The sequence below is a fragment of the Schistocerca gregaria genome, chromosome X, assembly GCF_023897955.1.
Source record: "Schistocerca gregaria isolate iqSchGreg1 chromosome X, iqSchGreg1.2, whole genome shotgun sequence".
In the NCBI taxonomy this organism is placed as follows: domain Eukaryota; kingdom Metazoa; phylum Arthropoda; class Insecta; order Orthoptera; family Acrididae; genus Schistocerca; species Schistocerca gregaria.
Genome location: NC_064931.1, coordinates 690,809,256 through 691,097,613, shown reverse-complemented (window position 1 = coordinate 691,097,613; position 288,358 = coordinate 690,809,256). Strand labels below are relative to the sequence as shown.

General features: G+C 40.5%; 1 protein-coding gene and 1 pseudogene across 5 annotated transcripts; one reads left to right on the top strand and one right to left on the bottom strand.

Annotated features, from left to right (window-relative positions):
• The first annotated feature begins 65,874 nt into the window (after window positions 1-65,874).
• Window positions 65,875-231,882, top strand: LOC126299006 (membrane-associated tyrosine- and threonine-specific cdc2-inhibitory kinase). 5 transcript variants are annotated; one of them, XR_007552706.1, is made up of 10 exons: window positions 65,875-66,060; window positions 72,800-72,908; window positions 77,868-78,051; window positions 97,998-98,199; window positions 135,270-135,392; window positions 158,949-159,153; window positions 159,318-159,460; window positions 174,118-174,158; window positions 193,988-194,118; window positions 220,849-220,894. XR_007552706.1 is itself a non-coding variant. In XM_049990636.1 (10 exons), the coding sequence occupies exons 1-10, from the start codon at window positions 66,037-66,039 to the stop codon at window positions 230,870-230,872; spliced, it is 1,176 nt and encodes a 391-aa protein (XP_049846593.1). In that variant the 5' UTR covers window positions 65,875-66,036; the 3' UTR covers window positions 230,873-231,882. The 5 variants fall into 5 exon arrangements, 4 of the variants coding, with proteins under 4 accessions (XP_049846593.1, XP_049846592.1, XP_049846595.1 ...); XM_049990636.1 differs by lacking the exon at window positions 193,988-194,118 and adding an exon at window positions 230,765-231,882 and having other exon boundaries at window positions 159,318-159,451; XM_049990635.1 differs by lacking the exon at window positions 193,988-194,118 and adding an exon at window positions 230,765-231,882.
• LOC126299682 (5S ribosomal RNA) lies at window positions 128,291-128,408 on the bottom strand (annotated as a pseudogene).
• Window positions 231,883-288,358: the final 56,476 nt, after the last annotated feature.

Here is a 288,358-nt window from a genome sequence, read left to right as displayed (position 1 = left end):
CTAAACGCATTCTCTGAAAATTATTTCGAGCAGCTAGTTCATGAGCCCACACGAATAGTAAACGGTTGTGAAAACACACATGACCTCTTAGCAACAAATAATCCTCATTTAATAACCAGCATCAAAACCCAGATAGGGATTAGTGAACACAGGGTTGTCGTAGCGAGACTGAATATCGTAATCCCCAAATCCTCGAAAAATAAGCAAAAAATATACCTATACAAAAAAGGAGGTAAAAATTCTCTTGACGCCTTCCTGAGAGACAACCTCCACCCACTCCAAATTAATAATATAAGTGTAGACCAAATGTGGCTTAAATTCAAAGAACTTTTATCGGCAGCAATTGAGAGGTTTATACCAAATAAACTAACAAACTACGGAGCTGATCCTCCTTGGTACACAAAACAGGTTAGAACAGTATTGCAGAAACAACGAAACAAACATGCCAAATATAAATAGACCCAAAATCCCCAAGGCTGGCGATCCTTTACAGAAGCACGAAACTTAGCGCGGAGTTCAGTGTGAGACGCCTATAACAGTTTCCACAATGAAACTTCCTCTCGAAACCTGGCAGAAAATCCATAAAGATGTGAAGTATGTTAGTGGCAAGAAACAATCAATGCCTTCTCTGCACCATAACAATGAACATACTATCGAAGACAGTGCTGCAAAAGCAGATTTACTAAACAGAGCCATCCGAAATGCCTTCACAAAAGACGACAAAGTAAATATTCCAGAATTCGAATTGAGAACAGCTGCCAACATGAGTAACGTAGAAGTAAATATCCTCGTGGTAGTGAAACATTTTAAGTCACTTAAAAAAAAGGAAGTCTTCTGGTGCAGACTGTATATCAATTATGTTCCTTTCGGAGTATACTGATGCATTAGCTTCATACTTAAGAATCATATACAACCGTTCGCTCGACGAAAGATCCGTACCCAAAGACTGGAAAGTTGCACAGGTCACATCAACAATCAAGAAAGGTAGTAGGAGTAATCCACTAAATTACAGGCCCATATCGTTAACGTAGATATGCAGCAGGATTTTTGAACATACATTGTGTTTGAACATTATGAATTACTTCGAAGAAAACGCTCTATTGACACACAGTCAACATGGGTTTAGAAAACATTGTTCCTGTGAAACACAACTAGCTGTTTATTCACATGAAGTGTTGACTGCTATTGACAAGGGATTTCAGATCGATTCCGGATTTCCGGAAGGCTTTTGACGCTGTACCACACAAGCGGCTAGTAGTGAAATTGCGTGGTTATGGGATATCGTCTCAGTTATGTGACTGTATTTGTGATTTCCTGTCAGAGAGGTCACAGTTCGTAGTAATTGAAGGACAGTCGTCGAGTGAAACAGAAGTGATTTCTGGCGTTCCCCAAGGTAGTGTTATAGGCCCTTTGCTGTTCCTTATCTAAATAAACGATTTGGGAGACAATCTGAGTAGCCGTCTTCGGTTGTTTGTAGATGACGCTGACGTTTATCGACTAATAAAGTCATCAGCAGATCAAAACAAATTTCAAAACGATTTAGAAAAAAATATCTGAATGGTGCGAAAATTTGCAGTTGACCCTAAATAACGAAAAGTGTAAGGTCATCCATATGAGTATTAAAAGGAATTCGTTAAACTTCAGTTACACGATAAATCAGTCTAATCTAAAAGGTGTAAATTCAACTAAATACCTAGGTATTACAATTACGTGGCTCTATAGTCTGGAACCGCGCGACCGCTACGGTCGCAGGTTCGATTCCTGCCTCGGGTATTGATGTGTGTGATGTCCTTAGGTTAGTTAGGTTTAAGTAGTTCTAAGTTCTAGGGGACTGATGACCTCAGAAGTTAAGTCCAATAGTGCTCAGAGCCATTTATTACAATTACGAACAATTTAAATTGGAAGGAACACATAGAAAATGATGGGGGAAGACTAAGCAAAGACTGCGTTTTATTGGCAGGACACTTAGAAAATGTAACAGACCTATTAAGGAGACTGCCTACATTACGCTTGTCCGTCCTCTTTAAGAATACTGCTGCGCGGTGTAGGATCTTCACCACATAGGACTGACGGAGCACATCGAAAAAGTTCAAAGAAAGGCAGCACGTTTTGTATTATCGCGAAATATGGGAGAGAGTGTCACTGAAATGATACAAGATTTGGGCTGGAAATCATTAAAAGAAAGGAGTTTTTCGTTGTGACGGAATCTTCTCACGAAATTCCAATCACCAACTTTCTCCTCTGAATGCGAAAATATTTTGTTGACACCGACCTACATAGGGAGAAACGATCATCACGAAATAATAAGGGAAATCAGAGCTCGTACGGAAGCATACAGGTGTTCGTTCTTTCCACGCGCTATACGAGATTGGAATAATAGAGAATTGTGAAGGTGGTTCGATGAATCCTGTGCCAAAGACTTGAATGTGATTTGCAGAATATCCATGTAGATGTAGACGTGAAGGGAGAACAAGCCGAGATTAGGTAGTGCAGTTTTGGCAACATACTTGCCATCACAAGATGCGTTGACAGTGCCATCTGTTGGCCACCATAAGGACTACTAGCATTGCCAAATGCCGCAGCATCCAAGAAAGTAAAAGCAGAGAAAGAGATTGAGCCGTAACAATTGCTTACAAGATTCGTGATATCGTAATTGATAGTATCGTTTGCAACACATTGTTATAAAATATAAAAAATTATAAAACACATAATAATTACAAAACCGCTCTGAATCTGTCTTATTGAATTCCGCATTTGTGCAAGATTTGCTGTTATTACCGCTACCATCCAATTCCGCAGGATCGATAATGAATTCGAATATAGCGGGTTCCACAACACTGTCACAGTTTCAGTAATCGTCTTCCAGTTGCTGTACTTTCCTACAGTATGCTTCCCAGGCTTCAGAAATTATTGCCTAAAGATATTCGTGGCACTCTTAAACAAACTTTCGTTTGACATATCGCCACAAGTATTTCCATCCATAAACAGTCTCTTTCCTTTTAAGTCGCGTTATATCGAGGCAGCGGACAACCATGTGGCTTATCTTTTTTACCATTTCGTCGACCAAATACGACTTCTTCACAGGTTTACTTTCTTGAGTTAAAGAGAATAGAGGCTGCTTTCTCATGCTGTCATTGCACTCAGCATTCCTCTTCTGCAACCATTACAACATCCTCGTTTTTTTGTGCATTGTTTGTCCACCTGTCTATTGGGGTATGGGGTGTTGTCCATCATAGTTACTGAGTTAGGGGCAAGATTTGGGACGACCATATTCATGAACCATATCTCAAAGTTTTGTGAGTTCATCTGACCATGGTAGTCACCTGTGGATGAAATTGCCCAAGATTTTATTTCGGCTTCCCTGATGGACACCTGCTTAGAACAAACACTTACAACAATAAATTTTTTAGGGAAGGTTCTCTATTTCATCATCCTTTTGCCAACATTTCCAACTGTCATGGTGCTGCCAATCCATGTCTCATCAAGATAAAATATTTCACTCCCTGCTTCCCTAATATGTTTCACTTCTACAATGAAAAGTCACTGCCATCTATAATGTCTCCACATTCTGACAATAAAGTCCTCTTACTTTGCACCTCTTGCCAAGCCAATTCCATCAACAACAAAATGTTCCTCCTCGTGAGGTAAAAATCTTCTATCGTTTTTCTCACAAAACCCCTGTAAAAATCATGCAACTGGATTTTTCTAGTCGATATTGGTCTAAAGGACAGAGAAATGAACAAAAATACGTCAGAAACTAGGGCTGCGTTCTATTCAAAGTGTATAGATGCAAATAACAAGGATGTTCCCCTGGGCTGGGATCAACTTTTTGAAACAACATTTGTGGTTGTGTGACACTCCACATAGCTACAAACAACTGAATTAAAGTGATAATGACAGTCTATAAAAGAAACTGCTTGCGGCAGGATTCGTACCCACCATCCTTCGAAGTTTCACTTGTTATTGCAACTGTAGTCCGCCAGCGGCTCACAGGCTTTGTTTTGTTTCTCGCAAAAACGAGGGATCATTTACGTAATGACTGTAACGTGTGATACAATACCCAGGGACATAACATCCACGACTGTGTGTATACAGAAGTTCAAAAATGGTTCAAATGGCTCTGAGCACTATGGGACTCAACTGCTGTGGTCATCAGTCCCCTAGAACTTAGAACTACCTAAACCCAAGGACATCACACACATCCACGCCCGAGGCAGGACTCGAACCCGCGACCGCAGCAGTCCCGCGGTTCCGGACTGCGCGCCCAGAACCGCTAGACCACCGCGGCCGGCAATATACAGAAGTTCGAAAAAGTCTATCTCTCCCCTTGGGACACTATAGGAACATTGGGAAAAAAAACGTTCAGAATGTGAAAAACTGAACATTTATAGTGAAGGAAAGTGTGTTACATGTCATATGATAGCAAACATATCAGAAGAATGAATAGGGAAATCAACAAATTTCCTTAACACAATCGAAAGTATAGCGTCCACATCGTTTTCTGATCAACCTCGTGGTGAACGTTATTATAATATGTACTCAGACGAGTGGTACTGCAACAACCAAGCGGCGAAAAGTACTGTGTATTTTAAATGCAAAACTTTGCACGCACCATTACAGTTGTGTAAGTGCCAATCCGAAACAAAATGTAGGATTTGTCGGAAATGTTTTGAAGACGACACTGACAAAAAACTGATCAGTGCAGAATGCGAGAGCGAAGTGATAACAATGTTGCCAAATGAAATCTATTTATTTATTTATTTATTTAACCTGGCAAGATTAGGGCCATCAGGCCCTCTCTTACATCTAACCAGGCATTCTACTTATTTTACAGTCATATGTTTCAGTAGGCATGTTAAACTACATCTAATACAAAAAGTGAGATAAACAATTAGAAAGGTACACCTTGAAAAATACATTATTGAAGAGACAGATTTAAGATAGGAGTGCTGGCAGCAGGGAGTATGAGGGAGACTCATGGTGAAGGGAGGAGAAGAATAGAGAGACATGATGAAACATAATTAAGGAAAATATAAAGGAAAAGGAGACTGCGTGGCTAATAGAGGTAGATGAAGAGGAAGGCATCTCAGCAGCAAGATAGGAGACGCTAGCTTTGCTATTTAACAGATGAGAGGATTGGCCTTGCACATTAATTTTGTGGAGAATTTTATGCGGATGATAGTAGGAAATGCTTCAACTTCTTCTTAAAAGCAACAGGAGATTGAATTTTCCTCAAGGTAAGGGGCAGTTTGTTCCAGAGGCGGACAGCGGCAACTGAGAAGGAGTTTGCAAAAGTTTTTGTTTTGTGAGTGGGCACAGTTAGGATACCAGATAAGAGTGACCTCGTGTTTCGATTATGATGGCATGACAGGTTTTTAATCTCTGAAGCTAGGTACTGGGGTGCTTGCGCTATGAGGAGTCGGTGAAGTAGACATAGAGTGTGGTAGTCACGCAGTTTGTCCGGCCGCAGCCACCCTAACTCGGAGTATGAAGCACTAACATGATCATATCGGCGAACGTTGCAGGTGTAACGCACACAGGCATTCATGGTTAGCTCTAGCCGTCTTTTGTTTTCACTACTCATGCCTTGTTGAATCACATCACAATAGTGGAGGTTCGGTAGAACGAGTGCTTGCACGAGCTGGCGTTTCAAGTCCTGTGGGAATATGTTCCGAAACTTTTTGAGAGCATAGAGATAAGCAGACGTCTTTCGGCACACTGCGACTGTATTCTCCGCCAAGTTGAGATGCTCGTCCAAAGTTACACCCAAGTTCTTCACTGTTTTCTGATATGGTATTGGAGTACCTTCGAGCAGAATAGGAGGTAGCCGTTCGCGGAAATCTGAACTTATTGATTTCTGATGGGCTATTAAGATTACTTGCGTCTTTTTTGCATTTAATTTAAGCCCCAGATTTTTCGCCCATGTCACTACTGAAGACAGATCATCATTCATCAGAGCGATTGCAGTGTTTACGTCTTCAGGTCTGACGCTTAGGTAGAGCTGGAGGTCGTCGGCATAGAAATGATGTTTACAGGAGGACAAAACCGACGAAATATCGTTGACATATAAAGAAAACAAAAGTGGTCCTAAGACTGATCCTTGTGGCACTCCCGAAGAAACATGTTTCCAGGAAGATTTTTCATTTGCGCAGACAACACATTGCTGTCTGTCTTTTAAGTAGCTTTCAAACCATCTCATTGCACTATCAGAGAAATTAAGCTGTTGCATTTTTCTGAGTAATATGTCAAGGTTAACAGTGTCAAAAGCTTTGCTGAAGTCCAGTAGCGTCAATATTGTTGCCTTTCGATTGTCGATGGCATATTTCAGGTCATCAGTTACTTTAATTAGAGCAGTGTTTGTGCTGTGATGTTTACGGAAACCAGATTGAAATTTGTCATATAGACTGAATTCATGCAAGTGTTCAGTGATTTGGTCATGAACAATATATTCCAGTGCTTTGGAAACAGCAGGCAGTATGCTAATTGGTCGGTAATCACTAGGCAGTTGCGGGTTTTCGACCTTAGGGATGGGTCGAATTATGCTTCTTTTCCATGCAGTGCGGTATTTCCGTTCACGAGGGAAAAATTAAATATGTCAGTTAAGACAGGTACTAAGATATCGGCAACATTCTTAATCATGGCTATACCGATACTGTCGTTGCCTATTGCATCAGAAGAGATTCTCATTATTGCTTTTCTTGCCGTATTTGTTGTTACATGTTTTAGATGGAACGTATCGTTGTTAGTTATCCTGTTTGGGGATTCTTGTGGACGGTAATTATCAGCCGTGCTGATATTCAGAGGTGCAGAGAAGAATTCATTTAATTCGTTAGCTGACACATGAAAAGTAGTTTCCGATTTTGCCTTTCCGACCCCCAAGCTACGGAGATTCTTCCATAGAGTCGTGGGTGTCAGATCGCTGCATACAAGGGAGCGAGCGTGCCTGATTTTGGCATTGCGAATGCATTGTTTCACTCTGTTCCGTAGCTTTCTATATTCTTCAAAACGTTCGGGTTTCGGATCTGCCTTGAAACGCCTGTGGGCAGCATCCCTATTAGTCATCATTTGACGTAATTCAGCTGTCAGCCATGGAGCAGGAGATTTTCTTACACGGACTGTGCGCACAGGTGCATGTTTGTCATAGAGGGCAGTGAGTTTATCACTAAGTTCATTAATTTTGCCGTCGATTGTAGGTTCTCTGATTATTTGATGCCATGAGATTTCTGAGCAATAAGTTTCATGTTCCTACAAGTTATGTAACGCGATTTGATCCTTGGGGGCTGCACAGAGTAGGCCAGGAATATTACATCATGTACTGAGAGGCCAGGGGCCGATGATTGACCAACATCTGTTACTTTGTCAGTCTGTTTCGTTGCGATCACGTCTATAAGAGTATGACTGTGCGCCGTATGGTGTGTAGGTTGTAATGGAAGAATGTTCATGCTATTGCAACTAAACAATCTTCTTAGGTTTATTGCGGAGGGAGTGTCTCTTAGCAGGTCTATGTTCAAGTCACCCATTACGATGACATGTTCGTATTGACACTGAAGTAAATGTAATTCCGACTGGAAGGAACTCATTGAGCTTATTTTTGGCGGCTTGTACACGACGCCAGTCAAGAATTTTCGACTTTGTATATTTATTTCAATGAACATGAATTCAGCCTCTTTTTCTTCAGCAGGATTTGACGTACATAAGACTTTCGCTTTGAGATCTGTTCGTATATATGCGCCGACCCCGCCACCTCGTTTTTTTGATCTGTCTGCCCTAAGAAATGTGTACCCTGGGAGATGAATAGATGCAGAGGATATGTGTGGTTTCAACCACGTTTCGGATAAGAGGATTACGTGGTAGTTTAGTTGGTGGAAGAGGAGGCTAAGTTCTTCGTAATGCGCAGGTAAAGACTGAATGTTGCAGTGAGCTGCTAAAACCTCGGACGCGTTCCGCTGAGCAGCCTGGAGTAGGGTGGCAGACTGGTTCGTCCCTTTGTTAGGCACTACCTGCCGCGAGGGGCACTGACCGGTGTTTCCGCCAAGTGACATATTACAGGGGTGTCCGAGATTTTGCGCGCCCTGTTTGTGACTCCGCGAGAGCCGAAAGAAAAGCGACTGCAAGAGATTTCCTGAGGTTGCGGGAGTATAGAAAATGGATTAGTGGTATTCGGTGCAGGGAGAATATGACCAAAATGGTGACAGCTGTGTGTCACTGAGTATCCTATGTCGTAAGAGGAAAAATGTAATTAGAGTATTTGAAACAGCTTAGGGTGGAAATAAGGGAAAGAGGAGTGATTTAAGAGGCCGATGCTGCCAGCAGAGAGAAGTAAGCTTAATATTTAATAGAGTATCGTAGGAAGCTAGAATTAAATTGAAATTTGCTAAAGTGATACTGATAGTGATTTTTGTTATGAACAATTTAAACCGAAGAGATGGTTGACTAATGAACTAAAGGAGAGACTAATAATTGCAATAGAACTATTACAGAATGGAAGAGAATAAACTGAGAAAATGAAAAAAGTATTAGCAGTAACTAAAACTAAGCAATGGCTACAGCTAAAGACACAAAAAAATAGTAAAAAGTTAATACAGTTACAAAAACAATTAGTTGAAGGTACAAATAATTAAAAAGTTAATACAGTTACAAAATCAATTAGTTGAAGGTACAAATAATTAAAAAGTTAATACAATTACAAGACTATATCTGAGTATAGGACTGTTAAAATTTGCAAATGGTGTTAAGTTTGACTTAAAAAGAAAATATTACGACATAACACAATAAACCTATTGCCTGATGTCTTAAAATATAGAAACGAACTGAAGGATGCACAAACAATGATAAGTACGTTAACTAATGAACTAAAAAGACAGGATACACATAGAAAACACTCTGAGATTGATAAGTTTCAACAGAAAATGCATACGGCGGATCGGCACCCAAGTGAACTATTTGTCTCCAAGAAAAAATAAGAAGCCCTTAGGAAATTTCACTGAGCTAAATATCTACTCAGTCAGCCGCGGACTGGTGGAATCCGAAATCATTACGATCTGAAAGTATACAGTCCTGTGCAATCAGGAGCACCAACGTGGGAAATTATCACGGACGTTTTATTGGACAAACAAAAAAACAAAGATCATCATGTTGTATTGACTGGAGGAGCAAATGACGCGTATTGTAACGAGTTAGCGAACGCTATTCTCAGTCTAAAAAGTGCTCTGAGTTCGGTAGAGAACCAAAAAGGAACTGTTATTGGTATACGACATAGATGTGACATCATATCTACTACAAGTGTGAACTCCGACATTAAGGAAGTAAATAACCAGATACAAACAGTATACAAAGTGTACCCAAACACAAGATTTCTTTGCATCGATTTCCTGGAGATACATTACTTTGGCACGAACTTGAATAGAGATAGCAAGTCATTGCTGCTCAAAGCATTTTATGAAATGTTAGAAACATATGAAAATCAGAATATCTATAAGTCAGTACCGGCCATTGTAATGAATCACCAATACGTTGCTGAAAACAACCATACAAGAAGTGACTCTGTCTTGGACGCATCAACTATAGCAGGTGCAGAGTCACAAATGGCTACAGCACCACGATCAAATTCAATAACGTCTGCAGAACCAGAAAAACCAGCAACAACTGAACCAGCTCACACAAAAAGACCAACAATACTTGCAGCACAAGCAACAGAAGCAGAAATGATATGAATAACAACTGTGGAAATTCTATTATAGTCACTGGCAAAAAAGATGAAAGAATGAACAGTGAGTACTGGATCATCACATCCGTTCCATGCTAAAATGTTATCAAGTGACTCCACCCAGTCTGCCCACATAAATTATGTAGCATGTGAAACAAACAGGAACCTTGAGAAACAAGCAACAAAAATGTCACTTCCATTAGCAGATAAGGAGGCAACAACGTCAGTAAGTACCGTACCACCCCACAGTGAAGTTTTATCTAGCGCAACATATCAGCCACCCCACATTAATGTGTTAAGAGATGTATGAAATTACCCATGCCAGATAAATTATGCAGGAAGTGCAATAAAAAAGGCTGCCATCCGAGCCTCAAACAGGACCAAAAATGACCACAGAGAAATAATGATATTTTATAGCTTACTTCAAGAAAGTCCAGTTGTTACCGAAACATAACCACCATCACTGCACCAAACATGACCCCCAGTAAAAGGCAAACTACCAACAGTGCATCCAAACAGGCCCAGGACATCATGCATCTTCCCTCTTGCAGTGAAAATCAATTTTATTTATGCACTTAAGTATTAGACCTCTGAAATATGAAGCTGACAAACTTGGTGTTATACTTAATGGGAACAAAAGAATAGTATTATGTATTGATGAGCACTGGTTAAGAGAAGAAGAGATAAAATTTTATGTACCACCATGATTTAATTACAGACCCAATGTACGTTATTGGGTTTCATCAATATATACAGGGTGGAGAAAAATTGTGTCACGAAATTTCGTGACACAACTTTTCCCAGTATTAGGGCAAAGAGGGTCCCACGCCAAAGTAACGGTATCCAAGATAGCTTCGATGACGTCATCCAAAATGGTGGCTGTGAAGTTTGAATTTTGGCTGGAAGATAGGTCACTTGCGCTATCTCCACTAACCTAAGAAAATAGTGGGAAAGAAAGGGCAGTTGGGCAAACCCCACTAACCTACGTCATCTGACCGCCACCTCTTCCTAGGAACTGGTGCCAAGTTTGAATTTTGGTGGTAAAGAAAGGTCTCTTGGGTTATCTCTACTAACCTAAGAAAATGGCGAGAAAGAAAGGACAGTTGGGCACTCTCCACTAACCTAAGTCATCTGATCGCCACCTCTTCCTAGGGATTGGTGGGGAGAGTACTCGACCTGTGCTTGACATTAGTCTTTATTATTTTGCATGCGCCATTTTATTTATACATTTAGAGGCACTACCATCATCCAGTGTGCTTGCCAAGAGGTCCAGACACCAATTGACCTAGTACACAGTACCACCACCACAGGGTGCTGTCATCTCTCCTGTGACATAATCCAAGATTGTGAGGGGAAATGGGGGAAGCAGTGTGGTCCCCATGGGGTCCGGACGCCAACTGACCTAGTACACAGTACCACCACCAGAGAGTGCTGTCATCCATTCCGTGACATAACCCAAGATGACGGTCTGAGGTGAGGGAAATGGCCAGTAAAGGACTCTGCCTGTGCTGGAAATAAGTCTTTATTTTGCAGGCAGTGTCTTCACCACGAGATCTTGAGTCCAACTGACCTAGTAAACAGTACTGCCACCTGAGGGTACTGTCATCCATCCTGTGACATAATCCAAGATTGTGGTCAAGAGGGGAAAATGACGCAAAAATGACTCAGCCTGGACTGGGATGCTGGAGAGAGTAAGGAAGGAGTGTACTTTATTTATTTTGGAACAATTGATTTAGGGATGGATTTTGAAACATAGTATATTTATCACACGCATACACAACACATGCTCTGACATGTTTGGGGTCACGCCACAGAGCCCACAGACTTGTGAACTGCTCCTAAATAAGGCTCTGCAGACACACAAACAACTCCTAAATTAGCGAAATAATTTTAGTATAGACACGCAAACTCCTCCTGAATAATGCAATAGACTGATGTGTAACACACTCAGTACTGTCCATATAGCGCAGCCTACAGATCTGCTCACAAAATAGTGCAACAGACACGCGCATCACCGCCCACTTCCCCCTGTCCACTGGACGACACAGGAGGCTAGCAGGAAGCCCCGCAAAGTGATGCACAGCAGCGCGGGACTATCCGAGCGGTCTAGGGCTCTGCAATCATGGACTGTGCGGCTGATCCTGGCAGAGGTTCGAGTCCTCCCTTGGGCATGGGTGTGTGTGTTTGTCCTTAGGGTAATTTAGGTTAAATAGTATGTAAGCTTAGGGACTGGTGACCTTAGCAGTTACGTCTCATAAGATTTCACACACATTTGAACATTTTTGAAGTGATGCATGGGTGCCCGATCGGGTTCCGCAAGCAGGCATTGGTGACATCTCTTTCATACTTGGTACCGGGGAATTTCCTATCGAAATATATGTTCACCTAGGCACCGCTGCTGACGCAACCGGGTGAGAACGAAAACCTATTTGCAGAGTGTGCCGCCACCGCCAAGGGCCACCGCTGGACGCAAGCCAGTTTTGCTTCTATTTTCTAGTATCACAGAAATACAACGCACGCTGACGCCAGTCCCATACGTGGGACAACTCTGGGCAGCATGTGTGTTTTACAATTTCTGATGTGATACCTGGAGATACTGACGTCACTGAATAGCACAGGGTGCATTGTTCCTAGCACGACATGCAAGATGCATCTAATGGTGCTTACTGTGCGGCTGATCCCGGTGGAGGGAGGTTCGAGTCCTCCCTCAGGTATGGGTGTGTGTGTTTGTCCTTAGGATAGTTTAGGTTAAGTAGAGTGTAAGTTTAGGGACTGATGACCCTCGCAGTGAAGCCCCATAAGATTTGAACATTTTCGAATCGTGCTTAACCGACCAACGTGACTGAAGCAAATCTACGAAGTGCGCGCATCTAGCTACAAACCATCGCAAGCACGTCTGACAAGGATTTCACTCTTATACTAATGTCACATGGCTATGCAAAATAAGAGCAAAGTCGACCTCTCGCAAATTGTATATTGTCCAAGAAATAGTTAACGCTCCCTTTCTTGATGTCTCAGTTAGTATGCACCGAAATTCTTGCCCTAACAGAATCTGTTTATGAAAATCCTTCTCACCGCTATGAAGAGACTCCTATACCCCAGCACAAAGGATGTCTAGTGAATGAATTGAACATTATGATTGGCTCTTAGCCAACTTACCCTCCGATTACTGATTCCAGTGGTGTGGAAGCAATGTCCACCTTTGCTTTCTTTCTGCAGACGGGACTTTCAGAAGTAAAAAACTGTTTTACACAGATCGCCATATTGCACAAACAATTAAATTTTACAAACTATCCTACATATTGTCAAATAAGGAAAGACTCTAACCCAATTACACTGCTCTCACACTGAGGCAGGAGCTTGAATATTAGAGCGTGAAACCAATCTCCAACCCAGCAATATATCACAGCCTACCGTCTCGATGCAGTAAACATACAATTCATATCATCCCTTTTACATCACTCGTACATATACCGTTAAGACAGACAGCATCATACACTCCTGGAAATTGAAATAAGAACACCGTGAATTCATTGTCCCAGGAAGGGGAAACTTTATTGACACATTCCTGGGGTCAGATACATCACATGATCACACTGACAGAACCACAGGCACATAGACACAGGCAACAGAGCATGCACAATGTCGCCACTAGTACAGTGTATATCCACCTTTCGCAGCAATGCAGGCTGTTATTCTCCCATGGAGACGATCGTAGAGATGCTGGATGTAGTCCTGTGGAACGGCTTGCCATGCCATTTCCATCTGGCGCCTCAGTTGAACCAGCGTTCGTGCTGGACGTGCACACCGCGTGAGACGACGCTTCATCCAGTCCCAAACATGCTCAATGGGGGACAGATCCGGAGATCTTGCTGGCCAGGATAGTTGACTTACACTTTCTAGAGCACGTTGGGTGGCACGGGATACATGCGGACATGCATTGTCCTGTTGGAACAGCAAGTTCCCTTGCCAGTCTAGGAATGGTAGAACGATGGGTTCGATGACGGTTTGGATGTACCGTGCACTATTCAGTGTCCCCTCGACGATCACCAGAGGTGTACGGCTAGTGTAGGAGATCGCTCCCCACACCATGATGCCGGGTGTTGGCCCTGTGTGCCTCGGTCGTATGCAGTCCTGATTGTGGCGCTCACCTGCACAGCGCCAAACACACATACGACCATCATTGGCACCAAGGCAGAAGCGACTCTCATCGCTGAAGACGACACGTCTCCATTCGTCTCTCCATTCACGCCTGTCGCGACACCACTGGAGGCGGGCTGCACGATGTTCGGGCGTGAGCGGAAGACGGCCTAACGGTGTGCGGGACCGTAGCCCAGCTTCATGGAGACGGTTGCGAATGGTCCTCGCCGATACCCCAGGAGCAACAGTGTCCCTATTTTGCTGGGAAGTGGCGGTGCGGTCCCCTACGGCACTGCTTAGGATCCTACGGTCTTGGCGTGCATCCGTGCGTCGCTGCGGTCCGGTCCCAGGTCGACGGGCACGTGCACCTTCCGCCGTCCACTGGCGACAACATCGATGTACTGTGGAGACCTCACGCCCCACGTGTTCTACATCTACATCTACATCTACATCCGCACTCCGCAAGCCACCTGACGGTGTGTGGCGGAGGGTACCCTGAGTACCTCTATCGGTTCTCCCTTCTATTCCAGTCTCGTATTGTACGTGGAAAGAAGGATTGTCGGTATGCTTCTGTGTGGGCTCTAATCTCTCTGATTTTATCCTCATGGTCTCTTCGCGAGATATACGTAGGAGGGAGCAATATACTGCTTGACTCTTCGGTGAAGGTATGTTCTCGAAACTTTAACAAAAGCCCGTACCGAGCTACTGAGCGTCTCTCCTGCAGAGTCTTCCACTGGAGTTTATCTATCATCTCCGTAACGCTTTCGCAATTACTAAGTGATCCTGTAACGAAGCGCGCTGCTCTCCGTTGGATCTTCTCTATCTCTTCTATCAACCCTACCTGGTGCGGATCCCACACTGCTGAGCAGTATTCAAGCATTGGGCGAACAAGCGTACTGTAACCTACTTCCTTTGTTGTCGGATTGCATTTCCTTAGGATTCTTCCAATGAATCTCAGTCTGGCATCTGCTTTACCGACGATCAACTTTATATGATCATTCCATTTTAAATCACTCCTAATGCGTGCTCCCAGATAATTTATGGAATTAACTGCTTCCAGTTGCTGACCTGCTATTTTGTAGCTAAATGATAAGGGACCTATCTTTCTATGTATTCGCATCACATTACACTTCGCTACATTGAGATTCAATTGCCATTCCGTGCACCATGCGTCAATTCGCTGCAGATCCTCCTGCATTTCAGTACAATTTTCCATTGTTGCAACCTCTCGATACACCACAGCATCATCTGCAAAAAGCCTCAGTGAACTTCCGATGTTGAGCAATTCGGCGGTACGTCCACCCGGACTCCCGCATGCCCACTATACGCTATCACTCAAAGTCCGTCAACTAAACATACGGTTCACGTCCACGCTGTCGCGGCATGCTACCAGTGTTAAAGACTGCGATGGAGCTCCGTATGCCACGGCAAACTGGCTGACACTGACGGCGGCGGTGCACAAATGCTGCGCAGCTAGCACCATTCGACGGCCAACACCGCGGTTCCTGGTGTGTCCGCTGTGCCGTGCGTGTGATCATTGCTTCTACAGCCCTCTCGCAGTGCCCGGAGCAAGTATGGTGGGTCTGACACACCCGTGTCAATGTGTTCTTTTTTCCATCTCCAGGCGTGTATATACCCCTTGCAGCACTAGATAGTTACCACGGGGTCAGGTGGGCATCCTCCCCTAATGCATGACCAGAGCACCCTCAGCAGATAGAAGTCACTCTCAGAACTGTTCTACAAATCTTGCTCACTTCCCCTGAGCACAAACGCATTACTGTTTCTGTTCTGGACCTGATTGCTTGCTTGCTTTTCTACACCTATCTCCGGACTTTGGTATTACAAGAACAGATGTATTTTCGTATGGTAATATTATACAATTTTCGCGGTGCTTCTCGATATCAAGCACACAGCTACATCCTACCGATCGCTTGTGCAACATAATTCCAAAAATATAGACTGGAAATTATTTCTCTACAAACCCTAAACTTTAGTGAAGGTTGAATGTGCTGTAGATCACTGAGTAACTACAAACTTATCTTGTGTGCGAGGACATTTACGTGAAAAAAAAACCGACAAAAGAAAAATAGAGGAAACTGATATTTCCACTAGCTAATACCGATGTCAGTTGTGTAACAGATTCCAAATCATCCCTATAATTTACAAAGTCAAATAACGTGTTTCACATGCCTAGAGAACCAGCAAACGTGTCTTTCACCTGCTAGATGCACACAACACAATTCATGTTCCCACAACTTGATAAAGGCGCGAAATGTGCAGAAGCAATGAACTGAACCATTTATACAGGGTGTTACAAAAAGGTACGGCCAAACTTTCAGGAAATATTCCTCATACACAAAGAAAGAAAATATGTTATGTGGACATGTGTCCGGAAACGCTTACTTTCCATGTTAGAGCTCATTTTATTACTTCTCTTCAAATCACATTGATCATGGCATGGAAACACACAGGAACAGAACGTACCAGCATGACTTGACTTTGTTACAGGAAATGTTCAAAATGTCCTCCGTTAGCGAGGATACACGCATCCACCCCCCGTCGCATGGAATCCCTGATGCGCTGATGCAGACCTGGAGAATGGCGTATTGTATCACAGCCCTCCACAATACGAGCACGAAGAGTCTCTACATTTGGTACCGGGATTGCGTAGACAAGAGCTTTCAAATGCCCCCATAAATGAAAGTCAAGAGGGTTGAGGTCAGGAGAGCGTGGAGGTCACGGAATTGGTCCGCCTCTACCAATCCATCGGTCACTGAATCTGTTGTTGAGAAGCGTACGAACACTTCGACTGAAATGTCCAGGAGTTCCATCGTGCATGAACCACATGTTGTGTCGTAAAGGCACATGTTCTAGCAGCACAGGTAGAGTATCATGTATGAAATCATGATAACGTGCTCCATTGAGCGTAGGTGGAAGAACATGGGGCCCAATCAAGACATCACCAACAATGGCTACCCAAACGTTCACAGAAAATCTGTGTTGATGACGTGATTGCACAGCTGCGTGCGGATTCTCGTCAGCCCACACATGTTGATTGTGAAAATTTACAATTTGATCACGTTAGAATGAAGCCTCATCCGTAAAGGGAACATTTGCAATGAAATGAGGATTGACACATTGTTGGATGAACCATTCGCAGAAGTGTACCCGTGGAGGCCAATCAGCTGCTGATAGTGCCTGCACACGCTGAACATGGTACGGAAACAACTGGTTCTCCCGTAGCACTCTCTATACAGTGACGTAGTCAACGTACCTTGTACAGCAGCAACTTCTCTGACGCTGACGAGGAATTGCCTCGTCCATTGCAGGTGTCCTCGTCGTTCTAGGTCTTCCCCAGCCGCGAGTCATAGGCTGGAATGTACGTGCTCCTTAAGACCCCGATCGATTGCTTCGAACGTCTTCCTGTCGGGACACCTTCGTTCTGGAAATCTGTCTCGATACAAAAGTACCGCGCCACGGATACATGAAATGGGTATCTGCCAATTCGGCATTTGTAAACATTGCACTGATTGCAAAACCACGTTCGTGATGAACACTAACCTGTTGATGCCACGTACTGATGTGCTTGATATACTGTAGAGCAATGAGTCGCATGTCAACACAAGCACCGAAGTCAACATTACCTTCCTTCAATTGTGCCAACTGCCGGTGAATCGAGGAAGTACAGTACATACTGACGAAACTAAAATGAGCTCTAACTTGGAAATTAAGCGTTTCCGGACACATGTCCTCATAACATCTTTTCTTTATTTGTGTGTGAGGAATGTTTCCTGAAAGTTTGGCCGTACCTTTTTGTAACACCCTGTATAAGCAGGAATAATGGCCCAGTACAGACACACGTCCATATTGAATCTTCTCAAATTTCCACGCAATCACGAAAGCTATCCAACACATATCAAGTATTAGTTCGCTATTCTGACGTCTAGAGGACGACAAAGTTAACTCAACTACATTCCTACGATTCAACAGGCGTCTCTATTCAGACAGATCCTACCGTTAATGGGAAACGTGAATCAGACCCACCACAGACCACGCATTGGCAGAATCACCCTAGAAAACAGGTCACGAATATATTTGATTGCTATACTTACAACAAAATGTTACGATCGCGGTCTCAACTGAACGACATTCGACAATGAGAGAAGTGTCGGAATTACATGCTGCTGACTACTATTGCTCTGGAAATAGAAATATCTGTACCATTCTTATGATTTGACATACTCTTCCCTCTGCTATCACAGTATTGAACACTCATCTCCTTTGCACATGTCGAAACACACACATACTTTATAAGTCTGATGCTCAAGGTGAAGCTATCACGCATCCCTTACTACTACTAAGTATAGTAGTTGGCTAACAAATGATTCCATATGATACACGGCATTACTTAGAGAAAATCGGCTGTGGGTGGACATGTCTCATAAGTTTTTCTTGCGGGTGTTACCACTGTGTCTTAGGAAGAGAGGTGTAATCGGCCAGATGTTAAAAAAGCCGATCGCTACAACTACTGTATATTACTGTCACAAGCGGTCTTGGTTCTACAGGTGCACACACATGTCCATGTTAAAAGCTATACTGGCTTTATAAATCGAGGTATGGCATTACCCCCGAATGAATGGTTTTTTCCAGACAAATACCGAGACTGTGATCGTAGGAGTGTGTATTATCAGACCAGCAGTCCGCTTACACGTAACCCACGATACAACCTCGTCATAAAGTCGCGCAATTTTGGACGTGTTTTGGCCGAAGAACGTGGTATGAAACCGCTATCTGCAACTCCCTCACGCCATAAGATATTTGTCCAGTATGTGTAAAGTATTCTGTCTCGATACCATGTCAGAGGTGCTGCGATATATCCACTGAGTAATAGACGATGACTGATTGCGAAGGATCACAAACAGTAGTAGATGGTGTGGTGATTTATATCGTAAGAGATGTACACAGACATACAGAAAATAGTGGAATTGCTCTCCAAATGTGGCGGTGGCTGTATACAATCGATTACAGTGTTATACTACACCCCATGATCGGCGCATTTGAGATAGGTGTTGGTAGCTGTGCTACATTTACAAGCAATTTTAGAACACGGAACGAGAGGTTATGTCATGATCATATGGATAGAACTGCGAAAAATGACTGGAAATAGATACAAATTGACCGAATGTACACCAAAATGTGGGGAAATTGAGGATGTACTTGCATATCTTCTGGTTCACGTAGAACTATTTGTACATGGGAACAAGTATGTGGCATCAAGAGGAATCTGAGAAAACGTCGACATGGAGGTAGCATTATACTGTATGTCTATTGAGGTACGAATGATACACGTGAGTTGACTACTATATTTGATGCTTTTCAGGAAGACATAGAACCATCCACCTCTAAACTTACTTGCATCTGTGTTAAAGGATAACAGAGAGTGGACGGAGTGATCGATTGAGATGGAGCTGTAACGAGGTACGTTTTAATGGTGGACTGATGATGCATTCTAGAGAGGGGCAAGTTGCTGCAGGATAATTTTTCCACTGTTCTGTCAGGATGCATCAGTCACGTGACATCGCCTGTGTTCGACTCGTATACAGCCACGTGTTCTGTGTGTAATTTAAAGCACTGTCTACTTGCGATCGTTAGCGGTAAACCTGTCGTTCATCAGAGGACTTCCATCTCATGTGTGATGAAACATGACACATTCCTCTAAACGAACTTTGATATGTGCGGTGTACTCCCTCTCCCCCCTGTCGCATCTTTGGTGTAAAATCGAGACTTCAGCTTCATAACTAAGTTAGCAATAGATGCTTATGAGGCAGTACAATCCCCGTTTATACATTTGTATGACGTATGTGCTGTTTACAGAGTTAGTGATGGAATGATTTGTAATTTTCACATGTCGGACACGGCTGCTATGCGTTTATCTGTTTCCTGGAAGAGGTATTCGTCGTTATTAACGATCATTTTACATAGGGCTGATTCAGTCATAATATAATTTACGAACTGTGATCAGATGTGAACAATGGGTGTTATACATCTCCGGAAAGCTGTATTGTACCCGTATCACACAGAGCCAATGTTTTAAGGAAGTAGTGTTTTCGTTTTACCGTTCGATGAGATAGATTATCATAGAGAAACCGGGAATAGGGATTTATGTCATCCGCTTGAAATATGTTTCTTACATTGGAATATTAATACAGCCACATTCCATAACACTGATAGGTTGGAAACGCAAGCGATCTAACATTATAGCCCGTTTTAAGTGCAGAACGTTGTAGCCTTAGGAGTGCGTGTTTCTCTTACCAGTACCTCCCAGGTACTGATCCTAGACTCTAGAACAATACTTTAGAGTTGATAGCTTGGTTGCTTTGCGTAAAAATGCGTCGAACTCCATCTGTCTGGAGTTCCATCGTTCATAAAAATCATCTGTTTCTTGTTCTTCTTTCTCTGCTAGTACATCATGATACTTTGAAATCTGCTACTATACATCGAAAACGAGTGTTAACCTCCTCGACATGGGAGCATCTCGAGAAATCTTGTGCACTGGGATGGGTGAGGACTGAGCAAGCTCAATTCATTCACAAGGCGTGGAGTGTAGTAGCCTACTTCTGGCCGGTTGCAGATTAAATCAGTAACGGTGTTGCAGGGTGGTTTGGTCAATGACAGTGTGAGGAGGGTCTTTCATTCTAATTTTACCCAAAGACAGCGAGAATGCACTGTGACTGCCATATGCGGAGAGATAGATCGTAAATTAAGCACTACGCTCGAGGTGTTAGAAATTTGTAGACCGCTGTCTGACATACTTTGATGGTGTATGTGTTCGAGAATTAACAATGAAAGGACGTACTGCACAGTCATCTATCCACATTGACAATCTTACTCGCAAAGTGGAAAATTTGTGGTTTAAGTATGATACTGAAATTGGGAAACATGCTGTCGCACCATTGGCCGGTGTTGAAATTATTATAAAATTGCTAAAATTGCTCGCACTACCAACATGTAATGCTTAACAGTAGACTACATCGATGGTGTCATTTCCATGCCATCCGTCCACTGGAATGCTGTTGGTTACCACATAATGATTGAGTGACATCGCTTGTTTGAGTTGGAGAAAGAGTTTTTTGGTGGATGGACAACACCTTCTGGGGTGGAAAGCTTCGAAACACTGATCATGTACATGACTGCAATATGATGAATCAGTCGAAATGGAACGTAGAGTCATTAGCAATTCCATGTCAATGACAGATGAGTTTAAATGTAGAGCTCATGAATCACTTTCGGACTGTAGTTTGGAAACCATCCACAACGCCACAAAACTCTCCTAATTTGCTTATGTTGTAACTCTCTTTTATTTAAAATCATCAAGTGTTTCGGGGGTGTTATAGTAGCCACAGTAACAATATGATTTGCATTGTGCGATGTGTAGTTTTCTATGAGAGGCCATGAGTCAGAGCGTCGTAATGCCCCTTTAGGACCTGAGACAGACCCGGAAGTCGTGGCAGAAAAAAAAAAATGTATGGCAGTGTACAAAGCGTGTTAGAAAACAATGTTTCAAACAACAATACACAGTCACAGGGAGCGTCTCTTGCGACTTCCAGTATAGTCTGTGGGATACAGTCATCCTCCTACAGTATGGGTGATGAAACCTTAAACTGCCCTCTGCAATGGATCAAAAGCTGTATATTTAATAGGATTGTCCCGCATCAGCAGCAGCAGCAGTTTGACAGGTAAATTCGATGACGGATGAAGTGTCCCATTATGAATGCTCTTCTGGGACACTTCGCAACAACTCTCTCTCTCTGCACCAGATCCACATCGCAGCTATGCATCATCACGTTTGCAACGGCACCTAGGTGAGTTCAATATCAGATGAAGTTAGTGGAAGCTTTTATAGTTCGTAATTTTTCTCTGTTGGATGGTACAGAATAACGATGATAGCATGTTGGGCTGATAGATGTGAATGGACGCGTATCTGCTTTGGACTGTAGTACCTGTATCTACACTCATGCTCATAAATTAAGGATAATGTTGATACATGGTGAAACAACGCTCTGGTGGACGGTTTGCGAGTTTAAATCACCCCAGGGTATCACCATGGGGTGCATTTTACCTGTAGTCGTCAGAGGTGTGTTGGTCCAAGTCAGAGTACGATGCAGCGAGTAAGTGTGCAGACATCTTCAGACTTGATAATGGTGATAGTGTGTTGAAAATGGTTCAAGGAACACATATTGATGACGCTATGAGGGGTAGAATACTAGGGTGACTGGAGGCTGGTCAAAAAGAGCAGGTCGCAGCACAGGCCCTCCATGTGCCACAAAGTGTCATCTCAAGATTATGGCAACGATTCCAGCAGACAGGAATCATGTCCAGGCATTACAGTACGGGATGTCCACAGTGTACAACACCACAAGAAGACCATTATCTCAATATCAGTGCCCGCAGATGGCCACAGAGTACTGCCGGTAGCCTTGCTCTGGATCTTACCGCAGCCACTGGGACAGTTGTCTCCAGACACACAGTCTACAGACGACTTAACAGACATGGTTTATTCGTCTGGAGACATGAAAGGTGCATTCCACCGACCCCTGGTCACAGGAGAGCCCATAAAGCCTGCTGTCAAGAACACAGTACATGGTTATTGGAACAGTGGTCCCAGGTTATGTTCACGGACGAGTCCAGGTATAGTTTGAACAGTGATTCTCGTCGGATTTTCATCTGGCGTGAACCAGGATCCAGATAACAACCCCTTAATGTCCTTGAAAGGGACCTGTATGGAGGTCGTGGTTTGATGGTGTGGGGTGGGATTATGATTGGTGCACATACACCTTTGCATGTCTTTGACAGAGGAACTGTAGCAGGTCAGGTGTCTCGGGACGTCAATTTGCACCAGTATGTCCATCTTTTCACGGGTGCAGTGGGTCCCACCTTCCTCCTGATGGATGATAACGTACGGCCCCACCAAGGTGCCATCGTTGAGTAGTACCTTGAAACAGAAGATATCAGGCGAATGGAGTCACCTGCCTGTTCTCCAGACCTAAACCCCATCGAGCACATCTGGGATGCTCTCGGTCGACGTATCGCTGCATGTCTTCAGGAGCTCCGACAGGCACTGGTGAAAGAATGGGAGGCTATACCACAGCAGCTTCTCGATATCCCTGATCCACAGTATGCCAACCCATTGTGCGGCCTGTCTATGTCTGCATGGTGATCATACCCCATATTGATGTCGAGGTACATGCGCAGGAAACAGTGGCGTTTTGTAGCACTTGTGTTTTGTGATGGTTTTCTCAACTTATTACCAATACCGTAGACTTATAGATCTGTGTCGTGTGTGTTCCCTATGTGACTATGCTATTAGCGCGAGTTTTGTGTAGTGTTACGTTGTGTGGCACCACATTCTGCAATTATCCTAATTTATGAGCATGAGCGTAGGTTGGAGATGTACCAAAATGCACGCATTTCCACTGAATGGTCAAAACATTGTCCTGTTGCACTAAGTCAGGCTGTTCTGTTCCTACACGGGTTGCAGAAGGTGCTGGATATGGCTTTCTCCGACTTCTGCTTAGTTCCAACTTAAATGTCAACGATCACATGCGCAAAGCTGCAGAAATTGCAGCAGTTGCAGGATGCGTAGGGACAGACTAAAACCATGATGGAATTTTACTGTAGCAGATAGGTTCGAGAAAGGTGACTCGTTTCGAGTTATGAGAGTGACAGAAATATGATACACTGGTGGCAGTGGTCCTGCGCAGACATGTGGCTGAATGGAAGGACTTGATTTCAAATCATAGATATCATTTCTAGCAGACAGTGTAACACTAGAGATCTGAAAAGCTAGTGTACACCTCGTACGACCTCAATCAGCACACCTTCTACTATGTTTGTGATCCTTCTCAATCAGTAATCGCCTATCACTCAGTGGGTATATCGCAGAACCTCTGACATGTTATCGAGACAGAATACGTTACACATACTGGACAAATATCTAGTGGCATCAGAGAGTTGCAGATAGCGGTTTCATACGACGTTCTCTGGCCAAAACACGTCCAAAATTGCGCGACTCTATGACGAGGTTGCATCGAGGGTTACGTGTAAGCGGACTGCTGGTCTGATAATACACACTCCTACGATCACAGTCTCGGTATTTGTCTGGAAAAAACCATTCATTCGGGGGTAATGCCATACCTCGATTTATAAAGCCAGTATAGCTTTTAACATGGACATGTGTGTGCACCTGTAGAACCAAGACCGCTTGTGACAGTAATATACAGTAGTTGTAGCGATCGGCTTTTTTAACATCTGGCCGATTACACCTCTCTTCCTAAGACACAGTGGTAACACCCGCAAGAAAAACTTATGAGACATGTCCACCCACAGCCGATTTTCTCTAAGTAATGCCGTGTATCATATGGAATCATTTGTTAGCCAACTACTATACTTAGTAGTAGTAAGGGATGCGTGATAGCTTCACCTTGAGCATCAGACTTATAAAGTATGTGTGTGTTTCGACATGTGCAAAGGAGATGAGTGTGCAATACTGTGATAGCAGAGGGAAGAGTATGTCAAGTCATAAGAATGATTGGTACAGATATTTCTATTTTCAGAGCCACAGCCGTCAGCAGGATGTACTTCCGATACTTCTCTCATTGTCGAATGTCGTTCAGTTGAGACCGCGATCGTAACATTTTGTTGTAAGTATAGCAATCAAATATATTCGTGACCTGTTTTCTAGGGTGATTCTGCCAATGCGTGGTCTGTGGTGGGTCTGATTCACGTTTCCCATTAACGGTAGGATCTGTCTGAATAGAGACGCCTGTTGAATCGTAGGAATGTAGGTAGTTGAGTTAACTTTGTCGTCCTCTAGACGTCAGAATAGCGAACTAATACTTAGCATGTGTTGGATAGCTTTCGTGATTGCGTGGAAATTTGAGAAGATTCAATATGGACGTGTGTCTGCACTGGGCCATTATTCCTGTTTATATAAATTGTTCGGTTCATTGCTTCTGCACATTTCGCGCCTTTATTTAGTTGTGGGAACATGAATTGTGTTGTGTGGATCTAGCAGGTGTAAGACACGTTTGCTGGTTCGCTAGACATGAGAAACACGTTATTTGACTTTGTGAGTTATAGGGATGATTTGGAACCTGTTACACAACTGACATCGGTATTAGCTAGTGGAAATATCAGTTTCCTCTATTTTTCTTTTGTCGAGTTTTTTTCACGCAAATGTCCTCGCACACAAGATACGTTTGAAGTTACTCAGTGATCTACAGCACATTGCACCTCACTAAAGTTTAGGGTTTGTAGAGAATTAATTTCCAGTCTATATCTTTGGAATTATGTTGCACAAGCGTTCAGTAGGATGCTGCTGTGTGATTGATATCGTGAAGTACCGTGAAAATGGTATAATATTATCGCAAACCATACGAAAATACATCTGTTCTTGTAGAAAAGCAAGCAAGCAATCAGGTCCAGAACAGAAACAGTAATGCGTTTGTGCTCAGGGGAAGTGAGCAAGATTTGTAGAACAGTTCTGAGAGTGACTTCTATCTGCTGAGGGTGCTCTGGTCATGTGTTGGGGGTCGATGCCCACCTGACCCCGTGGTAAATAACTAGTACTACAAGGGGTATATATGATGCTCTCTGTCTTAGCGGTATATGTACGAGTGATGTAAAAGGAATGATTTTGTATGGCGCAGGATATGAATTGTATGTTTACTGCATCGAGACGGTAGGCTGTGATATATTGCTGGGTTGGAGATCGGTTTCACGCTCTGATATTCAAGCTCCTGTCCTCAGTGCGAGAGCAGTGTAATTGAGCAAGAGTCTTTCCGTGTTTGACAATATGTAGGATAGTTTGTAAGATTTAATTATTTGTGCAATATGGCGATCTGTGTAAAACAGTTTTTTACTTCTGAAAGTCCCGTCTGCAGAAAGAAAGCAAAGGTGGACATTGCTTCCACACCAATGGCATCAGTAATCGGAGGGTAAGTTGGATAAGAGCCAATCACAATGTTCAATTCATTCACTAGACATCCTTTGTGCTGGGGTAGAGGAGTCTCTTCATAGCGGTGAGAAGGATTTTCATAAACAGATTCTGTTAGGGCAAGAATTTCGGTGCATACTAACTGAGACATCAAGAAAGGGAGCGTTAACTATTTCTTGGACATTATACAATTTGCGAGAGGTCGACTTTGCTCTTATTTTGCATAGCCATGTGACATTAGTATAAGAGTGAAATCCTTGTTAGACGTGCTTGCAATGGTTTGTAGCTAGATGCGCGCACTTCGTAGATTTGCTTCAGTCACGTTGGTCGGTTAAGCACGATTCGAAAATGTTCAAATCTTATGGGGCTTCACTGCTAAGGTCATCAGTCCCTAAGCTTACACTCTACTTAACCTAAACTATCCTAAGGACAAACACACACACCCATGCCTGAGGGAGGACTCGAACCTCCACCGGGATCAGCCGCACAGTAAGCACCATTAGATGCATCTTGCATGTCGTGCTAGGAACAATGCACCCTGTGCTCTTCAGTGACGTCAGTATCCCCAGGTATCACATCAGAAATTGTAAAACACACATGCTGCCCAGAGTTGTCCCACGTATGGGACTGGCGTCAGCGTGCGTTGTATTTCTGTGACGTTAGTATAACTTTATACTAGAAAACAGAAGCAAGTTTCACTCGGTCGCTGTAGGCAGCAACAGTGTGAGAGCAATGGCTCACACTGGCTTGCGTCCAGCGGTGGCCCTTGGCGGTGGCGGCACACTCTGCAAATAGGTCTTCGTTCTCACCTGGTTGCGTCAGCAGCTGTGCCTAGGTGAACATATATTTCGATAGGAATTTCTCAGGTACCAAGTATGAAAGAGATGTCGCCAATGCCTGCTTGCGGAACCCGAACGGGCACCCATGCATCACTTCAAAAACGTTCTAATGTGTGTGAAATCTTATGAGACTTAACTGCTAAGGTCACCAGTCCCTAAGCTTACATACTACTTAACCTAAATTACCCTAAGGACAAACACACACACCCATGCCCAAGGGAGGACTCGAACCTCTGCCAGGATCAGCCGCACAGTCCATGATTGCAGAGCCCTAGACCGCTCGGATAGTCCCGCGCGGCTGTGCATCACTTTGCGGGGGTTCCTGCTAGCCTCCTGTGTCGTCCAGTGGACAGGGGGAAGTGGGCGGTGATGCGCTTGTCTGTTGCACTATTTTGTGAGCAGATCTGTAGGCTGCGCTATATGGACAGTACTGAGTGTGTTACACATCAGTCTATTGCATTATTCAGGCAGAGTTTGCGTGTCTGTACTAAAATTATTTCGGTAATTTAGGAGTTGTTTGCGTGTCTGCAGAGCCTTATTTAGGAGTAGTTTACAGGTCTGTGGGCTGTGTGGCGTGACCTCAAAAATGTCAGAGCATGTGTTTTGTATTAGTGTGATAAATATACTAAATCAATTGTTCCAAAATAAATAAAGTGCACTCCTTCCTTACTCTCTCCAGCATCCCAGTGCATGCTGAGTCATTTTCGCGCCATTTTTCCCCTGCAGACCGCACTCTTGGGTTATGTCACAGGATGGCTGACAGCACCCTGTGGTGGCAGTACTGTTTACTAGGTCAGTTGTACTCAAGATCTAGTGGTCGAGACACTGCCTGCAAAATAAAGACTTATTTCCAGCACAGGCAGAGTCCTTTTCTTGCCATTTCCCCACCCAGCACCGTCATCTTTGATTACGTTACGGGATGGATGACAATGCTCTCTGGTGGTGGTAATGGGGACTAGACCCTGACCTCATGGCGAACACATTGTTCCCCGCCATCTTGGATAAAGGTACTTGCGTCATGAGCTGATGTCATGACGACCATCTTATATTACGTCACGAATGAGAGCGTCCTCTGGCAGTGGTACTGTGTACTAGGTCAGTTGGAGTTCGGACCCCATGGTGAGCACACTGTTTCCCGCCATTTACCCCCACCATTTTGGGTTATGTCACAGGAGGGATGACAGCACACTCTGGTGGTAGTACTGTGTACTAGGTCAGTTGGAGTCCAGACCACTTGGCGAACACACTCTACATCTACATCTACATCTACATCCGTACTCCGCAAGCCACCTGACGGTGTGTGGCGGAGGGTACCCTGAGTACCTCTATCGGTTCTCCCTTCTATTCCAGTCTCGTATTGTACGTGGAAAGAAGGATTGTCGGTATGCTTCTGTGTGGGCTCTAATCTCTCTGATTTTATCCTCATGGTCTCTTCGCGAGATATACGTAGGAGGGAGCAATATACTGCTTGACTCTTCGGTTAAGGTATTTTCTCGAAACTTTAACAAAAGCCCCTACCGAGCTACTGAGCGTCTCTCCTGCAGAGTCTTCCACTGGAGTTTATCTATCATCTCCGTAACGCTTTCGCAATTACTAAATGATCCTGTAACGAAGCGCGCTGCTCTCCGTTGGATCTTCTCTATCTCTTCTATCAACCCTACCTGGTGCGGATCCCACACTGCTGAGCAGTATTCAAGCATTGGGCGAACAAGTGTACTGTAACCTACTTCCTTTGTTGTCGGATTGCATTTCCTTAGGATTCTTCCAATGAATCTCAGTCTGGCATCTGCTTTACCGACGATCAATTTTATATGATCATTCCATTTTAAATCACTCCTAATGCGTACTCCCAGATAATTTATGGAACTAACTGCTTCCAGTTGCTGACCTGCTATTTTGTAGCTAAATGATAAGGGACCTATCTTTCTATGTATTCGCATCACATTACACTTCGCTACATTGAGATTCAATTGCCATTCCGTGCACCATGCGTCAATTCGCTGCAGATCCTCCTGCATTTCAGTACAATTTTCCATTGTTGCAACCTCTCGATACACCACAGCATCATCTGCAAAAAGCCTCAGTGAACTTCCGATATCATCCACCAGGTCATTTATATATATTGTGAATAGCAACGGTCCTATGACACTCCCCTGCGGCACACCTGAAATCACTCTTACTTCGGAAGACTTCTCTCCATTGAGAATGACGTGCTGCGTTCTGTTATCTAGGAACTCCTCAATCCAATCACACAATTGATCTGATAGTCCGTATGCTCTTACTTTGTTCATTAAACGACTGTGGGGAACTGTGTCAAACGCCTTGCGGAAGTCAAGAAACACGACATCCACCTGTGAACCCGTGTCTAAGGCCCTCTGAGTCTCGTGGACGAATAGCGCGAGCTGGGTTTCACACGATCGTCTTTTTCGAAACCCATGCTGATTCCTACAGAGTAGATTTCTAGTCTCCAGAAAAGACATTATACTCGAACATAATACGTGTTCCAAAATTCTACAACTGATCGACGTTAGAGATATAGGTCTATAGTTCTGCACATCTGTTCGCCGTCCCTTCTTGAGAACGGGGATGACCTGTGCCCTTTTCCAATCCTTTGGAACGCTTCGCTCTTCTAGAGACCTACGGTACACCGCTGCAAGAAGGGGGGCAAGTTCCTTCGCGTACTCTGTGTAAAATCGAACTGGTATCCCATCAGGACCAGCGGCCTTTCCTCTTTTGAGCGATTTTAATTGTTTCTCTATCCCTCTGTCGTCTACTTCGATATCTACCATTTTGTCAACTGTGCGACAATCTAGAGAAGGAAGCACAGTGCAGTCTTCCTCTGTGAAACAGCTTTGGAAGAAGACATTTAGTAATTCGGCCTTTAGTCTGTCATCCTCTGTTTCAGTACCATTTTGGTCACAGAGTGTCTGGACATTTTGTTTTGATCCACCTACCGCTTTGACATAGGACCAAAATTTCTTAGGATTTTCTGCCAAGTCAGTACATAGAACTTTACTTTCGAATTCATTGAAAGCCTCTCGCATAGCCCTCCTCACACTACATTTCGCTTCGCGTAATTTTTGTTTGTCTGCAAGGCTTTGGCTATGTTTATGTTTGCTGTGAAGTTCCCTTTGCTTCCGCAGCAGTTTTCTAACTCGGTTGTTGTACCACGGTGGCTCTTTTCCATCTCTTACGATCTTGCTTGGCACATACTCATCTAACGCATATTGTACCATGGTTTTGAACTTTGTCCACTGATCCTCAACACTATCTGCACTTGAGACAAAACTTTTGTGTTGAGCCGTCAGGTACTCTGTAATCTGCTTTTTGTCACTTTTGCTAAACAGAAAAATCTTCTTACCTTTTTTAGTATTTCTATTTACGGCTGAAATCATCGACGCAGTAACCGCTTTATGATCGCTGATTCCCTGTTCTGCATTAACTGATTCAAATAGTTCGGGTCTGTTTGTCACCAGAAGGTCTAATATATTATCGCCACGAGTCGGTTTTCTGTTTAACTGCTCAAGGTAGTTTTCAGATAAAGCACTTAAAAATATTTCACTGGATTCTTTGTCCCTGCCACCCGTTATGAACGTTTGAGTGTCCCAGTCTATATCCGGCAAATTAAATGGTGTTAGTGCCTCTAACTGTATAAATAAAATAGTGCATACAAAATAATAAAGCCTAATGTCAAGCAAAGGTTGAGTCCTCTCCCCACTAATCCCTAGGAAGAGGTGGCGATCAGATGACTTAGGTTAGTGGAGGGTGCCCAACTGTCCTTTCTTTCTCGCCATTTACTTAGGTTAGTAGAGATCGCCCAAGAGACCTATTTTCTGGCCAAAGTTCAAGCTTCCCACCTATCCCTAGGAAGAGGTGGTGGTTGGATGATTTAGGTTAATGGAGGTAGTCCAAATAACCTTTATTTCGCGCCATTTTTTTAGTTTGATAGAGGATGCATCGTCCTGATGGAATTTGAACTGTGGGCAGGGAGGTGAGGGGGTGGAGTTAGGTTAGTGGCTGTAGCCCAATTGACCTACCTTTCCATCAAAATTCAAACTTAACGCCAAAATCCACCATATTGGATGACTTTGGCGTCGGACCTCCTTGCCCCAATACTTTCCTCCACTCTCTATAAGTGATAATCTAGGATTAACGTATGCTCTGCTTGATATTAGGGACTTAGTTTTAAAGGTATTCTTGGAGTAACTGTCATGCTACTACCCATATAAAAACTCACAGTTTTTCTGTATACCATTCTCCTGATAGTGATGTTGAGTAATTAGATCGAACAGAAAAAATATCAAACACAAAACAGTAATTTTAGGAGATTTAAATTTTGATGTAAGGAAAATGATACCAAAAAATGCCAATTTGCTAAACATGCTATGATCTCACAATCTCTTCTGTGTAAATTACAGTCCTGCAAGACAATTTTATTACAAATGTTCATAAACGTGATTTTGAATTGGGACAGATCACAGTGGTATAGAGATAAAACTACCAATTAATGATCCAAAGGGGAATTGTGAACAAACTCATTATTTCAGTATTTCAGGCTATTAAATGATAAAAGCATAAACAGCATCAGGGATAAGCTCAAGGTATGAAACTGGAATAATGTAATATATGTTTCCAACAATGTTGAAGACGCTTGTAGCGGTTTGTTAGTACTCTATCTGAAATTTTCAAAACCTCCTGTCCAATGGAGAAAACTCCAATAATAATAAATTTAATGCTGTATGGAGGGTCATAAAGCAAAATTAGATACATGTAGCCATTGTGTAAAAGTTACAACCAATTTAATGTCACTCCAGATGAATTTAACCTCTTTTTTCTCAATGGTGCAAATCCGAATTCCTTATCTCCTCATAAGAAAGAGTTCACAATCTAATCCACAATCTACTTGAAGAAACATGTTTTTCCAAAACTTTGCTGATACCATGGCAACTTGTCATTGGGGAAAAGTGGAAGTATTTGATTGCATTAACTCTACATCTACATTTATACTCCGCAAGCCACCCAACGGTGTGTGGCGGAGGGCACTTTACGTGCCACTCTCATTACCTCCCTTTTCTGTTCCAGTCGCGTATGGTTCGCGGGAAAAACGACTGTCTGAAAACCTCCATGCGCGCTCGAATCTCTCTAATTTTACATTCGTGATCTCCTCGGGAGGTATAAGTACGGGGAAGCAATATATTCGATACCTCATCCAGAAACGCACTCTCTCGAAACCTGGCGAGCAAGCTACACCGCGATGCAGAGCGCCTCTCTTGCAGAGTCTGCCACTTGAGTTTGCTAAACATCTCCGTAACGCTATCACTGTTACCAAATAACCCTGTTACGAAACGCGCCGCTCTTCTTTGGATCTTCTCTATCTCCTCTGTTAACCCGATCTGGTACGCATCCCACACTGATGACCAATACTTAAGTATAGGTCGAACGAGTGTTTTGTAAGCCACCTCCTTTGTTGATGGACTACATTTTCTAAGGACTCTTCCAATGAATCTCAGCCTGGTACCCGCCTTACCAACAATTAATTTTATATAATCATTCCATTTCAAATCGTTCCGCACGCATACTCCCAGATATTTTACAGAAGTAACTGCTACTAGTGTTTGTTCCGCTATCATATAATCATACAATAAAGGATCCTTCTTTCTATGTATTCGCAATACATTGTTGTCGTTGTTGTCTTCAGTCCTGAGACTGGTTTGATGCAGCTCTCCATGCTACTCTATCCTGCGCAAGCTGCTTCATCTCCCAGTACCTACTGCAACATACATCCTTCTGAATCTGCTTAGTGTACTCATCTCTCGGTCTCCCTCTACGATTTTTACCCTCCACGCTGCCCTCCAATGCTAAATTTGTGATCCCTTGATGCCTCAAAACATGTCCTACCAACCGATCCCTTCTTCTAGTCAAGTTGTGCCACAAACTTCTCTTCTCCCCAATCCTATTCAATACCTCCTCATTAGATACGTGATCTATCCACCTTATCTTCAGTATTCTTCTGTAGCACCACATTTCGAAAGCTTCTATTCTCTTCTTGTCCAAACTAGTTATCGTCCATGTTTCACTTCCATACATGGCTACACTCCAAACAAATACTTTCAGAAACGACTTCCTGATACATAAATCTATATTCGATGTTAACAAATTTCTTTTCTTCAGAAACGCTTTCCTTGCCATTGCCAGTCTACATTTTATATCCTCTCTACTTCGACCATCATCAGTTATTTTACTTCCTAAATAGCAAAACTCCTTTACTACTTTAAGTGTCTCATTTCCTAATCTAATTCCCTCAGCATCACCCGATTTAATTTGACTACATTCCATTATCCTCGTTTTGCTTTTGTTAATGTTCCTCTTATATCCTCCTTTCAAGACACTATCCATTCCGTTCAACTGCTCTTCCAAGTCCTTTGCCGTCTCTGACAGAATTACAATGTCATCGGCGAACCTCAAAGTTTTTACTTCGTCTCCATGAATTTTAATACCTACTCCAAATTTTTCTTTTGTTTCCTTTACTGCTTGCTCAATATACAGATTAAATAACATCGGGGAGAGGCTACAACCCTGTCTCACTCCTTTCCCAACCACTGCTTCCCTTTCATGCCCCTCGACTCTTATTACTGCCATCTGGTTTCTGTACAAATTATAAATAGCCTTTCGCTCCCTGTATTTTACCCCTGCCACCTTTAGAATTTGAAAAAGAGTATTCCAGTCAACATTGTCAAAAGCTTTCTCTAAGTCTACAAATGCTAGAAACGTAGGTTTGCCTTTTCTTAATCTTTCTTCTAAGATAAGTCGTAAGGTCAGTATTGCCTCACGTGTTCCAACATTTCGACGGAATCCAAACTGATCCTCCCCGAGGTCTGCATCTACCAGTTTTTCCATTCGTCTGTACAGAATTCGCGTTAGTATTTTGCAGCCGTGGCTTATTAAACTGATAGTTCGGTAATTTTCACATCTGTCAGCACCTGCTTTCTTTGGGATTGGAATTATTATATTCTTCTTGAAGTCTGAGGGTATTTCGCCTGTCTCATACATCTTGCTCACCAGCTCGTAGAGTTTTGTCAGGACTGGTTCTCCCAAGGCCGTCAGTAGTTCTAATGGAATGTTGTCTACTCCGGGGGCCTTGTTTCGACTCAGGTCTTTCAGTGCTCTGTCAAACTCTTCACGCAGTATCATATCTCCCATTTCGTCTTCATCTACATCCTCTTCTATTTCCATAATATTGTCCTCAAGTACATCGCCCTTGTATAAACCTTCTATATACTCCTTCCACCTTTCTGCCTTCCCTTCTTTGCTTAGAACTGGGCTGCCATCTGAGCTCTTGATATTCATACACGTGGTTCTCTTCTCTCCAAAGGTCTCTTTAATTTTCCTGTAGGCAGTATCTATCTTACCCCTAGTGAGATAAGCTTCTACATCCTTACATTTGTCCTCTAGCCATCCCTGTTTAGCCATTTTGCAGTTCCTGTCGATCTCATTTTTCAGACGTTTGTATTCCTTTTTGCCTGCTTCATTTACTGCATTTTTATATTTTCTCCTTTCATCAATTAAATTCAATATTTCTTCTGTTACCCAAGGATTTCTAGCAGCCCTCGTCTTTGTACCTACTTTATCCTCTGCTGCCTTCACTACTACATCCCTCAGAGCTACCCATTCTTCTTCTACTGTACTTCTTTCCCCTATTCCTGTCAATTGTTCCCTTATGCTCTCTCTGAAACTCTGTACAACCTCTGGTTCTTTCAGTTTATCCAGGTCCCATCTCCTTAATTTCCCACATTTTTGCAGTTTCTTCAGTTTTAATCTACAGGTCATAACCAATAGATTGTGGTTAGAGTCCACATCTGCCCCTGGAAATGTCTTACAACTTAAAACCTGGTTCCTAAATCTCTGTCTTACCATTATATAATCTATCTGATACCTTTTAGTATCTCCAGGGTTCTTCCACGTATACAACCTTCTTTCATGATTCTTAAACCAAGTGTTAGCTATAATTAAGTTGTGCTCCGTGCAAAATTCTACTAGGCGGCTTCCTCTTTCATTTCTTAGCCCCAATCCATATTCACCTACTATGTTTCCTTCTCTCCCTTTTCCTACACTCGAATTCCAGTCACCCATTACTATTAAATTTTCGTCTCCCTTCACTATCTGAATAATTTCTTTTATTTCATCGTACATTTCTTCAATTTCTTCATCATCTGCAGAGCTAGTTGGCATATAAACTTGTACTACTGTAGTAGGTGTGGGCTTCGTATCTATCTTGGCCACAATAATGCGTTCACTATGCTGTTTGTAGTAGCTTACCCGCATTCCTATTTTCCTATTCATTATTAAACCTACTCCTGCATTACCCCTATTTGATTTTGTGTTTATAACCCTGTAGTCACCTGACCAGAAGTCTTGTTCCTCCTGCCACCGAACTTCACTAATTCCCACTATATCTAACTTTAACCTATCCATTTCCCTTTTTAAATTTTCTAACCTACCTGCCCGATTAAGGGATCTGACATTCCACGCTCCGATCCGTAGAACGCCAGTTTTCTTTCTCCTGATAACGACATCCTCCTGAGTAGTCCCCGCCCGGAGATCCGAATGGGGGACTATTTTACCTCCGGAATATTTTACCCAAGAGGATGCCATCATCATTTAATCATACAGTAAAGCTGCATGTCCTCGGGAAAAATTACGGCTGTAGTTTCCCCTTGCTTTCAGCCGTTCGCAGTACCAGCACAGCAAGGCCGTTTTGGTTAATATTGCAAGGCCAGATCAGTCAATCATCCAGACTGTTGCCCCTGCAACTACTGAAAAGGCTGCTGCCCCTCTTCAGGAACCACACGTTTGTCTGGCCTCTCAACAGATACCCCTCCGTTGTGGTTGCACCTACGGTACGGCCATCTGTATCGCTGAGGCACGCAAGCCTCCCCACCAACGGCAAGGTCCATGGTTCATGGGGGGAGGCGCAATACATTACATTTTTCTATGTTTATGGTCAGTTGCCACTCTCTACACCAAGTGCCTATCCGCTGCAGATCTTCCTGCATTTCGCTACAATTTTCTAATGCTGCAACTTCTCTGTATACTACAGCATCATCCGCAAAAAGCTGCATGGAACTTCCGACACTATCTACTAGGTCATTTATATATATTGTGAAAAGCAATGGTCCCATAACACTCCCCTGTGACACGCCAGAGGTTGCTTTAACCTCTGTAGACGTCTCTCCATTGATAACAACATGCTGTGTTCTGTTTGTTAAAAACTCTTCAATCCAGCCACACAGCTGGTCTGATATTCCGTAGGCTCTTACTTTGTTTATCCGGCAACAGTGCGGAACTGTATCGAATGCCTTCCGGAAGTCTAGGAAAATAGCATCTACCTGGGAGCCTGTATCTATTATTTTCTGGGCCTCATGAACAAATAAAGCGAGTTGGGTCTAACACTATCGCTGTTTCCGGAATCCATGTTGATTCCTACAGAGTAGATTCTGGGTTTCCAGAAACGACATGATACTCGAGCAAAAAACATGTTCTAAAATTCTACAACAGATTGACGTCAGAGATATAGGTCTATAGTTTTGCGCATCTGCTCGACGACCCTTCTTGAATACTGGGACTACCTGTGCTCTTTTCCAATCATTTGGAACCTTCCGTTCTTCTAGAGACTTGAGGTACACGGCTGTTAGAAGGGGGGCAAGTTCTTTCGCATACTCTGTGTAGAATCGAATTTGTATTCCGTCAGGTCCAGTGGACTTTCCTCTGTTGAGTGATTTCAGTTGCTTTTCTATTCCTTGGACACTTATTTCGATGTCAGCCATTTTTTCGTTTGTGCGAGGATTTAGAGAAGGAACTGCAGTGCGGTCTTCCTCTGTGAAACAGCTTTGGAAAAAGGTGTTTAGTATTTCAGCTTTACACGTGTCATCCTCTGTTTCAATTCCATCATCATCCCGGAGTGTCTGGATATGCTGTTTCGAGCCACTTACTGATTTAAAGTAAGACCAGAACTTCCTAGGATTTCCTGTCAAGTAGAATTTTACTTTCGAATTCACTGAACGCTTCACGCATTGCCATCCTTACGCTAACTTTGACATCGTTTAGGTTCTGTTTGTCTGAGAGGTTTTGCCTGCGTTTAAACTTGAAGTGAAGCTCTCTTTGCTTCCGCAGTAGTTTCCTTTGTTGTTGAACCACGGTGGGTTTTTCCCGTCCCTCACAGTTTTACTCGGCACGTACCTGTCTAAAACGCATTTTACAATTGCCTTAAACTTTTTCCATAAACACTCAACATTGTCAGTGTCGGAACAGAAATTTCGTTTTGATCTGTTAGGTAGTCTGAAATCTGCCTTCTATTACTCTTCCTAAACAGATAAACCTTCCTCCCTTTTTTCATATTCCTATTAACTTCCATACTCAGGGATGCTGCAACGGCCTTATAATCACTGATTCCCTGTTCTGCACTTACAGAGTCGAAAAGTTCGGGTCTGTTTGTTATCAGTAGTTCCAAGATGTAACAAAATTAAATTGCTCCAGATAACAAAATATTTATGCCCTTTCAAATTTTCTGATAAAAAAATAATCGACTTGATATCATTTCCTCCCTGCACTCTGATAAGCTGGATATTTGTCAATGGTACTTCTCCAAAATGTCTAAAAAACACAGTAATCATTCCATTACACAAAAAGGGTGATAAATCCTGCACTCGAAGATAATTGAATACTGTACATAAAAACAAATTTGCATGCATTTGTCAAGAAACAATAAATTGACTATGTCTCAGTATAGTTTCATGTCCCAATTGTCAACAATAGAAGCTGTTGAAAATGTTGTTTAAATTGCGAAATCCGCTTTTGAATCCAAATTATCTGCTGAGGCCACAGTAGTGGACTTGACCAAGACATTTGATTCAGTATATCACAAAGTATTTCTGGAAAAATTATGGTGATACAGCATTACAGCTCTGGAACTCTTCCTTGTTAAATCACATCTCAGTAATAGGAAACAAATCGGAAGCTACAATTATCAAAAGTCACAGTTCGTGCATGTTCTTCATCTACATCTACTTGGTAACTCCGCAGTTCACAATTAAGTGTGTGGCTGAGGGTTTACAAACCACCTTCAAGCTATTTCCCTATGGTTCCACTCTGTAACAGCGAGCGGGAAAAACGAGCACTTAAATCCTTCCTTACAAGCTCCGATTTCTCTTATTTTATCATGATCATCATATCTCGCTATGTAGGTGGGAGCCAACAGAATATTTCCGCGTTTGGAGGAGAAAACTGGTGACTGAAACTTCACAAGAAGATCTCGCTGCAACGAAAAACGCCTTTGTTTTAATGGTTGCCGTCCTAATTCATGCATCATGTCCGTTGCACTCTCTCCCCTATTTTGAGATAATAAAAAACGATCTGCCAGTCTTTGAACTTTTTCGATGTCCTCCGTCAGTCCCATCAGTTGAGGACCCCACATCGCACAGCAGTACTCCAGAAGAGGGCGGACAAACGTGGTGTTTGCACTCCCTTTAGTCGATCTGTTGCATTTTATAAGTGTCTACCACTAAATCACAGTCTTTGGTTTGCTTTACTTACAACATTATCTGTGTGATCGTTCCAATTAAAGTTAATCCCTAAGTATTAGGTTGAATATACAGCCTTTAGATTGTGTGATTTATGATGTAGCCGAAATTTAGCGGATTTCTTTTAACACTCATGTGGATATCTTCACCCTTTTCATTATTTAGAGTTAGTTGCCCATTTTTCGCCATATAGATACCTTGTTTAAATAATTTTGCAATTTGTTTTTATGATCTGATGACTTAACAAAATTTTAAATGACAGTATCATCTGCAAACAATCTAAGAGGGCTGCTCAGATTGTCTCCTATGTTGTTTATGTAGATCAGGAACAGCAGAAGGCCTATAACACTTCCTTGGGGAACGCAAGGTATTACTTCTCTTTTACTGGGTGACTTTCCTTCAATTACTATGAACTGTGACCTACCCGACAGGAACTCATGAGTCCAGTCACACAACTGAGACGGTACGCCATAGGTACGCAGTTTGATTAGAAGAAGCTTATGAGGAACAGTGTCGAAAACCTTCTGGAAATCTAAATATACAGAATCAATTTGACAACCCCTGCCGATAACATTCATTACTTCGTGAGAACAGAAAGCTAGTTGTGTCACACAATAATCGGTGCTAACTGTTAGTCAACGAACCGTTTTCTTAGGGATAATTCATTACGTTCGAATACAGAATATGTTTTAAAATCCTACTTCAACTCGATGTTAGCGACATGGTTCTATAACTCATCGGATTACTCCTATTTCCTTTTTTGGGTATGTTGTGACTTGTGCAACTTCCCAGTCTTTAGCTACAGATATTTCGATGAGCGAGAGGTTGTATATCATTCTTATATATTGAGCTACTATATCAGCATAAGTTTCTAGCAATTGTGGACTTACAGAAAACTTATGACAATGTTGACTGGAAACTCTCTTTGAAATTCTGAAGGTGGTGAGGTGAAATACATTGTAGCCTATCTCTGATGTTATTCAATCTGTGTATTGCGCAGGCAGTAAAGGAAACAAAAGAAAAATTTGGAATAGGAATATCCATGGAGAAGAAGTAAAAACTGTAAGGTTTGACGATGACATTGTAATTATGTCAGAGACAGCAAAGGACTTGTAAGAGCAATTGGACGGAATGGACAGTCTTGAAAGGAAGATATAAGATGAACATCAACAAAAGTAAAACGAGGATAATGGAAAGTAGTAGAATCAAATGTGGTGATGGTGAGGAAATTGGATTAGGAAATGAGACACTTAAAGTAGTAGATGAGTTTTGCTATTTGAGGAGCAAAATAATATGACTGTCGAAGTAGCGAGGATAAAAATATGATGTAGACTTTCTCTGGCAAGGAGAGCGTTTCTGACGAAGAGAAACTTGTTAACATCGTATATAGATTTAAGTGTCAGGAAGTCTTTTCTGAAAGTATTTTTATGGAGTGTAGTCCTGTATGGAAGTGAAACATGGACATAAATACACTCCTGGAAACGGAAAAAAGAACACATTGACACCGGTGTGTCAGACCCACCATACTTGCTCCGGACACTGCGAGAGGGCTGTACAAGCAATGATCACACGCACGGCACAGCGGACACGCCAGGAACCGCGGTGTTGGCCGTCGAGTGGCGCTAGCTGAGCAGCATTTGTGCACCGCCGCCGTCAGTGTCAGCCAGTTTGCCGTGGCATACGGAGCTCCATCGCAGTCTTTAACACTGGCAGCATTCCGCGACAGCGTGGACGTGAACCGTATGTGCAGTTGGCGGACTTTGAGCGAGGGCGTATAGTGGGCATGCGGGAGGCCGGGTGGACGTACCGCCGAATTGCTCAACACGTGGGGCGTGAGGTCTCCACAGTACATCGATGTTGTCGCCAGTGGTCGGCAGAAGGTGCACGTGCCCGTCGACCTGGGACCGGACCGCAGCGACGTACGGATGCACGCCAAGACCGTAGGATCCTACGCAGTGCCGTAGGGGACCGCACCGCCACTTCCCAGCAAATTAGGGACACTGTTGCTCCTGGGGTATCGGCGAGGACCATTCGCAACCGTCTCCATGAAGCTGGGCTACGGTCCCGCACACCGTTAGGCCGTCTTCCGCTCACGTCCCAACATCGTGCAGCCCGCCTCCAGTGGTGTCGCGACAGGCGTGAATGGAGGGACGAATGGAGACGTGTCGTCTTCAGCGATGAGAGTAGCTTCTGCCTTGGTGCCAATGATGGTCGTATGCGTGTTTGGAGCCGTGCAGGTGAGCGCCACAATCAGGACTGCATACGACCGAGGCACACAGGGCCAACACCCGGCATCATGGTGTGGGGAGCGATCTCCTACACTGGCCGTACACCTCTGGTGATCGTCGAGGGGACACTGAATAGTGCACGGAACATCCAAACCGTCATCGAACCCATCGTTCTACCATTCCTAGACTGGCAAGGGAACTTGCTGTTCCAACAGGACAGTGCACGTCCTCATGTATCCCGTGCCACCCAACGTGCTCTAGAAGGTGTAAGTCAACTACCCTGGCCAGCAAGATCTCCGGATCTGTCCCCCATTGAGCATGTTTGGGACTGGATGAAGTGTCGTCTCACGCGGTCTGCACGTCCAGCACGAACGCTGGTCCAACTGAGGTGCCAGGTGGAAATGGCATGGCAAGCCGTTCCACAGGACTACATCCAGCATCTCTACGATCGTCTCCATGGGAGAATAGCAGCCTGCATTGCTGCGAAAGGTGGATATACACTGTACTAGTGCCGACATTGTGCATGCTCTGTTGCCTGTGTCTATGTGCCTGTGGTTCTGTCAGTGTGATCATGTGATGTATCTGACCCCAGGAATGTGTCAATAAAGTTTCCGCTTCCTGGGACAATGAATTCACGGTGTTCTTATTTCAATTTCCAGGAGTGTAGTTTAGACAAGAAGAGAATAGGAACTTTCGAAATGTGGTGCTACAGAAGAATGCTGATGATTAGGTGGATATATCACGTAACTAATGGGGAGGCACTGGTAGAATTAGGATAAGAGGAATTTGTGGTATAATCTGACCAAAAGAAGAGATCAGTTGGTAGGACTAATTCTAAGGCATGAAGGGATCACCAATTTAGTACTGGAGGGAAGTGTGGAGGATACAAATCGTAGAGGGAGATCAAGAGATGAATACACTAAGCAGATTCAGATGGATGTAGGTTGCAGTAGTTACTAGATAGAGTAGCATGGAGAGCTGTATCATACCAGTCTCTGGACTGAAGGCCACAACAACAACAACAACATTAGTATATTCTGAAAGTAACCTGAATGGTATTCAATCTGGACTGGAAGCCTTGCCTTTATAAAAAAATTAAACTGCTTCACTACACCAAGGATATCTACTTCGAAGTTACTTGTATTGGCAGATGTTCTAGATTCGAATCCTAGAATGTCTGCTTTGTCCTCTTCGGTGAACGATTTTCAGAAAACTCTGCTTTGGTGCCACTGTCATGAGTGACATAGCCATTGTTATCACACAATGAAGCTATTGCGTCTTACCGCTGATGTACTTTTCATATGACCTGTTTCTCTTAGGGTTTTCTGCTAGATTTCGAGAGAGAGTTTTGTTTTGGAAACTATTAAAAGCATCTCGCACTGAAGTAGGCTCTAAATTTCGAGTTTATGTAAAATTTCGCCTATCTTGTGGATATTGCTTTCTTTTAAATTTTGAATGCTTTTTTCATTGCTTCAGAAAGAGTGTTCTTGACCCTTTCAATGTACCAGAGGGGATCAGTTCCATCGCTTATTGATTTATGTGGTACATATTTCTCAATTGTCCTCGATACTATTTCTTTGAATTCAAACCACATCTGATCTACCATTACATTGTCAGATTGGACGGAGTGGAGACTGTCTCTTAGATAAGCGTCTAGCGCTTTTATATCTACTTTTCAAAATATATGTACTTTGCGTCAATTTTTGGTGAGTTTGGATGTTACGGTATTCAGTCTTGCTACAACTGCCTTGTGGTCACTAAACCCTATATTTGTCTTGAAGCTCTCTATTTGTTCAGGGTTATTTGTTGCTAATAGGTCAAGTATGTTTTCAGAACCATTTACACTTCGAGTTGGCTCCTGAACAAACTGTTCAAAATAATTTTCTGAGAAAACATTAAGTACAATTTCGCACGACGTTTCATGCCTACCGCCAGCTTTAAACGTGTATTGTTCCCAACATGTCAAGGACATATTGAAGTCACCACCAACTAAAATTGTATGAATGAGATACCTATTTGAAATGAGTCTCAAATTTTCTTTGAACTTTTCAGCAACTGTGTCACCTGAGTCGGACGGGGAGAGGGGTGGTGGTAAAATGAACCACTTATCAATTTATTCCAGTTTTCAAGTACAACCTCAACGCATATTAACTAACAGGAACTCTCTGCTTCAACTTCACTACAAGGTAAATTACTTCTGATAGCAATAAACACTCAACCACCGACTGTATTTAATCTGGCCTTTCTGAACACGATTAAGTCCTTTGAATAAATTCCGGATGAACTTTACGTACCCCTAACGATTTGAGTTTCAGTTTGGAGCTCTGTTTTTTTTCAACACAGCTACAACAATTTACAACTACAATATCAATTTTTCCTATATCTACCTTGCTGTGTTTGTCCTTTGCCCTTTTAGACTGGCACACATTCTGCTGTTTCTCGAGACCCTCCAAACTAAAACATCGCCCAGTCCCTTACACACAGCCCCCACTACCCATGTAGCTGCTTCCTGTGTGCAGTGGACTCTTGATCTACTGAGCAGAACCTTGATACCCATCACCCAATGGCACAAGTTGAGAAATCTGCAGTCTACACGGTTGCACATCTGGCTGACCCTCTGATTCGGATCCTCCACTCGTCTCTCTACCAAATGACCACAGTAGGTACTGTCAACTATGCTGTAGATGGTGAGCTCTGCCTTCATCTCACAAACAAGACTGATAGTCCTTATGACTTAGCTAACCAGCCGAAACCAGAGAGAACCTCTTTTCATCCAAATAAATACACATTGTTGGAACGGACGTAAACCACCACCACCAGCTGATTGCACCTTGTGCCCTTCATGGCATTTGGAAGCACCCTTTCCACATATGGAATGACTCCACCCAGTATGCACACAAAGTGCGCACTGGATTCCTTCCCCTCCTTTGCAGCCATGTTCCTAAAGGGCTTCTTTACGCCTTTAACGTTGGAACTCCCAACTACTAGCAAACCCACCTCCCAGACCTTGTGTTCAAGAGGCTTCCTCTGGAACAGGGGGAGCATCTGCATCTGGCTCAGGGATATCGTCAGCCACAGACAGCACCTGAAACCTGTTCATCAGACAAACTGGGGCGACCTTCCGATTGGCCTCATGGAAAGTCTTTCGTCACCTGCCACACTCTAGAACGACCTCCCACTCGACCATGGATAAGGGGTCAGCCTCAGTGCAAGCAGCAACTCGGGTGATAACAGCTGCGGAACAAACGGGGGACATTTGTGATGTACTCGACATCCCTCAGTTCCCCGCATCCGATCCTCCACAGTGGTGCCCATTGGAAGCAGCTTCAAGCTGTGTGACAAAAGCCAACACAAAATTTGTAAACAGCAATCACAGTCCCTATCCATACTAAAAAGAGCGAAAGACATACACAAGACCATTAACAAACGCAGAACTCCAGAATGAGATTTTCACTCTGCACCGGAGTGTGCGCTGATATGAAACTTCCTGGCAGATTAAAACTGTGTTCCGGACCGAGACTCGAACACGGGACCTTTGCCTTTCGCGGGCAAGCGCTCTACCAACTGAGCCACCCAAGCACGACTCACGCCCCGTCCTCACAGCTTTACTACTGCCAGCACCTCGTCTCCTACCTTCCAAACTTTACAGAAGCTCTCCTGCGAACCTTGCAGAACTAGCACTCCTGAAAGAAAAGATATTGCGGAGACATGGCTTAGCCACAGCCTAGAGCGCTTGCCTGCGAAAGGCAAAGGTCCCGAGTTCGAGTCTCGGTCCGGCACACAGTTTCAATCTGCCAGGAAGTTTCAAACGCAGAACTGTTCCTGGTAAATAAACACTCACGAAATTAACGACTTTAAACTAAAGAGCACTCAAACACGTAAAAAATTACAAAAGTAAACTAGTAACTACACATATATCTGAAAATAAGTCGCTCTTGTTTGTAGCTCACAGAAATATGTATCAAACGAATGGTATACTCGCCTTATTAGCAGCTGGAACTGAGATACTGTCTCACTGAACGGTCTAACTGACACTGAGATATGCACTGTTCCAGAATGATCGGTGCTTGGGCCATTACTGTTTATAGTATTTGTAAATTACCCGCCCCATAATATGCCACCCAAATCTGTCCTTTCTACAGATGATACTATTTTTATTAGTTCAGGGAAGGACATAAATAAACTAAAGCAGCAAAGTAAAGATTTCTTCAGATTATCCAATATATGATTTGAAGCCAATGAGTTAGCTAGTAACTATGAAAACACTGTAAATATTTCTTTCAGTTTATTCAATGTTGATGTTGAGTACATTTCTACCAAACTTCTTGGCATATACCTACAGATAAAATTTAGTTGTGAGAGTCACATGGACTATATATCTCAAAAGCATTCACAAGCTATCTGTCTACTAACAAAATTATGCACCTCTGGTTCTGAAAAATTGCCAGTTATTTCCTATTATGCCTTATTTTATTCCTATATATGTTATGGTATTCTCCAATGGGGTAATTGTCCATGGGCCATGAAATTTTTTATTTGCAGATGAAAGCCATCAGGACCATTTTTGAGATTACCAAAATATAACGTACAATATAGGCCTTATTTCAAAGAATTACAGATAATAACAGTCCCTTGTTTTTTTTTTATATACAGCTGCCTTTTGTACATAAGAGAAAACTTTAGCAGTTACAACCTTAGGTGGCCCGTTCATAATAGTTACACTCATCCAACGTTAAACCTACAACTCGACTCAAAAATATGCGAGACAGTTACGGGTGCATCGGCATAAGCCTTTTCGACACATTACCTCTGCAGACATGGCATCTCTCTTAATATCTTTAAAAATAAGATTAAAAAATCTGAAAACTCTTAAAAAATAGATCTGGTTTACTAAACAATTCATAATACTGTTTGTTTGTACCTCATCCAAAGCGTTTTTGCCTCTTCTGATATTTTGTTCCGAATATACACTCCTGGAAATTGAAATAAGAACACCGTGAATTCATTGTTCCAGGAAGGGGAAACTTTATTGACACATTCCTGGGGTCAGATACATCACATGATCACACTGACAGAACCACAGGCACATAGACACAGGCAACAGAGCATGCACAATATCGGCACTAGTACAGTGTATATCCACCTTTCGCAGCAATGCAGGCTGCTATTCTCCCATGGAGACGATCGTAGAGATGCTGGATGTAGTCCTGTGGAACGGCTTGCCATGCCATTTCCACCTGGCGCCTCAGTTGAACCAGCGTTCGTGCTGGACGTGCAGACCGCGTGAGACGACACTTCATCCAGTCCCAAACATGCTCAATGGGGGACAGATCCGGAGATCTTGCTGGCCAGGGTAGTTGACTTACACCTTCTAGAGCACGTTGGGTGGCAAGGGATACATGCGGACGTGCATTGTCCTGTTGGAACAGCAAGATCCCTTGCCGGTCTAGGAATGGTAGAACGATGGGTTCGATGACGGTTTGGATGTTCCGTGCACTATTCAGTGCCCCCTTGACGATCACCAGAGGTGTACGGCCAGTGTAGGAGATCGCTCCCCACACCATGATGCCGGGTGTTGGCCCTGTGTGCCTCGGTCGTATGCAGTCCTGATTGTGGCGCTCACCTGCACGGCTCCAAACACGCATACGACCATCATTGGCACCAAGATAGAAGCTACTCTCATCGCTGAAGACGACACGTCTCCATTCGTCCCTCCATTCACGCCTGTCGCATCACCACTGGAGGCGGGCTGCACGATGTTGGGGCGTGAGCAGAAGACGGCCTAACGGTGTGCGGGACCGTAGCCCAGCTTCATGGAGACGGTTGCGAATGGTCCTCGCCGATACCCCAGGAGCAACAGTGTCCCTAATTTGCTGGGAAGTGGCGGTGCGGTCCCCTACATCACTGCGTAGGATCCTACAGTCTTGGCGTGCATCCGTGTGTCGCTGCGGTCCGGTCCCAGGTCGACGGGCACGTGCACCTTCCACCGTCCACTGGCGACAACATCAATGTACTGTGGAGACCTCACGCCCCACGTGTTGAGCAATTCGGCGGTACGTCCACCCGGCCTCCTGCATGCCCACTATACGCCCTCGCTCAAAGTCCGTCAACTGCACATACGGTTCACGTCCACACTGTCGCGGCATGCTACCAGTGTTAAAGGCTGCGATGGAGCTCCGTATGCCACGGCAAACTGGCTGACACTGACGGCGGCGGTGCACAAATGCTGCGCAGCTAGCGCCATTCGACGGCCAACACCGCGGTTCCTGGTATGTCCGCTGTGCCGTGCGAGTGATCATTGCTTGTACAGCCCTCTAACAGTGTCCGGAGCAAGTATGGTGGGTCTGACACACCGGTGTCATTGTGTTCTTTTTTCCATTTCCAGGAGTGTATAATGAATATGCAAGTGGTAAATAATGTTCAGATTATGTTTCACTATTAATTGCACAGAGAATTTTTTTGCATATGCCCTCTGTTCTTTTATTATGTGAAACTTAGTAAGTAATTTAACAATTTTCAGTCCTATGCTTAACTGTTACTAATATGGAGAAATCTTTATGTATCAACTATATTGTATTATTATGTATGTTCCTTTACCAGATGTACTTTAGTTATGTGTGATACAATAGTTCTTAACATGTCAATCATACTTTATAAAAAGCTCTTGTACTTTACTCATGACGACATCACTTGCATGCAGATGCGTAAAGATGGATGAATAAAATTAACATTTTAAACTAATAAAAAAAAATTGGAAAGCAGTTTCAGAATGCTGTCGAATTGTAATTTGAACTGAACTGCAATGATATCTGTCTCTTTTTACCTGGCGTTTCTGGTGATTTGCCAGGATTATCTTGGCAAAATATTCGAATTCTACCAATAGTGCTGTAATTTACACCTGTGTATGCCCAAGCTCGTTTCATCAACTGTGAGATGGGTGGAGCAACTCTTTAATTTTGTTCTCCTGATCGCAGCATTCAGTGATGTTGTTAATTGATTTGGCCCCACTCCGTAAAGCACTACCACTTACCCTCTGAGAAATGGATCAGATGGGAAGCACTCGGTCACTCATCATGGACAGTATTTCTTTGTGACGCAATGCAACACGGACAACAATCACTGAGCAATGCCTATAGACTCAGCGTTCTGTATTCGACTGCTGTGATTGGCAGCGGCTGGAAACAAGACACTCATGGCTGGAGGTCAAACGACTTCTGCTTCTTCAGAACAAGGGAGCCTGCAATTCCTCTCATTGCAAACAAGAAATAAATTTAATGAACCGTCCTTTTGTACAATCGTGATTGGGATAATTAAGTTTTCTATCACTTACTGTATTACGATTTACTACATCGGAAATTTCACTGGGTTTGACTAGACAAAAAACTTTGTTTTTACATGTTAAAGCACTCCTGCTTCGCAAACGTTGAACGTATCTAACCAAAATTGTATCCTTTTATTCTGTGAAAGTATCAGTGATAAGATTGTTCTGAATTAATTATTCAGCAAACCGGCATCTGACTGCATCTGTGAACTTGTTTCTTGCACTCCTCCATTTTGCCAGAAATGCAACATGAATTTGACTCAGCAATAAAATTTAGGAGAATAATGCCGTTTGTGCAATGGCATTAAGATGGTACTGGAAATTAACTTTTGGCCCTGATGTTTACTTGTATCTTTCATTGGTGGGTAACTGTACTCTACTACTCATTTTCATATTCAATTTAAGCAAAGGATTTGGATTATGATTCAGGCTCTTAGATTGAAACACCTTGTTGATCTCAGTATATATATTGTCAAAATTTTAAGTCATACACAAAACCTACAATTCCAACATTTTTGTAGCGCAAAACAATCTAACAAAAAAGTTTACCAAATACTTACTGTGTCAAACCTAGGACATACAAATCCTAACTCTGAGTATTATCTAACAAAACCAATTTGAAATCATTATATATCTTCTCTCATTTACGTGCTAAGGTTTGGTCTGGGACAGCGAGCGCGACCTACCTTACAGCTGTCACCACACGTCTGCTTCCTCTGGGCACCTACCTGCGACTCCTGCCTTTAAAGCTGTCTGCATACGTGTGCTTTCTCTGGGAACCTACCTGCGACCCTTCGGTTTCTTACAGTGTGTGCCCAGCTCTCTTAACCATCAAAGAACCTCCTACTCAGAGATATTATACTCGTTCCGCCTTGATGTTGGCAATTACCTGCTATTTTCTGAAGCTACCCTGATCAGATCTTAGCACATACCTTACAACGTTTTTGGTTTAAATAGTTTTATGCGTTACTGTTATTTTTGACTCTGTTTCTCCACAAGTTTTGGATAAACGTTGTACCACGTAATTTAGCGTTTTGACATATGTTGTAATGCCAAGCGAGGCTGAAGGCCCATTGGCTTTCGGAGAACGCGTGATGTAGGTGCACAGAACAAGCCCAAACTCGACCGCCGTCGTTCGTGACTCCTTTTATAGGAGTCGCAAGTAGCATTTAAAATACAACGCCATGCCATCTGTTGGCCGAATTTCGTTCTTCTTTCTGTGCACCTTGTGTCATGCAACCGAGTCTAGCTGCGATTTCAGTGACAAGTTGCAAGTAGCAGGCAAAAGAGAGCAGTTAACAATCAGTGCCTTGTGCCATTTCATGGCCGAAGTTCGTACTACTGTTTTCTTTGCGGCAGGATATCGAGCCTAACTGCGATTTCTGTGACATGTCGCAACTGGGAGTCTGCTGACCTCCGCCCATACTGTACTACATTTTAAGAACCTCGTGTCTCGCGATATGACCGTATTACATGCTTATGGTCGAAGATATGAACTGAGAAGCTAATTTTATCTGAGAAAAATTATATTCTCAGTTGAGAATTAGGTAGCTGACAAATGTGAATGCTGAATAAAGGTTGTGTTAACAGGTTGACCTATAGGGTAGCCTGGAATTTTCGTGAATATTTAACGGGATCCAGAATGATGAAAATGAGAAAGTTAACATTTTTGGTTTTTTTTTCATTATAAAATTATTTGGAGTTTTCTGAATAAAACAAATCAAATTTCACCTTTATAAGTGAATTCTAAGTGTGTTTTTTATCGCTGCAAAGTTGAAGCGTCGTGTATACAGTTGTAGCAACTTGGTGTGTCACTTCTGATGGCGCCGCTCGCTGGCTGCAAGCAGGGTATCTTTGTGGAATTAGACAGTGTTTTGTTTTCCAACGTTTTATGGCTTTATCTCTGTGACAAGTGACTGTTCATATCGGTAAATATAAACCCTATATCGTGTGTATTGACTTGTGGAGTTTGCTTTGTGTTGTTTAGCTGTTCAATTTTGCGTATTTGCTGAATTTTGCTTGTACCTGTTTTACGTATTTGGTTTGTGGGTATCAAAATGCCCCGTTTCAGCAATTGAGTGTTTAAGAAAAGGCACAATGAGTGGAAGAAGAAATCTTTTGTTGTTTCGAAAGGGAGATGCTGCTCAGACTGCTTCACCAACTACTCCAAATGAATGTGATAGAACTTCTTCAAGCAAGAAACTTTGTGACAGCAAAGAAAAATCTGAAAACTATGAAAGTGACAGTGGTGATATGAATGAAATAATTAATTTTTCCTTGCTCTCGAATATTCTGAAACATAACGTATTATGCCAAGTTTGCAGAGAAAGATGACTGGAATTGAAAATAACTTCACACATTGGTTTGGCATGTAAAATGTTATTGAAGTGTAACAAATGTGCTGCAGAAGTTTCGTTTTCAAATACTAACAATATTCCTTGTAGTGGTAATAGCGGATAGAAGGTGTATGATATAAATGTTAGGCTAGTGTATGGCTTGTCTTGCATTGGCAAGGGCGGTGTTGCAGGGACAATGATATGTAGAATTATGAACTTGCGAATACCACCAACCAAGTTTGGATTTTATAATAAATTGGTGGAATCTTCTGTTGAAGATATTGCTCAAGCAAAAATGAAGAAAGCAGTTGAACAAGCAGTGATATAATGGGAATTGTAGAGATTTAACTGTTGCTTTAGATGGATCATGGCAACGTAGAGGTAATAAATCTCTAAATGGAGTTGTGTAAGCTACCAGTGGAGACAGTTGCAAAGTAATTGATGTTGCTATTCTCTCAAAACGTTGTAGATGTAATGGAAATACCAAGGACAAACATAGTGAAAGTTGTGAAGCAAATTTTCACGGCAAGAGTGGTGCAATGGAAGTAGAGGGAGTGAAAGCAATTTTTTCCACATCACAGGAGTGGTATAATGTAAGATACACTAACTATCTAGGAGATGATGATTCTAAGGGATATAAAGCTGTAGAGGAACTCAAACCCTATGTCAATGAAATTCACATTAAAAAATAGGAGTGCATTGGACATGTGCAGAAGTGCATGCAGGTGCGTTTGCGCAAACTAAAGCAGACATTACGATCCCAGAAGCTTAGTGATGGTAAGGCCCTTGGAGGAAGAGGAAGATTGACAGATGAAGCAATTGACAGATTGCAGAGGTATTATAGGTGTGCAATTACGCAAAATACAAGAAGCATTGAGCATATGAGAACAGTGTGGGCATTACTTTCATACTGCATCAACAAAAGAACACCCACAACATCCACTGTGCCCCACAGGTGATGTTTCATGGTGTAAGTACCAATCAGGAAAGGAATATGCCCATAAAAACAGTTTGCCAAATAATGTAACTGATGTAATTAAGCCTATATTCAGAGATGTATCACAGCCAAGATTATTTGAAAAGTGTTTATATAGGAAAACACAAAATCAAAATGAAAGTGTAAATAATTTAATTTGGATTAAGATTCCCAAAAGAGTGTCTGTACAGATAAAACCATTGCAATTTGGAGTGTATGATGCAGTGACAACATACAATGAAGGAAACATTATCAAATGTGATGTGCTGAAACGGTTAGGTTTCCAACCAGGACACAATAACATTTCCACGATGCACCTAATTGATGAAGAAAGACTAAGAGTTGGGGGAAGAAGAGACAATAGCCTACAACATGCAGCAAAAGGGAACCAAAGACCAGTGAAAAGGAAACTAACACTGGAAAAAGAAGAGGATGCTGATAATCCATCATATGTGCAATGAATGTATTAAAAAACTTTGAAAGCCGTTTCCTATAACTTTAAAATTTTCATCTTTGAGGAACATTTTCTCAAAAACTGCTAACAGTATATCAATGAAATTTATACACAATATTGTTTACTTCTTTTCCTTCATTTTTATAACAAATTGTAAAAAAATTGTTTAATTCAAGGTCTCTGTAAGAAAAAGTGAAAAATTTTAGAAAAAAAAACATCTGTGTAAAAAAATTGTAAAACAAAAACCAATAAATATTTCTTAATATGGCATTATAATGTTGTAGAGAAATACTCACTGAACATGTAGTCCAAATTTCAGAGCAATATGTTTAATGGTTTCAGAAAAAAATGTTCCTTCTATTTGCTAAAATTAGCATGGAGAAGATGGATTGTTCCAGCTCCCCTTAAACACACTTTTTATCATTAAAGCTTAAACTGCAGGGTAATTTCAGAAAACATATTAGATAATGGACAAGGCTCTGATAAATATTATGATGTGTATTACGTACATACATCATATATAAACAACCAAAAATGCAATCTTGATTCTACTATGTAACTTTTACCAAATGTTTAACAACTGTATTCACAAGACAGATTTTTTTTCCAATAGTACAATACACAGTTAAACTTCTGCTTGTATTTTCAAATATTGTGTTAATACCATTCACGATGGCAACTTTTAATTGTAAGATCAGTAACTTCCACTGTTTTCACTTGCATGTCATCAACCTTAAAACATACAACCTTCCAAAATAGTCTAGACCTTTGGCTACACTACAGGTTATAGTATGTCATCACAACAAATAGTTCATGGCAGGAGGGACGGATGGACCAATATCACACTCTAGCGAGACTTTATCACTAACCACATGGCAGAAAATTTTAGGGTATGGTATCACTTAAACAAGGTGATAATGGAATTTTGCTTATTCCCTCATAGTGTAGATCACATTTATTTATCATCTCTTTAAAATCACATAATAACTTCAATGACACACTGTACCAATACTCATTTTGCAAACTTATGTTATCAATTATGGCTCTTTTAAGCTGCGAGTTGTTGAAGAGTCGTGTTGAATCTTCACGATTATCTCATCCAAATGTGGGTGGGTACATAGAGCAGCCAGTAATCGAAATGGAACTGCGTTTGGAAGATCACGAGGATTATTTAACTTTTATACTGTTACTAATTACTTGCAATATAATTCACATTCAACAACTGCTAATATTCCTGGTACTGGAAGAAATTGAGTGGGGGGAGATTTCACACTTTGTCGATGTCACTAAGTTCATTCACAAACTTAGAAAATAATCTTCTTCTGACGAAAACCGTGTCAGACGCTGTGGCAACTTCTCCAGTTCTGCAGTGAATGATATTTTGAATTATCTGTGTATTGAGTGACTGAAAATGTGCTTTGGATACCTGTGAACGTAACAGCTTGGTTAGAATCTCTATTCTAAATGTGAATTCATAAACTACTGTGTGGTGCTTTGTTTTATCACATGCAACATCATACTACGATATTTTCACATTTTTTTCCATTAATAAAAATTAAAGCCAAAGGAAGAACATAAGTAAAACTCACTACTGACTGTATTGATGAGATGAAATTTTCTCTGTGGACTAGCATATCTTTCGTAAATCATCCAGCAACTGAGGAAGAATAGATAGAAATATTAGTTATACCATTTCCCTTATTTTTTGTCAGTTGGGTTACTGAAACGGTCCTGACAAGGAATCGCTTATACAGACAAGAACATATGTCTTGATTGTATTTCCACAGTTCTCTTCTTATTTATTTAGATCCCATATATCCAATACTGTGAGATATTCGCATGGATGTAGAATGTGTCAGATTATTACAAACTATAGAAAAGGAACACATAAAAATTCCTCTTTCAAGAGGAGATATAGGTATACACAAAATTATGATTAAAACAATTAAAATGAACGCAGATCTTAATAGATACATAAAAGATATAGTAATATTAACAATGATTCCAACTATTGTAATGTATAAGAGTACAATAGATTTGCGATTAATGACAGTGTGACATCCACAGTGATAAATCGCATGAAGTCAGAAATGGCATAAGTTGCAGAAATCGCAGAAGCAGCAAAAATCGTAGAAGTTCCAGAAATAGCTTTGGTGGAGAGCGAAGGGACAGTGATTTCTGTGAATACTACTTTTCGGTAACTTTAATCGCAGTTAACGAAAAGCAGCATTCACAGAAATCATTGATATCGGAAAATCGCAGTTTAGCCTATCCCCACGTGACTGCTGCCTCATGACCGGTACAATATTTCTCAGTCACATGAAAAGTTCTTTAGTACCAGTTGAGCGAAACAGCATGTATGAAACCATCTGCGGCTTGCTGAACATAGCCTAATACCTTTAGATACAATATCACCACACAAAAGATTTTTTGTAGAGTAATGTCCTGGAGCTCCGTTTCTCGTCGCCATCTTATGTCAGTTTTTCGCAGTGTGTCAATTTCTACTTTAAAACACCAATTCATGTATGGTATTTACGGATTTAGTACCAGCAGATTCTTCTTCTTCTTTCGTAATATATAATTTTGCACTCAAATACCATTTGCAGATTGTATTCGACGGTAACAAATGGGACATTTCTTGATTTCTTGTTTCCTCAGTAACTGATCGAGCATTGTAGACGCTACACATGTGGTCTCCGTTGCATTGTTTGATCCTGTTTATGTAGGTTTCTTCCATTGGTTCGTTATAATAGTAAAGGGAAAACACTTCCTATGATACTTAACATTAAATTTCACACAAAGTGATCCTTTTACTTCATGAAACTCACAATCTTCTACATCGTTCTTTTTATTTTGTGAATGCATGATGTTTTGTTTACCTCATGCTAATAAGGTAATTTTAGTGGGAAAAGCTTTTTGTGGCCAGTTCATACAAACATTAATCCTTCACACTGGACTCGCATTTGGGAGGACGACAGTTGAAACCCTCGTCCAGCCATCCTGATTTAGGTTTTCCATGATTTCCGTAAATAGCTTCAGGTAAATGCCGAGATAGTTCCTTCGAAAGGGCACACCCAATTTCCTTCCCTAACACGAGCTTGTGCTCCATTTCTAATGACCTCGTTGTCGACAGGACGTTAAACACTGATCTCCTCCTCCTCCTACTTGTTCCATAGATCATGAAAATGATGTTTTGTAATGATGTGGAACATGTCACTTTAACAGAAGTTTTCTTTACACAAAATAAATAATTAATTATTTTTTTTATTTTACAGCTACTACTTCATATCTAAAAATTTATCTATTGAGTAGAAGGAGTTGTCATTGAAAAATTGTTTTAAATGCTTTTTAGCAAATTACCAAAGATTTTTGTGGCAGCATAATTCACCCCTTTCTGTGCAAAAGTGAGATTTTATACAGAATAGTAAAGATCATCCTTTCTTCTAGTATTATAGCTATGAAATTCGCTGTTATTTTTAAATTAGGATGGGGTATTAATAACAAATTTCATAAGTGAATGGTTCTTTTACGAAGATACTATGAATATCTCAAATTCCTTAAATATATGTCTGCAAGGTTGTCTGGGGTGACTCCAGCTATTATTCTTCTTACACGCTTTTGTGCAATGAATACTTTCTCTCTTAATGATGAATTAACCCAAAATATGATAACATGTGGAAGCAGTGAATGAAAATAGGCATAGTATGCTAATTTACTGATATGTTTATCACCAAAATTTGCAGTAGCTGAACCTAACCGTTTCAGCATATCATTGATGTGTTTCTTCCAATTCAATTTTTCATCAGTGCACACACCCAGAAATGTTGAGTATTCTGTGTTGCAGGGGGAAGGCCTCAGACACGACCAACTGATACGGCTCAGATTTGGCAGGTCCCTTGTGTACAACCTAAAACTAAGGCATCTAAGATATTTTGGGTTAACGCCCCCGCGTTTTTGAGAGAATCACCCCTAAACGTTATGACGAGCAATCGACTCAAAATTGGCGGGATCGATATATATTGTAAATAGAGCATTTTTCATCATCAGGTATGAGGTCCGAAAACGCATACTTTACCAGAAATCGAGGTATAAAACTTTTACAACCGCCGCTTCCGTACCCACGTGGTGAACGAGTTTCAACGGCAGCACCGATAGTTCAACGGCCAAGGTAACGGGCTGGGAATCGGAGCACCCGGGTTCGAATTTCGAAGAAACCTCGAGAATGTTCTTTTTTCGTTTGTATTTTTCCATATCTCAATTGATAGGGATAGGAGGATTAATAAGGTAAGTAAATCATAAGGGATGATAATAATAAGGTAGGCACTATTAAACTCTTAAGCTTTGTCACATGAAAACAATTTCGAGTAAGAGTGCTGCGAATTCCTCACGAGGGATCGCAGATAGCCAACCGCGCGACGCTTGCTTACAGCGAGGCACGGGACAGAATGCGCGCGGGGAGAGTTATGTTCTCCCGGTTGCCTCTTGGTCTTATCATAGTTGTGAAGCTGGAAGAGTGAAGGTGTCCAGCACGAGCCTTATAGAAGTCAATCGGAAAGAGTTATTTTCCGTCATTAGGCTGCAGCGAACCTCACCGATACATGTAGTGATTTTGCCATCGTTAAAGCGCCGAATGAAATACTTTTGTGAATGAATAGTATCGTTCCGTAAGTAACATATGACGAGTACTGTATGTAGTTTGTAGTAATTAGCTCGTCTGTTTATGCCGTAGTAACTAGTTATTGTTTGTTGTGCCATATCTTTCAGGTGCATAATCTGAATAATGGAGGATGTACACCCTTCGACTAGCGCTGTAATATATAGTTGGGAGCCTGTCACAGACGATGGTAAGCGGAAAGTTACCGACGCTGTGTTTTGGTTTGTAAAAGTGTTGCAAGACAGATGCATTATCAATGCGCTAGCGGAAGAAGGCAGTTCTTTTTCAAAAATGGTTCAAATGGCTCTCAGCACTATGGGACTTAACTTCTGAGGTCATCAGTCCCCTAGAGCTTAGAACTACTTAAACCTAACTAACTTAAGGACATCACACACATCCATGCCCAAGGCAGGATTTGAACCTAAGACTGTAGCGGTCGCGCGGTTCCAGACTGAAGAAAACCGTTCGGCCACTCCGGCAGGCCTGCCAGTTCTGTTTCACGGGGTTCCAAATTAATAGGAGCGGCTATCGTCGAGCGATTTTTGGAGCTGACGAAGGAAATGACTTTTGTTGATACTGAAGTACGAAACCATGAAGACGAAGCAGAAAGTGATTCAGTGGTAGATACCCAAACTAGTTAATCGCAAAATGGTCATAAAACTTTGGAAATCTCCACGACACTGGGAATATGTGCTTCCGATGAGTATTACGAACCGGTTACTAAACGATTGAACTACGGCGCTATACCCCTTGAAGTAAAAGTATAGACGGTAGCGCTAGCCAGGAATCATCCAAATTGGAACTTACAAACACTGCAAAAGAATGGAGCAACAACAGCCTTGAAAAGGAAGAAGGACTTGAAATTGTGGGAAAGTAGTATCGTTAAAGGATGGACAAGATACGACAAAAACCAGGCGATAAATACACTCCTGGAAATGGAAAAAAGAACACATTGTCACCGGTGTGTCAGACCCACCATACTTGCTCCGGACACTGCGAGAGGGCTGTACAAGCAATGATCACACGCACGGCACAGCGGACACACCAGGAACCGCGGTGTTGACCGTCGAATGGCGCTAGCTGCGCAGCATTTGTGCACCGCCGCCGTCAGTGTCAGCCAGTTTGCCGTGGCATACGGAGCTCCATCGCAGTCTTTAACACTGGTAGCATGCCGCGACAGCTTGGACGTGAACTGTATGTGCAGTTGACGGACTCTGAGCGAGGACGTATAGTGGGCATGCGGGAGGCCGGGTGGACGTACTGCCGAATTGCTCAACACGTGGGGCGTGAGGTCTCCACAGTACATCGATGTTGTCGCCAGTGGTCGGCGGAAGGTGCACGTGCCCGTCGACCTGGGACCGGACCGCAGCGACGTATGGATGCACGCCAAGACCGTAGGATCCTAAGCAGTGCCGTAGGGGACCGCACCGCCACTTCCCAGCAAATTAGGGACACTGTTGCTCCTGGGGTATCGGCGAGGACCATTCGCAACCGTCTCCATGAAGCTGGGCTACGGTCCCGCACACCGTTAGGCCGTCTTCTGCTCACGCCCCAACATCGTGCAGCCCGCCTCCAGTGGTGTCGCGACAGGCGTGAATGGAGGGACGAATGGAGACGTGTCGTCTTCAGCGATGAGAGTCGCTTCTGCCTTGGTGCCAATGATGGTCGTATGCGTGTTTGGCGCCGTGCAGGTGAGCGCCACAATCAGGACTGCATACGACCGAGGCACACAGGGCCAACACCCGGCATCATGGTGTGGGGAGCGATCTCCTACACTGGCCGTACACCTCTGGTGATCGTCGAGGGGACACTGAATAGTGCACAGTACATCCAAACCGTCATCGAACCCATCGTTCTACCATTCCTAGACCGGCAAGGCAACTTGCTGTTCCAACAGGACAATGCACGTCCGAATGTATCCCGTGCCACCCAACGTGCTCTAGAAAGTGTAAGTCAACTACCCTGGCCAGCAAGATCTCCGGATCTGTCCCCCATTGAGCATGTTTGGGACTGGATGAAGTGTCGTCCCACGCGGTCTGCACGTCCAGCACGAACGCTGGTCTAACTGAGGCGCCAGGTGGAAATGGCATGGCAAGCCGTTCCACAGGACTACATCCAGCATCTCTACGATCGTCTCCATGGGAGAATAGCAGCCTGCATTGCTGCGAAAGGTGGATATACACTGTACTAGTGCCGACATTGTGCATGCTCTGTTGCCTGTGTCTATGTGCCTGTGGTTCTGTCAGTGTGATCATGTGATGTATCTGACCCCAGGAATGTGTCAATAAAGTTTCCCCTTCCTGGGACAATGAATTCACGGTGTTCTTATTTCAATTTCCAGGAGTGTAAGTGGACATACGACCGATTTGTTTAATCTCGTTTTCTTAACGAGAATGTAACAACGAGAATACTTCAGGAGTGGGCTGCAGGTGCAACGCTCCAATATACGGCCAACAAGGATTTTACGTTCGCTGCATCATTATCTTGGGCAAGAAATTTCAAATTGGAGTATAAAATTCATCAATGGCACGTCACTAAATACGTCTCTCATAAGGAGGTATAAGATATAGAAGATATGCAGAAAGTGGCGGCTCTTTTCAGCACGCAAATGGCGTCACTTATGACCGGTTTTAATCGTGATTACGTGATCAACACCGATCAAACAGGATGCGAGTGAACATTCGTCGCACGTTATCGCATAACGGAGAAAAACGAACCCTTGTCGCAGTTGGTATGAAAACAAACTAACACATTCGTACACGGTGCAATATGCCATCACAGCCTCTGAAAAGTGGTGACTAAGGTTTTCATGTGTTTACAAGAAACGAATGTTACATTTGGTCCTCGGGTTATACAAGAGGTCAATCGTTTAACCGACTCTTTGAAAAATGTTTACATTACCTGCTCCAAATCCCGGAAACTGACGAATGCGATTTACAGAACATTTCTTGAGAATGTTTTAAAACCATACGTTTATGATAACGAGTTTTGTCTAATATTGGATTCCTGCAGTGGACAAATTAATACTACAATATATGGCACAATGTTTATAGATGGCGAGGGTCAGCCGATGTGCACATTGTAAGTAATACCGCCAAACTGCACAACTGTGTGATATTTATTTCTATCACCAGGTTAAAAACTTCATTTCCATTCTTCAGAAATGCAGTGTGCTTCTGGAAACCGAGCTGGAATTGCACAACCGCCGGATGCTATAACTATTCACAGGTTATTACATAACCAACTTTCAGCACCATTGTTTAGGCAATGATATCGTATGCGTGGTACGCATCAAAATTAATTCCCGAAAAAAACATATTTTTAAATGCATACCAAGTTTTTTTCCGCCGACTCTTCGGAAGAAACAGTGTAATTGCCGAAAGATTGCATTCATTAGATGTTCTTGGTGCCGTGAGTATATTTGTTTCGAATGTTTATATGACAAGTACCATCCATCTAATTGTTCGAAGAAAAGTGAGGACACGTAACAGTGACTGGAAGAGCCATTGTAAAGTGAACTGGAGTAACAGTTTAGCTGTTTTCTATCCCAAGAGGTTGGAGAAATTTATTTGCCTGCACTATTATTATCATTTCTTATTGATTTACTTACGCTATTAACTCTCCTATCCCTATCAATTGAGATACGGAAAAATACAAACGAGAAGAACACCCACCAGGTTCCTTCGAGATTCGCACCCGGGTTCTCCTATTCCCAGCTAGTTACCTTGGCCGTTGCGCTATCGGTGCTTTCGTCGAAAGTCGTTCACCATCTGGGTACAGACGTGGCAGTTGTAAAAATGTTTTTTACCTCGATTTCTGGTAAAGTATGCCTTTTCGGACCCCATACCTGATGATGAAATATGCTCTATTTACAATTATCTATCGATTCCGCCAATTTTGAGTCGATTGCTCGTCATAACATTTAGGGATTTTCTCAAAAACGCTGGGTGATGACCCAAAATATCTTAGATTCCTTCGTTTTAGGTTGTTCACAAGCGAACTGCCAAATCTGAGCCGAATCGGTTGGCCATGTCTGAGGCCTTCCGCTTGTTAGTAACAGACTTCTGTTCATAGTCTATATTTATCAATGGTCTTATTTCATTTACTCTACAGAATTGTTTAAAATGTGTTTTCTCAAAGTTTATTGAGAGCCCATTTGCAGAGAACCACTTTATAATTATCTGAAAGACATTATTTACAATTTCCTCGGCTTATTCTTGCTCGTTGGGTATGATTAGTATGCTTGTATCATCAGCAAAAAGAACTAACTTTGCATCTTTATGAATATAGAGTGGCAAGTCATTAATATATATTAATAACAACAAGGAACCCAAGACTGAACTCTGTGGGACAACATTCTTGATACCTCTCCAGTTAGAGGACTCTGCTAATTTTTGCAGACTTTCTGTACTTTTAATTCCAACCTTCTGCAGTCTTCCAGTTAAATATGAATGAAACAATTTGTGTTCTGTCAAACTCATACCACAATACTTAAGCTTACCTAGAACAATTTCAAGATTCACACAGTCAAAAGCCTTTGAGAGATCACAAAATATCCAAATGGATGATGTTTGGTTATTCAAAGCATTTAATATTTGATCAGCATATATATCATTTACCGTTGAAAAACTTTTCTGAAAACCAAACTGACATTGTGTTAGTACTTAAGTTTTGCAAATATGTTATGCTACACTCGAATACAATACTTTTTCAATAATTTTGGATAAAGCTGTCAGAAGTGCGATTGGGCAGTAGTTGTTAGCATCAGACCTATTCCCTTTTTTGTACAATGGTTTAACAATGCCGTATTTCAGTCTGTCTGGAAAACTGCCCTGTTTCAGTGATCTACTACTACATATATGGCTGAGAATCCTACTTATTTGTTGGGAATAAGCTTTTAGGACTCTGTTTTAAATGCCATCAATTCCATATGAGCTTTTACATTTGAGTGAATTTATTATTTTCCTTATTTCAGTAGAAGATGTGGGTCGTATTTCAGCTTTATCAAATTGATTATTAAAGATGTTTTCTACTTCTGACTTCTTGTTAACAAATTTTTCATTGAGGTTGGTAGAAATACAGTCTTCCTGTACTCTTGGTTGCCATGTTTCCCTTTTAACAACATTCCAAATTGTTTTAATTTTACTATCAGATGTGCTAATCTCAGACACAAAGCACATACTTATGTACTTTTTAATAAATTTTCTTAATACAGTGTCATAGTTTTTTTAATGTATCTCTGTTTCGGGATCATTACACCTCCTAGCTACAAGATACATTTCTCTTTTCTGTTTACAGGATATTTTTATCACTTTAGTAATCATGGGTTTTACATGGTTTCTGACAATTATATGTCACTGTTTTCTTAGGGAAACTGTTTTCAAATATACTCACAAAGGTATCGAGAAATAGGTTAATTTTTAAATTAGCATCAGGTTCCCTGTAAACCTCATTCCAGTCTAACTGTTGCAAGGTTTCCCTAAAATTTTCAATTGTTAAATTGTTAATTGAAAGCACTATTTTGGAGATCTGTTTTGCTGTACTGTATGGAGCTATATCACATACTGTAACTAGCTTTGCATCATGATCAGACAGACTATTCTTAACAGGAAAAGTTGACCAAAGTTGCCTGAGAAAGGGTCAAAGTAAACCCCATATTATGGTACCGGAAAAAATACACTAATTATTCCACATTATGATTATTTTAGCACAAACGTGGATGGACAATGCTGCCTGCAAAGTTTGTATCACATATTTTCCAATTATATACAAAAGCATAACACTCACAATGTTGTGGTCCAGAAGCACTCGGAAGTGACGTCAAAATGACGTGCATGCAAACATGCTGCATACTTGTTGACTGATCGAGGTCCTTGGTCGAATCGAGTTAGAGTGAAAAGGATCTGCTATTTTCTGCAGGAAGTCTACAGGTGCGTTTACACTGAGCTCAGAACATGTTTTTGTTCGCAACATTGTGTGCAACTTGCTCCATCAACATGTTGGCAACATTGTTCATTGTTCACATTCCCGTTTACACTAGCGACTAACATTTCTACATATTCGCGTAGTCTGCTATGGTGAACTGATACAAACATTTTTACTTTGTGTATTCACATCAAGAGATGTGGTATGTCAAGTGAAGAGGAAGAATTAATGAAATTTAGTGCTGTATTAATAATACTTAATGAAATGAGCAGACGAAGAAAACGACATAGTTGTCGTTGGTGGACCAAAACGTACAATAGAAGACATGGCGCGAATGACATCCTTTCTGAGCTGAATTTGGAAGACATTTCTGGCTTTCGTAACATCACTAGGATGTCGCCGTCAGAATCTAAAATAGTGTTGAATATTGTAGGACCAGTTGTTTAAAAAAAAGACACAAATTTTAGAAAAGCCTGTAAAGTGAAGACTTGCTTTTACTCTTCGTTTTCTGGCATCAGGAGACCCATATCAACGCCTTACATATTTATTCTCTCATTTCAAGGCCAGCCATATCTCAAATAGTTCTGGAAGTTTCTGAAGCTTTGGTTGAAGGATTATGTAAAGGTATTAAGTTATGTTAACAGCACTAAAACACATACCCCAGCAAGAGAAGTGACACAACTCGAAAATGAGTTTTGAGTTTATGTCATTGAAAAATATGGATACAATTACAGTATTACTTTTGTATGTAATATAACAAAATATACTGCCATTAAATACTTACTTGAAATCTAAAAGAAGCTTATACTCCTTCACTATAAGTATCATATAATTCTTTAAAAGTATTTTCTCAAATATTGCATTTTTGAGTTGTGTCACTGTTGTTGTCAGGTTGCGACGTATTTAATTGATTAGATGTTTATTTTTATATTATTATTTACATATTAGCATTATTCCATGTAGACAATTTCTTCAGAATCCAAATCATATATGCTGCCAATGAATGTGACAGGGGAATCTGCAGTTGAGGTTCAAGCTGATGATCCTGCTGCAACTTTGTTTATTACTGTATGCTGCTTCTTCCTCGGAGCAATCAGTTCTTCCTCGAAGAGTGTGAAAATGTGAAATCTTTTGGGACTTATCTGCTAAGGTCATCAGTCCCTCGAAGAGCACATTACTTATTCGTTTTGTAGCCACTGCCCTTTCATGGGGCGGAAGCTCTTTCTACTTATTGACAACAAATTTTTCGAAGTCTGTTGCTGAGTCCTGTTGTTGTCTGTGTCGATGTTGCTGCTGCATAATATTACGCAACATTTCGGCTGCATTAAGTATGGGATCGCTTCTTCCACCCCCCCCCCCTTTCGACTTATTTTTGTGGAGGTGGTGTACTGTCCTCTTCATCTATCTCTTCAGGTTCCTCAGTTTCAGATGCTGCATACTGAAGCAGCTCTTGCGAAACCTGAAACTAAACTGGCTTGTTTCAGATGCCAGCTACTGAAGACGAATGGCGTTCAAAATAAAGTGTGTTCCGCCAGGCACTCCACTTCCCACATTGCGTCGGAACAACTGATGGCAAGCATATTGCTCTACAGTGCCCTGTTGCTAGTGGGAGCGAGTTTTATAACTATAAGGGATCGTTTAGCATTGTGTTTCTTGCTGTAGTTGACGCCAACTAAACTTTTTATATACTGACGTTGACTGCCAAGGGAGGATTTCTGATGGAACTCTTTTCAAGAATGCCTCCATAAGTGAACTCATTCACAAAACTAAAGTGAACTTGCCACCTCACGAGTGTTTACTTAGAGGGACAAAGCCACCACCATACCTATTCACGGCACAAGACGCTTTTCCAGTACAGAAAAACATCATGAAGCCTTATCCAAGTAGGCACGACAGAGGCTCAAAAGAGAGAGTCTGTAACTACTGCTTTGGTATTATGGCATCAGTGTTTCGTGTGATCTGCAAACTGATGCTATTATAACCACAGGTGTCACAAACCATCAAAATGACAGCAGTGTGTCTGCACAATTTTTAGTAAGAAATTAGGCGTCAGGTGAAGTCATCCCAGTGGCATGGAGACGAGATTCTAATGCATCCTCTATTACTGCACTCCGAAACATACCATGGAGAACTTGTCAATCACCCAAGGAAATTCGCGACGAATTTGCCAACTATTTTGTGAACCTACAAGGAGCTGTTCCATGGCGAAATAATTACAGTTATAATTGTTATACAAGAGAAGAAAATTAATCATATGCAAGCATAACCTTGTTTACCTCTTCACTTGTTTCTCAGGCCTCCTTTGGTACCTGGATATCATCCAGGAAATGTAGATATTTAAATCCAAACCACTTGGTTTCGTAAAGTGTGTCAGTACTACATCTAGATTTTTTTACTGTCATCTATTTTTCTTTTCCCTCGTCGGTACTGAGACAAGAGAGATTTAATTTTTTTTGGTCCACATCACTACTGCTGGTGCCAAGTACCACAGCAACTTTTTGTAATGAATCACGTTTGATTTTTTTTTTTTTTTTTTTTTTTTTTTTTTTTGTAAGCTGCGCAACGTACAATCCACAGGCACCCCTCTTCCTCATAGTAGTCTCGTGACCACTCCATTTCAAACAAAAACGAAGGAAATTGAAATAAACGCATTACTACACTCACAGCAAAACAAACACCAAAACACTCACTCAGAGGAAACAATTAACAAACACTAGTGCTGCGTAGCGGAAATTAGTGGTAGCAGGCCACGAACAATGTTTCTTTGATCTCTTTATATGTGAAGATGGTCTCTGTTCTTTCCGACATGTCCGAAAGAACAGATTCCATCTTCATATATATAGTTAAGGCTCACCGGCCATTTGACCATCTTCTGTGCAGGTGTACAAACATTGTCCTAACTCTTGCGAGAATCGGTAAGCCGTGAGTAATGAGTGTAATGGGCAGGGGCAATACGAATATAGTGCGGGACAATAAGCTGGGAATGTGGGTCTCGCGGGAGGCGTGCCTGAGATAAGTCCCTGCAGTCGCAGTATCCTCTGTGTTATCGGTGGCTTAGATGGAGCCGGCACGATAGCTCAGAGAGCTGGCTGGCCTCTGTAATAATAATAAAAAAAACAGTAATAAGATCAACAACGAGCTATGACGGATGTCATGTGACGCCCGCTACGACGAAATACAACGAACCATAACATAAAAAAAAGTGAGAGAGAGAAGATGGAATAGAGCGTCTGCCATGTAAGCCGGAGATCCCAGGTTCGACTCCCGGTCGGGGCACACGTTGACATATATCAGCAACTGTATATGTCTTTGATTTCTACCGACGCAGGCGTGGAACACTGTTTTTGTGTGGCGAACATTGGTAGACCATTACTAGCCGCGAACGATGTTGCGAAATCAATGTAAACGCGCCGTAACACACAGAACTTTGTAGTCCACAACCACTCGGAAGTGACGTCAAAATAAGATTCCGGAAGGACGGCAAAGTTAAATTTGAAAATTAACTGAAAAAGTTCCTCCTCGATAATGCCTTTTTTCTGCAGAAGATTTTCTATTTTTATATCATGTAAAAGGTGGTGGGTAGGAATTACTAATTCAAATAGCTTTTTTTTTTAAAAAATAAAATACTTGTAAATGGTCAGTATGTAACCATATATATTATGTGTATGTATGTAAATCTTCTCGTTCCACATTACTGGGATTCATTGGACAAATGGTGCTTGGAACACGAAACCATAGCATATCATTTTGAAATCGGAATGATCGTAGATTATTAACTTTGATATAGGCGCTTCATTTGTATCTATGATTCGTTAAAGCTCCGCTAAACAAGTGACAGTGTGAGTCGACAGACGCTGTTGTGGGCAGCAGCTAGCATTAGTAAAAAATGGAGAAATACAGGAGGAAGACCGTAAGGATTCTGCCATATGCGCATTAAGTAGACTGCACTTTGTCGTTGACATGTAGCATAAACGAAAGAAGTGAATTGTTGTGACACTTTTGTTTGCAAAGAATCATACACTTGGTTATCTGTATTTTTGTTGATTACTGTGTTTTTGTTTTGAAGGTAGTCGTGTTTACTTCATGTTTTGGTTGACATAAGATGTGATTTTCATTTTTTTCTTTCACTTTTTATTTGAAAGTGTTTATGATTTACTGCTGTGATGTACCACAGCCCCGGTTTTTGTTTTCTTGTAGATGCGTACTTGCATACAACACGTCGATTACAATTCTGTGCTGCTACGCAGGAAGAATGGGAAGTAGATCACTGTACGGCAAGTTTAATCTAAATGTCATTTTTTTTGCGAGCACCAAAAATGTTTTTTCATTGAAGCGACCAATTCCTTTGACCTGTCCCGTTACAAATGAGCTAATGCTAGGTTTCTACACACCTCGAGGTTACGTTAAATTTTAACGAAAATAAACATTTTCGCAGCCCTGCGAAAAATATGCAGTTAGAAATACATTACAGCCAGATGTAATAGCAGGGAGTTTATTCTCACTGTGTTATCCGATTGAACTCCGACTATCGGCCATTGATCCCGAATATTTATCCGCACAACCTGCAACTTGAGACGAACTGTGGGATGGTTCCTTATAGCATTGTGGCCAATTCCAGCTCATTCCTTGTGTATTTATATATAATGCTTAGTACACAGTGATGTCGATGCTGTCATTGAATTCGAATCTTCTTTCTTAAAGTGTGTCAAATGAACTGTAGTTTAAGTAGATCATGTACTGAGAGTTCAGTGTTAATCACCTCAAAGACCATAATAGTTTCAACTAATTCCTCCCTCTGGACATGATACACATTATTCGTAATGACTGCTTTCAGAAAGGATATGTAGGGCCTATTTATTTTTGTGTTTACTGTAATAGAGAAGTTTAGTGGCTTTAGGAACTAGAGGGTACATTTACAGGACATGACTATCACAATTTGGAATTGATCAGAACTAAATTATACATCAGTGATGTGAGCTAAGACTTTTACAGATGAGAAACTTGTATACAAACAAGAAGAATTCTTTTCATCTAATGTCGTATATGAATTTTATAAATTTGGAAGGGTCCACACACCAAAAATAAAAAAAAAGATAAAAGTTGATACATGTTTTATTTCAATGGAAGGTTAGCAGCAAGAAAATGAAATAAGTTCTTTACCAGATATCCTTCATATGACCGTTTTGTGTAAGAAAATAATCAAGAAAGTTCACTGTTTCAATAGAAAAAAACCTATCTGAAAACTGGCATTTGAAAAGGGGTGCATGTACCATTTTGACTAACATAATCAAAGGTTTATGTCCAAACATGTATTACTGATTTCTATCTTTGCCGAGTAGGTGACTCAACTTAATTAATAAAGTACTAGTCTGCTGCGTTGCTTATGTTCATTTAATAAGTGAATAATTATTTTTGTAAAATCATTTTTCTTTTCCACTGTGAGGCAATTATTGCATTCCAGTGGTGGTAGTTCCATAGTGCGTAGGTCTTGTGGTCACCTTACCTTCTTTATAGTGTTGCATGTTGTCCAGGGGGCAATGTCAGAGACGAATGTTTTCACTTGTACACAGGCAGGATTATCCTTCGTTGACTTTGTTGTATTAAACGTGGGGTATATTAAATTTTTCTGTGTTCCCATAGCTATCTGCAGCTTTTTGTAAATCCTCGATCATTCCCCTCAATATTTACAATAATATAAGGATGTTTTGGTCTACTAGGTGTTATTAAGGTTGCCAGATCATGTGGTACAAACATCTTATTGACACGTTTCCTCTTCTCAACCTTAGCAGTCGTGGTCACTAGGAAGAAACAAATGACCACTAACAAGAAACATGTGACTGATGTCATCAAAGCGACCTTTTGCAGTGAGAGGCAAAATATCAACAACTATCATCTTATTTTTATTTTGTCTGATGCAATTAACAGTCCTAATTACCAGCCTTCTCTTACTACAGGATTTCTTGGAATGTTATTTTGTATTCCAGAATTATAGTTTGGGTATCAGTTGGCAAAACCAATGAATGTAACTGGAGGAATATTGGCTGAGGTGACGGACTGATTTGTAGTGTAGCCTGATTGCAATTGCCGTCAACAACGTAAGTGAATTTTTACCGAAATGTTAAAAGTACTAGGGTTTCAAGTAAGGTATCACTCCTTTGGCTATGTGTCATACATTTCTGACTTTCTCTTTTTTTTTTCTTGGGTGTCAGTATAAGTGTTATATTACTAGACCCCCCCCCCCCCTCAAAAACGCATATCATATTAATTATTTGAAGTAAGTATAAGACTGAATTTCCCTTGTGTTTGTCAATGGAAATGGAATGTATTACAAATGCAGAGATACTCAATTTACTGTGTGTGTGTGTGTGTGTGTGTGTGTGTGTGTGTGTGTGTGTGTGTGTGTGTGTACCTTGGAGATTGCCCCCCACACACACACACACACACACACACACACACACACACATACACAACCAGCAGCAGCAGGTATTTATGAATGTATTTTGATTAAAGTCTGTTCTTAGAAGAGGATATCTAGGGCTTGCGGGAAGGGTATTCAATTTAGTTTAGATGAGCTTGTCCACAAAATATGTAGACTTCAAAGTTTGGCACATTTGTGGAAATGTAATTTGAGAATGTTGGCTACAGTTGTAAAAATTTCATTTAGTACAATCTGTGCCTTTTAGTAAAGTGTCTTGCTTCTTCAACAACAAAAAGAAACAGAATGAGAAATATTGCTAATATTTATGAAAAATCTTGCTTCAATTTTCAGCTCAGTACTGTTTATCTTGTAGATAAAATAACTAGTACTCATCTTTTACTACTGGGTTGAAGTTGCTAAATACAATTAATCATTAATCCTGTCTGGAAGATGAACAACATTGGCTGGTGAAGGGTGCTTACCTGAACAGCCTGAATCCCAGAAGTGACTTGTCCAGTTTTTAGTTAGCTTTTATTTACAAATGTAAAAGTGCGACTTTTTTCATTGCAAGGGAAATGATAAAGAACAATCCGTTTTCAGGTTTCTTCCTTTTATACGATATGATGGTTTAGAAGTGTAAAATATGCCAAAATGCAAATAAAAAAGCAGATAGTAAACACAGTGTACGTATGAAACTGCCTGGCAGATTAAAACTGTGTGCCAGACAGAGAGACTGCATTTTGTGGGCAAGTGCTCTACCAACATAGCTTCCCAAGCACGACTCTCAAACTGTCTTCACAGCTTTACTTCCATCAGTACCTTGTCTCCAAACTTCACAGAAGTTCTGGAAAACTTGCGGGACTAGCAGTCCTGGAGTAAGTTTCAGTCTGGCATGCAGTTTTAACCTGCCAGGAAGTTTCATATCAGCATACACTCAGCTGCATAGTGAAAATTTCATTCTGGACAATATACATGAATCTTTAACTATTGGTTGAAGAGATGGCGTGACGTTTTTTCCACCCTGTGATGTTTCGTTCATGGAATTGCTGATATTTTTCCTGTGGCAGCCTTAAAAAAGTAGATTTATAAGTTTTTGAATGACAATCTGCCCCAAGGAGCTGTCGTAAGTTGGAATAGAATCTCCTTTTGCCTTTTCCTTTTCACTGCTGCACAATTTCGGCTGAATAGCAAATTTCTCTATGGTGTAAACCATCAAATGGACATATTTCCGCTATAATTGAAATATATGTTGATCATACATTGTTAAAATCCAGTAGGATGGCTGGACTTTAAAATAACCACATGACACACCAGTGTTTTAACATACCGCATCAAAATATAATGATAATTTAAATTAAATGGAATGCTCTCTCCCAAAAACCGGGATATCCTCTTGTAAGAAGGGAATATGAATTCACCGTTGGTATCGTTCTTTATTTATTTTGAGGCCCAGCCACCAGAATGCATTTTAAGAATGTGCGACTAACATACAGATTTGACTAAGCAAAATATGTCTGATGGGTTATAACATACACTTAAAATTATTACACAGCCAAAACTATGCAGTAATGAAAAAGACAAAATAAGAGAGTGATTTTTTTTACAAAGTTAAGGCAGCCAGTCTGCCAGATGTCATTCTAACAATTTTACTTTGGCTGTGGACCCCATTGCAACTAATATGTTATATCTGTAATTCTTTTACTTTGTGTTTGTAAAATATTTCCTGCCAGTAAGAATAATTGGAAATCAGTGGTAATATTAAAGTTTTATTTAAAATTTATGCACAAATAATCCAGTAAATCTTAAAGTTGTGTAAGTTAAACCCATGTGACAAAATGATCACGTGGTAGAGGGTGAAAATTGTGAAGTAGAAGGAAACAGCTGTTTGTTGGAATCAGTGTTTCAGATATAATCTGTATTAATAGCAGGAGATGTATGATGAAAAATGATTTTGTAATAGTAAATAAACTGTATGACACAGTCGGTTATCAAATATCACTAATGTGGCTGAAATGGAGCATGATTTCTGTATACAACTGTGGAAAAGCCAGTTAAAAATAAACTATGGAGACAATATCAAGGCATTTCACAATGATGTATATAATTTTTTTTCCATTAGGCATGCCACATTGAAGTTTCTTACCATTGCTTTGCTGTTTAATAATTGTTATGTACCTTTCAATTTATAAATAATTATAGCAACTAATATAGTTAGGACAATTACTAATGACAAGTACAAATTTTATGTTTGTGTGTAAAATAAATTAGTTTACTTCTGTTAAACATGTGACACAGAAAAAGGCATGGAAAACAATTATTTTGGTAATTCGAGAAAATCTTATGGAATTTAGTTACATATTTGATGTGTATTATTTTACTGGTAGCCAGAACCTTTCATTATACTTGCATAGTAATGAAGCATTATTTCTATATTTCTACTGCTTGTTATCTATTATTATAGATACTTGGTGTGTGTTAGGCACGTGACACATTGTCCATAATAAATTAATTGACATAGAGCTTAACAGGATTGAAACATACCACAAGAAAACTATAAAACAAGAGTAAAGGCTCATTTAGTCTAATACAACCACCTGATGGTACCTATACTTCATGAAAAGATGTTGAGTGAGGTACACAATTACTCTACCAGGCTACGCTCTTAAACAGGCATTTAATGTCAAATGACACATTCATAAACAAACATTAAATATCAAATAAAACAACACTATATTTAAATAAATTATCCCTCCTGCCAGCTGTTGGTTCAGATAAAACACATGCTATGTGGATACCATCAGTAGAAACCTGTTCATCCTTGTCATCTGGTTAAACAAAGATGGTTGTCGGTTTTTGCAAAATTAGTCTCCTCAGTCTCATCTACAGTTGACATTACAAGTAAGATATCATGTAGGCCTATATTGGATTGAGAATTTCTAATTGCTAATATCACAGATATAAAAAGCCTTAATCACATCACAGATATCATGTGCAATGTTATCAGATATCTTGAATTATGTTTAACGAAAAACTAGAGTGGTTTTTGTTGGTGACAATTAGCAACGAATCTGCTGTAGTACCACTAGCCCGTTTACTGGGTGACTTTGCCAGTGCTTTCTTAGCTCTGTGGACTGATTTTTTCCAATGCTCGAGGAGAAATTTGATGAACATTTGTGTCTCGTTGTTGCCTTGTGAATTTTTCTCATTCTCACTGGCAGTGTTTCATTTTTTCAGCCCTGTTGCATTACTATTCTTGGTCTGCCAGTGTTGCACTATCTTCTTCTTTTGGGATACTCTCTGCTTCTCTCTTACTGCTTCACTTTAGAATGTTTTTCTTCTTCACCTGCTGTCTTCTTCCTCCAATTTTGCCAGCTTACTTTCTCAGGTGTAGGAGACATGACTACTAGATTTAGCCTATATTTTGGAATAAGAACAGGTTTGTCACACACCTAACAAAATGAAACTTGCAGAATGCGGAGACTCATATTTCAGGAACAAACAAAATAAGTTGAGAATTGAGTGTTCATTTAGACTCATTTGATGATGAAATTAGAGCATACAAGTTCTCAACATAGAAGGCGCTTTTTCACAATTTAAGCACAGAAAAATTATCTTAGTTTGTTAGCCTCGTAACTAGAACTGCATGTCGAAACATTGTTGGCAGCCATTTTTAATAATTTGGGTGACATCTCAAGATATGATTTATGGAGGCTAGGTGCAACTATCAGTGATACCAATTTTGGAAAATGCTTTCCTGTTGCTTTTGGAAGAAAAAAGTCGTATGCCTAACAGGATCCTTACAATTCCATCTTTACTGTTATACCACTCTTGGTACATAAATTACCGATGGTTAATTTTGTTATACTTGTTAAATACATATAATTACCTCGATTTTATATGCTACTTTCACTAGTTTCTTGAAACCTGAAGTAGACATATCTTGTCTAAAAATATTGTGGAGTGTGCTATCTGTATCATTTAAGAGCAGCAACAATCTTGCATTGAGTAGGTACTGAGGCAGAACTAACATTCTTAATTTATCAATTTTGCATTACTTGCCAGAAGCTATGCATGGCCACAGAAGAGAATGCAAGATAGCAATGTATATTTGCATCTTTTTTGTTTGAATGTAGTCTAATGACTGAGTAGCCATTCAGTACTGTATATCAGGAGCATTTGTGTCAAATGTATATATAGTGTACCCCAATTTTCACAGAAATTTGTGTTACAGGCAGAGGACCTAATCAAACTACTCGTACCACCTAAACCGTCAAGACGATCGTCAGGCAGGCCAGTGGCACCAGCTGGAGCCAGTGTGTTATCTTATCAGGAGGGCAACTGTATCCTTATATTTATACCTCGGAGCTCATGTTTCAGTAATAGTTACAAAAATTTTGTTGAAACTTTGTGATTTTATTTATGTAAATAGTTTTCTCAGATATGACTGTTCATATTCTGCTTATGCACTTTACCTGTTTATTAAGAGTGTGTATTGCTTGTTCTATTCATATGAGTTAAATATGAACAGTTTTTGTTTTGCTTGGTTGTTAAAAAAGTTCTACCTTTAGAAACACCTGATATTTCAGTTCAAACCACTTTCATATTTGATACAGTGACAGATATTAATCTAGTGTACATTAATGGAAAGTGCTTTGTGGAATAATGCAAGGTGTAAAGGTATCAACTCTGTGTATAATTTAGGCATTGAATGGTTGATAGGCAGAGACAAGAGACTGAAGATTTTGCTAAGCTTTCAAATGAGGTCCTTCAGAGCGAACTGGCCCCTGCCTGACAAAAAAAGTTAAGAACCCTTACGAAACTTCACAGATTGAGAAGGCATGCAATATTTCAGTGATATCAAAATAATCAAATTTACCTAAACTTGTCAGTGTGAGGCCACTTATCACTGTGACTTTGCACCTATCTGAAATGGATGCAGGCACTGTTTCATTTGGGAGAGGGTCCCATAAAGCTGTTATAGTCACTCCTGAGGCAAGCAGGCCACGATTGTTTAACTGGCCTCTGATAATGGTGTTAGGACAGAGCTGACATCAGAGCTGGTTCCACATGTATTATCTGGGTCAGGTCTGGGGATCTTGCTGGGTATGGGGTTACCTCAGTGTCACACACAGTTCATAGATGCATACAGGAACATGATGAGTCAGTCGACTGAAATTGGTTCCATAAATAAAGATTTTGTCTTAATTGTGACTTTTTAAAATATCCATAAGCTCGGGGGGCCTCCTGACAATATTTCATGACGATTCATGCAGTATGTGGAAATCATAAAAAATGACATCACGATACTGTTGCACAAGAGATAACACGAGTGTGTGCGATAGGTCTGAGATGTACCGTTTGGCCATTAATGTTCCCTCAGTCAGTAACAGCTGTATCATGAAATCGTACCTTGTGGTTCCCCACACTACGACACAAGAAGTAACACTGATGTGCCTCTCCAAAACATTGGGTGGTTAGTTATCTACATGTTTGATAGACCGTTTGAACAATTCTTTCATCTCAGCATTAGTTTGCCAGGTATGGCCTTGGCAACCCTGGGGTCCCTGAGCTGGGGACTGGCAAGCACCACCAGTCCTGTGTCACTGTAAGCTCAGGGCACATATTGCCCCGACACAGCTCCTGGGTCAGATTGGATCCATAGTCACTTGATCAAACATCTCTCGTCAGACTAAAAGTGACATCTCCTTGTTATCTTCTACCTGATCTGGTGCGATGGTGTCTTTCCATTGCAATGTCGGGGGAGCATCATCATTCCAGTGCTCAAACCTGGTAAAAATCTGCTTGATCTGGATAGCTATCGGCCAATCAGCCTCACCCATGTTATTTGTAAGCTGTTAGAACATGGTAAGTCAGTAGTTGTGTTGGGTCCTGGAGTCATGTGGTCTACTGGTTCCATGCCAGGGTGGTTTCTGCCAGAGTCACTTTACAATAATCTAGTTTCCCTCGACCCTGCCATCCGAACAGCCTTTTCCAGACACCAACACCTGCTTGCCATCTCTTTTTATTCACGAAAACCTTACGACACGACCTGGCGACATCATATCCTTGCCTCAATATAGGAGTGAGGTCTCCAGGACCCATTCCAGATTTTTATCCAAAATTTCCTATTGCTCCGTACTTTCCATGTCAAAGTTGGTGTCTCCCATAGTGCCCCTCCATATCCAAGAGAATGGGGTTCCACATGGCTCTGTATTGAGTGTATCTCTATGTTTAGTGGCTGTTAATGGTCTAGTAGCACCTTCTTTGTATGTAGACGATTTCAGCATTTTGTACTGCTCCTCCAGTACTGGTGTTGCTGAGTGGCACGTACAGGGAACCATCCACAAGGTGCAGTCATGGGCTCTAGCCCACGGCTTTCAGTTTTCAGCCGTAAAGTCATGTGTTGTGCACTTCTGTCTGCATGGTACCATTCCTCCAGAACTAGGACTTTACCTTAATAATGATCCACTCACAGTTGTGGAGAAATACAGGTTTTTAGAACTGGTTTCTGACACCCAATTGACGTGGCTTCCTCGTCTTTGTCAGCTGAAGCAGAAGTGCTGGCAGCACTCAGTGCCCTCCACTGCCTGCACAACACCAACCGGGGTGCAGATTGCTCTATGCTGCTGCAGCTCTACAGAGCCCTTGTTCAATCATGCCTTGACTATGGGAGTCTGGTTTATGGTTCAGGAGTGTCCTCAGCATTACGTTTACTTGACCCAGTGCACCACCGTGGTGTTCGTCTGGTAATAGGAGCTTTTAGGACAAGGCCCATGTCAGGGCTTAAGATTGTGGTTTGCGTCTGATCTCATCCGTCTTAAGTGGAGTCATTGCCTTTATCACCTACACTCAAGGTCCATTCACATACACCTCCATGGTGTACAGCTAGGCCAAAGCTTCACCTGGACCTTTCACATGGTCCTAAGGACTCGGTTAACTCCGTGGCTCTCTGCTGTCACATCCTCTCGATTCTTGACATGTACTAGAACCATGAAGTGGTTTACACTGATGGCTCGATGGCTGATGGTCATGTTGGCTTCGCATATGTTCATGGACGACATGTTGAACAACACTCCTTGCAAATGGCTGCAGTGTTTTCACTGCAGAGCTGGTGGCCATTTCTCGTGCTCTTGAGCGCATTCGCTCATGCCCGGGTGAGTTGTTTCTCCTCTTACTGACTCTTTGAGCAGCCTGAAACCTATCGACCAGTGCTACCCCCGCCATCCTTTGGCAGCGACCATCCAGGAGTCCATCTATGCCCTGGAATGGTCCAATTGTTCAGTGGTGTTTGTGTGGACCCCACGTCACGTCGGAATCCCAGGAAATGAACTTGCCAACAGGTCAGCCAACCAGGCTACACGGAAACTGCTTCTGGAGATCGGCATCCCCATAACTGACTTGCAGTCATTATTATGCCACAAGGTTCTTCAGCTTTGGGAGACAGAAGGCGTAATCTGAGTACACACAACAAAGTGCCTGCCATTAAGGAGATTATGAACGTGTGGATGCCCTCCATGCAGGCCTCTCGCAGGGACTCTGTGGTTCTCTGCCGGCTCCACATTGGCCATATGTGGCTAACACATGGTTACCTCTTTCGTGAGCACCCACCTTCGTGTCACTCTGGCTCACATATGACTGTCGTCCACATCTTACTGGACTGCCCACTTTCGGTCTTTCTGCGGCGGACTTTTAACCTTCCCAGCACCCTGCCTTCGATGTTAGGCGACAATGCCTCAACAGCAGATTTAGTTTTACGTTTCATTCATGAGGGTACCCCCCCCCCCCCCCCCCCTCCCCGTACCATCTAAGGGTGGGCATTTAGCCTTACCTCTGTCACACTTTCTTTGCATTTGTTTGTCTTGGTGGTCATCTTTATCCTGCATGTGTTCATCTCGCCTTGTCTTTTTTGGGTGGACATTTTAATTTGTTGCAGAGTGGCTGACTCATCCTCTTTTATTATTGTCATCAGCCAGCCCAGACCATATGATGGTTTTAATACCTCCTTCTACTTTTCCTTGTGGTGTATGTTTCCTCATTTTTTGTTCATTCCATTAGTTTTCTTTTTAGGGGCGGTATTGGGTGTTTTTGTACCTTGAGCCTTACTTGCGTCAGGAAGAAGGGACTGATGACCCTGTAGCCGGCCACGGTGGCCGAGCGGCTCTAGGCGCTTCAGTCCGGAATCACGCGACTACTACAGTCCCAGTTTCGAATCCTGCCTTGGGCATGGATGTATGTGGTGTCCTTAGGTTAGTTAGGTTTAAGTAGTTCTAAGTTGTAGGGGACCAATGACCTCAGATGTTAAGTCCCATAGTGCTCAGAGCCATTTGAACCCTGTAATCTGGTCCCTTTTACACCCCAAACTAACCAACCAACTCCCTCCAGTGACCTACCAAGGCATCAGTGCTTCCATGCTGTGATGTGCTACCACTGTTATCCATGCCAAAGGTGGATGTACCGGCTATTAGGTAGGTGGTCATAATTGTTCTGGATGATCGGTGTAAGAAGTAATACATAACTCAAATGTGGAAAAAATTGGACATGACCTGCATTTTTACTCAAGTATCCAAATGTGCTGATAGCCCAGATCTTGCCTGTCTGGCACTTACTAGACTCCAGCATAGTCATATAAGATATGATTTCTGTCATGTGACATGCCAAACTATTCCATACATTGTCCTGCCCTCAGATGTGTCTCCAACACAGTAACTATTTCAACTGTAGTTGTTCATAAGTTGTTGAAAATGTGCACTTATGTATTTTGAAATAAAGTTCCATGATGAGGGACACTTGTAAGTCAAAAGCTGGAATTCTGTTGTTCATAGTTATGGTTGCACAAAGTTACTTTTGTTTAGCTGGAATCATGTAGTAGGGATGATGCCACACTTAGCAGGTTAAGATATGCCCATCAAATGTACAACATTCTGTGGCCATTGAGTGAAAGTTATCTTGTGGCTATTGGTGTGAATATGTTCTTTACACATTATTTCATGCAAGCTTCTAAAAGCAGTTCAGTATAGTTCATTATCACTATTGGCTACTATTTTCTCTCCCTGCCCCCCCCCCCTGCCCCCCCCCCCCCTCTCTCTCTCTCTCTCTCTCTCTCTCTCTCTCTCTCTCTCTCTCTCTCTCTCTCTCTCTCTCTCTCTCTCTCTCTGAAAATTTATTTAGAAACTATAGAAGTTATATAACTATTTCATTAACTACAAAGTAGAAATTGTGCTAACTTCTTAGTTTACATTTGCTTTTCAATATCAGTAATTGACAAGTGTTTGAAATTGCTATCCTTAACATAATATTAGCCAAGCACCTGAGTACATTGTACGATCCCAACTGTGTGGATTCATACTTTTATCAGTGCTTCTCTAATCCATTAAAAATTGGAGAAGGCTCATATGGTATTGTATACAAAGTGATAAGCAAAGAGGATGGTGCGACATATGCTGTGAAGAAGTTCAAGAATAAGATAAATAGTGAGTCTCAGTGGTGAGTAATCTTCCAAACAATCGTATTTACATTTCATAAAAGTGTTTAAATATCAGGTTTTGTTTATTTCTTGACACCTCCATACAGTGGCTTTTTTTGTAAGATTCCTGTGTTTATATGTGCAGTATAGCACAGGTCATAAATGTTAGTTATATGTTTGTGTTTACATCAAGTTCGTACATTGCTATAGTACCAATCAACCTGTCAAATACTGTTTTGGTTGTATCGCTGCTTGGAACCTCTAACTGATAAACAATGAACATACAGAAAGATGGGGAATCGTAACTGCCAGTTTGTTTACTAAACATTAAAATGCAGTTTTATACTGAATGTTGCTGTATAATATTATGAGTAAGAAAATCCACATTCATGTGAGAAAAACCTATTAACACATTCTTGCACGTGCTTTTCTTAGAACAAATAATTTGATTCACTCATTTCTTGCAGAGGACTAGTAATTTCCATGTAAACTAGAGGTGTTACAAAAATACACATTTTACATAATACTCCAAACTGCCTGTTTGTCTAAATGTCATGGGACTTCCAGATATTTGTTCAGTGATTTATGTGGGCAGAAGTTCAAGAGCTCAAAATCAAGGTGGTAGAAAATACATGGAAGAATTATTCCTTATATTCTCTGTAGTATGTGTATTTTGATGTTTTGCAGTCATACACTATGTTGAAGGAGACTTCTGTTAATTGCTGTATGAACAATGTTGATAACTCCAAAATTGTCATTTAATTACTTCCCTTTTACAACTGCTGCAGATCGAAGGTTGCCTCGGCACTCTTTAACAGAAATGAGAAGGCAAGGTTAATTTTGTGGTTTACTGTGTGATGCCCAATAATAGTGTGTTCTGGAGTAACTGTGCATTTGTGTAAGCCCATAAATTAGCTATCACAACAATCTTTTGTATCAGTTCATTAAACTATACTAGGCCTAAGCACCTAAAAACACTAAGACTGTGACTGCAGTATGTGTATAAGGTGGTGGAACGCGTGATCAATGGTCGATTAGTGTGGTGGCTGGAGTCAAACCATCTTCTCTTTGCTGATGATACAAGTATAGTAATAACATCCAAAAACCAAGAACTAAGTGATGTAATTGTAAATGATGTTTTTCACAAAATTATTAAGTGGTTCTCAGCAAACGGACTCTCTTTAAATTTTGATAAAACACAGTATATACAGTTCCGTACAGTAAATGGCACAACTCCAGTAATAAATATAGACTTTGAAGAGAAGTCTGTAGCTAAGGTAGAATTTTCAAAATTTTTAGGTGTGTCCATTGATGAGAGGTTAAACTGGAAGCAACACATTGATGGTCTGCTGAAACGTCTGAGTTCAGCTACGTATGCTATTAGGGTTATTGCAAATTTTGGTGACACTAATCTCAGTAAATTAGCTTACTATGCGTACTTTCATTCACTGCTTTCGTATGGCATCATATTCTGGGGTAATTCATCGTTCAGTAGAAAAGTATTCATTGCTCAAAAACGTGTAATCAGAATAATTGCTGGAGCCCACCCATGGTCATCCTGCAGACATCTATTTAAGGATCTAGGGATCCTCACAGTATATATATTCACTTACGAAATTTGTTGTTAATAATCCTACCCAGTTCAAAAGTAATAGCAGTGTGCATAGCTATAACACCAGGAGAAAGGATGATCTTCACTATGCAGGGTTAAATCTGACTTTGGCACAGAAAGGGGTAAATTATGCTGCCACAGAAGTCTTTGGTCACCTACCGAACAGCATCAAAAGCCTGACAGATAGTCAACCAACATTTAAAAATAAATTAAAAGAATTTCTAGATGACAACTCCTTCTACTCACTGGCAGAATTTTTAGATATAAATTAAGGGAGGGAAAAAAAGAAAACTAGCTTAAACATTAGTGTAATGCAATATCTTGTACAGACATCTTTTATTAACGTGACACGTTCCACATCATTACGAAGTGTCGTATTCATGATCTATGGAACAAGTATTAATCTAATCTAATCTAATCTAATCTCTCACTAGTGCTCAGTGTGGGTTTCGGAAGTGCTGCTCAGCGGTTGATCATCTCATCACCCTGTCGACGTTCAGCATGAATAATTTTCTACAGAAGTGACAAACAGTTGCCATATTCTTTGATTTGGAGAAAGCCTACGGTACCTGTTGACGAACAGGCATTCTACATACTATGCACACATGGGACCTTCGCCATAGTCTTCCCAATTTCTTCCAGGAATTTTTAACAGACAGAGTTTTCCGGGTACTTATTGGTTCCTCCTTATTGTCCCACACATTTTCACAGGAGAACTGGGTGCTTCAGGGCCCCGTACTGAGTGTCGTCCTCTTCGCCATAGCCATCAACCCAATTATGGAATGACTTCCAGTTGGCATTTCCAGTTCTCTTTTCGTTGACTGTTTTGCTATCTATTACAGCTTCCAATGAATGCGTCTCCCGTAACACTGTCTTCAGTGTTGTCTGGACAATCTCTATTCGTAGAGTGTCACAAATGGTTTCCGCTTTTCTACTACCAAATCCGTTTGCATCAACTTCTGGTGGTACAAGGCATTTCTTCCACTATCCTTGCGACTGGGCCAAACTGCTCTCCCATTTGTGGATGCAACGAAGCTCTTAGGGCTTACATTAGATAGGAAACTCAGTTGGTCTCCCCACGTGTCCTACCTGGCTGCACGCTGCACCTGGTCCGTCAATGTCCTTCGTGTATTGAGTGGTATCTCTTGGGGAGCTGACCGGACTGTCCTCCGCCTCTATTGATTTCTTGTCCACTCTAAGTTGGATTATGGATCCATTGTCTACTCCTCTGCATGGCTGTCTTACGCCATCTAAATACAGTACACCATTTGGGGATCCGTCTCACCATTGGCGCCTTCCGTACTAGCCCAGTTGAGTCTCTCTGCAGAAGTCAGTGAACTACCAAAGTCATAGGGCACGACATCCTGCTCAGTAGGTATGCATGTCGGCTTTCTTCTTCGGCTGCTTCAGCAGCTGACTGCAGTTCACACTTCCTGCCACTTTCCGAATGGGTGAGAGCCCTTCACTAACTTGGCTTCAGGCACAGGTTTGTGTTCATTTTGACCTCAGCTCGTTCCTGAAGGATTCGACTCCCAACCTGACCTATCGCTGCAAATTTTTCGAACTTCACTCACAACTTGCAGATGGCATTTTATTGTACACTGACGGTTCCAAGTCTGCTGACTGTGTTGGCTGTGCTTTTGTCATTGGGGATGATAAGTTTCAATACTGGCTTCTCAACCAGTGCACAATTTTTACCGCAGAGCTTTTTGCCCTCTATCAGGCTGTTCACTACGTCCGGAGACACCAACTCACTCGCTGTGTGATATGCTCTGACTCCCTCAGTGCCCTTCAGAGAGTGGATGACCCATTTTTGTTTGACTAACTGAACTGCTACACAAATCAAAACAGATTTAGGTGAAGTTCACGTGGACTCTTACCATCATTGAAGACCACCTACTTTTGAATTAATTAATTTAAATGTGGAGCACTTGAGATGAAGCACACTCCGGCTGTCCAGCTGAGGTCACCATAATGGAAATCATTGACAAAATGCATGGTATGGTAATTCAAGACCACCAAATAAAAATGATTGCTGAGACTGTAGGTGTCATCTCAAATGAGTGGGTGCATAGTACCCTGGATGGAGAATTAGTCATGAAGCAGCTGCATGCAAGATGGGTGCCGCAATTGCTCACATATCTAGCACAATGTTTCAACACAATGTCTGGTGATTTTTAATTGCAATCTGAGAGACTTTTTGTGCTGATTTGTGACAGTTGGTGAAATCCGGATCCATAATTACATACCAGAGTCAATATGGCAGTTGAAACAATGAACAAAGGCTGGTGAAAGTGCACCAAAGGAAGCAAAGACCATTTTGTCAGCAGGTAAGGTGATGGACAACTGTTTTTTGGGATTCTCAAGGAATAATCTTTGTTGATTACTTGGAAAGAGGCAGAACCGTAACTGGACACTATTGGGCTTCATTGTTGGATCATTTGAAACTTCTGTTGGCTGAAAAAAAGATCAGGGTTGGCATACAAGGAAGTGCTCTTTCATAAGAATAATGCACCATCCCACACATCAGTAATAACAATGGGGAAAGTGCATGAATTAGGCTTTGAATTGGTTACCCATCCACCCTCTTCACCAGACTTAGTTCCATGTGACATTTTCCTATTCTGTATGTTGAAACTTTATCTTGTTGGGAAGAAATTTTGATCAGATGAGGAAGCGATAATTGCAGTCAACAAGTATATTGCAGAGTTTGACAGAACCTATTTTACCAGTGGGATGAAAAAGCTGGAGGATTGCAGTAGGTGTTGTTTGTTTCATAAACACTTTTTTCTATCCTTTTTTACCAGGCTTACTAAACCAGCTTCGTACTCGAGAAGTGGCCATCACAATACAATTGATGAAATGCAAGGACTTTTCAGAGGTTTTGTCCATTAAAAGTTTTCCTCAAGGACATGCCTGAGAAATATGCTATAGTTGTTATAATTCTCAGTAGTGCAGTAGAATGGTATGTAATGAAAATGTAAGTGTATGCTGGAAAAGCAGTAGACCTGCCTGTGAATGAGGTCCCTTTGATATTTTGGAGAGACTGGCGAAGCCAGTAAGGTATACAGGCTTCAACATCAAAACTGACCATTTCTAGACTTGTGTGGACACTCTGTATGCAGGTTACAAACTTACCTTGGTGGGAACTGAAATCCAACAGAAAAAACACATCGCAAGAACTTAAGATGACAGCAGCAGGAGAGTTGTATTCCTCCAAGTTTGCATTCGCAGATCCGACTAAGAATCCTCCATTAACTCTTGTATTTTACACCACAAAGGAAAAAAACAAAGCAACATGTGTTAATATTGTCTACGCAACATTGTGATGTAAGACTAGAAGTTGATGCACCAAAAAAGAAAATCCTCGTAAACTTACATTACAATTCCACTAAGGGAAGAGGGGACACCATAGACATAAGGACTATGACATACTCTATACAAAGAGGTATGAGGATATGGCCACTGTAAGTGTTCTGTAGCCTACTTGATATACACTACTGGCCATTAAAATTTCTACACCAAGAAGAAATGCAGATGATAAACGGGTATTCATCGGACAAATATATTATACTAGAACTGAAATGTGATTACATTTTCACGCAATTTGGGTGTATAGATCCTGAGAAATCAGGACCCGGAACAACCACCTCTGGCCGTAATAATGTCCTTGATACGCCTAGGTATTCAGTCAGAGCTTGGATGGCATGTATGGGTACAGCTGCTCATGCAGCTTCAACACAATACCACAGTTCATCAAGTGTAGTGACTGGTGTATTGTGACGAGCCAGTTGCTCGTCCACCATTGACCAGACGTTTTCAATTGGTGAGAGATCTGGAGAATGTGCTGCCCAGGGGAGCAGTCACATTTTCTGTATCCAGAAAGACCTGTACAAGACCTGCAACATGCGGTCGTGCATTATCCTGCTGAAATTTAGGGTTTTGCAGGGATCGAATAAAGGGTAGAGCCACGGGTCGTAACACATCTGAAATGTAACGTCCAATGTTCAAAGTGCTGTTGATGCGAACAAGAGGTGACAGAGACGTGTAATCAATGGCACGCCCTACCATCATGCCCGATGATACGCCAGTATGGCTATGACGAATACACGATTCCAGTGTGCGTTCACCGCGATGTCTCCAAGCATGGATGCGACCGTCATGATGCTGTAAACAAAACCTGGATTCATCCGAAAAAATGACTTTTTGACATTCGTGCACCCAGGTTTGACATTGAGTACACCATTCCAGGCGCTCCTGTCTGTGATGCAGTGTCAAGGGTAACCGCTGCCATGGTCTCAGAGCTGATAGTCCATACGGCTGCAAACATCGTCGAACAGTTCGTGCAGATGGTTGTCGTCTTGCAAACGTCCCCATCTGCTGACTCAGGGTTCGAGACATGGCTGCACGATCCGTTACAGCCATGCAGATAAGATGCCTGAAATCTCGACTGCTAGTGACACGAGCTGTTGGGATCCAGCACGGCGTTCCGTATTACCCTCCTGCACCCACCAATTCCATATTCTGCTAACAGTCATTGGATCTCGACCAACGAGAGCAGCAAGTCGCACTACGATAAACCGCAATTGCAATAGGCTACAATCCGACTTTATTGAAGTCGGAAACATGATGGTGCGCATTTCTCCTCCTTACACGATGCATCACGATGACGTCTCACCAGGCAACGCTGGTCAACTGCTGTTTGTGTATGTGAAATCTGTTGGAAACTTTCCTCATGTCAGCACGTTGTATGTGTCGCCACCGGCGCAAACCTTGTGTGAATGCTCTGAAAAGCCAGTAGTGTAGCTAAGATGTTCAAGATGAATGTGCCTAAGTGGAATGGAGGGAAATAAAACCTCAGAAAGTTGTATCTGCACGAATTAGACCTCCAACTTTTGAAACCATTTGTAGAAGACTTTAGCTGCCTATCATTTACACTATGGGAGACATCCTTGGAAAGAAATTAGAGATAATTGGAAGTACTCCAAATGAAGAACCAGCTGGGAAAGCCAGAGACAACAAAGTTAACCTATTTTAACTGTAGTCACCATCTGTGTAAGTGTCATTCAGAGTCAAATCATTTTGTGTGCAGGCAATTAATGTCATCTGTAAATGACAGTATTATTTCTAACTGAATTGTGTATTTTGAAATTTTCCAGTATACCATAACCTATATTTGTGCAAGGGTTTTTATTTGTGTTTTTTAACATTTTTATCGAGGTCAGTAGTTTGTACAAACTTTCCTTGAAATTTCGACCACCGGGGCAACTTGCACGTTTTTGGACACCTTCTATGTTCCAGGAGTAGAGGAGTAGGGGGAGTCGGGGCAGACCAAGGAGAAGGTACCTGGATTCGGTTAAGAATGATTTTGAAGTAATAGGCTTAACATCAGAAGAGGCACCAATGTTAGCACGGAATAGGGGATCATGGAGGAATTTTATAAGGGGGACTATGCTCCAGACTGAACGCTGAAAGGCATAATCAGTCTTAGATGATGATGATGATGATGATGATGATGATGATGATGATGATGATGATGATGATGATGATGATGATGATGATGATGATGATGATGATGATGATGATGATGATGATGATGATGATGATGGATTAGAAACACCATCACTTAAAATAAATATTGCAAGATTTATAGTCTGTTGTAACACTGGCAAATTTTGCCCTGGTTGGTGCTCCATGTAACCTACAAAAAGTTAGTGCTCCTGGGATTAAGGGAGGTGAACATTTAATTGTGATGATGGCTGGAAGTTGATAGTAGGAAAAGGGAGGGTAGTAGGTGAATGTGGACTACAGGAAAGAAATGAAAGAGGAAACCACATGGTAGAATTGTGCAGAGAGCGTAATTTAATCATCACTAACACTTGGTTTAAGAATAGTGAAAGAATCTTTTCTACGTGGAAGAGATCTGAAGATAACAAAAGGTTTCAAATCAACTGTATAATGGTGTGACAGCTTTTGGAACCAGATTTGAAACTAAGACATTTCTAGGGGCAGATGTGGACTCTACAAGTTATTGGTCATGAACTATAGGTTAGAACTGAAGAAATTACAAAATAGGAAGTTAAGGGGATGAGACCTGGATAATTTAAATTGAGAGGTTTTTGTGAGTTTCAGAGGGAGCATTAGCCAACTATTGACCAGAACGGGGGAAAGGAATACGGTGAAAGACTAATGGGTAGCTTGGAGAGATGAAATAGCAAATGCCGCATAGGATCAAGTAGGTAAAAAGACAAGGCCTAGTTGAACTCCTTTGCTATTATGAGACGTACTGAATTTAATTAATGAAAAGAAAATTTAAAACTGCAGCAACTGAAGTACTCTTAAGGGAATAAAAATGTGTACAAAATGAGATTGACAGGAGATGCAGAATGGCTAAGGAGGAATGGCTAGATGACAAGCATAAGGATTTAGAAGCATATATCACTATGGGAAAGTTAGAGATTGCCTACAGGAAATAAAACAATCCCTTGGAGAAAAGAGAAGCAACTGTGTGGATACTGAGAGCTCAAATGGAAACTTAGTCCTAAACAATGAAGGGAAAACTGAAAGATGGAAGGATTGTGTCAAGGTCTGTGCAGGGGAGATGAACTTGATGACAATTTTATAGAAAGGGATGAGGATGTAGATGAAGGTAAGATGGGAAATATGATACTGTGAGAAGAATTTTAGAGTAGTGAAAGACTTAGTCTAAACAAAGCCCTGGGAGTAGGTGACATTCCATCATAACTGTTTAAAGCCTTGGGAGAGACAGCCAGGACAAAAATCTTCCATGTGATGTGCAAGGTGTATGAGGCAGGCAAAGTACCCCCAGACTTAGATAAGAATATAATAATTCCAATTACAAAGAAGGCAGGTGCTAATGTGTGAATATCACCAAACTATCAGTTTAATAAATCATGGTTGCAAAATTCTAACATGAATTCTTTACAGAAAAATGGATAAACTGAAGCCAACCTCAGAGAAAATAAATTTGGATTTCAGAGAAATATAGGAACACATAAGCCAAAACTGACCCTACAACTTACTTAACAAGATAGATTAAGGAAAGGAAAACCTATGTTTATTGCTTTTGTAGACTTTGAGAAAGCATGTGACGATGTTGACTGGAATACTCTCTTCAAAATTACGAAGCTAGCAGGGGTAAAATGCAGGGAGTGAAAGGCTACTTACGACTTGTACAGAAACCAGATGATGATTAAGAGAGTCATGGGCCATGAAAGGGAAGCAGTGGTTGAAAAGGGAGGGAAACAGGTTTGTAGTGTATCCCCAATGTTGTTCAATCTGTTCATTGACTGAGGAGTAAAGGAAACCAAAGAAAAATTTGGAATAGGAATTAAAGTTGAAGGAGAGAAGAAATAAAAACTGTTGGGTTTGCTGATGACATTATAATTGTCAGAGACAACAAAGGAATTGGAAGAGCAGACATTGTCTTGGAAGGAGGATATAAAATGAACATAAAATGAAAACAAACGAGGATAATGGAATATAGTCTTATTAAATCAGGTGATGCTTGGGGAATTAGATCAGGAAACGGGACACTTACAGTAGTAGATGAGTTTCGTTACTTAGGCAGCAAAATAATTGAGGATGGCTGTAGTAGAGAGGATATAAAATGTAGACTGGCAATGGCAAGAAAACTGTTTGTGAATAAGAAAAATTTCTTAACATGGACTGGATTTAAGTACTACAAAGTCTTCTCTGGAAATATTTTTCTGGAGTGAAGCTGTGTATGAAAGTGAAACATGGATGATAAAGAGTTTAGACAAGAAGAAAACAGGCTTTGGAAATAGGGTGCGTCAAGAATGCTGAGGATTAGGTGGGTAGATCACATACCTAATGAGGACGTACGGGATTGAATTGGGGAGAAAAGAAATTTGGGCAAAAAGAAGGGACAATTTTTGTGATATAAATACAATTAATAATGTTAGGATTTATGCCTCTACTTGTATTTTGAATCTGTGCTTCTTGCCAAATATCATTATTCTATGTCAGTGGGACATACCCTATAAGCTTTGGTGAGAGAGTTTGGGAGTATTAAAATATGTGACATAAATGGCTGTATCTTCTGAATACATTGACCTAGCAGCTTAACTTCTTCACACTGCTAGGGGACCATAGACCTTAGCATGTGACACAAATTTCAACTTGATACCTGTTCCCATTCTCGAGAAAAAGGGGTCTAGACAGATGGACAGACAACAAAGTTATCCTATAAGGGATACGTTTTTACCAATTGAGGTACGGAACCCTAAAAAAAAGGGTGTCAACAGGAAAGAGTGCTGTGTTAAGTGGTCAGTCATCATCCAGTTGGGAGTGGATTTCATGAGATTTCCCACATTGTTCCACTCTCTGTGGCTCTTACTTCTCCTTGTTTATATGACTGACCTCTCATCAGCAACATCAGCAGGTACTTTTTTTTTTTCCTCCCCTGATACAGACATTGCAGTACATAGCAAATAGAATACACTCCTGGAAATTGAAATAAGAACACCGTGAATTCATTGTCCCAGGAAGGGGAAACTTTATTGACACATTCCTGGGGTCAGATACATCACATGATCACACTGACAGAACCACAGGCACAGACACAGGCAACAGAGCATGCACAATGTCGGCACTAGTACAGTGTATATCCACCTTTCGCAGCAATGCAGGCTGTTATTCTCCCATGGAGACGATCGTAGAGATGCTGGATGTAGTCCTGTGGAACGGCTTGCCATGCCATTTCCACCTGGCGCCTCAGTTGAACCAGCGTTCGTGCTGGACGTGCAGACCGCGTGAGACGACGCTTCATCCAGTCCCAAACATGCTCAATGGGGGACAGATCCGGAGATCTTGCTGGCCAGGATAGTTGACTTACACTTTCTAGAGCACGTTGGGTGGCACGGGATACATGCGGACATGCATTGTCCTTTTGGAACAGCAAGTTCCCTTGCCAGTCTAGGAATGGTAGAACGATGGGTTCGATGACGGTTTGGATGTACCGTGCACTATTCAGTGTCCCCTCGACGATCACCAGAGGTGTACGGCCAGTGTAGGAGATCGCTCCCCACACCATGATGCCGGGTGTTGGCCCTGTGTGCCTCGGTCGTATGCAGTCCTGATTGTGGCGCTCACCTGCACAGCGCCAAACACACATACGACCATCATTGGCACCAAGGCAGAAGCGACTCTCATCGCTGAAGACGACACGTCTCCATTCGTCTCTCCATTCACGCCTGTCACGACACCACTGGAGGCGGGCTGCACGATGTTGGGGCGTGAGCGGAAGACGGCCTAATGGTGTGCGTGACCGTAGCCCAGCTTCATGGAGACGGTTGCGAATGGTCCTCGCCGATACCCCAGGAGCAACAGTGTCCCTAATTTGCTGGGAAGTGGCGGTGCGGTCCCCTACGGCACTGCGTAGGATCCTACAGTCTTGGCGTGCATCCGTGCGTCGCTGCGGTCCGGTCCCAGGTCGACGGGCACGTGCACCTTCCACCGTCCACTGGCGACAACATCAATGTACTGTGGAGACCTCACGCCCCACGTGTTGAGCAATTCGGCGGTACGTCCACCCGGCCTCCCGCATGCCCACTATACGCCCTCGCTCAAAGTCCGTCAACTGCACATACGGTTCACGTCCACGCTGTCGCAGCATGCTACCAGTGTTAAAGACTGCGATGGAGCTCCGTATGCCACGGCAAACTGGCTGACACTGACGGCGGCGGTGCACAAATGCTGCGCAGCTAGCGCCATTCGACGGCCAACATCGCCGTTCCTGGTGTGTCCGCTGTGCCGTGCATGTGATCATTGCTTGTACAGCCCTCTCACAGTGTCCGGAGCAAGTATGGTGGGTCTGACACACCGGTGTCAATGTGTTCTTTTTTCCATTTCCAGGAATGTATAAATTTAGATAGAATGGTTAATAACATTTACATGACATTGATGAGATTCCCACTCAGTTCTTTGTTAAACTTTCAAGAGACACAATATGTAGTTCATAACTTCCAAGAGGTATCCTCCCAGTGCATGCCTAAAATATGACAAGCAGAATGATGATGATAAATTTTTGGGATTACAACTTGATAATAAATTTCAGTGGGAGGAGCTTAACACAGAGCTGCTGAATTGCATAAACAAATATTTATTCACAATAGAAATGTTTTCAGATGTTATTGAAGTGGTTGGGGGCGAAGGAGTTGCTAGCATACTTTTCTTACTTTAACTTTCATTCCATAATGTCATAGGGATCATTTTTAGGGTAACTTATCAAGTCAAGCTGAGGTTTCCATAGTCCAAAACTGTGTACTGTGAATTATTAGTTGTGTGAACTCAGACTGTTCTGCGGAAGCTGCTGTAAGGAACTGGGGGGCTGCTAACTACTGCTTCCCTATATATTTATTCTTGAATGGAATTGGCGAAAAAAAATCTTTCTTTTTCTTTCCCTTTCCCTTTCTCTTTCTCTGTTTCAAACCAATGTGGAATCAGCAGTAGAACAAGAATAATGTACATGGAAAATCACTTACTTTGATGTAGAAAGGTGACCATTATTCAGGAACACACATTTTTAGTAATTTGCCAGCAGCAATAAGAAGTTTAGCTGCTAATAAAATTCACAGATAACAGATCTATTTGTTAACCCCAGAAAAAACAACTTCATTACTGATATTAAAGACACCCCTAGAACAATGAGCAAGCTTTATGAAAACATGTCAGGAGATCCAAAACCATAAAATACTTTAGAGAGTGGATCCCAGTGAAATAATAGCTCTCGAACAAAGGAAAATTGAGCTTGGTAGGACATAGTTTGTTTGCAGATAGATGTACGTCTTGAAACATCTACCGATCAGTATCAAAATAAAGACACCTAAACACAATAGTCAGACTGTAGGTTCTCTGTGCAGCAGAGTACCTATTCCTAACCAAGAAGATCCCAGTAAGTCATATGCATAAAGGATTTATTGGTGGTCAATTCCTCAGACTCAATTAACCACTTTCTTCATACAACCAATTAATTAATTTATTATTACTAATAACATAAAATAACTTGATGCTAAAAAAGTCTGACTTTTTGCACACCTTAGGTGCAATTATATGATCAAAGTAAATAAGTGTTGCAAACTGCTGCCTGTTTAATGATGATTGGCTGTAATAATCTAAGAATTATCTTATGCGCCTCATTGTATGAGGGTCATTCCAAAAGTAATGCCTCCTATTTTTGGTCACGGAAACTAGAGAAGATACATAAATCACAACAGCACAGCTAAATAGAGCAATATTTCAGCTACAGAATGTCATTTTTCCATGTAGTCACCACCATTCGTTATGCACTTATGCCAAAGATAAACCAGAGCCTGCATGCTGCTCTTGTGAAAGTCGGAACCAGCGGACATTAACCACTTCCTTACAGCTTTGACAACAGTGTTGAAGTCTTGAGAATGTTTGCCACATAGTCCATCTTTCAGAGGCCCAAAGAGATGGGAGTCTGAAGGTGGTAAATCTGTACTGTAGGTGGATGTGGTAATACAGTCCAACTGAATTTTGCAATGTGTTGTGTGGTCACAAAACTGGTGTGGGCCTGGCATCGTCATGTTGCAGGTGAACGTTGGTCTTCTTCTCTGGCCTTATCCTGGAAATTCGGGCTTTCAGCTTAGTGTCATCTTGTAGCATGCTGAATTGACGGTTTCTCCAGACCCCAGGACATCCAAAAGAACCACACCAGAAGACTGTGCATGTCACTTTACCTGCAGACAACTGTGTCTTGAATATCTTCTTTGATGGATAATTTGCATGTCGCCACTCCATGGACTATCTTTTTGGATTCTGGCTTGAAGTGGTGACACTACGTGTCATCTCTGGTGACGATGCTATTCAGAAAATTGTCATCTTCAGCTTTGTATTGGTCCAGCAGGTCCCAACAAATTTCCATTAGATGAGTTTTTTTGTTCTTATGTAAGCATTCGTGGGACCCATATCATACAGACTTTACAATAACTAAGATGTTCCAACATTTTTTTTAAAGGCATTACAGCAGACATTCAGCTTTACACACAATTCTGTGGTCATTATCTGCCAATCAGCATGGGTGAGTTGAAGATGCTCTTCATTGCGAGAGACGGCAGCTGTGCAGGGTCGACTGGGCCATGGCTTGTCATGCACACCCTTTTCACCATCTTGAAAATACTGTACCCATGGCATCATCTCCATACAGCTTTAACAAGAGTCTATGGATTTCAATTGGAGCCATTTCTTCAGTGGTGAGGAAGTCAATCACACATTGCTGTTTTATATGTGCATCCACATCAGATCCATTTTGGAACACTCCTCTGTTGGCACCAACTGCTGCAGAAAAATGGAACCATATGCAAATCGAAGAGAAAGGTTCAAGCATCAGCACTAGACCAGCAACATCTGGCATGCACATCCAAAGTCACCACAAAAAAATAGGAGACATTACTTTTAGAATGACCCTCGTATGTCCATTTTAATGTTTTGACCCTCGTATGTCCATTTTCATGTTTGTGGCGAGTTTATTATTTCGTAAATGAAACTGTTCCCCCCCTCCACGCATCTGTGAGGACTGTTTCACTTACTATGTGTGAAAAGAACATTAGCATGTCTTTTATGTAAATGTTTATTATGTATTCTTGTTTTATGATCCACGTCCTTTGAAGATTTCCTTAGCTTGACTCACATGTAATAGAATAGCTGTGGTATATCAAAAGTGAGTCGTTTAATGCATGGAAAGTTAGGAAAAACACATAATGCAATATTAGAAGTAAATCATTTCAGAAACTGCCAAATAGGGTACAGCAAATAGGCAAAACTTCAGCCAGTCAGCAACTAAACACCAACACAAGTTTCAGTACTGTGTATTAAGTATGCTGTCAAATAAAGTATGATGATTTAAAAAATTGCATGCAAGCTACAGTATGTCATTATTCTACTGCTTTAAAGAAGTTACGTAGCTTTATTTGTAGGGTCATTTCACACAGTTTCTTTAGCGTATTGTATTATGCTTATCAGGTGCAATAGCTCAATTGGGTTCAGTTTGGTTCACGTTTGTCACTCCATCCACATAATCACTTTATTTACATTATACAATATTTCATGTGTACTGGGAACTCTTCTTCAGCTTCATCATCCTCATCCTCAACAGCTTCGCTATTCTTACTTCAATTAGCATCAATAACGTCCTTCTGATCTGTGATATCCAAAATTGATTCTTTGTTGTCGACGACTACCCAACAGTTCAAGATCGGTATTGCACTATAGAACATGATATGCAGACTGAATGTCACTGCTGTTGAAATCTATTTCACTACAATGTTCATATGTTGCATTTTCTTCAATGGAACACTTTTCCAGCAATTCTTAATAGAGGCCTACAGAACATGCAGAGCTCTTAAATTTGCAGATTTCAAGAGCATTTCCATTTCCTCATCTGAATTAACTATTGAAGCGAGCAGTTCAGGTGATAATGAGCCTTAAATGCTTATATAATACCCTGATCCAGCTGCTGAATTGATGCCATCGTGTTATTTTGCAAAAACAAAGTTTTTATTATCCCATCTTCTTTTTGCAGTTTCATCAATAAGTGGATGAGCTGAACAGTGATCATTAGTAGAGCTGCTTCTCTCAGCTTAAGTGACCATATATGCTTTCACACTGATGTAACAAACTCATCTGGAAACTAATTGGTGAAAATGTCACATGTCATCAAAGCAGTCTTTGAATGCCTGTTAGTAAATTGTAATGATGTCCTGTTCACATGCTTGAAACATCTCACACATTTACTTTTACCTGTACAAAGAGGTTTCAGCTTATGGCTGCCCAATTTATTTGTGGCAAAAAGGAGAGTTATTTTGCCTATATTCATTTTCAAAAATGTCTTATTTCCGGAACTTCTTTTTTTATAGTCCTGCTTGGAAGCAATCGATAATAAGACCATTGAATTTTATCCATAATGGATGCAGATGAACTACGTGACTGTTCCTTTCAGGGTGTTGAATGAAAACCGCTACCAGTCACAATTGAAGGTATTTATTTACAGGTAAATTGTGACTGGTAGCGGTTTTCATTCAACACCCTGAATAAGACCATTACTTGTGTAGAGTTTCAAGAAACAGTGAAGCAGATTCACTGTCACAAGATGTTGCTTCTTCTTCTTCTCCTTCCGTCGTTGTTTGGCGACGTCCATGGTGTCATTTCCATTCTGAAAACCATCTGTTGGAAGCTATAAAATCTTTGTTGCGATGTAAATCAAAGTGAAATTTTTCAGCTTGGGCTGTAATAATTGACTTGGAAAGTGGCACACCTTCTTCTCTTTATACCTATAAAGGTATTCATAGAGTTCATTCTCTTTTCCTAGTTTAGTCTTTTTGCTGGCTCATTCCCACATCACTTTCAGCTATATTCACAAAACTTCTTCATTTATTCTTTTCTTTTACTCATTCCCTGATTGTTCTTTCAGGTCCACTGCACTCTCGTGATAAATTTGCTTTAGTTTCACTATGCTTCACAGAGTCAATAATTTTTAGTTTATGACACACAGAATACACTTTACATTTCTGTGACGTTGTAACAAGTACGTGGAATCTAGACAATGAGTGAATGGTTTATGATCCACATGATGCTTATGCTCATTTCAGTTATTGCCAATCACTGTTTTAGTCACTTTGTTGACTGCACCACAGCGTTAACCATGAGATATGTATTCAAAGGTTCTGTCCAGCAACAATCGTGTTATGGTGATCAGATAAATCGAAGGCAGAGTTAAATTACATCTATCAGTTTTGATTATTGTTTAGAGAGCTTGGAGCTTGCAGTAAATTATACTGCAGAAAGGCTACATGCAGACTGTAATAAGGTTTTCTCAAGTTTATAAAATATACTAAGAGATAAAAAATCGTTCATAAATGATATCTAATTTCGTGGGACCTACCTTATATCTTGTTATATCCAAATCTGCTGTGTATCGGGCTTCTACATTTTTTTTTTCCCCCATGCTCAGTTGATATATATCTGTTAGTTATGACAAGTGTCAACATTTTCTACATTATTTTATGTTTCATCTTGAATCAGAAACATGTTCTTCTTTGAAACAGTCATTACATATATTGTAATAATATGACGTACGCTTTTTTCTGCACAGAAACTTTTTGGAAGAAATGTATCTGCAATTGCCAATAAGATTAGACTTCAGTTACACAATTTATTTCTGACGTGCAAAACTTTGCAGTGGACCCAGATTTCCCACTTCACACGAATTGTCGTCTTAATCAGCTAGACTATCTGAGCACACCTCCCAAGCCGAACAAAACATCATCGTGTGTTCACATCTTGCACTCGCACAGTTGCTCTGATTCCAAAAAAGGAGATGGGGTCAGACCAGGAGGCATACTCAGGTAGCCAAAGTGGTTAAGGTGACTGCTTGCGTGAAGTGGGAGAGCTAGGTTTGAGTCCTGGTCTGGCACAAATTTTCATGTGTCACCAATTAATTGTTCAGCCAAAGTCTAATCATATTCACAATTGTGAATACATTTCTTCTATTTCATACGGCTGTAGATCATGGCAGTGTCTGAACGACATTGGATAGTAAAACTCAGTTTCAGATAAAGCACAGTTTAAACAGAGCTTGAAAGACATATTGGTAAGCAACTGTTCCTACTCTGTAGATGAATATCTTAATAGGGACTGTCGAACCAACTTAAGTAAAAATGTCTGTTACAATTCAGTTTTGACACCGCTTGGTCACAACAATCAACATTAGGTATTCTGTGTATGACAAATTTATTAAAAGTGCATAAATATGTTTCATTCTGATGGTGTATTAATTGTGTGAATGTTAGCAGTTCCAGTTTAATGTATTCACGTATTTTGACAATCCCTTACAAATGATCAGGGAAGTGAATATTATATTCAAATAGTCTTATGTTTTTTTCGTTATACTTCCCGACATGGTTCTCACCCAAGAAAATCATCTCATTTGTGGGTCTGTGGGACAAGATCTGAACCTAATCTAATCTACACAGTAAAACACAGAGACTGCAAAACAGAGATTCTCAATATTTTGTAATTACTTTTTGGGCATTTTGTACATTTTTCTTTCTTTCTTCATCCACATTTCTGTTTGCAATCTCTGGTCTTTCTGCCAAAGATCCTTGGTTTTCTTCTTATGTTATCTTCATGGCCACTTCATTTGATTTGGGTAGAGATGTCATTGGTGCTATCTTGCACTCAACTGGCTGTATTAGCTTGATTCATAATTAACATTGGAACAATCCTCTGGCTCTGTTATCAGCCTCATTATTTCTGGTAAATGTTGTTTGAACATTTATTCCAGCAATATCCAAGGTATGGAAAAATATTTTTCTTGATGTGGAGTAGGTGGTGCACTTTTTCATCCCGTATATTGGTGCCTCTTTTTGTGGAATTGTTCATTGTAATAATTTCAAGCTCCTTTTTCTGCCATGTGCTGTCATCTATTTTATTGTCAAAATGTGTAGATGAAAGAGGTATGTTCTTGTTCTTTCTTGACACAAGATAGAGAACTGTCAAATCATTTTGAAATCCAAATAAGCTACTGTTTACTTCATGTAGATGAAAGAAGTATGTTCTTGTTCTTTCTTGACACAAGATAGAGAACTGTCAAATCATTTTGAAATCCAAATAAGCTACTGTTTACTTCATGTAGATGAAAGAAGTATGTTCTTGTTCTTTCTTGACACAAGATAGAGAACTGTCAAATCATTTTGAAATCCAAATAAGCTACTGTTTACTTCATGTTGATTAGCATTAACAATTTCAGGCGAAAGTTCAGGTTTAATTTTAAGGGACAGTTCCAACTAAAGAAAATTTTTTCTTCAGCAGTTCCTTACACAAACTACTAATAAACCAGGTGTCTGCCAGTAACCTCGGCCATCATCATCTGATGAATTCCCACCTCTTGCTGTGAGTCTGAAACTTTACTGTTTTCTGACATGTCTCCTATGCCAAGGCTTACAAAGTCTGGCATCATAGTGTGTTAGAATCTTCAGACTGTACTTTGATGGCTTGCTTGGTACATACTGGTGAAAACTACATTTTATTATGAAAGTGACTAACAATTCACCCACTGTAGTACATTCACATTCTGTGTAGTTCTTGTTAGTGTTTTCCTGGGACAGTTCAAATATTTCCCTAATAGGTGCAAGGGTATCTATTTTGTTTCATTCGTGCCTGGTTTGAATGTCATCACACTGTTTGCATCTGACCAGGAATAGGAACCGATACTACCTTACAGCAGTGTGAAATTGTCTCGGATCTGAAACCATTTGTGTTCTACACATCCTGTAGGTTTGCGTGTCCAGAGCAGTAAAAACTGGAGAAAATAAGTAACCCAAAAAAAGCCTTAAATTCAGTTACATCTTTGTGTCATTTTGTTTCCAGACAAAATTGCTCAAAAGGCTTCTTATGTACACATTAGTATATCCACATATGTTTTCATCAAAAACAAAAAGCAATACTCTAAGATTGATTTTGCAATTCTGGCTGCACAGCTCACACCTGGTAGATGAGTTACAGTATTTTGATATTGTGTGCGTACATTTCCTAGTGGAGAGTTAAATCCATTTAGTTGATTTGTCTCTTCCCAAGTAAAAATTGCTATTTTCAGAACTTTGTATTTTCATCAATATACATCTCTGTATCAGTTTCATGTTCCAGTTATTTGTACTCACCAGGTGGTTCTGAATCTAATTTATCATACATTATTTCTACTTCAACTACTTCAATTAATCTCTGTTTCTCTTTCTTTTTCTTCATATGTACACATACTGCAGATTGAGTTGTTGCCATACACTGACAGAAAGCAGATGGACTCAGACTTCTATTTCACTTGGAAAACAGAATACTGGTATTAGACAACAATAGATTCACTTAATTTTGTTAGGCCAGGTATGGGGTGTCCTGAACATCCCACTGCCTGTTTTTGGCAGTTGAACAATAATGGTAACTGAAATTTTGTGTATTGTAATTTAATTATTTACGCAACTTGTTAGGTAGAAAGCTAACAGGAGTTTCAGACAATTAAGAAAATTTAAACTAATAATATGAGCTGTTTTAATTTGTGGGATATTTTCAGAACCCTGTTGTTAGCACTAGAGAGGGTGAAATATTGGTATTTATTTGCACACTTCCTTCTTTAATACCACAGGGGGCTATTAACATCTAGTGAGCTTGCAAAACTTGACTTCATTTTGTGTATTGTTTTGTTGAGCAGAAAAATTATTGTACATTGCTTATTTTGTTTGTGGGTAATAATATTATAATTTAATTTTTAATAAATAAACATGTGTAATATTTTGTTAACAGGAAGAAATATGCAAGAGAAATAAGGAACCATGAACTGATTCCATGCCATGACAACATTGTTAAGCTGTATGTTGCTTGGCAAGAGGCAGATTATATATATATGCAGATGGAATGGTGCCAAGAAACTCTAGAACATTTTGGAGTCAGATGCTTCCCTATTCCAGGGGAAACACTTTGGAGTATTCTGTTAGATGTAACACTGGTAATTTCATATTTATGTCATTCACTCACCTGAAGCTTCACATGTTGAAGAATGTTTCAAAGGCTTGCTTTCTAGAAATGTCAAGTTTAACTGCAGTTTGTCAAAGAGCAATTTAAGATTTTGCAGATAATTTATTTTTATTTTAGTTTTTATCTTTTGAAGAATGGTAAAAAATTTTGATTCTGAAAAATATTGTTTTTCAAATAATGATGAATTATTTAGGAATAAAGGATATGACTCATCAAAAGGCAGAAGCTCTATGAATAAACTTCATCTTTCAGCTTGTAGGTACACACACACACACACACACACACACACACACACACACACACACACACACACACACACACGTTGTGTTCAGTTGACTGCCAGCTCATTCCTGGCCCATGATGAGCTTGTAGGTACACACACACACACACACACACACACACACATTGTGTTCAGTCGACTGCCAGCTCATTCCTGGCCCATGATGAGTACTGGGATGAGGTGAGAGTGCAGGTTGGGGTAGGATGTAGGGAGGCCTTTGTGAGGCCTTCAGCATACTGCGCAAGGGAGTTCTCATCCCTACAGATCTGTCTACCATGGGTGGCAAATCTGTGTGGGAGCGTTTGTGTGTGTGTGTGTGTGTGTGTGTGTGTGTGTGTGTGTGTGTGTGTGTGTGTGTGTGTGTGTGTGTAAGGGGTGGCAGCTGTCAAAGTGCGGGTACTGTTGGTGGGTTTGATATGGACCAAGGTGTGGATGGAGCCATCTGAGAGGGGGATATAGACATCTAGGAAAGTGGTGACAGGTGGAGGAGGCCCTGGCGAAGTGGATGGGAAAGGTGATGTCGAGCTTGTGGAGGAAAGATGAGGTGTCCTGGCTTTCGGTCCAGATTATAAAGATGCCATCGATAAATTAGAACCCGACCAAGAATTTGGGGTTTTGGGAAGTTAGAAATGTTTCCTCTAGGTGGCCCATGAAGAGGTTGGCATAGGAGGGTGCCATGCGGTTGCCCGTGGCTGGGCCACGAATTTGTATGTATACCTTTCCTTCAAAGGTGAAGTAGTTAAGGGTTAGGATGTAGTTGGTTAGGTGTACAAGGTATGAAGAGGTCTGTTTGGAACCTGCAGGGTTTTGGGAGACACAGTGTTCAATCATGGTAAGGCCATGGCCATGTGGGATGTTGGTGCATAAGGTGGTCAACAGTGATGAGTAGGGATCCGGGAGGTAAAGGTGTGATGATGGTGGGAAAAAGGTTCAGAAAGTGGTTGGTGTCTTCAGTGTGGGAGGCTAGGTTTTGGACAATTGGTTGCAGATGTTGGCCAACAAGGGCCTGGATTCTTTTGGTGGGAGTACTGTACCCAGCCACAATGGGGCACCCATGATTATTAGGTTTGTGGATTTTGGGGAGCATGTAGAGGGTCGAGGGTGGGTGTGCAGGCTGTTGTTGGGGTGAGAGGATAGATTGATTCAGAAGAGAGGTTCTGAGGGCCTGAAGATTTCAGCGGGGACTGGAGGTCATGGTTGACTTCTGGGATGGGGTCACCTTGGCAGGACTTGTAAGTGGTGGTGTTGGGCAACTGGCGGAGGCCATTTGCCAGGTTGCCACTCCGCTTCATCCCTCCAGGGGGCTTGCCACTTTTTGGCATTTTCGTACTTGGCTGCCATGGGGCCACAGCCTTTGCAGCACTCTCTCCCTTCCGTGCTACATGTCTATCCTCTTGCTATTTTTTTCCCCTCCCTTGGGAACATGTCTGGGCTATTATTGGGTATGCCCTACATTCTGTCGCTGATGTGCAAACAGTCTCAAATTTGTTTTTGGCTCCCTTTGCCTTTCTTTTTTTCCCTTCTCCTCTCATTCCTCTGCTTCGGCATTTGAGGATCTTCTTCTTCTTCTTCTTCTTCTTCTTCTTCTTCTTCTTCTTCCCTTTGCACTCCTGAAGGCTGGCCCACACATCTGACGCATAACAGGTGACTGGGTAACACGTAATTCCCAGCCCCAGGTCGACAGGTGTGGTTCGTATGTACCCTGTGGTACAGGCAAGGCCCAGGGAGGGACGATTGCCTGAGCTGTAACCTTCCCAAATTGCTGATTGGGCCCTACGTCAGGCATTCGGGAGGTGTGACCTGATGTGGGAACAATCACCTAAGATGCGTGCGCCCTTTTGTGAAGGGGAGGCCCCCCAGTTGGAAGGAGCATGCCACTGGAGACATTGGCAATCATGGGGATTTCCTCACAATGAGTCAATCGTCCTCCCCATCGATGCCTGTGAAACGTAAACGTAATGAGGCTACCGATTTGAAGACCCTTCCTGGTGCACCGCGGTTCGTTGTGATCTCACGTACTGAAGAGTCAGACCCTCGCCACGGTCATTCTGTTCATTATCCAGAAAGGGTGATGGAATTGCTTGCCCTGTGAAAGCCAGCTTTGTTTACAAAATGGCACTTTGCTTTTGGAGACTGCTTCTGATTCTCAAACACAACTACTGCTTGCTGTCTCACTTCTCCACAACTACCCGTTCGTGTTGAGGCCCATCACTTTAAATTCTTCCCATGGTGTAATTTACACCAGGCTTCTTAATGGTCTAACTGAGGCCGAAATACAATCTGATCAGGGTGTCTTTGCCATCCATCGTGTAATGAAAAAGGTCAGTTCCTCCTTGGTGCCCACGTGCACTCTTATTCTCACCTTTGATAGGATGGTGCTGCCGTCCAAGATCAAAGCAGGCTATGAAATTATCAGAGTCCGGCCATACATTCGGAATCCGATGTGCTGCTACCAGTGTCATCGTTTCAATCACACTCGAACATCGTGTTGACACCCAGCCAATTGTGTAGCCCTGTGGCAGGGATGCAAATGAGGGCGAATGTCTGCCTCCTCCCTGCTGTATCAACTGCAATGGCAACCATGCCGCCACCTCTCAGGATTTTCCCATGTATTAAGATGAGCAGGTTGTTCAAAAGATTTGGGTTAAGGAAAAAGTGCCTTACCCAGTAGCTCGCAAGTTACTGGCTAGTCACTGACTCTGTGTTCTCCTGTCTGGCACCAATAGTTCTGTTCTTGTTACCCCTCGCTTCATGAAGGACATGCCCACACAGACATGTGACCTAGGATTCAGCTCTAAGGTTGTGAAATAGCCCAGTGTGAAGGTAGCATTGGTGTACCCCCATCCCACTGTGCAACAAATCGTCAAACTCTCGCCTCAAGGAACGAAGCCACCCACTACACAACCAGCAGACAGAAAAGGATGGAAGGAGTACTCCCATGAAGACTTTCTACATCCCTCCCACCAAACACTACCCAACTCTTCCTCTAACCAGAAGGGCCTGAAGAAGTCCCCTAAAGACAAACGGTCTTCTCCTTCACCAACTCGAAGATCGTGCTTGACGGTGTCACCACGTGGTCCCTTAGCCTGACTGGCATCTGTTTTGCTGGTACGCACCACCAACAGTTTTTCGGCGTTGGACTCCACAGACCGACTGCACAAGCACGCCGATGCTTTTGCAGACCCCATGGAGCAGGATCCTCCTGCTTTTGTACCCTGTAGTAACGACTCTACACCGGCTGTCACTCGGCGGCCGCTGAGTTGAAACCCCTACATCTCTTCCTCATCATGACCATCCTTCACTTGAACGTCCGAGGCCTTTGGTCCCACAAAGAGTTTTTTATGGCTGCTTTTAGCATTGTAGCATCCCCTTGTACTCTGCCTTCAGAAAACAAAATTACGGCCTCATGACTGCTTTGAGCTTTCACATTACTCGCCGATTTGTTTCGACCTTCCCCCTGACATCGGCATTCCATCTCATGGGTGCATCGTGCTGCTCATACGGGATGACCTTCATAGTCAACCCATCTCTCTGACGACCTATCTTCAAGCTGTTGCAGTTCGCCTTTTCCTTCCCTGCCTGACTTTTTCCATCTGTACCATTTATGTCCTTCTGTCATTTGCTGTCACCAGGGCAGACTTCCTTCAGCTTATTTGGCAGCTACCTCCCCCGTTTTTGCTACTCAGTGACTTTAATGCACATTACCCCCTTTGGGGTTCACCCATGACCTGTCAAGAGAGGTGCCCTCTTGTCGGACATTCTCAACCACATTAACCTCTTCTGCCTTAACACTGAAGCACCCACTTTACTTTCCAACTCCTCTGCACACCTATTCCCATATGGACCTATCCTTTTGCACTCCCCAACTTGCCCATTGTCGTCACCGGTCTGTTCTTTCTGACGCCTACTACTCAAGTGACAATTACCCGTGTGCTCTCCACCTGCTGACTCCTAACCCACCCACATGCACGCCCAAATGGCATCTTACTAAGGCTGACTGGCAGCTTTACTTCTCCCTTGTGACCTTTGGAGAACAAGATTTCCCTAGTTGTGACGACCAGGTGGACTACCTCACCGATGTTATCCTTACTGCTGCAGAATGTCCCATTCCTTGCACTTCCTTTTTGCCACATCATGTCCCAGTCTCTTGCTGCACTGAGGCATGCCACAACACAATTCATGCATGAAGATGTACTCAACGCATTTTTAACCGCCACCCTATGCTGGTAAACTGAATTCATTATAAACAGGTGCATACGAAGTGTTGTTGAATTCTTCAGGATAGCAAAAGAGCTAGCTTGATTTCATTCACTAGTTCTTTTAACAGTTCCACACCTTCCTCTGTAGTGTGGGCCAACCTCCAACGGCTCTCTGGAACCAAGATCCATTCACCAATTTCCAACCTGACAGTAGCTGTTGATATCATCGTGGACCCTATTGCTATCTCCAACATCTTGGGCTACCATTTTGCAGAAGTTTTGAGCTCTTCCCACTATCACCCCACCTTCATCCATCGGAAACAAGTGGAGGCGGCTCGGGTTATACCCTTCTCTTTTCAGAATCACAAGTGCTACAATGCCGCCTTTACTATGAGGGAGCTAGATAATGCTCTCTGTTCATCTCAATCCTCCGTCCCAGGGCCAGACGCCATCCAAATTCAGATATTGCAGCACCTCTCTCTTGCGGGCAAGCATTTTCTGCTTAACATGTACAACCACATCTGGGATGAGGGCACATTTCCTGGATGTTGGCGTGAAGTCACAGTCATACCCATACCTAAGCCCAGTAAGAACAAAAACCTTCCTTCTAGCTACCGCCACATCTCTGTTACCACCTGCTTTTGCAAGGTGATGGAACGTATGATTCATGACCAGCTGGTGTGGTGGTTCGAGTCTCATTCTGCAGTTGACCATCTCGTTACTTTGTCCACCCGTGTCATGAATGGTTTTCTGTTGAAATCCCAGACTGTGGCCATGTTTTTGGATTTAGAGAAGACATATGACACCTGCTGGAGAACTTGTATCCTCCGTACTCTTTACACGTAGGGCTTCCGTGGGCACCTGCCCTGTTTTCTTCGGGCATTTTTACGAGACCGAGTTTTCAAGGTACATGTGGGTACTGCCTTGTTGGACACCTTTATCCAGGAAAATGGTGTGCCTTAGGGTTCTGTCCTGAGCATTTTCCTCTTTGCTATCGCCATTAACCCTATAATGGCCTGCCTCCCACCGTGCATCTCCGGCTCCCTTTTTGTCAATGATTTTGCCATCTATTGCAGTTCTCCACGGACCTGTCTCACTGAGCAGCATCTTCAGTGCTGTCTTGATTGTCTTCACTCGTGGAGCATCGACAATGGCTTTGTCTTTTCCTCTGACAAAACTGTCTGTATGAATTTTTGGCGGCGCAAATGGTTTCTCCCACCATCTCTCCGTCTTGGGTCTGTTGCCATTTAGTTTGTTGACGCTCTGAAATTCCTGGGGCTCCTGCTCGATAGGAAACACTCTTGGTCCTCCCAAATATCGCACCTGGCAGCCAGCTGTTACGCAGTCCCTCAATGTCTTACGTGTCCTCAATGGTACTTCCTGGGGTGCCGATAGAACCACCCTTGTCCATTAGAAATTGGACAATAGGTGCTTTGTTTATTTATCTGCACACCCCATCCCTTTTACGCCATGTCAACACTATCGATCATCATGGCATCCGTTTGGTCACGGGCGCCTTTTACAATAGCCCAGTTGAGTCTGAATGCTGGAGCTGCTGAACTACCACTGTCCTACCACCGTGACTTTCTTCTCAGCAGGTATGCATGCAGTTTGTGTGCCATGCGTGGCAACCCTTTCTCTGCCTCTGCCTTTGATGATTACTTTATTGGTATGGGGCTCGTCCCTCTTCTGTTACCTCATGGAGTCCACCTTTGCTACTTGGTGCGGTGGCTTAACTTCATGCTACCTGCGTCCTTCCCAGTGTGTGTGAATCCTTCACCACCTTGGCTTCGTGAAGTGGCCCATGTTAACCTTGGCCTTCACTTGCATCCTAAGGACACTACTCCAGCCTCGGTCTATCGCCTTCAGTCTCACGACCTTCGCATGGAACTTTGTGATAGTACCTTTGTATACACTGACGGTTCTCGGACTGACCTTGGGGTTGGGTGTGTCTTCGTCATTGGCACCCGTATCTTTCAGTATCAGCTTCCAGCACATTACCCACTATTTACGGCCGAGCTTTCCACCTTGTATCAGGCCTCAGAGTACATCTGGCGACCCAGCTTTCCCAGTTGTGTTCTCTGCTCAGTCTCTGTGTGTCGTACACTGCTCATCCCGTAGTGCAGTGGGTCCAGGAAAACTGTCACTTGCTCATTCTTGGTGGAGCCAGTGCGATGTTTCTGTGGGTTCCTGGTCATGTTGGTCTGCCAGGAAACGAGGCTGCTGACACTGCTGCCAAGGCAGCAGTCCTCATACCTCAGCCCACAAGTTCACTCCAATGATCTCTGCGTTGCCGTCTGTCAGGAGGTGGTGTCCCTTTGTCATCGCCAATTGTCCTCCCTTCACAGGAATAGGCTTCGGTTTATTAAGCCTCTCCTGGTGCCTTGGTTGACCTCCTCCCGGCCCTCCTGCCGGGAGGAGATTATTTTAACTCGGCTGTGTATTGGGCACTGCCTTTTTAGCCATTGTCATTTGCTCAATGTCACTACCATGCCACTTTGTACGCATTGCGCCCAAATTTTAACTGTCCCCCACTTCCTGCGGAAATGCCCTTTTTTGAGAATTTACATTTCAGCTTGGGTTTGCCATCTGATTTATCAGCAGTTTTAGCGAATGACGCATGGGCTTTCAACCGTGTTTTACTTTTTAGCTGCCGAAACAATATGGCAAAGGCCATTTAATTTTTATTTTTGTCCATTGGGACTGGCGTATAGTCGTTTCCCTCCTCTCTGTGTTTGTGTTCTATAGTTTTGACCCCAGTTGTTTTTTGCGGCCTAAAACAAAACTAAACAAACTAACTCTGGTTCATCGCAACAGTGGTGAAATCTTTTCTGCTAGGAGAATGATCAAGACAGGATCTGTTTTTAGATTTTGTAGTGCAGTCATTTCTTCTGCTGAAAGGTTAATGTTCTTAGGGAGGGACCTGGAGAAGGATGGTGAGGTCAGGTTGGAAATTAGAAATTCCTTTAAGGGGACTGGGTTTGGTTAGGTGTGGGGGAGTTGGACTGAAACTTCTGTGTGGCTGAGGATTTTGGTGGAGAGGTTAACGGCAGTGTTCAAAGATTGTTTTGGTTCTGGATTTCTTGGAGTGTTGGTTGAGGGTTTTGCAGGATGTGGTAGGTTGAAAAGGTCAGCAAGGCAGGGTCTGGTTGCTATGAGGGGTTGACAAGGAGTAACTATGTGGGTAGGATGGGAGATGGATAGTGGTGTCCCAAGGCAGGAGTAGGATGTCAGCAGGCTGGGTAACTTGTGGAGGTTTTGTTTGAAATGTTGTTCTAGTTGATGGAGTGTCAGGATTTCTATTTGGGTGATGTGTCGGTAGTGGGGATTGCATAGTAACTATTTTGTGAAGGGAGTGGAAGTGGTTCAAGGATGCCTGTGAATGGAAGTCATTCAGGGCTGCCTGTGCCATGGAGACATGTTTTTGTAGAACAGGGTTTGGGACAGAAAGGGACTGGTGGAATATGAAAAGGTGAAAGTCTTCGTGGAAGGAGGGATGGGATCGAGAAGTAAGGTGGTTTGTGGTTAGGCCATTGGGGACGGGGAGGGGGAGATTCCATGGCTTAAGCAGCATTTAAGGAACAGGATATGGGGCAGGGATTTTGCTTTGGCTAGGGAAACTTTCTGAACTGGTGCAGGTAAATAGAGAAATAAGAGTAATGTTTCATTGTGAGGGAAGGGGAGGGGCAGCAGATCGCACATGATATATAGTCAGCCACACGAATTAAATTTGATTGCCCTCCTATGGCAACCTCTTCAAGGGCCACGCAGAGGAAACATTCCTAGCTGCCCAAAACCCAAAACCCCTGGTCTGGTTCAGGTTTATTGATGACATCTCTTATAATCTGGACCCAATGCCAGGACACCTAATTCACAAAGAGATCTCCCATGCCATATTCTCACATACACCTGATCCTCATCCATCTCAGGCACCAACCAGAAAGAAACAACCCCCCACCCACCCATTAACAACCAGAACTGGAACGACTGAACCGTGTCCTTTGTCAGGGCTTTGATTATCTATCATCACAGAAGTGCGAGGTGTGGATTTAAGCAAATTCATATATAACTGTATTTTGTGTGGCAAAGTCTGAAACATTCTGTCATTCAGAGAGGTGTTACAGTCAGGGCAATACCATCTTGTTTGCTTCCTGCTTGCTTTGCCAGTTTTGTCTGGTCCAAACCAACCTTGGACACCCTTGTTGGTTGTTCTCAGTTTGCAGGAATTTTCTCAGGGAAGTGTCTTTCTACAAGCCTATTGCTGATGGTTGCACTAAGGGCAGTTTCTTTAGCCGCAATTGACCCTTTCTGGAAGAGTCCTTCGCCAATGTGGCACAAAAAGGTGGAAAACGACAGTTTCCTCCTCATTAGGGTTTCTAGTCTCAAGATACAGAACAAAAGCATTCATTCATTGCAGCCATTATGAAAAAGTGAAAAAATAGTTTTTTCCACCACTTCATTTGTTTCCTCTAGAAAGGATAATAGGAGATCATCTGATCACTTCTATCAACCCGTTTTGTTCGTATTATGATCAAGATTAGCATCAGGTTTTGACTTGATCTTGACACCATCCTTCGTACAAACAGAAATTTTAGAGGTTGTCATTTTGTGCTTAGAGGAAAGGCATAAGACATCCCTAATGTCCTTCCACTTCAAACAAAGCAGGTGGTTTCTCCTCATTGACACTGACTTATTCCTTAGGAGTTTCTTCAAAAGATTATTTTCTTTTGGCAGTTCCTTTTGATTAGCCATACATGTGCATACGGCTTTCGTTTATTTTTCAAAAAAAAATATCAAAAACTGCTGAAGAATTGTAAAATCTGTCCATATAAACAGTGTGACCTTTACCTAAATAATCAGCAAGCAACCTCTGAAAGAGTGGTATTATGGAATTGTTTTTCGATCATTTACCACTGTGTACTTCAAATCCCAGAACGTAACCATTCCTTGAATCACAAACAGTAAACATTTTTATTCCATATTTGTCTGGTTTATTTTTTATGTAGACACGAAAGACCACTCCCTCACGAAATTCGCGCATGCCTTCATCAGTTGTGAGGTTTTCATAGGGATAAAATGATTTCTTACATTCCCATAATAGATGATTGAGAGGTGGTCTGATTTTATGCATAGCATCATGCTTTGGTTGACCTCTGGGAATCTAGGTACAATTGTCATTCAAATGTAAATTTGAAAGTATGGCCTTGAACTTATTTCTGCTCATTATAGATCCTGGGAAAGGGGTTGAAATAAAATTATTGACAGACCAGTAGCCTCCCAATTTTGGCTTCTTCTCAAGGCAAATATGAATAATTATGGTGAAAAACATACATTTTGTGAAGCTTCACTCCAACCCACGATGCCAAACACTATGTGGCTTTAGTTTGGAGCCTGCTTTCAGTTTATCATAAACACTTTTTGCCTACCTCTTCATGTCATTTTGTGTGTTTCATCATAGAATGTGGAAAGAAAATAGAAAACATGTCAAGTTGAGTGCATCTTTCGTCAACTGCAGCTCTTACTCCAGTTATGTAAGAGAACTGTGGCAAAGGAGACTGAAGGTCTTCGAATCTCCAACCTAGATCAGTATCTGTTGATTTTGTTAGCGAAGAGTGCTACCTCTTTCGTGATGGTGCAGAAGATTTTGTTGCAGCAGAACAACATTGTCGCTTGGAAGTTGTTTGAACAGTGGGATTTTTGCATCAGATTCGTTTGTAAAAAAGAAAAGAAAGACTAGATAAAGACAAATAAAACATAACTTACATGTAACTGCAGTGCCAGTAACTGAAGCAGCAGCCCTAGAGATGACAAGTTGTATCAGTATGTAGCTTACCTGAATTTGAATCTTTTTCAGACTGTTCCCACTCAGATATTTCTCCCTCCGATCTGGAATCAATCAATTCTTCTTCCAGTGCCTCTAAAATTTCTTGATGACCCAATAAACATGACTTGTTGGTAGCAGGATCACAAACAGTGACAAAACCTAACGAAAAAACGTTAGTGCACACAGGCTCAGTCGGACACGACGGCAGTGCTAAAGTTCGTTACTGCTTCTTTCCAAGTAATGCTAGAGCCTGACAAGAGGGCAGCACCAGTCAAGGGACAGCCAGCCAGACATATGCACAATGTTCTCACTTGTAATGAGTCGTTTTCGAGTGGCTTGCACAACGTGAAACACTGCGACCCAAACTACACTCTGGCATGGTCCATTGAGCTCAGTCCTGTGGCCTGAGCTACACTTGGGCTTGGTCGCCGAAGTGTTAAGGCAAATGCTAAGACGGTTCCTTCTAAAGGACATGGCCACTTTCCCTTCTCCATCGTTTCCTAATCTGACCTTGTGCTCTGTCTTTAATGACCACATTGTCGATTGGACGTTAAACGGTAATCTCCTCCTCCTCCTCCCCCTTCCCCTCCCCCCTCTAATCCCATATTGAACCAGAGTTGAGGTGATATAAAAATTTATCTTCTCCACGAGGCCACACTATGAAAGTATTATACACGTACCTCCAAGCATCGCACTCGTACCCCCTGAAAAGTCATCCATAAAAAGCTTGGCCACCAGGGCAGACAGAAGACTACTCGTGGTGATGCCTTTAGTATTTTCAAAATATTTATTGTTGAAACAGAGCAGTGATGTCCACATGAAATTTATTACCAGTTAGTGCCAGAGAATCTGTGAGGGGGACCTTTCTAAAAAGAGATGCTGCCTAAAGCTGACTAAATAGTCCAAACTATTTAGACAGAGAGCCCTCAGTCTGTTGATAAAATCAGCCGAGTTTCGTATATGATGTGAGCATTTGTCCACCAGTGTACTCAGCAAGAGAGCATGGTGTTGTCTAAATCATATGTGGGTGCACCAGTGCTGCGTATCATTGGCTGTAAAGGAAGGCCTTCTTTATGAACTTTAGGAAGGCTGTAAAGTTGTGATGGTACACAACCATTTGGTCTTATCGTCTTGATGGTATGATGGGAAGAATTTAGGAGTGGCACACATCCTATACAACTGTAATCAATCTTTCTATATGTAGAATCACTTAGTAGACCATGCACCTCATTGGCATACAACCTAAGAGGTAACACTGCTGTTAAATTACTTTTATCGATCTTCAATACCAATATGTCAGGATGCTCTCGGATATTTTGTAGTGCAGCCCTTTCTGCAGAGATTGTTACTGTGTTGAGGAGGAGTTTACCGAAGAGTATGGCTCTTCTTCTGTTCTTATTTCTTCTGCTGTATCCAAAGGAAGGAGTTGTATGGCTTCTTAGACACAACTCACGAAACTTAGAAAAAGGTGGTGCTTTATGTGTTGGTGCAAAATTGAGTTCTTTGCCTAAAATATACATCATCACATCATTCATATTTTTCTTCATGCAGTTAGCAATGGACTGTTGTGCAGTTGTTGTCAGCACAAGGCAAACAGGTTTTGACATCTCCTGAGAACTTTCATCCCAGTGGATCCAGTCAGACTTGGCCGAAGTCACTCCATCAACCCAGTTCCATGATAAAAGTGAGAGATGTGCTGCAACCTTCAGATGTATGTGGAAGAAACGTAATAAAATCAGTCTCTCAAGCAATACACTCACTAAAATCCAGAATCTAAAACCAGTTCCTAGCAAAAGATGTTCTTGACTGTTGTGGTTGCCGTCTTGTCAATCTAATATGAATCTATCACTGCAACTGTGAACAGAACACGTATATGAATCCTCTAAAACCACATCACCTACCTAATTAGGATCCTGGCTAATGCACGGTGGTTATTTCTTTGTAGATAGTTTTTTTGAGGCTGGAAGAGCTCATCACTCTTGCTTGATTTTCACACCTGAAATATTTTTAGAACATTCCAATTTCATGTACAAAGTGCCTCGAGAAATACAGTTAAAAGAAAGGAAAGAAAAGAAGTATGCACAATATCATTCTAGTTTTATACAAAGTCATTAAATGGGCTTCTCCATACCATATTATCTAATGGAGTTTGTGGTATCTAAATGTACCTACCTCTTCTTTTATGTACAATCGAAACATATCATTCACATTAGGTGCACATGGATGACTAAGCGAGTATGTTGATAGGTAATGTGCAGATATGGAACGGATGGGATGATGTAGGTTGTCACTAATCATTGTGTAGACATTGGATGAGTGCAGTGGATTTAGAGCATCTAGGGGGTGCAGCCTATTGTACATGTTTTACAGACACGATGTATGTAATCAACATGTAGACTAACCTATGATAACCTCTCAACTTAGAGTGGCACGTACACCCTAAATCCTCAGTTATTCGTTGGGTGTATCCCAATCTCTGTATGCCCTCACATTTTTACTTCCTAGAGCTCTTTCTAGGACCATGGAGGTTATCCCCTGATGTCTTAACACATGTCCAATCATCCTGTTCCTTCTTCTTGTCAGTGTTTTCCAGATGTTTGTTTCTTGGTGCCGATGCTGTGAGAACTTCATCATTCTTTATCTTATCAATCCACCTAATTTTCAACATTCTTATATAGCACTTCAATTCTAATCGGTTCCAGTTTTCACACTGGCTGTAATTTAATACCATTACAGTGCTGTGAGCCATACATACATTCTCAGAAATTTCTTCCTCAAGTCAAGTCCTATGTTTGATACCTGTAGACTTACCTGGCCAGGAATACCCTCTTTGCCTGTGCTAGTCTGCTTTTTATGTCCTCTGTGTTCCGTCCATCATGTTGTTGTTGTCCCCCCCTCACCGTAACAGAATTCCTTAACTTCATGTACTTCGTGATCACCAATTCTGATGTTAAGTTTCTTGCTATTCTTGTTTCCGCTACTGCTCATTGCTTTAGTCTTTTTCTGTTTTACTATCAATCCATATGCTGTACTCATTAGGCTGTTCATTTCATTCAACATACCCTGTAATTCTTAATTGTCATTGAGGATACCAATGTTATCAGAAAATATTATCAATAATATCCTTTCATGATGAGTCTTAATCCCACTCTCGAACATTTTATTATTTCTGTCATTGCTTCTTTGATGTACAGATTGAACACTTTGTTTTTGGGTATTCAATCTCATTGTGCTTAACCTATCACGAGTCTGGTTGCTCAAGCACAAACAGTGCAACATTTTTGGAAAAAAGTGCCTTCATTGTGTGTGTTTCTAACAAAAAGAAATTTTGTAATGGTTGGTTGTTGTATTATCAAAAAATTAATTATTACAAACTAATAAACCAAAAATTATTAAATTCTGGATTTCTGTCATTTAAAATATGAGCTGTTGAATTATAAAAAAAACCATACATAAATTCCAGATCGGTGGTTATTTCATAACATAGCATTAAATGTGATGGACCCTCAGCTGATGCGCAGGTGCACACAGTGTGGTGAAGCTCTTTAGCAGTGTGTGGGAAGATCAGACTTGCTTCCCCTCACCGCAGAGAGAGTGGGGATCATGCACAGAAGTGACGGAACACTCCAACAGCTTCCAAAATTAATGTTTCACTCTGCAGTTGAGTGCGCACAGATTTGAAACTCCTGTCAAATTAGAATTAATTGGGTCTTAATAACTCATTGGTCGTTTGGAAGGAAAGAAAGAGGAATTGATGGAAGTAAAGCTGTGAGAGTGGCTCATGAGTAGTGTCTGGATAGCTCAGTTTGTAGAGGATTTGACTGTGAGAGGCAAAGATTTTGGTTTAAAGTCCCAGTACAGCATATAATTTTGATCTGCCATGACACGTCAAAGCCAATAATCTTAGTACTTCATGTGAGAGTAAAGTCTTGAGAATTAACTTCTGGCACGTGCTATGGTACAGAGGGTCTGAGCATATTCTGTTGCAGGATAGTGCTTGGGGAGAGTCAGAAGCCACTTGGAAGCTGATAATTCCTTTCATTAGATCCAGTAGTTTATAGTATGTCTCAGGTCCACATCAGGTAGTGATGAAAGGTACTGCTGCTACTGCTGTTGCTGCTGCGCTTAGCGTAATTTTGCATGGTAGACAGTCTCGATTGTGGCCGAGCGACGTCGTGACTGATGCAGCAGGCTGACAGCTCACAGAGTGTGACACACTGAGCCACAGCCCATCTGTGACAAGTGATGGGTGCAGACACCCAGGGAGTGAACCCAACACAGTTGCTTGGCTGGTGGCATCTGGTGATGCCAAGTGCCTAGTAGCTTGGTGGCTAAGAGGGCCTCAGCTTGACCCTCTGCCTATCAGGTGGCAGCTGAACACCCTTGGCAGACAACCTCACAGCAGACGTCAACACTAAGACAGTTGGTAACTTCCTACTTCGATGTATGTCTATAGTCTGGCTGGATGGCCAGTATTTGTGCCCATATGGGTTTATTGTGCTGTTGCAGCTGCAGGAGTCACGGTTGCCATAAGTCAAAGAATCCTTGGTTACTGTAACTGTTGGGGCAGTGACCAGCAGGCAGATGATAATGCCCCGTGGGTGCAACACTGTGACAACATATAGTTGTAAGTGGCCTGAGTTTTGGCATTGAGCCCATCTGGTTAGACTTGTGTTAGTACCATCTTCTCCTCTTTGTGGAATTCAACCCACCTAATTCTCACTGTTGCTGCACTTGGGGTAACTAATTAATTGTGCGCAGTTCATTGCAGCTACATCTAGTTAACCTTGGCTCACAACATGTAAGAGAGTCCATGTGTGATGTTTCAACAGCTTAGATAGATACCCAGAAACATTTGAAATTTGTCCACAACTTACATGGTTCCAATCACTGGCTGTCCCTGAAAACTAGCACTGGTACTGAGAACAAAGAACAGAGAGAAGTCACACTAGCACCACATGAGCTTATGTTCCTTGTCGTAGTTCTCTCACTGCTTCCCGCAGCACTCTCCAAGCTGTATCTGTGAGGAGTCCATAACTATAATATTGGGCAGCTATGTCAGACCATCTCTTATGAATAGGGATGTGGGAATATGGTAGGTATCTTACGACAGGACTCGTGCGAACATTACAAACCTTTGTGTCCACCCTTTTCCATTTATTACCTTCCTTGACTCTATACTTACTGAACAATGGATCACTCGTCTTCTTCAACCTAGTTATTCCATCCTTCACGACATTCTATACTAACAGCCTCTTATGCTTTATCACTACATCTTGAAAATAAGCACTCAAGTTCAGAAAGAAGAGGTTAGCATGAACTATTTGCAAAAGGAAGTCTATGATAGTCACTGCAGGTGCATTTCTGATCATAATTACCAGAGAACTAACTATTGCTTAAACTCTCATCCCCAAGGTAGCTGTCCAGCGTATCGTGCTTAGTGTCCTGTGATACTACTGACATATTTAACTGCAGGCACAATTTGTGCCCCTCACTACAACTCTTATAATATTCCATAAATCTCTTCTCGGCATAATTCCCTGGTACTCAGTCTCCTTTTTTGCTGCAAACTGGATTTTCTGCAATCGTGCCCTCTGAACTTTGGAGTACTATAATGATAACATCATGGGTAATGACCCATCTCACGTCCATGTTACCTCTGCACCTTGTTAAACTGCTTTGTGTCAGCATCACAATGAAAATGCAAGAATTTCAAACTGTAATACACAGGGTGTCCCAGAATGAATGGTCAATATTCAGGGGTATGACAGGCATGATCATGTGAAGTAAAAACCTTTGTATGGAAATTCTGAATGATTTGCAAGATAGAACACATTCAATATACATTGAGTAATACAGAAAATTAGTTAACATTACAGTATGCATTTTACAAAGTATCAGTTGAAAAAAATACATACTTCAGTGCGTTCACCTTTAAGCATTATAATACAAGTCTCATGACGGATGTTGTGCAGATCGCAATAGACATTCAGTTGTCCCATTGTCAACTTCGTTGTGTTTGTGAACTCTTCGTAGAACATGAGTTGCTGGCATGGGTGCCTCTGCACATTCTCTAATGAGGGTAGCAACAGCATCCATGATGCACCCAAGTGGTTTCTCGCATATTCACCTTTCATTTATACACCTCAGACTTCATACAACATGATAAATAAAAAATCTAATGGTGTAAGGTCTGGCGATCTTGGTGGCCAGTTAATTCTACTACCATGACCAATTCAGCTAATACAATAAATATGGTTCAGATGTTCCCTCACACCTCTGGCAAAAGGTGGAGAGTGAAGTGGCCCCATCATGCTGGAGGTACATTACAGTCGGCATGGCCAAAGGAACAGCCTCAAGGTGTTCAACATATGAATTTTCCCCAAAAAATGAAAGTAATTCTGTCCTGTCAAATGGCTCTGAGAACTATGGGACTCAACTTCTGAGGTCACTAGTCCCCTAGAACTTAGAACTACTTAAACCTAACTAACCCAAGGACATCACACACATCCATGCCTGAGGCAGGATTCGAACCTGCGACCGTAGCGGTTGCGCGGTTCCAGACTGTAGGGCCTAGAACCGCTCAGCCACTCCGGCCGGCCTGTCCTGTCATTTGCTCTTCTGAAACGACTGTACCGGTCAACATATCATGCTGCATTAAACGTTGATTGATTTTTCCAGCAACCATCAGTAACTGTTGTGTGTGGTGTTGATTCTATTCTGTGTAAATGTGGCTTCATCAGTGAGTAGTATTAATGCTAGCAAAAATGCAGTGACAGAATTAGTCGTGTGGCTTTATTATCAGTGAGAAGATTGTGGTCACACTGCATGTGAAATGGGTAAAAGTTTTCCCCATATAATGTTCATCATATATGTGTTCATGGGACATTTATACACCGAAGCGCCACAGAAACTGGTATATGCATGCGTATTCAAATACAGATCTATGTAAACAGGCAGAGTACGGTGCTGTGATTGGCAATGCCCATATAAGATGACAAGTGTCTGTCACAGTTGTTAGATCAGTTACTGCTGCTGCAATTGCAGGTTAGCAAAATTTCAGGGAGTTCGAATATGGTGTTACAGTTGTAGATGAGTGATGGGACACAGCATCTCAGAGATAGCAATGAAGTGGGGTTTCTCATACGACTATTTCACTAGTGTACCATGAATATCAGGAATGCAGTAAAACAACAAATCCCTGACATCGCTACGGCCAGAAAAAGACCCTGCAAGAATGGGACCGATGACTACTGAAGAGAATCTTTCAACATAACAGGAGTGCAACACTTCCACAAATTGCTGCATATTTCAGTGCTGGGCCATCAACAAGTGTCAACGTGCGACCATTCATTGGAACATCATTGATATGGGCTTTCGGAGCCAAAGGCCCGTTCGAGTACCCTTGATGACTGCACAACACAAAGCTTTATATCCTCTCCTGGGACCATCAACACCAACATTGGACTGTTGATGACTGGAAACATGTCGCATGTTGCATGTCGGATGAGTCGTGTTTCATATTGTATTAAGTGGATGGACGTGTACGGGTATGAAGAGAATCTCATGAATCCATGGACCATACATGTCAGCAGAGGACTGTTCAAACTGGTGGAACCTCTGTAATGATGTGGGGCACGTGCTGTTGGAGTGATATGGGAACTCTGATACGTCTAGATGTCAGAATTGCTACATAGTGGCTCCAGGAAGTTTAAACACTTCTGCTAACCACCGAACTCCCAGACATGAACATCATGGAGCATATCTGGGATGCCTAGCAACATCTCCACCCTCTTGTAGACTTGTGGATTTATGGGCTTCGCTGTAGGATTCATGGTGTCAGTTCCCCCCCCAGCACTGCTTCAGACATTAGTGGAGTTGTAACTGGCGATCTAATGACATCTTGGGTTCTCCGGTGTTCTGCCGGATATCAGCGTCGTACTTGCACGATATTTCGGTCACGTAGCTCTTAACCTTCATCAGGTGCGACCTGAGACTGCTCCTCGAGTGGACCTGGTCCAGTATTTATGCCTATGGCCTTCCCCCTCCATCAACGGCTGCAGGCGCTTCCTCTGTGGTCCGCACCCATTCCCTGCGACCTGCTGGAGCGTTGCTGCTCCGTTTTCCGTCCGCTGCGGTTCTAGGTGTTCCCTCTGCGGTCCGTGCCCACCAAACCCACTCCTGGGTGTTTCATCCCACTTCTGAGTGTTCCATCTTCGGTCTGGTGCGCCTGGCGGTCCGTCAGGGGCTCATTTTCCATCTCCGTGTCTCTGGTTCTTCTGTTTGTGTAGTGTTGCAGCTGGCCGTGTTGCTCCTTTAACAATTCCAGAGCCGGATCCCAGGCTCTGCTTAGCTGGTACCCTGTGTCACGGTTCATCAGATTGTCAGCCATTTTTATTTCTATCAATTCTCTTATAACACTATCCCAAAACCTGGGTGTTTGTACTAGAATCTTGGTATCCTCATACTTCATGGCATGGTGTAGTTCTAGACAGTGTTCAGCAATGGCTGACTTAGTCACCTGTCTTAGTCTAGTGTGCCTCTGATGTTCTTTGCACCTGATCTCCACAGTTAATGTCATCTGGCCAAGCCACATTGACAAGGTATATTGTAAATCCCCGGTTTTCGTAACCCCAGGTCGTCTTTGACACTCCCCAGCAGTCCCCCGATCTTGTTGGATGGACAGAAAATACACTTGATATTGTGTTTACGGAGGATCCTACTGATTTTGGCAGAAATAGAGCCAGCATAGGGCAGATATGCCACCTTCTTTGCTCCATCTTGGTCTTCTTCAGGAACCTGTGGTATAGTGGCTGGTTGGAGCGCCCTCTCAATTTGTCTGTCCATGTATCCATTCTTGGAGACAACTGTTTTGAGACGTTCTCTCTCTATAGGTAGATTCTCTTTGTCTGACAGGGCACGTGCTCTGTGGACCAAAGTCTTCAGAACCCCATTCTTCTGTGCAGGATGGTGACAGCTGCTGGCCTGCAGATAAAAATCAATGTGTGTTGTTTTCGGTACACACTGCGGCCAATTGATCCATCTACTTTCCTCTGGACTAGTACATCCAGAAATGGCAGCTGGCCATTCTTCTCCAGTTCCATGGTGAACTTGATATTAGGGTGGCATGAGTTAAGATGTTCAAGAAACTCATTGAGCCTGTACATCCCATGTGGCCAGATCACGAAGCTGTCATCCACATACCTAAAGAAGCATGTGGGTTTAAATGTGGCTGTCTCCAATGCTCTCTTCTCAAAGCTCTCCATAAACATGTTGGCAACCACAGGGGACAGTGGGCTGCCCGAGCAAACTGAAGGTGTAGCTATGGGCAGCCCACTGTCCCCTGTGGTTGCAAACATGTGGGCGCGGACCGCAGAGGGAACACCTAGAACCGCAACAGACGGAAAACGGAGCAGCAACGCTCCAGCAGGTCGCAGGTAATGGGCACGGACCACAGAGGAAGCGCCTGCAGCCGTTGGTTGAGGGGGAAGGCCATAGGCATAAATACTGGACCAGGTCCACTCGAGGAGCAGTCTCAGGTCGCACCTGATGAAGGTTACGAGCTACGTGACTGAAATATCATGCAAGTACAACGCATATATCCGGCAGAACAACCGACAACCCAAGATGTCATTAGTGGAGTTCATGCCACGTCATGTTGCACCACTTGTGTGTGCTCGCGGGGACCCTGCACAATACTAGGTTGGTGTAGTAGTTTCTTTGGCTCTTCAGTGTATGTTACTGTTCCTACGCAGATTGTTGAACTGCACATTCCGAAGAAAAATGGGAACTTCAAAGAGTACCTGTTTCTGGTAAACACTCTATGATTAGAAATTCAACATATCTCAAAGTGCTGGCAGTATTCTCACTCACAACACACCATACACAATTGTGCATTCAAAGGGCTACTTTAATGGCAGAAAGACATCCCAAGCAAAGAGGCTGAAAGCAGTGATCTAGTTTGGACTAGAGTAACACCAAAGCAGTTGGATGAGTGAGACACATACATGTGCACCACCAGCAGAAAAACATACGTATATTAAAATGCTCTATCTCAGAAACTATTCGGAATGGGGCATATATCCGTATGAAGTTTCTTGCTTCAAATGAGTGTCACTGTCATATACCTTAATATTGACCGTTCCTTCTGGGACCCCCTGTACTGTTGCAGCATTGATATATGTTTTGCTTCATCAGCACTCTACTGCTGTTTACAACTACCTCGCTATATAACAGAACAAACAAAGAGTATGATGCAGAAATGAAAGAGAAGAAAAAAGAAGAAGCTGCACACACAATCCAATTCTGTAGTTGCCAAACCATATAACTACTGGCATGGGCCTTTGGAGAACTATTTCATTTGTAATTCACATATCAGCACTATTTCAAACAAACTGTGCATTGAGGTGCCTACAGTGTACATTCTCCTAAACTTCCCTGATGTACTGAGCCTTCCACATCTCAACCGAGCATTCGTCCTACACTACCTGTCGTAATGCCTTGTTTGTGGGGATACCCAGCATAGTGTGTTATGTGATTCGGTGCATGAGGCCACATGACACTGGTAGGTTACACTGTGTACACTCAACCTGTTCCCTCAGCTCATCCCTTGGCCACTTCCCAGATACCACAATTGAATCTGTACATGACATAATGGAAAAATAGGACAGCGGTTAAAGGACAAACGCAGCTACTGCAAATATTGAACAATCATTGCAGGCTCTTTCCCACATTTGACCCGACTTGGAGAGGGTGTAGGTGACCCTGGTGGAAGATACGGGTCAGGATCAGCCAGAAGCTGTATAATCCCTTTATTACACACATTAGTTTGTAGCAAAACTCAAATCCACATGAGACAGAGCTGGAAGGCAGGCGCCTACTATGACTACTGCTACACTAAGTGTGGCCCAGGTGTGGTATAGTGTTGCATAGTCAGCAGTCTTGGTGACGGACGAGCGATGTCAGGACTGATGGAGCTGGCTGAAACCACCTGCTGCCTGTGGGACTCTGAGTCCATCTTAGTTGTAGCAAGTGACTGCCAAAGATACTGAGGGAGTGAACAGTGGACAAGTGGCTAGCTGGCTGTACCTGGTGCTGGCAAGTGGCTCAGTGGCTAGGAGGACCTCAGTTCAACCTTAGGCTTGTCAGGTGGCAGCTGAAAATCTTTGGCAGGTGGTCCTGTGAGGAGGGTGGCACAGTGGGGGCAATCTTGCAACAGAGACTGACACTAAGACACTTGGCCAGCCCATATTTATTTGTGCTGAAATGGATTTGTAGTCATGTTACACTTGCAGAAGTCATGTACGCCACATGCAAAAGTGTTCCTGGTTACAGCAGCCATCGGGGCACTGATTGACAAGTGGATGGTGACACTTGGCATGTTCCATAGTGTAATGATGTGGCAATGTATAGCTGTAAGTGGCTCACTTTAAAGCTGCAAGCCCATCTGCCTAGGCTTGTGTTCCCCCCAGGGGCTCAGCATTCATTTGCTGGGTACGGGCTTGCCGACCCCGGGGTTCCTGAGCTGGGGACTGGTAAGTGCCGCCAGTCCCCCGTCACCGTAAGCTCTGGGCATGCTTCAATGACCACCGTGCGGTGCGGCAGTGGAATGTTGTGTGTCTCAGGGAGTGGGGATCTTGGCTTGGCCGCCCGGATCGCGAGGATGGAATAAACCTCTATAAACAACCCCTCAATCTCAAGGTGTGCTGCGCGCCGATGAGATGCATGGCTGTTGAGGTGGAACAGTCATTAGCGGGCAACCTCTGGGGAACCAGCCGCACCTCAGTTGTATAAGGCTTACCTAGGCACGCGGGGCTCTGTCTAGGTGGACTTCTAGTTCCCTATCTGGTCGTGGGACCGAGATGGAGCCTTCGAAATCCTCTTTTCCTCCTCCCAGCGGAAAGGGCCGCTGGAGGGTTCAAACACCCAGTCTCTGAAGAGGGCTCGTGCAGTCAGTCCCCCTGACTGCAGCACATCTTTGACAAGTGATGTCTTTAGTAACAGGATGCATTCTGGTGCTCAGAATGTGTTTCTCATTGTGAAATGGAAGGAGGGTAGTTTCGAGAAGGTTTCGCCCTTCTATATACAAAAGGGATTGGAGGGCATATGTGGCTCCTTGAAATCCGTGAAGTGCTTACGTAATGGGACCTTGCTAGTGGAAACTTCCACTTCCCAGCAAGCAACTAACCTCCAATCTGCTAAATGTCTTGGAGAGTATGCCATAGACACTGAATTGCACAGCACCTTGAACTACAGCAAAGGTGTTGTGACATGCCGGGATCTAGTTGACATTCCCAAGGACGAACTGCAACGTGAGTGGGCTCTGGAAGGTATCGTTGATGTCCAACACATCATGAAGAGTGTTGATGGCAATCTTGTCAAATCCGACTCCTTTATTCTGACCTTCAGTAGCACAAAACTTCCTGAACATGTTAAAGCTGGCTTCCTTCGCCTTAGTGTGAGGCCTTATTTTCCGACCCCAATGCGCTGTTTTAAATGCCAGCGTTTTGGGCATACAACCTTATGATGTAAAGGCGAAGCGACTCGTGGCAACTGTGGTAAGGCTGCTCATGAAGGAGTTGGTTGCTCGTTTCCGGCTAAATGTATTAATTGCTCTGGGAACCACCCTGTTTGGAGTAGGGACTGCCGAATATTTTTAGAGGAACGCAAAGTCCAGGAAATCAAAACAACCAAGCGAATCCCCTTTGCTGAGGCCAAGAAGATCTAAAAGTCGATGCAACCTCCCACATTTGCTACATCTTTCGCATCCCTGGTTCAGAAGCCTACTCCAAAAGTCGATGCCTCAACGCAGACCGCGGTGGTGAGTGTTGGCACTAACACCTGCAGCTGTCAGTGCACTTGCAACACAGCCAGTGTTTCAGAGCCGGTAGCCCCTACTCGAACGGCAGACAAGGGTATAGTGGCGAACTTGGGCCAGCCCCTGTCACCTCCAACAGCTGAGGCTGTTCCCAAGCCCAGTGCACCAATTACCACTCCCACATCAGCTCCCCCAAAGCCCACCAAACCACAGAAAGCTCCTGTACTGCAGCAACACCGGGTCAAATCCCGTGGTAAACTGTCTGACCATGCGGCTGTTATTTTACATGAGGCTTCATCTGACTTTTCCCCAGAGTTGATGGAATAAGACGTATGTGTGGGGCAATCAGCTCACCCCACACCTGCCCCTCCACCTGCTGCGGTCTCCCTGCCCCGTTGGAGAGACAGGATGCAGGTGCTACCCCAACATAGATGGCTCCCATACTTCAGTGGAACTTGCAAGGGTTCAGGACGCATGTGGAGGAACTTCGTCTACTCTCTTAGGGTAGACCACTGTGTCTCTGTCTCCGGGAGACTTATTTCCATCCCTCATACTCCCCTGAGCTGCGATGCTATATATTCCACAAAAAGGACGACCTGCGTGGAGAGAGAGCTAGAGGAGGTGTAGGTATTTTCGTCACGACGGACTACCACTCCTCGCCTCTCTCGCTTATGACGACTTTACAGGCTGTCGCTGTGTCTGTGCAAGTACGTCATCCATTGACTGTCTGTTCACTTTACTTGCCCCCACATGAGGCACTTGATGAAGTGGCCCTCACCGACCTTCTTACACACCTCCCCCAACCATTAATTATTTGTGGTGATTTTAATGCCCACAATGTGCTTTGGGGCTCTGCAATTACCTGCCCCAGGGGTAGAGCAATTGAGAGGCTTATCCTGTCATCCTGTGCCTACTTGCTCAATGGAGGACAGAGTACTCATTTCTGCATAGCGACTGGGTCGTTCTCTGCCATTGATCTCTCGCTTTGCTCTCCAGCTCTTGCCGCCAGTGCTCACTGGGAAGTGGTCGCTGATTTGCATGGCAGTAATCATTTCCCCATCTGGATTCACCTGCCAGATGGAGTGGGCCCCGAAAGGAGACCACCACGATGGGTGCTCAGTGGAGCTAACTGGACACTTTATAGCCATTTGGCCCAATTTGAACACTGTGCGACTGTTGAGGTGTGGGTGGATCATATTACCGAAACGGTCCACCACGCCGCTGTAGCATCCATTCCACAGTCCATGAGCCCCCGGAAGAGGCCACCTGTGCTTTGGTGGATTGCCGACTGCCGCTCTGCAATCAGGACCAGGCGTGCGGCTCTGCGTCGGTTCAAGTCTCGGCCGACTGCTGAGAATGTTGCAGTATTGCGGGTGGCGAGGGCAAGGTGTTGCCGCATTATTCGTGAGAGCAAGAAGAGGTCATGGCAACAGTTCCTGAACACCCTTAATCGTTCCACCAAAAGTTCCGTTGTGTGGGAGACCATCAGGAGAATTTCTGGCACAGGAGGGAGGTGTCCCATAGCTGCTGTAATGAATAACGGCACTCTCCACACGGATCCGCGTAACATTGCCCAGACTATGGCAGCGTATTTTGCCACAGTTACTGCAACAACCAGTCAGGATCCAGGTTTCCAGTGCCATAGGGCCGTTGCTGAGAGATGTAGTCTGAACTTCCAGTCCACATCTCGTGAAGTTTACAACTGCCCATTTTCTGTGTGGGAGCTGGATTCTGCATTGTCTGGAGCTCGTGACACCTCCCCTGGTCACGACAGGGTCCATTACAGTATGCTATGGCACCTCACAATGCGCAACAAAGAAATCCTCCTCGCACTTTTTAATGGAATTTGGGCGTCGGGTCACTTTCCTGATGCGTGGCGTGAGGCAGTTTTAATCCCTTTTTTAAAACCTGGGAAAGACCGCAAGAGCCCGAGTAGCTACCGTAGTGTTGCCCTCACTAGTTGCATAGGGAAGACCTTGGAGCGGATGGTCAACCGCCGCCTTGTCTGGATGTTAGAATCCCGGCAACTCCTTAGTCGCTTTCAGTGTGGGTTCTGGAGGTTTCGTTCCACCTTCGATAACCTGGCCCTTCTTGAGGCGGCTATACAAGAAGCTTTCCTACGCCGTCATCACCTTCTAGGTGTATTTTTGACATTGAGAAGGCCTATGATACCACTTGGAGGCGTCTCATCCTGGAGCAACTTCACGAATGGGGTTTTCGGGGTTGTCTTCCTCTTTTTATTCAGTCTTTCCTCTCGCCACGATATTTTAGATACCGAATTGGTGACGTCCTGTCTGATCGCTTTGAGCAGGAGAACGGTGTCCCTCAGGGTAGCGTTTTAAGTGTGACTCTCTTTGCCATCGCTATTAACAGCATTACGTCCATAGTGAAAAGTCCTGTCCAGTGTTCGTTTGTGGATGATTTCTCTTTGTTTTGCTCTTCTTCAAGCCTTGCGCCGACAACTCGTCAGTTGCAACTTACGATTAGACGTTTGGATGACTGGGTGCGGAAGAGTGGTTTTAAGTTTTCCACCGAGAAGTCTGTAGGTGTTCTTTTTAACCGTTCTCGTTCGATTTTAACCTTTTCTGAGTTGCGGATGAGGGACACTATTCTCACTTTTAAAGACACGGTGAGGTTTCTGGGGCTCATTTTTGACTCGAAGCTCACATGGTTACTCATCTTAAAGACCTGAAACGGCGGTCGCTTAAGGCTTTAAGTATTTTAAAATGTCTTAGCCACAGTACATGGGGAGCTGACAGGATTTGTCTGCTCCAGTTTTACAGGGCGTTTGTGCGATCTCGGCTCGATTATGGGTGCACGGTGTATGGGTCTGCGAGGCCTTCTTACTTGAAGATGTTGGACGTTGTGCACCATGAAGGGCTTCGGTTGGCCACTGGGGCATTCCGAACTAGCCCCATACCAAGCCTCTGCGCAGAGGCTGGTGAACCGCCACTTCCTATGCGGCGACGGCTACTTACAGTGCGCCAGGCGTATAAAACTTTGTCCATACCATACACCCCTGCATACCCTGCCATTGCTGAGCCTCCTCTGGCACAGTTATTTCATAACCAGCAACGTGCGATGCAGCCCTATGGGATTCGCGCACAGGATTGCCTCACTGCGATGTCTATGGCTGGTCGTCGTGTTTTGCGTCGCGGTTGGAGCAGATCCCCACCTTGGCTCCTCTGGAGACCCAAACTTATTTTAGATTTGACTAATTTTAAGAAAGATCGCACACCAGATTTTACATTCCAGTGTCTGTTTTTTAACATTTTAGATGTGCATCACGGTTTCACTGTCGTGTACACCGATGGCTCCAAACAGGAGAATTTCCTTGGCTGTTCTGTAGTGTTCCCTGATCAAGTTACCCGGATTCGCCTCCCTGCTGAGTATACCATTTTCGCAGCGGAGCTCCACGCGATCCTGAAGGCACTGGAGCAGATGAATCATGTTTGGGGCGATCGATTTCTTCTCTGCTCCGATTCTCTTAGTGCCTTACAATCACTGCGGAACCTGTATCCGACTGAGGCGATGGTCCAGCTGATACATGACCAACTGTACTTGCTCCAATGGCGGGGTACAGAAGTATCATTCTGCTGGGTGCCTGGTCATGTTGGCATCTGGGGCAATGAACAGGCCGATCGGGCTGCCAAGGAGGCCTGCAGAGATTAGGATGTGGTCCAGTGTCCTATTCCCTTGCGGTCAGTCATTGCTACACTCCACAGGAAGTGCATGGAGTTGTGGGAGGATGAATGGCTGGCGGTGACGGCCAATAAACTGCGGTTGATAAAGTCAACCACTCGGCCGTGGCGTTCCTCCTGCCGGTTGCTCAGGCGGGAGGAGGTGGCCCTCACACATCTTCGGATCGGGCACTGTCCTCTCACACATAGCTTTTTATTACGGCGGGAGGATCCACCATTTTGTGATGCTTGTGGTGTGCACATCTCTGTCCGGCACATTTTAACAGACTGCATTTTATACCGTGATGCACGGGCAGAAGCACAAGTTGCTGGGGATCTGCCTTCTGTTTTAGCTAATGATGAGACGTGTGTGTCTAGGGTTTTTAAGTTTTGTGATGTGTCTGGACTCTGGCCTAAAATTTTAGGCTGGAGGTTTTAGTGTATTGCAGAGTGGCTGACTCCTCCCCTTTTTTCCTTGCGGTCAGCCAGCCACTTCCATCTGCTACATTGTTTTAGCTTCTTCTATCATTTTCTTCCTGTGTTGTCCATGTTTTACTGCTGACGCTCTGCTTCATCCCACGCTTTGGTGTGGGTGAGCACATGTTTTTCGACGACTATTACCCATGTTTTCTGTTCCGTTTTATATTCCTGTTCTGGGATTTTTCTTGACACCCGTCTCACTAAGTTACTGAACGGGCGCTGAAGACCTTGCTGTCGTGCGCCCAAAACCCCTCTACTACTACTACTAGGCTTGTGTTGTTACCTTGGGGTGCTGAAATTTGAAAATTGTTGAGATAACAGAAATGGATATGCATTCTACATTTCACAGGAACCCAAAGTGACTTGCAAATTGTTCAGTAAATTACAAAAGCGGTTCACTGTCTGGTCATATTAATGTGATCACCTGTGGAAAGTCTGAAAACCACATTTTGCAGTGTGGACCACTAAGAGACATGCAGGAGAGAGTCACTGAAGTTCTGGAAGGTACCAACAGGGATGTTGAGCCATGCTGACTCCATTGCTGTGGCCATTTGCCCTAGGTTAGTAGTTTAGGATCCATGGTGGGAACAGCCAAGTCGAGGTAATCCTACAGATTCGCAGTTGGGTTTAAATCTTGGGAGTTTAGTGGCCAGGGGAGTGCAGTAAACCAATCCTGGTTCTCTTTGAACTATGCACTTGCACTGTGAGTTGTGTAACACATTGCCTTCCTCTGCTAGTAGCTGCCGTAGTGCCGAGAAAAACAAACTGCATGTAGAGGTGGATATGGTTCCGAAGGATAGATGCATACTTGTGTTGATCCATTGTGCCTTCCAGAATTACGAAACCACCCACAAAAACATTCTCATATCATTTTACCTCTCTCCTCCAGCCTGGACCCTTCCAACAGTTGTTGCAGGGTGTTTGCTTCCAGATGTTTCACACCGATGGAGCCTGCTGTGGAGGCCCATACAAAGCAAGATTCACTAAATGGTCATTGAGGAGACATTATTGGTAGCCCCTTGGTTCACCTGGGCAGTCAGTTGCTCAACAGTTGCACATCTATTCGGCTGCACAAATCTCTGCAGCCGGATGTTGCCTCTCTCATCTATGGCCATTAGTACACCACAGGTTCCTTGACATCGGTTTTCATATTTGAAATTTTGCCATGCAGGGCATACTTTAACCGTGTGACATGTGAACAGTTTACAAACTTCACCATTTCAAAAATGCTTCCACCCTTGACCCAAAATCCAATGACCGTGCACTTTTGGAAGTCAGAAACATCACTCTGCTTCTCCGTTAAAACAATGAATTCACTGTTTTCCATGTCCCTCCTCCCAACATGTTTTGCATATCATCCACTGCTGGCACTGTCACCTCCCATTTGTTGGTGGTTATTGTACTTTGATGTCGTACTTAGGTGATTGTCACATTGCTGTTACTAGACAGTGTGTTAGTATACCAGACAGTCAAATAATTTCAGGTATTTACCAGTATTTCATTTCCTGCATATATTTATTTGTAAAGTCTTCCTTAGTTGATATAATGGTAGAGCATTATCAGGTTCCCTTTACTATCCCACAGATGATGTGGCCACAGAGCCACAGAATCGGCATACTCTACAAATAAAATTAATCTGTTGGGACAAATACCATCGACATGATGTTCTCCTTTCCCTCCCAACTGTGTCTGTCAGAGTTTAATGCAACTATTGTGTGTTACCTGACAAACCACCAATGGCACCACATTCGGTACAATAAGCAAAACATTTCTTAGAAACAGTAGATTGTTCAATCCAGTAGACGACTGATAAGCCCAGTAATGTGGTCAGTGGTTATCCTAGCCTGTAACACTGTACCTGTGTCTGTGATTTATGATTTATGATCATATGTGAACTTGGAAACATTTTAGGGACTTTGGATGCCACCATTTTAAAATTTTGACACTCCATAATATCTAAACCTTACATTTCTGGACAAAGGCTCTCCACTTGAAAAGTGTTGAATTTGTCAGCTGGTTCAAGATAATAAATATGGTCATTGTTGATTTGATGTGCATTGCATGTATATAGAATATTATACCACACCATTATAATAGTGAGACAGTTGCAGAAAAAAGTGTTTTCTCTCTTTTTAAAGTTTCTGTTCTGTGATTGCCATCAAATATTTTTCTGATCTTATGTGATCATACAGTTCAGATATGCGTCTCATGTGTTGCTTTTTTCTCTCCCACCCACAAAGAACACTGCCTTTTAACACTGCAAATAAACATTTTTGTTTTCTAGCAACATGTTGTTGAATATGACAGTGGATAATGTTTATATCTTTACCAGAAAATCTTGAATTATTATGTGCGATTTATAAAATGAGACAAATAAGTGGTTATTCCATCATCTTTTGGGTGTGCATCTGGGATAGTATTTCTTCTTCCAATATTTCAGCTTATAACTTTACAGCCATGTTCAAGATGAGTTGTTGCAGAATTTAAATCATATGACACAATGCTATCGAGTAAACACGCATTGTGTCAGAGATAACTGTCTGCAACAAGATTATCTTAGATAAAACTTCGTGTCAAATAGTAAAAGAAAGCAAGTGCAGAGTCAGCGAATCCACACTCCGTCTTCAGGCCACAAGTGGCCCAACGGGATCATCCGACAGCCATGTCATCCTCAACTGAAAATGTGGATAGAAGGGGCATACTGCTCTCCCAGTCGTTTTTTTACCAGAGCCGTTACTATTTGGTCAAGTAGCTCCTCAATTGGCATCACGATGCTGAAAAATGGCAACAGCGCATGGCGGCCTGGATGGTCACCCATCCAAGTGCCGGCCACGTCCGACAGTGCTTGACTTCGGTGATCTGATGGGAACCGGTGTATCCACTGTGGCAAGGCCATTGTCATCTGCAAATCTACAGTGCTTGCAAATTATGTGATTTATTATTAAAATGTATGATATGTTTTGAAATGCCAGGTAGTGAAAATTCAGAACAATAATTTCTCTGAGAGTGCAGGTGTAAAATGAATAGTTTCCGTGAAGATTCCTCGATCACCGAATTCCTGTAAGACAAGGCTTTGACCAGTATCTTGACTTTCCCATAATCCATGGAGTGATCACTGGAAATACAGTGTTCTGTGACTGCAGATTTCTATGGCTGTAGAAGGTGGGTATGTTGCTGATGTTCAATGCACTGTTCTTGAACAGTGTGCATTGTTTGCCCTATGTACCTCTTGGCACCCTCCCAAGGAGTTACATGTATACCCACTTTTTATAAAAGCAGGTCATCTTTCACAGATACTATAAAGACTGCCACCTTGTCCGATGGGAAGAATATCACATTCGTTTTATATTTCTTTGTTGCTTCTTCCAAAATTTGACAGAACATTTCCGACATAGGGAAGAAAGGCTTTGGACTTTACATCTCTTTCCTCTTGCTCTTCTTGCAGTTGGTCTGTCATTTTTGTTTGCAGAGCTCTCTTAATATGATATTTTGTGTATGCGTTTTTACTGAAGAACTCATCCAGTTGTTAAGTTTCACCCAATAGACTGTCAGGGACAGACACTATATGGACCCTTTGTGCTAATGTTTTAAGGATGGTCATAGTTTGCTAGGGATGGTGACAACTATACGCCTGAAAGTATTAGTCAGTCTGGGTGGGCTTGCAGTACAGGCAGTGCCCTAAAAACTGAACCAATACAGCCAAAAAATGGTAGACTGCCATTCATTTCCCATTCCGTGTTAAATGTGACATTTTCATGAATGGGGTTAAGATGTTCAAGAAACTCCACCATTTTGTCCTCCCTTGGGACCAAAGTAAGAATGTGTCATTGACATGTATCCAGAACACTGCAGTTTCAAAAGAGCTAAGTGATTTTTCTTCAAAATTCTCCATAAATAAATTAACTTGTCCATGTGAGAGAGGGCTACCCGTGACATCATCATCAAATTGTTCAAAATATCAGTTATAAATTAAAAAGCATGTGAAGTTTAATGCATGCTTCAGTAATGTGGTTCTGTCTTCCTCAGACTTGCTGCTAATCAATGACAGATTCTACAATAGGTACCTCAGTAAAAAGAAGTAGACATCAAAACTAAGAAATAAATCAGAGCTGTTAAGTTTCAGGTTTTAACTTAACTAATACAATTGTTGAATACCAGAAAGGATGTTCACATTTACCTATGAAATGCTTGACAACAGTGGTAAATATTTGGCCAACAAATAAGTAGATGCATCTATGTTACTCATTACTGATCTGAAGGTTAAAGCTATTAGTATCTGCTGTGAGCTTGGATTATGACTTTCATTTCCTCTTGAACCATCTTTTTGTTTCTGTGTAACTTTGTAGACCTCCGGAATGCCAGTTGAATTGGGATGCACAGAGCTGTGTCCCTTCAGTCTGTTGATAACCACCTCGGGTAGAGAGCTGAAGTTGAGAAGCGAAGCAGTTTTTCTTTAATCAGGACAGGGGGATCTTCTCAGTCTTACATTATGTTGTGTCCTCTAGTATGTTGTTGTACAACATCTATTTCTTGGAAGCAAAAAGCGTCGACTGACATTTGTCCAAAGTTTTGGAATATTGCTATTTTCTGTTGCTGGAAGTCAGTGTTAAGTGCACTACCTACATGGATTTCATGTTAACATAAGAAACTAAGACACACAAATTCTTCCTTTCCTACACCATTTTGCACATTTTCTCAAAAATGGCACACTTCTGTGCAAAATAATATTTTTTGAATATCTGAGTTTTTCGTTATGTAGTGTTGTATACTGTGTGCCGATTATTAATGCCAAAAAGCAATGAACACAGCATTATCATCTTATGTTCTCTTCTACTCCCTATAATGTAATTGGTTGTTCAGATACAACCAGATGGTTGTGCAAACTAGCGAATAATCTGTGAATGATCATCCACTTGTGTTTGCTTCTATTTGCGCCAATGTAAAGAGGACTTTACTAGATCCTGTTACCATTCCATAGTCTGATCTTGTCTTCGTGATCCCTTAGGGAGTGATGCATATGGGGTTGTAGTATATTCCTACAGGGTTATCCCAAAAGTTTTTAGCATAAATTCAGAAATTTGTTTTTATTTGCAATATTGCTGTTACACATTTCAAAATACTCTCCACAAACATTTATACAAAGTCTGTTAAAAAACTTCCGGAACATTCGTTATTTCACACGAATGGTGTCTTGGAGCAAAATGCAGTTGGTATCCCTGAACACTCCTGTGTTTAATGTGTAACTGTCTGGAGTTTCAGTGTTGTATGCCCGTTAGTTATTGTTCGGTGCTGTATTGAGTAGCACACCATATGATGCAAGAGGCTTACGGTAAAGAGTGCTTAAACTGTACTCAGTGTTATGAATGTTTTACATGATTTAAAATTGACTGACAGAAGTTAAAAATGACCTTTGTTCAGAATACTCTTCAACATCTACAGATGATGGTCATGTCAGAAACGTCAGCGAAATTGTGTGTACCAGTCGACGACTGACTGTCAGAGAGATTGCAGAACAACATTTTAGTTGGATTTGGTCATGAAATGTTGACACAGCCTCTTGGAATGCATCTTGTTGCTGCCAAGTTCGTCCCAGAGCTCATGAGTCAAGACGAGAAAGGCCTTCGCCTTACAGACTGTGAAGAGCTTTTGGGTTGCGCAGATAGACATGTTCCTTAAGAGAATCATAACTGGTGATGAAATGTCGGTCTGTGGTTATGATGTTGATATCAAGGTTCAATCTTCACAAAGCGTGAGAAAAAGTTCTCAAAGACCAAGTCAGGTCAGATCAAATGTCAAAGGTATGTGGATAGTTTCTTTGACTTTGAATGATTAGTTCACCCTGAAATTCATGTCACAGGGAAAAACTGTTAATCACTGGTACTATCAGCATATGTTGCGATGCCTGCGAGAAAATGTGAGAAGGAAATGGCCTGAAATGTGGCAAGACAATTCACGAGAATGCACCCACACATTCATTCGTCCCTGTTGGTGTATGATTATTGCACAAAAAATGAAGTCACTGGGCTGCCTCATCCTCCATACTCTCCAGGCCTAGCCACTGCAGACCCCCCCCCCCTTTTTTTTACGTAGTTGAAAACCCCATTGAAAGGATGAAGATTTGCAATGATAGGCGAGGTAAAAGTAAATTCACAGACAACACTTTGCGCAATCCAACAAGAGGGTGTACTGAGACTTCTCCTGGAAATGGAAATGGTGCTGGGAGTGTTGTATCAATTTTGAAGGAGAGTATTTTCAAGGATACCATGCATAATAAGTAAAAATTATGTGTAGAAAAATTTTGTGGATGAAGTTCTCAAGTGTTTTGAACAAATATAAATTTTTCCATCCTTTGAAATCACTTCAAAAATTGCTCAGTCTAATATTCTTTATTGACTCCTTAGAGAAGTCACTTAGGGCACTGTTGTATGAATTAATAGCCTCTTCATCAGAAGAAAAATGCTGGCCACGGATTCTTTCCTTTGTCTGTGGTAGCAGGAAGAAGTTGCACCAAGGCAGGTGAGGTGAATACATTGTGTGCTGTAACACTTGCACATCTTCCTTCCCCAAGATATCCATTGCTCTGGCATTTTCATGATGCAGAAGAAGGTGCTCACACTTTGACTTTGGATGCTGTGACCTATATGTGGCAATGACTCTTCTTCAGACACTGTCACATACCACTGACTGTGCGGCCGGTGTCCAACGTCGTAGAGGTGAGATGACCCACCTTGGTTAAGAAAGTGGCCACCATCTTCTTTCCAGAGCTCTGAACTTTCATAGGTGGCTCCTTACCCTGAAAGCACTATACTGAAGATTGCCTCTTGTTATCAGGATCTTAATGGTACACCCGTGTTTCATCACCTGTGACAATATTGTAAGTGTCTTTGGACCACCATTTGTCAAATTTTTCAAGCATAAAGTGACACTAATCCAGTCTTAACACATTTTTGGGCTTCCATTAGGGAGTGTGGCTCCCAAAGGTCACATCTTTCAGTTAGGCATAAATGATTGTGGCTGATGGTCTCTTCCGCGGTCAGTCCAATATTTAATGTCCCTATAATGCCACAAAATGTAAGATGAGTATCATCTTTGATCATTTTCTTCAGTGTCAATGTTTTCTTGGGTCACTGCTGTTGCTGGGCAATTGGCACAGGTTTCATCTTCGAGACCCCAAACCCCTTGGAAATTTGCAAAAGCAGTTTGCAACAGTGACCCTAGAAAGGACAGCAAAAACCAGAGAAGAATACCATTCTTCTGCAGTTAACTCCTTTTTATAGTCCTAATAAATTGTGGCACAAAAATCATGGCACGACAGATCCAACTTGCACTGTGTTGGGCTCTGCATTGCCAGCGTCTTCACTCACAGTTAGCATCGTGGTTTGAAATCCAGTGATGGGGGAACTGGTGCGCACACTCCAAGGTTAAAAAATAATGCTCTTTCAAGCTGAAACAATCCAATTGCCATCAGACTTCCAGGTTAAGAGCAGCTAAAAGTTTTTGTTGCAGCTCTCTTAGATTTCACACTTATAGCTGGTTCTTGAAATTCTGCCAGTAGATTTCCACAGGATAATGTGTATTCACCTTAAAGATTTTGTCAGTTTATATTCTTCAGTGAAACTTCCTGGCAGATTAAAACTGTGTGCCGGACCGAGACTTGAACTTGGGATCTTTGCCTTTCGTGGGCAAGTGCTCTACCATCTGCAGAGTGAAAATCTCGTTCTCATATTCTTCAGTATCTCTGTTATGCTTTCTTCTGGGTCTAGCAAACATGTGACCATACTTAATGCCATTCTTTGAATACATTCAGTATCTGTTGTTAGTTTTGTTTGGTTTGGGTCCCACACACTTGAACAATATTCTGGGATGGGTCACGCAGATATTTTGTAAGCATTCTCTTTTGTATACTGATTATATTTTCCTAATACCCTATCAGTGTACTGGAGTCTGCCAGTTGCTTCAACTGTGACTGAGCATATATGATGATTCATTTCGTATCCTTACAAATTGGTAGACCCAGGTATTTGTGATTTCAGTTGTGACTTTGAAACCTTATCAAGTTCTGACTGAATATTTGTGCTGCTTTTGTCAGACAGTACTTCATTATAGGTAACTCCATTATCTGCAAAAAAATCTGACATTACTATTGATGATAACAGCCAGGTCACACGAGCTGCACTTCGCTAGGAACCACATGGTTACGTTTACATATATCAAAGACTTTCCATTGAAGATATTATGCTGCAGTCTCCCTACCAAGAAGTGCTCCATCAAGTTGCAAATTTCACTTGATCATCAAAATTCACTACAGGATGAGATAGTGGTCGCGCGTGTGCGTGTGCGTGTGCGTGTGCGTGTGCGTGGTGGGGGGGGGGGGGGGGGGGGAGGTGTGTGTATGTTTTTTCTTTTCTGAAGAAGGCTTTGGCTGAAAGCAGAATGTGTAACAGCCTTCTCGTTGTGCCTGTTTGCAACTCAACATGCCATCTTTATGATGAGTAGCAATCTGTCCTTTTCGTAATACTGTTGATATTCCAACCAGGATTTCGAACTAAACTAAAACAAACAACTTCCTGAACTCAAAATTTACATGATAAAGGTGCACATATTCCATGAACATCATATTTTCATTTGAAAAGCAACAGGTAGACATTCTCTGTCAACCCGAAATAATAATAGTAATATATTTATAGTTGCCCAAATTGAGTATTCCCAAAAAAAAAAGAGACAAATTGTCTGGTAGATTGCCTGCTTCATTATCTGCAGAAAGTATTTCTTTCTCCTATGTAAGTTACATGTAAGATTTCTTTGAAATCAGAAAAAGGTACTCTAAGTGCAATTCCACAAAACTGCTTCCTTTACACTATTTTTTCTGCAAAAACTGTACCAAAATGCAACATTGTATCATATTTGTAGGCTGATATTAATTTTGGAAAAAAGAAAAAAATTGAAAAAGAGGTATCTTTGACAAAAACTACTGGATGCACCCCCCCCCCCCCCCCCCCCACACACACATACACTTCCCACTATAACTGTTACACAGTAATCCATATTGACGTAAATGGTCACTGACTCAAGAACCAGTGGGTCAGTCGCTCACCATCGTGCAGTAGACAACCCGTCTTCCCCCAAGTTTATTTGAAGGAGAATTTTGACACATCTTGTAAAACAGTATGTTACAAAAGCTTCTTCATCTTTTTTTTGTCAGTGCTAGACTAGTTGGTGCATACTGATTTTTCTGCTGAGATGTATGAAAGGTGTTCAAAGTATGAGAAATGTCTGAAGAGTGCCGATTTGCAAAGGAGTAATTAATTAGATAAGAAGCCCAGCAAATTTATTCGTATGAAAGCTGTTCATGATAAACTCTTGTGCAAATGATTCTGGTTCATTTGAACTGGATGGCTGAAGTTCAATCAGACTCTCCTAGTGCCTTCTCTAAAATACTTAGTCTTGCAAATTGTTTCTGTTGGCTGATTTGTAACCTCTTAGGAGAATTTCTCTAAACATTATTCTTTTGTCACATAATGAACACAAGTATGACATTACACATTAGCTGTGAAAAAATTTAGTTATGAATGGTTCACAAAATACATCTGGCAAGTATGTAGACTCCTGACCCTCATTGATTCAGTGTCCTAAAATCACTTATTCTCCAAAAATAAATAAGTTTAAGGTGAACATTGTAGTTGATTACTGCAAAGGGTTTTGTGTTATATTTATGAGAATAGTATCTTTTGTCTACATTACTAATGTGCATTCAATTACAGGGTTTGAAACACCTGCATGACAATGATTTACTACACATTGACATCAAACTTGAAAATATAATGAGAAGTTCTACAGGATGTTGGAAAATAGGCGATTTTGGCCATCTTATTGACTTATCCCAGGTATTTATACTGTATTTTAATATTTATGTACCCCAGATTCAGTAAAATTGTACAGAATTTCTTTGGAAGCACTTCTTGGGTTCCTCAACTTACAGATACATAATGACATTTTAAATATCCTGATCATTCTATACTAAAGTGCAGAGTACAAATGCAATTCACTGTGTTCCTTTGTAAATCCTGACTTGGTTTCCTCTGCTGTAGATATGTTTCACATCCCTTAATTTTTGGTGATTTTAAACAGACTGTAATAGTATTTCAGGCACTGCAGTTAATTTTCTCTCACATGTTCCTCCTCTTTCAAACTACATTTTCCAAGCAGGTAGAAACATTGTGATATCAAGTGACATGAACAATAGAAATCTCACCATTGTGTATATCCAGGTTCATCTTAATCACTTTAATACAAGCAGACTTTCTGAACATCTCGGTTTCATTTTAAAATGATTACGTGCCAGTAGCAAGGTGTACAACCATGTCTTCTTGGGGCTCATCTGCATATTACCTGATGCACATGAGACTATTTCAGACGTACAACTCTGTTACTTTAGATTGAGTTCAGACCATGATTACAGTAATTATACGTAAACGTAGTGCTGGACTTTTTCAGGTTCATAAAAATTGTAGTTTTAACTGTTATTGCCTTTATATTGTAATTTCATGTAACAACAGGTTCCATGACGTTGGAGATTTGCTCTTCAATTTGGTCCTACAGAACTTGACGTGCAAATAAAATATGCATTATCACAGTGCACTTTCCATTATCTGCTTAGTCACAGTAGGTCATGAGGTGAACTTTGACCTCTCCAGAACCTTCTCTCCATGATTCCAGTAGATGCAGGATGTGGATTTTCCCTTCCAGTTATGAATTCACTATAAATTAGAAAATTGTTTGAGTGCCTTGAAGCCTTCTGAGTGCAGTGTCAGAATTAAGCATACAACTACCGGAAATTAATGTAGGCAAATACCTCACAGCTCACCATAGAGCATTGCAGGGAAAATTTGAAAAGTTTGGCTTAGAAGATTGGCCATCTGGGAATGAAGACTATTACCAGGGTGTATACAACCGGGAGATCTGGGAAAAACCCGGGAATTTTTTAGAATTTCGGGCATTTTTTATTGTTTTAGTTTTCAGTTAAATTTTTGTAATTTTGACTGGTAAGAACCAATACTCTATCGAAGGATATTACTGTATCTCGCTACTGAAGAATAATACTGAAGCAATAAAACATGAACGAGAGAAAAAAAGGAAAACAAAATTAAGTTGCAAAGGAAAGTCAAAGGCTTTACAAGGACTATGCAATGCTTCATAACAACTAATTGCTCTGATGAGCATGATGTCACAACTGCAGTTGCGTTTGAGCAGTTGCGAGCGAGCTCATGCGCATGCCCTGTAACCTTCTCCCGCTTCTAGCTATAGAAGTATGGCAGTTAGCTGTATTAAGCAATAGCAGCAAGCAGCCAGATGCTACCTGGAAAAATTTTACTGGCACGTCTAAGCGGCCAGGGCAACAGGCCCAGATCTTGGAAGGAAGGAGGGGGGAGGGGTGGGGGGGTCGGCATGCGAGCCGGAGTATCTTCCCTGGGTGGCAATTTCAGGGGGGGCGTTGTGGGAGGGGGCGCTAAATTCATATTGCTGAGGAAAATGACCATGTTTCACAAAATGCCTATCTAGTATTGCCCCGGTTCGGAAATATCGTAGATCCGGGGCTGATGCACAGAGCAGTCTGAGTTGTAGTGTGGAGGCGGGTAGTCTCTACGTGACTCGTGTTTACGTTTAGTGATTTTGCTGTTTCCTCTTCGTTTATTGCTCTCACGTCAAATGAAAACAAAACGAATTCCTGTGACCGGAGCTATCAAGTGAATTAAAATACATTCATGTAATTAGGGAAGGCTAAAATAAAATATTAGTTTCAGATTTTATTTTATTTCCGCCTTTCTGACAGTCAAGCATTAATCGCCTTGCAGAACAATGAAGTAATTGTTGTCAGTTTGCTAAAGAAATTTGGCTTTTAATCTTTTCCGCTGAGGCAGTCCATTTATTTGGAACTAAGTGTTTAATTGGACACAATTGGCTAGTTTAAACTGTTCACTGCATTTAAAGTGCACGTTTTCATCTTCTAGCGCATATCGCATTATTCCATAATAAAGAACCAAACATGAGATAAATACAGTATTGGTACGAAATTCAGATCCAACTCTGGACTTATGAATGTCTACTTACTGAAACTCATTTATACTTTCTCAGTGATTATTTTATCTTACATTATGCTCATGAAATGTTTGTCCTTTTTCTCAAATGACCTTTTTTGCATACCATCATCAGTTTGTCATTGTCACAACTCTTCATCCTTACTCCATCAGTTTTCCTGTGTCTTCATCTTGCACTTTGCTCATCATCACGACTCACATGTGCGTGGTATGACCTAGTGTTGTTATGGCCTTGTATATTGGCAGCAAAATCTCAAGTTTCAAAACACATTAATTAATAATTGAATGACAATTCACCTTTCATAATTGGGGGCAGGAAATGGGGCAAATGATAGTGGTACACAAAGTACCCTTCATCATTTACTACAAGGTGGCTTGCAGAGTATAGTTGTAGATAACTACCATTTGACCTTTTTTATGTATTTTTAGCTACCACACTATCTCCTTTATTTTCTTCACTACAATGTTGCTTTTAGAACAGTTTCGTCTCTCTCTCTCTCTCTCTCTCTCTCTCTCTCTCTCTCTCTCTCTCTCTTTTACCAATGTGTGTTGTTGTCATGGTCATCGTCGTCTTCAGTCTGAAGACCGGTTTGATGCATCTCTCTATGCTACTCTATCGTGTGCAGTCTCCGAATAACTACTGCAACTTTCATCCTTCTGAATCTGCTTACTGTATTCATCTCTTGGTCTCCCTCTACAATTTTTACCCCCTCAAACTTCCCTCCAGTAGTAAATTTTACTGTTATATCACTGAAATTTGGAAATATTTGAAATTTTAAAACATACCAATAACTTGAAAAAATGATTGAGGTAATTGCCAGTTTTAAATGTATGTTTGGTTTACTTTTTTACTCAAATGAAATCTTTATTTACTTTTCTTTTGTTGTTTTTCAAATCGGACAGAATTGATTCAGTATTATTCTATGATTGTTACTTTCTTTAAATTTTTAATTTTCTCTCTCCATAACATTAACACAAGCTTGTGTGGTGGTATACAACTTGGAGTAGCATGTTTGATTTGATATTTTTTTCATCACTAGTATTTGGCTGGCTTTGGAGTAGAGGTACTGCCATGAAGTATGAAATTCCCAGACTTCATACCAGCATTCCTGGTTAAATTCCAAACCTCTGCATAGTGTCTTGTGGACTCAGACTATGTTAACTCTGTGGCTGCTACAGACATGCTTGCTACATACCATGGTTAGCACTGGTTTTTTGTTGCCCTATAGTGTGACCTATGCTGAGAGGCTAGAGTTCCGATCACTACTTGTGTACTGGTTGGTTGGTTTCATGTTCCATGGATCATTTTGCACTATAAACTATAATTGTGTGGAGTGAGTCATTTTACATTCACATTGCAAATTAATTGGAAGTATGGCTATGTGCTGAACATTTATAAGTTTTTTAATGTACAGATGTGAATTAGTAATACCTTTCCACCACCTTTTACACATTACAGTTATAGAAATTCTTCTATGGGAAAGGAGGAGTTGTTAAGGAGAACCTTTCTCAGTTTGTTTTGAAATTTTACTATTCTGTCAATCAGACAATTTATATCACTGGGTAAGTGATTAAAGATTTTTGTTGTAGCATTGTGCACCCCCTTTCTGAGCTAAAGACAACCTTAATGTGGAGTAATGAATGTCCTTTTTCCTTCTGGTATCGTAATCATGTACATCATTGTTTCTTTAGAACTGTAGTGGATTACTTAAAACAAATTTCATGAGGGATAAATGCAGGGTGCGCATAAAGTCCGGGAACACTTTCAATTATTTACTGCACAAGAACTAAACATTGTACAGATGTCATACATGTTGCATTTTGAAGAGAGACTCTGGAAGCCGTCTTTTTCTTTTCTTTTTTTTCTTTTTTTTTCTTTTACAAACATTTGATATGCGGACCATGAGTAACCTGGCAGATGTCAATACGGTAATCTAATTGGCTGTTGCTTTCTGTATTCTCTCCTGGAGCTCTGCTACATCACATGGTAGAGGCGGTACATAACACCAGATCTTTAATGTGTCCCCCACAGAAAAAGTCACATGGAGTGAGATCTGATGATTGTGGAGGCCATTTCATGAAACGGCTGTCCCTATCTGTAGCACAGCCGATCCATCGTTGTGGCAGCTCCGTGTTCAGGTACCCACGAACTTCACGATGAAAATGGGGTGGAGCCCCATGCTGCTGAAAGATGAACAGAGTCCGATTGCATTTGAGGCATCAGCTATTGTGGCAACATGTCCAAGTAGGAATATCCAGTGATTGTGCTCTTGGCAAAGAAGAATGGTTCATATGGTTTTCGACGTGACAAGGTACAAAAAACATTTACCTTTGGGAATCACGTTCAAATTCAGTGCATTCACGTGGGATGCTTTGTACCCCAGATTTGACAATTATTCCTGTTCACTTTCTCATTAGTGTAAAAAGTGGCTTCGTCGCTAAAAATTAAGCAATCAACAATGCAATCCCCATCCTCATCCAGTTGTTGCAACTCCGAACAAAACTCAAAACGCTTCTCTTTGTCGTCATTGAGCTCCTGCTGTAGCTCCAGTTAGTGGTTTCATAGGCAGCTTCTGTTGCAAGAGTTTCCACACTATCATTGGAGCCATTTAGAGTTCACAGGATGCATGATGTACTGATTTTTTTGGACTCCTTATGAATGTCTCGTGTACGTGCTCCATATTCACTTCACTCACACTGGGACATCCGCTTCTCTTTGTCGGGCACAAGCAAACCATCATAATAAATTTGTTGTGCCAGTGGTAAATGGCCTTCCTTGTTGATGGCTGCTTACTGTACTTGGTTCTAAACATCCGTTGAACAGCTGTAGCACACTCGTTTTTGTAGAACTCCAACACACAGAAAGCTCGCTCCACACCTGAACTCGCCGTGTTTGCGACTAGCGCTGACTAATGGCAAATTACCAAACTATGCTGTGGTGGTATACATGGAAAAAAAGAAAAAAACTTTTAGGGTTTCTCTTCAGACAGACATATGCATGATATCTGTACAATGTTTGGTTCTTGTGCAATAAATAATTGAAAGCGTTCCCGGACTTTATGTACACCCTGTATACTGTGAAGCAATAGTTACAATGCCCAACTCCTTACACAGATATGAGATGATCATTGGTGAGCACCACATATTATTCTTACAGAAAATTTTTGAGCAATTGAGACTTTATTTCTTAAAAATAAGTTACCCCAGAACATTATTCCATGTGACATTGTTGAATGAAAATATGCAAAAATTTCAACCTACTGATTTCTGATTTGTCTCTACTCAAGATGTGCAATGATACTAAATGGAAATGTGGCTGAACTAAGTTGGTTTAGGACTTCCAAACTGTGCTTTTTCCAGTTTAAATGCTTAGAAATATGACTGCATAAGAATTTTTAAATTTCCACTCCATTTATTGTTTCCTCTAGATGCACAAAACTAAATATATTGTGCCTTTTTAAAATTAAGGCTGAGACAATTTTCTTAAAACCTGTCACTGATGCTTTTAGCTTTAGCATTTCTTCTGTTTCTGTATACATGCTTGGATTGATTACAATACTAGTGTGATCTGCAAAAATAACTAGTTCTGCTTGTTGTATATTAGATGGAAGATCGTTTACATATATGAGGAACAATAGTGGACTTAGGATGGAGTCTTGGGAAACACCATACACGATTTCTCCCCAGTCAAAATTATGTCTTCTCCAGTGTGTATAGGTTAATTTACTAAGTAAAACTTGCTCCATTCTTTTAGTTAGATATGACATCCATTGGTTGGCTATACAATCAATCTCGTAAAATTTCAATTTATTTAGGAGAATACTGTGATTCACTCAGTTACGTGCATTAAGTAGGTTGCAGAAAATACCAGCTGATACATTTTTATTATTTAATGCTTGTGATGTGCCACAACCCAGTCTTCTGTCAGAAAATTCAGTATTTAACAAAAGTAAGGCAATGTAGTACAGGAGCTCCCTACAGTGTTGTGACAACAGCTGTGGGTCAGAAGCCGCCAGTGTCATGAAATGTGGGGTCACAATAACATGGGGGGAGGATGACTATGTCGGTGGCACCCTTTAATACAGCTATATCAGTCAAAGGGTTAATGGTCATTTATGATTGGTCTATCCATACATTTGCGTGTAACTCAGCAGCATACTTTGTGCTATTCAAGATTTACATGCCAGCACCATGTTTCACTCTCTCCTTTCTCCTGTCATGTACAGCTACATCCATAGTCTGCAAACTGCTGTGATGTACTTAACAGAAAGCACTTCCCTCAGTATCATACACACATGTGAACTGCAGCAAGAATGACTACTTAAACACCTCTGTGTATTCATTTATTAGTCTAATCTTTTGTCTGCAGTCCATACAGGAGCAGTACATAGGAAAATGTAGTATATTGCTAGATTCGTCACTTAAAACTGATTCTTTAAATTTTGGAAGTAGGCTTTTGTAGGATAGTTGCCATGTGTATTTAAGCGTCTGCCAGTTCAGGTTTTTTGGCATCTCCACAATGCTCTGATGATCCATGGTGCCATTCATTGCATACATTCAGTATCTCCTATTAGATGTATTCGATATGGTTCTAATCACTTGAGGAGTATGTTAGGATGGATATCACAACTGTTTTGTGAGCAATTCCCTCAGTAGACTGCATTTTCCCAATGCCCAACCAACAAATGGAAGCCTGCCGCCTGTTTTATCTGTGACTAAGCTAATATGATTGTACCATTTCATATCCCCAAAACTTGTTACACCCAGTTATTTCTAGGAGTTGACAGATTTCAATTGACTAGCTGATATTGTAATAACCATGAACAATACCACATGCAATATGAACAAATTGGTATTGTAGTCATCTGAACTACACAGTTTACTTTGACACACAATATGCCAAAATTGTGAAAACAATCAAGTCTTGTATCAGGACTAGTCATAAATATAGAGTAAAATTTCTCTTTACTGAACATTGTCGAAAATTAGGTGTCTACTTGTGTGATACCTGCCAATTTAATTATTTCATGGTTCATTACATGGTTTGAATAAAATCCCTTTGGTCATTAGCCCACCAACTCGGAACAGAAAAGCCACGTTAAAACAAGTTTTGGCCATCCTTGCGGACGTCCTCTCCAGGGTGTCTAAACACCGGTTTCTGGTGATGCTTCTCCCTAGGTACCAGAAATGTCGGAATGTGATTGAACTGTCAAAGCCGAGATGCATTTGGAGGGGTGGCAAGGAATGTTGATGGCACATGCAAGGTATCTTGTGGGTACTTGTTTATGTTGGTGAACCTGGGTCTCATGAAACTGCTATGTGGCAAACTGTGGAAAACACATGCAGATTTCTAGGCAGCTTGTAGTCATACTAGTACCTATTAATGCTGTTTAGGCATTTAATTATTTCATTAGTCACTCTTTTTGTCTACTGCTGTATCTATGACTGCCAGGCCAGCAAGTGGCCTTCCTGGAAATCGATGGGTCAGCTACAGTCTAGTTGGTGTTCAGCTATTGCTAATTTTCTGTTTCCCCAGTGCCACACAATGCCCCGCTCTGACATCCAACTGCTAGTCGTCGGTGTCGCAGTTTCGCTGATGTCAACACCATCACAATCGCACCTGCAAAATTTGTCCCAAGAGTTTCAAAAATAAAATTCTCTGGCAAACTGTAAGGGGTTCACCACCACAGTTTTCAGTTGGAACACTGGTGAGGAGTCTCAGCTAACAAATGCAACTTGGCTCTGTCGCCTCTGGGTAGGGACAGAGTGAGGACGCATTTTGTGCCTCTGTGTTTCGGTGACATATTTGAGGTGCAGTGGTTAATAGAGCAGTGATACTCAATGCATTATAAATGTAAAATTAGGCTCTGACCCGACGGATCCGATATAGGGAAACCTTCTGGGAGGAATCTGAGGCCCAGTCGAGCACTTGAGACGAGCACGAGATGTTCTGGGAGGGCCAACAAAACATCGACGACGACGAGCATTTCAGGCTTCTGTTGAAGTTGCAGATACACAAAAAGGTGAGGAAAGTGCTAGATGTTTTGAATGGGGATCAACAACTGTGTGTAAGAATGAGAGCAGAGGTTTGCAGTGTGCTGAAATTGAATGTTCATTGCATTTCAAAAGACAGATTAGGGATGAAAAGGAGAGTACAGAGATAGTCCAAAAAGTGCTGATAGATGAGCAGGAGGGAGTATGTGAGCAAATCCTCATGCTGAAGTGTCACAAGTTGTTGGAGTGCTGCAAAACTGACCCTGTTTTTCTTTTTTTTTTAAGAGAGATTAGTGGTGAATAATGAGAAGTGGATTTTCTTGTACAGTATCCAATCAAGAAGTGGCACACACAAACCTCACCTCACCTCACCTCACCTGAAGGAGGTTAAGGAAATACTCATTGTCTTTTCTTCCTCTAAATGCGTGATTCACAGAGAATTTGTGCCTAAAGGACAAGTCCTCACCCAGATGTGGAACAGGATGAAACTGGTCAGGAAAGACACTGAATGACAGTGCACCAAACCGTACTGCCCTCGTCGAGTGAGTTTCTTGCCGGGAATGGTGTGGCGACGTTACCTCGGTTACTGTACAGCCCTGACTCGGTACCACAGGAATAGCTTTTGTTTTCAAAGCTAAAAGCAGCATTAAGAGAGACTGTGATGGATTCTCAGAGGAGGTACAAGAGGCTTTGACGCGCCACCTCTAGGTGGTTAGAGATGACACCATCTGGGAAGCCAGTGCAGACTGGGCAGAGTGGTGACAGCAATGTGTGGTACAGAAGGAATGTACTTGAAAGATTTTTAAGATTTTCTGCATTGAAAAACAATAAATAACTTCAAAAAATATTTCTTGAAACTTTTGACACAAACCCTGTTAGTTTGTAAACACCGGCAGCATTATGAGCATCTGTGGAATTCTTTGTGGACATCAGTAGATGTCAGTAACTTTGAAATATCAGCTAGATTTTTCTCAGCACAGCACCTTAATCAGGTATCAGGTAGTCACTGACACCTTTCGTGTAAGGTAAGGGAGCGACAGTGTGTTGTTTTCCTGTTCCTGTATGTGCCTTAGCATTGCTGATCTTCATAGCTCTTGATAGGTTTTTATTGCAGTAATACTGAGGCAGCATTACAGAACTACCACAAAAATATGCAAATGTGGCAGTAGGGTTAGATATATAATAGAATCCAGTTACCCAATCATTCAGTGGCTCAATTAAGTCAATACAATTAACAGAAGCAGAAAAAGCAAGCACAAACAAATGTGCACTGCAGCAAGTTTTTCACATTTAGCTCTACAGGGTACAGAATGAAGGTAGTGACAAAACTTATGGGGGAGAAGTTATCTTAGAATTTCTTTACTGACTGTCAATCTTCCTGGTAGTGGCTCTTTCACAGAAGATGTAAAAATCTTTGTCTCCTGCAAGATTAGAACAGAAAACTAATGCACTCTTCAAATTGAAGGGCAAATATTTTACCGCTACACTAGCATACAGCTGTGTCAAACAGCACTCTCTTTTTGCCCCATTGATGGCTAAGATGGAGAATTCACAACATAAATGACGAAGTAAGCTGCAGTTTCTGTTGGAATGAGCTTTCTGTACTCAAGACAATAAATTTTCTTCAGCTTTCTCATCCCTTAAGTAAGAATGATTCAGACTATTTAATCTAAGTGACAAGAAAATATTAGCGAATTTACCAAGTTAATTCTCACCCGAACCAGGAATCAAATAGACAACTCACAGAGTTGCCAAGTGTATGCTACAGTGTTGCCAGTTCTCCATTAGAATGGCGACAGGCAGACTAAATTTGCTCAGGTCATGTGTTTCTTGATTTGGCTGACCCTTAGCCCACTTTTCAAAAAGACGTCATCACTGATTGCAAATATTTACTAGGAGCAAAACTACCTAGTATACGGCAGTGAGTTTTATTCGCATTTCTGTAACTATCATTTGGGTTTAAAATATAGTTCTGATGAGTCTTCAGATGACCGACTGCAACTGTACATCATAAATAAATGATAAACTGTGAACTACGGGTGAAGGGCAACAGATAGTCCATATTCCTAGATTTCTGAAAAGTACTAGACACAGTACCCCGCTGCATACTGTTAAAGGAGGTACATGCATATGGAATAGGCTCCCAGATATGTGACTGACTGGACAACTTCTTAAGTAATAGAATCCAGTCGTCCTCGACTGTGAGTGTTCATCAGAGACAGGTGTAACATCAGAAGTGCCCCTGGGAAATGTGATATGACCATTGCTGTTTTCTATATACATAAATGATTGGGCAGGCAGGGTGGGCAGCAATCTGTGGTTGTTGACTAATGACACTGCGGTGTGCAGGAAGGTGTCAAAGATAAGTGACTGTAAGTTGACACAAGATGACCTAGACAAAATTTGTAGTTGGTGTGATGAAAGGCAACAGGTTCTTAATGTGGAAAAACGATGTAAGTTAATGCAGATGAGTAGGAAAAACAAACCCGTAATGTTTGGACACAGCATTAGTAGTGTTCTGCTTGACACAGTCACATTGTTTAAATACCTTGGCGTAACAATGCGAAGCGATGTAAATTGGAACAAGCATGTGAGTGTTGTGTTAGGGAAGGTGAATAGTGGACTTTGTTTTATACATATAGTTGAAGAATTTTAGAAAAGTGTGATTCATCTGCACCAAGTTGGATTAAAGGTAGACATGGAAGCAATGTAGAGGCGGGCTGCTAGATTTTTTACCGGTAGGTTCAGTCATCATGCAAGTGGTATGAATGTGCTTCAGGAGCTCAGGTGGGAATCCCTGGAGGGAAGAAGACATTCATTTCAAAGAACACTACTAAGGAAGTTTATAGAATCAATATTTGAAGCGGACTGCAGAACTATCCTAGTGCCACCAACATACACTTCGCATAGGAACCACGAAGATAATGTTAGGGCTCATACAGAGATATATAGATAGTCTTTTTTTTCCCTTCCTCTGGCTGTGAGTGGAACAGGAAAGGAAACAACTAGTTGTGATACAGGGCACACTCTACATGTCAGCTTCAGGGGTATGTATGTAGATGTGGATGTAGATGTAGAAATAATAATTATTTCGGTGGTTCACCTCTTCCATCACTGTCATCAGTTTTTCTTCTTCTTCCTCTTCCTCCTCTTCTTCTTCCCTACCCTAAACAAACTGCAAACTAAAAACTGCAGTCAGTGAAAGTGATACAGTTTTTTAACATCACCAGATACTATAAATATTATAAATAAATACCATTCAGTTTAATATTATAAACTTGAAAGTAGTTTTTATTATAAATGCTTGCATTGGGGCCAGCTCTAATGCATAACACAAATGAAAAGGCAACATAACACTGCTCGTGGATGTTCACATTTTGTAATAAATTACATATGCTGTGAATAACGTAGTTTCAGATCACAAAAGTGAAATATGCAAGGGAATTTTTCACAATTACTGAAAAATAGGACTCAAACGCCACTATGATAATTAAAAAAATGTATGGTTGCAAGTAAAGTTTAATTCCAGCTTCTGATAACATGAAAGGGGTGATTTTTTTTTGTCACTATTATTTTGTTGTTTCACTCTAGTGACCCATCCAGGCTATCACAATATGCATATGTGAATTATCGAGGTGTACTTGTTGTCTTATACTGAGAGAGTTCAGAGCATAGTGGCTAACAGCACAAATTCTAATTTTTGCGCTCCATGTTGAAATCCAATCTTATGTTGTTATTTATTTCCTTTGGTTGTCACGGAAGTATGTTACAGCAATATTTTCATGACAGAAATGCGTTGAATTATTCACAAAATAAATAAGAGTTTTAATTTAGTTTGTGTCATCACAAAACTTATATAACTTTATGTAACTAACAGTAATTGATAATGGAAAATATATAAATTCTAATACTTCAAGAGAATTAGTGTATTCCGCAGGGTGATACCCTGTATCTATCATTTAAAAAAAGTATAAAAATCAAACCACTACCAGCAACATGTGAAGGCACATGTTACAGTCACATTCTTTAATGTGATTACCACTACAAAAAGCAACTTCATTAACATTCTAAATACATTGTGATCTGGCAAAAATTTCATGGTAAACAAAGCATAGCAAAGTATTTTATCGAAAGCTGTAGCCTGCAGTTGATTACGGATCCCGGTGAATATTTATTAATTTCATCGCTTCTACTTTGATATCTGTTTGTGGTGCAATGAGAATAGGGCACTTTTGTAATGCACAAATGTTACCCTTCACCTGTCAGTATAGGTATACATTGTAGGGTGGATAGAACGGCATACACTTTGGCAGAATTACCTTTAATAAACATGATATTTAGATTTCATCATCAACAAGGGCCATCGTTTAAGGAGGAATAACCTTTGACCATCCTACAATATTTCACCATCAGTCAGCCCATTGTATAAGGAGGAATAACTTTTGACCACCCCACGAGTCAATAATGTTCAGAAACAACCCCATTTCTATGTAAGGTCACAAAACTTTGTCTAAAAACTGATGTAGCTGTAGCATATACATTATGATACTGTCGCATTGGCTTGTTTACATCTTGTTGGACTTGAGGACCTAATTTGCTACTTACTTGTTGGAGACAAACAAAAATGGTTATTAACAGTTTTTGGAAAGTGTTAATCTGTACTGGGTGTGTATGAGTACATCAGCTCACAAGTACAAAACAGCTATAACAGTGGAGAGCCCAAATGACAAGTGGGTGATTGAAGGAAAAAATAAAATGATTATTTGTGTGTTTTCAATCTTTTTACAGGTCATCTGGTTACTACAAGAGCATGTGATCCTAATAAGGGTTTTGTTTTTACTGACTGAGATACAGAACCCTAAAAATAGTAATTTCTGTACATTATTGACTTGTGAGATATGCAAAGCTTATCCCTCCTTATACGACACTTTGGTTGCCGATGAAATCAGAATGTTGAAGTTTTCATTAAAAGTGATTTTTCCAAAGTTTACGTCAATCTGTTAACCTTAAGACATATATTGATACTGGCAGGTGAAGAATTAAATTCGCCCATTACAAAAGTGCCTGTTCTCATTGCACAGCAAACAGAAATCACAAGTAGTAGCAATGAAATTGATAAAATATATGCCTTGATCCATAATTAATCACAGGCTCTGGCTTTTGAGAAAATGCTTGGTTTCCCATGAAATCATTGCTGGTTTGTATTTAGAACGTTAATACATACATAGATTCTTTATTGCCATTGACCACATACAGTAGAATAGGCTTTTACAATGATAGTAAGGTACAAATATTGATCACATTACATGTAAAAATTAAATATCTTATATACCACTACAATCTTAATTATTAATATCAATATTGTCAATATCATAGAACTCTTTTATATAACAACATGGGTTTTTTGCTAGCCAGTCATATAATTTTGTTTTGAACGTTTTAAAAGGCAAGGATCGAGCAGCAAGAGGAAATTTGTTAAAAATTTTGAGGGCATTTACTTTATGGGAGTTTCCTGTTATTGCTAGCCTGTGCCTTGGAATGTCAATATTTGCATTACTTCTAGTATCGTGCTTGTGAATTGTTTCCCTGATGATACATTCTTTAATGTTATTCCTGACAAAGAGTGCAGCCTCATAGATATACAGATTCACCGCTGTTAGTAACCCAAGCCTGGTAAAAAGAGGGCGACAGTGTTCTACAGGACCAGCATTACACATTATACGAACATTTTTTTTTTTTAAGATGTTACTGATATGAGGAGAATGTCCCCATATGAGTAGGCCATATGATATATGTGACTGAAAGAGTCCAAAATATGCTACACAGAGATAATTATTATTGACCATATCTCTCAGTTTCCACATGAGGTAGGTCACTCTTGAGATTTTTTTTCAGATTTGGCTTATATGCTCTTCCCAAGTTAGTTTGGCATCAATATGTATTCCTAAGAGCTTGACACTTTTATTTTCTATATTTTTAGATAATCCTAACAGACGCTTTTGGGGTTTGTCTGGATTACATACAAGTTTATTGGCTGCAAACCATTTTAATGCAGAGTCAAGAGTTTCTTATGTAATCTTATCAAGGGTTGGGATGTCATGGTGTGAAGTAAGCAGGGTTGTATCATCTGCATAGCAGATTACAGACTGTGATACAGAATGGGGCAGGTCATTGATAATGAAAAAGAAGGGTCCAAGGACAGAGCCCTGTGGCACACCTGTACCAATTTCTACTAAGGGGGAATGCTCATTTCTAATTGAGACAAACTGTCTTCTGTTGGTCAAATAGGAAGAAATTATTGCTAATGAAGATTTTTGTATACCATAATACTCCAGTTTTGTTAATAATATGTTCAAAGGAATGCAACCAAAAGCTTTACTTAGGTAACATAATACAAGTGACACCATCTTCTTATTTTCAAAGGCCGTTAAAGTCTGATCAACAATTTCCAGAACAGCTGCAGTGGTATTTTTACCTGGTCTAAATCCATATTGATTGTTGCAAAGCAGATCATGCTTTTCAAAATAACTGCTTAATTGAAAGTACATGAGCGATTCAATTATTTTTGAAAATATTGGCACAATAGATACGGCTCGGTAGTTTTGGGGGAGTTGTTTATCACCCTTTAGAGATTTTTAGCAAATCTGGGAAAACTCCATTCTCTAAACATCTGTTAAAAATAAAGCTTAGTGTCTTACTTATGAGATGGACTGTTCTTTTAACAACATAATTGGACATCCAGTAACAGTCCATACATTTGGAATTCGATAGTTTAGCAACAGTTTTACAGACTTGATCAGGCGTGATATTGTTCCAGTGAAACAAAGGTCCCTCAGACAGCTGGGGACCAAGCAGATCCCTTGCCGATGTGTCTGTGGCTCTAGTACTAGGGCCATGAAGAGATTTACACCAATGGCTCGATGGCTGATGGTCACGTAGGCTTTGCGTATGTTCATGGAGGACATATTGAACAGCATTCCTCGCCAGATGGCTGCAGTGTTTTCACTGTAGAGCTGGCAGCCATATCTTGGTGCTCTTGAGCACATCCACTGGTGCCTAGGCAAGTCATTTCTCCTGTGTACTGACTCCCTGAGCAGCTTACAAGCTGTCGGCCAGTGTTACCTTCACCATCCTTTGGTAACGTCCATTCAGGATTCCATCTATGGCCTCGTATGGTCCCGTCATTCAGTAGGGTTTGTATGGAGCCCAGGACACGTCGGAATCCCAGGCAACGAACCTGCCGACAGGCTGGCCGAACAGGCTACGTGGAAACCGATTCAGGAGATGGGCATCTCCGAAACTGACCTGCATTCTGTCTTAGACTGCAGAATTTTTTGGATTTGGGACACAGAATGGCATAACACTGGTGCAAAACAAACTGTGTGTCATTAACGAGACTACAGATGTGTGGAAGTCTTCCATGTGGTCCCCTCGCAGGGAATCAGTTGTCCTCTGCTGACTCCAAAGTGGCCATCTGTGGCTAGGACATTGTTACTTCCTCCATCGCAAGGACACACCTTGGCGTCGCTGTGTCTCACAAATTATGGTCGTCCACCTCTTGCTGGACTGCCCACTTTCTGCCGCTTTGTGATGGACTTTAACTTTTCCAGCACCCTACCTTCGCTGTATGCCTCAACAGCAGCTTTAGTTTTATGTTTTACAGGTGAGGATGGGTTTTATCCTTTGATCTAAGTTTTAGCTCATGTCCTCTATCCCTCTGTGTCTTCCACCCTAGTACTTTCAGGGTGGAGGTTTTAATGTGTTGCAGAGTGGCTGGCTTCTCCTTTTTCTTCTCATGATCTGCCAACCATTTTAATCTGCTGTCTTGTTTTGATCTCTTCACTTTTTCTTGTGTCTCTCTATGGTTTTCTTGTCCACTTTTGTCCATATTATTGTTGGTAGCCCTTCTGTCATTCTTCTGGTTATCTCCTTTCTTCCAGTTGTGTTTTGTATCTCTCAATTATTTTATTCCCACCCTTGTGGAATTATTTTAATTGGAACGAGGAACCGATGACCTAGCAGTTTGGTCCCTCACCCCCCTCTTTTAAACCAGATCAACCAACCAACCAAGTCCAACATTCACGTTTACTACTAGTAGCCTCTATGTGTCATTGAGTTTCGTATCATTTTTCAACCTTATGCCTAGACATTTAATTGATGTGACTGTTTTGAGCAGGACCCTACTAATGCTGTATTCGAATGTTACATGATTGTTTTTGCTACTCATCTGCATTAACTACCTTTTTTACATTTAGAGCAAGCTGCTTTCTATCACACCAACTAGATATTCTAACAATGGAAACTCCAGGTAGGAATATTAGCAATGATGTAGGAAAAGATAGATTGCCACTTACCATAAAGAAGACACTTTAAGTTGCAGACAGGCACAATTAAGACACTTAAATAAAGATTTCAGCCATTCCGTGCAGTTGCGATGGCCACTGTGTCCGAATAGCTTAATGGTCAGAGCATCCACCTAGTAAACAGGAGACTCAGTTTCAAATCCCAGTCTGGCACAAATTTTCAACTTTCCCCATTGATTTCAATCAGTACTTGCTCACAGCCAAGGTCTGTAATTGCGTTGTGCCTTAATCTATTCATATTGACTGTTCAGTGTTGTCGAAAATGTATTTTCCATCAAATGATGCACATTTCTCTGGATGATAATCATCACGTAAACGTCTGAAACATAAATTCTTATTGCACTGTGCGCAGAGTAGTGGAGAGAAAGATTTAAATGACGGACAGGATTGCAAGTAAAATAATATTCCAGCAAAATGGAAAATAAAAATAATGAATGCAATAACATGGATGAGAATGTGATGATAAAACAGAAAAAAATTAAATCGAAATCAATAAATGACAAATACACATGCACAAAAATTCCAAAATGGAGAAAGAATGATGGGAAGAAAAATGAGCAATTCATACAGTTAATACACCGCTTAAAATGACATGACAAAGGAATAGAAATAAAAAAGTTGCATTTAAACCAGTTAATTCAATAAAAATAATAACCAGTCATTTCAATAAAGATTAAAAGAAAAAATTTGGAATCGCTTAATGAAATTAGAGCCCACAACCTCTACTGTGTGAGGACCACACGATAACCATTACTTACGGCAACAGTTTGATTAATGCTGCTGTTTCTAAGCTCTCTAGGATTTTATTTTTAATTGCTCACAAACAAGTGCCCACCAGGGTGAATGGCTGCGGGGTGTGATAACTTGAACCTTAACCTACAGCACTGTACAAATGGTTTCAAAAAGTCAATCCCACTGTTGTGGACCTCTCCTTGTAAGTTATCTTTTATACTCCTACAGTCACTCAATGGTGACATCTTCCCATTCAGCACAGTGTCATCAGCAAATAGCCCTGAATTGTTGCTCACCATGTTTGTCAGATCATTATATACAGGGTGTGACAAAAAGGTACAGCCAAACTTTCAGGAAACATTCATCACACAAAGAAATAACATATATTATGTTGACATGTGTCCGGAACTGCTTACTTTCCATGTTAGAGATCATTGTATTACTTCTCTTCATATCGCATTAATCATGGAATGGAAACACACAGCAACAGAACATACCAGCGTGACTTCAAACACTTCGTTACAGGAAATGTTCAAAATGTCCTTCGTTAGCGAGGATACTCACATCCACCCTCCGTCGCATGGAATCCCTGATGCGCTGATGCAGCCCTGGAGAATGGTGTATTGTATCACAGCCATCCACAATACAAGCACAAAGAGTCTCTACATTTGGTACCGGGGTTGCGTAGACAAGAGCTTTCAAATGCCCCATAAAAGAAAGTCAGGAGGGTTGAGGTCAGGAGAGTGTGGAGGCCATGGAATTGGTCCGCCTCTACCAATCCATCGGTCACCGAATCTGTTGTTGAGAAGCGTACGAACACTTCGACTGAAATGTGCAGGAGCTCCATCGTGCATGAACCACATGTTGTGTCGTACTTGTAAAGGCACATGTTCTAGCAGCACAGGTAGAGAATCTCGTTTGAAATCATGATAACGTGCTCCATTGAGCGTAGGTGGAGGAACATGGGGCCCAAACAAGACATCACCAACAACGCCTGCCCAAACGTTCACAGAAAATCTGTGTTGATGACGTGATTGCACAATTGCATGCGGGTTCTCGTCTTCCCACACATGTTGATTGTGAAAATTTACAATTTGATCACGTTGGAATGAAGCCTCATTCGTAAAGAGAACATTTGCACTGAAATGAGGATTGACACATTGTTGGATGAACCATTCGCAGAAGTGTACCTGTGGAGGTCAATCAGCTACTGATAGTGCCTGCACACGGTGTACATCGTACGAAAACAACTGGTTCTCCCGTAGCACTCTCCATACTGTGACGTGGTCAACGTTACCTTGTACTTCAGCAATTTCTCTGATGAGGGTGATTGTCAACTGAACAAAGAATTTCCTCGTCCATTGCAGGTGTTCTCGTCGTCCAAGGTCTTCCCCAATTGCGAGTCATAGGCTGGAATGTTCTGTGCCAATCAATTGCTTCAAACGTCTTCCTGTCGGGACACCTTCGTTCTGGAAAACTGTCTCTATACGAACGTACCGCGCCACGGCTATTGCCCCGTGCTAATCCATACATCAAATAGGCATCTGCCACCTCTGCATTTGTAAACATTGCACTGACTGCAAAGCCACGTTCGTGATGAACGCTAACCTGTTGATGCTACGTACTGATGTGCTTGATGGTAGTACTGTAGAGCAACGAGTCGCATGTCAACACAAGCTCCAAAGTCAACATTACCTTCCTTCAATTGTGCCAACTGGTGGTGAATCAAGGAAGTACAGTACATACTGACGAAACTAAAATGAGCTCTAACATGGAAATTAAGTGTTTCCGTACACATGTCCACATAACATCTTTTCTTTATTTGTGTGCGAGGAATATTTCCTGAAAGTTTGGCCGTACCATTTTGTAACACCCTGTATAGAGAGAAAAAGAGCAGTCCAACCATCACACTTGTGACAGTACCCCTCTATCTGATGAAGACTCACTGTCAAGGACAACATACTGGATCTATTACTTAAAAAGTCTTTGAACCACTTGCGTATATGGGAACCTAAACCATATGCTTGGACTTTCATCAACAGTCTGTAGGGGGCATCATCTCAAATGATTTCCAGAAGTCTAGGAATATGCAGTCTCCTTTGGCTCTACATCTATGGTTCACAAGGTATCATGTGAAAAAAGGGCATGCTGAGTTTCACATGAGCCTTGCTTTTCAAAACAATGCCGATTTGTAGACAGAAGCTTTCAGTCTCGAGGAAATTTGTTATATTCAAACTCGGAATGAGTTAAAGATTTCTGCAGCTAACCAATGTTAAGAGCTAGCCGGTGTGGCTGAGCGGTTCTAGGCGTTTCAGTCTGGAACCGCGCGACCTCTACGGTCACAGGTTTCGAACCCCCCTCCTCAGGCATGGATGCCTGTGATGTCCTTTTGTTAGTTAGGATTAAGTAGTTCTAAGTTCTAGGGGACTGATAACCTCAGATGTTAAGTCCCATAGTGCTCAGAGCCATTTGAACCATTTTGAACCAATGTTAAGAGTATTGGTCTATAATTATGTGGGTGTGTTCTTTTACCTTTCTTTTTTTTCCAGTTGCATGGGACTTTGCGTGCTGCGTGAGAGATTTACAATGAATGAAAGCCAAGTATGGGGCCTTTGCCACAGAGTAAACGAATTGGGATTTCATCTGGACCAGAATCGGGGTGACTAGTACAAATGTCTGATAATTAATTTGTTCGCCTAGGCCTGCTACTTGGGTTCAGATAACTTCATAGTCAAGTTCAGTTTCAACCTGAATAAACACAATATTTTGGCATAATTCCAGTTTCAACTCCAACTGTCCTCCTTTGCATCAAAAAATTTTTGTCCACAGCACTTAACACTCCCCCTCCTATGGCATCTAATCTGCCTTTTCAATATAAGTTCCCTGCCTTGCTAGATTTTTCAGAGTTTTCTACTTCAGGTTTCAGGCAGTTCTCAGTTCCAAGTATAATTTGAGCGAGATAACATTCCTGGAGGGCAGTAAGTTCAGGAACTTTATTAAAATTTAGACAGTACAATGTTAAAGAATTTGTAATAATTGAAGTGTCTCTACTTTGTACTTGATCTGATTTTGCTCTATGAGTATCAACTGGTGAGCATTCATCATAGGACCTCAGATTACTGCCTAGCCTAAATAACCCCCGTGTGCACTCCACAGGTACATTACTAGTTAAGTAGCTGCTTACTTTGTGCAGTGCACCTGTAACCTTTCAGGAGTCCTATACCTCTCCGCTCCATAATGCAGGTCAAGAAATCTGCAGCTGTCTCTAATGGTACCTACTAAATTTTTTGCACTAGTTGCACGAGTGTGGTGCTAGTAGTGCCATTGTGTGGGTGCAAATCAGGTTTGCTTTAAATACATGCTGTAATGGTCATAAGTGTTACCTGTGAGACTGGACGTGGTGAGTCAACAAAGCCTTTAAGGCAAAAAAGATGCCACCAACACCACCATACTGAGTTTATACGTAGTCATGTAATAGGGCTAAGAGGAGCTGGATGTTCCTTCTGCAATATCTCAGAAAAACTTGGCAGGAATGCGGCCACAGTACATGATTGCTGGCAGCAGTGTTCATGGAAAGGTACAATCACAAGATCACACTCCAGATGGGCAAATGGCACCACCGAGAGGGAAGACCGTGGTGTTCAGCATGTGACTCTGCCACATCTTACTACATCTGCAGCAGCAATTCGAGCAAAAATTGGCACCACAGTGACACAACGAACTGTTGCAAATTGGTTGCTGCAAGAACAGCTCTTGAGCCAGATGCCCTGTGGTGTGCATTCCGCTAGCCCCAAACCACCGCCAGCTGCAAATTCAGTTATGTCAAGCAAGAGCCCATTGGAGGACAGCGTGCATGTCTGTAGGGTTTGTGTTGCCTGATGAAAGATGGTTCTGCTTCAGTGCCAGTGATAGCCATGTGTTGGTTAGGAGGAGGCCACTTGTGGGTGTGCAACCAACCTGTCCGGATGCTAGACATAGTGGACCTACACCTGGAGGTATGATCTGTTGTGGATTCCCTATGACAGCTGGAGTACTCTCATGGTTACCTCGTGCAACATGACTGCAAATTTGTACACGAGTCTGGTGATTTGATCTGTTCTGCTGCCACTCATGAACAGCATTGCAGGGGGTGTTTTTCAGCAGGATAACACTCACCCACATACCGCTGTTGTAACTCAGTGATGATAACTCCAGCATCATCTACAAACAGCATTAACCGTCCCTGTACTGACAAAGTGCAATCAGCATTGAACTCCATCCCACAAACCGACATTCAGCACCCATACAATACAATGCATGCACATTTGCATGCTTGTATTCAACATACTGGTAGTTACACCAGTTATTAATGTACAAGCATTTCACATTTGCAATGGCTTATCTTGTGCTTATGTTAACCTGTGATTTTGCAATGTTAATCAGTTAAATAAATTATCCAGAAAAATGTATTGTCGAAATCTCATTACTCTGTATTAATTTATTTTTTTTGTTTTTTTTTCCCCATCAGTGTATTAACATTTCTGGGAAGTAAGGCTTCCTGTAGATGGAGCAGTATTATTGTGGAATAGTTCTGTAAATTTTGTTTATTTTTTTGTGCTCTTCACTTACTTTCTCACTAACAAGACTAAGTATCTGAGGGAACTAAATCGTAAAAGATTTTTATGGTTGGTTGTGGAATTGCATAAGACCTGTATCCAGAAAAACCTTTAAATTCGCTGTGTCACAGTCTTAAGAGATACTGAAACTTCACCACCAATTACACACTTGCTATGATAAATCGTACTTCTTTGCAGTGTCTGAGAGTTTAACGTTAAGTTTGTCTTAAATAAAATAGGATGATGATTTCATTGTTGGCATGAAAAAGCTTGCTACTGCCAGTGATTTTTGTTTAATTTCTCTTTAGCTATGTAGTGCAAGTGATGCATTCAAGGAAACTCAAGTTTTTGAGAATGCTTTTATTACATTATGGCACGTTAAATGTCATGTTACTGTGTGAGCTGCTCCATGTTTCTGGAAACTTTGCTATGATGTAAACATGCAAAAATGTTATCAGCTCTGATACTTATTACCCTGCAAATACTGGAAAATGGGACAGAATAAAATGAGAAGTTTCAATAGCCATAAATTTTTGCTTGTTTGTGTAACAGCGAATTTTCCAGATAAGTTTCATTGTTCACAAATGGGAAGAATTGAATTAGTAGCACAATGTAATGGACAACACACTTAAAAATGAGCATTATCTATTGAAACACATTGTTTGCAAGATATATTAAATAAACATTGAAAGTGCCAGTAGCAAAAGAAAACCACTGCTTATAATTGTAGCTTCAAAATCTATAAAATAAATAAAATATCTTGTGTTCATGTCAAGGAAACTTCTGTGATATCAGATCACATAACCTGTGTCACAGAGTGCATTTTGATCAGAAATTATTACTTAAGTCCAGGCATTCTGTTCATTTATCACAAACTTTGTCTTTTTGTATTCAGAAGTTGTGTACATTAGGTCACCAAATGAGCTACAAGTGTAAACATTTATTATCCTGATTATTATGCACCTATTTGATGTGGTATTGTCTTCAGACAGACATTTGCTAAATGTGTGAGTTCACTAGAATGCAGTATGGCATTATTGACCCAAAAACCTACTTATCCACCTAAAGCATCAGTTACAAAAATAAAAACACTACTGTGACCTATTTGAAAATGGAGTGGGTAGGGGGGTTGTGTATAGAACTCTCTCATGTTAGGAATGTTGTCAGAATTTTTAATTGTCAGATTTCTTTACTGAAAAGTGAACTTTCTGTGAAGTTTGGGGTTTCATTACAAACAAATTTCATGTATGTTGTTCTTACGTAAAAGCAATGGGACCTATGGAAATATTTGGTGAATGTGGAATTACTTAGAGCTGGATTCTTTACTACTATTTGCACACACACAGTTAAACCTCCTAAATATTATTCTTATTCCATCCTTATGTGAAGAACGATTTATTCATTTTCATGGTTATTGATGGAATATGTATGACTCTATACATTGAATATTTAATAAGCTGGAGAAATTGTGTGCAGTAGTGAAGACAGACCTATTTCAAATTGCAAAAGAAATTTGAACCCATTCAATTTCTTTGATACGATTATCTTCTTCTGTTTTTGATGCCTTTGTACTTGTGCCTTTTGTTTATTACAAAATTACGTTACAGGTGTTCATATAGGTCAATAATGTAAACACTGTGTTGCTGTTTAAAATATTACAGGGACCAATTAAAGATGTAACAGAAGGTGATGCAAAATACCTTGCGCCTGAATTGTTACTTAATAACTGTCCTGTAACAAAGGCCGCCGACATATTCAGCTTAGGAATATGTTTCCTCGAGTTGTCATGCAATATATTGCTACCATCACAAGGCGACTTATGGCATGAGCTCAGAGAAGGCATATTTCCTGTCGAAGAAGCTAAACGTTAGTACTCAGAATTTTACATCTCTAATTTAAGTTCTCCTGTAATTTCTCGGATTCATTTTTAAGGTTATTCGTGTACATTTTGTCCTAAAGTTGTCTGTATATTGTTGTGTATCTCAATTAGAAACATACAAAGCGTCTACATTTTTAATTTTTTCCCTTAGATTTGCCTGCTGAATTCTATTGCCTAATAAAATCAATGATGCATCCAAATTTCAAAGAGCGTCCTAGTGTGAATGATATTTTGCATGCACCCAACCTAAGGAAGTTGTACGAGATGAAGACACCACCTCCAACAGTGAGTGCAGTAAGTGGCTTCCTTTCACTTGCTATAGTTGCTTTCAGCAAATTCTCTCTTAACCCTCTGCGTTGACCACAGTCATACATAACCTATTTTATGCTATAAAACAGTCCTGTTGTTTATTTTATAGCTGTAAAACTATAATTATTTTCAATAAGATTACAATTCCAGGAGTGTGACCCCATCATTATGTTATATAGACCAATGTTTTGAACACAGTTGCAAATCGCCTTCACTAGAGTGATATATTCACTGACGAAATGCACAACTCTGATGAGGTTGCTAGCTACAGTGACAAAATATGAGTTTACATAACAAGGAAAGTTTTGTTGAAGAGGATACTTGTTGTAAAAACGTATTCTCACGTAAATAGATATTTTACTATGAAAATTTACAAGTCAGTATTATCTTTCACTGGGGAAGAGACTTAAAAATGGAATTTCATACTCACCCCATCTTTCTTCTTCTTCTTCCCCAGAACCTTGCCAAACTCCTTTGAGTAAATGGGACATAGCTATTGCTTTACTTTCTTCTTCTAACATCTTCTCTCCCCCAACGTGTCCCCCCGCCACCTCGTCTCCCCCAACGTGTCCCCCCGCCACCTCGTCTCCCCCAACGTGTCCCCCCGCCACCTCGTCTCCCCCAACGTGTCCCCCCGCCACCTCGTCTCCCCCAACGTGTCCCCCCGCCACCTCGTCTCCCCCAACGTGTCCCCCCGCCACCTCGTCTCCCCCAACGTGTCCCCCCGCCACCTCGTCTCCCCCAACGTGTCCCCCCCGCCACCTCGTCTCCCCCAACGTGTCCCCCCGCCACCTCGTCTCCCCCAACGTGTCCCCCCCCGCCACCTCGTCTCCCCCAACGTGTCCCCCCCCGCCACCTCGTCTCCCCCAACGTGTCCCCCCCCGCCACCTCGTCTCCCCCAACGTGTCCCCCCCCCGCCACCTCGTCTCCCCCAACGTGTCCCCCCCCGCCACCTCGTCTCCCCCAACGTGTCCCCCCCCGCCACCTCGTCTCCCCCAACGTGTCCCCCCCCGCCACCTCGTCTCCCCCAACGTGTCCCCCCCCCGCCACCTCGTCTCCCCCAACGTGTCCCCCCCCGCCACCTCGTCTCCCCCAACGTGTCCCCCCCCGCCACCTCGTCTCCCCCAACGTGTCCCCCCCCGCCACCTCGTCTCCCCCAACGTGTCCCCCCCCCGCCACCTCGTCTCCCCCAACGTGTCCCCCCCCCGCCACCTCGTCTCCCCCAACGTGTCCCCCCCCGCCACCTCGTCTCCCCCAACGTGTCCCCCCCCGCCACCTCGTCTCCCCCAACGTGTCCCCCCCCGCCACCTCGTCTCCCCCAACGTGTCCCCCCCCCGCCACCTCGTCTCCCCCAACGTGTCCCCCCCCGCCACCTCGTCTCCCCCAACGTGTCCCCCCCCGCCACCTCGTCTCCCCCAACGTGTCCCCCCCCGCCACCTCGTCTCCCCCAACGTGTCCCCCCCCGCCACCTCGTCTCCCCCAACGTGTCCCCCCCCCGCCACCTCGTCTCCCCCAACGTGTCCCCCCCCGCCACCTCGTCTCCCCCAACGTGTCCCCCCCCCCGCCACCTCGTCTCCCCCAACGTGTCCCCCCCCCCGCCACCTCGTCTCCCCCAACGTGTCCCCCCCCCCGCCACCTCGTCTCCCCCAACGTGTCCCCCCCCCGCCACCTCGTCTCCCCCAACGTGTCCCCCCCCGCCACCTCGTCTCCCCCAACGTGTCCCCCCCCGCCACCTCGTCTCCCCCAACGTGTCCCCCCCCGCCACCTCGTCTCCCCCAACGTGTCCCCCCCCGCCACCCTGTCTCCCCCAACGTGTCCCCCCCCGCCACCTCGTCTCCCCCAACGTGTCCCCCCCCGCCACCTCGTCTCCCCCAACGTGTCCCCCCCCCCGCCACCGCGTTTCCCCCCCCTCACATTGCCTCGCCCCCTCACGCCCATCACGTTTCCCCCCCCCCACGCTCCCACCCCCTCCACGCTTCCTTCCTCCACCCCCCTCTCCACGTTTCCTTCCTTCCTCCCTCCCTCCCTCCCTCCCCTTCCACGTTTCCTCTGCCCCCCTCCACGTTTCCTTCCTCCCTCCCTCCCTCCCTCCCTCCCCTTCCACGTTTCCTCTGCCCCCCTCCACGTTTCCTTCCTCCCTCCCTCCACCCTCCCCCCTCCCCCCACATTTCCTACCCAAACATTTCCTCCCTCCCTCCCTCCTTCCCCCTCCCCCCACATTTCCTCCCTCCCTCTCTCCCCCCTCCCGCCTCCCCCCACATTTCCTCCCTCCCTCTCTCCCCCCTCCCCCCAGGTTTCCTCCCCCCCACGTTTGTATTGTAACAGATTTGCAACTGGATTCAAGACTTCCTTGCAAACAGAACTTAATACATTACTCTTAACGGAATGAAATTGATAAATCTAAAGATAATATCCAGAGCACCCTAAGGAAGTGTGATAAAACTGTTACTATTTACAGTGTATATAAATGACCTAATAGAAAGTGTCGAAAGTTCTTTAAGACTGGTTGCAGATGATGTGTTTGTCTCTAAGTAAGTAGCAATGCCATAAGACAGTACTAATTTGCAGATTGGCCTGTAGATCTATCATTGGTGCAAGCTCTGGCAGTTGACCTTGAATGTAAATAACTGTAAAACATTGCCCATATGTAGGAAAAGAAATCCACAACTGTACTATTGATGATAGACTGCTGTAATCTATTGTAAAATGCCTATGAGTAACTGTCCAGAGTGACCTAAAGTGGAATAACCACATAAGACAAATAGTACAAGAAGTGGATGCCAGACTGAGATTCATAGAAAAGATCTTAAGGAAATGTTACTCACATATGAAGGAAGTGGCTTATGAGGTGCTCGTTCTGTTGATTGTTGACAATTGTTCATCAGTATGGGATCCTTACCAGGTAGGACTTCCATGTACATACTCTTCCATGTACATCTTGAAAAATGACCATGGTGAGAAAATTAGAGATACTAGAGCTAATACAGAGGCTTATCAACAATTATTTTTCCCACACACCATTTGTGATTGGAACAAGGTGGTGCAGATCAGTTAGTGGTACCATAACTTTCTCCACTACAAACCATTAGGAGGTTTGTGGAGTGTGATGTAGATGTAGAAATCTGCAGGTGCGACGTCGATGTATATAGCAAAAGTCCATAATGCAGGGGAAACTGTTGAAGAAACCTTTATCCGGTGGTGATGACAGTGAGATTGACACTGAATATATTTACGTATTTGCAGAAAGCAAAATTGTTAGTGCTGCTTATACAAGCACTTACAGTTCTAACCCTAGTTTTTGAAACTTATTTTTTCCTTCTTCAGGAAGGGAAGATGGATTGGTTGGAAAGTTAAAGTAGGTAACTCAGTGTTCCCATTGTAAAACCTGCCCCAAGCTAGGGATGGGAACAACAAAGCAGATAAAACCAATACCAATGTTTTAGTTCTGAATAACAGGTGTTTTTCAGCATTTCTTGGCTTTTTATTAATAACTGTGGAAAAAACCAGCATATCAATTTGCCATAGTGGCAGTGCTAAGATTTTTAAGGCCGACAGAGAAACAAAAATTAAATGAAGCCAAAATTAGGAGAATATTGTATAAATCATTCAAAAGTAAAATTCTGTCTACTGACTTGTCAGGAAATCCTAAGAAGTTTTAGTCTTATGTTAAATTAGTAAATGGATAGAAACTCTCTGTGATTTGTGGCCATAGTGATAGTGGAACAGAGGCTGTCACAGAAAAGGGCAAAATACTAAACGCCTTTTTCCAAAACTGTCTCACAGTGGAAGATCACACTGTAGTGCCTCTTAAATGGCTGATATCAAAATACGTGACCATGGGAGAGGAAAAAAAATGAAATCACTCAACAGAGGGAAGGACAATGGACCTGACAAAATACCGTTACAGTTCTACATAGAGTATGTAAAAGAATTTTCCCCTCTTCTTGAAGCAGTGTATTGTACGTAGGTCTTCGGAGGAGGAAAGTGTTCCTGTTGATTAAAAAATAGCACAGGTCATGGGGGTTCAAGAAGGGTCAACAAACAAACCCATAACTATTGCCCTACATCTCTAATGTAGCTCAGTTGTAGAATTTTGTAAGATGTTTTACGCTCATGTATTATGACATTTCTGGAGGCCGAAAAACTCCACTGTAGGAACCAACATGTTTTCCGAAAAACAACAGTCTTGTAAAAGCCAGCTCTGCCTGTCAGCCCATGAGACCCAGAAATGAGTAGAGACAGGTTCCCAAGCAGGTGGTGTGTTCCTTGACTTCTGGAAGCCATTTGATAGTTGCACACTCCTGCCTATTGCACAAACTATGTGCATACGACATATGGGACCAGCTGTGTGATTAGACTGAAGAGTCTCTAGCAAACAGGACACAGCATGTCATTCTGAACAGAGAGAAGTCTTCAGACACAAAAGTAGCTCCAGATGTGCCACAGTAGAGGGTAATAGGACCATTACTTTTCACAGTTCATATAACTGACATAGTAGGTAATGTCAGAAGTTCCAAGAGGCTTTTTGATGATGATGCTAGTGTATACAGAGAAATTGCAATGGTACCAAATTGTAGCAAAATGTAGGAAGTCCCGCAGAGGATCGATGTTTGTTTGCAGGTAATCGCAATTGACAGTGGTACACAAAATACTGTCGGCCACATACTGCAAAGTTACTTATAGTGTATAGATATGGATGTTATATTTGCTTGTAAAGTTTCCATTGCTTTGAAATATTAGATTATTATAGAAATTGGGAAGAAAAATCAACACTATTTTAATGATGACGCCTACAGTTTCAAACTAGCTATAACCACGTGACATAAGAATTGGTACAAACACTCCAGAGAAAATGCTGTACCTATGATAAAAATATACAGACTGAAGCAACGAATGAAAATATGTACCGAGGTCGGAATTTGAACCCAGATGCTCACTATGCAGTTGTGCTAAACACACCACCACGCTTGCTCATTGGTTTTGCATAGTTGCCCTAACTGCTCTAGTACACTTCCCTCCTCAACCCAAATTCCATTAATACCTCAGTCCTCTTGATGTTTCTCCTAAAGTCGCATAGCATTGCAGAGGCTCTTCAACTGTACTGTAATAGCCCCTCAACATCGAATGAAACAGGGTGTCTTACCTGAAACTTAGACATAGGTGCTTTCAGTCAAATGAAACTACATGGTTCCAGTATCAATAAAATATGTGGCTGTTGACTGCATTGTCAATATATAAAATTGTCAGTTTCGGCCACTGTAACAAGTTAGAATTACATTAATACCTTCAGCTGCTAGTGAGCATTGATATATATCAACGGGGACAGGGGAAAATATGTGCCCCGACCGGGACTCAAACCCAGGATCTCTTGCTTACATGGAAGATGCTCTATCCCCCTGAGCCACCGAGGGCACAGTCGCACTATCCCGTGAGCAGCTGACAGTATTAATATAATTCTAATTTCATTCTAGATGGCTTCAGGTCATCAATGGTGTCTGTTCTTTCGGACATGTCCAAAAGAACAGACACGGTATCCATATCACTATAAAAAGTGGTCTTCTTCAGTCAGGGCTGTGCTGTGCTGACTGTCAGCAGAATGATACCATTACTAGTGAAACGAGGGACTTAGGGAAGGCAGGAAAAGTTGCGAACAGGGCCTATTCAGTTACCATTGGTTGCACGGTAAACACGTACACTTAATTTAAGGTCATAATTTTTTAAAAACAATAATTTTTTTAAAAAATTGGCTATAACACAAGCTACACAGACGGCTGAAGGCCTTATTAAGAAGAATTCAAATTATTTGTTGGCTGAAGGCCACAAGCAATAGGAATGATTTAAACAAAATATTTACACAATATTTACACAATCAGATCAAATAAAGAAGGGAGTGATCCACAGACAGTGCTCCAAGGATCGACCTGAGAAAAGTCCCTACAGCTGCGTAAGCAGTGAGATAAGTAACCAAGCATTATGGTCTCGTAACAGGATGGCAACTCAAACTAGACAGTTTAAACGCTGACCAACCCTCTTACCAAATCCACCTAACATCTGATAACCAGTACAACCATGGAATAATTCAGGCGGGGCTGAAGTGACAGACAACACTGAGTCTGCAGAATCCAGCTTTTGAAACACCGAAAGGCAGAAGGAACTCCTCCACCAATGCAGTATGCAGACAGCGTTAAAATAACTGCTCATTCAAACACACTAGATACATACGGATCCGCGAAAACAATTCCACCAACAACTCAAACAATACTAAAACCAATCGCTGTGCACCAACAAGCATGAACCACAAGTCGGTGGTGGTGGTGGTGGTGGTGGTTAGTGTTTAACGTCCCGTCGACAACGAGGTCATTAGAGACGGAGCGCAAGCTCGGGTTAGGGAAGGATTGGGAAGGAAATCAGCCGTGCCCTTTCAAAGGAACCATTCTGGCATTTGCCTGAAACGATTTAGGGAAATCACGGAAAACCTAAATCAGGATGGCCAGAGACGGGATTGAACCATCGTCCTCCCAAATGCGAGTCCAGTGTGTTAACCACTGTGCCACCTCGCTCCGTGAACCACAAGTCGACACACACAGAGGGCCCAGAAGCGGTCGGAAGACCAAATACAAGTCTTGCAATGAGCCAGCCGAACGAACGAACGACCAACCAACGGTCATCCCTGCTCAAGTCAGGCAAAGGAAAGGTGCTAGAATCCGGACCTCGACGTGGTCGTGCACTCTTGCGACCACATCCTTCCATCGGGCAGTGTATGTATCGCCAGGTGTCCCGGTGAGTACTGGTGCTGTCGGACATCATTGCTGCTCTGTCCCAACTCAGCTCAATTCAAACACACCACAACCCGGAAATACTAGATGTTGCTCCAAAGATAGTGCCACAGTATTCGCTATCGATAAATGCTGCTGCTGCCACTCATGGACAGACAAAGTGAGCATACATAGTGGTGCCAGTGAATGCACTAAGAAAATGAGAGGTCACAATCTGAATACACGACGCTAACCTGTCAACGGCACAAACGCGAGCCGGATCAGGGCTCAACCTCCTCCCTCAAATAGCATCCTAAAATGAAATCGAAACTTCCTGGCAGATTAAAACTGGGTGCCGGACCGAGATTCGAACTCGGACCTTTGCCTTGCGCGGGCAAGTGCTCTACCAACCTATCTACCCAAGCACAACTCATGCCCCGTCCTCACAGCTTTACTTCTGCCAGTACCTCGTCTCCTACCTTCCAAACTTTACAGAAGATTCGCAGGAGAGCTTCTGCTTTTATCAAGTGTGCTACCTGCACTTACTGTGCTGCTGTACTTCATAGGACAGAGGTAACAATAACACTTGATTCACAGTGCGAGAACAATCCCTTTGTAATGTAAAGATTGACTCACCCAATATGTGGAATGAAGATGTATCTTCTGCCATAGACTGAGTTATACTGTGGAGCTGTACTGCTCAATGGGACAATTCATGGAGCATATTTTGTGTAAGGACTGAATGTGAAGAAGGTAGTATTGCTACATCTTTAAACACAGATTTCATGTTTGGAAAAATTGAAATGACTACATTTGACAGATACCACCACCTATATAGTATGCTTGTGAGATAATAAGTAAAAAAGTTACTCATAATTTTAACTAGATACAGACTCTTACTAGGATAATTTTGTTCTTTATTTATTATTATTATTATTATTATTATTATTATTATTGGTGAACCATGTTTTCTTAAAGGGTTACCATTTGAGCCATCTTCATCGCCAGCAGGGGTGGCTGCTATGTGTAGTGGCCCACAAAGTTCAGCAGTTCTATGTGGTAGATGTCAATTGAGATCAGCTGATCCATCATTCCTGTCTTTTGCAGCCACGACTTGTTGACCCTTTGACACAACGGTCTCCAAGCCAGCCTGGTGACAGGGTCACTCACAGCGTTGTTCCAGTGGGAAGCTTCCAATTGTGGCAATGTGCTCATCTGCTCCCACCCCTTCCATGGTATCTGCCATCCTACTTGCAACAGTGAAATAGGTCAGCAGGGCTAATCCCTGTGCTTACCACTACAGAGTCCATGGAAGTTGAACCAGTGCCCTCTTTTCTGTGCTTGCCAGTGGAAGTCTCTTCACCCCCACCATTGCTGGTGGACGTACTGTTACCCCAGCCTCCACAATCTTACGCCCCTGTGGCAGAGCCAACTGTGTCGTCATCCTCTCCTTCAGTGCTCAATCCACAATCTCTCACCTTCTCCAGTCTTGCACTGGAGGTCATGACACAAACCTGGACATTTTCTTCTCGACATCTATCACATGTTGTTGTTTCCTCTGAGCTCAATGCCTACATGGAGTGTTTGGACACTCTGCTCCTCTTTAGATTGACTTGCACATAAAATTTTGTTCTTTCTTTTGGGCTATAGCTCCTGGCTTGTTATTGGGCTGCCATCGGTTCAAATAGTTTACATTCGTACTGACACTGACAATTCATGGCATTTTCATGTCTTGCATGACTGCTATATTTTATTGGTAGATAGTGTAATCTTATATTATAATGCACAGCTATGTATGGAGACACATTTATTATAAATAGTTACGATAATTAATGACTAGAGAACAAAAAAACATTAAAGAAAATTTACTAGAGGTGCTCTGGGACAAATTTTATAAGAAATGAGATGTCGTGTTGTATTTAATACATTCCATAATAAGTTCCTGCTATTTAGCAAGGTCTTTTGCAGTAAAGGTATTAAAGAGCACACAAAAAAAGTAAAAGTTAATGGATCAAATGGGAAATTAGTGTGTACCGTGAACAGATGGGGAATATGGTTTGTGTTAGCAAGAATGAGTCAAGTTCTGCGCTAATATCGTACTATAAGGATTTCTGACTTTGTGTCAGAAATTTGTGTTTGGGGCAAACGTATTAAATCTAAATGGCATAAGGCAAGAAACAGGACAATAGGCCACAGACATGATAGAATTATTATTGATCTCGGTTAAAAATTTGTAAATGGTCATCTATTGGGAGTGGGTATTTTAATATTGACTTCCCAAAATATATTAAATGCTATTGTTTTGAGTAGTTCAGTAGAGAAATCAAGCCAGTATGTTGAAAGAACTTTCATAAAATGTTGTTATCTGGAGCTTACGTCCACTTCACCAAGGGAAGCTGAAATTTTCCAAAAAAGTAACTCGCACAAAGTGTGTAGACATGCACTGCCATAATAAAAGCTATTGTAGCTTTTTACAATATGATGAAAAATCTATAGCTACAACTGAATTCTGGGTCATTCCATGTGAAATGTCCTAGGGCTCCCAGCTGAACCATCTTCAATTTTGATGAATTTTGTACAGTATGTACCTGAGGGGCCCTATATGAACTTATGCCAAGTTTCAGGCTCGCCTGTAACTTGGTTGAGGTGGTAGAGCCACTTTTGTGAAGACAACTTTTTCCGAGACCAAAAAGTTGTGAAGAAATTTGCAAGTTTGACATTCCACTTTTCCTAATGTAAAGGAGCTAGACTCTTGCTTCTGAGTACAGTAGTAAAACTTTTTTGTGTTCTACACACAAATGATGGAAGTAGAGTTCAGAAACCAATGCATTTGGCATAATCTCAGTTCAAAGTGGGCAGCAAATCATGTCACGAGAAATTTGTCCCATACCTCAACTAGGTATAAGTAGTGGAGAAAGTGCTCTATGGACCTGGTCTTTCCCCAGACTCCTGTCTGTCTGGATGTTTAGTATATCACTAATTTGCACCTGGCTTGTGGGTTTAATTTCTGTGCTACCATCCTGTAAATTTGCTACAAAACATGAATGTGTCAAAATATACCCATGTTCAAAGTCATGTCTCTCAGGGCACGTACTTCATTACATTCATTAACACCATTCAACAGAGCGCATTTCATTCAAAGAATTCTACAACTTTGCTTCCGCCATTTTTTCTTGAAGTTCGGGGTTCATAGTGAAAAAATTATGATTCCTAGTATTGCCCATCGCTGGCCACTACATTCTCCCTGGCGGAAGAACTGGACGTCATTTGTGGGGATCCATGAATCGATTCAATATTGCACTTCATATGATCGGAAGTGCTGGTCATCTAGACTGTACGCCACTGATTGAGAAATGTGGTAGTCAAAGGTCGAGAATATGGCAGGAGGGATAGGACGTCTCTTTTCAGCATTTCCATATATATTTTGATAGGTTTTGTGACATGGGGTTGAGCACTGACATCCTGCAAAATTACCTTTACATGTCTATTGCTGTATTGTGGCCGTTTATGTTTCAGTGCTGGGCTCTAATGCATCAATTGCTTTCGATAATGATGTCCTGTGACTCTTTTTGCCTGTTTCAGTAGCTACGAATACATTCTGTCTTCCACCACCATGCCAGTCTTAGACATTAAAATCACCATTCTTAAGGCATTGAGAACATTCTCTGCACATTCTTCCACTAATACTTCCCTCACCATTGGCCTTACCCAGCATTTTAAGACCCACAGCTGCAGATTTCTTCATGTTAAAGTAGAAAATTAAATCTTCCCACAAATGACGAGAAATGGTTTCGTAAGTTGACGAACTTAATCGAGAATAACCGTATGGTGCAATCACAAATCGACTAATATTTTTATGGCATTATGTTTACAGATGCCTAAGCTTATTCTATTACACCTATGGCCAAACACCCGAACCCCACTTGCCCCTACTGCCACCTATTGCAAAATGACGGAAACAAAGTTGTAGACCTAATATTAGAAAAACTTATTTTCATTTCGGTGTCCCTTTGGGTAAGGTGCAAAACTTGAGACTAAACTGTTGAATTTTTTTGTAATTCGAGAAAAATCCTTGCATTGGTCCATGGTGGATATGCCACTACCAGTCTCAGTGACTGGTAGCCCCCCGCCAAGGGGTCACACCCGATAGCCATGCCACGAGTGGGTTCTTTACTGCAGGTTCCCAAGCCTGAATGTGGGCATCCAACAGGTTCCCAATCCATGTTTGGGTCTGTTTGTGGTTTCCAAGCCATAATGCAGAATTCTTCAGTTGTTAAATGCTTTAAATTTGTTGCTGATGTCCAAAAGTATTGCTTCGGGCAAACTGTATTGCCGCCCCATCATTGGAGCATCTGGAATTGGTATGACTGCAGTTATCTGTTGTTCTGGAATCCAGCATATCTCTTATCTAGCTAACCAGTGAAATGATTGAGCAGCTCCATGAGGATGCATGAAATTAATTGAGGCATCGTTTTCTTCAAATGAAAGTTCACAGATATTTCCTATACACCCAGGCTGTAGGTCAGTAATGGCAACATGTTTGGTAGCAACTTAAGCATATCAGTTAACATTTGCTATGAAGGATACTCTATGAATCTGAAGTTGCTTTTCGTCAGTTGGTACAAAATGGTGATGGTCCCTTCTACTAGGCACTGTACATCCATCCTCGGAATGTTTTTCTAGATCAATTTTTGCATCTTCAATAATTTATTTTTTAATAAAGATAAATTCAATGCCATACACATTTTTTGGCAACATTCAAACAAATTAGTTGGTGTTAAGATTTGGTTGTCAGTTGGACGCTGAACGCTTAACTGTGCCCCCAATTCTGTCACATGGTGATTTCCCATGGCTTGTTCCAAAAAAATTCCATTCTGCAGTAATGCCAGAATCTTTTTTATGATGGCAAGGATTTAGGAAGCTCTTAAAATTTTTGTACTGTGCGGCAAAACGGTCACTAAAATAATGAATATGCTTAATTTATTTAAAAATGCACTTCAGGAATTTTATCAGTTATGTTAAAAACACATGCACTGCAACTGTGTCGTGTCAGAGGCAATCACTGATTATGCAGTAGCTGACGCTTTTTAGTTCATCATCATCTATGTTGTAAATGACAAGTGGATGTATTGTAGCTTTACTATTTTCCCAATGAAATCCTTGAACTGCATCTTGGACAATAAAGGAGTAATTTTTAGTGAAATCCACTAATGTTATCAATTCTCCTGGTTTGAGAGATCCTTTGGTGAACTGCAAATTCTTGCACTGATGCTTGGCAGTGCATGGTGAATAGAAAGGGCCAGAAGTTTTGTAAGTAGTAGTTCTATGAATTCTTCAAATGTCATTTCTCTGGTTTAAAGTGTATCTCTGTCAGTGAGAGCCCATTGCTTGAATTGGATTGTATCCTCCGGATCAATATCTACAAAAGCACTTTCCAAATATTCCTTTCGAGTGTCTGTTCCTGGACATACTTCACAGTGATGAAGCATGCAATCTTTTGTTACCAAATTACAGACAGTTTTTCTTAGTAGCATTTCATAATCTTCTTTATTGGGCTATGTGCCAACATTAGTTTCACATTTTGATGCATTGTGCAGGCACAAACTGAATGTGAACCAGCTGTGCATATAATCACACACCACTTTGGCCTTAGTTCACAAAATTTGGAAAATTGAATTTCTGGCCGATTTTTATTGCAGTACGCAACAAACATTTCTTTTAAGTTGCTCAGTAATAAGTTTTTTTGTTTTTGATCCTTTTCTCCATCAATCCAAACAGTAATACAATCCTTTTTTCCTGGACAAATCCAACTAAACTCTTCATTATAAAAACTTTCTGACTCTTGCCTTCACAGCCTCAGAAAGCTTTTTCCCACATTTACCTTTGGGCTGTGCCAATATTCCCTGTTCAGCTTTTAACTTTCTAGTCTGCTTTAACATTCTTTCTGAAACACAAAATTCCTCCATAGTTTTTTTTACCTGCTTTGGGGAATATGGTCAAAATTTGAATTTTCTCATTTTGATTTGATATATGTAATTTGTCTTTCAATTCTTGGATCAACTGACTGTAATCTGAACAAGTCAAGCGTTGCTTGCTTGTGGATGGTTGCTCCAGTTCACTGGGACCAAGTTCTCTCACTCTTGCAGTTTTCTCAATAATTGCATGTTGATGTATTTTGCACTTTTCATATTCTTTTGTATCCCTTGCACCAATCTGTTGAAATTTTAATGCTGACATCCCAACAGCTGTTAAGTTTGTATTCAAATTCTGAGCAACATTAGTCTCATCTTTATCTGACTGAGATGCAACTTCCATTTTTGAACATTTCAGTGTATAAAATTCTTTTCTACGGGAAGGGCACATTTTTTGGTCTGGTTTAATATCAGACATGGTTATCCTTTTTAGTAGGTCAGCTGTTTCTGTGTTGATTGAGTGTTCAGTAAGGTTTTTCTTACCAAATGGGTTGCAGCACGATCTTTGCAACAATTCAAATCTTTGTAGGAGTAAAGCTTCATGGTGGAAGTATAGTTGAGCATTTTCAGTAGAGTGATATTCTTCTAAGGAAAGTTCCTTTATAGCTTTTAGTGCTTTTAAGGTACTCTATATCACTAAATGGCATGGGGAATCAGTATCTCCAAAACTGCACACATTAACTTGTTTTCCCATTTTAACAACAACTTGATATGCTTCAGGCACTAAAATCAAATTGTGGAGTCCTAAATAAAGAAAGGAAATAAAATTAAGAAGCATTCAGCTTCACAAAAAATATGTAGCAGTATCCAGTACAGTTAAATGGTTAATTTTAGCAATGAACCTGTCACAAACAGGTTTAAAATCACCAAATAAATGGCAAAATAAATATTTAAACACTGCAGACATAACCAACAAAATTTCAAATTTAAGCCACAATTTTTGCAACTTAACCAAAGAGACACCAAATTGAAAATATGTTTTTGTAATAGAATGAAATGTGCTCTGGTGAATGGTGTTAATGACTAGTGTGGTAGGTGTCCGTTTTGAGACACATGACTTTGAATACAGGTATATTTTGACACTTTCATGTTTTGTAGCAAATTTGCTGAATGGTAGCACAGTAATAAAACACACAAGCCAGGCCCAAATTTGTGATATACTAAACACCCAGACAGACAGTAGTTTGGCAAAGGACTAGGTACATAGCGCACTTTCTCCACTACTTGTATCTCATTAAGGTATGGGACAAATTTCTCATGACATGATTTGCTGCCCACTTTGAACTGAGATTATGCAAAATGCTTTGCTTTCTGAACTATACTTCCATCATTTGTGTGTAGAACACAAAAAGTTTTGCTACTATACCCAGAAGCAAGGGAACAGTGGAATGCCAAACTTGAAAATTTCTTCATGACTTTTTGGTACTGGTAAAAGTGGTCTTCACAAAAGTGGCTCTAGTTTCTCAACCAAAGTACAGGCAAGCCTGAAACTAGGCACAAGTTCATGTGGAGCCCTCTGGACATACTGTATAAATTTCATCAAAATTGAAGAATGTCAAGTTGGGAGCCCTTCTTTAATAAGTCCTAGTAAACTGATCCAGTGGACAATGTTTTCTCCTTGGGATATTGACATTTTTATAATGTTGCCTTTGAATAATTTATACTAATAAATGCCATCTTATCTTAATTATCTTGCAAATACCAGTTATGAAAGGAAACAAACAAGGCACATAGCAAGAAAAAGTTGTGAAATCCCTGAGCAGAAACAGGATTTAGATAGACTCTCACATTTTTACCACACGAGTACCTGCTTATATAATGATTGTTTGTTGTTCTGCAGCCATTGTGCAATGGTCTTCTGTTTTCTTTCTTGTTGTCATTTCTGTTAGTGCTGCTAGTTTTGTTTTTGTTTCAGACTCGAGGTATGTCATCGTGTCATTTACAGAAGAAATTGAGGTAGGACTCGTTTATGTTGTTCTTCAGTCACATATGAAAAGCTTTGAAAGTAATATTACAAAAAATTCTACATGTATAGGGGTAATGGGAGTAATGAAAATTTCAGCATGGTTGTTTTAGTGATAAACTGAATGGTAATTGGACATGTAGCATTGTAACTTACGATGGGAGGGATTGTGCTACATTGTGGATGTAGACAGCCGTAAGGCATCTGTCTGATGAACTCGTACATGCAGCCTTCTTCTGTAAGGCAGCAGATCTTTACATTGATTGGAATCCTTGATTATCTACAATTGTTTTTGTCAAATGTTCTGTTACACATATTCTGTTACAAATATTCTGCTGTCATTTGTGTTTTATGAATCATAACTGCTGTGCTTTAAGTACACTGAATTTAATTGGATGCTTAGGTAATTGTGTAGATATTTGAACTGGGTTTATGTGTTGAATTACAAATAGAACAACAAATGGCACTGATAGATTTCCATCTGGTATAAAATTCATTCCCTGAAAAAGTGTGTGTGTGTGTGTGTGTGTGTGTGTGTGTGTGTGTGTGTGTGTGTGTGTGTGTGTGTCAGTATAAAATCTCTCAAATGTCCCTCCCTTGCTCCCCACCCTCACATTCAGCCCCTCTCACAATCTGTTCTTTATTATTCAGTTAAGTCACAGATTGCCCATTTGTATTTGGATGAGAAAGGGCAATTTTGCTTATAGTTAGTATTTTGTTGTTATCATGAATAGACCATCACTTGAATGGTAGTTAAATATGCAAGAAATTGAAGTATCTTAGATAGTATGGTGTTTTACTCAGATTATATGCTCCAAGGCCCTACCTCTGTTATGGAAAATATTTCTTATAATTATTGCAAGTTGTTACCACATTAAATCATCTGCCGTCAAAGTTATTACCTCTGCATTCCAAAAAAACCAAAGGTCAGCTGGGACATGCTGATTGTACATGCTACTCATTTTTGAAATCGGAGACGGAAAACAGCTATCTGCCCATATGGCGCTCTTGTTCCTTTATGCCATTGCATGGTAAAAGTCTTTGCCTCTTAGTGTGTATGTGAATATTTGATATTCTGCATGTGTTACTAAAATTTTAAACTACAGGCAAGAGTCTTCATATGAAAAAGCTAATGCTAAAGCTTCCCTGCAGAGCAGTCCAGGTGTGTATAAGACTACTGATAATATTGAGCTATGATACTTAGTTTGTTACATAAATCTGTTTCTTGAATTGAATATTGTAAATATTCATGTAAAGGTTGTTTTCACTAGGTTTCAAAGACTAAGGAAAGTTTTTAAATTCTTTGTTTCCTTTTGCTTTATGGTTGAAATTGTCAAAATTGTGGGATTTGTATTGGTTCAAGGTAAAATATGTGAAAATTTATGAAAAAGAAAGTAAATGATGATGTATAAAATGCATGTTTGAACCATCATCTGCTTTTACACTCCTGGAAAAAAGAACACATTGACACCGGTGTGTCAGACCCACCATACTTGCTCCGGACACTGCGAGATGGCTGTACAAGCAATGATCACACGCACGGCACAGCGGACACACCAGGAACCGCAGTGTTGGCCGTCGAATGGCGCTAGCTGCGCAGCATTTGTGCACCGCCGCCGTCAGTGTCAGCCAGTTTGCCGTGGCATACGGAGCTCCATCGCAGTCTTTAACACTGGTAGCATGCCCCGACAGCGTGGACGTGAACCGTATGTTCAGTTGACGGACTCTGAGCGAGGGCGTATAGTGGGCATGCGGGATGCCGGGTGGACGTACTGCCGAATTGCTCAACACGTGGGGTGTGAGGTGTCCACAGTACATCAATGTTGTCGCCAGTGGTCGGCGGAAGGTGCACGTGCCCGTCAACCTGGAACCGGACCGCAGCGACGTACGGATGCACGCCAAGACCGTAGGATCCTAAGCAGTGCCGTAGGGGAGCGCACCGCCACTTCCCAGCAAATTAGGGACACTGTTGCTCCTGGGGTATCGGCGAGGACCATTCGCAACCGTCTCCATGAAGCTGGGCTACGGTCCCGCACACCGTTAGGCCGTCTTCCGCTCACGCCCCAACATCGTGCAGCCCGCCTCCAGTGGTGTCGCGACAGGTGTGAATGGAGGTACGAATGGAGACGTGTCGTCTTCAGTGATGAGAGTCGCTTCTGCCTTGGTGCCAATGATGGTCGTATGCGTGTTTGGCGCCGTGCAGGTGAGCGCCACAATCAGGACTGCATACGACCGAGGCACACAGGGCCAACACTCGGCATCATGGTGTGGGGAGCGATCTCCTATACTGGCCGTACACCTCTGGTGCTCGTCAAGGGGACACTGAATAGTGCACGGTACATCCAAACTGTCATCGAACCCATTGTTCTACCATTCCTAGACCAGCAAGGGAACTTGCTGTTCCAACAGGACAATGCACGTCGGCATGTATCCCGTGTCACCCAACGTGCTCTAGAAGGTGTAAGTCAACTACCCTGGCCAGCAAGATCTCCGGATCTGTCCCCCATTGAGCATGTTTGGGACTGGATGAAGCGTCGTCTCACGCGGTCTGCACGTCCAGCACGAACGCTGGTCCAACTGAGGCGCCAGGTGGAAATGGCATGGCAAGCCGTTCCACAGGACTACATCCAGCATCTCTACGATCGTCTCCATGGGAGAATAGCAGCCTGCATTGCTGCGAAAGGTGGATATGCACTGTACTAGTGCCGACATTGTGCATGCTCTGTTGCCTGTGTCTATGTGCCTGTGGTTTTGTCTGTGTGATCATGTGATGTGTGTGACCCCAGGAATGTGTCAATAAAGTTTCCCGTTCCTGGGACAATGAATTCACGGTGTTCTTATTTAAATTTCCAGGAGTGTATTTTAAACTCAAATATCTACTGGTTTCAGTCTTGGACCATCTTCATGGATAAGGGTTAAAATGATTTAATTCACCATATTACATTAGACATTACTTAACAAAAAATTAATTGTTGGTAAGGCAGGTGCCAGGTTGAGATTCATTGGGAAAGTCCTTAGAAAATGTAGTCCATCAGCAAAGGAGGCGGCTTACAAAACACTCGTTCGACCTAAACTTGAGTATTGCTCATCAGAGTGGGATCGGTACCAGGTTGGGTTGACAGAGGAGATAGAGAAGATACAAAGAAGAGTGGCGCGTTTCGTCACAGGGTTATTTGGTAAGATGTTTAGCAAACTCAAGTGGCAGACTATGCGAGAGAGGCGCTCTGCATTGCGGTGTAGCTTGCTGTCCAGGTTTCGAGTGGGTGTGTTCCTGGATGAGGTATCGAATATATTGCTTCCCCCAGCTTATACCTCCTGAGGAGATGACGAATGTAAGATTAGAGAGATTCGAGCGCACACGGAGGCTTTCCGGCAGTCATTCTTCCCACGAGCCGTACGTAACTGGAACAGGAAAGGGAGGTAATGACAGTGGCACGTAAAATGCCCTCCGCCACACACCGTTGGGTGGTTTGCAGAGTATGAATGTAGATGTAGAAAATGTGTAGTGCATGCCATGAATGTCAATATACAACCCAGGTCTTTAGAGGCAAACATATGAATATGAAATGTACACAGAGCAGTACTGTAGGGAAGATCAGGACTTCCTTGTCTTTTCTTCAGATCTGTGAAGATGGTCCAAAGCTGAAACTGGTAGATATTTGGGTTTAAAATAAAAGCAGCTGATAGTACAAATAAGCATTTTATACATTACTTAGCGGCTGTTGAAAATCGCCTTCCTAAAATGCATAATGATGATGTGCCTAGGGGTATGTGTCCAGTAGAAGGACCACACAAAACTAATTGTAGGTAAGACAGGTGTCAGACAGAGATTAATTGTAAGACTCCTGAGGAAATATTTATTCTCCCTGCAAGAAGTAGCTTACAGTACTCTTGTATCAGTATTCCTCACCAGTCTACCTTGCCAGGTAGGGTGGACAAAGTGCAGATAAATATTTGCATTTTGTCACAGGTTAATTACTCAGTACAAGAGCTCACTGGAGATGCTCATCCTAAATCTGGTGGTAGCTTTTACAAGGAAGGCCTTGTTCTTGATGAAGAAGCTTACTGCAAAAACTGCAAGAGCGCACAATCCAAGAATGGCCCTCCCATGATTATCTAACAAGATAATCATAACTACAAAATCAGAGGGAGTCGAGTTTATACAGACGCTTTTTAGCAGTTGTTCTTCCAGTGCACAATTCACAAATTTGGAAAGCAGTAATATTATAATATCTCCCCCACACACTGTAAGGTGGTACATAAGGTACAAATGTAAATGCATATTTGTTTTCCTGTATTTTTTTTTATATTTGATGTCATGATTTTCATTCCCCACTAAACAAATGTCCATTTTCGTGAGGTTCATACAAATAAGGTTCATATCTTACAGTCATACATAAAAACCACAGTACAAAATTTTATAGGAATTTACTTTTGAAGCAGACATTCAAATTTCCTAATGAATTTGAATCAATTTTCATTCTCTAGTGCCCATACACTAAGTTCCCTGGTGCTCAAGAACATTAATACTCAAACACAGTTGTAGTATAATACAAGACTAGTAGTCACATATTTGAAATAAATAGGTCTGACTAACAAGGGAACATTCACAAATGTCAGTTAATGATCATGATGAAACTTGGCAGGTGTGTAAAGGGGAAAAGTAGTGCAATAAACGTTTTTGTTTGTGCCTACTTCCACTTTTTAGGGGTGAAACACTACTAAAAAGGTAATTTGGCATATTACCTTTGAAGGAAACGTGTTTCTCATATAAAAACGTGTTTCTCATATAAAAGTTGATATGTAATTGAAATTCTTGAGAGCTGTATAATCAAATTTTGTAATAATTTGAAATTTTACAAAATACACCACCACAATTAATTAACATTTTAGGAAGGTGAATATGAACAGTCATCATATAATGTATAAAATGCATGTTTGACTATCAGCTGCTTTTTTAATCCAGATGTCTACTGGTTTCAGTCTGAGGCCACCTTCACGGATCAGGATTAAAACAATTTAAGCTACATCATCACATCTGTCATTACATAAATAATTGCCATGTCTCATATGTAGAGCATGCCATGAATTCCAGTATAACACCAGGATTCTGGAAGGCAACCATATACTACTAATGTGTAAAAAGAGCAGTACTGTACTTTTGTACACAATTAATTAATTAATTTTAAAAGATAAAAACTTCTGTTACAACTTAAAGAAGCTTTCACACTACATTCAACCTTGTGTAATAAAACTGGCTTCTGAAATATCATTTTTGGAAAATATACTGTATACAGTGTGCGTCAAAGCATTGTTAGCATACCTAATAAAACATATAACATACATTATTGGTCTAGTTATTTATTTTACTTACATTTATTTCATGTTTTAAATTGTGATTTTACATATTTTTATGTACATGTATTATGTTAATGGGAAATAAGTGACTCAGTATTATGATCAAAAATCATTACGATAATAATAATAATAATAATAATAATAATAATCTGTAAATAAAGGATTAAGGCATAACATTATCTTACACCATTCACGTAAAATGAATGAAATTTCTTGACGTAATATACACAAGTGAGAACACAATATAAAACAAAATTCTACAGGATTTCAGTATGTCTTGAGCGATCCTTTAAATATCCTGATTTGTATCAGTTATATTTCAAGTCCATTGGTAAGCAATGGTAAAAAGAATTGATTATGTAGTGGCGAATGTTGCTTAATTATATTGTTTCTCAAGTGGAGACGACATCAAAATCATTCAGTTGAACAAGGTCTGAAAACCTTCCCACAAAATTCTTGCGACATTGAAAGCTACGTACACAACCACATGTGTACCTGTGCCATAAAGTCCTTTGGAATCACCAGATGAACAAGTTTTTTGTCCTCAGGTATGATGGTGGAAATGGTTTTTTCACACTGACTGCGCTCAGATTCATAGTTTTAAAAGAAACTAATGATGAGTTTGGACCGAGAATTAGACACACTCTTTCTGAAGCCCCAAATGTCCTTGTGACACCATAGAAATCTGGTAAATAAATGTCTGCCTAGGTCAAAAGATATTTGAAAGATGTTCTCTTTCCCAGTGAGGGCACGGGTACAGACAAAGTACATGTACAACTTTCAATGTTGGAAGGACCTTGTGAGAAAGTTTTCGGATCTAGTCCAGTTGACTGATTTTGATGTCAGTCTGCATGTGAGAAGCAATATAATTAAACTGCAGTCACTAGTACATAATCAGTTCGTCACCACAGCTTACCGATGCACTGAAATATACCTGATATAAATCAGGGTATTTAGATGTTCACTTGCAACAGTTAGTGAACAATATAACACAAAATTCAGCAGGATTTCTGTCATGTATGTTATGTGAAGAAATTTTGTATATTTTATATGCATGGTGTAAGAAAATGTTATGTTTTTAAGCATTTATTTACAGGTTATCATCACTGTAATGATTTTGTATCTTTATAATGAGTTATTTATCAGTTTAAATTAACAAAATAAACATATGTGAGAGAAAGAAGAATGTAAAATAACAATGGAAAACATGAAACAAATGCAAGTAAAATAAATAACTAAAATAATAATGAATGTTTAGATCTAGAACAAAACTTTCACTCTACAGCAGAGTGTGCACTGATATGAAACTTCCTGGCGGAATAAAAACTGTGTTCCGGACCGAGACTCGAACTCGGGACCTAAGCCTTTCGCGGGCAAGTGCTCTACTGACTGAGCTACCCAAGCACGACTCGTGCCCTGTCCTCACAGCTTTACTTCTGCCAGTACCTCGTCTCCTACCTTCCAAACTTTACAGAAGATTCACAGGAGAGCTTCTGCGTTTATCAAGTGTGCTACCTGCACTTACTGTGCTGCTGTACTTCATAGGACAGAGGTAACAATATTGCGGAGACATATCCTTTCTTTCAGGAGTGCTAGTTCTGCAAGATTCGCAGGAGTGCTTCTGTAAAGTTTGGAAGGTAGGAGAGACGTGGTACTGCCAGAAGTAAAGCTGTGAGGACAGGGCGTGAGTCGTGCTTGGGTAGCTCAGTCGGTAGAGCACTTGCCCGCGAAAGGCAAAGGTCCCAAGTTCGAGTCTCGGTCCAGCACACAGTTTTAATCTGCCGAATGTTTAGATATTAGAATTCGCTATGTTGAAAACACTGACAGCACATTGTGTACAGTGTATTTTCGAAAGGTAATTCAGAAACCAGCTTTAGTACACATTAATGGATGTAGCTTGAAAGCGTCTGTAATTTATGTTCTATAAAAGTTTTTCATTTAAAAATTAATTAATGGTGGTGAGGTATTTTACAAAATCTCAAATTATTACAAAATTTGATCATACAGTGTTAGAGAACATCAATTATATATTAACATTTATATAACAAACATTTTTTTATATATCATTGTTTTGAAGATATTCACTACAAAGCTAATATGCCAAATTATCTTTTGGCATGTCTGTTACTCCTCGAAAGTGAAATTGGGCACAAACAAAATAAGTGCATATTGCCCCTTCTACAAACCCACCAAGTTTCATTAAGATCATTTATTGACACTTGGTAATGTTTCATTGTAAGAAGCAAAATGAAGTGTGTTTATTATGTAAAATCGATATTTGGAAATATGACCGTAAGACTTAAATTTGTTGAAAGGGTTTTGGACATGTCCAGTAAGTCTGCAAAGGGAATAGCATACAACACACAATGGTAAAAAGACGATGCAGTTCTCAAAAAACCCTGTTGCATAAAATTAGAGAACCTATATTAGAACACTATGATAATTCTGCCACCGCCATTGCATATCTTTTTGTAGGGATCATGAGAATAAGATAAGAGAGGTTGGGGCACATACAGAGGCATATACACAGTCATCTTTTGCTTGGTCGGTATATGAATTGTATAGGACAGAAAACTGCTAATAGTGGTACGAAGTATAATCAGCCATTCACTGTATGCTGGCTTTTGTAGTATATATACAGATGTAGTTTCATCATTATTAATCTTAATTGTTGTCATCTCAGCATAACTGAGGCTACATTGCATCAACAAATCATATCGCAACGAATCATCAACCCCCTTCATCCTTTGTTGTTAGTGGCAGACTAGAGTTGATCCCGTAGCCAATGACTGAGGGCTTTTCCCTCATCATTACTGTTGTGGTTCTTCCTTTTCTTAATCCATGTTTGTCGTTCACTGCACTACATGAATCCCAGGTCCATTTACTGTTCTTTCTTGTCGAAACTGTTGTCATGTTAGTCGATTTGGCTGTATTATTGGAAAATATATATTTCTTTTATACTCTCACTAGTGAAAATAGGAACTTTTGAGTCATGAAGTAAGAGTGTTAGGTCTTAATATATGCAACATCAATGAGTATAATACAGGGAAACATTCCACGTGGGAAAAATATATAACAAACAAAGATGCTGTGACTTACCGAACGAGAAAGCGCTGGTAGATAGACACAATGAATAACACACATCTACATCTACATCCATACTCCGCAAGCCACCTGACGGTGTGTGGCGGAGGGTACCCTAAGTACCTCTACAAACACAAATTCCAAGCTTTCGCAACCCAAGGTTGCTTCATCAGGAAAGAGGGAAGGAGAGGGAAAGACGAAAGGATGTCGGTTTTAAGGGAGAGGGTAAAGAGTCATTTCAAATCCCGGGAGCAGGAAGACTTACCTTAGGGGGGAAAAAAGGGACAGGTATACACTCTCATACACACACACATCCCTCTGCACATATACGGACACAGGCAGACATATGTAAATGCAACCTCTTTGCATTTTTTTTTGCATTTACATATGTCTGTATATGTGCGGATGGGTGTGTGTGTGTGTGTGTGTGTGTGTGTGTGTGTGTGTGTGTGTGTGTGTGTGTGTTTTTTCTACCAGCACTTCACTTTCTCATTGGGTAAGTCACAGCATCTTTGTTTATATATATATATATATATAATCTCCAACATCAATGAGTGTTTGAAGAGTGGATTATAGAGGGGGAGGGGAGGGGGAGAGAGAGAGAGAGAGAGAGAGAGAGAGAGAGAGAGAGAGAGAGAGAGAGAGAGAGGAGGGGGGGGGGGAGGGGGGGCTGGACTGCAAGACACTGCAAAGAGGTTTGGTACTTAACCCAAGTTATTGAACACAGTCATTTCTCAGTTTACAGCTAAAATTGGCAGATAAAGAAAACTGCCACCATAATTTAAACTGGACAATTGTAGATTGTAGGTAGTGTGCTTAATCAGTCACAGGAGCCAGTAGTGTACACACTTGAATTAGAACTTGTTCTGTGGCTGAATCCTATCTTGATTTTGACTGCTATTATGGCAGTTGCCATTTGATGTTGCCACAGTTTCAGTTTTGTGTTCACTATGAGGGGCAGGCAGAGTGATTTGAACCACGATTAGGCATCCATGAAAATTTCAGCTGTTATTAATTGTGTTGCTCCAAACAGGAGCCTTGGAACATTTGGAAAGACAGAAGTCTTATATATTCTCTAGAGCAATAATGGCAGTTTTTCTTCTACAGGTTGTTATCTCTTTTAATTAGCCAAAATGTGCTAGGCACTTAAATGGAAGGATGCAGGCCAGAACAGTATGTACAGTACTGTACATCACACACATCACTAAATGTATCTGGCATATGGGACCTTGCAGAACTGGCGATCAACACAGTAACATCCAGCTATGAATTAAATGAAAACTGTGGTGGATGTCCAGGAACATATGGTGGTTGTTTTTATTTGATCCACAGCCGAGGAAAGAGGTGCTATGTGTATGTGGATAGCAGCTCTTTCTTTGGCTTGCATTAGCTTCGAAGAAATACTGGTTTGGTGTCAAAATTATTATTGTCTAAGTTTCATCTGTATGCAACATAAAAATAGGAAAACCTAAGTGTACTTTTAACTAAATTTCATACATATTGCTGATGTATAAGAACTATGAGCTTTCAACACCACTCTCTCTTCTCTCAGACATGTACATTTGCTGAATAAAATAGAAAATTCAATTAAGGAGGTCGTTGAAATGGCAAAAAGGCTTCCTTGAGAAGGTAAATTCCAGGTGCTGCCAGCACAAAAATCTCAAATAGAACACAAAACTCCAATCTTTCAGAACAGTGCAAAGAGGAAAAAGGAATTGGATGCATGGTGGAAAGGGGAGATTCGTGCTTGTTGTTTTGCTATATTTTAATTGCTTTGACTGGGTTGGTGCACAGGTTCATATCATTTTTGTCAAAGTTTAATAAACACAACAGATACACATAAGTCTTTTGACATTATTTTACATTCTTCTTCACTATTTACAACACTGTGCCAACACTGGGGTAACTTTTTTATTTCGTGACTGTAGAAATCGTGTGGTTTTGAGTTGAAACACTCGTCTAGCAGTGTTCAGAGTGCATTTTCATCTAGAAAGTAAGATCCTTGAAGATTGTCTGATAGGTAGCAGAAAAGACTAAAATCTGGAGGTGCAAGATCAGGTGAATCAGGTGAATCCAACTCCTCTATAGTGTTTTTGTTGGTCTAGCAGAATGCAAGCAGGCATTATTGTGGAGTAGCATCACTTCACACAGTCTTTCTGGTCTTTGTTCTTCGATTGTAATGCAAGATGTCCCAATTGTTGACAGTGTCAGTAGTGAAGGTTACAATGCAGGCAAGTGGTTTACAGTACACCACACTACCACTGTTCCACCAGATGCACAACATTATCTTTTGTGAATGTGTGTAGGTCTTTGTATGGGGAGTTGCTGCTCTTTGATGGGGCTCAACCATTCCTTTCTTTTCCTTATGTTAGCATAAAGACACCATTTCTTGTCACCAGTAGCAATACAGGATGGGAATGGTCGGTGATGTTCACGAGTCACTTGATGATGAACAAGCAGATACGTACATATGGTGGCTACCCGTTGTATTTTGTCGTTTTAGCTTAGAACAATTAGTACCCATACACCCAATCTTCGAGCCTTCCCCAGTGCATTCAAATGTCGCACGGGTGTGGAATGATCAGAGTTCATAACATGCGGCAGTTCTGAAGTACACTGATATGGATTATTGTGGATTAATGCATTTAAACTGTCTTAATCAAACCTTGAAGGTCTTCCTGAACTTGAAGAGTCACTAATGTCAAAATGGTTGTCCTCAAAATGAGAAAATCATTTTCTTGCTATGCTCTGTCCAATGGTTTTATTCCCATACAAGGTGAAAATGTTCCTGGGTGCGTCTGCTGCCATCACCCCTCTAACTGAAGTCAAACAGAAGAATATGTTAGAAACGTCCAGATTTCTCCACTTGGCATGCCATTTTGTAGTGTCCACAGCTCCACACCCTATTGCAAAATGGCAATATGTTAACTCCAATAGCAACAGTGTACTACAAATAAAAAAGACAATCAATAAATAAATCACTAGCACCTGGAATACAAACATGCAAAACAACTTGTATACCAATCTAATATTTTGGCAGGATTGGACATTCATTCTTCTGCTAATAACCAGCCAACTACAGTTTGATGAGCCTCTACCTTCTTTAAATACCAATTTCTGAAAATATTATATAACTGGGTAGTGTTTCCTTCTCATCCTGTCCTGCAAGTGTCCCCTGTTCGGGGTTCTGGGTTACATTTCTCCAACTCTCCTCATTTCCGAAACCTCACCAGGTTGTTTCCTTCATCCCTCTTCAACCTTTCTGCCAGAAGAAGCAGACATTGGCTCCAAAAGCTTGCACATTTGCTTAATCGTTGTGTGTGCGTGTGCGTATGCGTGAGTGCGCCACGCTCCTGTCACCACTTGCTTGGTGAGTAGATCTATTTAAAATATTCAGTTATGTTAGTTGTGTCATCTTATCTGTAATTATTCATTTTAATAGGAATATTGTCTTCATGCCCCTACCTTATGGACGTTTGATTAATGTAGCCTTCATAGTCAAGACACTAAAACAAAAGAAATAATATGGTAAGAACTTATAGTGAGGCAGTTCCATTCCTTGCCTTACGTAAAAAGAAATACTGCAACCCTGTGTGACAGTGAGTCATTATTTTCTCTCTCTCTCTCTCTCTCTCTCTCTCTCTCTCTCTCTCTCTCTCTCTTCCCCTCCTCCTCCTTCTTCTTCTTCTTCTTCTTCTTCTTCTTCTTCTTCTTCCTCCTCCTTTTCTTAATGGGTTGGGTCTTAAATATTTTCATATGTAAACCAAAGCTGATATTTATTTGTTTCACAAATGAAAGTCTGTTTTACAGTAGAGTCAGAAAGTGTGTAATAGATCTGGAAAAACAGTGCCCAGTTCTTACAAACTGCTTCCAGGTGTTTTTAGGTAGATTGTACTGGAGGCGCGTCAACCATGTTGGGTGAGTGTAGATGCTCAAGCATTTTAAAATTCTGTACAATACTCAGAAAATTAAATTTGAGAGTAACTTTTCGTATGGGCATGTGCATTACCCTACTAAAGTAAACAAATATTTGAAAAGAGAATGCAGTTGTGAAAGTAGTGGCCATGTGCTCATCTGTAGTGACCTGTATTGATAGGCCCCTATAATCTGTCGGTGATTCAGCAAATACAAATGTGTCCTAGAGGCGCTCATACATTCCAGTTACAGGCACCACAAGAGTGACTTTGAGCATCCTGGAATGGAATAGTGTACTTCAAAATTTTTTGGAAGGCAGGGCCCAAGAAGAGTCATGAAGTATTACTTCCTGTCATGTACATCTTCAAAAACCTGAGTGACTGTATAATCAGAGTTCATAGAGCTGATACAGAAACTTACAGTTGGTCATTTTTCCCATACACCTTTCATTAATGGAATGGGCAGGACAGAAATGATAGTGGCACACAAAGAACCCTCTACAACACACTATAGGTTCTCATGTAAGCTTGTGTACAGCCTTTCGTTACCTGGTTGTTGGTGATATATTAAATCCCAATTTTTTTGTCATTCTCTGAACCGCAATGTATTCACAATGATATAGGAAAGGTTGGTGTCCAAACTTTTGGCACATTGTGAAGTGTGCCTGTGTCTAAAAAGGTTTTTATAAAAGTTTGATACCATTAAAAAATTAATGATCCCATACCAAACTGGGACAGATGGTTACAGACCATCACAGCTTCTCCTCCAACTGAGACTGTCACCATAACTACTTCACTGGAGAGTATGATTCTTGTGACCAAAGGAACTAAATTACACTCAGATTCACCACGAAATTCTTGTGTTAAGTGCACCAAATGCGATGTTGCAAACAGCTGTTTTGAAATGGTGCTAACAGTTTGACTGAGGTCACTGAGGTGTAGGTGTTTGTTTGGAAATGAAGACCCTTCAAATTGACCACAGATAACAGTATCCAGTCAATCGAGAAACCAATTTGTACTTATCACAGATTTTCCAACAATTAAGACATTCACACAGCAGTTCGCGACTATCTCAGTAGCTGAGGAATAGATTTTTGTTGTTGAAGAATGGAACAATTGGTAGAAAACTTCACTGTTGTTTACTGAGGCTTGGTGATTATGTTGAAATTTAGTCTCTCGTGTCTGCATCATTTTGAAGAATAGTGCAGCATTCCAGAAAAGTTACTTGGTGTGCCACAATAATGCAAAACTTACTTTTCAAAATCCCTTTCATTTAAATTCACCGAGGAGGTTAACAAATAATGAAAAGCTTACTTATTGCTCATATGCAGTATAGCAAGAATAATACATGATTATATTTGCAGGCAACATGGAGATGTACAGGGTGCAAAATCTAGTACAGAGAGCTGCCATATCTGGCAGCAGCAGTAACTTTAACCTGGCTGAACATAGTTGAGATGAGCTCCAATGACAGATATGTGTACACCATTCTGTGCTACTACAGTTCTTTGCCAGAATTTATTACTTGTTGGAGTCGGTGAGTGGTGGCGTGTCAGTCTCTTGGCTACTTGGGACGAGATGTATCCCCAGTGGGTGAGAGTTCTGGAAAAAGTGCTGGCCAGGGCAACAGTCAAACAAATTCTGTATAGAGTTAGATCAGGACAGTAAAAGTAAATTGTGATCTTGGGTTACCCTGTTGAAACATAACATCCTTTAGACCTCGAATATAGGGCACACCCACTGACCTTAACATATCATAATTGTAACTCCTGCTGTCCAAATTGTGGACATTTTAATCCGATAAGATCGTTTAGTGTACACAGTGGCACACCGCACGATATGCCAGATGCTAGGCTGACAAATGACATCTGGCTACGTTCACTGTTCTCAAAACCTCTACACAAGACATGTCCATTGTAATATTGTGTACGGAACCAAGACTAGTCTTAAGACAGTGTGGCACCACTACTGTCCGTGCCACATTCTTTGGATGCTACCACACCGATCACCCTGCTGACTGTCTGTGGTGCTCCAGACACCACAGCACTGCCTGTGTGGATATTTATCTTGCTTCAGTCATATACCCTGTTGCAAGGTATGTGATGTGGCTGTACAAAACTGCACAGTCAACCAACCAGTATAGTTATTTTTGTACCTTTTGTTGTAAAGGTTGCAAGTACGTGAGTGATGATCCCAGGTTGCATTTAAGTGCACCTATATTACAGCATCACAACAAAGCTCACTCCAACAGAAAATGGAATAAAAATCCAGATAATGGTCCTTGATCGGATACGAGTAACAGAATCAATTTGTTTACTTAGTGATTGCTTTATGCGCCACCAGGAGCACCACCATCACTCGTAAGCAGTGCGTGCAGCAGCAATGGCAGCTCTGAAATTGAGGGAACTAGCTAACATCCTCGAGTCTATTGTCCATTGAGTGCCTGATGGCACCTGTCATTGATCAATTTGCAAACAGGTTATTGACAGTACTGGTTCCAAACATGTGATGCACTAGCAAGGCACGTAAACAGTCTCCAAAGGAGAAGCACATGCAGCTGTGGAGCAGACTACCTGAGATAGTTGTGGGCATTGTGTTGGAAGAAGTGGTGGATGAATAGCTTGATACTAGACCTCCCTTTCTCCTTAAGCAATAGATCACAGAGCCATCTTGACACTATGTGGAAGATCCTTCAAGCTGTCCATTGGGTTGAGGATGACTGGGCCAACTGAAGGAGGAGATACCAGGCACGGTGTGTGTTCATCAGAAGGGGTGCCTCCCCTAGGTTGATGCAGGGAATATCAAGTGATGAGGGTAGCTCTTGGTAGATGTGATACTGTCCCCCGAGAACCCAGGACCCAGTGTTGGAAAGTCATGTCCGCAGAGCTGGTGGGTAGATTGAGCCAGGCTGCGAAGGATGTGGTGCAGAACAAGCACAATATGAAAAAATAATGCAGGAGAGCTGTGGCCCCCAAGGTGCAGACATGTCAGCTGGTGGAGCAGCCGTGGAAGGATCAACTGTAGGGCCAGAGACAACCAGCTGGTAGTTCACGGAAGCAATCCCGGTGACCAGCTGAAGCCAATTAGTGAGGTGCATGTACACTACTTGAAACAGATGAGGAAAGCGATTGTAATGGTGAGTGGAGTAAAGATGTGCTGAGGATACAGGGAAACAGTGTTCAACCAGTATGGCTGCTGACGCAATGTGTAATGGAAATGGCACAGTGTTGGCAGTTGCCAGTGGCACTGGAAGACAGAACTTAATGACATGGCACCAACAAAGCCAGTGGGGCAGTGATCATCAGAAAAGAAACATACAGAAACAGTGGGCAGTGGTGAAAGGAGATGTCCAGAGGACAGAGGTGGGGTTTGGTGGTGAGAGCACCGTGGATGCTGAGAATGACAATAGTTGAAAGGTTCAGAAATGTGAAAAAAAATCCACAGGATGATTGTCATTGTATTGTCCAGCTTCCGAGCATCATGCACGCTCAGTGTGTTTGTAGGAGTACAGGAATGGGGAATACGGATAGAGAAAAGAAATAGAAGAAATGTGGAAAACACTAAAAACGAGAAACTGACACAGGGGTGTGAGGAAAAACTCCCTACCTTTGTCCTGAAGAAATGGAAAAGATGATCCACATAGGAGCACGAGAAGGATTTGCTTCACACAAACAAAATGCAACAAAAGAAGCATTTGCAAGAGCACGAGAAAGACCTACGATTCAGGAATGAAAAGAAGAAGAAATGATGAAGCACAAAGGGATTCGAATAACGCAAGAAATTATTGTAAGTTACCCAGAAGAAGAGGTGCGAGGTGTTGTGCCACATTCACAAGGAAGCCGACTGTGGGTGTTGCTTCTTGAAGTGAATGGGGGAAGCATTGGGCTGAGTCAGAGGGCAGTGAATAAATAGGACATGGCGGGAGCCTCGTCAGAGTGCTGTCATGGCAGGTGACTATACTGGGAGATTCTGCTTTTATTCTTTCACCAACTTTTCTATCCTTCATTGTAAAGGTTGCATGCACATGAGATATGATCCTAGGTTGAATTTAATTGCTCTTTTAGTGCAGCATTACAACAAAGCAGGTTTCAATGTAAAACAGAATAACATCTCAAATGATCATCTTTGATTAGATCTGAGGAACAGAATCAAAGTCCATAGTGACCTCTGACCATTGATCACAGTAGCACAAGTACACAATGTTTCACAGTAACAGTACAGGTACTATGGCATTGTTTCCTACGAAGGTCAGGCAGTGGGGGGTTCTGATAAAGATTGCAAGCTGTTCAATTTAGAATGTCTCTCTCTCGGTAACTGCCGTAGCAGTGTCGTGGTGCGGCACATACTCGGTGAAGAGATGGGCCTTGGGACATGGTCGGTACTTGGCCCGGAGCTGATTGGAGAATTGCCTGCTGGAGATTGAGCCACACCTTCAATACACAACAGGTGGAGGAGTATCCACATATTGTTGATGGACACGTGACCCACAGGTGGAAACTATTTCCCCCGATTGCAGCGCTGCCGTCAGTGATGTGTGTGTTGCATACTAACAGTGATGCTGCCCCTGGTGGCACCTGTTAGCAATTGATGTGTAAAGATATTGTTTGTTGATAGTAGAGTTTCTGAGCATACAGTGTCTTAGTGATGTGCTTACATAGTCTCCAAAGGAGGAGCGCATATGGCTCTGGAGCAGACTAACTGCTGATCTCAGGTGGTGTGATGGAAGTGAGAGTGGGGCCATTAAAATGCTGCAAAATGGTGAGTATGGCCTGTCTGAACTGATGGAATCCATATTTGCACGGCAGTCATGGGACTGTGACCAACCAGAGCAGCAATATTGCTGAAAAATAAATCACAGACTTGATAGGCTATGATTCTACTGCCGTCAAATTCTGACAAGTGCTGCAGAAGTTACTTCTCCTTGTGCAAGGTATTCTCACAAACAACATTCAAATATTATTTCTGATACAGAAGCTTAGTGTACAATCTTTCTTTGTGTACTGAAGACAGCAGCAGGCTTCTAGCATGTTGAGACTTGTTTGTTGTTCCACAGTATTGTTGCATGAAATGGCCAGTATCGCATAACTAGTGTGTACATAGAATTGAGGAGTTTAGGATGGCCTTTGTATGTCGTGGAGTATCTTGTTGGTGCCACATAACTAGCACCCAAGAAGACATATTGTACACTCCGATGTGCACATTGTACACCCATATAATTTATCTGGTGTTGGGGCATGGGCTTGTTTGGAGTAAAACAAGTATCCACAAAAACAATGCAAAGACATCTGTAGCGCTGCAAACAGTTAGCATGGCAGCCATTGACATTGTAGAAGAGAGGCTGGACAACAATGGTGTGCCTAATGACAACACTGCACAAAGGAGTGGCAGGCACTAAATTTTCTTTCAAGACAGAGTTTTGGTTCTGCATACAGCATCATAATGGACATATCCATTGATGGAGACCCTGAGAAGAATGAACGAACATTATTAGATTGCGTATATCATTGTCACATGCACCAAGTGCCTGGCATGATGGTATAGGGTGCCACTGGGTAGACAACACTGTTCTCTCTGTTCAATACAGCCTGTAATTTGAACAGCAGCTGTTACATTTCTAACAAGCCATATCTTCAAGGTAACACAAGACAGGAGCAAGGAATGATGTACTCGTATGTATCAGCCGAGATCAGTTCAACTCGATACCCAGCTGGGAAAAGCCACTGTTGCTGCCAGATGTAGCAGCTGTGTGTATTAAATTTCCCACCCCTCTGTAACCCCTACATTACCTACGTATGTAATCTGGTGTTCTTCCCAGTATACTTGACATACATAATAAATAAAATACCATTATTTGCTGTCCTTCCTGGTGTTTAGAATTTAATGGCTGGCAGTGAGGTCACAGAATGCTGTAACATGTGGGTCTCCGAAAATTGTGCCCTGTTAAACTGTAACACTTCTCTCCATTGGCTAGTTGACGGAAGGTGTATCTATAGATGTGAGGCAAAGTGCCTGTAGCTATATAAATTGCGTGGCTCTAATGTTACAAAGACCTTGCTCATTGGGGTATGCAGAGAATTTAGCTTCTGAGATGTATTTTAATGCTAGCTTCACCCCTGTTTGCTGTATTTTTCCCTGCTCATCTGGATTCTGATGAAGTTTATTTATATCTCATGGAGTTTTCTTCTCTCTGTTGACAATTGTTTGTTGTTGTCTTTATTCTGAAGACAGGTTTGATGCAGTTCTTCATGCCAGTGTATCTTGTGCAAACCCTGCGGTGGGCCGGAGCTGCTGTGAGCTGCCCGACGCCTTCCACGCACACTTCATTTTGGCGCATTCTGATTGATATCAGTGGCCGTAATCATAAGTATATGAGCAGGAAATAGTGCCAGCTGTGGCAGTCACTAGTTTCGTTCCTGACAATGACGGCAGAGCTAGCAATCGAAAGTGCGAGAATTTCATTGAAATTGACATGGCTTGAAAGCAAAGATGATTTTATCCAGTCGTGCCACCGCAAGAGACGGAGGACACAGTTGTGCCTTTGGCTCCCAATATGATTTTTACCACTACCTCCCAAACATTTCCCTCCATAATCAAATTGACTGTTATCTGATGCATCAGAGTTTCACCAATGAGCCAGTCCCCCCTTTCAGTCATGTTGCTCTATAAATTTCTTTTCTCACCAGTTTATGACTCAGTACCACCTCATTATTTTCCAATGTACCCACCTAATCCTCCTCATTCTTCTATAGCACTGTTTTAAATGTGTGCATTCCATCTTGTCTGTATTGTTTTATCACCCATGTTTCACTAAAGTCTACACTTAAGACAAATGATTTCAGAAATGACTTTCTAGCGTTTAAATGTACAAGGTACATCTGAAGAGTTCGGTGAATGGTCTCAGAAAATAAAGGAAACAAAAGTAACAAATAAAATATCCTTACTGGCCTTCACAGTAATCACCATTAGCTATAACGTACGTCGGACGTCAGTTGTAAAGCTGTTCAAAACTGTCAGCAAATGCTTGTTGTGGAATCGTTTGAAGCACGGTGATCACCCAATGTTGAATATCCCCAACATTTGTGAATGTTCGGGAGCAGTTGTGCTTACGCTGTCTTTGCTTATCTTCAACTCTTTAGCTCTCACTCGTTCAATGTTGTCTTGGATCGTGTGTTTTGACCTCGATGCGGTTCAACCTCAACACCTCTCTTAAGTCATTTAAACCACACAAATACACATTTATTATGCACGGCTTCAACACAATACACTTGCATTAACATTCCGTGAGTCTGTCACCATTTTCCCTTATTTGAAGCAAAACTTCATGTTAATTCAATGCTCTATTTTTCAAAGACACAAGTGGGACAGATGGTTGCAGCTGATCGGCTTCTGTCTTTGAGAATGAGAGCAGAAGAGTTGAAGACATGCAAAGAGAATGTAAGTACTATTGTTTTCATGAACATTCACAGATGTTGCGGATATTCAACAACACATGACCACAGTGCCTCGAGTGATTTGCCAAGAACTGTTTACTGACAGTTTCCGGCAGCTTTACAACAGACGCCAGAAGTGTGTGTAGCTAATGGTGATTCCTTTGAAGGTCAGGAAAGGTATTTTATTTGTAACTCTTGTTTCCTTTATTTTCTGAGGTCATTCATTGAAGTTTTCAGATGCACCTTATAAATTAGATTTTAAAATGTCCCTATTTTCAGGAAACCTTTCCTTGCTGTTGCAAGTCTGCAATCTATATCATTTGTAATTTGGGCATGTGTGTTATTCTGCTTTGTGGATCACAAGTCTCGTCCATTTAATTCAATCTCTCATTTTGTAATCTAATTCCCTCAACATAGTGTGATTTAGTTAAACTACACCCCATTATTCTTGTTTCACTTTTGTCGATGTTTGTCTTCTAAACTCTTTTTGAGACACTGTCCATTTGTGATTTGTCTCTAACAGAATTAGTGTCATTGACAAATCTACGTCTCCTCTCTGAACATTAATTCCCTTTCCAAATTTCTTCTTGTTTTCTCTATTATTACATGCTAAAGTACAGGGTGAATAAAATGGGAGATAAGGCACAAACCTGTCACACACACTTCTCAATGACTGCCCATTACAATTATTTCTATCTATCCTGAAACTGTAACTCTTCCTTCAATTATTTTTTACAAAATTCTCTGTCCAAATATTTTCCAACATCAAGGAGTGTGGTGGTGATAGTTATGCTCCCGTCTACTTATTTTTTAAAGATAGAGTTAACAACTCCGATGGTTGATGATCTTATTTTCTTTCACCATGAGACGGTATTTTGCAGAACCATTTCATCATTTTTTTAAAAAAATTATTGGTAGTATCTAGTTTCTTGCTGTGCTGTCTGCCAGGTTAGCTACTGAGGTTCTTTGGTCCTAGTGTTAACCTTGCTGTGTGTGTCACTGATGTTAGCATTTACAATTACTGAAATAGGTAATTTCCAACCTCATTTTTCCGTGGAATTTAATTTGGCTTCAGTTGTAATGCAGTAATGTTTCCTTTTTCATTTCTTGTACTACGTTTGATGGCTTTAATTTCTTTGGTAGTCATCACGTAAGTTTATAGGTATCTCTCAACCGTAATTTTTTCCATTTGTATTGGGTTGGTGCCAAGTTCATTGCATGTTTCCATAGGTTTAATGAACACAACAGATACACATAACAGGATATTTAGACATCAATTATATAGTCTCCTTCACTATTTACTACAGTCTGCCAACATTGGGGTAACTTTTTTATTCCACAAATGTAGAATTCACATGGTTGTGAGGTGAAGTACTTGTTGAGCTGTATTAAGAGTGCATTTTCATCCAGAAAGTAAGATCCTTGAAGGTTGTTAGATAGGTAGCAGAAAAAGGTGAAAATCTGCAGGCGCAGAATCAGGTGAACAAGGTGAATGTGGAATAACTTCCCAACCCAAATCCTGTTGGTCTAGCAGATTGTAAGCAGGCTTTATCATAGAGTAGCATCACGTCACACAGCTTTCCTTGTCTTTGTTCTTGGATTGCATCTGCAAGATGTCTCTGTTGTTGACAATAAATGTCAGCAGTGATGGTTACACCTTGGGAAAGCAATTCGTAGTTTGCGACACCATCACTGTTCCCCCCAGATGCGTAACATTATCTTTTGTGAACGCACACAAGTCGCATTATCCCCATATATGATTTAAATATTCCTGGCTGCCTTCATTGTTGTCAACCCACTATTGACCTTGGACCGAAGAATATGTCAGAAATGTTCAGATTTTGCAACTTGGCACTCAATTTTCTATCGTTCACCATCTCCAAATGACAGTATTTAAACTCTAATAGCAACAGTGAACTACAAATAAAAAGTGACAATTGATAAATGAACCAAAAGCAACTGGAATACCAATATGTAAAACAAAAGCACTATGAACTTGTGCACCAGCCTAATTTATCTGTCCTACAGAGTTTGTTCCTACATTCTTGTTCCATTGCTGCTGCTGCTGCTTCTGCTGTGAAATTTTGTGGAACGTTGTTTTAGGAAAAACAGCAGTCTTTATATTATAAACTTATTTCACTACACACAGTCATGATTACATTTAAGTGGTTTATTTTTATTTTCAGATGACAGGTTTCAATCTTCTGGGAGATCGTCATCTCTTAAAACATTGAAACCGGTCATCTGAAAATAGCCGGCCACGGTGGCCGTGCGGTTCTAGGCACTTCAGTCCAGAACCGTGTGACTGATACGGTTGCAGGTTCGAATCCTGCCCCAGGCATGGATATGTGTGATGTCCTTAGGTTAGTTAGGTTTAAGTAGTTCTAACTTCTAGGGGACTGATGACCTCAGATGTTGAGTCCCATAGTGCTCAGAGAGATCTGAAAATAAAAATAAACAGTTTAAATGTAATCATGATTCTGTGTGTTGATATTGGCTATAATACTGCCTTGCTTTGTGTTTTATCTTCCTCTCTGGTGTGTTTTCCTTGTGCTGAATGAATTATATTTGATATTTCATACTCTCTCTGCATAGCACGTGTCTTTACACAGATATCTTCTACTACTGATAAGAGTTAAATTAGTCTCCAGTCTTTTATCCCTGTTTTCTCATTTTTGTGTATTTGATGTGTATTTTCCATTGGTTCTATTCTTTTTCAGTTTCTTGTGTAATATCCATGTCTCAATCTTTGGCAATTCCATTTGGTTGATCTTATGAACATGACATGACATATACTTGTGACTAGGAAAGAACGCCGAGGAATATCAGCAACATAATTTTGAAAATCTATATCTGGACCCTGTATTCACTAAATTGCACAAGAAAATTGTGCGTACTGTTTAAAGTCCTGTTTATCTATCTATCTATCTATCTATCTATCTATCTATCTATCTATCTATCTATCTATCTTCCTTCAATTAGTCTTCATTGGATTAAGAACTAATCACATGTGGTGTGCCACAAATTTCCCTCTTAAGACCTTATTTTAGCTTGTGTGTGTTAATTACCTTCCAACTGTAAAATTGCCAGATTATAAGTTTGTTTTGTTTGCAATGACATCAACATGACAATAAATTCCAAGTCATATGCAATTTCAGAAAGGATTGTAACTGGAAATTTCATGGATAGTAATAAATGGCATCAAGCCAGTTCAGCCACGAAACTTTGAAAACACTATAGTTGAGAACCTGCAAGTGTGGTTTCCATCCAACATGAATGTCTAAAACATGAGGACATGTATAAGGTGGGGCAAATAAAAGTGGCCCAGACAAGTGGATACAATTGGATGTGAAAATATACTTAGAACCACAAACTGTGATGCACACACCAAGTGGACACTTGCCACATGAGCCACACTGCTTCAGAGTGTAGTGTGGACTATGTCAGTGTGAGTGGAGCAGTGCAAATGGGGCAATGGTACTCTCAGTGGAGCAACAGCTGTTCATTTTGGAAAGTTACGCGACAACAGAGTCGTGGAAATGGTGTTGTCAGTTGTTTGTTGAGAAGTTTAATGGTAGCAAAGAATGCCATGCAACGCTTGGCCCAAAAATGGCACCAGACAAGATCTGTTTCAAACAAGTCAAAAACATTCCAAAACATGCCCGCACACCAGAAAATGTGGCTGCAGTTCACCAGAAAATGCTTTGGAGTCCCACAAAATAAACCTGATACCCTTTGCGAGCGACCTGTATATCACTTTGTTCTCTTGCCCAACCCTATGAATACAAGAGGTTAACAGTGAAGTTCTTCAGATTAAAATTTGATGAAAACTTCAGTCAGGAGGAATGTAGAATAAAACTGCTGAAACACCTAAACAAATATTCTGCAGTGCAAATCTCATTGTATAAACAATGTAAAATTAAAGAAGCTGGCACACTTTACTTACTGGAGTAACTTATTAAGTCAAGTTAAGAGTCCAGTCCCAGAAGTGTGTAATATAAATTGTGTGGTGTACATTCAAGAACATTTTGATGCAGCGTACTTCAACAACTAGGCATACTACTGCTTCTTGGTATATTTCTTCCTTAATGAAATTTGTGGTAAATAATACAGTTCTCTTTCACCTCTGACAGTGATTCATTAATGTGAAAAATGCCTAGTTGTACCATGTTTTGAAGTCCATACTAAACTGTAGCTCCCTCTCTTTACAACTGGTTAAACAATTCAACAGGACCATGCCTAGCAAAACAGTGTGGTGTTCAAATAAACATTAAGGTTGAATGTAGCTTTACATTTGCAAACCAGCTGATAAGTGTAGCAGACAAGTGCTAGTAGGACAATCTTCAAAAAGACTGTCACTCTCCCTGGTTCAGCAACCATAAGTAGTTAAGTAATTTTTAAAGTACAGTTTGAGGAGCCTAAAGGATTTATTGGTGGTCAACTACTCCTATTTCAGTGATAAATTTTTTTAGGAGGAACAGTTGTAGATTTTGAGTTCAGAGTGTTTTACATACAACACAAGTGGCGTGTTCAGTGTTTCGTGTGAGCCGACAGATTGTATATTGTTTTCTTAGCCAAGAATATAAAGTAGATGAATTAGGAACAGCCTTGGAAATAAGTACAAGAAAATCATTGTCCCATTTAGCACTAGGCTGCTGTCAGTAGCATCTGCTTAAAAGTGGCATGCAGTAAGTAATATAACTCATTTTTTTCTCGATCAATTTCAGTTGAAAAAAATGTGGAGTTTGTGGGATGTCATGGAATATTCCTGCTTTAACTCTTACAGTTTCATGAAGTTCCAATAGGTGGTGGTACTATATGTAGCCTTCAACATGGTGTCTGTTATACAGGTGTGTTTCAATCAGAGAGCTGTGATTGAGTTTCTTGTGGCAGAAAACAGATAATTGTAGGTTCTTGCAGAATGTCTATTGAAATCTGAATTGAACAAAGCACAGTGAATCATTGATCATGGCAACATCACAACAAGGGTGTGCAAACCTGTCCGATCACCCGCTTGCCACCTGGGTGCTCGGAGCTGTGGCTCATGCAATGTATGAACATGTGGACACTCTCTTCAAGGTGATACACGGATCACAGTCTAACACGTCGCTGCTCAACTGGAAGTTTCTGTAGGTAGTGCTGACACCCTTGTACACCAGTTGGGGTACTGAAAGGCGCATGTCCACTGGGTTCCTCACCACCTCACAGAAGATAATAAACAGCAACAAAGAACCATCTGTGAGGAATTGCTTGAGCGTTAAGAGGCTGATCATTGTTGAACACTGTAACAGGCGATGAAACATTGCTTCGTCGCTTTGAACCAGAAACAAAATGGCAATCCATGGAGTGGTGCCACGCCCCCTCCTCTCTGAAGAAAAAGTTCAAAGTTCCAACCTCAGCCAGGAAAGTTGTGGCAACAGTCTTCTGGGACCATGAACGGGTGCAACAATCAACTCTGAAGTGTATTGTGCTACCCTCAGAGATTGAGGAAACGACTTCAGTGTGTTTCTCGCCACAAAAATGCAGACTGACTACTCCTCCTCCATGACAACACAAGGTGTCGCAGAAGCCTGTGAACCCAAGAGGAACTCACAAAACTTCTTGGATTGTTCTTCCTGGTCCATCCTACAGCCTAGATCTTCCACCCTCTGCTTTCCATCTGTTTGGCCCAATGAAGGATGCACTCTGTGGGAAGCAGTACGTGGATGATGATGATGATGAGGCTGTCGATACAGCAAGAAGTTGACTCTGACGTCGACCGTGCAGGCATACAGACCCTTTCAGCAAGGTGAAGTAAGGCCATCTATTGAACGGAGATAATGTTGAAAAATAGGGTTTTTCAGCCAAAATAGTGGAGAATAATATAGTGTATTTGAATCCTGAATAAAACAAACATGCTTTCAGAAAAAAGTCTTGCATAAATATTGAATGTCCCTTGCATAAATCCGTGCACAAACACAGACTGCAACTTTACAAAGTAGCAGTAGTCCTTAAACTCAGCAATTCAGATACTGTTGTTCAGCATCTTATTACAACTGGCTATTTTACAGTCTGTACATAATGAAGAGGTTGACCCTAAAATGCTGGTTTCTTCTTCTTCTTCTTCTTCTTCTTCTTTTTCTTTTTCTTTTTTCCCTCCATGGGTGCATTTGTCGATATACACGAACTAGCAGAACAGTAGATGGTGGAGTTCTGAAAATCCTCATCAGCTACATCAAAAGACTCTGCATGATATGAAAACAGGAGCAAAGTGTGCTATTAGTGCAACACAAGAACTGCTTGACCAGTCATCAAAAACACTTTACACTTTGTAATGCTGTTGTAGATGCATTGGCAGTTTCTGCTCTTGAATTGTTGTACATGGAATAACTGTAAGTTATTTGGATATTTGCTAGTTGTGTCATATACCTGTCAGAAGTTATGGTTTGGTGGAAAAAGATTAATACAGTAATTCATTTTGCTTTAACTGCACACCACAGCCCTATTTTCACACCCCACAGAGGCTGTTGGTGTAACTGATTTAGGTTTTAACAATGTAAGGAAAAGATAGATTGCTACTTACCATAAAGATGACACTTGAAGCTATAGACAGGCACAATTAAGACACCTATGCAGTAGCTTTCAGTCACAGCCTTCATCAGAAAAAGGAGGGGACCCCCCTCCTCCCCCCCCCCCCCCCCCACACACACACACTAGATTTCCTGTCAGGGAGGTCATGGTTCATAGTAATTGTCTGAAAATCATTGAATAAAATAGAATTGATTTCTGGTGTTCCCCAAGGTAGCGTCATAGGCCCTTTGCTCTTCCTCATGTGTATAAACAATTTAAGAGACAATCTAAGCAGCCATCGTAAGCTGTTTGCAGGTGATGCTGTCATTTATCGACTAGTAAAGTCATCAGAAGATCGAAACAAATTGCAAAATAATTTATCTGTGCAGTGCGAAAATTGGCAATTGACCCTAAATAACAAAAAGTGTGAGGTCATCCACATGAGTGCATAAAGGAATCTGTTAAACTTAGGTTACATGATAAATCAGTCAAATTTAAGGGCCTTAAATTCAAGTAAATACATAGGAATTACAATTATGAATGACTTAAATTGGAAGCAACACACACAGTGTTGTGAAGAAGGCTAACCAAAGACTTTTTTATTGGCAGGACACTTAGAAAATGAAACAGATCACTAAAAAGACTGCCTATACTATGCTTGTCCATCCTCTTTTAGAATACTGCTGCACGGTGTTGGATCCTTACCAGATAGGATTGACAGAGTTCATCTAGATAGTTCAAGAAGGGCAGCATGTTTCCTATTATCGCGAAATAGGAGAGAGTGTGTCACTGAAATGATACAGGATTTGGGGTGGACATCATTAAAGCAAAGGCGTTTTTCGCTGCGGTGGAATCTTCTGAAAAAATTTCAATCACCAACTTTCTCTTCCAAACGCAAAAATATTCTGTTGATGCCAACCTGCATAGGGAGACTTGATCAACATAATAAAATAGGTGAAATCGGAGCTGACACTGAAATATATAGGTGTTCATTTTTTCTGCGTGTGGTACGAGATTGGGATAATAGAAAATTATTGTGAAGGTGGCTTGATGAACCTTCTCCTAAGCACATAAATGTGATTTGCAGAGTATCGATGTAGATGTAGATATACAGGGTGAGTCACTAACTGTTGCCACCAAGAATAACTCTGAAAGTATGGTAGGAGCTGTAAAGTTTGTGGGACAAATGTTGCATGAGACAATGGGGGCCACAATATGGCGTTGTTGGTTTTTTGTTGCTAGTTGGGGTCACTTCAGAGATATGAAGGTCAACTTTGTGTTTTTTTATGCAGTTCTATAGTTTGCTACTTATTTTCTGATAGCAGTTATCAAGACGAATCCAATGATGTGTAACAGTAAGGTCTTTGAAGGTAAATGAAGGTCAAAAATGTGGAATAAATGTCCATTTACAGAAGGTGTTCAAAGTGTTGACCATTGGTATCAATGCAGTGTTGTAAGCATCTTATCGTGGATTGAATGTTATTCGTTATCACATTGGCACTTATCGAAGCACAGGCTCTGACAATTCTCTCTTGCATATTTTCAGGTGTAGTTGGAACGTCTTTATAAACAATGTCCTTTACGAATCCCTACAAGAAAAAAATCCAGAGGCATCGAGTCTGAAAATCAAGCCGTTCACGACACATCTCCTCCGCCTGCAACCCAACAATTTGGGAATTGTCTGTGCAACTCATTTCTAGCCATCAGTGAAAAATGTGCCGGACATCCATCATGTTGATACCACATTCTGTTCCTTGTTCCTAAAGATATTTCTTCCAGTAACAGACCTAATGTTTCTTGCAGGAATGTGGTGTACTTCCTACCATTAAGATTTCCTTCATTGAAATAGGGGCGTATAATTCTGTCCTCCAGAATACCACACCATACGTTGACCAACTACAAATTTTGGTGTGCAACTTGCTGCAGCCAACATGGATTTTCAGTTGCCCAATAATGCATGTTATGCAAATTAACATTGAGCCCATTGGCAGAATTCAATGCAATGCATACAATCTGTACCAGTTAATTCTTGGTGGAGACTGATATGGTAAGGATGATGTTTATGGTGATGCAGAACACTAACAACACTACTCTGGCTCATGCCAGAGACCCTTGCGATTTGCCGCAAACTAACACAAGTATCTCAAACCAAAGTGGCCTGAGTACCAATTTCCGTTTCCTCGTTAGTAACTTTCCTTTGCCGGATATGTTTCCGATATATTGAAGACACTGTTTTTCTCAATTTATCATGCACATATTTAAATGTACAATGTGCAGGGTGAGTACAGCGATGATATCTGTCAGCGTATAAGTCTCTAGGTCTCACTGAATTTCGTTGGCTTTCTCTCTAAATGAGAAGCATATCAACTTGTTCTTCGAAGGAATACATTATTCACATTCGCTTGATTTGATAATACTAGTCTCATCATTCCTATTATTGTTGTATTGCGAAGCCATGGAATGGTGTTTACATGTCAATGGCACATTAGATGGATATGTCGTATACGGCGAATATTTGCTGTTTGCATGATATACGAGAGAAAATTGTCAAAACATGTGCTTCAATAAGTGCAGAAATGATAAGAAATACCACTCAATCCATGATAAGAATATTGCAGCACTGCATTGATACCAATGGTCATTACTTCGAACACCTTCTGTAAATGGACATTCATGCCACCTTTTTGACCTTCACTGACCTTACTGTTACACATCATTGGTATCGTCTCGATAGCCGCTATCAGAAAATAAGTGCCAAACTATAGTATCCCATTTAAAAAAACAAAGTTGACTTTCATAACTCTGATGTGACCCCACCTAGCAACAAAAATCCGTCATATTATGGCCACTGTTGTCCCACGCAACATTTGTCCCACAAACTTTTCAGCTACTATCACACTTCTGGAGTTATTCTAGGTGGCAATAGTTAGTGCCTCACCCTGTATTCGTACAAAAGACTTAGAGGGCCATAGACACGGGTTCCCAGGTAGATGCCGTGTTTCTTGACTTCCGCAAGGCGTTTGATACAATTCCCCACAGTCGTTTAATGAACAAAGTAAGAGCATGTGGATTATCAGACCAATTGTGCGATTGGATTGAAGAGTTCCTAGACAACAGAAGGAAGCATGTCATTCTCAATGGAGAGAAGTCTTTCGAAGTAAGAGTGGTTTCAGGTGTGCTGCAGGGGAGTGTCGTAGGACTGTTGCTATTTACAATATACATAAATGACCTTGTGGATAACATCAGAAATTCACTGAGGCTTTTTGTGGATGATGGTGAAGTATATCGAGAGGTTGTAACAATGGAAAATTGTATTGAATTGACACATGGTCCAGGGAATGGCAATTGAATCTCAATGTAGACAAGTTTAATGTGGTGCGAATACATAGAAAGAAAGATCCTTTATCATTTAACTACAATATAGCAGGTCAGCAACTGAAAGCAGTTAATTCCATAAATTATCTGGGGCTTGGTATTAGGAGCGATTTAAAATGGAATGATCATATAATGTGGATCATCGGGAAAGCAGATGCCAGACTGAGATTCATTGGAAGAATCCTAAGGAAATGCAAACCGAAAACATAGGAAATAGGTTACAGTACACTTGTTCACCCACTGCTTGAATATTGTTCACCAGTGTGGGATCCGTACCAGATAGGGTTGATAGAAGAGATAGAGAAGATCCAACAGAGAGCAGCGCGCTTCGTTACAGGATCATTTAGTAATCGCGAAAGCGTTACGGATCCAGTGTAAGACTCTGCAGGAGAGACGCTCAGTAGCTCAGTACGGGCTTTTGTTGAAGTTTCGAGAACATACCTTCACCGAGGAGTCAAGCAGTATATTGCTCCCTCCTACATATATCTCGCGAAGAGACCATGAGAATAAAATCAGAGAGATTAGAGCCCACACAGAGGCATACCGACAATCTTTCTTTCCACGAACAATACAAGACTGGAATAGAAGGGAGAACCGATAGAGGTACTCAAAGTACCCTCCGCTTCACATCGTCAGGTGGCTTGCGGAGTATGGATGTAGAAGTAGATATAATAAAATTTTGTAATAATTTGAGGTTTCACAAAAACCTCATCACCATTAATTAATTTTGAGAAATGAAAACTTTTATTACAACATAAATTAAAGCAGCTTTCAAGCTACATACATCCATGTGTAACAAAGCTGGTTTCTAAGATACAATATTTGGAAAATATGTTGTATACAGTAGGGGGCCAGAGTATCGTCAACATGCTGAATTAAAATATATAACATTCATTATTAGTCTAGTTATTTATTTTATGTATTAAATTGTTATTTTACATTCATTTTTTATTTTTCTGCTTAACGTTTCATATACATGTATTTTGTTAGTTGAAAACAGTAAGCCACACATTATTATGATACAAGAACATTACAGAGATAATAATCTGTAAATAAATTTTTAAAACATAAAATTTTCTTTTACCATGCACATAAAATGAACATTCGCATTATATATACATGACAGGGATTACAATGTAAAACAAAATTCTGCAGGATTTCAAATGGAGGTTGACATCCAACTCATTGAGCTGAATTAGATCTGTAAACATTATTATAAGATTTGCCCTACAGCGAAAGCCATTGACATACCAAATCTTTACCTGTGCCATCAAGCCCTTTGGGATTGTCAAATAACCATACAATGATAAAAAAAGGTTTTTTGGCAATGACCACTCACATTTTCAGTTTTAAAAGAAACTAGTGCTGAGTTTGGACTGAGAATTAGAGAATCTCCTTCTTTTTTTTTTTTTTTTTTTTTTTTTTAAAAAAAACTCAAAGGTCCTTGTGACACTGTGGAAATCTGGTAAACAAATGTCTGACCAGGTTAAAAGTTATGTGAAAGATGTTTTCTTCCCTAGTGAGGTAGAATAATAATAATAATAATGTTCTAATTATTCTAATAATTGTTATTATTATTATTATTATTATTATTATTATTATTATTATTATTAGATTATGGTTCTTCAGTGTGAAAGAATGGTATAGAGCTTGAAACTGAAGGACAAGGAACTTGCATTATCTGGTAATATCGCAGGGCTCAATGGCACAGGTACAATCATGAAATGTATACGGCTGTTGATGTTCTAAGAACCTTGTGAGAAGATTCTGAATTCAAGTTCAGTTGAATGATTTTGATTTCAATCTCCACTTGAGAAACAATGTAATTAAGCTGCAGTCACTAGTACATAATCAATTCTTTTCAGCATGGCTTACCAATGTACTGAAATATGCCTATTACAAATCTGGTTATTTAGAGGGTCACCTGCAACAATTTGAAATCCTGCAGAATTTTGTTTTATATTGTGTTCTCTGTGGTGTATATAATGTGAATAAATTTCGTTAATTTTTGATAGCTGGTGTTATAAAAGTTAAGTTTCAAGCATTTATTTACTCATTAGCATTATCGTGATGATTTTGTATGATAATAAATAATAATAATAATAATAATAATAATGGGTTATTTATTTTCAATTAACAAAATACCTCTATCCAAAAAAAGGTAGAATGTAAAATAACAATTTAAAATATGAAACAACTATAATTATAATTCATAACTAAACTAATAATAAATGTTTAGCTATTTTGATTAGTCATGTTGGAAATACTTAACTGCACATTATGAACAGCTTATTTTCTAAAACTAGTAGTTCCGAAAGCAGCTTCATTACACATGGATATATGTAGCTTAAAAGCTTCAATAATGTATGTTGTAACAAAAGTTATAATCTTTCAGAAACAATTACTTGTGGCCTTTTTTTTTTTGCGATATTTCAATAAACGTGAAACAGGGCACACAAAAAAATACATATTGCATTATTGTGCCCCCTGTACACAGCCACCAAATTTTATGAAGATTGTTTATTGACACTTAGAAATATTCCTTTGTTAGTACAAACAATTTAAATTTTCCTCACAAAAGCAGAATCATTGGAAAGAAAGGCATAATAATCTCTAATGACATACACATCATTCAATTTGATTGTGTGTTCTGATTAACTCTTATCGGTTGTATAATTATTACATGAAAAGGACAGCATTAATATAATTTTTCAACAATCATTTCCATTCTCCAATGCTTAAATGCAGTTAATAGGCTGTGAACTCTTATTTATGGCTGCTCTACAGGTAGAGTTGTTGAAAGCCTCATATGTTTGGAAGTCTTGAGTATGAAACAAAATGCAGACTTCAACAATATTACAGGGTTGTATTGTCCACATCATACTATTTCCTTTCTCCATTACTGTAATATGGAGTCAACTCAGTACAAGGATGACAAAGCACCAGTAAGCAATAAGTTGTGAATAAAGATCAGCCTGTCACACTGAGCAGTCCCCAAAAAGGAGTTGGTGGAATTTACAAGTAACACAGTAGACAATAAGCTTTCACCTATATTATGTTATTCATATCTCTCTCTGTATTGTTTGTGTTTCATTGATTCTTTAGTTTCTTTCATTTACAAATTTTGTATTTGACTCTTTGTATGCTATTGTCTTGTTCCATGATCAAGGAACTTCGGCTCACATGGTCCTTGGAACCTGATAAATAAATGAACAAACAGATAAATTACTTATTCCTCCATGTAGCTGTACTTGCGTGCAGAGATTTTTCCAGAATTCAGTGGACTGTGCGTTAGGCAAGAGACTATTGTCCTGAGGATAGTGCTTTGTTTGGTCATCTATGTGGTTGTTGTTGTTCACATGGTGTCTGTGGGAAGATTCCATTCCAATACTCCTCATTCAGAAACTAGTTTTCTTTTTTCTTCCATCTTCACAGTAACGCCTTCCTATTGGAAGAGGTGTTTGGTAAATTGAATATGTGTTAAGAATACATGGGTTTTATATTTTAATTTACATAACTAGTTTGTTTGTGTATTGATCTTATTCACCCTCTTTGTGCTTTTAACCTACTATAGTTTATGACAGACACAATCCGTAATTGTAGTGCTGCCATCAGTTACCTAGGACCTTCTATTTGATTAAGGTTGTAGCCCTTGTGATAAGGAGTTTGTAGACAATTTTTTAAGGTATTAAATGTCTTCAAATGAGATGTCTTAGGGAATGAATAGTGCACATTTGTTTCAGCTGCACATTGATGTTTTGTATATTGTTCCATAAAGATTGAACCCAAGATATCGAACTATTAACAGTGACACAATGAAATTAACTCCCAGGGCCCTTGTTATGAACTGGCACCTCTTCTTGGAGCCTCATACATTTATACAGATAGGTCATTACACTTGAAGGTATCTCTTGCATTTCATACTGTGCATATAGCAAATTTTCTCCCTCACTCATAGCAGTGGTTTGTGTGGCACCCTCTTGTAAAGCTTGATGTAGTAACTATGTGTAGACTGGATCAAGCACGGTTTTGCAGTGGTTAAGAGGCAGGACTCATATTCAGGAGTACTGTGGTTTAAATCACCCTCCTCCTACCTTAACCCTCCCCTCCCCTCCCCTCCCCTCCCCCCACTCTTATCCGTCCAAGTTCAGATTTTTGTGTTGTCTATGTAAATCAGTTAAAACAGTTGTGGACAATTCCTTTGGGAAGTATGTAGATAACGTCCTTCTCCATTGTAGTTGACAAAAATATTGTTTCCATTGAGGTCAAAATTCATTGTGACAGTGAAGTTACCTGGTCACATAAAATTCATTGTGACAGTGAAGTTACCTGGTCACATATAACAGTCCTAGTGAACTCAAGTTAATTATTGGATGTTTATACTGGCAAACTGAATGTGCCATAACAGTTATAAAATTATTCAAAGAACGTCTTCAGTCAGTAGCGCATTAATACCCAGATCATGCAGTGTTAGTTGGAGGCTACTTTAACCTACCAAGTGTAGACTGGGATGTCTATAGGTTCATTGCAGGGGGTACAGACAGATGTCTTGTGAAGTACTTTTGAATACAGTTTTCCAAAAACTGTGTTGTGCAGCTAGTTCGGCAGCCCACACACAATAGAAATTTTTTAGACGTTGTAGCTACAAATAGGCTAGACTTTATCGACTGTGTCGCTACAAAAACAGGGGTTAGTGATCATGATGTAATCATGCCACCTGCGGTTACTAAAGTTTATAAATTGTCACGAAAGCTAGGAGAGTGTTATAGCAAGAAATATCAGTTAAGTAGTTGTTAGCAGCTCAGTTAGACAATGAAATCATTCAGTTCCAGTATGAGTTACACAGAGGAATTGTGGACAAAGTTTAAACAGACTGTAAATTGTGCTCCAGAGAACTATGTGACTAGTAATTGGATTAAGGACAGAAAAGACCCACTGTGGCTTAACAGTAGAATTGGGAAAGTGCTGAGGAAGCAAAGGCTGTTTTACTCTTGGTTGAAACGAGAATGTGCCAGTAACAACAGGCATAGGTTACCACAGATTCGTGCATCTGTAAAAACATCTATGCATGATGCATACAATTGCCACTGTCGAACCATAGCAAAAGGAGGGGCCAGAAACATGAGAAAATTCTGGTCCTATGTAAAATTGCTAAGTGGGTCTAACGCTTCCATCCACTCACTTGCTGACTAGTTTTGTATTGCAGGAGGAGATAGTAAAAGGAAAGCTGAAGTTCTAAGCTTAACATTCAAGAAATAGTTCACACAGGAGAATCGTACGAACATACCATATATTGATCATCACACAGCCTTCCGTATGGACGACATAGTAATAAGCATTCGTGGTATAGAAAAACAAACTGAAAAAGTTGAGAACAAATGAGTTGCCATGTCTGGATGGAATTTCACTTCAGTTTCTGTGGAATTGGCCCTTATTTAACTTGCATCTGTCTCTTGACCAGTGCAGAGTCACAAGCGACTGGAAAAAATCACGAGTGACTGCTGTATATAAGAAGAGTAAAGGAACGTACCTGAAAAATTATAGACCAATATTCTTAACATCGGTTTGCTACAGTATTCTTGACATATTCATTATTAATAAATTTCCTTGAGAGTGAAAAACTAATGTCCACAAATCAGCACAGTTTTAGTGTGTGTTGCTCGTGTGAAACTCTTCCCATTTTTCACATGGTATACTGCAAATTATGGATGAAGGGCAACAAGCAGATTCCATATACCCAGATTTCCAAAAAGCATTTGACCCTGTGCCCCACTGCAGACTGTTAATGAAGATACGAGCTAATGGATCAGATCCCCGAACATGTGAGGGGCTTGAAGACTTCTTAAGTGATAGAACCCAGTATGTTGTCTGCAATGGAGAATGTATGTTAGATGTTAGAGTGAGAGGGTGAAAAGGGGGGGGGGGGGGGGGGTATTATCAGGAATGCCCCAGGAGTGTGTAATAAGACCACTATTATTTTCTGTATACATAAATGATCTGGTGGTCAGGGTGCGCAGCAATCTGTCGTTGTTTGCTAATAATCTGTGGTGTATAGAAAGATGTCGTCGTGAAGTAACTGTAGGACGATAAAAGATGGAATAGACAAAATTTCTAGTTGGTGTGGTGAACAGCTGCTAGCTCTAAATGTAGAAAAATGTAAGTTAATAAAGATTAGTTGGAGAAACAAATGTGTAATGTTCAGATACACCATTAATAGGGTCCTGCTCTACACAGTCACGTTATTTGACTATGTGGACTCAAAGCGAAATGAAATGGAACAAGCATGTGAGAATTGTGGTAGGGGAAGGCAAATGGATGACTTTGGTTTATTGAGAGATTTTTGGGAAAGTGCGTTTCATCCGTAAAGGAGTTTGCATGTAGGAGACTGGTGTGACCTATTCTGGTGTGCGCCACCAGTCTGCTGACACCGTAAGCTCTGGGCATGCTTCAGCGACCACCGTGTGGCGCAACGGTGGAACATTGTGTGTCTTAGGGACTGGGGATCTTGGCTTGATTGCCTGAATCGCGAAGACGGTACATACCTCTATAAAAAAAACCTTCAATCTTAAGGTGTGCTGTGCGCCGATAAGATGCATGGCTGTTGAGGTGGAACAGTTGCTAGCGGGCAACCTCTGGGGAACCTGGCGCACCTCAGTTGTACAAGGCTTATCCAGGCATGCGGGGCTCTGTCTGGATGGACGCAAGTTTCCCTAGATGCTCGTAGGACGACCATGAATATCACGAATTCTTCCTCTTTTCCTCATTCTAATTTTTCGCTGGCCAGTGGGATGGGTGGACCGCTGGTAGGCACTACCGCCCAATCCAACAAGAGGGCTAGGTTAGCCAGTCCTGACTCCGGCATCAGCAAATGTACAGCAGTTCTGAGTAACAAGCACATACTGAAAACCAGAATGTGTTTGTAATAATAAAAAGGAAAGAGGGTTCCTTTGAAAAGGTTTTGCCATTCTATATCCAAAAGGGTCTAGAAGGAATAACTGGAACTTTAAAATCAGTGAAGCGTTTACGGAATGGGACACTACTTGTTGAAACATCAACTGCTCAGCAAGCAGTTAACCTTCAAACACCTAAAAGCTTGGGGGAATACACTATCGATACAGAGCTTCACAGCACCCTGAACTCCAGTAAGGGTGTTGTTACCTGTAGGGATCTCGTTGACATTCCTGTAGAAGAATTTAAGAGTGAGTGGGCTCAGGAGGGAATTGTTGACGTTCAGAATATCATGAAAAGGGTGGATGGGAAACTGGTGAAATCTGACTCCTTCATTCTTACTTTCAATACCCCCAAACTCCCAGAACACATCAAGGCAGGATTTCTTCGACTAAACGTCCAGTCGTTTGTCTCAAACCCAATGCACTGTTTTAAGTGCCAGCGTTTTGGGCATACAACTCTAGGGTGTAAAGGAGAAGCGATGTGTGGCAACTGTAGTAAGGCTGCCCATGACGGAATTGATTGTTCGTCGCCTGTCAGATGTATAAACTGTTGTGTAAGCCACCCTGTTTGGAGTAGGGACTGTAGAATCTTCCTAGAGGAACGTAAAATACAAGAAATAAAAAAAAGGGGATATCCCCTACAGTGAGGCCAAAAAGATCTTCAAGGCCATGGAGCCCCCCACATTCGTTACGTCTTTTGCTTCCATTGTTCAGAAGCCGCCTCCAAAGGTCGATGCATCTACACAGACGGAGGAGAGCAGTTTTGACTTCCGCTCACCCAATACAGAAGAGTACAACTGCCCGTTTTCCATGTGGGAACTGGATTCAGCATTGTGCGGAGCTCGTGATACATCCCCTGGTCAGGATAGAATCCACTATAGCATGCTGCGACACCTCACAGGGAGAAATAAAGATATCCTCCTGCGACTTTTTAATCTAGTTTGGATGTCCGGTCACTTCCCCAACTCGTGGCTTGAAGCAATTTTAATTCCTCTTTTAAAACCTGGGGAAGACTGCACGTGCCTGGGTAGTTACTGTAGTGTTGCCCTCACTAGCTACGTGGGAAAGACCTTGGAGCGGATGGTCAACTGCCGCCTTGTCTGGATGTTAGAATCCAGACAACTCCTTAGTTGCTTTCAGTGTGGGTTCAGGAGGTATCGCTCCACCTTTGATAACCTGGCCTTCCAGGAGGTGGCCATACAACAGGCTTTCCTACGCCAGCATCACCTGTTGGGAATATTTTTTTGACATTGAAAAGGCATACAACACTACTTGGAGGCATCTTATCATCAGGCAGCTCCACGAATGGGGTTTTCGTGGATGTCTTCGGAATTTTATTCGGTCCATCCTGTCGTCACGTTATTTTCGGTACCGAGTCAGACACATACTGTCTAGTCGCTTTGAACAACGGAGCGGTGTCCCTCAAGGTAGTGTTTTAAGTGTGACAGTCTTTGCTATTGCTATTAATAGTATTACGTGTGTTGTGAAAAGTCCTGTGCAGTGTTCCTTGTTTGTGGATGATTTCTCTGTATTTTGCTCTTCTTCAAGCCTTGCAACGACGACTCGTCAGTTGCAACTCACTCTCCGACGTTTGGATGAATGGGCACAGAAGAGTGGTTTTAAGTTTTCAACTGATAAGTCGGTGTGTGTTCTTTTTAACCATTTTCGTTCCATTTTTGACTTGCCTGAGTTGAGGATGAGGGACACCGTTCTGAATTTTAAAGACACTGTGAAATTTCTGGGCCTCACTTTTGATTCTAAACTTACGTGGCTGCCACACATTAAGGAACTGAAAAAACGGTCTCTTAAGGCGCTGTCTATTTTAAAATGTCTTAGTCACCTCACATGGGGAGAAGACAGGACTTGTCTGCTCCAGTTTTACAGAGCCTTTGTGCGGTCCCGGCTTGATTATGGATGCACGGTGTATGGGTCTGCAAGACCCACTTATTTGAAGCTGTTGGTGGATGTGGTGCACCATGAGGGGATTCGGTTGGCCACTGGGGCGTTCAGAACGAGCCCCATACCGAGCCTGTGTGCAGAGGCCGGTGAACCGGCACTTCACCTCCGGCGGCGTCTACTAATGGTGCGCCAGGCCTATCAAACATTATCCACACCATACACGCCTGCACACCACACTGTTGCTCAGCCTCCACAGGAAAGGCTTTTTCGTAACCAGCAATGAGCAACAAGGCCCTATGGGATTCGTGCAAAGGATTGCATTTTAGAGATGGGTTTGGCCGGTTTTAATGTTTCACATCGAGGTTGGAGCAGATACCCACCTTGGCTCATCCAGAGGCCCAGACTGATTTTAGATTTGGCAAATTTTAAGAAAGACAGTACATCAGATTTTACTTTCAAATCTTTATTTTTTAACATTTTAGATAGGCATTATGATTTTACAGTAGTATACACTGATGGATCCCAACAGGGGGATTTTCTTGGCTGCTCAGTAGTGTTCCCCGAACGTGTCATCAGGATTCGCCTTCCCCAGGAATACACTGTTTTTTCCGCAGAACTTCACGCGATCCTGAAGGCATTGGAGCAGATACGGTGTACTCAGGGCAAAAACTTCCTAATTTTCTCTGACTCACTGAGCGCATTACAGTCACTGCAGAACCTGTACCCAGCGGAGAAGTTGGAACAGCTGATTTACGACCAGCTGTACATCCTCCAACGACTGGGCAAGCAAGTGTCCTTTTGCTGGGTGCCAGGGCATGTGGGCATACGGGGAAATGAACAAGCTGATAGAGCTGCCAAGGACGCCTGCAGATTACCGGAGATGACACAGTGTTCTATTCATTTGCAAGGTGTTGCTTCTGTGCTGCGGTGGAAGCATATGCAATTGTGGGAGGAGGAATGGCTGGCGGTGAGGGAAAATAAGCTGTGGTTGGTGAAACCCACCATCCAGCTGTGGTGTTCCCTCCTGCCAGTCACCTAGGTGTGACGAAGTGACCCTTACACATCTTCGCATAGGGCACTGTCCTCTTACGCATGCCTTCTTACTACGGCGAGAGGAACACCTGCTGTGTGATGCCTGTGGCGTACGAATCACTGTACGCCACATTTTAGTTGAGTGTGATTTATATCGTTCTGTCAGGGCGGAAGTTAATATTAGTGGGGATCTGCCCTCGATTTTAGCCAATGATGAGGCGAGTGTCAAGAAAGTTTTAAGGTACTGTGATGTTTCTGGGCTTCAGCCTAAAATTTTAGGTTGGAATTTTTAGTGTGTTGCCGAGTGGCTTACCACTCCTTTTTATACTTGTAATAGGCCAGTTTCAAACATATGCTATGTGTTTCATTTTAACCCTTTCCCCTACGTTCTCTTGCAGTTATCCTCTTTATGTGCTGCTTTTCACTTTGCAACTGTTGACGTGCAAACTGCCTGTGTAGCCTTTCACCTTTAATTTTAGTCCTATTTTTGCATTTGCTGCATTTTAGTGACACTCGTCCGTTGTTGTTTCCGTTTGGGCGCTAAAGACTACACTGTTGAGCGCCCATAACACCACCACCACCACCACCACCACCACCACCACCACCTATTCTGGATTACTGTTAGTGTGTTTGAGATCCATACCAGGTCGTCTTAAAGGAAGGCGTTGAAGCAGTTCAGAGGCAGACTGCTAGATTTGTTACCAGTGAGTTTGAAGAACACACAAGTATTATGGAGATGCTTTCGGAACTCAAATGGGAATACCTGGAGAGAAAGCGACGTTCTTTTCGAGGAACACTATTGAGAAAATGTAGAGAAGTGGAATTTGCAGCTGACTGTAAAATGATTCTACTGCCACTAATATACATTACACATAAGGATCATAAGAGGAAAAATTAGATCTTATATGGATATATATAGACTGTCCTTTTTTCCCTTGCTCATTTTGCGAGTGGAACAGGAAAGGAAACGAAATGGCTAGTAATGATACAGGGTACCCTCTGCTATGCACCATATGGTGGCTTGCGGAGTATATTTGTAGGTACAGATGTATAGTTCCTACTTTGGAAACCAAAGTTTTGTTACAGATTTTTTGGAATAGTGGAAAGACCGTTATTAAAATCATATTTATGGAATCTACTATGTTGAATAGGCAATGTCAGTATTTGTAGATAGCTTTACCCAGTGGGAATACTGCAAACAAGGAAACTCCAGCATTGGTGGAATAAATTTTAAACCATTTTTTATTGTTGCAGGTTGATTTCAATCACAAAGTGATCATCTTCAGTGCTAAAATAAAATAAAAATGCACACCCTGAAACCTGAATGATCAGTGCACAAACATATTTGTCAGTTTTCAATAGGTAAACTGTACAAACAAATGCTCTGTATCTTAAACGTATTCAATAAATAGGGCACTGATGACATCTTCCACAAATGTGGAGTTAGCTGTGCAGGGTTTTGTAAACAGCGGACTCAGTTTGAATCTTACCTGCCAATTGGCACGTTCTTCACTATGAACACCTAGGTCCAAATTAAAATTTGGTGCATGGTTATAGGAGTCCACTGGACTGTCTCGATATGTGTTTTGGCTTGTAAGACTCAATGTTCTCTGTTGCAAATTGACACGTTTCTGCACTGATCGTTCAGGTTTGACTTTGTGTGTTTTTATTTTAGTTTATTGCTTTAGATGATCATGTTGTGATCGAAATCAATATGCAATAATAAAAAAAGTTTCAAATTTATACAACTAATGCCAGAGTTTTCCTCTTTTGCATTACTTGCCATGCGGTCATGGCACAGTGTGGTCATGGTGCACAAATTTCCTAATGGAATCCTACGTCAGTGGGACTATGTCATCTGTTATCGCTTCAGATAGTATGGTTACTATAACCACATCATTGAGTTCTGTCACAGTATAAAGAAAATAAGTTGGGAGATACGGCCTTTGAGAGACAAATGTACCTGTTTACTATTCCTTGTGCTTCACCTCCTGTATTTGAGAAAATGTTAGGTATGGGTGAAAGAAAGAGTAGTTGAAAATGGAGGAGAATAGTCTGCAAGTGACGGCGCCCAGCAGCGCGCAGTAGTACACTGTCATTCCGAGCTGCCTTGTGCTTGAATGTCCATTCCGAAAAGTTTCACTAAATCATGACAAGCAAATAAGCGGATAGTTCTCTCATCAAGACCATTGCCGATTGAATGATAAAATCTAATCTTCCACTAACAGAAATGTTCTTTGTGACACTGTCAGTGGTACTGCCCACTGCATGTTATATTTCACACCTTGCCTCGTCCTCTCCACCTGCCTTCCCATCCCCCACCTACTGACCTGATAGCCATTCACAGTTTACCAATTGACTAACCCACAGTTATCATTGAAAATGAGACAACTGTCATGTGTGTTATAATTTTCTGTAATACCTATATCTCAATTTAAAAGCGCTATTGTGGAAAGGTTTTATATTTAGTAGAGTGACTAACTCATTTGTACGAAGTGCGGCGTGCATGCCCTCTTTTTGATAATCAACCTCTAAATATGTGGCCCGAGTCAATTTGTGCATTAACAGAGAGAAATAGCCATCAAAAATTAACCAAATTGACTGTGTTAACAGTTATTTATAATTAATCTACCATACTCTGTTTGGAGTTGCCACAACTGTAAATTAATCTAACAAAATTAACAGAAAAGTCAGTGTTTAAAGTAAAAGCTCCTGCATGCCTAGTTACACAAAGTGGCTGCTATTTAGCTATAACTGCTTGCATAGTACATGAGTACATGTGTAGTTATCAGAGAAAACACTCGTCTGAATACTTTAAAAATAGCAGACTTTTTACAATGAACATGGGACTGTCATTAAAAAAAAAAGAGGCACCGTAAAGAAGAATTATCTGAATGGGATGGAAAGCAGTGGATGTTATGAATGTGTGCTGACAAAGAAATAACAATTTCAGAAAAACTGGATGATTTATTTGAGAGAACAAGCTTCAAAAATTAAAGTCAGTAATGCCTTGGTCCGTGTCTGGCCATTATGCAAGCAGTTATTCAGCTTGGAATTGATTGGCAGAGTTACCAGATGCATTCCTAAGGGATATTGTGCCAAATTCTGTGTGTTTGGTGTGTTGGATTGTCAAAATCCAGAGAGCTTTTCAGGGCTCTGCCCATAATGCTCCAAAAATGGGTCATGTTATGAAGAAAAATGTCACTCCAGGCAATCACTGCTGGTTGTAGGGCGGGTGATGGTCAGGTTGGTATCCTACCATTGTCTGTGTCATCTTCATACACATCTTCAGCTGAGAATCTCATCGACAATTAGTTACATGTTACATTGATCAATCTCATGGTAACCATTATGATATGGAACACGTCAAGTGCACAAGAAATGCACACGTGAATCAAGGTGGTGTTTTCTTTTTATAGAATTGCCTTCAGTGATGAGTGCTGCTTCAAACTGAGCCCCAATGGTTAGCAAAGAGATATCTCTCGAGATGTCCCAGACAGTGGTTAGATACCATAATAAACTACAAACTATGAATGAAGGCCAACAGCCAAATTTGATATTTCTAGATTTCAGAAAAACATTTGACACCGTGCCACACTGCAGGCTGTTAACCCCTCCCCCATCCCCCGGGGCTTACAGTCCTTTTGTGAGTATGTGCGTGGCAAGCATGGGGCCCCGAGCTATTGCAGCCTTCCTTCTTTCTTGGGCTGCATTTCCTATTGCTTCGCATTCTTACCTGTCCTTACTCCTTCCCCTCTTCCCTCTCCTTTCCCTTTCTTGGTACCCTTTTTTTATGTTAGCCCCACTATCCTCCTGGTTATGTTGGCTTTGCGATTTGGTTTTCTTGCATACTTACCTCATCCTTTCGGCATTTTCTGGTGGCGTTTGTACATTGGTCTGTATGGACTTCGCTAGCACGTGGATTCCTCTTCAAGCCACATTGGAAGCAGTTGTTGTTAGGGTCCACCTGGACTCTGGGGTCACAGTTTGCAGTCTTTATCTCCCTCCTTACAGGACTGTTAAGTCTGCTGCCTTAACTGCCCTTCTTCAGCAACTTCCTCCTGCTCAGGGATTTCAATGCTCATCATCCCTTGTGGGTCAGTGCATTTCCATCCTGTTGGGGTCTTCCCATAGACCAGTTTCATGCAGACCACGACTTGTGCTTTGTTAATGGTGGCTCCCCTACCCATTTCAGTGCCGGTCATAGTACCTTTTTTTCCACTGATCTTTCTCATTCTTCTCCCTCTCTCCTCTCTTCATTACACTGGTTGCCACATAACGACCTTTGTGATGGTGACCCATTCCCCATTGATTCTCTCACTCCCTTCCCACTCTCTGGTGGACAGGTTACGTCGTTGGTCTTTCCACCGCGCCGATAGGGCTCTATATACTGCACATATCGATCCCCCCCCCCCCCCCCCCCCCCCCCCCCCCCCCTCTTTGTCGGTTTGTATGACGATCTTCGTGACGTGTTTGATGCGATTGTTCCTACTGCTAGCCTTGCTATCCCACACTCATCTGGACCATTTCGCCACTGGCAAGTCCTGTGGTGTAGTATGGCCATACACCATTGCCATCCATGATTTCCGTTACTTAATCAAATGGAGCAAATGGGTGTGTTGGTAATGCTTTGATACTTCCCTCGGTTCTCCTGTCCCTATGTCATGGGCAAGGGCTACACTTCGCTCACAAGATAATGCCCACTTGCATATGACGAGAGTTTCCACTGCTTGGCTTTGTGCTTGCCAACCCCCAATTAAGAACACATTATGGGCAGGGCCCTCCAAGCGTCTATGGATTTTGATAATCTTAGGCACCAGTGGAACAGAATTTGGCATGCTATCCCTCAGGACAACAGCCAACAACTGTCAATCAATGCCAAGTTGAATACCTGCTTGCATAAGGGCATGGGCCAATGCATTATTGACTCCCTCGGTTTGTGAAGCTCTTTCTCTTGAATAAATCATTCATTTTTTCTCAAATTCTGGTCATTTGTTTGTCTTTACATGTAAATAACATCTACACATTCTTGACGCACTAAGATAATTTCTTTGTGGTGCATTGCTTTTAGTTATCTTAAGAGTGTATATTACACACACTTTCACACCAAAATATAGAACCGCATAATGAATCTAAGGTTAATGAGGCCAAGTACACTGAAGTGCAAAAGAAACTGGTATAGGCAGGCATGTTAAAGTACAGACATACGTAAACAGGCAGAATATGGCACTGCAGTTGGCAGTGCCTATGTAAGACAACAAGCGTCTAGTGCAGTTGTTAGATCAGTTACTGCTGATACAATGGCATGTTATCAAGATGTGAGTGCATTTGAACGTAGTGTTATAGTAGACACACAAGCAATGAGACACAATGTCTCCAAAGTAGCAGCGAAGTGTACAGTCAGTATCAGGAATCCAGTAAAACATCATATCCCTGACACCGCTGTCTCCGGAAAAAGATTATGCAAGTATGGAACCGACAATGACTGAAGGGAATCGTTCAGTGTTACAGAAGTTAAACTCTTCCACAGATTACTGCCGATTTCAATGCTGGGCCATCAACAAGTGTCAGCATGCGAACCATTCAACGAAACATCATCAGTATGGGATTTTGGAGCTGAAGGCCTACTCGTGTACCCTTGATGACGGCACGACACAATGCCTTACACCTAGCCTGGGCCCGTCAACACCAACATTGGACTGTTGATGACTGGAAACATGTTGCTTGGTTGGACAAGTCTCATTGCAAATTGTATATAGCAGATGGACATGTACGGGTATAGAGATAACCTCATGAATCCATGGACCCTACATGTCAGCAGGAGACAGTTCAAGCTGGTGGAGGCTCTGTAATAATGTGGAGCATGCGCAGTTGGAGTGATGTGGGACCCCTGATATGTCTAGATATGACTGACAGGTGACACATGCGTAAGTTTCCTGTCTGATCACCTGCATCCATTCATGTCCTTTGTGCTTTTCAACAGACTTGGGCAATTCCAGCAGGACAATGCGACACCCCACATATCCAGAACTACAGAATGGTGGCCGTCGGAACTGTTTAAACTCAGAAGTGTGTTGCTGGAGACAAACTCCCCAGAAAAGAACATTGTTGAGCATATCTGGGATGCCTTTCAATGTGCTGTTCAGAAGAGATCTCCACCCGTTCATACTCTTACAGATTTATGGACAGCTCTGCAGGATTCATAGTGTCACTTCCCTCCAACACTGCTTCAGACATTAGTCGTGTCCATGCCACATCGTGCTGCAGCACTTCTGCATGCTTGCGGGGTCCTACACTATATTAGGCAGGTGTAAAAGTTTCTTTGGCTCTTCAGTGGATATATATGAATTATTTGTCTCTCTCTTCCTGTCGTTGTTTAAATTATAGATTCCCTGAAATTTACAATGTGTACTGCTAAGGAGTATATTTACTGACAGTATGTCTTAAATTATTGAAGCCATTTCCAAATTTTTTTCTTTTCTTTTTTTTTCCTTTTCTTTTTTTTCCTTTTCTTTTTTTTTCCTTTTCTTTTTTTTTCCTTTTCTTTTTTTTTCCTTTTCTTTTTTTTCCTTTTCTTTTTTTTTCCTTTTCTTTTTTTTTCCTTTTCTTTTTTTTTCCTTTTCTTTTTTTTTCCTTTTCTTTTTTTTTCCTTTTTCCTTCTTCTTCCCCTTTCATCATGTGCTTTCTTTCTTTAGTACCTTCCATGGCAATTTAAAAGAGACCATCCTAGCATTATCATGAAGCATTAGACCATAGAAAACCTAACTCAGGTTGGCTGAACTAGATGCGATTCACTGTCTTTGTCAATTAAAGTCTATTGCCAATGCCAATTCAGTCGGTCTACCTAGTTTTTATTTTATTTCATTTACTTTTGCCATTGCAAGCACCTTTTATTTTCAAATAGATTGTGAATAAAAGAAAATATAATATTTATTTCAATTGGGGGCTCTTACAGAGTGATGAAATAGTGCAACAGTTGAGAGTGGGAGGGGAAAGGCGGGGGGGGGGGGGGGGTTCTATTAAAACATAGTAATTCTTTGTACATGTGATTTGTTTTGTTCATGGTCACTAATGAACTGTTTCCTCTGGCAGGACGTATGCTTCCTGTGATTCCATCACTCGTGACGAAGCAAGTGAGGTAATTATGAATGATTAAGTTAGTTGAAATAGGATAATTAATAGTTTGTATATTGAATTAATAAATATAATCTGTGATACCAGTAAATTAATGTTTTATCATGGGAACTCTTCTTTTTGGAGTCTGATAGTTCTGTGTAGTAGCACTTACTATCATTTCAGTCACGTTCAGTCCTCAATTAAATGAGTTCACAGTTCAATTTTGTAGATGGTATTACAGCACCAGAAAATTGCACATACTCGGTTAGCATGAATGATACAAGGTTTGAATCCGTTATCTGTAAAAGTTAAAACAGAGCTACCATCACTGGGCATATCCTAGACAAAGGGTACTCATTTAACTTTTAAAGGACCAGGTTATAGAGCAAAGTGTAAGATTTGTGCATCAGTTTACTGAAGTAAACAATATAAATTCTAATTAAGTGAGTTAGAGATAATTAACTGAATTCAGCACAGGACCCAATACTGGTAACTAAAAACATGTCCTTTCAAGAAACGTGCACTCGGGAAGCAGATCGAAATGAGATTGACAATGCTAAGACATGAATATGGCTTCTCTTTCCAATAGCTTGCATGGGACCTGGTAATGGGAGACTGTGCCACAGTGTAACTTTGTGCCATTTTGATCATCTCAGTTGCCTGGAAACGTGATAATTTTATATAAATTAAAAATGTGTATCACATCAGAGGTGGGACCAGTTGATGGGTTTATGGGTTGTAATCCCAGTCAGGCACACAACTTCAACTTTTCATATCAAACAGGAAATTTGTCAGCTGGTGTAACAGTATGCTGTCCAAGTTAAGCTTTCTCATGATAAGGTTGTGATCAGCCAAGACAAGTTTCATATTAATTGATTCTAAAGAATGTTCATTGTCAAAGACACTTTGTGAATTGGTTGCTTAGGGCCATACGAAATAAACACTTGCTGGCTTTCATTTTATCCCAATGTTCTGTCGTGGGCAACTAGTGTGTGTGTTTCTGTTGCTACAGCTATGTATGTTGTTTGATCCTTTCTTCTTCCTGAAAATCCCATGTTTGAGAGACTTTCCTAATTGCTTATTGGACAGTACATTTTCCAGTCGTTATTCTTCTAATGTCTTTTTACCAGTTGTTTATAGTAGTTTTATTTTTTCAAGAAAATTTGAATCTGATGGATTAACCTGTGTGAGCCAATTCTTTCTGTGTGTGTCCTATGAACTGGATTCTTTGCATTCACATTGCAACTCAGATTTTATGGTTTTGGTGTGGATTTCCTCATTTTTTTAAAGATGTATGTGATGTTGATAAACAGATGACACAATACTTTATTGCCAATTTTGAGCTTAGCTTGTGCAGTTGTTACATCGGTCGTTAATTTTGTTTTTCAATATGACATTTGTAGTACAGTTTTCCTTGCTTGTTCCTCCAACATTTCAAGTTGTTTTTGTGCATCATTCTTTGGCAATTAGTGCTAAGCAATCTGCAAATACTGCACAATCTAATTCCTAATTCTACAATTTTGGGTTTAAGTCCTACCTAGTTAGTGTATTGGTGCACCTGCTCCTCTCCATTGTTTTAGAATTTTTTTCGAGGACACACTTGATTGCTAATGGGCATTAACCTTTGCTGTGCCCTTTTTGAAAATTTCAAATTCATTGCTCAGTTCTCTCATAAATTTTACTTTCTATTTCTTTGTAAATGCCTACTTTATGATGATTGTTGCCTTTACATCTTAATACAAATGTAACTAGTATTCAAAAGAGAGTGTCATGGTCAGAGATGATATACACTTTCTTTGTTAATTGACAGATATTGAAAATCCTTTATACCCATTGTTTGCTGAGGTGCAGAATTTGTTCTGTGCAAAGTCACCTGGCATTCACAAAGTTAACTGTTCCATGTGTTATATAAATCTAGTTTTGTGAATCATCATTTTCCAAAAGCAATGTACATGCTATTTCCACATGTAAAAAATAGATGGAAAATTTGTATTTGGTATTGGCAGCAAATTTCAGTCTTTTGCATATGTAGTCTGTAGACATATGTAATAGTGCAGAAAATTTAACTAGTTTGGTATACTCTTCAGTACTATTCCAGTATATGCCTTGTGGGTATTCTATCAGTATTCCATAGACAGACTGTCATTCCTAGCATCCTATCAATAAATTGAACCTTCTCATTCGCTTTTACCACAGCTGAGTTTGTGATTGTTCCACTTCTGATTTCTAAACCTTGTTCCTACCATGTATTTGTACAACAGGATTCATTCATTCATTCATTCATTCATTCATGAGTAACTTCCTTTGTGATTAATCAAGCATGTATTCAATTCTTAAATTTCAGTAAATGTAAAATTTTATTTTCAAGAGACGGTTATCCTTGTTTGTACCAAGCTGGTAATTTGTGAAGAACTGGCTGAAAATTACTAAAATTTGTGTTGGGCAAATCCTCCTTATAGTTAATAGCATCGTGTAAGAAAAGTCTGAGAATGTAGAAAATACTTTGCACTGACTCATTAATGTGTAACGTGAATACCAGTTCTATTCTTACACTTTCTAGAGTACAACAAGTGTTGCTTATGTGTCTTATAAATAAGACACTTTTCAGTGTCATATGCTGTATCCTGTCTGTTAACACTTTGGAGCCTAGGAAACAGGCCATTTGTGCCATTATGTGAAACATTACTGGCACATATGTAAGCAATGCATATTCAAGAGTAATAAATCCTTGAAAAAATTGACTGGGCTTAAAGATTTAATTTTCATATTCACTTTAGTTCTTGGGTGATAGATCACGAATTTTAAAATAATGATGACTGAAAGTATAATTATTCTCTCAAGAAAAAAGTCCAGTGTGAGTTATTGAGCAATTTCTTCCTCTTGAGCTTCCAAAATTTTTTGCTCATGCAACAAACATGGTGTATTTGTTGCAGAATGACAGCAAACTGAGAGACCTAATGAGTGCATGCACGAAATTATCAGTGTGATTGTATTGGCTCAGCTATTTGCGACAGCAGCTGTCATGTTTGCTAATGTTTCTTTCAAAATAATTCTTAAGGTTAACAGCAGGAGGCAGCACCAGTCAAGGAATAAGTAGTGAGATGTCCGTGCATTGTTCTTATATAAAATGAGTCCAGTTTTTGACAAGTAGGTGGCTCATGCATAGAGAAAATTTCTGCCCGGGCAGTACTCCGGTGCAGTCTTTTTAACACAAAATTGTGGCTCGATCTATGCTGTGGTTTGGTCTCCAAATTGTTGGGAATTACTCAGTCCAATTATAATGAAATATCTCACTGAACATATCTTATTTATTATACGACAGTGTAGCACAGAGAAAAATGTTTTTGGGGACTAAGAAAACTGAATTGACCTGTATCCATGGTGTGGGAAGAAGAGTGATTTTAATTTATGCTAATTTTGATGGATAGGTCACTCTGTTATATGCAGAAATGATGGATGCAGATCAGTATTTGTGTGAATTGTGATTTGGTAGCTGTGTGAGTCAGTGTAACTACCAGCCAAAAAGGTTCAATTCCTAGCCATTCCTAGGATTTTTCTTGCCACTTAGGACTTTGCCATCATTAGCAATATTTTGTGTATTTGAGAAAGGTCAAGTTTCGCCATTAGCTTTGAGTTATGTAAAATTGAAGGTGCGCCTAAAATGGGCTCAGTAAGACAGTTCAAAGGTTGGCGGAATGCTCTAGTATATACCACCTCAAACAGGACCAATAAAGTGCTGTAGTTGGTGTTCAAATCCATCTTTGAGTTGAGGACAGCTGTATATTGAGTGTTGATCAGTTCTACTTTTAAGTGCTATCTTTACAGTTCCAGTAAACAGTTTTTACTCAAGTGATCTGTAGTAAATTGTAGTCAAGACAACTGGTTATCTTCTCATTTGGCTACTTATTCAGCTTGAAATTTTCAGTATGAAATAGGTATAAGTGTTAAAAATGAGCTATTTTAAATTGCTTTTAGTAACTTCAGTATTCTGTAACACTTGAATGTATCAATAAACAGTTTGTTTTCACATTTGCTTTGTTATCATATGAGAGAATGTTTAGAAAGCTGGCTTGATATTTAGTATGGGAGGATCTTGATGATAAATAGGGAGCAGGTTTAGTTGAGAAAAGTGTTAAAAATCTGTGAAATATTACAATGCTATGTCAGTCTACATGTTGAACTCCGAAGTAGGGAACCTTACAGATATTAGGTCGGTCTGTGCTACAACTATATTCCTCTTCTTTGTGCCACATAGGCTCTCCAGTGAAAATATGGCTTCTGTGTGAGAAGAAACTATGTACCATAGAAAATCAACCATTAACTTAACTACTGTTCCAGAAAAAAATATTCAATTTTGAGAAGAATTTGAATTGAAATAAACATTTTGGAAGATTGAGTCTGTCCTATGCAAACCGTTTTTAATTCTTTACCCCATTATGGATCCAGTACACAAGAAAACTTGCATGAGAAATTGTGTGTGTAAATACAAATACTCAAAAAAATTTTAGGTCAGATGATCTCAGAAAAGCTCACACAAGGATACAGTCCCAAATGGAGCAGAGGTAGCAAACACATCAGCCTCGTAGTTGCAAATTGTTGCAGCTGTGTTGGAAAAGAACTAGATCTCAAAGTGCTCATGGGAAGCACTGAAGCAGAAGTAATTTCAAATACTAAAAACTGGTGTACAAGTAGTGTCATGATGGATACAGGAATTGGTGACCACAAAGTTGTTACAATGAGATAGAACACCATAACACCCATCTCTATCAAAAATAAAGGTAAAATATATCTATGTAAAAAAGAGCAGATACAAATTTGCTTTAGTACCTTCCTCAGAGACGGGCCCCATTGTTTCCATACTAACTATACAAGCATTGTCTAAATGTGGGCCACATTCAAAGAAATATTGCGGGCAGCAGTTGAGAGCTTTGTACTAAGAAATTGATAAGAGGTGGGACAGATCTTTTATGATACGTGTCAGGCCTCTGTTGCAGAAGCAACAAAAACAGCATGCCAAATTTTAAAAAAATGCAATATCTCGTAAAGATTGATGACAATTCAGGGTGGACTTCAGTACAAGATTCTTTTAATGGTATCCACAACGAAGCTGACAAGAAATCTGTGTGGGAGCAATGATAACATTACTAAAGTGGAATTACTAAACAAAGTTTTCAAGAATTCTGTCTGCAAAGAATATGGAGTAAATATTCCAGAATCCAATCAAGACCAGCTGGTAATATGAGTAACTTGAAAGTAGATACTTGTGGTATAGTGAAGCATTTTAAATCGCTTAAAAAAGGCAAGACTTTCGGACATTGTATACCGAATAGGTACTTATCAGAGTATGCTGATGAAATGGCTCCATTTTTAGCAATTATATACAACTACTTGCTCAACAAATCTATATCATTGAGGTCTATTTGTTCTAGGATTGTGGGACATATTCTATTTCCTAATATTATGCAATACCTTGAAGAAAACAATCTATTGACACATAAGTGGCACAGATTGAGAAAATGTTGTTCTTGTGAAACCCTTCAGGCTGTTTATTCACATAAAGTGATGGGGTACAAACAACAGCAACTCTCAAGTTGTTTACATTTTATCTCGATGTCCAGAAGGCTTTTGACTCTGTTCTTCACAAGCAGTTTGTCATCAGATTGTGTGCGTACAGAGTATCGTATCAGCTTTGCAACTGGATTTGTGATTTCCTGTCAGAAAGGTCACAGTTCATAGTAATCGACAGGAAGTCATCTAGTGAAAACAAAGTGATACCTGGAGTTCCCCAAATAAGTGTTGGAGCCAGTCATTCTTCCTAAACTATAGAAATCATCTTGGAAGATATATATTATTTACTGCTGATGTCATTATTTACTCCTGATGTCATTGTTTACTGTTCACAAATGTGCTAAGAAATGGAGCTGCTGAAGGCATAAGCCACACTCTTGTGTCGTCAATTTTACACAAGCACTTAATTTATCCATTTCACATACTGAGAGACCACAAGCCTGATTGCAGTTCTGCCATTGGGGTCTTCAGTCAGAGCACTGAAAACCTGCTGCTCATAACTTGCATTTTATTAACAATAACATGGAAGATACACAAAATGTGATGATAAATTATCACACCATCCACATATGGCCAGATGGAGACCATCAAACATTCGTGGAATCAAGGCATTAGATTTGCTTTGGTATCTGTGTGTGGGCAGGAGAGTGGGCAACACTCTCATAGGGCTATACGGTTTACCAGAGCATTACACCAATGCATGGTGAAAGTCTGCAACAAAGAACTACCAAAACATTAGATTACAGCCATTATCATTATTATTATTATTATTACATCCGATATACAAAAGGGAGAAAAAAACAAATCCAGATAACTACAGAAGCAGTTATTATTGCCTGTTCCTACACAACAAATTTCAGATGATATCAGAGAATCTTACCTTTTTCATAAAGACAACATATGTCACATATGGATGACAGAGCACCATCCAATTTTCTATGCCTTGTAGAACTACACCTGACACAAACATTTAATGAACAATGAATTGGGTAGGGAGGTCCTATAGTAAGGCCTCCTCATTCACCTGACACTGATCCTTTGATATCTGGCTATGGGGTCATTTAAAGGCACTGGAGCATTTTACTGGTATTGACAATGTGCACATGGTACAGAGGTGTGTTTCCCATGCATATGAACACATATGAGAGCAGGAAGGTGTGTTCACACAAATTCATGATTCTTTGAGGGGGGACTGAATAATGTGGGGGAGTGAATAACAACCACATTGAGCACCTCCTGTAGTGCGAACATGCAAATGCTATCATAGGACAGAATGACCCATATCTCAACCGTTGTGGATTTTTTTCCACTCATATGCATATGTGACCTTCGTTTCTAATTTTGACCAGCACTGTTCCTGTAAGAATATGAAATACTTTTCAGACATCCTGTATTTGCAGGCAGTGTTCCACTATTGACTCAATTGTAGAATACAGAGGACATCTGGAATTGAAATTGGTTATGGGTACTGCGCCTTAAATGTGATTCATGCTGGCATAGAGTATGTCGAGCATTGAAAACATAACTTGAGTGGACTACTCATAAACAAAAGATAGCTTGATGCATTAATTTTCTCTTGGGCTATTCCTACTTACAACTGAGTCATCAAAATAAAATATAGAAGGCAGATTTAGTTTATATCTGCAACAAAACTGTTCCCATGTGTAAGATGTATAGATATAAAAGGAGTGAGACATTCAGCAAAGAATATTGGTGTAGCAGAACTTAATAAAAAAAATAGTAAAAATCACATAGAAGATATGATCAGTTTTAAGAGCTTTTCAGATCAGACAGCAACAAATAAAACAGAAACCGTACCAAAATTTTAGTCGGAGAATTTAATTCTCAGTTAAATACTGAAAAGAGATAGAGATGCTGTAGGGAAATTGCCTGCAAAAGGAGCAGTGAACAAGAATTGCATAAAGTGGTGGAATTCTGCAGAAACCATGACATGATCTCAGTCAACATACTTCGTGAGAAGACGAAACAAACTCAAAACATCCAGACCGCAAAAAGAGGAATGGTAACTGGATCGTGTTTGCATGGATAAGAACTATCACAGGGAAGTACACAGTGTGAAAGTCTTGGAGGGATAGACACTGGTTCAGATAATTACTGGATTAAAATAAAAATCAAGTTCAGCTCATTGGCAAAAGTCCTACTCAAAAAAGAAGAGGATCTATGACCCCCTTAAACTAGTAAATAACAAGGAAAATGAATGAACAAGGGATATAAATCTATAGATGAACTAGAGGAAATACTTTCCCAATTGAAACAAATAGCCCAATAACCCAGGGCAAAAACAATAATTTTGGAATAATGAATCTGATAAAACTGGAAGATAGCCACCAAGTATGATTGAGGTCTGAGTAATAACAAAAAATTGCACTTTGGTATTGACTATTGACTTCTAAATCTTCTTACTATATTTTGAGTTATCTTTCTTAGAATTGTTAGTTCAAAGTGCTATAATAATAGAAACAAATAGTGAGAAAACAAACTAGATTACTACAAAACATTTAGCAGACAACTCCAAAGATATTATCATCTAAAGATAAAAACAATAAGAGGGCCATAGCAGTAGGGGAAATACAGAAATTTTAACAGAAATATTTAACAAATTGCTAAACTGTAAAGATCCCCCAGAACTACTTCAAATGCTCACAGAAACTGCAATAAAAACACCACCACAAAATACAAATCCATGAAGTCTACAAAGTTTAAGAACTAAAAAGAAAGTGGAGAAAATGTGGAACTGTAGAAATGTGCAACGGAACCAATGAAGATATCATTATACGAAAGCATGGCGATAGTATGGAATGCAGACCAGAACGTGGAAAACAGCTATAATACATCAATACATGTGTTACACAAAAAGGAGAATAAACAAAATCGCGTAACAAAGGAAGGTTTTCCCTCCTGGTTTGCACTTATAAAGTAGTGTTAAGAATTCTGTACAATCACTGTAAAGATAAACTTGAATGGGATCTAGGTGCTTACCAAAGAGGATCTAAACCCTGGAGAAGCTGCCCTGTACAGATTATCACTTTACAATTAGTAATCATGTATAAAAGAAGTCACAAACAAGAAATCAGTACCCATGTAGACTTGAAAAAAGCCTATGACTGTATTTACAGATCTTTGATGTTGAATATATTAAGGATTTTTCGACTTCATCCCAAATTAATAAAATGATAAAATTAGCCCTCACAAACACCAGATCAAAAGTAAGATTCAGAGGAGAACTATCTGAGCTGTTTACAGTGAAAAACAGGGCTAAGACAGAGTGATCATCTATCGCCACTATTCTTAAACTGTGCTCTAGACTACTTGTTAAATGAATGTTAAAAGGAAAAGCTTAAAAAACTGTGTTTAAAGTCACTCAGAGAAACAGATTTGACAGAATCCGAAAAGTAGAAAGCGGAATAGTGAGAACATTTACAAATTTTAAAAAATATAATAAATAGGAGGAACAGTTGAAAATAGTGCCAAATGAAGTAGTGTAGAAGAAATGGAGGCTATTGTAGAGGCATATTCTATATGTAAAGAGAGGAATTATTTTTTGACTGCATCATGGGGATACCATAAACTAGATAGACAAGAATAATTTCAGTGAATCTCTGGAATCTGAAGAAAAAAGTCAGATGGGTCAAGCAAATTAGAGTGAATGTAAGAGAATGGGATGATCTGCAAAACATAACAGAAAATCTCAAGAAACTGAAAAACAAGAAACAAACTCAATGTAGGCAAATTATACACAATGAAATGGGTAGTTACAGGGAAGGAAAGATGACAAAGATCAGAATGAATGAGGATATATTGAGCAATTCAAAAGGAGCAAAACATACACTTATTGAAGGAGGTGACCTGCAAATAATTGACTAAAGTTGTTCATTGAGGTCATACAAGTAAAATAAATAAATAAATGTAGGACTAGTATTGAGGAAGGAGGACTTTTTATAAACAAAATGAGGAGTAGTCACAAGCCCTAAATTTTAGAGGCGACTATGCTCAGCAGCTTTGAAAGCAGTTTGTACGTCCGTCCGTTTGTCATATTCTGCGGACGACTTATAAGCTCAAAGTGTACAGGGGTTTGGAATGAGTCAGGTTATGTGTATTGACAGAGAGCCAGCCATCAGGAACATTGAATTAACAGTGAACCATAAGTTGTTGAATAGAAAGGTAATTTATTTGTGTTTTGTTTCTCACACTACTGGGTTGGCATTAATTATTAGTAAACTAATTCTAAATTCAGTGCCTAAAGTTGTGTTTTGTTTTGTTGAAATGTGTGTTTTGATTCCACTAATTTACTTTGCCATTTCAGGTGCAACATGACACCTCATATGCAGCAACTCGAAGAAGACCACAGAAAAAGAAGGAAAGTAGCAGCCAAGAATTTGCTGTCCTATTTGAACACAAACTAACAAACTAAAAGCTGAATATTTTAGTACAACATACTAGTGCTGTGGCTGTGATTGAGATACTGAAAGGAAATCTAATTTCTTACTCTTCTGATGTGCAGTATAAGAAACTTTTGTAACATAATATGTTTGGGCAATTTTGCCCATTTTACCATATAAAATGGAAGACTGTTCTGTATATATAAGATGTTTATTATTATTATTATTATTATTATTATTATTATATTATTATTATTATTATCTACTTTAATTTCTAAATTTACATTTTTATTAAAAATGTGTTGCTATTGTTAATTTTGCTACTTCAGTTTATCATATTGCTAAACAAAAATAATGTGTTCATAAACTTTGGTGATCTCGCGTGTGTGTGTGTGTGTGTGTGTGTGTGTGTGTGTGTGTGTTTTTACTGTTAAGCTCAGAGATTTTTGTGTGTTTAAGAGGCTCTAATTTGACTTAATTGCCATTTCTCCAAGATATAGGTTAAGTTGTTCTACTTGTACTTCCTCTCTTTGATAGCTGTTAGTTATAAATGTCGTACCTACATAGTACATACAGTTTCTGTATCTGTAACATCTAAGTTTCTTGCTTATATCTGTTTTGGTCACTGTACTTTTCTTCCAGTGCTCACACACATTCTCTCAATTTTGTACAAATAAAACATTGTTTGTAGTTTGTAACCACAGTGTGCCTTAGTCGAACTTTCACATGTGACACCAGTATGTAAGACTGAATTATATATAACTTGTCTTCCACATATGTCTAAATTATTAAAGTAAATCTGGCAGACATTATATTTGTAGGAAAGGTTTATTTTATTATATATATGTATATATATTCATCTTGGAAAGGGAAGAACTGCTATAATTTTTAATATTTATTAAACTTTTGCACTCCATTTTATAGTTTCTTGTCTTTTAGCTACTTTTTCAAGTGTGTGTTAGGAAAGAAAGGTTTATAGTAGAATATTTCATATTACTTTATGTACTGAAATTACTATTTGTATTGCTTTTTTCTTTTCTTTTTTTTTTTTTTTTTTTACAGATATGACCTTTTTATATGTTGAGTTGTTATAGCTCCATAAGACAGAACATGTGTGTTCTTCATTTTATAACTCTGTGCCAGACATGTAAATAGTTTTCTATTTCACTTTTAATACTCTCTTGTGTAATTAACAAGTACTATAAATGATCTGAGTGATCTATGTTTTATGGAAGTTATGTTTGTTCGTCAGTCTTAATTTTTTTTTTGTGTACATGTTACATTATTGTTTTGTTCTTCATTTTTATAAATTTTACATTCAGTTTTGCAGTCTCAATTTTTGTAAATGCTACATTTTTATTTCAGTTTACATGTTACTTGTTTTTTCATCATCTGTGTCTTCTTCTTCTTCTTCTTCTTCTTCTCTTCTCTTCCTCCTGCTTCTGCTGCTACCACTACAACAACAACAATATACTTCATGCCATTAACAAAGGTTGTTCCTGCCAGCTAGTCAGATCTGCATGTTCATTGTAATGTAATACCTGTTGTAAATTACTACAATTAAGTTACAGTTTGGCAAGCCATGAAAATTTTGTATGTAGAGCCCCTTCACTCTATTTTTGTTCTTCTGAAGAAACCATAAGTATTAATCAATAATAATACTTCTTCAGTTGTTTTAAAATACTAATCTTGCAATTCCATTTGTCCTCTATTTTAAAATGGATGAGGCTTCACAGTTTTCATTGTTTCAACATAATTATGACCATCTGCTGCTGCCCTTATATTTTAATTTTTTCTTCTGTTCAGTCACTCATATATTGCCTGCTGCCTTGCTGTCACCTGGTGTTCTGAGAAGTAAGACATTTCAGTAAATAGAATTTTGCTTTTTTTCTGGCTCATATTGAAATTTATATGGCTTCTTGTACATTTATATTTTTGTATGTATGATTTTGATGTGGATTTGGCATAGTTTTTGTTTCATGCATAAAAAGAGTCCTTAGTTTTAACTATGTGAAAAAAAAATCATACTGTAGTGATGGTATCTGATTCACAGTATTTTCTTGCATTTTTAGTTTGCAGTGCCATAAAATGAGATGTAATGCATTAATTAAATCAGTATTGTGGATCCCATATTGAAATCTCCAATAATATTTTGTTAGCAAGAGTGCTGTTGACAGATGAACAAAATTCATTACATACATCTGTATTGCATTTTCTTAAACTTTTATGATTTGTTGTAATGAAACTATGGTTATTTATATTCTTGATTAAGTTTCAATGAATACCGCCATTATTCTGCAGTAGCACTTTTTGCAAGTTACGGGCATATTAACAGTAAAATCGATTTTTTTTAATATTAAAAATTGACTAATATTATCATACTAATGCTTCTCTTCTTCCATTGTGATTGCTAGTTTTGTACTCATTATGTGATATATTTGCTCAAGAGTATAACAGGCTGCAATGCCATTTTCATATTTGTACTTTTTAGTTCCTGAAAAGCTGATCTCAGCAGTAAGGCTGTGGCTTTAATAGTATTTGATGTGATTGTTGCATTTCAAAAGTTTAATAAACAAATACAATAATTTTGAATGAGTTGTCAATTTAATTTCTTTGCACTGAAATGGTAACTTTGATCTATCTATGATGCAGTTGGACAGCGAAATGAAAGAGATTCCGCATTTCGTTTGTATCCTTGAACCTTCTTTCCTTGTTCGGATGTTGTCTCTCATAGTTGCATGTTTTTATTCTGCAGCAATCAAATCGGTACAAGGATCCACTCAGAGTAAATGAGCATATCAATTGAGTCACCTTGTGTCAATTTTTATACAACTAAATGTTTAATAATGATACTAACATCTCAAGAGGTGATTTTCTCTAATGGCTCAACATTTCTGATTTCTCAGTATATGATAATGCATATACAAATACATACACACGAGCGTTACCCCTCAGTTTCGCTCACATACACATTCAACATGTATATTGCACATACCACTCTTCCTCCCCCAACCTTTCTGTCCACATCTTTTTCCACCCACCTCTCCACCTCCAGCTGTTCACGTCATCCTCCCATCTCCATCTATCTCTTCTGCCCCCTCCCCCTGACCATATGATCCTCCCTCTGACAATAACAGGGTATTTGACTGTTTCCTGGAAATTGTTTTCAATGGTTTATTGTGTTATTTTACACTCATAACATGGAAATGAAGCTCCATTTGAGTTCTGATGACTGTGACATCACGGGCTAGCTCACTGTTCATACTATTGTAAAGCTCATCCACAGTGATATTACTTTTTTTCTCCTCCAGAACTTACGTCTTTGAAAATGGGTAGCAAATGGTGTGTAGTACTACATTGTACGAATACATCCATACAAGCACTGCATTATCAAAAAATTCCTGAAAAAATTGTTTTTGACTGTTACAAGAATTAGATGATGATGTAAAATGTGGTTGCACTGTACAGGCAAAATGCCACCACGTCAATGCACAGATTCTGTAATTTAATTAAAAATATCAGGAACTCTGGAGTTAATGTTAATTCACCTCTGTGATAAGCTTTCCCACTGTTGCAAGAAAGGATAATTCACCTCCAAGATATGCTTTCCCACTGTTGCAAAGGAGGACAGCATCATTCAATAAAATTAAACTCGCAATGAAAATGGGGAGAATTGACTTATACAGAAAGTTTCATGCATCATTTAGTACTGCAGTTGGTATAGCAGTGGTCTGTAATTGTTTATAAGTAGTTATTCATAGGTCAGTGGTTAAAGTCTGGCCCAAAAGAATATTTTAACCTGTTTGTAAAAGACTCAACATTCCACTAATATGAAAACCAAATCACAATTACAAAATTTCACCACACCAATCAGTAACATGGTATTGTTGAGCTTTCCGTGCCATTTACATGTGCGTACATTTGCAAAGTCTGTTCACACACATACCACCTTCAAGATATCTAGTTTATGACCTTGCCACAATTCAAACCTAAACCCTTCAGTTGTTTTGTCAGATGTGTTATGCTTTGGCCCACAGAACATAACAATTGTATCTCTCCTGAGTTGCCTTGTATATGAGGAAATCAGCACTAAGGTTTGCCAAGAATTTTACTGTGCTGTGGGTCATAGTGACTGAAGACAACAATCTACATATAAGAGAATGGACCCTGTTGTAAAAAAATTATTATTATTATTAATAATAATATTTATGGTTCCTTAGTTTTGCACGAGTTTAATGACGTTGCAGGGAGCAGGGAGCAGGGAAAAGAAAGTCCGTACTTTCTGTTGTTACTTATAAATTGTAAATGAGTTTTTCGTCACTAAATAGCTGAACGGTTTGCAGAAAAAGTACAAAAAAAGCTAGTAACTTCAGCTAATACTCCTACAACACACATATAGGTACACCTTATTCCTAGTCTGAAGTGACCAGAGCCTCAGCCAGTAACAGAGTGTTTTCTATCACGTGGTCAAGTCTTTAATTACACAAAAATAAGAGATGTCTTGTGAGAATATAGACTGAAAATGCTATTTGAATGTTGTAATCAATCAGAATAACAACAATCTTAACCATATTTTTAACAAAGAAAAATAGCCTGTCTTCTTCCTCCCTCTGACTGTAATGGTCTTCTTCCCTTCGAACATAATGGTCCTCCATCTGACCTTAATTATCTTCCTCCCGCTACTGTAACTGTCATCCTCCTCCCCTCTCTCCTCTGTCCATCTCCTCCTCCCACTCCCCCCTCTCTCCCTATCCATCCCCTCCTCCCACTCCCCCCTCTCTCCCTATCCATCCCCTCCTCCCACTCCCCCCTCTCTCCCTATCCATCCCCTCCACCTCTCTCTCCCCCCCCCCCCCCCTCTCTCTCTCTCTCTCTCTCTCTCTCTCTCTCTCTCTCTCTCTCTCTCTCTCTCTCTCTCTCTCTCTCTCTCTCTCTCCCCCCACACACACACACTCACTCTCCATTTTCCCAACCTTCTCCCTTCCTCAAAGTCTCTCTCTCTCTCTCTCTCTCTCTCTCTCCCCCCACACACACACACACTCACTCTCCATTTTCCCAACCTTCTCCCTTCCTCAAAGATTAATTGCTGTTCCTTACACTTTTGGTAATATCCTTAAAAGCAAATCTGATTAATATGGAAATGGATTGCTTTTCCTACTAATTATGATACACTACATTTAAAAATTTTGCACTAGAGCACTTCTGGCACACCTATCAACTTGGCACACCGGCCACTTTTGTTGCTTGGGCCTTAAACTGGCCCTGTCCAATCAGGGGGTAATAATAATATTGGTAACAACAATTATACTTATATCAGTGTTGCGAGTTGTCTGAAAGAATTTATTGAATGTACTTAAATGCAGAACAAACAGAGAACAAATTCTGCTGTGCTTGTAGTATATTAGTAGTTGGGTAATTGGTTAAGGGTTTTAATGTAGTTTGCAGTAGTAGGAGTAGTTATAGGGTTTTTTTTAAATCTCTCTTTTTATTTAAAAAGTTAAGTATCAGAAATGAATGATTAATACATAATGTATAACTATTGAAGGAAATGTGATTTCTATGGCCTGTCTCAGCTTTTCAGATAACAGGCTGTAATTATGAAGAATAAGTAAGTGAATAAAATGTACATTACACCTGCCAACAATTGTGAAGTGGGTCATGGTTGATAACACAGGCCAACGAACTTTCTTCTTCTTCTTCTTCTTCTTCTTCTTCTTCTTCTTCAACTTCAACTTTTTACTTTGATAGACGATCTTTATAGATTTTTATGAGCTGGAACCAAATCTAGCCCTAGTTTTTTTGTATCACCCATAGTTTTTCTTATATAGTATAAAAATCCTATGCTGTACGGTAAACATGGAAATTAATGAAACACTTTGTTTCAGCATAAGCATGGTTTGTATTTACAGTAAGCTACTGAAAACAATGATATGTGTTAATAGAGGTTTCACTTGGTTTGTACTCTCTCTCTCTCTCTCTCTCTCTCTCTCTCTCTCTCTCTCTCTCTCTCTCGCTCGCTCTTTCTATGATGAGTCGCTTGCTGAACTTCTCGGTGAAGTGACCAACAGTAGTTCCAGCAGCCTTGGTAGTGTTTTTCCATCACATTAATGTCCTGGTGCAAACACTCTCCTTGCTCCTCACTAACACCCCCAGACGGTGGACGGATGGTTCGGATAGCTTATTACCTTCTTGTTTTTCAAATTATGACCAGTAATGTCAACACTGCAAAAGTAACAATCATCGGAATGATTTCTTGGCTCCCTCCATATCACAGGAACAGCAAATCTAAAGGCTTTTTTCTCCTTTTTGGACCATTTCCCCAGCTCTTCAACACACACGTAACATACCTTATGCAGCGCCCAAGATTTATCTTGAGCACCAAGTTTAGATCCAAAGTATGATACAGATGAACCTTTTTCACAAAGTCTGTAATGTTTATTTGGTGTCTTTTAATCACAAATTCACCACAAATATAACAAAAACTGTCAGCAGAGTTATTACAACCACAATTAGACATTGTACTGAGCACATGTACAGGAAATGGGAAAGTGAGGTTAGATCAAAAGTAAACAAAACACCATCTGTTAACACAAAAATAGAATCGACCTTTTTTGCCAGCAAATGTTTTTCAGCAGTGCTACCAACATCATCTAAATTCATTACACCTCCTTTTTAAATTATTTTAACTATATAAAAGCTGTTAAATTATTTAAAAATTTGTGTAATTTAATCAATTTAATTGTAAAATGTGAAGAAATGGTGGGGGATACAGTTTTTTTAAGTATCATATTTGGATTTCCCACTCTAAAAAACTTAAGAATAAGGTATCTTCAGCAAAAACAGTTTCTCCATCATTGGCCTGTGTAATCTCCAATCTAGTGGCTCCACTCCAAAGCAGTTTCAAAGGGAATGGGGAAAGGTTTTTGTCATTCCAGTTTTTGAGTGGAGGGAGGGCACGGGGGTGGGGGAGACAAATGCACGCAAATGTATGCCTGTAGCACTGATGATGCTAACCTGTTTCCAAATTACTATTGGCATATAATGATCATTCTAAGGACTTCCCTGAAGGACAAAACCCAGTGTTCACAAACAGAATCTCGGGAAGCTTAGATCTCGCTGTTTGTATTTTACCTCCAGAAGGCAGGAGATAATGTGGTGCTCAGGTCAGCGTCATGTTCCTAGACTTTTGCGTACTTTTGTGCAGTGTTACCTAATGAACAAAATATTATCTTAATAGACTACTGGACCAACATTTTGATTGGATTGAGCACTCTGTAACACACAGAACTTAGCATGTCATTCTTTGCAGGGGTAAAGCATTAGATATGAACCATTCTTAGTAGAGGTACAGCATTAGACATGAACATAACTTTGGATGTGTGCCAAGGAAGTTTTATATGGCCATTACAGTTCTCAAATATATAAATGACAAAGTTTTTAGCTCTGTAAGAATGTTCAGTAATGCTACTCTTGTATTGAGAGAAGTTACTATGCCACAAAATTGTAATGAAATGGAAGACAACCTCCAGAGGATCAATGTGTGATGCAAGGACTGGCAATTGACCCTCAACATGCAACCACCATACAAAACTACACTGGTCGAAGCACTTAGGGGATCAGTTGAGATATCAAGGTACTGAAGTATTGTCATCAGCAGAATGAACTAAAACTGTTCAACGTCTTTCTGTTAGTTCTATGGAGTCGAGACAGCAACATTATGATCACCAAGATAGTGGTAATAACGGAAAGTTACTGCAGAGGGGGTTGGTGTTGACTTGTGTTTACCAACGAATTACACAAGCAGTTGGGTTCAGATAGTAAAGTGAGCATGTAGTGCAATGCAACAGCAACATGACTTACCCGAAGCTATGGCACGGAGAGCCACAGGATGGTTGGAAGTGGGACGGACACAGAGGGAGGTGGCTGGAATTATTGAAGTGTCCCAAAGTGTAATTTCCAGGACATGGACGCGATTTCAGACAACAGGAAAAGTTAAAAGAAGGCCAGGCCAAGGTCGTCCATGGGTAACATCGGCAAGAGATGACCGTTATCTCCGGTTAACAACCTGTCGAGAGAGGAGGCTGAATGCAACTCAGCTGCAACGCATCCTCCAGGCAGCAACAGGATTCGCAATACTAACACAAACTGTCCGTTATCACCTTCGGGAATGTGGCCTCTATACATGGAGGCGTATGGTGTGTGTACCATCAAAATCATGACACCATTTAGCCCACAGAAACTGGGCAGAGGAACATCAGGATTGGAGCCATAGTGAATGGTGCCAGGTGCTGTTCACAGGTGGGTCAAGATTTTGTGCTCAGCTGGACAGCCGTCATTCCCTCATTTGGAGAGAATGTGGAACTTGGAACAATCCTGCTTATGTGCAGAAAACGTCACCATATCATGGCGGTGGACGAATGGTGTGAGCAGGATTCAGTATTGGCAGATGTGCTCTCCAGAATGGCGCTTTGACTGCTCAGAGGTATAGAGACGAGATCCCGCAACCTTTTGTTATGCCCTATGCTGGTGCCATAGGAGATTAGTTGCTTCTGGTGGGCGATAACACTTGTCTCCACAGAGCTGCACTGGTGGACAACATGCTTGAAGCTGAGGAAATTGAACAAATGGAGTGGCCAGCTTGTTCATCGGACTTAAACCCGATTGTGCATGTCTGGGATGCCCTTGACAGATGCATTGCAGCCAGACCTGCGCCTCCCACAATGACTGCAGAGCTGGATATTGCACTCGTGGAAGAATGGCCAAACATCCCTCAAGAGCTGATTGATAACCTCATACTGTCCATGCCTTGCTGGTGTGCAACTGTACTGGTCATCCGAGGTGGTCACACACCATATTAGAGGGTAACGAGAATGACTACTTCTCTATTATGGTAGCCCCATGGTGCCCCGCTGTACGTAAATGCCATGCAAACCTCAAGTAAAGAGTTGAGACAACAAAATATCATACTGTATCACACACAAAATACAATTGTAACCAATGTCTGAATAAAATACATTACCATATATCTATTGTGTATGATATCTCACCTGATCCCTTAATTGTTTTGTGCAGTGTACTTCTAGGAAATGCAGATATAAGATTGAGGTTCATTGGAATAATCCTGAGGAAATGTAACTGGAACCTTAAAAAAAAAAAATCTTCATCCTATCAGTTCTCGAGTATTCCTTCTCAGTCTGGTACCCTTAGCAATTAGGATCAATAGATGAAATAGAGAAGATACAAACTGGGACAGTACATTTAATTAAGGATTTATGTAGCAAGTGTGAGGGCATCACAAAGATATTCCTTCAGCTGCATTGGCTGACAGTGGTGAGGCACTGGACTCCCATCTAGGAGGGAGGTGATTCCAATCCCCATCTGACACACCAGACATTGGTTTTCTGTGGTTCCCCTAAATCATTGAAGACAAAATCCCAGGACATTCCTTTGTAAAGGACACAGTCACAGAGGTACAGTAACAGGAGATGACACTACAGACTTATGCTACACACTGCTTCGAAGATGCCCCGAAACACTTTCGCAGTGCTTTCATGACTGACACTGTGTGGAAATGCTTTTTCAGGTGTTTTTCTGATCTTAAATGCATGTTTCTTCCAGTACAGTTTGATCCAAAGGAGAAACATTAAAAAGTTACACGTCAGGGGTCAGGAATGTTAAATTCGGTGTGCCCCATGAATGAATAATGAGTCTCTTCCTTTCTGTACGCTATGTCAGTGACTTCCTAAATAATTTAAAAAATGATACCGTCATTACAATGTATGCGAATGACACATCAGGCCTTTGTTGGGGAAATGATATGTTTAACCTCGGCACAGAGGTAAAAAATTATAGATATGGCAGAATCAGAGTCTGAAAATGACAATCTAAAAGTTAACTTACAAAGAAACAAATATAATTTCCTTCAGTGTTGCCAATTTGCGAAATTGTATTAGGGGAAAATGTGCACTGAGTGTAAATTCTTAGGTATATGCATCCATAGCCAACTTTAATGGATACCACAAATTGGCAATGTTTGTGCAAGACTAACATCTAGCTTATATGTTTTAAGAACAGCATCTCTGTATGTCAACACCAAAATGGTGAGGACAATATATGTCAGTTTAATGCATCCCTTTCTTTAATAGGGTCTTGTATTGTGGGGTAGTGCTTCCAAAACTCACGTAGATTGAGTATTTAAACTGCAGAAAGGAACTTTGAGAATATTAAATATAAAAGATGCTAGAACATCATGCAAGGCGTTGTTTATAGATTTTAAAATTATTACTATCTGTTCTATGCATATGTTTGAAACAATAGTACTAAATGGAGACATTCATTAACATAACACTAGACAAGTACAAAATTATCATAGAGTAAATAGGAGACTGAAAAAACTGCAAACAGTCCACACATTATTGAAGAAAAATATTTTAATGGATGCCAAAGGAATTGACGCTTTTAACTGGTGAAAAATTCAAAAAACATGTAAATTAAGGCTTATTGAGCAGTGCAACTATAGTCTAATAGTAACTACAATCTAATGTATTGGCATGTAAAACAATTTAGACTATATACTTTACTATCTATTATAAAATAAACTTAGATTGTATACTGTTGTGTCTATTGTACTGCAAATTGGTAGGAATGTAATTACATGTTTCACACAAATCAGTTACAAGTTACAAAAATAATATGGTAATATGACACATTTGGCTTTGTTAATGCAACCTTTCTTGTTGTATGTTTTGAATAATCAAGAAGAGAAGTATGTGATGTGATGTGAAAAGGCTACTTTTGTACTTCAGCATTTTCTTTGATACGGACTGACAAACTGATGTTCGGTCTGTGTGCTCTTCCTGAAAATACTGAGAACATATTTCCTTCTCACAATGTTTACCCAGAGAACTTCCCTAACTGCAGTGATATGAAACCTGAAGTCAACTGAAAGAACAAGACTACTACAGTAAAAGCAGACAGCCCAACCAAAATTCGTGTATACAAAAGAAAATGTCTCTTGAAAGCATCTACTTTCAAATGAAATTTTATTCTTCTACACATATGACTATATTCAGAATGACTAGTACACCTGTAAATGATGAAAGCTGGCATTTTTTATAAAAACACTTCAACAGCTCCACACAGTCAAAGCACCAGATGCTAATGTTTGGAGCAAGTGACATGGCAGATGTCAGCATCAAGTTTGGGATGTCATGACAACTCTGTGGTCACGGCTGATTTCGAAACCCTACCCTCCCAGAATCTGGGGGTGTGCTGTATCTCTAACAACATCATTGTCAACTAGCCAGTGAGCCTTAACTTGTGCTTTTCCTTCCTTTCCAGTGGCAAATTGTGCAAGTGAGGCATCATACATTAAGGAGAGGTTCACTGCTGACCCTGGGAATACACATTCCAAGAAAACGTGAGCAACATAATGTGTTCTTACATGTATGCCTTGCAAAATGAATGTAACCAGAGAACCTTGAGTTAATGCAGAGGTTCACCAAAAGTCTTTCTTACCACTCAGAATTTAAAAATAAAACAGAGAATGGATCAAATGATATTGATACTCTAGGAGATATAAGATAATGGTTTTAGGGTAAGGAAATCAGTTGTGTTCTTTCAGAGGCCCTGTCCTCACATACAATCCCAAATTGGGATTGTGAAACGCAGATTTGAACTGCTGCATATAAATTCAGGGTAGGGTCTTACCAGTGAGCCACCTTACTCATTAGTGATACTTGAAGTACCCTCTGCCACTGCAGTGTGTAGAAGTTCATCGAGAATTGGGAGGTGCCCTATAACTGATGACTTGGCCACCACAGTGTGTATGTTCAAATGCTGCCTTGTGTGACTCATTGAATCCAGACCATTCCCTGGCTGCTTTCAGTGAAGATTGTGAAAATATCATTCCACTATTTATAAAATGGCCTTTTTTGGATTATTTCCAGTGTTAAGTATGCCTGTTACATAATTTCATTGTGCTTAATTATTGGGTCCTTACCATCATTATACTGTTGTCCTTATCCTGACATTAATTTTTAGATATTGAATCAGTGACGACCTATCTGATCACCTGAAAGAAGATAATGGTACCCCATAGGAAGGAAACAACAAGATCTGGTTTTATGCCCCTCTATATGTGGTTGATAGTGGTTGAATTGTGACTATTTGCATTCCCAGTTAATGGTGTACAGCAGTGAGTCCAATTTGTTGCTCCTTATTCATGACTGATTTAGCTGTTTTATGCTATTCCCTCTGTCTCACAAAAGTCATACACAAATTATACAGGGTGGTCAGAAATAGTCTGAAAATCTTTTAAGGGTGTTGCAGGGTAGGTTGTACTGAGATATAATCATTAAGAACAAAATTCAATGTGTTGCACAATTTCTCAATTGATTACTGATCAGGTCACTGCACGTGCAAAATCAAGTGGCCCGCCAGATACAATTTGAGTCAGTTGTTCTCAGAGTGTAAATTATAGAGCACAAGATTGCTTAGCCTTTGACTCAGGTTTGATCCTCACTACCATCCTATGTCCAATTTTTGTATTGCTCTCTTATTCAGTTTAAGGAAACCAAACAAAGAACACATTTGGTGACACTGTCTCTGGTGGGCCACCTGGATTTGCATGCTTAATGGCACTGTTGGCTAACTTCAGTGGGAATTACGTCGGAAATGGGTTAACATATAGAATTTCTTTCTTAACAATTATTTCTCAGCACAACTTTTCCTGTAACATCCTTACAAGCTTTCCAGGCTGTTTCTGAGCACCCTGAATAATAATTAGGAGGCTGTAGGAGTAGGCATAAAGATGAATTTCTCAGATCCTAACCAAGAAATTAGTCAGTGTTTTGAATGGTGGTTTAATTAGTCTGATAAAAAACACACACAATCAAAATCATTGCCAAAATTTGGTAAAATTTTGCCTTACACAGAACAGCTGACGTTAATAACAGTATCCCAATAATAATACAATTTTTATTATATACAGGGTGGCCCATTGATCGTGACTGGGCCAAATATCTCACGAAATAAGCGTCAAGCGAAAAAACTACAAAGAACGAAACTTGTCTAGCTTGAAGGGGGAAACCAGATGGTGCTATCATAGGCCCACTAGATGGCGCTGCCATAGGTCAAACAGAGAAGATTAAAATAGGAGCCCCATATTCGTGTAGTACGTAAAGAAATATGAATGTCTTAGTTGGACCACTTTTTTCGCTTTGTGATAGATGGCACTGTAATAGTCACAAACATATGGCTCACAATTTTAGACAAACAGTTGGTAACAGGTAGGTTTTTTAAATTAAAATACAAAACATAGGTATGTTTGAACATTTTATTTCAGTTGTTCCAATGTGATACATGTACCTTTGTGAACTTATCATTTCTGAGAGTGTATGCTGTTCCAGCGTGATTACCTGTAAATACCACATTAACGCAATAAAGGCTCAAAATGATGTCTGTCAACCTTAATGCATTTGGAAGTACGTGTAACGACATTCCTCTCAACAGCGAGTAGTTTGCCTTACATAGTGTTCGCACATGCATTGACAATGTGCTGATGCGTGTTGTCAGGTGTTGTCGGTGGATCACAATAGCAAATATCCTTCAACTTTCCCCACAGAAAGAAATCCAGGGATGTCAGATCTAGTGAATGCACTGGCCGTGGTATGGTGCTTCGATGACCAATCCACCTGTCATGAATATGCTATTCAATACCACTTCAGCCGCACGCGAGCTACGTGCCGGACATCCATCATGTTGGAAGTACATCGCCATTGTGTCATGCAGTGAAACATCTTGTAGTAACATCGGTAGAACATTATGTAGGAAATCAGCATACATTGCACCATTTAGATTGCTGTCGATAAACTGGAGGCCAATTATCCTTCCTCCCATAATGCCGCAGCATACATTAACCCGCCAAGGTCGCTGATGTTCCACTTGTCGCAGCCATAGTGGATTTTCCGTTGCTCAATAGTTCATATTATGCTGGTTTACATTACCACTGTTGGTGAATGACGCTTCATCACTAAATAGAACGCTTGCAAAAAATCTGTCATTGTCCCGTAATTTCTCTTGTGCCCAGTGGCAGAACTGTACACGATGTTCAAAGTCATTGCCATGCAATTCCTGGTGCATAGAAATATGGTACGGGTGCAATCTATGTTGATGTAGCATTCTCAACACCGACATTTTTGGGATTCCTGATTCTCGTGCAACTTGTGTGCTACTGATGTGTGGATTAGCCGTGGCAGCAGCTAAAACACCTATTTGTTGCAGGTCATGGCTGACGTTTCATGTGTGGCTGAACACTTCCTGTTTCCTTAAGTAATGTAACTATCCGGCGAACGGTCCAGACACTTGGATGATGTCTTCCAGGAAACCAAGCAGCATACATAGCACATGCCCATTGGGCATTTTGATCACAATAGCCATACATCAACACGATATCAACCTTTTCTGCAATTGGTAAACGGTAATGTATCACGAAGCAAATGCCGTCCGCACTGGTGGAATGTTACGTGATACCATGTACCTGTACGTTTGTGACTATTACAGCACCATCTATCACAAAGCGAAAAAAGTGGTCCAACTTAAACATTCATATTTCTTTACGTACTACACGAATATGTAATAAAAAATGGGGGTTCCTATTTAAAAAAAACTTAGTTGATATCCGTTTAACCTACGGCAGTGCCATCTAGCAGGCCAGCTATAGCGCCATCTGGTGTCCCCTTTCGAGCTTGATGAGTTTCGTTCTTTGTAGTTTTTTCATTTGATGCTTATTCCGTGAGATATTTGGCCCCGTCACTATCAATGGACCACCCTGTATACATACAGTAAAGAAAATCTAACACTAATTTATCCTTTTATCAAATTATTATTTCATCCTTTATGTATTATTCTACCGAGTAGTAGCATCTCTACCACAGAACCTGCTGTGGCTTTATTTTTAGAATACCTGGCTTTGTATTAAATGTGCTTTTGCCCATAATTTTCTTATATATTGTCATGCCTGAATACTATGGAGTCTGTGCATAAAATTGTAAATGGTGTGTGGGTAGCATAATTTTTTTATCCGTCTTCTTGTATGTGTGGTTGAAATGATCCTCCTTGAATAATTTTTGTCTGCTATGTAGGAAGATTGTAATTTCGTAAATCTGTGTTGGAAGAACAGGTAAGATTTACAGTTTCTGAAATAATGGATGACAAGATTCGTTTTGCTGTGCAGTAGACGCGTATCTTTTAATTTTCATCTGTAGTTTCACCATTAAAGATACACTATTTGAACTTCTCCAGAAAATTATGCCATGTCCAATGACAGATACAAAATAATTATGATATGCTATTTTTGTTTTCTGTTCAGCAAGTATGATGTAAACCATTTCAAAGCATTTCTCTTATCGCGCATTTTTCATATTTGTAGATAAGTAAGGCATGGTTTATGGAGTCAAAAGCATATGTAAGATCACAGAAGATACCTGCAACTTTACTCCTTTGATCCAATTCTTTGCATATCTTTTCAATACAGTTATTCACTGCATACAAAGTGTTTTTTCCTCATTGAAATCCAGATTGGTTAATTACAATATTATCTTTTTGGAAGAATAGAAATAGAGCAATGGTTTCCCATGTCTTCTCTCAAACCTTTCTGTAACAGAGGACTGACTAACAGCAGCGACATGTAATGGCATGGAAGCAATGGGACCTTGGTAAGTTGCTGGAGGAAGTTGGCATCACATCTGCACATCCAAGTCACCTAATTCTGGTAAATTCTTGGGAGGGGGACGCCTTGTTCAATTACATCCCAGATGTGTTCGACTGGGTTCAGATCTGGTGAATTGGGTGCCCAACACATCGATTGACACTCACCACTATGTTCCTTGAACCACTCCATCACACTCCTGGCCTTGTGGCATGGTACATTATCATGTTGAAAAATGCCACTGCCTTCATGTCATGAAGGGGTGTATGTAGTCTGCAACTAGTGAACGATATTCCTTGGCTGTCATAGTGCCTTGCATGAGCCCTACTGGAGCTACGAATGCCCAGTACATAATGGAGCTGCCGTCAGCTTGTCTTCGTCCCACAGTACAGTTGTCAAGGAGCTGTTCGCCTGGAAGACAGCAGATTTACACCCTCCCATTGGCGTGATGAAGAAGGTATTGGGATTCATCAGACCATGTAATGCCCAGCCACTGCACCAACACGCAGTGTTGATGGTCACACACCCATTTCAGTCATAGTTGCTGATGTAATGGTGTTAACTTTGAAACAATTTTGCTGGGCAGTTGTAAAGTATCACATCATATTAATAAGTTTTGAATGAATGAATGTGTAAACTTCTTATAAACTATTCTGTACTAAATAGACTTATTGTTCACTCTTGGATGGAACCACTTTTCTAATGATTACCAGTGAGAAAACAGGCTCCTTGAGAACTGTTCAAACAACTGCTTTTGAGTGGAGGTCTTCCATATGCATAACGTGTCATTGCGAGTTGTCATCTGATATCAGTTCCACCATGGCACATGATGACAATTCTAAGGAGAGCATCCACTTGGTTTTCAGTCATTTTCCTTGACTGTATCTCCATGATTTGTGTGGCTACTGAATTTACTGTTTCTAATCTACATTTGTACTGTGTAGGCTGTCATATAGAATTTCGTGACTCCTCTCTGATGGCAGATGATAGAGTTCTAAGAGTAATATTTTTATTGATTCATATGAGTAATGTCTTTGTTTCAGGTCATTCCCTCAGAATACATTGAATACATCTATAACATACATAATTGTTTTATGTGGCCCACTGAGATATTGGAAGATATGACTGGTGCAGTTGCAGAACTCGTCACATCCAAACAAGTAAAGTTTTCAGGAATTGCAAAATACTGTCATTCCTTAAGGCAAGGAGATATGAAGATGCCTTCTTTGAAAAGGTGGCAAAAGGTCTTCTCCATCTTACCACAAATTTACAAAATAAAATAATTTTCATTTTTGAGATGTTAACATTCTTACAGTTCCATCTATACATGTGAAAGATAGGAATGTACTACTTACGTATAGAAGACATTTTTATACAGAAAATTGTGCTAGTTTTCTTGGTACTCTAATGTAGTAATGATTCCTGGTTAGAAGTACTTTCACAGTCAAGTACTAACAATGCTTATGATGCTTCTCCTTCAGTATTTCATGTGAAATTGTAAAATGTGGTTTCCTAAGAATCTGGCTAGAGCCTGTTCATGTTGGATCACTAAATATAGTTCCTGGATAACATCAGGGTTAAGATTTCCTGAAGGACTTTAAGAATCCTGGATCCTCAAATGAAAAGATCCACATATCCTCATTTTACAGAACATGTAACGATTTATAAGAAAATCTAATGACAGGTAACTGCAGAAATGATAACATAATAAGACTTGTGCAACATATCAGAATTTATATGGGATACTGTAAAAAGTAAAAGAGATAGGATATATGAAGAGCAGGAAATTACAAATTGCAAATGGTGGTGATATAAATGTTAGCAAAAAAGACCTGCCAACTTACATAAATAATTGCTTTATAAATGCTTCCTAAAAACATAGCTTAAATTTCATAGGACAGCATAAACTTCACTTATAATCTGTACTTCTTCACAAATTGTAAAGCCTTGATTCACAAGTTCACTGAGGGTGTGTGCATGTACAGGTTAAAAATATCAAAAGTGATATCTTTATTCAAGAGTAGGAATAAGCATTAAGTTGGAAATCAAGTACCCATTTCACTCCTTTCAGCTTTCTCTAAAGTACACAGATGAAAAAAAAAAGAAAAAAGAAAATCTCAACACAAAGAAGGGACTGTGCAACATAAACGAAAGTTGGTAGGTGTGTTTCTACAGCTGCAAGATGATGTCTATTCAGATTTTGCACCAACTGCATAAGAGTGGCTCTAGTAGCATCATTATTGGAATGCAAATCAGAAATGCTTTAATAAGCACTGTAATGGTCATGGGCATTAGTTACCTTTGTGATTTGATGTAGTGAATTGATGTTATTCAAAATGCCTTTAAGATGATGAAGACACCATTATCAGCAGCTCACTGAGGTCAAATAATAAGACTGTGAGAAGCTGGATGTTCCTTATGCAGAAAGACTTGGCAGAAATGTAGCCACTGTACATGACTGCTGGCAGCAGTGCTCATCGAAAGGTACAGTCAAGAAGACCGCACTCCAGATGGCCAAATGGCACTACCGACAGGGAAGACCTTTGTGTTCAGCATGTGACTGTAGTATATCATTGTATGTCTCTCCAGCAGCAATTTGAGCAGTAGCTGACACCACAGTGACACAACGAACTCTTACAAATCTGTTGCTTCAAGTACAGCTCTGAGTCAGATGCCCTGTAGCGTGCATTCCACTCACCCCAATCCACCACCATTTGTGACTTCAGTAGTGTTAAGTAAGAGCTCATTGGATGCAGAGTGGAGGTCTGTTGTGTTCTCTGATGAAAGCTAGTTCCATCTCGATGCCAGTGATGACCCCATATTGGTTAGGGGGAGCCAAGTGAGGTCCCACAGACAACATGTCTGTGGCCTAGACACATTGGACTTACGCCTGGAATTATGGTCTGGGATGCAAATTCATATGACAGCATGAACCCTCACATGGCAATCTCGTGCATCCTGACTGCAAATTTGTACATCAGTCTGGTGATTCGACCTGTTGTGCTGCCACTTGTGAACAATATTCCAGGGGTTGTTTTGCATCAGGATGAAGCTAGCTCACATATACCTATTGTAACCCAATACACTCGATGGATGTCGACATGTTTCCTTGGTCTCCTCGATTGCCAAATCTGTTTCCAATCAAGCACATATGGGACATCATTGGACAACAACTCCTGCATCATCCACAACCTGCATTAACCATCCCTATATTGATCAACCAAGTGCAACAGGCATGAAACTCCATCCTATACATTAAAATCCAGTACTTGTATAACACTATGTATGCACATTTGCATACTTCATTCAACATTCTGGCTGTGAAACCAGGTATTAATGTACCAGCATTTCACATTTTCAGTGGCTTTTCTTGCAGTTATGTTAACCTGTAACTTGCAACATTAATCACTTCAGTACATCATTATTGTCATTGTTGTTGTTGTGGTTGTGGTCCTCAGTCCAAAAACTGGTTTGATGCAGCTCTCCAAGCTACTTTATCTAGTGAAACCCACCCCTCCACAACACTTCCCACCACTACTAAATTGGTTATCCATTGATGTTTCAGAGTGTGTCATAACAACTGATCCTTTCTTCTAGTCAGGTTGCACCACAGATTTCTTTTCCTCTGATTCTATTCCGTATCTCTTCATCCCATTTAATCTTGAGCATTCTTCTGTAATAGCAAATTTCAAAAGCTTCTATTCTCTTTTTGTCCAAACTGTTTATCATCCACATTTCACTTTCATACACAGCTACACTCCATTCAATGCTAAGAAATTTTTCTTCTTCAGAAACTATTTTCTTGTCATTGCCAGTCTACATTTTACATCCTAGCTGCTCAACCATCACCAATTATTTTGCTGCCCAAATAACACAACTCATCTACTACTTTAAGTGTCTCATTTCCTAATCTGTTTCCCTCGACACCATCTGATTTAATTCACCTACATTCCTTTATCCTTGTTTTGCTTTTGTTGGTGTTCATCGTATATCCTCCTTTCAAGACACTGCCCATTCTGTTCAACTACTCTTCCAAGACCTTTGCCGTGTCTGACAGAATTACAACGTCATTAGCAAACCTCAACATTTTTATTTCTTCTCCTCAAACTTTTAATTCCTACTCCAAATTTTTCTTTGGTTTCCTTTATTGCTCACTCTATGTAAGGATTGAATGACATTGGGGATAGTATACAATGCTGCCTCACTCTCTTCACTACCATTACCTCCCTTTCATGCCTTTCAAACTCTTGTAACTGTTATCTGGTTTCTGTACAAGTTGTAAAAGGCCTTTTACTCCCTGTATTTTACCCCTGCTACCTTCAGAATTCCAAAGAGAGTACTCCAATCAACATTGTCAAAAGATTTCACTAAGACTACAAGTACTATACATGTAAGTCTTCCTTTCCTAGCTTCCTAGGGTCAGTATTGTCTCAGGTGTTCCTACATTTCTCCAGAATCCGAACTTATCTTCCTTGAGTTTAGCTTCTTCAAGTTTTTCCAGTCTTCTGTAGGAATTCATGTTAGAATTTTGCAGCCATGACTTATTAAACTGATAGTTCAGTAGTATCCACACTTGTCAGCATCTGGTTTCTTTTGAATTGGAATTATTATATTCTTCTCAAAGTCTGAGTGTATTTCACCTGTTTCATGTAACTTGCATGCCAGATGCCACTTCCAGGGCCTTGTTCTGACTAGGTCTTTCACTACTCTACGAAATTCTTCTCACAGTATCGCATCTCCCATCTCATCTCCATCTAAATCCTCTTCCAGTTCTATAATATTGCCTTTCAAGTTCATCTTCCATGCATACATAGACCCTCAATATACTGCTTACAACTTTCTGCTTCCCCTGTGCTGCTTAGGGCTGATTTTCCATCAGAGCTCTCAATATTCACACACTTATCTTTTCTCCAAAGGCCTCTTTAATTTTTGTGTAGGTAGTCTCTATCTTTCCCCACTAAATCCTTACATTTGTCCTCTAGCCATTCCTGATTAGTCTTTTTGCACTTCCTATCAGAATTATTTTTTGAATGTTTGTATTCCCTTTCACCTGCTTCATTTGCTGCATATTTATAGTTTCTCCTTTCATAAATTAAATATCTCTTGTGCTATCCAAGAATTTCTACTAGGCCTTGTCTTTTTATCTATTTGTTCCTCTACTGCTTTCACTATATTATCTCTCAAAGCTACCCACTCATCTTCTACTATATTCCTTTCCCCTGTTCTAGTCAGTCATTGCCTAATGCTCCCTCTGAAACCCTCAACAACATCTGGTTCTTTCAACTTGTCCAGGTCCCATCTCCTTAATTTCCTACCTTTTTGCGATTTCTTCCATTTTAGTCTACAGTTCATAACCAATACACTGTAGTCAGAGTCCAAATCTGCCCCTGGAAATGTCTTACAATTTAAAATCTGGTTCTGAAATCTCTGACTTACAACCTTCCAGTTTCTCCAGGTCTCTGCCATGTATGAAACCTTCTTTCATGATTGTTAGCAATGATTAAATTATGCTCTGTGCTAAATTCTATCACAAGGTTTCCTCTTTCATTCCTTTCCCCAATTCCATATTCACCAACTACTTTTCCTTCTCTTCCTTTTCCTTGACCATTTGCAGAGCTAGTTGCCATATAAACTTTTACTACTGTGGCTGGTGTGAGCTTCGTGTCTGTCTTGGCTACAATAATGCATTCACTATGCTGTTTATTGTAGCTTACCTGCATTCTTATTTTTTTATTCATTATTAAACCTACTCCTGCATTGACCCTATTTAATTTTGTATTTGTAACTCTATATTCACCTGACCACAAGTTGTGTCCCTCCCGCAACCAAACTTCACTAATTCCCACTATGTCTAACTTCAACCTATCCATTTCCCTTTTCAAATTTTCTAATCTACCCAACCGATTAAGAGATCCAACATTCCACTCTCTGACCCGTAGAACAACAGTTTTGTTTCTTCTAATGACAACCTCCTCCTGAGCACTCCCTGCCCAGAAAACCATATGGGGAACTACTTTACCTCTGGATTATTTTGCCCAAGAGGATGACATAATCATTTAACCACACAGTAGAGTGGCATACCCTGGGGAAAAATTACGGTTGTAATTTTCCATTGCTTTCAGTTGTTCACAGTATTAGCTCAGCAAGGTTGCCATTTTGGTTGATTTTACAAGGTCAGATCAGTCAGTCATCCAGACTGTTGCCCCAACAATAATGAAAAGGCTGCTGCCCCTCTTCAGGAACTACATGTTTGTCAGGCCTTTCAACAGATATCCTTCATTGTGGTTGCAGCTATGATATGGCTATCTGTATCAATGGCAAGATCCTTGTTTCATAGGGCGGCTCAATGTATTGCATAGATCTGTTTCTGAAATTTAATTTCGCTACATTAACTATTTCTTGGGGTTGTGATTTATTTTTTTTTTCTTTTTTTGCCATCAGTGTAATTGAGAGATTTATAAAACAACAAATGTGAAGTGCTTAGATGACTATAGCTTACTGAATAATAATCAGAATGGCTTTCAAACTGGTAGAAGTACATAAACAGTGATAAATGGTTACACTGGTGAAATGATTAGACATTTGGATTACAACAACAGTCATGTAGGAGTTAATTTAGATGTTTCTAAAGCTTCCAGTACAGTTTGCCATGAAATTCTTTTAGGAATGTTAGAAGCAATGGGGAGAAAGGAATAAAAACAAGTGGCTTCAATAATATTTGCAAAACAAATCATGGGTTGTAGACGTCACATCAGCTCATGCTTTTCATAAAATCAGATTAGTATTTGAAGTGAAGAAAATAAAAATATGTGTACCACAAGGTAGTGTGTTAGGCCTCTTCTGTTCCTTGTTTATATGAATGACATACACACCTCAGAAATTGCAGCATATATCCTATTGTTTGCAGATGATACTACTGCAACAGTGAGTGATGTTAAGGAATCTCTGCCCACTACAACTGATCAAGTGCTCAACTCCTTGCATTCGGTGCCAGTAAACTGACGCTTAATGTGAAGAAAACAAACTACACTATGTGATCAAAAGTATCCAGACGCCCCCCAAAACATATTTTTTTCATTTTAGGTGCATTGTGCTGCTACCTAATGCCAGGTACTCCATATCAGTGACCTCAGTAATCATTAGACATCGTGAGAGAGCAGAATGGGGCACTTCGCAGAGCTCGCGGACTTCGAACAAGGTCAGATAACTGAGTGTCACTTGTGTCATACATCTGTACATGAGATTTCCACACTCCTAAACATCACTAGGTTCCCTAGTTCTGATGTGATAGTGAAGTGGAAATGTGAAGGGCCACGTACAGCACAAAAGCGTACAGTCTGACCTCATCTATTGACTGACAGAGATCGCCGGACAGGTGAAGAGGGTCATAATGTATAATAGGCGGACATCTATCCAGATCATCACAAAGGAATTCCAAACTGCATCAGGATCCACTGCAAGTACTAAGAGACTTAGGCGGGAGGTGAGGAAACTTCGATTTCATGGTCGAGTGGCTGCTCATAAGCCACACATCATTTTGGTAAATGCCAAACAATGCCTTGCTTGGCGTAAGGAGCATAAACATTGCATAATTGAGCAGTGGAAAAATGTTGTGTGTAGTGACGAATCACGGTACACAGTGTGGCGATCCAATGGCAAAGTGTGGGTATGGCGAACACCCGGTGAACGTCATCTGCCAGTGTGTGCAGTGCCAACAGTAAAATTCAGAGGCGCTGGTGTTATGGTATGGTCATGTTTTTCATGCAGAGGGTTTGCACCCCTTGTTGTTTTGCATGGCACTATCACAGCACAGGCATACATCAATGTTTTAAGGACCTTCTTGCTTCACACTGTTGAAGAGCAATTCAGGGATAGTGACTGCATCTTTCAACACGATCAAGTACCTGTTCATAATTTATAGCCTGGGAGGAATGGTTACATGACAATGACATCCCTGTAATAGAATGGCCTGCACAGAGTCCTGACCTGAATCCTATAGAACACCTTTGAGATGTTTTGGAATGCCGACTCTGTGCCAGGCCTCACCAGTCAACATTAATACTTCTCCTCAGTGCAGGCACTCCATGAAGAATGGGCTGCCATTTCCCAAGAAACCTTCCAGCACTTGATTGAACATATGCCTCAAAGAATGGAAGCTGTCATCAAGGCTAGGGGTGGGCCAAAATCATACTGAATTCCACAATTACCAATGAAGGGCACCACGGATTTGTAAGTCAGGTGTCCGGATACTTTTGATCACACAGTGTGTATACAATTTGGGAAGATGAATCAAAACCAGGCTCTCCATCTGGTACTGGGCAGAAGTAAGTTAGAAAGGAGACAATGCATTGAAATTTTATGAATTTATGTTGAGCAAGACTTAAACTGGAAAACCGTATAACTGAACTCTTCCAGAGACTCAGCTCTCCATGTTTTGCTCTGAGAATTATTTCTAAAGTTTTCTCCTCATGTGGTGCTAGAATGGCTTATTTTGGTTACTTCTAGTCTGTTGTAGCTTATGGAATGGTTTTCTGGAGTAAAATTAGTATTCGATTAAATGAAATTTTGTATTTCAGAAGAGGCCTATCCGAATCTTGTCACATTGCTCTGATAGGTCTCACTACAAACTCCTATTCAAAAAGTTGTGTTTGCTGACTGCAACTCTCCTTGTGCATATACAAATGTTTGTTTATGGCAAAAGTAGACTTGGTGACCTACAAACCAACTCCAGTTATCACATTTATAATACTTGCAACTGTGGGTCCCTCCATATAGATCAAGTTAGAACAACCAGTACTCAAAGGCTTGTGAGCCACTTTGACGTCATTCTTTATAATGCACTGCCAACATAAATATAGAGGTTGGAGACAGAAATGACATTTAGAGCAGAGTTAAAATCATTTCTTGTTCAGAAGTGTTTCTAAAATGGAAATGAATATGTTAGTTGCTAAGATAACTATTCCCTCATTTATTATTGGTTTCTTTGGATTCTGTTAACTGATATTCATCTATGCTTTGTGTGTTTTTGCAGAGAATATTTCTGCTGTTGGTTTTCTGTTTCCCCTGTTTCAGATGTGGTGTCGTACAACACCTATGAACAGGGATCTGGTGCTAGCCTAGTTGTGATGGATACCATGTCGGCTGGTTATCAAGTGTCCATGAGTTACAATTTTCAGCTGTGCTATGTTGTGTGCTTTTACTTTTTCACAGGTGTTTTATGTCAAAGTTTCATGATTTACCTGCATCGCTGATGTGCTTATTTTGCATGTTGTACGTTTCAGCAGTGTTATGCAATGTGTTCATGTGTTTTCATTTTTCAGCAGCATTGTTATTTTCAAAATTTTGTGTTTATTGGTTTGCTTCTTGCACGTGTTGCACACAAAATTTAGATTATGTACACTATGTGACGAAAAGTATCCAGAAGCCTGGCTAAAAATGACTTACAAGTTTGCGGCGCCCTCCATTGGTAATGCTGGAATTCAATATGGTGTTGGCCCACCCTTAGCCTTGATGGCAGCTTCCACTCCTGCAGGCATACATTCAGTCAGATGCTGGACGGTTTCTTTGGAAATGGCAGCCCACTCTTCGTGGAGTGCTGCATTGAGGAGAGGTATTGATGTCAGTCAGTGAGGTCTGGCACGAAGTCAGCGATCCAAAACATCCCAAAGGTGTTCTATAGGATTCACATCAGGACGCTGTGCAGTCCAGTCCATTACAGGGATGTCATTGTCATGTGAGCACCCCACCAGAGGCCAGGCATTATGAACAGGTGCTCGATCATGTTGAAAAGTGCAATCACCATCCCTGAATTGCTCTTCAACAGCGGGGAAGAAGAAAGTGCTTAAAACATCAATGTATGCCTGTGCTGTGATAGTGCCATGCAAAACAACAAGTTGTGCGAGCCCCCTCCATGGAAAACACTAGTGCCACGCAAAACAACAAGGGGTGTGAGCCTCCTCCATGAAAAACATGACTACACTGTAACACCAACACCTCTGAATTTTACTGTTGGGACTACACACACTGGCAGATGACGTTCACTGGGCATTCGCCATACCCACACCCTGCCATTGTATCACCACATGAAAAACAGGACTACACTGTAACACCAACGCCTCCGAATTTTACTATTGCACTACATACACTGGCAGATGATGTTCACTGGGCATTCGCCATACCCACACCCTGCCATCATATCACCACAATGTGTACTTGATTTGTCACTCCTCACAATGTTTTTCCACTGTTTATTTGTCCAATGTTTGGCATACAGGGATTCGTGACCATTACCCAATGCCCCATGTGGTGCTGAGGCAGCTTGCCTGTTTGGCTGTTCTAGTGCCTTCACGTTTCACTTCTGTACAATCCTCTAAACTTTCCTTGTTCTTCTGGCATATTTTCTTACTGACTCACTGTCCGGCCCTAATTTAGTTGTCAAAACATCAAAGGGAGACAGCATCTTCCTTCCATACACACCTAAAATGGCAACAATTGATGATTGTGAGAACTTCTTATGTGCACCACATCACACTTCCTGTTCCTCCACCAAAACTGCTCTGCTATGTTGCATGTCACCCTCCATGACTTGACAATATATGGTCATGAGCTTGCTGTAAAACTCCCTTCTGGAAAACTGTCATTCTACACAACAAATCCTTGTGAATAACAAAATGTGGCTGTGGCTTCAGTGACTGGCACTCCTTATGCTTTGCCTGTGCCCCCCCTCCCCCCCTGGATTTAATCCTCTCAATACCTCATCTAACAACTGCTGAAAAGTTGCCAGTGCATTCTTCAGTCAACACAGCATGTGCTTGTAATGAAAGTGGCCACCCACCACTGTAAATGCTGTTTTCAGCTTATCCTCATGCACCGTTTCCAATTGACAGTACCTACTCCTGAGATCCATAATTGTAAAGAACTAACACTGATCCAAAGTTTCTATAATGTCTGGAATTGGATCAGCGTCCGAAATGGTTCATGCATTAAGATATCTAGAGTCACAGCAAAATCTGAATTCCTTTTTCCATCCACTGAGTTTTTCAGCACAATCAATATATAGCACTGGCTGTCACTTGGTTCTGTGATCCCATCTCATAGTTGTTGCTCAGTAAACTCTCCTACTAATGGTTGCAGTTGCCTTGCTAAATCATATGACTTCCTATAAGTTGGTGTGGTATCCCATGTTGGTATATGATGATGTGCCACTGGTGTTGCTGGTAACCCTCCACCTGTACAAGATAAATCACTAAATAACAACAACAACAACAACAACAACAACTTTTCTGTGGCCCTTCAATCAGTTTCTTGCAAGTGACCCATGTTCTCTTGTAACAGTTCCATGCTGACATTTTGCTTTTAGCTTTCCTGTAGATTTGATCTATAGAAGTCCCCATCTTCCAAGACTTCCAGAGTGGCTTTTACTGCACCCTGTTAAAAAGTCGCTTCTGCTCTGCCGAAGTTATCCGTAATAACCTGAATCAGCCATTCCCCACTGATGTCATTCACCCATGTCAAACTCCAACAGACAAAACAATGTGAACTATCCCACTCTCCATTGCTTAAGAGTGGTTCAACCACATATAATGTTTCTCTCAGCAAATCAGTGTCCATTGAAGCTCACACTATCTTCCCTGCACCTGTTGTTATTTTATCCTGCTATTGGTTTTTACTGAAAACTTACACAGTTCAGTCAGCCTCATCCCCATGATGGAAGAACCTTGTGCCATTGCCTCAGTTGCAACTATTTCCCCAAGTGAAACAAAGTCCCAGTGAATTCTACTGTGCATCACCAGAGATTAACCTTAGCAAGATGTTTGTTGAGGAAGTCTAGCCTGTGAATCACTGAATAACCTTCACCTAAGTATTACTTCCTTTAATTACCTGAATTTAATTTTCCCAACCCACATGAACTTAGTTTCCCCAACAAAGAACCCTAGTAGTGCTATACCCAATGACTCCACATTATTATCCCCAATCCTATATAACCCGTACTGTGATGATCTCAGTCTCCTCTTCCCCATGAGGTCCAGACTGATAAAAGACATGTACACCCTTGTGTCTACCAAAAATCTCTTGTTTCCTGCCACCCATAAGCCTGCTAAGCAGCATTCTGTCTATGCACCATCTTGTGCACAGTTATGTTGCATCAGGATTACCTTCCAACAGTTGAAGCCCTCCCGTTTCCTCTTAATAGCTGCTTCCCTTTCTAGTGTTTCCCACCTTTCCTATTTCTTCAGTCAGACACCTGGTGGCCCTCTGTGCCATATGCATAGCACTCTGGTTGTCTCCATTGCTACCCTATATGCCTCTCCTGACTGCTTCTATAACACACGATTTTAGAAGTGAACATCCAGTGAATATACTGCAGCAACTATGTTATGTAGTACTGTATAAATATAGCCACTCTATTTTGCAATTTTATTTAAAGGCTTCAATAATAATTCACATAAGGGCTTCACCCAAATTTAAACCAAAGTAATTCATGCCACCCACAGGGTGACATGAATTAATATATTTTCGTTATTAATCAAAGTAAATGTGAAGGAGAGTATGCAGAAGGCAGTGGGCAGGCATAAATCGAACGATCAGTATAGAAGACTCTGAGCCATCTCGTGCAGGAAGACAAACTGGTTGACATGGCCGGATGTAGGTGGGAGTGCCAGTTGTGCAGCAAAATGATAGGGTTCTAGTACCTTCTAGAACAATTTCAGGATAGCAATACCATTCCGGTATCAGAAAGCATGTGGGATTGTGAATGCTGAGGGGAACTGCCCCTCCTGTAGAACTTCAATGCCCATATTGTGAGACATCAGCATTGAGAGAAAATAGTCCCCCTTGTTCTTAACGCTTCAGCGTAAGAAAAATATATTTTAAATGTAATCTAAGGCACATAATTGTGGACAGGGCTTAAGAAAATGGTCTCTTCTCTTACATGCTATTTTCTTTTATTAGTTTATAAAATAAGTAACAACATGATTACTCATTGGTGTGGAGGTATGAATAAAGTGGTAGGAGTGGTAGTTTTGGCATTGGCTCTTTCACTCTGGAGAGTTTGCTCTGTGTCATTCTTAATGGACAGACCCATATCTGACCACTCTGATGAAATGCTAACTTTATTCGGTCAGTAAGTACTTTTACAGTACAAATGGCTTTCCAGGCCCCGCTGTTAGTGTCTGGAACAGTAGTTGAGTAGCAACAGGTTATTCCACAATTTAATACATCAGTAATAGCCTATGCATGGCAGTGATTTTGATTCTATGATATGAAGTCTCATTGTAACTGTGATGAACTTTAAATCAACAGTAGAACCGCGTATCGCAATCAAGATGCAACCAGTTTGTCATGTGTAAGTGATTTCTTGCATGGCCTGGTGCTGGTTTGAATTTACAATTATTATTCAAGGTTTTACTGCATGCAAGATGGCTGTAGAGTTGAGTGCAATTAAATAAATCTAACTTCATTGTGTAATGTGGTAATGTTCAGGCAAGTGAGTGTGTGTTTGTAGTTGTATCATTAGAAGTCCTGCATGGCAGTGAAAAATTAATTGTTTAACTCCGATTGAAACCAGTATCTAAATTCTATGTGTGTAAAGAGAAGACACATTGTTCTAGAAGGGGCTAATGTGTATTGCATTGTTCTGAAGGATAGAGCCTGATTCATTGTCAAGATCATTTATGAACATAAATGAGAGATGTGTTATCATAAGGCACATAAGAGACGACGTTAGCCTGATACTCTGTCATTTTTATGCTCTCAGATTAACTACAGGGGTCAAACATTACTGAAATGGCAATCCCTTACAGTTGTAACACTTGCTTTCTGGGAGGACATTTTGCCTCTAAATTATAGTTTACTTATTGTGGTAAGTCCATGTTCTTATTTGCTGCAACACCTTTTTTCATAACAATATTACTTTCTTGATCAGTTGCTTCCCAAGCTTGCTTACAGTGAGTAGCATCGAGACTGGGAGAGCAGGACTATCTTTGAGAACCAAACATCTTCGAGAAATATAAAGATCATTGTTTGTGGTGCTTACAGCACGTAACAAATGTTAGGTGCACATTGGCTCACTGCGCACCTGATTTAATACAATCTATGTGGCACCAAGACCCTCAAGTGTCTAACAATTGACACTGATACCATAATAATAATGTGTAGCTCATGTTATACCACATTTGATCATTTGGTTTATTCATAATGGTAGTCAGGTGGAAAAAATCTCAGAGTAATAAACTGCTCCACTGACCCTGAAAGCTTCCAATGTGGTGCAATTGGCCATGAAATGGAAAAATTTCTAATATGGTGCCAAAGCACAAAAAATTTTTTCAGTTGTGACATGTTAGATGTAGCGCTGAACACACCCGGCAATGACGGAAATTAAATAAAATCGGTTACTTGGGCAGAAGTGGTATTTGGAGAGCTGCCGTAGGAAACATCTGGAGGCTGAACATGATGTCATGAAAGGCAAGGTGACATCGGAGGACCTGCAAGTGTACCGTTCATTGTCATCAGGAAGGGGATGCGAGAGCATCAGGGCAGAAATCTTATGCAGCATGGTGGGTAATATGCGTCAACCACACTGCAAAATCAACCATTCCGTCACAGCGCAGTGGAGCACAGCAAGACAAATCTGAGTGATAGAAAACTATTCTGTTTACTCAAAACAATTGAGTGAGAGAATGGTTGAGCAAGCAGACAAGGATAGGTTCTCACCTGTTGATGAGCTACATGAACCCTCCAATAGTTCTAAAGATGTTAAAAGTAAACAAGAGCCACTAGATGATAGTATTGATGATTTGGTAAATGATACAATGCCAAGTGGAGTCTAGCATTAAAATAAAGAAGGAAGTGGAGGAATGGACTCTGGATGATTCAGGTAATTTTATGGCTGAGAGTCCTCGAATTCTAGAAAATTCAAATCCTCAAAAGGCTTAAGAACAGATACTTGCTGGAGAGAGAAATAACAAACTTCTGTTAGTACCAAGTGACTTAAGCACTCATGTGAATATGGTAAATGCAAATATAGAATCAGTAAGTGCAAATGTGGAATCTGTGAAGTCCAAGGTAAAAAGTGAGCTGGAAAAGGTAGAAACTAAACTTACTGGGGAAATGACTAAATTGAAAAAGGAATTGGATATTCATGTTATTAATCATTCTAAGCAAATGAGAAAGGAACGGGAAACAAAATTTTCACAAATGGACACTAAAGTAATGGAAAAATTAACAGTTCTTCACAACAGTTGCAAACAATTAAATACAGGATACACATCTGCAGTACTGACTCAGTTTAAATAGCTAAGAGAGAATGTGATGACTTTCAGCAAATGATCCTTGATAAACAGGTAGAAAATGAGCAAATTGTGTATGAAAAATTAGTAACTTTGTGTACTGAAGTGAGCAAAGAAAATGAGATGGTTAAAGGGGCTGTCTCTGAGATGAATCATGCAATTAGAGTGGAACTCGATAATAGGCTATCGTTTCAGTACACCCAAATTACTCATAACAAAGTAGTTGATAAAAAAGTATTTAATCTGGCAGAGTAACCCAGTACATTATCACATAAAATTGTGCATTATCCAACCTCTGGATCTGCTGGTGCACGTTTAATTAAGTGCAGGAAGTTTGATTATTTTGTTCTAAATGATAAAGTGCATCCAAAAATATTTATTCAAATTTTTGACAAGGTAGTGTCTACCGTATGGGAAGCGGAGGAATAAATTGCTTTTATAGTATAATATTTAAAGGAAGATGCTGTAAAATGGCAAATGGCATCACAGATTCTTGTAAAATTATAAAGAAATTTCAGGATAGGTTTTTGAAGAAATACTGGTCTAAAGAAATATAAGATGATTTGATGAAGGATTTTCTATGTGGAGGGCAGTATCAGTCAGAGTATGGTTTGTTAACAGATTTCTGTGAACATTGGTGGGCAAAATTAAAATTTATTGAAACCAGCCTGGATTTTACACCATTCAATAGTAATCTAGAACACCTCTTACCATATGATGTACAGGAAGTTATGCTACCAGCACCATGAGATACGTACGAGAATTATTTTCACTACCTTAGTAGAGTAGAGTGGTTACAGGTGCCAAGGTGCACATACAAAGGCAGAGGACGTCATGGACCGCAGCACGCATGGAAACGAAATTTCAACAACAATGACACTCATGATGGTCAATTAGACAAAGAGTTGTCTCAGTGTGGAATCGGCTAGAGACAATACAGGTATCTGAGGTCCCACAAATTGATACACAGCCCATGAGAGAACCTGAAATGTTGGAGGTGGGGGCTGGGGGAGGTGCAGAAGCGAAACCCAGAATACCCGAGCCAGGTTATTGTGTGATGGAGGCTGGGGGCAGCGCTTCTGTTGATCAACCTAATCCATTCAGAGGAAATCACCTCTGTTCAGCATTTAAATGCTAATGAAAGTTGAAATGTAAGTAAAGGGATTAATTTGACGGGGAAACAGAATTCGGACAGCATTTTTGACCTTTCCGAGTTGTTTAAAGAACCACTGATGAAAGACACGTTTAATCTAGAATCAAGGGATGACTCATTCAATACACATAATTTCAGCCATGAGGTATGGAGTTTGTGGTCTCCTGATGATGAAGAGCACTTACAAGAAGATTTAAAGGAGGTAAGTGGTGTTAATAGTAGTGTGATCGAGGAACAGGATATTGAAACTAATGTAATGCTTATCAATAATTATGAAAAAGTTAAGGAACTTATCTTTGAAGGAGATGGTAGTGAGGAGTCCGAGTTTGTCTCCAAGAGGATTATTAGTGATGAGGAACTTTGTAATTTGGACGCACAAGAGGGGTGGCATCAGGCACAAAACCTGTGCAGCTTATTGCTTCAAGACAGGTTGGCCAATTTTTGTCATTGTTTGCCTATTGTTACCAATAATAAGGAGTCAAGGAATTGTTCTGATTTTAGTAGAAGGGAAATAATTAATGATCTTTTGGAGGAAGATGATGCAAATGAGAATGTGCTGAATTATGTGAAACCCATTATTACTGCCCAATTAGTAGTTGTCACAGCAGATATTCTCATAGATAATGATTCATAAGTGTCAGCTGTGTCCAGAGAATTCTATAAAGCAATCCCAAAGAAAGAAAATTTTTCAGTTTTGCCAGTAATGGGTGCAAAAATTGTAGGTGAAACAGGGAAATTTTACAGAGCCATTAAACATAAAGTGTGGTTATCCATGATGCTGAATGGAAAAATATTATAACATAATTTCTTAATTATTGAAAATTTGAGCGTAAAAATTTTGGCAGGGCTACAGTTTTTTAAATGAATTGAAATGCTCAGTGGACTTTGAAGGCAAGAGAATGAAACTGTGTGTGTGCAAGGACAAGATTTTTTAGTGCCATTTAAAAACCAATTCAAATGTGAGAGAGACAACTCAGATATTTTCTTTATTGATCTGCTCCAGGATGATAATGGACCAAAAGAAATAAGCATTTATAATGTACAGAAGGAACTTGAACAATAGGATACTTTGGAAATAATAGAGTATAAGATAGCTAAGACTGAAGTTTTGTGTAGTAGCCAGAAGGAAGACTCAAACAGGTGTATCATGGTACATTTGTGGTGGAACCAATTCCACATAAGAATGCTTATAGGTTGAGGTATCCAAAATCCAGGAAAATATTTGGTACCAGAAACAATGTGGAACTGAAGAAATACATCCTGAGTAGTGAGAGTTGGAAATCAGTCTTTCTATGACATACACGATGTGGCAGTCGTGCATCTCCAGGTGTTGAATGGTTTTCTTCTTCCTATACAATCATTCATCCCTCACTCTTCTCCATATCCCCTTGATCTATAGAATTTCATGCAGTTTGAGAGACTGTAAGCAGAACCAAGTAGAATTGAGATGTACAGGGTGAAACAGAAAAACAGGAACATTTCCACAATCCAATAAAACAAAAGGTGATGAAGTAAAGAAATTGCATTCATAGTAATTGAAACCTTACAACTTTGCCATTTATAAAACATTGACGGCATTTATCATTGTTTAAAAATTACATCCTTTAGATGGCATCCTCCTGTATGAATACATTTGTGAAGTCTGCTGTTGAGATTCCTCATTGACTGCTGCAACATTTCAGCTGGGATACTGTGAATTGGATCCTGAATTCTCTGTTTTAACTCATCCAGGGTCCTTGGTCGTGTCATGTAGACTTTGCTCTTGAGGTAGCCCCACAAGGACAAATCACAGATGGATAAATCTGGCGATCTAGAGGGCCAGGGAATGTTACCGAATCATGAGATCACACGGTTGCCAGACAATCCTAGCACATATGTCATTGACTGCTTCATGAGTGAACATTTCATGATTACTCTTTGATAATGAGAGTAAAGTGTATGAAAAAATATTACGTTATGATAAGAGCTAAGGTAAGCAACCAGACATGAGGATGTGGTAAGGCTAAAAGATAAAATAAATGGCTATTAACAAGGCTAGAATCAAGGGATGACTCATTGAATACACATAATTTCAGCCATGAGGTACGGAGTTTGTGGTCTCCTGATGATGAAGAGCAGTTACAAGAAGATTTAAAGGAGGTAAGTGGTGTTAATAGTAGTGTGATCGAGGAACAGGATATTGAAACTAATGTAATGAAGTTAAATGGAAGTGTTAAATAAAGGTGAAGTACAAATGAAGTAAAATGCAGATATGGAAAGGTAATAAAAGTTTGTTCAGGGAGATATTATAATAAAGTAGCTGCAGAGGAATTAAATCACCAACAAAATATGAAGTGAATAACACTATCAGTACATGAAAGACAAATAAAGAAAAGCCGATGTAAGTTTAGTTGTGTGTTGAATGGATATCTTGATCATGGTAAAGTAAATAATTTTAACTTTAGAAGATCTCACAGTTGTGGCAGAACTGTATGATTCATAGCTTAAAACATGCATAATTGAAACTGAAACAATGGCATTCATGACAAAGGTATTCCTGACAAATGCCAGAAAAGAACTAAAAATTTGGTTATATGAAACAGAATGAAGATTTATTTGTGAAAGTTATGAAGTAGGTGAGAAGTGTCTGATGGAATTTGGTAAATCTGAAATAGAATTTGTGAAAGTTATTGAGATTAGGGAGGTATGATGTTTGTAAAGTTGACAGGATATTTATGTAATGTCTGATTTAGAGTTAATTAGTGTTAAGGCCATAGGTCAAAAGACTGTGGAGATGGACAAATTCTTCCCTTAGTAGTAGGTAAGGATGAAAAGGACTGCGGTGATGTAAAAATTCCACCCTTGGTAGGAAATAGTTGTTAAGTATAAGGAATCATGAGAGTGCAACAGACTCATGCAGTGGTTATCAGGTCCTGTAGAATAAATTTTGAAAATTGTCTGCTTGCAGCCAAGCAAATCGAAACTCAGCAAACTTAGGAACCATGTGAAAACTAAAGAAGGTTGGGAGAAATACCTGAGTGTGACAAAACTAAGAATGAATACCTGATTGTGACATAACATTGAGAAGTAAACGTAATTGAAACAGAAAAGGTGGTGGAAAAAAAAGGCTCCATCAATTAAATCTCATCAAAAACTTTGGTTGGAAATAGATGTTAAGTTTGAAAAGTATGACTATATAGAATTAAGGTTTTTCATATTGCACAGGATGCAAGATTTACAGTTTTCTTGATGATTATAATTTGTGGTAAAATATGATTTAAATGATTTTGTTATTCAAAGATAATGGTAATTGGAATTAATGATGATTTATTGAAAAATATAAGCATTTTTCAGAAAAGTGGCCAAACTGTTTGAGTTGTAAAAATTTTTCCAGGTGATTTCTATGTGGATTACCTTTAACAGTGGCCAACTAGTTCACGAGTTGTGTGTTTGCTTAAAATGATTTTCTTCTTATATGTTTGAGAGAGTGGTGAAACCAGTTCAAAAGTTTTAATTTTTTCCAGGTGATTTGTCTATGGACTTTCTTCATTCAAAGTGGCCATAATGTATCAGGAGTTGTAACAGAATTTACTTTTTTGAATCTTCAGTAATATCTACAAATTTTGAAATGACAAATAATATTTTCATATTTTGTGTTCAACAGTTCTATGCATGACTGAGAGCAAGGGATTGCAGGGATACTTTTAATATTTTATAAAACCAATATTCAAATATTGGAACAGATTTGGTATGATTATTGAAAAGTGATAAATTCAATTAACTGATTTTATTGAAATAGCATGTTATTACTTTAGAAATCATGATATTTATTTATATAGTTGCAAATTTTCAAATTTATTGGCTATTGCCTTAAATGATTAGAATCTTTTAATAGAATGGAGGTGGGGTGTAACATGGCAACAATATTACATAGTACTGTATAAATATTCTGACTCTATTTTACAATTTTATTTAAAGTCTTCAATAGTAATTATTGTAAGGCCTTCACCCAAATTTAAACCAAAGTAATTCACACTACCCACAAGGTGACATGAAATAATATATTTTTGTTATTAATCAAAGTAAATGTAAATGAGAGTATACAGAAGGCAGAGGCCAGGCATATGTTGAATGATCAGTGTAGAAGATTCTGAGCCATCTTGAGCAGAAAGGCAAACTTGGTGACATGGCTGGATGTAGATGGGAGTGCCAGTTGTGCAGGAAAATGGTAGGGACCTAGTACCTTCAAGAACAATTTCAGGATAGCAAGACCATTCCGGTATCAGAAAGCATGTGGGATTGTGAATGCTGAGGGGAAATACCTCTCCTGTAGAACTTTGATGGCCATATTGCGAGACATCAGCACTGAGAGAAAGTAGTCCCCCTTGTTCTTAACCCTTCAGCTTAAGAAAAATATTTTAAATGTAATCTAAGACACACAATTGAGTACAGGGCTTAAGAAAATGTTCTCCTCTCTTACATGCTATGTTTTTTTCATTAGTTTATAAAATAAGTAACAACGTGATACGGAGGTACGAATAAAGTGGTGAGGAGCACTAGTTTTGACGTTGGCTCTTTCACTCTGGAGAGTCTCTCTGTGTCCTTCTTGATGGACAGACCCATATCTCGCTGCTCCAGTGAAATACTAACTTTATTCAGTCTGTAAGTACTTTTACAGTACAAATGGCTTTCCAGTCCCTACTCCAAGTGTCTGGAACAGCAGTTGAGTAACGACAGGTTATTTCGAAATTTAATATGCCAGTAAAAGTCTACACAAAGCAGTGATTGAAGTGATACGAAGTCTCATTGTAACTGTTATGAACTAACAATGGCAGAATCACGTATCACTATCAAGATGCAGTCTTATCATAAGGGGTAAGTGATTTCTTGCATGGCTTGGCGCTGGTGTAAATTTCTGATTAATCATCAAGGTTTTACAGTACCCAAGATGGCCATAGAGTTGAGTGCAGTTAAACAAATCTAAATCCATTTTGTAATGTTGTAACATTCAGGCGAGTGAGTGTTTGTTGTAGTTGCAACATTAGAAGTCCTGTGTGGCAGTGCAAAATTAACTGTTTAACTCTAAGTGAAACCAATATCTAAATTTGTTGTACATAAAGAGAAGACAGATTGTTACAGAAGGGGCTCATGTATATTCTGTTTTTCTGAAGGATAGAGCCTGATTTATTGTGAAGATCATTTATGAACATAAATGAGAGATCTATCATCATTAGGTACATAAGGGAAGATGCTAGCCTGATACATTTGTATGCTCTCAGATTAACTACAGGTGTCAAAAATTACTGAAATAGCAATCCCTTGCAGTTGTAACATGTGCTTTATGGGAGGACATTGTGCCTCTGAATTATAGTTTACTTATAACAGTAGGTCCATGTTTTTATTCGCTGCAACACCCTTTTTCATAACAATATTACTTGGTTTATCTGTTGCTTCCCAAGCTTGCTTATGGTGAGTAGCATCGAGAGCCTCAAGTGGCTAACAACTGACACCGATACCTTAATAACAGCATGTACCTCATGTTGTATCACATTTGATCATTCAGTTTACTCATAATGGCAGTCAGGTGGAATAAATGTGGGAGTAATGAACTGGTCCACCAATCCTGCTAACTTCCTTGGTCCACTCTTTGCTTTGTTGCCATATCCACCTTCTCTATATGTGTTGTGATCCTAAGAACTGACAGGAAGTTCTCCAGATTTTCCATTCGTACCATCCATGATGTGTCTGTGGGTATACTATGCAGAAAAACTTCCACTGCTCTATTTTCTGCCTCTTGTAATAATACCCTATCAGCTTCTGCATGCTGGGTCTGTAAATATGTCTTTGCCTTCAGTTTATGGATTATATCCAAGAACACCTCCATAGTTCATAGCACTGCATTGACAAAGTACTTAGTTTCTCCTTAAAAAGCACCACTGGCACAGTACAGCAGCCCACTCCAGGTATGTTTGCGCTTTACTGCAGCTGTCATATTATACAACATATCTTCAGCACCCCCTGCCAAATGCTTACTAGCAACACGCCACGTTATTTTGTGTGACCACACATGTGCTTACATAGCATTCCTAATGTCGTTAATAAAAATTATCATGACATGTTCCCTTATCTGAGAAGAGATTAATTAATGTGACCACTGTCAGGCCACATGGAACAGAATACACTCTCAATCCAGACATATTTTCATCTGACTCCAATTACAGCTGAACCTGTCTCACTTCCCCAGCTTCTAACTCATGATTAAGTTCAAGATTTCTCTGCCCCTCATGCTCCAGTTCCTCTGTTAACGCTTGCACTCACTGAGTTAAAGCAGCAACTGCATCCACAGTGCTGGAGTGGTAGCAGCACATGTTTCCACCATTTTGTTTACTCTGCCCTAAATTAATTCTGTTTTTTAAGAAAGGAAAAAAAAAAAAATAAAGAAAAAAGGAACTACACACAAATTGCTGTTTAACCATACCACACATGAAACTCTAACCACAAATTAATTCTTCCAATGAATCACCACACATCTTCAATCAGTACAGGTACTAGTCAGATGACCAGTTCACCTACACGCAGAACAAGTAGCTGCTACAGCTCTGGTACACGGCAAATTGTGCCCAGACAAACTTAAAAATGGATACCTCACTGGCACTAAATTATCATATCCACCATTATCTCTAAACAAAGATAAGTCCATGAGTTCCTGTGGCTTCACAAGAGTGTCGAAGTGCAGCTGGCTATTCCTTCAACTGCTACTTGCAGTTACCATGTAGAGTGCCAAAGAGTAACAGCCAGCATCCTTCATTTTAGCAGAACCTCAGCAGTTCCAGTCACCTGTCCAGGGTGGCTCTGTTGGTGACAGAGGAATGCCTCGGACCCAGGAGGCCACGAGATCACTTCCTGGCTCTGCCCTTGCAGACGACAACTTGCAGTCCGTCGAACTACTTCACCCAGAGAGCGGAGGTTGGCCAGTCCCCTGCTCCCCTCACCTGTTCAGTGCCAAGCTTCAGACCCACTTTACCTTGGCTGTGGTGTGTCCATTCTGCTTTCTCACCTGTGAGTGGTATCATAAACTGCCTCACGGAACCAATTACTTAATAAGAACATTGCCACTGCCAGCTACCCAATGTGTCCATCAGCCGCCTTAGCTTCTGCCTTCCAGCCATGACTGTGAAAAATTTTTAAGAATTCTCCAAATCCATGCCTATATTTATTTACTGTGCAGCAATAATGTGAAAATAGAGAATTTGGATAAAATATTCGTGGTACCTTAATGACATGAGTTAATGTGAGGTTAATCCTGAAAATTGACAAACTGGAGAAACGGGAACTCAAGGAACCATCATTGAAATTTGGTAGTTATGTATTGGCCAACGGCCTTGCCGCAGTGGTAACACTGGTTCCCATCACATCACCTAAGTTAAGTGCTGTCAGGTTGGGCTAGCAGTTGGATGGGTGACCATCTGGTCTGCAGAGCACTGTTGGCAAGCGGGGTGCACTCAACCATCGTGAGGCAAACTGAGGAGCTACTTGACTGAGATGTAGTGACTCCAGTCTCAGAAACTGACATACGGCTGTGAGAGTGGTGTGCTGACCACGTGCCCCTCCATATCCGCATCCAGTGATGCCTGTGAGCTGGGGATGACATGGCAGCCAGTCGGTACCTTTGGGCCTTCGTGGCCTGTGAGGGAGGAGTTTAGTTTAGTTTAAGTTATGTCTTGTCATATTTTCTGTTTTTGAGCACAAAAAATATACAAGAAGAGGGAATGCAGAAACAGCTAAAGTCCTTTGAGAGGTATATTACTGGCAATACCAACTGCAGACAGGTGAGACTTGAAAATTCAAAGTTCGACTACTGTTCAGAAATTGACTGTCACATGTTCAGCACACCTGTGACTGACACTGAGGGAACTGCCTGTTAAAAAAAAATAGGCTTTTGTAAGTTAGGACACCTCTTCTCCATCTTCCCCAGGGACGGGGACAGGCAGCCAATCCCACATGGCTAATTTCTGAGAGCATCATGGAACTATCCGAGGTGCGTTCATCTCCATTTGTGTGTCCTACAGGGCAGGTTTCCTTGTCTTCTTTGGCGTAAGTAATATTAACAATTGCTGCCTGCATAGTGTTTGGTGGGGATGTGGCTAACAATTGTTACTTCCCCTTTGCCTGAGTGAGTATCCTGGTCCCTGCTTGATGAATGCCTTTGCTCGGTCTTCCCAAGCCTAAGAGAATGCTAGGTCATGATTTCACACAAGGGGAGGGGGGGCTAGAAACCATGGGCTTGTAGGAGGGCTGATATAACTGTGTTGTTGTAAATGTGACAAAGGAAGGCCTGACGTATTGTCACAGCTGTCTTCAGCAGCTCCAGCTGACTGGGCCAGCAGGGAAATTTCTGGGATGAAATTGTAGCTGATCGGACCCACAGAAAGAGCATTTGCATTTCTACTGTTTATTCATCCACATCAGTTAATGCTCCTGATTACATTTACTGGTTATTCCACATTAACACTCGTGGCTGCAGTCACAGATAATAACAGTATTGCTACAGGACATAACAAGTTGTGCATCTTGTTTGCTGCAAGGCACATGATGTGTATTGCTACATTATAACCACTTAAGAGGACATTTTTTGCAGCAGCTGCAGTACTTCATTGTCTTTCTATTTATGGATATTTTTTGTTTTACTTATTTATTTATTGCATAAATTTTAGTGCATTAGCTTTGTGCACGGTGATGAAATTATTCTAAGTGCATTGTCCAAAAATTACTTTGAGTAGTTAATCAGAGAACCGACACATGAAGATAACATCCTAGACCTGCAGGTGATGAACAGAGCTGAAATTTTCAACTAAGAGTAGAACAGGCAATTAATGACCATAAGGCCATTACAGCATAACTGAACATCTGAATATCTGAATATGCCTGTCAATGGGAATACAAAGAAAGGTAGGAAGATATTTCTGTTTAGTAAGAGTGACAGGAGACACAGTTCAGATTACCTAACAGATAAACATGAAAATTCCACCTCCAGTACTGACATTCTTGAGTTTCAATGAACAAAGAAATTCAAGAGCTTCATAAAATATGGTTTTGACAGGTATTTGCTGAGCAAAATTGTAAGGGATCAAAAATACCCTCTGTGGTGTCAGAGCTGCGTAAGAAAGCTGCTATGAAAGCAAGGAGATGCTCATTGCAGTTTAAATGTAGCCAAAACCTCATAGACAGACAAAAACTAAATTAAGCCAAATTAGCATAAGAAGGGCTATGCATGAAGTGTTCAATGAATTCAAAAATGTAAATCTATCTACCAATTTGACAGAAAATACTAAGAAGTTTTGGTCATATGTTAAATCAGTAAATGGATTGAAGCCAAGGAGGGGAAAAAAAGGAACACAGTGCTTGTGGCAGCAGCAGATAAAAAGCTGTTGGATGAGTACACCCTACAAAATTATAAGAATTTTAATAGTAATTTCACATGTGGTGAACGGAGCTGGGATATGTCATGTTTCTGTAATGAAATGGTAATCAGCAGCACTACAATATGAAGAATGTAATGACAAAAGCCAAAAATGAGGTAAACTGGAATAATCAAAAAGCATAGAGGAAGGAAAGTACTGTAAGTACATTTTTTTTTGCTAGCTTTGTTAATATGGTAGACAACAGAGAGGTTGATGTAAATAATCAGAATGGTGCAAAAGTTAGCGGGGAGGAAATAAATGATAATGACGCAAGTATTTGCTCATGAATCCATGATGATAATGCAGTTAATCGAAACAACAGAATTGGGGAGAACAGTGACCACAATAATGTATGTGTATGCTCACCTTTTTGTGGGTTCACGTCAAGTGAGCCTGTTTGGGATAGATTAGTTCAACTAATGGAGGAACAGAAAAAGTTGATTGATGAACACAAAATTTCTCTCGATCAAAAACTTGACTTGATTGAAAAGAAATTAGATGGACATGGGAACCAAATACGTGGAACCGAAGATTGCTTAGAAAAATGTTGGGTACAATCAGACAAAAATACCAAAAATGTTCAGTTATAGAGGAGGAAATTTCTACTTTAAAACAAGAACAGCAGAATTTTAAAGGAAGGTTAGATTCTGTAGAAAGAAAAGATGATAATTTTGAAAAATTTGCAAGCTCAAAATTTCAGCATTAAAAAAAAAACAAGGATGTTGTGAACAAATTTACTGAGACAGATAAAAGTATACACAACTTTAGCAAAATTGCAAATGATAATTTTACAGAACTAAAAGAAGGCATTAGGGCGAATTTCAAATTTCAGTTCAAAAATTCTGGAAATTGAGGACACTGTTACTATAAAATCTTTCAGCAACTACAATCAATTTAGGAATAATATCAATATCAATACCTTTTCAGGAGACGGGAATATACATCCTGTCGACTTTATGTTTCAAATTAAAGACAATTTTGAATGTAGCATGACTGACAATTTAAAAATTAAATTCATTAAAAATTTCTTGTATGGTAAGGTTCTCTCATGGGCTAACCAGACAATCAAACCTGACATGACTTTTTGTGAAGATGAACATGCTTTTATGAACAAATTTTGGTTGGAAACTAGACAAACCAGAATCAAGTGTGGATTCTTAAATAGCCCAAATTTCAAGTAAGGTAGTGGTCGAATGAAAACATTTTGTGAATAGCAGTAGAAAATATTAGTGATTTTAGATAAGCCACTAGATGTGATGATTCAAATTCATGCTTTGAAAAGAAATTTGCCACAAAGAGTACAGTGGAGTCTGGTCTATGGGCCTGACGACACTTTTGAGGTATGTTGACAAATTAGACAGCCTGGGAAAGAAATGAAAGGTATAATGACAGGCAAGATGACAGTAAAAATAGAAACAACAGAGCTTTCAATGGTCATTTTCAAAATAGGTGTAGGAGGGGAGATTTTAGAAATGAAAATTATAGGGGAGAGTACCAAGGGAACAGTAGATTCAGAAATGATGACAGACGAAATGGGGAAAGAAATGATAGGCAGAGACCAGAGAACAGAAATTACGAACCAAAAAATAGGCAGTGGGGACAATGTCAAGGAAATAAAGGTACAATTTTGATAACAGAAGGAATGGTCTGGGAAACTAAGGCCTGCCTCTTCCGGAGCCTGGCGGAGTGATGCAAATAGAAATGGTGCTTATAATCAAGCACATTGTGGTTATTTCAGATAGGGGAGGGATAGAGCAAATAGGACATACCAAAACTATGTATACAGAAGACAACCTGAAGTGAACAGAATGAATTTTGTTGGGAATTTTTGGAGACCTTTTTATCTGAAAATGAAGATGAATAAAAAAAGGAAAAGAAAATCTGAATTTAAAATAGAGAAAAACATTTTGACTAATTTCTTTGATAGTGGTAATGTAATAGTAGTTACTGATAGTGATGAGAACAGATCTGGTGAGTTGGTTTAGTGAAAATGTTGAGTGATTGTGAAATGAGTCAAAGAACTGATACTGGCGTTGTATGTATGGAAGCAGATGCTCATGTACTTAGAAATGAAAGTGAAGATGACAGTAAGCAATAAACAGGAAAAAGATGATGATGTGGTAGAACAGAATGATCATAGTGTTGAAGTTTTTGGTGTATTTGAAGAAGTGTGTGAAGATGGAAATGAATTTAATGCTGAGAATGATATTAAGTGTGATGATAATGTTTCTGATGATGGTGATGATGATGATGATGATGATTATGAGGTTGATGAAACCGTATTGCTCACAGTATTGGATGGAATGGTATATGCAGAAGTTAAGATTGATAATTGTATGCTGAATGATTCTGGAAACTCTGGTGTAAGCTTGAGTGATGATTTTGAAACAAGTAGAAAAGTACATGATAGTTTAACTTTGTCAGTAGATGTTAGTGATATTGTGTCTGAATGTATTAATGAAAATGAGAGAGAATATTTGATCAGTGATAAAATAGTGAAAGTAGTTAGTGACTATGATAACAATTGTAACCATAGTGACCAAAGGTTTAAAATCATAAATGAAATTTGTCAAAATTTGTATTCAGGGAAGGAAAGTTCTTTTGCAAATCTAAAACAGTCATCTCATAAAAAAATAATCAGTGGATGTGCAGAAACAGCAAAAGAAAGGCACGAGTGTGACAAAGGGGTGAATTTCCAGGGTATAGAAGAGGATCTGTTATTTGAAAATGAAGTCAATGAAATTGGTAAAGAACTTGGAAGTCCTTATGTTGTAGCACAGATTTCTGATTGGATAGGAAACTGTCTTTTGGACACAGGTAGCCCAATGACAGGATTATCAAAGAAGCTAAGAGTTAGGATTAAAAATAATGAGAATTTCACAGAATTTCCAGTAATGGGGGTAAGGGTAAAAGGTGCAACAGGAAAAAGTAGTAAATTTATTACCAGACAAGTCTTACTAGAATTTAAAATTAGTGCTGTGCAATTTGTACAAGGATGTTTAGTGATTGATGATTTGAATGAAAACTTGATATTAGGTATGAACTGGAGAGTTAAGGCAAAAGTAAATTTTATCTGGGCCAACATGAAAAGAACATTTGTTGAACCAAAGATTGGAATGCATGGGGAAACTAGTGTTGTAATGGAAGATCATGGCCAAAGTAATCCGATTAGGGGGGGTGCAAGAGACTAACAGTGATGATTATTCTGAGGAAGAGGAAGAATTTTGTATTAATGATAACAGTGTTGACTCTTACAGTGAACTGGTAGCTAAAAAGGTGTCTGAAGCTGAAAGCCTTAATGTAGAGAACAGAAGAGAACTTAAGGATTTTTTGTGGGATTATAACAACATATTTGATGTAAAGCCTGGGAGAGGAAAAGGGTATCAATGTAAACTGAAATCAAAAGTGCATAATCCATTCTTCATTAAACCATATGCTCTTCCCATCTGCAAAAGAAAAGAAGTGGAAAAAGAGCTTCAGGAAATGCAAAGGTGGAAAATAATAGAAAGAAGTTGTAGTTCATACAATGACCCATTAGTGGTGGTTTCAAAACAAGATGGGTGAATCCAATTAGTTCTCGATTCAAGACATCTAAATAGATACTCAGAGAGAAAGTATAGATAACCTGCTTAACAAGTTTGAAAATGTAAGGTGTATGACTAGCCTTGGCTTAACTTCTGGGTTTCAACAGATTGAACTGGAGAGAGATTCTAGAAAGTACACGGTATTTTTGTTTAATGGAAAAAGTGTTCCGTACTCTGTTGTACCATTTGGTTTAAATGTATCTGTAGCAGAATTCATTAAGGGATTAGACTTTGTTTAGGGTAAAGAACTCTTGGAAAAATTTATCATATATGTGGATGACATTAGTATCAAGCAAGACCTGGGAAGAGCTTACACATATTTTAAAGGAAAGTGGAGAGAAATGAGACAGGGGAGTATGACACTAAAATTAGAAAAATGTAAATTTGCAATGAAACAATTAAAATTTCTTGGCCATTGCGTAAGTGCCTGATGGAGACAATATTGAGGCCATTGCACAATTTCCAAAACCAAGGAATAAAAAAGATTTGAAGTCATATTTTGGATTAGTGAACTTTTATAGAAAATATGTGAAAACACAGACACCTAATGCACCATGTTTAAATAACCTATTAAGAAAAAAAATGCAGTGTGGGGTTATTCTGATGAATGTCAATTAGCTTTTCAGGAAATTAAGAAAGAGTTGAAACAAAGTAAATTCCTTTATAGGCCTGATTTATCATTGTCATTATGCTTGGTGACTGACAGTTGTAATTATGGTTTGGGGGTACATTTGTTACAAGAAAAGGAAATCAATGGGGAAATAGAACATCATTCTATAGCATTTGCAAGTAGAACCTTACAAAAACATGAGAGAAATTATATGATTACAGAAAAGGAACTTTTAGCAATAGTATGGGGATTCAAACAATTTAAAAATTATTTGTTTTGGCATGAAGTCAAAGTCTATACAAATCATAAAGCATTAACTTACATACAAGAATGTAAAGTGTATCATGGGAGGATTACCGAGTGGTCAATTTTCGTACAGCAGTTTAGACACACAGTTCATTTCATAAAATGGAAAGGAAAATGTAATTGAAACTTCCTGGCAGATTAAAACTGTGTGCCCGACCGAGACTCGAACTCGGGACCTTTGCCTTTCGCGGGCAAGTGCTCTACCAACTGAGCTACCGAAGCACGACTCACGTCCGGTACTCACAGCTTTACTTCTGCCAGTATCCGTCTCCTACCTTCCAAACTTTACAGAAGCTCTTCTGCAAGGTTCGCAGAAGAGCTTCTGTAAAGTTTGGAAGGTAGGAGACGGATACTGGCAGAAGTAAAGCTGTGAGTACCGGACGTGAGTCGTGCTTCGGTAGCTCAGTTGGTAGAGCACTTGCCCGCGAAAGGCAAAGGTCCCGAGTTCGAGTCTCGGTCGGGCACACAGTTTTAATCTGCCAGGAAGTTTCATTTCAGCGCACACTCCGCTGCAGAGTGAAAATCTCATTCTGGAAAATGTAATTGCTGATGCCCTGTCAAGAATGCCAATGGGAATGTAAATGACAGTGAAAATGATAATCAAGGAAAGAATTTCAAAATTATGTACTTTAAAGATCTGAAAGAAGAAAATGAAATTAGGAAAATCTGTAATCAATTGAGAAGATACCAAAATGGCGATGATCATTGGAATCTTGTTAAAAGTTATTTAGGGAAGAAAGGTCATGAGAAGACACAAATGTACTACCAAGTCTTCAAAGGTATTCTGTTTTATAGGCACAACCCAGACAGTGATGTATGGAAAGTTTGCTGGCCAGATTCAATACTTTGATAAAATATACACATGAAAGTTTCAGACACTGTGGTGCATTGAAATGTATTCAAATAATCTAAGAATGTATATATTTTCATAACATGTCTAGGATGGTTAGGACTGTACTTACTAGTTGTGTCAATGTCAAAGAACAAAAGTTAGTAACAAAACCAACAAGGGTCTTTTATAAACGGTGATACCTAATAAACAGTAGGATTAAGTGGGAATAGATTTGTATGGGCAGCTTCCGAGAGCTATAGGAGGGTTTCAGTATATTTTTGTTATTATTAATTTATTTACAAAATATGTAAAATTTTATCTTTTAAGAAAGCAACTAGCAAGAAAATAGCAACCAAATTTGTGAAAGACTACTTTATTAAAGTGGGTATACCAATAGCAATTTTATCAGACAATGGGAGTCCGTTTACCTCAAAATTTTGGAAGGAATTTGTAGAAGAATATATCATCAGACATATACTAATTTCATCTTATTCACCAAAATGTAACCTGAGTGAGTGTTATATGAGGGAAATTGGAAGATTATGTAAAACTTACTGTCATAAAGATCATACTAACATTACACAGTCAAGATCATACTGCATACTTCAGCAAATCCTACGGTGAGTACTTTAACTCAGTGAAAGTGAAATAACTAATAGAAAGAAATTTATTCTCATCTCTATTATCACTGAATATTTGGACTTTTTTTAAAAATTCTTATATCCATCATGAATTAAAATGTGATTTGAGAAGTTGAAATAGTCGAGACTACATTCCGTGCACTGTATAGCCAAAGCAAAACCTGGGTGTGAAAATCCTCTCATAATCACTTTTTTCAGTAATTTTGTGGTGAAATTTAACAGGTAGGGGATCTGTGGCACTTTCATAGACATATCATGTGGCATATGGTGCCTTGGCTCTGCCAGTGTTTTCATATTTATTTTCTGGAATCACTCCTCTCCTACTATCCTATCTGGATAGTAAGATCATTCACGTTTCTTCCTCTATCCTAGGGTATGCAGTGTGCAACATGTAAGACACAAGACTATATCTTGACCAATCCCTTAACTTACACTGTGGGAAAAGAAAACAACACCAATTTCATTATTTTAGTAATAAGTATTTTCAAAAATGATATCCTTTTTTTCTTATTAAGACTCAACATGCAGCAGTTTGCCACTGTGTACCAGTGAAATATAACAGAGTAAGAAAGATTTTTGTAGTAAGAGGTGATAAGATTTTATGCTGATTTTGTAAGCCATGCCTATGAAATGTAAGACAGGAGAATTTATTTTTGAAATGAACTGATGTTGGATTATGACTAAGAGGTGTTTTTCTTATGGAGATAAGGGCATAATAACTATGTATGTTACTGTAGAAATAATTGAAATTCTGTAAGTCTATGAGAGATGATGATGTTGTTGTTGTGGTAGCAGATTTGCAATGAAGTGGATTATACATTGATATTTGAAATTTTGGTTTGATGATGATAATGATGCATATTTGAGGGTAATGGATGTTTAGGTAGGTTACGACATGATACTGGGACACTTTCTTCTGCTGAAGTTTAATTTCTTTGACTAAGGAATATCTCATACAAGTTGCTTGGAAACTACCTTCGCGTGATATGATGCACACTGTAATCATCTGTTTAACTTGATCCATTTTAACTTCGGCAACTGTTGATGTACTGTTACATGTTACATAATTTCCAGTATTCATTTATTTTCTATGCATTCTCAAACTTATGGCTGTTTATTTACATGCTCTTCTGCTTGAAGTACCTTTTACCTCTACTATATACACAATTACTTAAGTTGATTTTCTTACATGAAATATGTCATTGAACTTATACTTTACACATGCCTTGTCGAGTTGAAGGATAACATATGTGATGCGTGGACTAGAATTCTGTAACTTGATTTTGTATTTCTCAGACCTGCCTGCTGAAAGAAAATACTGGCCAGGAATGACACATATTCATAAGTGAAACAAAAACATAAACTCAGTAAGGTGAGATGTGGCGATGACTCATGTCCATGTTATGCTGGAATATTATAGATTATGGTTTGACTCATCACAATTTAAAAAAACATAATTATATAATTTTTCTCTGTCACTTTTCACACCTGACTTTAAGGTGTCTAGCAATTATATGAAAGTTTATGAATACTCAGTGACACATATTGGTAATTCTGACAAAATGATATTCATTAGATTTGTTTCTTATGGTAAACACACTATTAATTTTAAAAAAAAAATTAAGTAAGTTTATCTTACCTAATTATGCATGAGAAACTTCTCAAAATGAGAGCATTTTTCACACTTTGATGATCAACCCAAAGAGGCATTCCACTTTGTTTATTTATTGATGGCTCAAATGGCTCTGAGCACTATGGGACTTAACATCTTAGGTCATCAGTCCCCTAGAGCTTAGAACTACTTAAACCTAACTAACCTAAGGACATCACACAACACCCAGCCATCATGATGCAGAGAAAATCCCTGACCCCGCCGGGAATCGAACCCGGGAACCCGGGCGTGGGAAGCGAGAATGCTACCGCACGACCACAAGATGCGGGCTATTTATTGATCTGAACCTTATAGTCATTTGATATTATGTTTGTGTACCTTATTCTTATATTTTCATGTTTATGTATTAATTATGTTTGATCTGAACCATATATTAGAGGAACTGCTTGTAAGTTAGCTGTTTATATCTAGCATTTGATGCTTGTATTAACCAATACAAACTTAAATATTTCAGTTACTCTGTCTAGAAGAATGCTATTGTTTACCCTTCATCAATCAGTTAATAGGGAGTGTTGGGGTTAATTTTCAGGGATTGGGAAGGTGAAGTAGTGGCAAGTCCATTCTGTAGGGACTGCCGAACACATTGAATCATCAATTTCATTTCTTACTTCTCACCAGAGTACCAAGCTGTCTTTCCCTGTGTCCACATGCATATGTCTCTATTGCTCAGACCCTTGCCATGTCAGTTCTTGTCTTTGTGACTAAAGCCTATTGTATTGGAGGATCTGGGAAACAAGCCAGCACTTCTGCATTATTAAATATACTGAATTTGAAAGATGTCACATGTATAGATAATCTTTGATATAATTGATGATACACTTTTGCTAATTTGAGAGCAAGTATACAGTTTTGAACTTGATGTACTGGTGGTTTTTTATAAGGATGATTTAAACATGTATTATGTATAGATTTATAACCATATTCTGTTGTGATATATTACTCACTTATGTTTTAATTTGTTGTATGTTAGCACTCACTGTGAAGGAAAGGGCAACAATTGTGTTGCATTAATATTAATTAAGTAATCCATTAATTAATATTTGATTAATTTCAAAGGTAGGAAAGCAGTATTGAAAGAGTCTTGACAAATGAAATATAAAGAAATTGGTCATTGGTCAGATATTTCATTCTGTGCATATAGAGTAAATAATATTAACTGTTGAAGAACCAAACTTCAAAAAATTTCTTGTATTACAAAGTGTAGTACCATATAATAATAATAATGTATTTCATGAATAAAAAAATCTTGAAACAGTCTATGTACTGTGACTCAATCAGTATTTGCAAGTGTAGTCCAAGTGGATTCTGTGGAGAATTCTCTTTTAGTCAGCCCCAGATGGCAATGTGTGGAATTGTGATTGTTCAGTAATATATGTAAATATTACTGTAAAGTGCAGAGACTAGTGCAATAGCACTTGAGAATTTTGTACTACTTATATAATTTTAAATCCAAAGTTACAATTTTACTTCATGTAGTTAATAAGAATATATTTTTAGTGAGGTGTTATCACAGAACAAGTTAAAATTGCAAAATGAAATTTAAGACAGGAAATGTTTAAAAGTAACAATTCTGTTCAAAACAATTAATTACATGAAATATGATGCTCATAAAGAGTGGAATATGAACCACATTCCAGGTTTTGCAATGAAGAACTTCCAGCGAGCAGAGAACCACATTGAGCTTCAGTTCAGTGCTCCTCATTACACATGGAGGAGACTGAAGACTTTGGTATATTATGGTATGCTGTGCATTACTAATAAGAACTTGGTGCACCTGCCTACAATAGGAGGTTGCCAAGTACAATCTATTATTGATATTAAGTATTGTAGTATCTGATACTAAGACTTGTTCCAAAATGCATCGACAGTATTGAGAAAGAGTTATATACACCAGCGTCTCCATTGCACTCAGGAGAACCTGGATTCTCTAATGACTGACATAATTATTCAGAAACAAGACCAATTCAGCTAACTTCCATTACATAATTTTTCTGATTGAAATAGATTTACCTCATATTCATGCTGAAATACAAGCTACAGGCAATCCTGCAAATTAACTTGCTCTTTCTTTGTGCTATTAATCAATATCTTGTATGATCCAGCTGAAACTGATACAAAATAATTTATGGCATTCTTACATATTTAATTGAAAACATAGTTTATGTATGTACATGTGTGTACATTCCATTTTGGAGATTAAGGAGAAATCTGATCTCTTATCATACATAAATTGCTAATCCATCCAGTTGATTGCAAAATGAATACTTTTATGTAGATATGACAGAAAAGGTTTTGTTCAACTTTTAGTTGCACAAATCCTTTTGGGGGTTATTGAGACGTAACAGTTCACTGAAACCCATTTAAAACACATATTTTTTTTGATCCAATTTGAAATAAACAGGAATCACTTATGTAAACAAAACATGGATCTGTGCTTGTAGAATTATTGCAATGAAACTGGTTACTAAATTATAATTGTATTAAAGTGTATAGATCCTGTAATTGGTAGGAACATTTTCTGAACCATGCATCTTTTACATTTTATAAAAATAGTAAAAGTATTGTTAATACTTCATATTTTGAGTATTTGCACACTTCTGAAATGTTAAATGCTTGAAAATCCATACATGTATTTGCTGTATAAGAGCCAGTGCAACTGCTGAAATATGTCATTAATTTTTAGACAACAGTTTTAATTGCAAATTTATTAAAAAACCCTTTATAACAATACCGAGGATTGTTCAGAGTTACATATAAATGGGCAGCCATGTTGGCATTTTACGTCAGTGTCTTATGAGATTTTGTGCAAGAACCACGTAATTGCTTAGTAAGATGTAGGTTAGTGTTGTAAGAATGTCAGTATTTTTTAGTTTTGTCAATTGGTCATTCTTGATGTAAAAACCAAGTTACAGTGGACATGAAGGAACACAGTGCTTGTGGCAGCAGCAGATGAAAAGCAGTTGGATGAGTACACCTTACGAAATTATAAGAATTTTGATAGTAATTTTGCAGAAGAAGGAAGGAGAGATGTAAAGTTTTTCAGTGGCTTTGACTTTATAATTTAGTAGTTGTTCAATGCATTTTATTTTCACTAATCCAGAGGTATACCAGCTCTTTACTTTGATAGTTTTCTGTGTGCATTTTTATTTGGCAATTGGATATCTCCTGGGTTTTAGTGGTACATTTTCATCAAATTTTGTCCACGAATCTGAGTGAATGATTTGGTGTCAATTCTTCACATATTTTATGCCAATCTGTAGAAAACAATTTTGAAATCATCTAATTTTTTCTTTGTGATAACCCGTCTTTTGAAGACATTATTTCAATACCAGCTGGGAAATTGTTGAGTACTTACTGAGTTTGTTCATAGTTTCATGATTACTGCAAGCATAGGGTCAATCACGCTTACTTTGTAGTCCCAACTATTTAGGCTTGTGACAAATGTGTTAAGACAGATATCTCCTCTTGCTGGTAGACAACTTGCTACAAATAATACATAGCTGCTTCTAAGTTCATAAAAGCTGTCTCTTTGACCCTACCTTCCCAAATATGGTTGATGATGTCACCAAATTTCTGCTACTAGATGCGCTAGATGACAGAGTCAGCTTTGCAATTTGCTGATGAAGATTTCAAAATTTCCATCTGGTGAACAGTACACACAAACTACGATTAAGTTAGCATGTGGCAGCTCCAAAGCAACCATTTCAAGATCCAAATTGACACAGAAGTTATTTATGTCAAAATACTAAACGACACAACTAATCATCAAACAATACAGTACAGAGTAAAGTTCCCTAACAAAGAGCAATTTCATCATAATCCTCACCTCTAAAATACTATGATGTAATCTATTTCTCATCAGTATCTCATCAAATCACACATAAAACTCCTGCATATCATCATCGGAGCATATATGGGAGTACCTCATCATAATACTCATGGAAAACTTCTTATACTTCAACATAAATACAAAACCTACTGTCTCCAAATTATAAAATATTCTGAACATAGTGAACCAACTCTCAAATCATATTCATCCAGCACATGTTCAATACCTTCAAAAATTATAAAGCCTCTTCTGCATCATATCTTAAACATAAACCCATTTCACACATGAAGTTACTCATATAAAACAGAGTTCTCACCTCTTATAGCTTTCAAAGATGACATATGTGGTCTGAAAAATAATCTCCTCACCTTAAGCCTGTGGCAGTAATTGACCACCAGAATCAAGTATTGATGCAATGTGCTATCCTTGAACTACAAAAATCTTTGACTAATCAAAATAGTGCCACTGTTGCAGTTTTGTCCTTCAGTCTTATTTTGGCACTAGAGTTGTGATGGTGTGTTGCATACGGTGTTCTCAAAATATATAGAGTTTATGAACAGAGTGGTGGTCAGGTACATAAAGGATGTTGTATGAGCTGTTACCCATAGCGGTGCCCTGGACATCATTGATGTGATCACACACCTGTTCTCATGACTCATTTTGCATTATTCGTGCTCTGTAGTACTAATGAACCACTATATGGTGTGCGATTCGGAAGTGGCCATGAGTATACCTACAGTCTCTTTTACTGATGAGCCGCCAGCAGTTCAGACATTGATGGTTCTGAGTGCATTTTCATGTCCATGTGTTTCCATGCAGGCACAACATAACCTAACCAGCAGTACTGTCCACAAGCCGTGGCACATCCAGACCACAATGTGTCGACATGTGCGGCAGTTCCTGGACTTCGTACTGCAGTTGAAACAAGAACTGCCTTTGCTGCAGTGCCCCACAATATTTGCACAAAACACATTTCCTGACAGCCCAACACATGAACATGTACTACCACCCATCTCACATGTCGTTACACTCCCGCATCAACAACTTGCGACCGCATTCTCAGCCACCATGACACCCGCACCTACCGGGTTTTGTCCCATGCCTCGTGTGTCGTGTGGCCAGACAATCATTTGTGCCACATTACAGTTAGATTGTAAGTCCCATAAGATTTCACACTCACAGGCAGATTGTATAGCAGTTTCTGGGTACCTACCACTCCCTACCGCCATTGTCTGATGATGCTACAGCAGCCACCTGTCTGGTGGACAACCTTACAACACAGATCATTCTGGTGGATAATATCCTGAACATCTGTGGCATGTTGGGAGATGACGCAAGCTTCATCTGTTTGACGAGCCATCTACATGACGAGCTGGATCTGGTCAGCGATTTATCGTTCACGTCACCGAGCCGGCACAAATATGCAACCACAAGAACCCACATCATCGAGCACTTAGCACGGCCTTCTGCAGCAGCTATACACTCTATTATTCATGAAGCATCTTTAGGGGACCATTTCTCTTCTAAACTTTGCTGCCACTCATGAGCTCAGAGCACCACGAATGAACTCCCCCCACCTCGTACTCTGGTTGTTGTGGCTTGTAAAATTGCTGTCAGATCTTCAACTACATCTGTTAGCTCACAATAATGCCACCCTGCAAGAGAAGCTGCACCTGGCGGACCAGGCATACAGCATCATTAAACACCACCAGTCACGTTCGCCAGGTTTTTCAGTTACGTCAGAAGTTGGTAGCACTGTGTCGTCCCCGACTCCTGCGTTTCAATGGACAGGTACCACAGGTTGGGTGCACAGGACACAACGGTAAAGCAGCTCTGTATTAAGGAAAGTATGGCCATCTTTTCCCGCTGTGTTTGCCACTGCATGGCAGATTGACTGAAACCATGTCATGTGACATTAGCGGCCATTGTGGGCCCAAGCGTTACATGTGAAGCATAGGAAATGTTGTGTATCTTCAAAGTTTTAGGTAGAGTAATGCCTCAATGCTATGCTTGGGGCTCTTCATTTCAAGGCAAAAAGGGAGGAAAACTGTACAGAATTCCTTCCAAAGGAGAGTATTGGTCGCAATGGGAAAGGTTGCAGGAACTCGACTTAACCATTCAGTTAATTTTATTCATTTCTGGCCTTTTGTCTTTGTCTCCTTTTTACATTTGTGTTACTTAGTTTCCAATCTATTCAAACAGCAAAAAGAGTCGGAAGAGCTAGTAGGATGGTTTAATGGTAATTTAATTACAAAATAGAAAGCTTAGAGATAAAAGTGCCACTGTTAGCACATAAAACGAAAAATAGTGAGTGGTACCATAAAGTTATCATGACTGGTAAAAAATTTGACCTGATTGACTGTACAGTATGGCTTAAACTTATATTTAAAATGCTCACAATAATGAATTGTATGTTGTTCCACTCAATATAATGTCCAAAAAAGAAAAGCAATTTTGAACTAGGCAAGTACCAAACATATGACACTTCATTGAGTAAACATTAATGTTTCCAGGAGACTATTATTACAATTGCAAATTGGCCACTAATATACAGTTTATCAATATAAATGCAGTCTTTATTGTTTCCTGCAGCCTACTTTTGATCATAGACCTAGTTTTATTTGAACACATTTTAAAAATATTGTATTCTCTTGCACTTTTGTGATCATTCCCCTAATGTCATAGAACAATTTTCAGACAGAATTTTATTGGATAGATCTGACAAAAATATAAAGCATGCATAATCATATAGGTACATTCATCAATTATATTTACTAAGATACCAAACATATGTATTTGAGTCCAATGCTTCATTTCGTATAACAGAAGAGACATTGGGTGAATTTTCATAGTATCGAACAGCAGGAACAAGAAGTAAGTTGATAGAGAGGTTTAAATTTGCAATGGATTTTTTCTTGCACTTGTGAACTAATATTGATTCCCTTTTATCCTGCTGACTATTGGATAGGACTAATTTAATGCTAATTACAAAAACAGGGGTTCAAACTCGATACCGCAACAAGAACTACGAAATCTGCTTTCACCACTAATAAAGAATATGAGGGAAGAAACTGTTTTTTGTGCTCAACAACAACAAATGCTTTTTGACTCATTTAGCTTAAATGTGTTGAAATCGATACTGGGTCAGACTGTGAAATAGTCTGGATAAAGCTGTCACAATCAGACAAGGATTGAGCATTAGGATGTTTTTATAGACCATCAGCATCCACAACAAACATCGCAGAACGTTTCAGGCAAAGTCTTGAGTACATAGGAAATAAATATCCAAATTATCCATTAGTTATAGGTGGAGACTTTAATCTGGCATCCACTGAGTGGGAAAATTACACGTTTATCACAGGGGGCAGAAGCAAAGACTCAAGTGAAGTAATTCTAGGAATGTTCTCAACATACAACCTTGAGCAACTGGTTATAAAACCAACTTGAGATGGAAACATGTTAGATATCTTGGCAACAAACAGAGCTGATCTTTTTGAGAAAGTTAATCTAGAATGTCACTGTGGCTTTTATGTCAGTGGAAGTTGCAAAAAAAGGAAAAGAATCAACATAGAGTTTTCTTGTTTGGGAAAGCAAATAAAAGTGTCATTAATGAATATCTTCATAGTCAGCTCCAAGCATTCACCGCAGGACACAAAGATATTGAGCATCTTTGGATGGAATTTAAAGGTATTGCCCACCATATGCTAGAGAAGTATGTGCCTAGCAAAAATATAGGGGACAGAAAGGACCCACCTTGATACAACAAACATATTAGAAAGTTCCTAAGAAAACAGAGAATTTTACACAGTCATTTTAAATGTAATCACTGCCCCACTGACAATCAGAAATTAGCAAAATGATAGCAGATGTCGAAAGGTCAATGAGAGATTCTTTTAACGAATTTAAAACAATATTTTATATGCAGATTCTAAAAATAACCTCAAATAATTTTGGACATATGTAAAATCTGTGAACACTACAAATAATTCAATACCTTCTCTTTCTGACAGTACAGGTAACGCAACGGATGATGATAAACAGAAGGCTGAAATTCTAAACCTATCTTTCAAAACCTCATTTATGGTAGAGGACTGCAGCACCATTCCCCCTTTCAAATATTGAACAAACGCAAGGGTGGCTGACATAGTGGTTAGTGTATCTGGGATTGTAAAACAGTTAAGATCCTTAGATGCCAGGAAGGCATCTGGCCCAGATGGTATCGCCTTAAGATTATACCTTGACTATGCTACTAATATAGCACCACTCTTATCCATAATCTATTAGAGATCATTGGAACAGCGGAAAGTTCCAAGAGACTGGAAGAAGGCCCAGGTCATAGCAATCTATAGAAAGGGTAGAAAATCTGATGCACATAATTATTGGCCAGTTTCACTGATGTCAATTTGTTGAAGAATCATGGAACATATTTTATGTTCAGATATAATGACCTTTCTA

Coding starts and splice junctions, on each gene's coding strand:
- LOC126299006 (XM_049990635.1), top strand. CDS start 66,037: ATGGAGAAATACAGGAGGAAGACC. Junction 98,200..135,269: donor TTCTGTTAGATGTAACACTG/GTAATTTCATAT, acceptor ATTCAATTACAG/GGTTTGAAACACCTGCATGA. Junction 174,159..220,848: donor CATTTACAGAAGAAATTGAG/GTAGGACTCGTT, acceptor TTCCTCTGGCAG/GACGTATGCTTCCTGTGATT.